At 45.9% G+C, this 217,082-nt stretch overlaps 3 protein-coding genes across 4 annotated transcripts; 1 reads left to right on the top strand and 2 right to left on the bottom strand.

Moving 5' to 3' along the window:
• The first annotated feature begins 27,372 nt into the window (after positions 1 to 27,372).
• Positions 27,373 to 38,033, top strand: LOC120997416 (isoamyl acetate-hydrolyzing esterase 1 homolog). The gene is made up of 7 exons (XM_040427496.1): positions 27,373 to 27,438; positions 29,655 to 29,723; positions 31,625 to 31,677; positions 31,814 to 31,968; positions 34,089 to 34,250; positions 35,731 to 35,852; positions 37,539 to 38,033. The coding sequence occupies exons 2-7, from the start codon at positions 29,676 to 29,678 to the stop codon at positions 37,728 to 37,730; spliced, it is 732 nt and encodes a 243-aa protein (XP_040283430.1). The 5' UTR covers positions 27,373 to 27,438; positions 29,655 to 29,675; the 3' UTR covers positions 37,731 to 38,033.
• Positions 38,034 to 67,403: 29,370 nt separating this feature from the next.
• Positions 67,404 to 154,331, bottom strand: ADAM17 (ADAM metallopeptidase domain 17). 2 transcript variants are annotated; one of them, XM_040427487.1, is made up of 21 exons: positions 154,191 to 154,331; positions 150,083 to 150,393; positions 134,521 to 134,653; positions 133,745 to 133,878; positions 132,230 to 132,318; positions 131,196 to 131,361; positions 101,643 to 101,785; positions 100,302 to 100,388; positions 93,389 to 93,502; positions 90,398 to 90,542; positions 87,869 to 87,957; positions 85,911 to 86,063; positions 78,688 to 78,887; positions 76,431 to 76,534; positions 75,060 to 75,194; positions 73,349 to 73,479; positions 71,853 to 71,931; positions 71,276 to 71,364; positions 69,585 to 69,641; positions 67,722 to 68,078; positions 67,404 to 67,570 (listed from the first exon to the last, which is right to left on the bottom strand). In XM_040427487.1, exons 2-20 carry the CDS (start codon positions 150,213 to 150,215, stop codon positions 67,743 to 67,745), a joined length of 2,517 nt encoding a protein of 838 aa, XP_040283421.1. In that variant the 5' UTR covers positions 150,216 to 150,393; positions 154,191 to 154,331; the 3' UTR covers positions 67,404 to 67,570; positions 67,722 to 67,742. The 2 variants fall into 2 exon arrangements, with proteins under 2 accessions (XP_040283421.1, XP_040283422.1); XM_040427488.1 differs by having other exon boundaries at positions 67,404 to 67,577; positions 67,729 to 68,078.
• A 14,831-nt stretch (positions 154,332 to 169,162) lies between these two features.
• Positions 169,163 to 190,164, bottom strand: YWHAQ (tyrosine 3-monooxygenase/tryptophan 5-monooxygenase activation protein theta). Its single transcript, XM_040427486.1, has 6 exons — positions 190,017 to 190,164; positions 186,568 to 186,975; positions 174,071 to 174,194; positions 172,308 to 172,471; positions 171,209 to 171,304; positions 169,163 to 170,633 (listed from the first exon to the last, which is right to left on the bottom strand). Exons 2-6 carry the CDS (start codon positions 186,862 to 186,864, stop codon positions 170,568 to 170,570), a joined length of 747 nt encoding a protein of 248 aa, XP_040283420.1. The 5' UTR covers positions 186,865 to 186,975; positions 190,017 to 190,164; the 3' UTR covers positions 169,163 to 170,567.
• Between the last annotated feature and the right edge of the window lie 26,918 nt (positions 190,165 to 217,082).

The raw sequence follows: 217,082 nt of genomic DNA, 5'->3' as shown, positions 1-217,082 counted from the left end.
GGTGGCACAGTGCGCGCCCCCCATCGGCCCCCCCCCTCCCTCTATAGCATTAACAACATTGGTGGCCAGTGTGCGGCCTCCCATCTCCTCCCCCCCTTCCCCCCCGATCATTGGTGGCAGCGGTTACTAGCAATAGTACAATAGTAAAAGATTCATACTTACCTGGGAGCTGCGATGTCTGCTTCCGGCCGGGAGCTCCTCCTACTGGTAAGTGACAGTTCATTTAGCAATGCGCCGCACAGACCTGTCACTTACCAGTAGGTGGAGCTCCCGGCCGGACACGAACATCGCAGCAGCCGGTAAGTATGAATCTTCTACTATTGTACTATTGCTAAGTAACCATGGCAACCAGGACTGTAGTAGCGGCCTGGTTGCCATGGTTACCGATCGGAGCCCCAGCGATTAAACTGGGACTCCGATCGGAACTCCGCTGCCACCAATGATGGGGGGGGGGGGATGGGAGGCCGCACACTGGCCACCAATGTTGTTAATGCTATAGAGGGAGGGGGGCGAGGGGGATCCGATGGGGGGCGCACACTGTGCCACCAACGAATTATTACAATAGAGGGGGGGGGGAGGACACTGTGCCACCAACGAATTATTACAATAGAGGGAGGGGGGGGGGGGCCCGCACTGGCCACCAACCTATTATTCAATAGAGGGGGGGGGGGGGCCGCACTGGCCACCAATGATATTCAAACTGGGGAGGGGGGGGAGGGTCTGCCCCCTGCTGCCTGGCAGCCCTGATCTCTTACAGGGAGCCGTGATCAGCACAATTAAACCCCTTCAGGTGCCGCACCTGAAGGGGTTATTTGTGCTGATCACGGCCCCCTGTAAGAGATCGGGTGCTGCCAGGCAGCAGGGGGCAGTCTTGTACACAGTTTGTAGTGTATCTAACTAGCAAGCGTCCCCATCACCATGGGAACGCTTCTGTGTTAGAATATACTGTCGGTTCTGAGTTTTCACGAAGTGAAAACTCAGCTTTGAAAAAGCTTTTTTTTTTTTGAATCAAATCGTTTTTATTAAACAATAAATACATATTATAACATAATACAATATGTTGACTTTTTCTTTCTTTACATTATCCACTATGCAGATTCAGTGAACAACAATACTCATAAGTATATCACCACTAAGTATTATCATGAATCCATACAATACATATACCTTTGCTAAAACATATTATGGGCAAAAAAAAAATTACCAGAAACTTGACCTTTCCAAACTCCCTCCCCCCCTTACCCTACCCTAACCCCCCAACCCTAACATTGGTCTTGACCATCACCTGACTATATAACCACATGGGTATGAGATAACCATTCAGTCCACATTTTTTCAAACTTCTGAGGGCACCCTCTCTTCACAAACACCCCTTTTTCGAGTACCAGCATGTCATGCACCTTCCGTTCAAACTCACTCAGTGTGGGCGGACTCCCCTGGATCCACCTCATAGCGATCAGTTTCCTGGCCACATACAGCAATCTCCCCGCAGCTACCCTAACCGGTTCATTTCCTCCAATTTCAGACACATACCCCAGAATACACACCTTAGGATCTTTTTGAATTCTTAATGTCAATTTACTATTAATCATCTCTACAACTTCCTCCCAATAATTAGCAACTACTGGACAAGACCACAACATATGTAACAAGTCTGCACCATCTTCCATACACTTTGGGCACTTGTCATCACCTCTTACTCCTATCTTTTTCAGGAACACCGGTGTTTTGTACACTCTGTGTATAATAAATAGTTGGGACAGTTTGCCCTGTTCACTTAGAGACACCTTGGGGACTGCTTCTAAAATATCTTCCCACATATCCTTAGACATATCCCCCACGTCAGCCTCCCACTTTTTCATTCTTGAAAGCGGATATCCCTCTAAGAATTTTTCCATTAGAAGAGCGTACACCTGTGATATTAACCCTCTTTTTCCCCCTCCCGACGGAAGAACAAGCTTATGGACCACCTCCATTTGAGCTATCACACATCCCTTCCGCATCGTGACCCCAAGGGCATGCCTTATTTGAAGATATTTATAAAACCACTCCTTGGGGATATTAAATTCCTGCTGCAGGTTTTGAAATGACTTACATGTCTTGTCCTTAATTAATTGTCCAATTCTCGTCACTCCATAAGTTTCCCAGTTCCTAAGTCCTGGTATGGCCAATAGTTCTGGCAACAAGTGGTTCTTTCCAATAGGTGAAAGTTCACTAATACCTCCCACTCCTCTTAGCAGCTTCACTTTTGCCCAAACTTTTTTCATGAGTTCAATCAGAGGAAGTTTTTCCCTCCCTGCATGCATTCCTAAACCTTCCAGAATGCCCATGAGGTCACGACTGCCCAGCCAATGCTGCAATATCTGCCCAGTCATATCCGGTGCTTGTAGATCAATCCATCCCTTAAAATGCTGACATTGGGAGGCCAAAAAATAAATCCATGCGTTAGGGACAGCTAAGCCCCCTTCCGACTTAGAATACTGCAATGTCTCCAGTTTGATCCTAGCCTGTCCATACTTCCAAGTAAGATCTCTAAATATAGAGTAAATTTTCTTAAATCTATCCAGAGGGATCCAAACTGGAGCATTATTCAGTATATATAACAGTTGGGGCATCATAACCATTTTTAAAAGGTTAACTCTACCTACCACCGAAAGAAAGAGCCTACACCATGACCTCACTTTAAGCCTAAAAGTAGCTAGCAAAGGGGATAGATTTAGTTCTTCAAAATCCGCTAGTCTCGGTGTTATATGTAATCCCAGATATTTAAATTTATCCACCCAGGGCACCACACTATCTACTTGTCTGCCTACCAGGGCCTGCCCGTCAATTGGCATCAAAGAGGATTTCTGCCAGTTTATCCGTAGTCCGGAAAAGCTACCAAATCTGTCAATCAATGCCATGGCCGCATCCAGGGACGCACCAGTATCGCCCAAGAAAAGTAGGGTATCATCAGCGTACATAGCCACTTTATTATGCAGTTCACCATATCTAAACCCCTCTATACTTGTAGATAAGCGAATATGCGCCGCCAACGGCTCTATTGCAAGAGCAAACAATAAGGGCGACAGTGGGCATCCCTGTCTGGAACCCCTGGCGAGGGGAAAACAGTCTGATAATCCTCCATTAGCTCTAATTCTCGCCTTAGGGCTAGAATACAGAACCTGTACCCACTGAATGAACCGTTCACCAAAGCCCATAATTCTCAGGACCCCCCACAAATACCTCCATTCCACACTATCAAACGCCTTAGCGGCGTCAAGCGCAAGCAAGGCCCTGTCACCACCATTGTCCGCCGGAATATTTAAACTAGTGTACAGCCTACGAAGGTTAATAGCCGTTGATTTACCTGGCATAAATCCCGTCTGATCCGGATGTACTATGGTCAGAATTACCTTGGACAGCCTGTTCGCCAACACCTTCGCCAGTAGCTTAACATCAGCCGTGAGAAGTGAAATTGGCCTGTAGGAATCCGGTATTTTAGGATCCTTCCCAGGCTTAGGCAAAACCACAATTATAGCTTCCTGCATCGAATGTGGTAACGAACCTGCCTCCAATGAGTGCTCAAACACCTTAAGTAATTCAGGGAGTAATATCCCCTGTAGTTTTTTGTATATCTCTACTGGGAGACCATCAGCTCCAGGGGCCTTACCACTTGCCATGTCCCCAAGTGCAGCTTCCAGTTCCTCGAGTGTAATCGGCTCCTCTAGCCTCTCTCTATCTTCTTCTGACAGCACCGATAACTGCGCCTCCTCTAGGAAATCCTTCAGGGCCTCATCAGAACTAGATCCAGTGGAAGTATATAGAGATACATAGAAGCTTTTTAAAATTCCTAATATTCCTTTTGTGTCCTGACAACTGTTCCCCCTGTCATCTCTCAACTCCTGAATACAAGAGGAGCCTCTCTGAGCCTGCGAGACCACTGACAACAAATGACCCACCTTCTCTCCTTCCTCAAAAGATCTCTGACGGTAAAAGCTTCTCTTTCTATCTGCGGCCTGTACCAGATGACATCTCAGCTGCTCCTGAGCAACCTCCAGCGCCTCACTACTAACCATGGTGGGGGATCTACTAAACTCTCTCTCAGCCTCGGACACTAGTACATGCGCCTTGACATACGCCTCTCTGGTCCTGGATTTATGTTTGTTGATTTCTTTCATCAGAACTCCCCTCAGAAATGCTTTCATGGCGTCCCATACACCTGGTATCGAAGCCGACCCTGTATTGATATCAAAAAATTCCTTAATTTCCATAGAAATCCCAGATAGGTCACCCAACACATTCAACCAATGAGGATTACACTTCCACAGCCTCGGTCCCTGTCTGAGCACCCCCAGGCACAAGTCAATCTGCACCAGAAAATGGTCAGACAACGACCGAGGATGATAAACAACATCCCTAACTAGTGGTAGCATTATGTCGTTAACAAGGGCCAGATCTATACGCGATAGTGAATGGTGCGTGGCGGATCTACATGAATATTCACGCTTATCCGGGTTACGCCGTCTCCATACATCTTGCACTCCTACCTCACCCAAAATATTCCTGAGAGCCGCACTCCCCGGTGAACCACCTGCTCCCTCCACCCGGCATCTATCTAGGGAGTCATTCATCGTGCAATTAAAGTCCCCAACCAACAGCCACGGCAGCCCAGGGAAGTCTGCCACAAAGCCCATGATCTCTCTTATTAATGGGGAAGCAAACGGTGGAGGTATATACACAGACACCAGCACCATCTGTATTCCATCCACCTTACACACCACACACACATACCTGCCCTCAGCGTCCACACACTCCTGCATATGTTCATACCAGATACTCCTATGCACAATCATACTTACACCTCTAGAATGAGAGGAATGAGTTGAATGTAACGCATGGATCACCCAATTTTTATTCATCCAGTGTAAATTTTCTCCTGTCAAATGCGTTTCCTGAAGACAACATATAGCCGGCTGAAACCGCCCCAGATACTGAAAAATACACTGTCTTTTCCGTGCTTCAGCCATCCCTCTCACATTCCAGCTTAAGATTCTAATCGCCTGTGACATGGTAAAATTTTAAACCATATTTGAATCTCACACCCCATTCAGATAACACTCGCTCATAGTTCAAGACCCTAACCTCCCCCCCCAACCTTTTCCCTACCCCCCCACCCCCCTCCCTCCCTCCCTCTCGTACTCAGGTTACTGTAGCTGGGGAAACCTTTCCCTTCCTTATCCACTTCCCACATTAAAACAAGGCAATCCGAGAGCAACATGCCCTTCAACCTACAATAAGCATAACAATTTATAACACTTTTCCTCAGGTAGAGAATCCTCCCCACAACTGAGAAATACATTTTACTATCATTACCGCCTGCTCCCTCCTCAGGAACTACCATTTGGTAGCATTACATAATACACTCCCTAACTGGTGCAACATTTAAAGCAATCCTAGAGTGTAAATGCATATATAACTTGAACATAAGAAACGTATATCTTAGCCTCCTTCAAGTGTCCAGGGCCCCACTTCTCAATTGTCGCTCGTGGACGTCCAGCCACTGCGTCGCCTCCTCCGGATCTTCAAAAAATCTGGTGGATCCCAATGCCACCACACGCAGTTTAGCAGGAAACAGCATAGCGTACTGGACTTGTAAAGCTCTCAGCCTTTTCTTTATATCCATAAATCTGCTTCTCCTCCGCTGCACTTCGTTGGAATAATCCGGAAATATGGATACTTTCACCCCATTCAGGACCATCTCCTCATTGTCCCTAGATTGTCGCAGGATAGTGTCCCGGTCTTTAAAATGGAGTATCTTCGCCAGTATGGGACGGGGAGGTCTGCCAGGCGGAAGCGGCCGCATGGGGACTCTGTGCGCCCGCTCCACCGCATATAATGAGGATAGACCTTTTTCATGAAATAATTGGTGCAGCCATTTTTCCACAAATTCGGTGGCATTATCCCCCTCCGTCTTCTCTGCCACACCCACAATCCGCAGGTTATTCCTTCTGGACCTGTTCTCCAGGTCATCTGTTTTGGCGTATAACGCCGCTATATCTTTAGCAGATGATTTTGCCGCCATTTGCATAGGCTGGATAACGTCCTCAATAGTGGACACCCTCTTCTCCAATTCAGAGGTGCGTTCTGTGATTTTATGTAAGTCATGCCTAATTAAAGACACGTCTGACCTCAGACTGCCAACCTGTACTGTAAGCACCTTCAGTGTGCTGCTACAACTGGCCACAGCGGCCATAATATCTTTTAGAGTAGGCTCTGCTCCATCCACAACTTTAGGGCCTACCGCGTCTTTTGCCGGCCGTGCAGGGGTTAATGGCGGCCAATTTACCGCGTCCAGGGTCTCCCCGTCGGTGGATTCATCCTCTTGTCCAGAGGAAACCTGAGCGTCCATCTCCTTCTCCTCAGCCCAGTCTCCCCCAGCACTCTCCGTGCGAGCAAACCTGCTCAGCTTTGCGGCAGCCGTCTGTCTCGTCTTGGGCTGTAAGGCCGGCCCCTCTTCTTCCTCGGCGCCATGCCGACTCTCCTCTGGCCTGTCACAGCGCGGCCCTTTACCGGACTTTCTAGGCATGTCGGGACTCAAAAGATCAGCACCGCACTCTCCTGTCTCCTCTCAACCACCAGGTAGGCAAGGATCTGCGATATAAGGGGTTGCTACCACTCTAAAATCAGGATGTCTGCAGGAGCTCAGTGCGGTGCGACCTACTCCATGCGCTCTCAGGCCACGCCCCCAGCTTTGAAAAAGCTTTTATGCAGACGGATCTTCGGATCCGTCTGTATAAAAACTAACCTACGGCCACGGATCACGGACACGGATGCCAATCTTGTGTGCATCCGTGTTCTTTCACGGACCCATTGACTTGAATGGGTCCGTGAACTGTTGGCCGTGAAAAAAATAGGACAGGTCATATTTTTTTCACGGCCAGGAAACACGGATCACGGATGCGGCTGCAAAACGGTGCATTTTCCGAAAGTCAATGGGTCCGCGAAAAAAAATGGAAAACGGCACAACGGGTGCACACAACGGTCGTGTGCATGAGGCCTTAAAGTGCTTAATCACATCAAGAAGGGGACCATTAAAAATGTTTTAGAAACTGCAGATAACCCCTTTAAGGGTTTAATATTTCCCATGGCCTCCAGTGCAGCACCTGAAGCTGGTGTTATTAGCCTAAAATGACAGCAAAATACGTACAAAGAAAAAACAACAGCCTAATTTTACTGACAGTTTTATGTCACTGTGATCCTGTAGAAATAAGGTCAAGCAGAGGCACACAGCATTAGAAATCAGTATAGTGCCGTACGCTCCCGCAAGTCCAGAACGGAGGATCACGCTCACACACGGAGCGTGATTCCTGCAATGGACTCGCTGGTGTGAAACAGCCCTAAGGATGAGGATACACCTAAAGGATGGTGTCCATTTTTTTGTCCACCCATTAACTCAAATGGGCGAGTGTTGTAAAACAATCAGACCTAAAAGGCGCATGCTGCAATGGTCTCTGCTGGAAAAATGGAACTGTGAATTGGCCCATTGACTACAATGAATGAGCTGTTAAGGAAGAGTTCACATCGCTTTTTTTTTTTTCTTTTGTTCTTCTGATCCGTCAGATGAACAGAGAAATTAAGAAAAAAGAAACAGATCCTGGAAAAAAAAACAGATCCTGTGCATTAGTTAGGCTACTTTCACACTAGCGTTTTTTGCGGATCCGTCATGGATCTGCAAAAACGCTTCCGTTACAATAATACATCCGCATGCATCCGTCATGAACGGATCCGGTTGTATTATGTCTTATATAGCCATGACGGATCCGTCAGGAACACCATTGAAAGTCAATTGGGGGACGGATCCGTTTTCTATTCTGTCAGAGAAAACTGATCCGTTCCCATTGACTTATATTGTGTGTCAGGACGGATCTGTCTTGCTCCGCACCACATCGCGGACAGAAAAACGCGCAACCAAACGGAATGGAATGCATTTTGGTGCATTCAGTTTCGTACAGTTCAGTTTTGTCCCCATTGACAATGAATGGGGACAAAACTGAAGCGTTTTCATCCTATGACAGATCTCAATAGCGGAATTAAAAAAACACTAGTGTGAAAGTAGCCTTAAGCACATTTGGCATCCATTTGAGCAATTTTTTAGACGGAAAAAAAAATACTGCGTACTACTGTACATCACAGCATAAAAGGGAACCTGTCACTGTAAACCTTCCAAAGAAACCATCTCCCTGTATAGGTGTGCTCCTCCACTGATTCAGTACACTTTGCGCCCTCTTAATCTGTGGCCCCTATTCAGAGAAATAACAATAAATTTATGCTATTAAGCCCCTTGGTGCAACGAGGACATTGCAGTTGCACCCAGAGGCTCCACTCCTTTTCCCTGCAGGCTGTGCCACCAGCTCTATCAGGGCCAGGCAGTGTAGATGTAATCACGCTTGGTCCTGAAATCTCGTGGCAGTGCGTTTAGCGCATGCACAGTACATTGCTGGAGATCACAGGTGAACATTATCCTGCTGAAAAATGCCAGTTGGAAGCCCTACCATTAGAGACACACTGGCCATAGATCTTACATGGAAATCTCCTGGTGGGCTAATGCTCAGGGGGCCGCCTGAGCCCTCCTCACTGCCGGCCACTGGAAGTTTTTGGGGATGTATTTTGTGCTGTTGGCAGTATTTTGTGATGGACTGTGGTATTTGGCTCTGTTGGGGGGGTATAATGTGCCGCAATATGGTATTGCTGGCCCTGCCTTCCATCAGTTTGTACCCAACTACAAAACAGGGCCAATTTTTGTATTTTTTCCAGGGCCACTTTAAGTTCCCAGTCCGCCCCTGGAGACACATGTAGCCGCAGGATGTCCTGTACATATCGCTGAGCTGTTAGTGTCCCTCCTGTCACCCACTGTCGTATGCGATGGCTCCACAGATCATCACACCGGCAGTTGGGGCCGTGTGTCGCTCCACAGCAAAGACAGGATTGAAGCGCTCACCACGAGGCCTCCATACTCCAACCCGACTGTCATCAGATCCCAAACAGAACCTGGATGTGTCACCAAATACAACACGGTTCCAATCCATGGCAGTCCATGTTTTTTGTTCATGATACCACTGCAAATGAAGGTGATGGTGGCTGGCTATCAATGGTAGGACACGTAATGGGCATCATGTGTTAGGGCAAAACCCCTACTTCTATGATCTGCTGGGGTTCAAATCAGATAAAAGTACGAGTATACTCGGGAGAGATGAATGACACAGGCTCAAGGTTGTATCAGAATGATCTCTCTTCTTAATCGGTCGGAGTTGTAGGGAAGAGTCCACTGGTAGAGCCCCACGTTGATGGCGCCAAGAATTGTTAGGGCAAAACCCCTACTTCTATCATCTGCTGGGGTCCAAATCAGATAAAAGTACGAGTATACTCGGGAGAGATGAATGACACAGGCTCAAGGTTGTATCAGAATGATCTCTTTCTCATCTTTATTGGGCGGATACAAAATATTTATACCCTTTTTCTAGAACTCAAGCCAAACACAGATATCGTCATTTTACGTAAGCATCACATGATTAATAATAATAATAACTTCTTTTTTAAGGCTTGCAAGTCAAGCATATTTGATTACAAAAAAAACTTATCTTAGCCTTCAGTTATTCATCCTTGAAAAGTCCCTAGTACCAGTTGTACTCCCAGAACATCAGGCACAAATACTTCTGAGAACTAATAAGCAATTAACATTGTTTGTCTCAAATACACACGGCTCAGCATTTCTCAATTCTGACCTAAAATAAACCAGCAAAGTAAGATGGAACCCAGGATACAAAATGAAGGTGCAATCCCTCACACATGACACCAAATTTCTTTCGCCTAAGCACCTGGAAATGGTCCGGGCAGAGACAGGGGTGTGTAATGAAGGAGCCACCTGGGTCTGGAGGGTGGAGAACAGAACTGTGGGCGCCAGGCTCGGACTGGCCCACAGGGGTACAGGGGAATTCCCCGGTGGGCCCCTAGTCTCCCATTCCCTGCACAAGTCGCAAATAACACATTAGATTTAGTACACTACATACATATATTCAATGTACAGCACCTCAACCAGCCTATGTTCATATAAAAAACTTGTTAGATTATTTATTATATTTGAATGTATCCGTACGGTGGACCCCCAAAATACATTTTACTGGTGGTCCCTAGGTACCCCAGTCCGACACTGGTGGGCGCTGCTTGTGCTTGCTGACAGGTGACACGGTCCCTTCTACTGGTGGACCGTCCGGGGCATCCCGAGCCTGTTCACCATGTGTGTGCCCTCACATGACCATGGCTCTCACAGCTAGGACAGACGCCCCTCCTGCTTCTCTCAGTCCAGTGATGTGCCCCCCTCACAGTCTGTCAGATATGGGATGCATAAGCTCCGGATTTGCCTTCATAGATTTTCATGAGGTAAATGTGCAGTGCTTTACAGTGTCAGCAGTAGTCTGTGACTAATCTCACCACCACACTGTTGGGAAATTCTGTAGGGTGAATGGACCTGCGGATTTAACATCAGCCACACGTCAATTTGTTCTGCGGATCCTCACCTCAAATTGTACCCCAGCAGGGTGTTGTACTCCGCCCGCAGCTGAGGTGAATTCTTAGGACAATTCTTCTTGGGAAGGAGCTGACATGTTTACTGGAGACAAATAGCAAGGCAGATTACAGAGTGGATTGAACAGACTACGGAATGGAACGGTAGAATAGTCTGCAATAGTGACACGGGCATAACATTAAAGAGTAACTAAACATTTAGAATCATTTTTTATAATCTCCTAAAAAAAAATTCTAATATACTTTATTTATAATTTTTCTATTTTTACTATACGTTTACATCCCATTCACTGTGTGCTTAAAACTCAGATCTTCGTACACCGCTGACAGCTCGGCAGTGTACGGAGTACTTATTTTATGAATGGGCAGCAGAAACGCTGTGAGTACGGGCAGAAGCGCACATTGCTGCTCCTGCCTATGCTCCTTGGACTGTTACTAACTCCTGGCATAGTACATAGGTACCCTGTACCCAAGTACTGTGCAAGGACTAGCTGAGCGGAGCGGGCTCCTGCTTCTGCCTGCTCCGCTAAGCTAAGAGAACTGCATGGCCAGTGGCGGATTACAACAGGGACGTTCGGGTCGGCAGCCCCGGGCCCAGCACTGCTGGGGGGCCCAACGCCGACCCGAACGCCCACATACTGCGGCGGGGCACGGCAGTGCATAGTTCCCTGCCCCGCTGCCGATCACCGCCATAGGCTTCAGGCCTAGTAGGCCTGAGGCCTATTCGGTAGTGAAATACAGGCGTAGTCGTGCGTGATGATGTCATTGCACGCGCCTATGCTGGGACGCAGCGCAGTGAAGTGTGTGCGCTTGCCATCGCGCGCCTGGACATAGGGGAGTATTTAGCTTTTAGTTTTTTTTGTGAGGAAATTACTGTGTGGGGGCAAACTACTATATGGGGGCAGTGTGGGTGAACTACTGTGTGGGGGGGGGGGGAATTACTATGTGGGGATTACTATGGGGGGGCAATGTGGGGGAAATTACTATATGGGGGCAGCGTGGGGGAAATTACTATATGGGGGCAGCGTGGGGGAAATTACTATATGGGGGCAGCGTGGGGGGCGTTGTTATTGGGAAGGCACTGTAGGGGCAATTCTATTATTTTTGGGGACACTATACAGGGACTATTGCCTGGAGCACAATATAGGGTGTTATTATTACTGGGGGTCTCTAGGGGACGTTATAGCTGCTGTAGACAGTATAGGGACATTTGGGGTAATTTATCAAACTGGTGTAAAGTAGAACTGGCAACTAATCAGATTCCACCTTTCATATTTGACAGCTCTTTTGGAAATCCAGTTCTACTTTACATCAGTTTGATAAATGACTCCAATTATGTCTATTAGGGTCACTATTGTATCAGCAGTATAGTACCTGGGGCATTGGGGGGCACAACGGGCACAGGTATTGGGGGTGGCAGCAGGATGACACTGTGGGGACACCAGGATGGGGAGGTTGATGGGAAAATTTAGAAATCGAATGTGTCTGTGTTACAAACTCTGTAGAGACGAGATGCGGCTGAAATAATTAGTCATGGCGGTCTAACGGAGGAGAAGAGGAAAGAGAAGGTCTACATGACAGTCCCTGGATGTAAGAGGTGTGTGGTGCTGTATTCTCCTCCAAGTCTTTTTTATTATAATTATATGTATTTTAAATTTGGCAACCAAATTTTTCCATTTAGGAGACAATTTGGGGTATTTTTTTTTTGTCTGGAGATGTCATATGGCGCTCACGAAGCACCGCAGCCTCTTCATACAAAAAATAACTAAAATGGAGGGAGGGGCCTAAGTTGGTTAGACAGCCCTGGGCCTATCATTAGTGATGGCCCGAATAGTTTGCCGGCGAATAGTTCCCGGCGAACATAGCTTGTTCGCGTTCGCCGCGGCGGGCGAACATATGCGATGTTCGGTCCGCCCCCTATACATCATCATTGAGTAAACTTTAACCCTGTACCTCACAGTCAGCAGACACATTCCAGCCAATCAGCAGCAGACCCTCCCACCTACTGGACAGCATCCATTTTAGATTCATTCGGAATCTGCATTCTCAGTGAGAGGAGGGACAGTGCTGCTGCTGCTGATTCAATAGGGAAAGCGTTAGCTAGGGCAGTGCTCTGTGTCCACAGACTCATCTGCTGTCAGGACAGCGTCCTGACAGCACCCCAAAAAGCCCTTTTCAGGGATGGTACATCAGTCTGCTTTTTTTTTATTTTTGATATATATACATATATTGCAGTTGCCTGCCCGTGTGTGAGAGACTGCAGGCTCAGTCACAGACAGTACTGTGTGCACAACATTCATACAGGGTGTGACAGAAAATACCTCGCAGATAAAAAAAATTATATTTAATATTTTTCTGTGATCTAATCACAGTTGCAAGCCTGTGTGTGTCAGGCCCACACAGACTGTATTGTGGCCACTGGCTAGTGGCTAGACTTCCACTTATACCGTTACAGGGTGTCACTCACTCAAATACCTTTCAGATAAAAAAAAATTATATTTAATATTTTTCTGTGATCTAATCACATTTGCAAGCCCGTGTGTGTCAGGCCCACACAGACTGTACTGTGCCCACTGCCCACCACTTATATAGGGTGGCACAGTACCTTGCACGCATAGTAACACTTATCTAATAAAAAATGACAGGCAGAGGCAGGCCACGCCGCAGGGGCCGTCGTGTTCGTGGTGCTGTGATTTCCACTGGCCCTGGAATAATGCTTAGTGTTCAGAGGCCACGTACCCTGAACCCCAAAAATTCGGAGAAAATAGTTGACTGGCTTACACAGGACACCCAATCTTCAACAGCTTCCGCTAAGAACCTTGACGCACCATCCTCCTCCAGCTCAGCTTTGGTCACCTGCTCTCAAGTTACCACTCTCCCGCCCGCCGCCACCACCACCACTACCACCACAGCCACCACAGCCGCTTCACTTGATCCCTCAGAGGAGTTATTTACACATCAGTTGGAAGAAATGAGTGATGCGCAACCATTATTGCCAGAGGATGGAGATAACAGGGATATGTCTCAGTCAGGCAGCATTACACACATGGACGTATGGTGTGATGGTGATGATGTTGTACCCGCTGCTGCTTCCTTTGCTGAGGTGTCAGATACAAGTGAAGTGGTTGAGGATGACGATGTGTCCGTGGATGCCACGTGGGTGCCTGCTCGAAGAGAAAAAGAAGAGGGGGAACGTTCAGAAGGGGAGACAAAGAAGAGTAGGAGACGAGTTGGAAGCAGGGGGAGGTCGTCGCAAGGAGCTAGTGGCACAGTATCAGCACCCGGGGTCAGCCAGACAGCACGCCAATCAACACATGCTGTTGCCACCACCAGAATGCCGTCATTGCAAAGCTCAGCAGTGTGGCATTTTTTGTGTGTGTCTGCCTCTGACAACAGCGATGCCATTTGCAACCTGTGCCAAAAGAAACTGAGTCTTGGGAAATCCAACACCCACCTAGATACAACTGCTTTGCGAAAGCACATGATCGCACATCACAAACGCCTATGGGATCAACACATGATGACGAGTAGAAGCAGCACACAACCTCAAAGCCACCATCCTCCTCCTGGTCCAGAATCTTCAGCCACGTCAACCACTGCTGTCCTCCTTGCCCCCTCTCAACCACCCGCCACTCCGCCTCTCACCTTCAGCAGTTCCATCTCATCTGCCCACAGTCAGGTGTCTGTAAAGGAAATGTTTGAGCGTAGGAAGCCAATGTCACAGAGTCACCCCCTTGCCCGGCGTCTGACAGCTGGCTTGACGGAACTCTTAGCCCGCCAGCTTTTACCATACCAGCTGGTGGAGTCTGAGGCCTTCAAAAAATTTGTCGCTATTGGGACACCACAGTGGAAGGTACCCGGACGAATAAAAAAAAAAAAAAAGGCAATCCCACCCTGATTTGGGACGTAACAGGGATTAAACTGATGAGAATAGTACTACAGAAAATACCACTCATATCGGGTGTGACAGTAAATTGCACGGCGCAGACGCAGTGACCGTGGCGTAAATTCAAACAAAGGGGAGGGAGACAGCTTTTTTTAACCATCTCCCCGTTCGAAAAATCTATTTAATAAATGGACCCCAGATTGGGGACGTAACAGGGATTAAACTGATGAGAAGAGAGAACTACAGAAAATACCACTCATATCGGGTGGGACAGTAAATTGCATGGCACAGATGCAGTGACCGTGGATTCAAACAAAGGGGAGGGAGCCAGCATTTTTTTAACCATCTCCCCATTCGAAAAATCTATTCAATTCACCTTTCGGGGACCCTTGGTGTTGTACGTGGCTGGGTGGAGGAAGAAACCTTCAATGACATCAACGGGACATGGCTAGCTTGGTATCCAACCTTGTACAAATGGGGAGTTTGCGGTTGGGCAAATGGACTGTTTGCGGTTGTTTGCGGTGCATTAAAAGGGGAGTTTGGTCTGTCAATGTCTGTGAAGCGGGCATAACCCTTACACTACCTGATCGTTACAACATCATACCTGATCGTATACACACACTGGATGTTTTAAACCACGTTGTTCAAAAAAAATTGGGATTGTTAGGTGATTTATGCCCTTTATGGATTAAAATCCAACTCTGCGTCAACTATGTAATTTTCCATGGTAGTTTTGCCATGGATCCCCCTCCGGCATGCCACAGTCCAGGTGTTAGTCCCCTTGAAACAACTTTTCCATCACTACTGTGGCTAGAAAGAGTCCCTGTGGGTTTTAAAATTCGCCTGCCTATTGAAGTCTATGGCGGTTCGCCCGTTCGCGAACATTTGCAGAAATTCGCGTTTGCCGTTCGCGAACGGAAAATTTTATGTTCGCGACATCTCTACCTATCATGCACTTAATCCGCCCCTGTGCATGACATTCAGCTCAAAATGCCTACTGCAGTACCTATGTAGAGCAAATTTGTTCACACCGGGTTTTCTCCGCTGTGTATAGGGTTCCCACCCCAAAACGTAGTATAATAGTACTGCAGTACCTAGACATCAATAGTCTACTGACATGACATCATCAATACATTATTATTTATCTACATGACAACAAACAATGAAGGTTTCCATTCAATGTCGGCAAATTTTGGTACACTTTTTAATTCTTGATAAAAGTTTTCTATAACATCTAATACATGAATATCTAATATATTCTCTTAGGAGCCATCCTTTGATATCCTTTGATCTTTCTTCCTTTTTTTCTCATCCTCACTAAAAGAATATATTGTTCATTAAGTATCAAAACTTGACGCTTGCACAAATTAGCCCGAATCATAAATATATCAACACCCTATATCAGAAGGGTCAATTTGCATTAATCTATCACTGGGACGCCATTACCAGTCTGAAGAGCAACTTTTTTTTGGTTTGTTTTTTAAAAGGTCAATCTTAACGCCCATGTACACCTTTGGAGGCAATTTTTTTTATTACTGCATTGTACTCATTTTTCAATTGGTCTTTATGAAAAATATGGAGTCTTTTTTTTCTGTACATAGCTGAGATGCTGTAGTAGCAGTCTCTGGATTTTCTCTCTTTTCCATAAGTTGGGGAGCTGAAGGGCTCCTTATCTCTGCTCTCTGACCTCCTAAACACTCATTATAGCTCAATCCTTATCTCACTGATAAGAATGTGGCTTAAAGGATAACTGTCACATTTAGACCCTAATTTCAATTTTCACATATGTAGTTACTAATAACATGATATTCCAGAATCAGTTACTATTAGACTGACTTACCCCATATTTAATAAGATTCAGCCCTTAACAACCAGTCTGCATAAAACTGCAATTTCAGTTAAGATGGCCGCCACTGCCCTCACCCTGAGGCTAATCCCGCCTGCCCTCACTAGCCAGTAACAATAGCCCCCCAAAAGTGTCAGTAACCAGAGCCCTCCCCCCTAAAGGGTTAATCTCCTGCAGCACAAAGGGGTCCTCTTACCACATGTTGCTTTCAGTTATACACTGAGCAGACGGCAGATCTCCCTTCCCTGGTCTGCGCTGCTTCAACTCTGCATTCTCCAGCTCTGCTGAGTGAGGGAGCGTCTGCCAAGCGCAGGGACAGGGAGAAGTGCACACAGCCCAGGCACTGTTATCAGCTGCTGGGGAGGACCTGGCTTTAATCATTTACTTACAGTCCCTGGCTGTCAGTAATTTGACCTTGCACGCAGCCTGCTTCTCCGTCCTCCGTCCTTCAACAGATAGACGGACCATGCCTAGCAACCCTATTTTAAGCACAGGTATAAGTAGGCAGTACAGGGAACAAAAATGTAGAATTAAGGGGTAATTGAATACACAGTGAAAAGTTGAAATAGGGCCACCAAGGAGATATTAATCACCACAATCCAATACTCCAAAAAATAAACAAATACGACAGTTATACTTTAACCACCTCAGCCCCCAGTGCTTAAACACCCTGAAAGACCAGGCCACTTTTTACACTTCTGACCTACACTACTTTCACCGTTTATTGCTCGGTCATGCAACTTACCACCCAAATGAATTTTGCCTCCTTTTCTTCTCACTAATAGAGCTTTCATTTGGTGGTATTTCATTGCTGCTGACATTTTTACTTTTTTTGTTATTAATCGAAATTGAACGATTTTTTTTTGCAAAAAAATGACATTTTTCACTTTCAGTTGTAAAATTTTGCAAAAAAAACAAGATCCATATATAAATTTTGCTCTAAATTTATTGTCCTACATGTCTTTGATAAAAAAAAATGTTTGGGTAAAAAAAAAATGGTTTGGGTAAAAGTTATAGCGTTTACAAACTATGGTACAAAAATGTGAATTTCCGCTTTTTGAAGCAGCTCTGACTTTCTGAGCACCTGTCATGTTTCCTGAGGTTCTACAATGGCCAGACAGTACAAACACCCCACAAATGACCCCATTTCGGAAAGTACACACCCTAAGGTATTCACTGATGGGCATAGTGAGTTCATAGAACTTTTTATTTTTTGTCACAAGTTAGCGGAAAATGATGATTTTTTTTTTTTGATTTTTTTTATTACAAAGTCTCATATTCCACTAACTTGTGACAAAAAATAAAAAGTTCTATGAACTCACTATGCCCATCAGCGAATACCTTGGGGTCTCTTCTTTCCAAAATAGGGTCACTTGTGGGGTAGTTATACTGCCCTGGCATTCTAGGGGCCCAAATGTGTGGTAAGGAGTTTGAAATCAAATTCTGTAAAAAATGACGAGTGAAATCCGAAAGGTGCTCTTTGGAATATGGGCCCCTTTGCCCACCTAGGCTGCAAAAAAGTGTCACACATCTGGTATCTCCGTATTCAGTAGAAGTTGGGGAATGTGTTTTGGGGTGTCTTTTTACATATACCCATGCTGGGTGAGAGAAATATCTTGGTCAAATGCCAACTTTGTATAAAAAAATGGGAAAAGTTGTCTTTTGCCAAGATATTTCTCTCACCCAGCATGGGTATATGTAAAAAGACACCCCAAAACACATTCCCCAACTTCTACTGAGTACGGAGATACCAGATGTGTGACACTTTTTTGCAGCCTAGGTGGGCAAAGGGGCCCATATTCCAAAGAGCACCTTTCGGATTTCACTTGTCATTTTTTACAGAATTTGATTTCAAACTCCTTACCACACATTTGGGCCCCTAGAATGCCAGGGCAGTATAACTACCCCACAAGTGACCCCATTTTGGAAAGAAGAGACCCCAAGGTATTCACTGATGGGCATGGCGAGTTCATGGAAGTTTTTATTTTTTGTCACAAGTTAGTGGAATATGAGACTTTGTATGAAAAAAATAAAAAATAAAAAAAAATCATCATTTTCCACTAACTTGTGACAAAAAATAAAAAATTCTAGGAACTCGCCATGCCCCTCACGAAATACCTTGGGGTGTCTTCTTTCCAAAATGGGGTCACTTGTGGGGTAGTTATACTGCCCTGGCATTCTAGGGGCCCAAATGTGTGGTAAGGAGTTTGAAATCAAATTCTGTAAAAAATGACGAGTGAAATCCGAAAGGTGCTCTTTGGAATATGGGCCCCTTTGCCCACCTAGGCTGCAAAAAAGTGTCACACATGTGGTATCTCCGTACTCAGGAGAAGTTGAGGAATGTGTTTTGGGGTGTCTTTTTACATATACCCATGCTGGGTGAGATAAATATCTTGGTCAAATGCCAACTTTGTATAAAAAAATGGGAAAAGTTGTCTTTTGCCAAGATATTTCTCTCACCCAGCATGGGTATATGTAAAATGACACCCCAAAACACATTCCCCAACTTCTACTGAGTACGGAGATACCAGATGTGTGACACTTTTTTGCAGCCTAGGTGGGCAAAGGGGCCCATATTCCAAAGAGCACCTTTCGGATTTCACTCGTCATTTTTTACAGAATTTGATTTCAAACTCCTTACCACACATTTGGGCCCCTAGAATGCCAGGGCAGTATAACTACCCCGCAAGTGACCCCATTTTGGAAAGAAGACACCCCAAGGTATTCCGTGAGGGGTATGGCGAGTTCCTAGAATTTTTTATTTTATGTCACAAGTTAGTGGAAAATGATGATTTTTTTTTTTTTTTTTTTTTTCATACAAAGTCTCATATTTCACTAACTTGTGACAAAAAATAAAAACTTCCATGAACTCGCCATGCCCATCAGCGAATACCTTGGGGTCTCTTCTTTCCAAAATGGGGTCACTTGTGGGGTAGTTATACTGCCCTGGCATTCTAGGGGCCCAAATGTGTGGTAAGGAGTTTGAAATCAAATTCTGTAAAAAATGACGAGTGAAATCCGAAAGGTGCTCTTTGGAATATGGGCCCCTTTGCCCACCTAGGCTGCAAAAAAGTGTCACACATCTGGTATCTCCGTATTCAGTAGAAGTTGGGGAATGTGTTTTGGGGTGTCATTTTACATATACCCATGCTGGGTGAGAGAAATATCTTGGCAAAAGACAACTTTTTCCATTTTTTGATACAAAGTTGGCATTTGACCAAGATATTTATCTCACCCAGCATGGGTATATGTAAAAAGACACCCCAAAACACATTCCCCAACTTCTACTGAATACGGAGATACCAGATGTGTGACACTTTTTTGCAGCCTAGGTGGGCAAAGGGGCCCATATTCCAAAGAGCACCTTTCGGATTTCACTCGTCATTTTTTACAGAATTTGATTTCAAACTCCTTACCACACATTTGGGCCCCTAGAATGCCAGGGCAGTATAACTACCCCACAAGTGACCCCATTTTGGAAAGAAGAGACCCCAAGGTATTCGCTGATGGGCATAGTGAGTTCATGGAAGTTTTTATTTTTTGTCACAAGTTAGTGGAATATGAGACTTTGTATGTAAAAAAAAAAAAAAAAAATAATCATAATTTTCCACTAACTTGTGACAAAAAATAAAAAATTCTAGGAACTCGCCATGCCCCTCACGGAATACCTTGGGGTGTCTTCTTTCCAAAATAGGGTCACTTGTGGGGTAGTTATACTGCCCTGGCATTTTCCAGGGGCCCTAATGTGTGGTAAGTAGGTAAATGACCTGTGAAATCCGAAAGGTGCTCTTTGGAATGTGGGCCCCTTTGCCCACCTAGACTGCAAAAAAGTGTCGCACATCTGGTATCGCCGTACTCGGGAGAAGTTGGGGAATGTGTTTTGTGGTGTCATTTTACATATACCCATGCTGGGTGAGAGAAATATCTTGGCAAAAGACAACTTTTCCCATTTTTTTATACAAAGTTGGCATTTGACCAAGATATTTATCTCACCCAGCATGGGTATATGTAAAATGACACCCCAAAACATATTCCCCAACTTCTCCTGAATACGGAGATACCACATGTGTGACACTTTTTTGCAGCCTAGGTGGGCAAAGGGGCCCAAATTCCTTTTAGGAGGGCATTTTTAGACATTTGGATACCAGACTTCTTCTCACGCTTTGGGGCCCCTAAAATGCCAGGGCAGTATAAATACCCCACATGTGACCCCATTTTGGAAAGAAGACACCCCAAGGTATTCAATGAGGGGCATGGCGAGTTCATAGAAAAAAAAAATTTTTGGCACAAGTTAGCGGAAATTGATTTTTTTATTTTTTTTTCTCACAAAGTCTCCCTTTCCGCTAACTTGGGACAAAAATTTCAATCTTTCATGGACTCAATATGCCCCTCAGCGAATACCTTGGGGTGTCTTCTTTCCAAAATGGTGTTATTTGTGGGGTGTTTGTACTGCCCTGGCATTTGAGGGTCTCCGCAATCATTACATGTATGCCCAGCATTAGGAGTTTCTGCTATTCTCCTTATATTGAGCATACAGGTAATGAGATTTTTTTTTTCCGTTCAGCCGCTGGGCTGAAAGAAAAAAATGAACGGCACAGATTTCTTCATTCGCATCAATCAATGTGGATGAAAAAATCTCTGCCAAAAAAAGAAAAAGGAGGGGAAAGGCGTCTGCCAGGACATAGGAGCTCCGCCCAACATCCATACCCACTTAGCTCGTATGCCCTGGCAAACCCGATTTCTCCATTCACATCAATCGATGTGGATGAATAAATCATTGCCGGGATTTTTTTTTTTATATATACAAAGTGTTTGCCAAAGTATATGAACACCGCCACCTCCTCAGCTCATATGCCTCGGCAAACGTATCTTTTACTGCAGAGGAGAAATCTCGTCTTGCAGCGCCGCATACACCGACTTGCGTGTAATCTGACAGCAGCGCAATGCTTCTGTCCGAATGCACATCAGTGCTGCAGCTGGTCGATCGGTTGGTCCACCTGAAAGGTAAAAAAAAAAAAAAAAAAAAGAAAAAACCAGGCCGCAAAGCAATAACTTTATTAACTTTAGAACAGAACATATTAACTTTTTTTAACTTTTGTAACTTTTTTACTTACCGGTAATTTTTTTTTTGTTTAGTTTTTTTTACCTTTATAGAACAAACCTCTCCTTCCCCATGGGACAATGTGCAAAGCGCAAATCGCCCAAAGATGTGGCGAAGTACGTTATGCACTTTATCCCAGGTGAAAGGAGAGGTTTGCAGCAGCTGTGAGTAAAAGGGCCCTAATAGCCCTGTGTGCCTGTCCTGTGAGATGCAATCCCTATGCTAGGTGTACCTGTGTGTGGTACTTCCGGAAACACTCACCTAAGCATAGGGCAGGGTGGTCAGGGCAGTCAGGACAGAAATAGCGGGTGTCACGCCTTATTCCACTCCTGCTACAGACACAACATTTTTTTCGGGGTGGCGGTTGGGTTGAGGTACCAGCAACGACACTGGGGAAATGTCGCTCGTGTAGACGGCTAACTACACTGGTGGATGGGGCCACGGAACCTCCTGGGTAAAGGAGGTTTGCGATGATCTCTTCCTGGAATTTGAGGAAGGATCCTGTTCTCCCAGCCTTACTGTAGAGAACAAAACTATTGTACAGCGCCAATTGAATTAAATATACAGACACCTTCTTATACCAGCGTCTGGTTCTGCGGGAAACTAAATAGGGAGCCAACATCTGGTCATTGAAGTCCACCCCTCCCATGAGCGCATTATAGTCGTGGACTGAGAGGGGCTTTTCAATGACACGGGTTGCCCTTTCAATTTGGATTGTCGTGTCTGCGTGAATGGAGGAGAGCATGTAAACGTCATGCTTGTCTCTCCATTTCACCGCGAGCAGTTCTTCGTTACACAAGGCAGCCCTCTCCCCCCTTGCAAGACGGGTGGTTACAAGCCGTTGGGGGAAGCCCACGCGACTAGTTCGCGCGGTGCCACAGGCGCAAATCCGTTCTAGAAACAAATGCCTAAAGAGGGCCACACTTGTGTAAAAATTGTCCACATAAAGATGGTACCCCTTGCCGAATAAGGGTGACACCAAGTCCCAGACTGTCTTCCCACTGCTCCCCAGGTAGTCAGGGCAACCGACCGGCTCCAGGGTCTCATCTTTTCCCTCATAGATCCGAAATTTGTGGGTATAGCCTGTGGCCCTTTCACAGAGCTTATACAATTTGACCCCATACCGGGCACGCTTGCTTGGGATGTATTGTTTGAAGCCAAGGCGCCCGGTAAAATGTATTAGGGACTCGTCTACGCAGATGTTTTGCTCAGGGGTATACAAATCTGCAAATTTCTGGTTGAAATGGTCTATGAGGGGCCGAATTTTGTGGAGCCGGTCAAAAGCTGGGTGGCCTCTGGGACGGGAGGTGGTGTTGTCGCTAAAATGCAGAAAACGCAGGATGGTCTCAAATCGTGTCCTGGACATAGCAGCAGAGAACATGGGCATGTGATGAATTGGGTTCGTGGACCAATATGACCGCAATTCATGCTTTTTTGTCAGGCCCATGTTGAGGAGAAGGCCCAGAAAAATTTTAAGTTCGGAAACTTGGACTGGTTTCCACCGGAAAGGCTGGGCATAATAGCTTTCCGGGTTTGCGGTTATAAATTGTGTGGCATATTGGTTGGTCTCTGCCACGACTAAGTCCAAGAGCTCCGCAGTCAAGAACAGCTCAAAAAATCCCAGGGCCGAAGCGATTTGAGCCGTCTCAACCCGAACTTCAGACTGGGCGGTGAAAGGGGGAACTACAGGTGCGGCTGAAGTTGGTGACTGCCAATCAGGGTTTGCCAGCACCTCAGGGACTCTAGGGGGTCTACGGGCCTGTCTGCGCGGTGGCTGCGACGGGGTAACTACTGCACGTGCCACCGTACCAGCTTCAACTGCACTTCTGGTGCTCGCTACTTCACCAGGTTGTACGGCAGTGCTGGTACTAGGTCCAGGAAGGGCTGCGCTGCTGGTGTATGCCTCACCACGTGATCCGGCAGCGACAGCCCCACTCTGCTGCTCTTGAAGCGGATCCTGCGTAACCTGTGGTCTAGCGACACGGGGCCGGGTACGCCTGGTGCTGCCAGGGACCTCAACCTCCTCGTCCGAACTTTGGGTCAGAGAGCCACTGCTTTCTACAGGTTCATATTCTGACCCGCTAGATTCGTCAGATGAGGGTTCCCATTCCTCATCCGACTGGGTCAGAATCCTGTAGGCCTCTTCAGAAGAATACCCCCTGTTTGACATTTTGGACTACTAAATTTAGGGGTATTCCCTGAGACTACCCAAGAAAAAAAGCAAACCTGTCTTACAAAGGGGAGGCTAGCGAAGTACCGGAGGCCGCTGCGGTTGATAAAAAATATCAAAACAGATTTTTTTATCGCCGCAGTGCGTGTAAAGTGAATGTGCAGTGATCAAAAAATAATAATTTTTTGTCACTGCGGTGGGGCGGGCGTGGGTGAACGCACGTGTGGGCGACCGATCAGGCCTGATCGGGCAAACACTGCGTTTTGGGTGGAGGGCAAACTAAAGTGACACTAATACTATTATAGATCTGACCGTGATCAGTTTTGATCACTTACAGATACTATAAAAGTACAAATGCTGATTAGCGATACGCTAATCAGCGAATAAAAGTGACTGCGGTGTGGTGGGGTGGGCGCTAACTGACGCTAACTACCTAACCAAGGGGCCTAAACTATCCCTAAAACCTAACAGCCAATACCAGTGGGAAAAAAAAAGTGACAGTTTACACTGATCACTTTTTTTCCTTTCACTAGTGATTGACAGGGGCGATCAAAGGGGTGATCAAAGGGTTAATTGGGGTGCAGGTGGGTGATCTGGGGCTAAGGTGTGCTGTTTGGTGTACTCACAGTGATGTCTGCTCCTCTGCTGGATCCAACCGACGAAAAGGACCAGCAGAGGAGCAGACAAGCCATATAACAGATCATATTTACTAATATGATCTGTTATATGGCTTGTGATTCGATTTTTTAAAAATCAGCAACCTGCCAGCGACGATCATTGGCTGGCAGGTTGCTGATGCAACTCTCCTCGAACTTTTGCCGGCCCGCGATGCGCATGCGCGGGCCGGCTGTGACCGAAATCTCGCGTCTCGCGAGAAGACGCGCCGGCGCGTCCACTCGGAATAAAACAACCACCTCCAGGACGCGTCTGTGCGTACAGCGGTCCGGAGGTGGTTAAATAAGTGTTTATGACCTCTTAGTAGTTTAGAGAAAAGGTTTATTAGATGACCTGCACAAAGTGAAAGTGAAAGTACCAGTCACACAGTTAGGAAAACAGTTAACCCTTTATGACAAATGGGCTCAATATTTTTAATAAAGGCCAATTGAAGATATGATTTTTAGCCAAAAATGAGTAAAATGCAATCATAAACAAAAACTGCCTCCGAAGGTGTACATAGCCTTTAAGGCTTGGCTCTTTCTATTAGAAGATATTTCCTAGAATGAATTACTGAAGGCTTAAGGGGGCAGGCCTCTTCATTACTTTGGTGGATCCTCCGCCAGTTCTAAATGCAAGACAGCTTCATTGCTGTCTTACAATTAGCCCCATTTCACACGAGCGTGACGGATTAGGTCCGGATGCGTTCAGGGTGCGTTCAGTGAAACTCGCACCATTTTGCAAGCAAGTTCAGTCAGTTTTGTCTTTGATTGCGTTCAGTTTTTTGTTTTTTTTCCGCGCGGGTGCAATGTGTTTTGATATGCCTTTTTTAAACTACATCTCCTAGCAACCATCAGTGAAAAACACACTGCATCCGCACTTGCTTCCGGATGCAATGCGTTTTTCACTGAAGCCCCATTCACTTCTGTGGGGCCAGGGCTGCGTGAAAAACGCAGAATATAGAACATGCTGCGTTTTTCACCCAACGCAGAACTGATGCGTGAAAAAACGCTCATGTACACAGCCCCATTGAAATGAATGGGTCAGGATTCAGTGCGGGTGCTATGCGTTCATGTCACGCATTGCACCCGCGTGAAAAAACTCGCTCGTGTGAAAGGGGCCTTAGACCTTTTTCTACGCGTGAAACAGGCGTAGAAAATTAGGAATGAGACGGGCCTGCCGGCCCTTCCCTTCCCATGCCACACCTACTTTTTTTAGACCTGCCGTGAGTAGGGAAAAGTCGCAGATTGCGGCACAACTAACTGTAACTCTATCTGCTGCCATTAAAGAGGTCCTGCGTGGACATTACCCTTATCGTTTACCTCCAGGGGACAGGACTGTGTCCTGGTCATGTAATGGACACAGGGAGCAAGGCTCGTTACACTGCAGTTATGTCATACCTCCCAACCATCCCGGATCTGGCGGCACAGTCCCAGATTTCAGTGACTGTCCCGCAGTCCTGGTACAGGGGAGGTATGCCCCGCTTTCAGGCAGCTGTCCCTGCATCCATAGGAAGCAGAGACAGCTGCCTGTAATGATGAAGCAGATAACGGTCGGCTCCCTGCTTTATCATTCCTCCCCCTGCCGACTCTCCACACTGCAGGTGTGTGCGGGGGGCAGGGCCGGCTGTCAGCCTCGGCTCCTCCACAGACCAGAGCAGCCGATGTATCCTGCTGCTGCTAGGAACAAGGTGAGTATGTGGAGTTTTTTTATTTTTTTTTACCTGCCTGTGAAGAGGTCACAATGCTGGGCATAATTATGTAAGGGGGCACAGCTGGGCATAATTCTGTGAGGGTGCACAACTGGGCATAATTCTGTGAAGGGGCACAATGCTGGGCATAACCTATGAAGGGGGTACAGCTGGGCATAATCCTGTGAAGAGGCACAGCTGGGCATATTACTCTGAGGGGGCACAGCTGGGCATAATTCTGTGAGGGTGCACAGCTGGGCATAATTCTGTGAGGGTGCACAGCTGGGCATAATTCTGTGAAGCGGCACAATGCTGGGCATAACCTATGAAGGGGGCACAGCTGGGCATAATCCTGTGAAGGGGCACAGCTGGGCATAATTCTGTGAGGGGGCACAGCTGGGTATTATTCTGTGAGGGGGCACAGCTAGACATAACTACTGTGAGGGGGCACATATCTGGCCATAACCTGTGAAGGTGGCACAATGTGGGCATAAATACTGTGTGGTGGCATAAAGAGGGAATAATTACTATGTGGGGGCATTTAGGGGACTGGCTGGGATTAGGTGTTTACTTATGTTTTGGGCGGAGTTAAAGGCGTGGCCTAATGCTGAAATAATTTCCCGCACATGGTGACCCTCTTCCTTCTTGTATGGTTATGTCCATTACATGTGCTAGTAGTGTATATTGAGGGTAGCTGCCTCTCGAGCACTCCCCACCCACCTGCCCAGGGCTTCTGAGCAGAGTATAAATGTAGCTGGTTCCAACACCGCCCTGAACATTGTAGACTTAGGTTAGGCCCAGGAGAGGCAGTTTGTTAGTGTTAGGGGCACCTCTGCGGAAGGCACCTTGATGCTGGTAGATGGGCACGGCACACGTTTGATCAAGAATGTGCACAAAGAGCTTCTATTTTTCTCATGTATAGTAGGTATAATGCCACTTAATTCAGAATAACCCCTACTCCCTAGTTTCACTGTTTGTATGTGTAATGTTTTTTTGTTTGCTTATTACATGACCAGGACACAGTTTTATCCACTGCAAGTGAACAATGAAGGTTTCCATTCAATGTCGGCAAGCAGAAATCATGAAAACTACAAACAACTGATCCACAAAGTATATGAGACCACAGCACAGCTTTCTATGACACACATGAGCTTTATTTGCTGATCCTGATCCGCGGCCTTGGAGCCTCTATGTGGCGACCACAGACGCCTGCATTTAAACGCTGCTGCCAATCACCCCCAGACGGCGCCTGGACTCATTTCTGTGTCTTCCCTGTGGAATTTGAGAACCATTTATCATATACTGAATGGACCTGACCATTATAAAGAGCAAAGAAAGTTGGCGCCATTTTACCAAACCTGTTACACCAGGAGTAATTACAGTAACATTTCCCTAGATGTCGCTGTTCTGGTCATTCAAGGAGGAAGAAGCTGCGGCATTGTGTCTGGGAGGAGGCGTGGCTTGTGGGCAGGTCTGGTCATGTGACGCGTCACGCTCCTCCTCTCCCGGAGCCGGCTCCGACACCTGGGTAGGGTTCTGTGAGTGTTCTCATTGCTGTTTATGGATCTAGAGGCCGTGTCACTGAGCAGCGGCTGCCGGGATCGTCCGCAGGATGTGCGGGGGGCACCGGGGTCACTTCTCTGTAGGCAGACTAAGGGGGGGATCACTAAGCTCACTACTGCCCCCTGCTGTGACACAGACTAATCACGTGCACTTATATATCATTTGGTCTCCAGCTGTTGTGAAACTACAACTCCTAGCAGGCCTGGAGAGCCACAGAATGATAGGAGTTGTACTTTCACAACAACTTGTGAGATCGCTCATAGTAGTGTCTTTGCACTTTACGGACTCGTTCAGGCTAGAGATGTAAAACTCGCCCGATTTGGAATCAGGAATATCTCGGACTGCGTTCCGTTTGTCCGTTTTGTTTCCATTTTTTAGAACTGTCAAAAAAAATAAAAATGTCCGTCCAGAGTCTCCTAGCAACCATCAAGCTGTTTTAGTAAGAACCTCGTGTGCGGAAGATCTGGGCAGTCTATTAAGAGGGGCACGCCCCGTTTCCCTTTCCGCTGTCCACGCGTCAGCAGATTTTTGGTGTAATGTGCGCCATGTCGGTAAATGGGTCCGACCACGATGCTCCCGCCGCTTCCTGCACAGGCCTTGCCCACTTTTATTTTTTAACAAAAAGTTGCGAAAGCGAACTTGAGACAAAATTTGTGCCTTATCTACACTAAAAATCTTGTGTAGAACTTGAATACGTGACCCCCGTTGACTTTAATGGGGTTCTCTGAGATTTTAATAATATCCTTAGTAGAGGTCATCAGTGTCTGATCAGTGGGGGTCCGACATCTGCTGCGGCCTCTTCCTGGGCCTGTGATGTCATGCTCATCGGTCATATGGCCTCCGTGCAGCTCAGTCCTATTTAAAGGGGTTGTCTCATCTCTGACAATGGGGCATATCGCTAGGATATGCCCCCATTATAAGTGCGGTTCCTGCCGCTGGGACCTGCACCTATATCGAGAACAGAGCTCCGAAAGTGGCGGAGGACACACTGCGCATGCACAGCCGCCCTTCTTTAATTTTCTATGGGGCCACCGAAAATAGCTGAGCACTGGCTCGGCTATTTCTGTCTGGCCCATAGAAGTGAATGGGAGCGGTGGCCGCTCATGCGCGGTGTGCTCCCTTTCACTTCTATGGGGAGAATTCTTGGTGGTGGCCGGACCGGAGTCCTCCGGCCACCACCTTCCTATAAGACAATGGGGGCATATCCTAGCGATATGCCCCCATTGTCTGAGATGAAAATAGAATACCCCTTTAAATGAATAGGTCTGAGCTGCAATACCACGTACAGCCACTATACAATGAACGGTGCTGTGCTTTGTGAGCTGCAAATCTCCTGGAGCGTTAACCGCTGATCGGCGGGAGGTGTCAGACCCCTGCCGGTCTCCTGAGGAGAGCCCATCAATATGAAAATACCGGAGAACCCCTTCAAGGTTCAGTGTTGTGTCCCTTCTACACTCACACAGATGTGGAATTCTCTCGAGCCGTGCGGACTCTCATGCAGAAAAAACGCACGGCAATACAGTACCAGCGAAGGGAATGAGATTTGATAGGTCGCAGGTCACTTTACACGTATTTTCTGCGTGAAATTTGAAATGCCATGGATTTTAAAATGTCAATTATGTGTGTGATTCTGCACGTTATATGTCGCGGTTTTCCCCATACGTCAGTGGGGTTGTTAAAATAGAAAATCCACGCTAAAAACTGCAATTGAGGGCTCATGCACATGAACGTATTTTTTGTCCGTGTCATTCCTTTTTTTTTTGCCCGTATGCGGAACCATTCATTTCAATCGGAAATGATTCTGCGCGCATTCCGTATCCGTATGTCCGCAAGTGCATTCTGCAAAAAAATAGAACATGTCCTATTCTTGTCCGTTTTGCGGACAAGGACAGGCGTTGTTACAATGGATCCGCAAAAAAAAACAAATGTCCTCCATTTTCTTTGCGGATCCGTGTTTTGTGGGCCGCAGTACAAGAACGGTTGTGTGCGTGAGCCCTAATAGTGTGGATTTCTGTGCGGTTTTGAGGCGTTTTCTCTGCACACAGATACACCACGTGTGCAGTGGTCCTATAGTCCTCACATGGTATATCCTGTGACATGGCCGCCGCGGTACTTCACATAGGAATACGTGGTACCGTGGCTACTGTGCCGTTATTAATCCCCATCTTCTGTGTCTTGTAGATTTCCACGTTGATTCTCAAGATGATTTCTTATCCCCGTGTCCTCCTCTTTGGAGATTCGATCACTCAGGTAAGGAGATTTTCCGCTCGCTTGCATCCGCAGTCTTCCCGCTGAGGTGATGAAAAGTGCTGAGACGTCGCTTCAGCGTATAAATGGCGTCCCTATAGAGACATCACCGCGGATTATCTGAGCTCTGGCATCCCACAATGCACTGCTCTCTGGCAATGGATATCTATTCAATGCCTGCCTCAACAGACAAGACATCCCCTTTCAGTATGGACATAGCCGCAATTCATTTAAATGGGCGCCAACAAGAGGTTCACTGGGGAATTTAGACTCTGGACCTGGAGGGATTGGTTTTATATAAAAGTATTTATCCTTAGAGTTTTCATCTGTGTCATGTTATCAATACTTTGCACAGAAATGGAGTTTCCCTTTAAGCTGCGACCTTCAGGCGATTTTAATACATTTAAAGGGGTTATGCCCCAAAAAATATTCAGCTTTTTTTAAACCAGCACCTGGATCTGAATACTTTTGTAATTGCATTTAATTAAAAATTTAGTATAGCCACTGAGCTAATGAAATCTATATGTAAAGCGCCACCTGCTGTTTGTTCTTTTTCTTATTTCTTGTCCACCTAAGGTAGTCACACATGCTCAGTTTAAATCTTCAACTGCCACCGACCATATCTTTTGTTAGAAGCTGTGGCAGTTAAAGAGAGAGAGCTGCAGCAGAAAGGACATGCCCCTGAGCTGTGATAGGGAGAGAGCTGCAGCAGAAAGGACATGCCCCTGAGCTGTGGTAGGGAGAGAGCTGCAGCAGAAAGGACACACCCTGAGCTGTGATAGGGAGAGAGTTGCAGCAGGAAGGACACACCTCCTGTACTGTGATAGGGAGAGAGCTGCAGCAGGAAGGACACACCTCCTGTGCTGTGATAGGGAGAGAGCTGCAGCAGGAAGGACACACACCCTGAGCTGTGATAGGGAGAGAGCTGCAGCAGGAAGGACACACCTCCTGTGCTGTGATAGGGAGAGAGCTGCAGCAGGAAGGACACACCCTCTCATCTACCAGCCTGAAGATAATCTAGCAGAGCAATGAATGTAGAGATCTCTGGATCCATGTGAGGTACAGGGCTGATTTTCATTTTGTGCATTAATCATGGGATAACCCCTTTAAGTCATCTGTAAGATAGCTGCACACACGCTTCCATCAAATCCCTGGCTAGTCCCAGCTTTATACAACATATTGGGGTTCAGTTACAAAACTTGTACGCCATTTTTGTGGCATACTACAGTTGCAGATTTGTGCCCAGTCCGCATTTTGTGGCTTTTTATGTTTCTTACTGGACCAGCACAGCCGGACACATTTACAATCCCAGCTGAAATCAGAACATGTGACAAATCTATCAAGAGGCCTCCACCTCTTAAAGGGGTTTTCTAGGAATTTGGTATTGACTGCCTGTTCTCAGGACAGGTCATCAATATCAGATTGTGGGGCTCCGACACCCGATCAGCTGGTGGTCTGACTCCTGACACCCCGTTGATCAGCTGTTTAGCGGTTTGAAGAGACCGCGGTGCTCTGATGAGTACAGCGCCGTACATTGTATAGTGGCTGTGCTTGGTATTGAAGCTCAGCCCCATTCACTTCTATGGGACTGAGCTTCACGGAGGCCACGTGACCGATGAACGTGGTGTCTCTGGCCTAGGAGGAGGACGCAGCACTACCTAGAGCACTGTGGTCTCCTTAAATAGCTGATTTGTGGGGGTGTTAGGAGCCAGACCCCCAGCGATAAGATAAAGATAGCCTTCAAACCCTTCTAATAAATGTACTGCATCTTACTTCAGTGGACTTTTTACTAAAAGTGGTATTGGAAACATCAGCCTTTAGTAAATGACCCCCCCCCCCCCCAGAACTGGAATCTGGAATTTTAACAAACCAGGGTTAATAAATATTCATTTTTTGTCTTTTAGTTTGCCTTTGAAACAAATGGTTGGGGGGCTACGCTAGCTAATAAGCTTGTGCGGTGAGTACAGCCCAGTTTCCACAGGACAGAAAGGGGAAGGTTGTTGTTATTACCGGATCACCGCTCCCCCCCAGTGCAGCGTGCACCATATTCACCATGTATAATGTGTGGTTTTTCCTTTTTTTTTTTTTTGCAGAAAATGTGACGTCCTGAACCGTGGCCTGTCAGGTTACAACACCAGATGGGCTAAACAGATCCTACCAAAACTCATCCCTGACGGTGCCCGTGCCAGTGCCGCAGACATTGCTGCCGTTACCATTTTCTTTGGCGCTAATGACAGTTCTATAAGAGGTAAATGTACTTTGTGCTAAATCATATTTATAAGGGCTCTGCTATCACAGCACACTGTGCTTTATTAGGATGTATGGACGTCACAGGGGGGGAGAACTCCGCACCGTGGAGTGGTGGATGTACTAGAGGACTGGGCGCGGGTGCTGCAGGGAGATGTGCGTTTTACCGCTCAAACCGGTGTCTCTTGACCAGTTGCGTAACTAGAACTGACTGGGTCCTACAGCAGATTTTAAAATGCCATCCCCAACCCCACCCCCAGTCCCCTTAATGCAGACCTCAGACCAAACCCCAAAAATGACCTCTCTTCTCCTCCTGTGACACTACTCTGTGACCTGACGTCGCCCAGCAGCAGGTAATACTGTGCTCCTACACATGCTACGTCCTGTCCTGAAGCTGTGTGCTGCAAGGGCGTCCAGAGAAGAAGACCAGGGAGTGGTGAGTAATGCCAAGAGCACTATACTCACCGCTCCCTGCGTCCTGAAAATAAATCCATTTGTCCTCCTCCTGGGCCCGTTCCTGAGTTCTGGCCTTGTAGCAGCCGCTTCCATGGTGGCTACGCCCCTGCTCTTGACCTCCATGGGTCAGCAGTGTACTGTACACAGAGTCCAGATTCCTGTGTAGGGGTTAAAGTGTGAAGACTAGGGGGGCTACTTAGATAACGCTCTTAGGAGTAGTCAGTCCAAAGACAAATCTGTTCAGTAGACACAGTGGACCCCCATCTGCTTTGTTACAATGTGCTGTCACCTGAAGCCTGGAGGGGTTGGTTGTGATCCAAACTGAGGAACCATCCAGATATCTTGCTTGTGACCCTTTAAAATTTACATTGTAAACTGCTGGGTCAGGGCATGGCGGCAGTGGCCGACTGGGAACCTAAAGTGGCCCTGGAAAAAAAACCTAAAAGTGGCCCCATGTTGTAAGTGGGTCCCGATTGACGAGGGGTCCGAGCAGCAGAAGTAAGCAGGGCCAACAATACCAGCACATTACCCAGCAGAACCAAATACCACAGAGCAGCACAAAATACCGCCACCCCGGCCACAGTATTCAACTGCATCACTGTCCTGATTCAGTTGAATTCAGAAGAACACCTCGTACCTGATGCTCCTTGCATTGATTAAGGCTTTCTGCACACGAATGTGTGCGCCCAGTTGCCGTATTGGGGACCGCATTTGCGGATCCGCAATACACGGGTGCCGTTCCGTGGGCATTCCGCATCATGGATGCAGACCCATTCACGGAATGGTGCGTAATGGAAGCACAGAACGGAACCCTACGGGAGCACTACGGTAGTGCTTCCGTGGGGTTTCGTCCCGTACTTCCGTTTCACAAAAAGATAGAACATGTCCTATCTTTTTGCGGAACGGCCGGATCGCGGACCCATTAAAGTGAATGGGTCCGCGATCTGCTGCAGCTGCCCCGCGAACGGTGTTCGTGCATTGCGGCCTGCGTTTTGCGGTCCGCAGCACGACCACGGGGGGCGCACACGTTCGTGTTTGCAGGAGGCCCAGTGCTGAGAGTATCAGATTGTTTTGTACCTGGCCGGTGGCCTGCGGCGGGCATCGGCCCACCTGGAAATTTCCCTGTAGGGTCTATGGCCAATCCGCCGCTGTATCGAGGTATGTAACATACATACGGTTTTTATACATTTTCTGTCACACTTGTCCTTAAAGGAACGGTACATCCAGTGAATGTAAAGACTCTTCTGGTCATGATACAGCTACACATGGTCTGCTCTGCATTATAAGTCATCACCTGAGGGTTCAGAAGGTCAGATATCCTGAAGCCTCTCCCACCAGAAGATATAAAGGTTTATTGGGTGACAGTGGGTGGTCCGGTCGGTTAGCCAGCCATTTGATGCCAGAAGCCTCTCCTGCTTTACCTAGAATGGATTGCCCACCATTCCCCCGACCTTTTTGTGTCGGAGGTTATTGTACAGCGCTGTGTTTTTACGCTGCTGTAGAATTAGCCCTGCACGAGGGCTTCCTCCTGTAAACTCTGTATTATTCACCCTGCCAGACTCTGCCTGCAGGTAATGAGGGCTCCCCCTGCTGGCCACATCCCCACGCCGGGAATTACACACAATTACTTTTCATTTTCTTTTCATTTCACCTCCTTTCACATAGAGCAAAACCCTCAGCAGCACGTCCCGCTGGAAGAATACGCAGAGAATCTGAGAAGCATGGTCCAGTATTTGAAGAGCGTCAATATCAAGGAGGAGAAAATCGTTCTGATCGCGCCGCCGCCGATCCACGAACCGTCTTGGGAAAAACATTGCTTCATGAAAGGTAACAGCATCAGGATCACACTGCTGGGTGCGGCAGAAATTGTCCTGAGATGTGGAGGAACACAAGCTGTGACTGAGAGGAATAGTCACATCTGACTGGGGGAAGAAGGTGCAGACGGCCTTACATGTATTGCCGAGGTTCCAGATTTTTCGTATAGTCGCGAGGTTCCCTGCAGGTTCTTTCCCCAAAGGAAATAATTAAACGTGCATTGCAGACGTGTAGCCCTGGCAGCGTCGGGCTCAGGATACTCGGATCTTCGGTTCAGTCGGTGTAACCTGGTGGTGAAGCTTGTTTCTGCTCTCATAAACTGGCCCTATACTACTAGCAAGTGATTGGAATAATCTGCTGTATTTTACGGACTATAAAATGCACCCAACTATAAGGTGCACACCAGGAGTAGACAACACAAAGTTTATTTTCTACATGCACAAACACAGGACTGCTAAATCACACAACAAACACAGCTCTGCTAAATCACACAACAAACACAACCCTGCTACATGCACACAACAAACACAGCCCTGCTACATGCACACAACAAACACAGCCCTGCTGCATGCACACAACAAACACAGCCCTGCTGCATGCACACAACAAACACAGCCCTGCTGCATGCACACAACAAACACAGGGATGCTACATGCACACAACAAACACAGGGATGCTACATGCACACAACAAACACAGCACTGCTACATGCACACCACAAACACAGCTCTGCTACATGCACACCACAAACACAGCCCTGCTACATGCACACCACAAACACAGCCCTGCTACATGCACACCACAAACAGCCCTGCTACATGCACACCACAAACACAGCCCTGCTACATGCACACAACAAACACAGCCCTGCTACATGCACACAACAAACACAGCCCTGCTACATGCACACTACAAACACAGCCCTGCTACATGCACCCAGCAAACACAGCCCTGCTACATGCACACCACAAACACAGCCCTTCTACATGCACACCACAAACACAGCCCTGCTGCATGCACACAACAAACACAGGGATGCTACATGCACACCACAAACACAGCCCTGCTACATGCACACAACAAACACAGCCCTGCTACATGCACACCACAAACAGCCCTGTTACATGCACACCGCAAACACAGCCCTGCTACATGCACACCGCAAACACAGCCCTGCTACATGCACACCGCAAACACAGCCCTGCTACATGCACACCGCAAACACAGCCCTGCTACATGCACACCGCAAACACAGCCCTGCTACATGCACACCGCAAACACAGCCCTGCTACATGCACACCGCAAACACAGCCCTGCTACATGCACACCGCAAACACAGCCCTGCTACATGCACACCGCAAACACAGTTCTGCAACCCCGTTTACAGCAGCGATGTGGCGTCCTGCTGCTCTTGATTACAGATGTGACGAGAATTACAGAACCTTTATATTTTGCCTGCACTAATATCTCTCTCCGTTCTCCCATTATACAGGATACAAACTAAATCGTCTGAACGCTGTGACCGAGGCGTATGCCAGGGCCTGTGCCCAGGTTGGCAATGAGTATGGAGCGGATGTTGTGGATTTGTGGACGCTGATGCAGGAAGGTGGCTCGGTAAGAGGAATCGTGGTCTCATTAATGACAGTTTAGGAATCAGGACTTTATGTCATCTGTGTACATATAGCAACTGACACCCTGGACCCCTTCGATCAGCAGTTTGAGAAGGCTCCTGTGCTCACAGTAGTGCCACAGCATACCCTAGGCCATGTGACGTTATGTTCATCGGTCACGTGGCTTAGGAGCAGCTCAGTCCCTTAGAAATGAATGGGGCTGAGTGCAATACCAAGCACAGCCACTGTATAATGGACAGCGCTGTGCTTGGTCAGCCGAGAGAAGGCTATGGAGCTACAGCAAGCGCTGGTGCCTTCTCAAACAGCTGACCAGCGGTGGTCCCAGGTGTCGGATCCCCATCAATCAGATACTGATGACCTATCCAGAGGACAGGTCATCAGTATAAAAATCCTAGAAAACCCCTTTAATATGCCAGACCCTTCAGTCCTTGAGGAGATATCCTGTACAAAAAAAGAGCAAGGATTTAACAAGGTAAAAAAATATCATTTTATTTATTATAAATCACATGAACATTACAGGTGAGACTCAAAAGGGACTTGAGGAGATATCCACCAGAGGTGTCTGGCAGTGTCTTTCTTCCCTCTACTATTCACAGCACATGCATGCTCAGCCAAGCATGCATGTGTATGGGGGAATAGGGAGAGAGAGAGCTGTCGGCCATATACTACTTCGGCAAACCGTTATCTCGTTTATAATAATCCCAGTAAAACAGGTTGTCGCCTGCTGGCTGTCGAGGGTACGGCACCTAAATAGGGTACATTTGCATGAGGCAGATTTATTGCAGAAATGTCTGCAACTGAAAATCAGTTCTGTACATCTGGATGGGGTGGCTTCAGCAGCATGTGCACTGAACTCTGCAAACCTGACTCTGAGCAAGTGTAAAATACAGCTGATCTATGACAATAGAGTTCAATCTGACAAGTGCGGGGATTTTCTGCAACAAGTCTCCCACGTGTGAATTAATCTCTGGAAAGTAGGATTTATGTCCATATTAAGCCTCCATGTAATCAGTATATGCTGAACTCACCATGAATATTCACTAAGGGCTGATTCACACGACCATGCTCAGTCCAGAAAACATGGTCCATGTGTCAGCCGCATCTCCTGGACCAACTACAGAGACCCTGTTCTAGTCCAATCTGATCGTGGGTCTATTGTGCTGTACTCACATGATGATGTGTACAATAGACCCGCAATCAGATAGGAACTGACTGTATTGGGTCAGAGGAGCCGCGGTTGGTCCGGGGGATGCAGCTGACACACAGTCATGTATCCTGGACCGGGCAGGGTCGTGTAAGTCAGCCCTGAATGGAAATCCAAAAACAGCTCCACCTCTGTCAATGGGTTGTGTCTGTTCTTGCAGCTCAGCTCCACTGAACTCAATGAGGCAAAGCTGCAGTACCGTGCATAACCTGTGGACGGGGGGGTGCTGTTTTTGGATGAAATCAGCCAGATTTTTTTTTAAATCCTGAACAACCTCTTTAAACATAGAAAACACTTTTTTATTTCCTGGCAGCAGAATATGTGGTTTATTGTCACTTGGTATGGGAGGTGGTTTGTATGGAGGATGTGGTGGCTTTTATTTCAGGAATACTCCACAGTGTGATCCTCATATGATCTGATATAGAACCCATCACGACTTGTAACTGGTTCTTGTGTTCATTCCAGGACTACACAGTGTATTTGTCAGATGGGCTCCATTTATCAGAAGAAGGCAACCAATTCCTGGAGTCCAAGCTGTGGCCTCTCTTGGAGAAGAAGTTGGGGACCCTGCCTTTTATCTTACCTTATTGGAACGATGTGGACAATAATAACCCAGAATCCTCTCTTTTCCAAAACCTCACCGAAAAGAAAGACTAGTGATCCGCTTCACCAAACCAGGTTCTACCTTAGAACTAGGGATATAGGGGTGTCCAATGCTGCATTTGTGGACAGGATCACCCTCCATGGTTACAGAACATACAGTCTACATGGACGACGTTATAGCTTCAGAAGTATTCATGTAGCCTGTTACATACACTAGACTTCTCTAATATGAAGTGGTATGCAAAAGTTTGGGCACCACTGGTCAAAATTACTGTTACTGTGAACAGTTAAGCAAGTTGGAGATGAAGTGATCTCCAAAAGGCATAAAGTTAAAGATGACACATTCCCTTTGTATTTTAAGCAAAAACAATATTTTTTTTATTTTCATCATTTACATTTTCAAAATAACAAAAACTGAAAAGGTCCCGAAGCAAAAGTTTGGGCACCCTGCATGGTTAGTACCTGGTAGCACCCCCTTTGGCAAGTAGCACAACTTACAAATGCTTTTTGTAGCCAGCCTGGAGTCTTTCAATTCTTATTTAAGGGATTTTCATCCACTCTTTCTTGCAAACGTCTTCCAGTTCTGTGAGATTCCTGGGCCGTCTTGCATGCACTGCTCTTTTGAAGTCTATCCCCAGATTTTCCAGTGATGTTCAGATCCGGGGACTGTGAGGGTCATGGTAAAACCTTCAGCTTGCGCCTTGTGACGTAAATCTATTATAGATTTTGAGGTGTGTTTAGGATCATTATCCATTTGTAGAAGCCATCTTTTTTTCATCTACGGCTCTTTTACAGTTGGCGTCATTGTTTGCTTCCAGAATTTGCTGGAATTTCATTGAATCCATTCTTCCCGTGAAATGTTCCTCGTGCCATTGGCTTCAATACAACCCCAAAGCATGATTGATCCACCCCCATGCTTAATGTTGGAGAGGTGTTCTTTTCATGAAATTCTGTGTCCTTTTTATTCCAACCATACCTTTGCTCATTGTGGCCAAAAAATTCAGTTTTAACCTTCTTGGTCCACAGGACTTGTTTCCAAAATGCATTAGACATGTTTAGATGATCTTCTGCAAATGTCTGACACAGAATTTAGTGGTAAACAGGCAGGAAAGGTCTTCTTCTGATGACTTTTCCATGTAGGCCATATTTGTGCAGGTGTCGCTGAACAGTAGAACAATGTACCACAACTCCAGAGTCTGCTAACTCTTCCTGAAGGTCTTTTGCAGTCAAGTGGGTGTTCTGATTTGCCTTTCTAGCAATCCTACAAGCCACTATCTATGACATTTTTTTCTTGGTCTTTCAGATCTTCTCTTGACCTCCACTGTTCCTGATAACTACAATTTCTTAATTACATTTCAAACTGAGTAAATGGCAACCTGAAAATGCTATCTTCTTATAGATTTCTTCCAGGCAGCTGCTTAGAACCCATTACTGCAGTTTTTTGGGACAAGGTTAGAGGAGTCTGGGTATTTATAAAGCTTTGGAATGTGCATCATCTGACCTTTCCTAACGATGATTGTGACCTGAGACCTCAGTCAAAGTTATCTGAGTGCTCAAATTTCCTTGGGTTCCCATACTTTTGCAAGGGACTCCTTTCCTTTTGTTTACTCTAAAATTGTACAAAACTAACATACTGATATTGCTTAAAATGTCAAAAAGTGTGTTTCATCTTTATGCCTATTCAACATCATTTTATCTTCGACTTTCTTAACTGTTCATAGTAACAGTAATTTTGACGAGGGGTGCCCAAACTTTGCATGCCACTGTAAATGACCTAATCTGGTCAGAGGGAGAAGTAAGAGGCTCCTCTTTTTATGGGGGTGCTCCGAACAGCAGATTCACACTTTGGTTGGACCCCTCCGTAGTTTACACTTTTAACTTTTTTCAGGTTATGTTGCCCCCCGTATGTAAGCACATTATAATGTAAAGGGCATCGGGCAGTTCTTACTGTGCTATAGTAAATGAAAGGCTGAGAAAAATAATAACTCTGACATCTTAATGCCTGAAAGATCTGTGTAATTTCTATCTATAAATGAAAGGACATTAAAGGGAATGTGTGATCTATAATTTTTTTCTGCCAGTTATAACCAGATATTGACTCATACCCTATTTTCTAATCTGTTTTTATTTTCTAATTGTAGATTTATTAATTCTGTTTTCTGAACATGATTATGGGGGCGGCCATCTTGCCTGAGCCATTGTTAACAGCCTTTAGAGATATGTTTTACAGCAGCCACATGGGCCAAAGATAGAATAGACAGGAGGGGACCTCACTGAGTTTTGTGAGTTTTCTAGGCATGCATTAATATAGATATTGACATTAAAAAATTTGAAATAACCCCAAAAAATGCATACATAAAAATATGATTTAAACAAGATGTCATTTTCTGAAGGCACATTCCCTTTAAAATGAAGCAGGATGGAATAATAAACCTCCTTATAATAAACTTCTATTTGATAGTGAGCGGTGTGTCCTCCATGCATGTGATTTGCTTGAAAATTCATCTGCGCGGGTAACATCCACTTGCTGCAATCCAGTTTGGTGGACGCGCATGCGCAGTGATGAATAGGTCTCCCATGTAGCCTGCTTACTGGTGTCTCTGTACATGCGCAAGCACTGCTACCACTTATCACGGGGGAATTGCAGGAGTGGCACGAAGCTGGAATCGCACAGCAAATCTTGTGGGGAAAATAGATACGTTAAAGACTAAGTTGATTTTATAAAAAACAGCCTAATCAGATAATTTCCAGTATAGTAAATGGCTTCTTCACCCGTCTCTTTTTTTTGTTTCAATCGTTTTTATTGGCATTTTAAAGTAATACATATTACAATAAAGGTGCATTACAATCTTATCCTTGTCAGTCGAGTCATTTATAACAACTAACAATACAATAACATAACTATTGTCACATATTAATTTCGCTGATTTCTATGGACGTCATCCCTGTCTGGTGCAAATTTACCACAAATCAATATTTTTAATGCTACCAAGAGTAAAGCCTTATCTCTCTGAAAAACATGTCAATTAGATAACCACCCCCTCCCTCTTAACAATGATAAACATTATTTCCGTATAATTATTTATTAGTAATCCAAAGCGCACATATACATGTACCTTTTTAAAGAGCAACTCAAATGTGTTCTTCCCTCTCTCCTTCTCACCCCATTTTACATTGCGGAGATGCTATCCAAGCTTGCCACTGTTTTGTAATTTTTTGGTAAGAACCATTCCCTAATGCTATAATTCTTTCATATGCAAAGGTAGTATTAATAGCTGATACCAGGTCTCTCAATTGCGGTACATCCTGAGATTTCCACCTCTGCAATAACAGCAATTTGGCCATGACACAGAGAACGCATATTAGTTTCCTGTTTTCCACAGGGAAATCCGTCACTCCAATCAAAAGTACGGCAAGTTGCGGTGTCCACCCAAACCTCTGTGGAAGCAATAGGGTCACCAATTCTCCACACGCTTTCCAATACTTTGTGGGCACTGCCAAAGGATGTGGAGAAGTGTACCCCTACCTCCACAGCCCCTCCAACATTCCCCCGACACTCCCTCATACATATGTTGCAACTTTCCGGGAGTATAATACCAGTGTAGAATTGTTTTTAAAGCCGATTCCACGTGAGTAGAACAGTGTAAGTGAGAATGGATCAGTTTGATTGTTTTCTGCCACTCTCTTTCGGTTATATTAATATTCAGTGATCTCTCCCACTTACGCATGGGGTGAGATTTCTTAAATTGGGTTGGCTGGAGTAATGCTTCATAAAGTGATTTAATCCCTTTGAAATCCCCAGAAAGGTATATCATACCTATTTGAGTGCAGCTCAAATTTGAAGGGTTTAGTGTTTATAACAAATGCCGGATTTGTAGGTATTTTAAAAAATCTGACTTGGGTAGCCGCAATTGTTCCTGCAAGGATTGGAAGGATTTCAGCGTCCCATTTTCATACAACCATTCCACGTTCCACTCAGAGAGATCTGCATGCGGGAGTAAGGCTCTAATAAGAGAAAATGGCAATGAGACCAATGTTGGCTTGCACCCCTCATTATTTATGCTATGAAATTGTTTCCATGCCAGAACAGATGCCAGTATTATTGGATTCAAGTTTTTAGGGGTCTGAATGTTCCAGAAAGGTAAATGTATTAAGTCTGGCAAAGTAAAAGGTGCTGCCTGCGCCTGTTCCACTTGTACCCAGGGGATCCCCAATTTTTCTTTCTTCCAATTTCTGAGCATAGATACTAACGTGGCGAGATAGTACAGTTTCATGTCTGGAACCGCCAGACCTCCCATTGCTCGGGACCTTTGAATAATGTTATTGGCCACCCTTGGTTTCTTATTTTGCCAAATATATTTGGATAGTACGGTATATGTTGCACCTTACTAAAGAACCTTTTTGGCAACAAAATTGGGACCGTGCAGTATAGATATAAGAAATGAGGGAGGATAAACATTTTAAAAGCTGCAATCCTGCCTAGCCATGATGTTTCATGTTTGTGGAAGTCTTCCAGATCTTTACCCACTTCTATTATCAGGGATTCGTAATTGAGACTATATAATTTTGACACTGAGGGGGTCACGTTAGTACCCAAGTATTTGATGCTGTCAGTGCACCAGTCAAAATCCCATTGTTCCCTAAAGGCCTTTGTTAGAGTTTCCGGGACGTGGATCGGCAGTGCTTGTGTTTTGGAGGAGTTAAGATGATAATATGAAATGCTGCCATACAATTCTATTTGGTTCATAACCGCTGTTAAAGATATTTCCGGATTTGATAATGACAGTAAGACGTCATCTGCGTAAAGCGAGATTACATGATCCTGTCCTCCAATCTTAACTCCCGAGATTGAGGGATCTAATCTGATAGCTTGAGCTAATGGTTCCATGGCTATAATGAAAATCAAAGGGGACAGCGGACAGCCTTCTCTGGTGCCATTGGTAAACCAAATGTCCTCGACAAGGCCCCGTTGACATAAACATTGGCCGTGGGGTTGCTATATAAGGCCTTTATTGCGGACATGATGGGGCCACAAAATCCCATAACCGAGAGCACCGAGAAGGCAAATAACCATCTTATTCTATCAAATGCCTTCTCGGCATCCAGGGCCAGAACCAACAAGGGGCTTTTCTGTTGTCTGACTTGGTGGAATATGCCCAGCATTCTCCTTGTATTGAAATAGGACTGGCGGGTCGAGACAAAACCTGTCTGGTCGGTGTGAATTATGGAAGGGAGTATTGTAGCTAACCTAAGAGCTAAAAGTTTGGCATAAATTTTTATATCCTGGTTCAATAAAGATATGGGGCACAGTCACAGAGTGTCATATATAGTAGTGGCAAGCTATCATCAAATAATATCACAGAAAGTTATAGCTACCAATTAAAAATTTAACTTTTACTAAATTATATTAAAAGAAGCATCATTCCAAATATTCCATGATAGTATATTTTTGTATGCCAGACAAAAAGAAGCTAAGCCCACCTCTGGAGTTAGGGTAGTGGGAGAATAATTTATAAATAATAGGTAAGACGGATATTGCACTTACGGTTAGAAGATATCCTTAAGAGATAGATGTGTTATCAGTGCGGGCTGCAGGTCGGATATCCTTATAGATACCTAGTGACTAGGCCCTTTACTTACCCCTACATGACCCTAAGGTGCTAGCTCACAGTGGGCTGCTTGTTCTAAAGGACAGGATGAATCGTCCTAAAGATGACGGTAGTGAAATGTCCCGACGCGTTTCCCCAAGTAAAAGAACTTGGTTCGTCAGGGGACTTTATATTCCCATAATCTGTGGTGTCTCTAATATGGGACGGCAGCGAGAGGACAAATGGTCTCAGAATTTTGTCGATATAGGTGCTGGCCCCATATGTAATGGAGTCTATGCCAGAGACAATTGGTCGTCCCTTTAATGGTGGATAGCCCTTGTGGATCTTGGGGAGCGCATAAAAAGTTGGAATTTGGGGATGGATAGATAACATGTGGCCCATTTCTTCCTTTGATATTAGTCTATCATCAAGTGCCTGAATCAGTATGGTTTCTAGCTCCATGTTAAATTTCACCGTTGGATTGGAGGGCAGGATGGCATAACATGTGATTTCATTTAATAGGCTTAAACACATACCCCGATATATATTATGGTCCAAGATAACCACATTCCCACCTTTATCAGATGGTTTCAGTATAATGTTAGGGTCTTTCTCCAGTTTAATAAGGGCCTTCATCTCATCTCTACTCAGATTGCTGATTTTAGTTCTCTCAGATCTCTCTAGTTTCGTCAATTGGTCTGTCACCAGTTTACAGAATAGATCTATAACTAGAGTATCCTGGGGAGGTGGTGTTTTTTTACTTTTTTGTTTTAACTCAGTGAAAGGACCTAGGCCACTGGTTTGTTCATTATCATTTAATAGGGAATTTAGGATCCGTACGCCCTCTAGATCAGATCTGGCGATACCTAGTTTTTGGCATTCTTCCTCATCATGAGTTTTAAAGAACTTGCGCCATTTGAGCTTGCGGACAAAAAGATTGATATCCTTGACCCACTCAAATGAGTTAAAATTTGTAACCGGGACAAAAGAGAGCCCCCTACTCAGGAGGTCCCTCTCCTGTTCCGTAAGTGGTTTGTCCGTAAGGTTAATGACTTGGTTCTGAGAGGGTATTACTTTGTCCTGTTTCCACGTTGTGAGGGGAGTGGTTCCCTGTCTCTTAGTTGGTATGGGAACTGGTTTCCCCCACTTGTCATTCCTAAAAAAGTGTTCTGGGTTGACACTGGGTTTAGGGAGCCAGAGGATATCGAGGAAGAGGAAGAGGAACATGCTATGGGTAAGCATGTTTGATCCCCTGATCGTGTTTGCTGGTTTTGATAGGGGGTTCGTGAGTAGCCCCGGTTTGACTTTGATGGCCATTTTTTGTTTCTACCTCTTCCCCTACTACTATTGCCTCTACCCCGAAAGGGTGGCACCCCTCTCTCCGTATCGGAGGATTCGGGGTCAGTCGATGATAAATCGAAAAAAACTACAAATAAAGACTAGGAATCTAGCTTATATCGGAGCCGGAATAGGCTCTAATGGTCTAATATATCTTATCACTTTCCCTTTATCAAACTTAAACATCGATGAAAATATCATGATTCCATCGTTACTTCCTTTATTAATATCTAATTTGCAGAGTATTTAGCCCATATGAACCATAAAATAACATCTTTATAACATCCAAGTCATCTGAGTGGAAACAGGAAGCAGTATCGGGCGATGCGTTCCACAGACAGGAAGTAGTGGTCATATGATCTCTAAACCTTGCGATCACATGACCGGATGTGACGTATCGGGACATCGGCATACTAGAAAATAGCAAGACCGGACTACAGGTATGTCACACACGTGGCACCCACCACTAACACCAATGAGGATACCGGTATGACAACACACCCACTGAGACATCATCTACCTAATCAGAGGGGGCGTTCCGAAATACTTGGCGCCAAAAGTCGGCTATTTAAACTCTGCCTTAATACACAAGGGGTTGCATATCATCAGCCTCTGTCACCGCCAGAATCTTTAGCCACCATCCTTCGGCTATGGGAATATAAAGTTCCCTGACGAACCAAGTTCTTTTACTTGGGGAAACGCGTCGGGACATTTCACTACCGTCATCTTTAGGACGATTCATCCTGTCCTTTAGAACAAGCAGCCCACTGAGCTAGCACCTTAGGGTCATGTAGGGGTAAGTAAAGGGCCTAGTCACTAGGTATCTATAAGGATATCCGACCTGCAGCCCGCACTGATAACACATCTATCTCTTAAGGATATCTTCTAACCGTAAGTGCAATATCCGTCTTACCTATTATTTATAAATTATTCTCCCACTACCCTAACTCCAGAGGTGGGCTTAGCTTCTTTTTGTCTGGCATACAAAAATATACTATCAAGGAATATTTGGAATGATGCTTCTTTTAATATAATTTAGTAAAAGTTAAATTTTAAATTGGTAGCTATAACTTTCTGTGATATTATTCAATAAAGATATGTGTCTAAAGGGCTGGGGTCTATCAGATGTCTTACCCGGTTTAGGTAAAGTGATAATAATAGCTTGTAAATTTTCTTTAGGGAAACTTCCAGAGGATAGGGCAGACTGACAGAAGTCCCGTAGGAAGGGGCTTAAGATATGTGGGAACCGTTTGTAATAATGGCTTGCAAAACCGTCCGGGCCAGGAGCCTTATCCTGGGGCAAGGAAGTTATTACTTTCTCAACCTCTTCAGTTGTTATTTGGGCATTCAGGGCCTGGAGTTGTGTGTTTGTTATAGTAGGTAGATTTAGGGTACTGAGGTAAGTAATCATCATGTCAGCCAAGTTTGGGGGAGAAAGTATTGAATCCCTTAAATTATATAATTCATGGTAATATGTCTGAAAGCCCTCTGCTATATCCAGTGGGGAGTACAATTTAGTTTGTGTTTTAGGGTGTAGGAGGTAATGTATTTTACTTTTTGTTCGTTTCGCCTTAAGGCTAGCCGCCAGAAGTTTCCCCGCTTTATTCCCTTGAGAGTAGTATCGTGCTTTGGTTTTCCGAAGTCCCTTCTCAAAGGATTCTAACATATGATTCCTTAGATCTTGCCTGATTTGTTTTAAGGCCTCCGCATTTGAGGATGAGGGGTTATTTTTGTTTCTATCTTCCATTTGTTTTAATTTGATGAGCAATTGTGACATGGTCTCCTCTAATTTCCTTTTTCGCACCGCACCCTGTTGTATGAATGACCCTCTGATACATGCTTTATGGGCATTCCATAATATCACGGGGTTAGTAGTATCTAGTTTGTTAAGATGGAAGAATTCTTTCAAGTCTGATTCAATGCACCGACCATGCTGTGGACAAGATAGTAGGATCAGATTGCTCCTCCAGAGATATCTTGGGGAGTAGTTGTTGTCCTCTGACAGTTTCATTGTCATTGCAGCATGGTCGGACCATTTAATCTGTCCTATCTCTGCTTCTACCACTTTAGACAGTGCCGCCCTTTCCACCAAGAACATATCTATGCGAGAGTAAACATTATGTACCCCTGAGTGGAACGTAAAATCTTTGTCTGATGGATGCTTAATGCGCCAGATGTCAAACAATTCTGCCTTCCATAAAGTATCACTTAAGGACTGAACGGTTCTACAGGAAGAGGAGGACGTGTCTATTTCAGGGTCTGTAGTGAGATTGAAGTCTCCAAATATTAATAGTTGCCCCTTCTTTTTCTTATTAATTAATTTTAATATTTTCTTCAAGAATCGGGTTTGGCCCTTGTTAGGTGCATATACCGATACCAGAGTGAAGGGTGCGTTGTTCAAAGTGCATATCAGTATTACAAATCTCCCTGCTGGATCACTTACATGTTCTATTCCTGTGAATGCTAGGGTATTTTTTTATAGCTATCAGAACTCCCCTGGTTTTAGAGTTGGAATGGGCTTTAAAAATGTGGGGGAATTGTGCGTTTTGTAATCTATGAGCATCTTTAACTAGTAAATGGGTTTCCTGTACTCCTAAAATATCACAATTAAGAGATCTTGCCTCCCTCCACAAGTGTGATCTGCGCATTGGACTATTTAACCCATTAGCATTAATACTTGCAAAAGATATTACCATAATAAAGCAGTATAAAACGTAAGGTATGTAAGTCGCATAGTAAACTGTAAAAAAGGTGCAGGACGCCTCCCAGCCAGTGCACCCGCAACCATAACACGAAGGTGGTGGAGCATTGTACAGGCATAAGTATAGCACCATTCATGGATGTGACATCATGTAGCAGTGGTAAAATATAATAACATATAACCAAAATCATAAACCTGTAGGTATACCCGTAAGAGCCAACAGGCTCCCCGTTAACCTAAAGAACTTGGGGTATTAAAGTCCCATCTGAAGCCTAGGTAATAACCTGTCTTGGCATATTCTCAACTCCGGCTTTTAGCACTTAAGCTATTCCACCCTCCGGTGAATCTTTTCCGGTGAATCTTTTCAGCGAGCCGTGTCCCAATCCTTCTGGATTTTTTCAGGAGGCGCCCGACGTTGCTCTGTCTGCGGATCTATAGGAACGTCCCAGCTCTGTAACACTTTCCTTCCTTCCTTCCTCTATGGATTTTATAGCATATATTTCTCCCATATGGTGGATCAGAAGGCGCACGGGGAACCCCCATCTATACTGGATCTTGGCTTTTTGTAAGGCAGATGTGATAGGCAAAGAAGGGCCCTAATACCTGAGTGTAGCAGCCGATAGATCAGCATATAAAGATATTTTATGGTATGGTGCTGGCAAACCACAATTTTTCCTGGCAGAGGACATCAGTTGCTCCTTGATAGTGTACAAAATGAACTCTAGTGAGAACATCTCTTGGAACGTTTTCGTCCAGGTGTCTGGGACGCGGTACTCTGTGCGCCCGATCAATCTCTAAGTCCTTGTCGCTGCAGTGAGGTAAAACGCATTTAATCAACTCTTTGACATGGGAAGGAATGTCCTTAGCTGCCACATTTTCTGGGATACCTCTTAGCTTGATATTATTACGCCTACTGCGATCTTCCAGATCCGACATTTTATTTTTTATAACCTCCACTTCAGCTTCTAAGGCATAATGAGCGTCAATGAGGTCGTTATGGGAGCCTGCAAACTCCCAAATTTACGTTCCAGATGGTCTGTTCTAGCCCCGAGGTCCTCCACCTCTATTCTCAAAGGGGCCACTATCGAACGCATATCATGCAAAAGAGAGCGCCTCAGTATCAGAAGCATGTCCCTCATGGCAGTGTCCGTCAGGGCCATGTTGGTGACTGGCAGCGCCAAGAATTCTGCCTCCCCGTATCTTGCAAGTCCCTGTGGGTTCCCAAAGTACCTGCATGAGCGATACCTTCATCAGGAGACCTGGTACGTGGAGTGGAGTGCGGAGACTCCGCTGATCCTGTTGCCGCTTCTCTCCCATTTGTTCGGGTTGAAGCTGTTGCGCCATATTCTCCTTCCTGCCCGATATATGAATCTCCGTTTTCGGGTGCAGGTCTCGGGGAATTCGGTGCATCCGGCTCTTTCACAGGGTCCGGGCGACTAGCTGAGTGGGTGCCGTCCTCTCGATCTCTTTCGGCAGCATTCCCATCTCCGGCGCCATCTTGGGATCTTCCCGCCTCCCTGGTAAAGTAAAACTTTGTCAACTGCGGATGCTTCAGCACCCTTTTCTTTCGCCCCGTCATAGTCAGAAAGGGTTCGGTGCCTGTTCCTTCCAGTTTTTGGTATTTTCACCGTGGTTTTTGTCGCTTTATAAGTCGCTGAATGCAGTGCTAACTCCGGAGCTGCAGCACACTACATCCGCGCGCCTCGGCAGCCAGACCACGGCCCCCTTCACCCGTCTCTTAAAGAGGACCTGTCACTTCACCTGACGTGTCTGTTAATTCCCTGTGTAATAACAATTCTGGATCATCTTTTTATATAACGCTGTGTTGTGCTGTTCCTCTGTTATCCCAACTAAAAGTGTACAAATGAATTACTGGCAGTCTGCAATAAAGGTCTTTCTGGGTGTTACCAGTTGGGGGGGGTGTCCCTGTACAGTCTGACACTATCTAATCAGTGCTGCCAGTGTTATCACAGTCTAACACCCAGCTGGACCTTCATTGCAGACTGATGGCAATTCATTCATAAACTTGTAGTAGGAATAATAGAGAAATGTGACAACATCATTATGTGAATAGACGTTTGATTAGTTGCTACATGGAGAATGCAAGTAGTTACTAAAACAGACAAGTCAGGAGGGGGGACAGGTCCTCTGTAATGACTGAACCCCTTTACAGGAGTTCTATGAGATTCAGAAACCATGCTACTCCTGTCAGTGTGGTGTGTCTGATATTTCACTTCAGCCCTATTACTTTACAGGGTTTTTCTGGGATTTTTGTATTGATGACCTATCCTCAGGGTAGGTCATCAATATCAGATCGGCGGGTGTCCAACACCTGGCACCCTCGCCGATCAGCTGTATGCGGAGACGGTGCGCACGTGCCATCTCCCTTATCTCTTCCTGCTCTCTGCTGTATGTCTATGGGACAGCAGCTAAATAGATAATCCAGGTTTCTTCTGAAAAGTATACTTTTATTTCATCCAAAAATTATAAGATAGCAGGACGCGTTTCGGCGTTGAGAAAGGCTGGACGAGCCGAAACGCGTCCTTCTATCTTATGATTTTTTTATTTAAAAAAAAGTATACTCTTCAGAAGAAATTGTTGCTGGGATTATCTCTTTACCTGGTGTATGGGGACACCCCCTTCCCGCGCAACACATCCAGGCATCGTGAGCTGTCGTTTTGACTTAATGCTATATGGGACAGCAGCAGCTGTCAGGAAGAGAGAAGAGTGTGCGCGATGTCTCCTCATACAGCTGATTGGCGGGGGTACTGGGTGTCGGACCCCCGCCGATCTCATATTGATGACCTACCCTGAGCGTAGGTCATCAATACAAAAAGCCTAGACAAACCCTTTAATAGGGCTGACCTGTGATACCACACACAACTGTGTTATGAGAGGGCCGTGCGTGGCCCAGAGACCTAAGAAAGAACCTGCTCTAGTGTGTACATTTTTCCTAGAGTGTTCCTTTAATTTTTACTTTTATCCCCACAATTTAGTTTTCAATTATAGTTTAGTAAAAAAAAAAAAAAAAAGGATCTTTAACAATCATTAAATTTGAAATTTACTTCTATAATATGAAGAAATATTGGAAATCTAGATTTTGTAGGAAAAAACTGTTCACGGGTTAGTAAAACCCTGCAGACCATGAGCAGTAAGCATACATGCCATCATTTCCCACTGCTGTACAGATTATCATGCACATCAGCCATTTCACCAACAGGGCTTGAACTCTAAGGCCCCCTTCACACGGGGGCGTCGCGGGTGAGGGCTGGATGCGATGCAGGTGCGTTCAGGGAAAATCGTAGGAGTAGGCACGCAATTTCAGTCAGTTATGACTGCGATTGCGTTCCGTTGTTCAGTTTTTTCCACGCGAGTGAAATGCGTTTTGCTTGCGCATGAGAAAAAACTGAATGTGGTACCCAGACCCGAACCCGAGCTTCTTCACTGAAGTTCGGGTTTGGTGTTCTGTAGATTTTATTATTTTCCATTATAACATGGTTATAATGGAAAATAACTGGATTTTTGTACTCACCGTAAAATCCTTTTCTCGTAGGATGCATTGGGTGACACAGCACCATGGGTATATGCCCAGCTGCCACGAGAAGGCTGACACTTGAAGGAAAAAGTGTTGGCTCCTCCCATCTGGGCTATACCCTCTGCACATGCAGGAGCAAACCAGTAGGTAAAAAAGCAGTAGGAGCACAACTGAAAAAGATGAGAAGCCAACAAGTCCTAAACTTGAGAGGACCAACAATAGAAAAAAACCCCGGAGAATCCGGAAGGCTATAACTCAAAACGATCCAAAGAGGGTGGGATCTTTGCCCCCCAATGCATCCTACGAGAAAAGGATTTTACAAAGAGGGAGTCCGACCGGCGGAAGGACTCCGTCAACTGAAGGTAGAGGCGAAGCACCCCAACAACGTCCAAACGGTGGAGAAAACGCTCTCTAGGATGAGAGCGGTTAGGGCAGAAGGATGGAAGAACAATCTCCTCATTAATGTGGAATGAGGACACCACCTTAGGGAGAAAGGAAGGGACCGGACGCAGAACCACCTTGTCCTGATGGAACACCAGGAAGGGGGACCTGCAAGAGAGCGCAGCCAGTTCAGAGACTCTGCGGATGGAGGCAAGAAAGGCGACCTTAAAAGAAACGAAGGAAAGAGAGATATCCTTCAAGGGCTCAAAGGGAGAGGCCTGAAGAGCGTCAAGGACAAGGTTCAAGTCCCATGGTTCCACAGGAGAACGAAAAGGCGGAACACGGTGAGCAACCCCCTGGAGAAAGGTTCTCACTTGGCGGCGAGAAGCAGGGGTTTCTGGAAGAGAACGGACAGGACCGAAATCTGACCCTTGAGAGAGACCAGCCGAAGACCTTTGTCAAAACCAGCCTGGAAGAAAGACAAGATTCTGGAGGTAGAGAGGGTGAAACTGACCAGCTTCACACCAGGAAAAATAAGCCCTCCAGGTACGGTGATAAAATTCGGATGATTGGGGCTCGCGTGCGTGGAGCATAATCTGGATAACAGACTCCGAGAGACCCTGGAACCTCAGGACCGCGGCTTCAACAGCCACGCCATTAAACACAGCTGAGGTAAACTCGGGTGGAGTAGCAGACCTTGGGAAAGGAGGTCGGGACGTAGAGAAAGCCGCCACGGAGCGTCGGCGAGCAGAAACAGAAGATCTGCATACCACGCTCTGCGAGGCCAGTCCGGGGCCACCAGAATCGCCGGGACCCAAGCCACCTTCAGGCGTTTAAGGACCCTGGGAAGGAGCGGGATGGGAGGGAAGAGGTATAAAAGGCTGAACTGGGACCAAGGAAGGACCAAAGCGTCTGAGGCCATCGCCTGAGGGTCCTGGGACCTTGCGAAGTAACGCGGAAGTTTGTGGTTCAGACGGGAGGCGAAGAGGTCCATGTCCAGAGAGCCCCAACGCTGACAGAGTTGTAGGAACACCTCTGGGTGAAGGGCCCACTCGCCCGGGTCGGGACGTTGGCGACTGAGGGAGTCTGCTGCCCAATTGTCGACCCTGGGATGTGAATTGCGGGAAGGACCGGAACAAAGTCCTCCGCCCACCATATTGGTGCCCCCCCTGGTGGTTCAGTTAAGCCACCGCAGTGGAGCTGTCCGTTTGGATCCTGACCGGGAGACCAGTGAGAAGGTGCGTCCAGTGGGAGAGAGCCAGAAAAAAAATCACCCTGAGCTCCAGGATGTTGATGTGCAGGGAGGATTCCACCACTGACCACAGGCCCTGGGCAGTGAGGGACCCGAAGACAGCTCCCCAACCCACCAGACTGGCATCTGTGGAAATCACCCATCAACATGGGGGAAGAAAGGACTTGCCGTGAGAGAGAGTGTGCGAGGTAGCAGCCACCAGCTCAACTCCCTATGGACAAGAGGGGAAAGTGGAACCAGGCGGTCGAGGCCCGACTGGGACTTGTCCCAGCTGGACAGGATCGCCAGCTGAAGAGGCCGGGAGTGAATTTGCACAAAGGAAATCGCCTCGAAAGAGGAAACCATCCAGCCCAGAACCCACATGCACATCCGGAGAGGTAGTGGGGACGGCTTGCGAAGGCGAGCCACTCCAGCTCGGAGAGACATTACCTTGTTCTGGGGAAGTAACACTTGACCGAGGAGAGTGTCAAAGACCATGCCCAGGAAATCCATTCTCTGGTGGGGAACCAGAGAGGACTTGGGATAGTTTACCAATCACCCGAACTGGGACAGGACAGACAGGGTGATATGGAGGCTGGCCAGGTTGTCCTCCAGGGACGGAGCCTTGACCAGCAGGTCGTCCAGGTAGGGAATCGCAGCCACTCCCCGGGTACGGAGGAGAGCGATAAGGGGAGCCAGGACCTTCGTGAAGGCCCTAGGGGCGGACGCTAAACCGAAAGGTAGAGCCACAAACTGAAAATGCAGAGAACCTACCACGAAGCAAAGGAACCGCTGATGGGCCAAGGCTATGGGGACATGCATCCTGTATGTTGATGGACGACAGAAACTCGCCCTCCTCCAGGGAGGAAAAATCACTGACCTGAGCGACTCCATGCGGAAGTGTCGGGTCCGGACAAGGCGGTTGAGCGCCTTTAGATACAGGATGGATCCGTCCTTCTTGGGAGCCGTGAAGAGATTTGAATAAAATCCCTGGAAGCGTTCCGAATCGGGGACTGGAACGATTACTCCGAGGGATTGAAGGGAATAAATGGCCTTAAAAAAAATCTGCCGCCTTTGTGGGAGACTTGGGGGGAGAAGACATGAAAACCCCAATGGAAGGGTGGAAAACTCTATCTTGCAGCCGGAGGAAACTACTTCCAGAACCCATGCGTGGTCTACGGTTGCGCGCCAAATCTCCTGAAAGGCAAGCAAGCGGCCCCCCACCCGCAGCAAAGCGCAGTCATGCAGAAGAGGTTTTTGCAGACTGGTGTTTGGAAGGCTTGGGGGCGAGAATGCCAGGCGGGCCTGGCTTTGAAGGAAGGCCCCGGCGACTTTTTGTCCAAGCGGGAGCAGGAGTCCCGAAAGGAACGAGAATTTTTGGACCGCGAAGCCACCAAGGAAAGACGACGGCGGCTTTGGGGGAGGAGGGAGCTTTCTCCCTCCCATGGCTTCAGAAATAAGTTCCCCCAAGCGTTTCCCAAAAAATTTTTCGCCCTGAAAAGGAAGAGAGATGAGCGCCTTCTTGGAGGCCGCATCTGCCGCCCATGTACGGAGACAGACCGTACGGCGGATGGCCATAGAATTAGCAGCCGCCCCGATTCCAGGGAGGCATCACATAGGTACCGGGATGCCTAGAGAAGCTGAGGGGCAAGAACGGAAACCTCCCCGTGAGCAGAATCCGACAGGGACCGGATGAGCTGCTTGGCCCAGACCACACAAGCTTTAGTGACCCAGGAGGTGGCAAAAGCAGGCTGAACAGTGGAGCCTGCTGTCACAAAAACAGACTTCGCCAAAGAATCAATCCGCTTATCAGCGGGATCTGACAAGGAAGCCACGTCAGCCAAAAGAAGGGTGGTGGCCTTAGCTACCTGGGGTGGGACTGACCAGAGGTTAACGGACTCCTTACTGAAAGGAAAAAGAGTGTCCGAGCCCTTAGGGCTGTTTCACACGAGCGGATGCCGTGCGTGACATCCGCTCCGTGAATGACAGCCAAGACCCGATGCAGACAGCCAAGACCCGAACTTTATCTCACTGTGATTTCGTAGTAAAGAGATCACAGAGAGGCACGGAGCATTATCAATCATGTTAATGCTCTGTGCTTCTGCAGTCTGCATCGGGTCTTGGCTGTCATTCACGGAGCGGATGTCACGCACGGCATCCGCTCGTGTGAAACAGCCCTTAGAGGTCTGCTGACGCCACTCCTTGGCCATGAGTACGTCCAGATCAAGGTGGTTAGGAAAAACCAACACTGAGCTTTTGGAACAGCAGAAGGACACAGATTCCTGAATAGAGGAGGGGGGACCGTCCTGCACTCGGAGAGTGTCTCTAACCACCTTAACGAGGTCCTGCATGGCCGCAAACAATGTTGAATTCTGCTCTGATGCTCACTGGCGTAGCTATCGGGGTTGCAGCGGTCGTAATTGCGACCGGGCCCCTAAGTCAGGGGGGCCCACGGGGCCCCCTCAAGCCAGGAGAGCCACGGTAAAACCGTACCTGCGGGCGGCGCGGCCCGCAGCTAATTTGCTAACTAAAATCACATAGGGGGCAGAGCGAAGGCTGAGAGGCGAGCGAAGTGAGGAGGGGGAGCGGCTTCAGGTCAGGAAGAGGAGGTGGTGCGATAGGGGCCCCCCCCCTCCGCCCCTTTCATTGGTGGTAGCGGCAGTTCCGATCGGAGTCCCAGCAGTGTAATGCTGGGGCTCCGATCGGTTACCATGGCAGCCAGGACGCTACTGAAGTCCTGTCTGCCATGGCCAGTTACTCTGCAGCATACTAAGGCTACTTTCACACTATAATGCAAACGCTTGCATCCGTTCAGAACGGATCCGTTTGCATAACAGTATATTTCAGATCTGATTTTTCACTTCGGAAAACTCAGATCCGACAGTATATTCTAAACACAGAAGCGTTCCCATGGTGATGGGGACGCTTCAAGTTAGAATATACTGAGAACTGTGTACATGACTGCCCCCTGCTGCCTGGCAGATGCTGCCAGGCAGCAGGGGGCAGACCCCCCCCCCCTCCTGTATTTAACTTATTGGTGGCCAGTGCGGCCCCCCCTCCCTCCCCAGTATTAATTGTAACCAGTGCGGCCCCCCTCCCTCTATATTCATCGGTGGCCAGTGCGGATATTAAATATGACCAGTGCGGTCTCCCCCTCCCTCCCTCCCCAGTATTAAATATGAGCAGTGCGGTCTCCCCCTCCCTCCCTCCCCAGTATTAAATATGAGCAGTGCGGCCTCCCCCTCCCTCTATTCATTGGTGGCCAGTGCGGATTCAAAGTATTGTGATCAGTGCGGCCTCTCCCCCCCTTCCCCCCCATCATTGGTGGCAGCGGAGAGTACCGATCGGAGTCCCAGTTTAAATCGCTGGGGCTCCGATCGGTTACCATGGCAGCCAAGACGCTATTGCAGTCTTGGCTGCCATGGTTACTTAGCAACAAATAGAATCATTATACTTACCTGAAGAGCTGCGATGTCTGTGACCGGCCGGGAGCTCCTCCTACTGGTAAGTGAAAGGTCTGTGCGGCGCATTGCCTATAGACCTGTCACTTACCAGTAGGAGGAGCTCCCGGCCGGTCACATAGATCGCAGCTCTTCAGGTAAGTATAATGCTGCTATTTGTTGCTAAGTAACCATGGCAGCCAAGACTGCAATAGCGTCTTGGCTGCCATGGTAACCGATCGGAGCCCCAGCGATTTAAACTGGGACTCCGATCGGTACTCTCCGCTGCCACCAATGATGGGGGGGGGAGAGAGGAGAGGCCGCACTGATCACAATACTTTGAATCCGCACTGGCCACCAATGAATAGAGGGAGGGGGAGGCCGCACTGCTCATATTTAATACTGGGGAGGGAGGGGGGAGACCGCACTGCTCATATTTAATACTGGGGAGGGAGGGAGGGGGAGACCGCACTGCTCATATTTAATATCCGCACTGGCCACTGATGAATATAGAGGGAGGGGGGCCGCACTGGTTACAATTAATACTGGGGAGGGAGGGGGGGCCCGCACTGGCCACCAATAAGTTAAATACAGGAGGGGGGGGGGGGGTCTGCCCCCTGCTGCCTGGCAGCACCTGCCAGGCAGCAGGGGGCAGTCATGTACACAGTTCTCAGTATATTCTAACTTGAAGCGTCCCCATCACCATGGGAACGCCTCTGTGTTAGAAAATACACGGTCGGATTTGAGTTTCACGATGTAACTCAAATCCGATGGTATATTCTAACATAGAGGCGTTCCCATGGTGATGGGGACGCTTCAAGTTAAAATATACCATCGGATTGGAGAAAACTCCGATCTGATGGTATAATCCTGACTTTACATTGAAAGTCAATGGGGGACGGATCCGTTTGAAATTGCACCATATTGTGTCAATGTCAAACGGATCCGTCCCCATTGACTTGCATTGTAAGTCTGGACGGATCCGTTTGGCTCCGCACGGCCAGGCGGACACGAAAACGCTGCAAGCTGCGTTCGGGTGTCCGCCTGCTGAGCGGAGCGGAGGCCAAACGGTGCCAAACTGATGCATTCTGAGCAGATCCGCATCCACTCAGAATGCATTGGGGCAGTACGGATCCGTTCGGGGCCGCTTGTGAGAGCCTTCAAACGGAACTCACAAGCGGAGCCCCGAACGCTAGTGTGAAAGTAGCCTTACATGCGCTGTGGCCGCCGGGTGCTCCTCCTTCTTGTAACTCGTCACAGGTCTGTGCGGCGCATTGCTATAAGCATAAGCAATGTGCCGCACAGACCTGTGAGTTACAAGAAGAAGGAGCGCCAAGCGGCCACAGCGCATGTAAGTATGCTGCAGAGTAACTGGCCATGGCAGACAGGACTTCAGTAGCGTCCTGGCTGCCATAGTAACCGATCGGAGCCCCAGCATTACACTGCTGGGACTCCGATCGGAACTGCCGCTGCCACCAATGATTTTAATACAGGGGAGGGGGGGAGGGCACACTGCCCACCAATGATTTTAATACAGAGGAGGGGGAGGGCGCACTGCCCACCAATGATTTTAATACAGGGGAGGGGGGGGGGAGGGTGCATTGCCCACCAATGATTTTAATACCGGGGGGGGGGGGGGGGGGGGTGTGCACTGCCCACCAATGATTTTAATACCGGGGAGGGCGCACTGGGGGCTGATGGAGAGGCACTGGGGGCTGCTATGAGGCTACTGGGGGCTCTTATCTGAGGTCTGATTTGGGGTCATTCATATTGGGGACTGAGCTGAGGTGTTATCTGAGGTCTTATTAACATTGGGGATCTTATTGGGGCTGTTAGCTGAAGTCTGATTAACATTGGGGGTCTGACCTGAGGTGTAATGAAAAATATTCTTTTTCCGGAGCAGCTTGGAGAAAAAAGGCCTCACAGTCTCCCACACTCCTTCTGCCCGGCCAAGCGAGCCAGCACCCCTGAGTCTTTAGAACTGTAAGTAAATTATATATAAGGGGAGCTTATAATATGAAGGAGACAAATTATGTCAGAGCGGCTCTTCACCTACACGTGTATCAGCACTAGATATATACCCCTTACTCTCCCTAATATCCAAACTACACAAGATACATATCCCTACCTTCTGTCTAATACACATACACACCCCACGATATGTTCTTTCACCTTCTTGTGTTACAGACCCCTGTACAATTTAACAATCTTCTTTAATACACAGACATTTAGATTCATACATTTCCTACACTGGCACAAATGCGTTGCCAGTGACCAACTGTCTGTACTCAGTCCTTCGCGTAACCGTCGCAAGTGCATGAGGAGCTGCGGATGTGGTGGCAAGGTCCGAGAGGTATGTGGGGGTGGGAGATCCAGGAGGGGGGAGGGGCCCATGAATTTTTTTTGCTATGGGGCCCAGTCATTTCTAGCTACGCCCCTGCTGATGCTGAATCTGAGTCAGAGGTGTCGGCAGAAAACGAGACTTCGCCTGCCTCAGACTTGTCCAGGGAGTGACTCGAGGATGCGCGGGACGCGGCTGAGACTACTCAAGGTCTTTTACGGCAGCGGTCCCCAACCACCGGACCGGGCCCTGGAAGATTGTTTGCCGGGCTGCGGCAATATAGAGTAGCGGAGATGCCAGGTGCATGCGCACCAGATGCGCACATTACACATAGTGCGCGGCCGTACAGCGGGAAGGAAGGAGAGCGTTACTTCCTTCCAACTGTGATGCCGGCCGGCCACTGCCACCAATGAAAATGCTTGAAAAGGGCTAGTGAGGCAGGGATTGGTTAGGTCTCACTACTGCCCCACCAATGGAAATAAACATGACGGCCCAAGGGGGGAGGGGGTTGTCGGCATCCAGTTTCAGCTAGTATCTGAGGGAGTGAGCGGGAGAATGACCTGCAGTTCCTCTTCCATGTCACCTTGAAAATACCAGCAGTGCAGAAGAGACCAGTGACCACTAGAACCTAGTCAGTATTTTGCAGCCATATATATTTTAATATGCACCTTATATATTTTAAACCCCCACCACCACCCCACCCGGTCCCTGGGAAAATTGTCTTGCATGAAACTAGTCCTTGGTGTAAAAAAGGTTGGGGACCACTGTTTTACGGGACCTGGTGTCAGAGCGGAGGCGTGCCCCTTCAGCAACATGGTCCCTGCGTGGGGCTGAAACTGCCGCAATTTGAGCAGGCAAGCGATCCAGCGACTGCACCATGGACCGTAATAGGCTGGCAAGAGTCCCAATGGCTTGGGACAGTGAGGCTGTCCAATCAGGAGGGACCGACACCACATAGGGGGCCAGGGCATCAGAAGAGGGCATAGGGTCAAGGCACTGCACACAGAGAGAGTTAGATTCTGGGCAAGGCAAGGCCTTATTGCATCATGAGCACATATAATGAACAGCTACCCCAATAGACACCTGGGTTTGGGGGTCTTCTCTGGCCGAGGACATACTGGCAGGAGAAGAAAAACTTTGAGGAGAAAAAAGGGTTCGCCAGGAGAGGCTATCCTACCAGGCCTCAGGTGCTGTGTCCCAAGATGCGCTGCAGCAGCTAAGGAAGGTCACTGGCTGGAGCAAGATGGAGTGTCTTCCTCTTCAGAAGCAGCAGAAGATACCGGACTTCTTTAGAAAAGCCCGCGCTTAGCCGGGATAGCAGCTTCGCCTGCCTCAGAAGGCCCCTCCCGATGTGAGGAGTAGGATCCGGGCAAAAGCCCGGGAAGGAAGAGGGGCGGGACAAGGGCGTAGCAAGCAGGTTGAAATGCCGGGGACTAAATTAGAAAAAAAAGGCTGGACCGGAGCTCCGGCCGTCGCGGGAGAACAGAAGGGAGCGTCCGCGCCCCCAATGGGAAAAAAGTTGCTGACCCCAGCAGGGGAGACCCGATGCCCCAGGGAACAGAACCGGGGCCCTGGAAAGCCATGGGTCCGACTGGCAGGCTGGACAAAGGTATTTGTGGCCACCCGTACTGCCGCATGAATGGTCTCTTAAAGTGCCCCCACTGCTGATTGTCCTACAGGGACGGAATAGACGCCCTGGCCTGAAGGGATCCAGCCCGGGGGGGTGGGGGGAAGGGGTTTACAGTACTTACCCTCTGTCGTCTTCAGGCGCCGCAGGGTCACCCCATCAGCAGACTCAACATGGGACCCGTAGGATTGCTGGCAAGTACCGAAGTAGCGCGCCCGCAGGTGGTGCAACTAAATGGGCAGTCCACGATAAAGCTCCCACCTGCAGCAGGTGACAAACCTGCAGAAGGAAGAAAAACATGAATATATAAAATAAAATAGCAGCAAGACCTGCAGAAATAAAAAGCAGGTAATGTCTGCCTCCTATGGACACTAGAAAAAAACTGGTTTGCTCCTGCATGTGCAGAGGGTATCCTCTGGATAGATCATCAGTTTTTTCAGAAATAATGTAATCTACAGGGTGGGCCATTTATATGGATACACCTTAATAAAATGGGAATGGTTGGTGATATTAACTTCCTGTTTGTGGCACATTAGTATATGTGAGGGGGGAAACTTTTCAAGATGGGTGGTGACCATGGCGGCCATTTTGAAGTTGTCCATTTTGAATCCAACTTTTGTTTTTTCAATAGGAAGAGGGTCATTTGACACATCAAACTTATTGGGAATTTCACAAGAAAAACAATGGTGTGCTTGGTTTTAACGTAACTTTATTATTTCATGAGTTATTTACAAGTTTCTGACCACTTACAAAATGTGTTCAATGTGCTGCCCATTGTGTTGGATTGTCAATGCAACCCTCTTCTCCCACTCTTCACACACTGATAGCAACACCGCAGGAGAAATGCTAGCACAGGCTTCCAGTATCCGTAGTTTCAGGTGCTGCACATCTCGTATCATCTGAAGGCAATCGTCTATGCTGTGAAGATACGAGATGTGCAGCACCTGAAACTACGGATACTGGAAGCCTGTGCTAGCATTTCTCCTGCGGTGTTGCTATCAGTGTGTGAAGAGTGGGAGAAGAGGGTTGCATTGACAATCCAACACAATGGGCAGCACATTGAACACATTTTGTAAGTGGTCAGAAACTTGTAAATAACTCATGAAATAATAAAGTTACGTTAAAACGAAGCACACCATTGTTTTTCTTGTGAAATTCCCAATAAGTTTGATGTGTCAAATGACCCTCTTCCTATTGAAAAAACAAAAGTTGGATTCAAAATGGCCGACTTGGTCACCACCCATCTTGAAAAGTTTCCCCCCTCACATATACTAATGTGCCACAAACAGGAAGTTAATATCACCAACCATTCCCATTTTTTTAAGGTGTATCCATATAAATGGCCCACCCTGTACATTGATCATCATTTAAAGGATTTTTGTAAGGGGTACACCATGCCGTTAGAACAGCGTTTTTCAAAACAACCAAAGTATATCAACATAAAACCTTTATTTTTTCAAAAAACCTGATGATCATAATTAGAGAACAGCAATGACTGTAGCACAGAGATTTTTTTTTTGCACTCCTTCACATATGTCCTATCTTTGTCCACAAAACGGAACAGACTTACGGATGTGGACAGCACACGGGGTGTTGTCCTTATCTTTTGTGGCCCCATTAATGTGAATGGGTTCCGATCTGATCCACAAAAAAAGCAGATTGGATGCGAACAAAAACCCCGGTCATGGGGCCTAAGGTTTGTATCTGTCCTTGAAGTGGTTATCCGATATCTATAATATCCCCCCCCCCCATGTATGGATTATACTTACCTAGTCCCCCAAAACACCCGCTTCTCTCCAGATCCCTGCACAGCCGCCACTCGGATCAAAACATCTACTGACGGGACGGGGTGGGGGTGGGGGGCAATTGGTGCAGCAAACAGCAGGCCATGGTGGAGAAGCAGCAGCGGCTGTGCAGGCATCCGGAGTGACGTGGGTGCCTGGCAGCAGGTAAGGATAATCCATTCAAGGACCTGGGCATGGGGGGGGGGGGGTATTTTAGATATCGGATAACCCCTTTAATACTTTCTGTCCTCCTATGACCCACACCTGATTTTGGCTTCCTCTGTCTCAGACACACACGAGGAATAATTTCATAGAAAGCCAATTAACCTCATTATGGTGTTTGTATATTCTGGCAGGCTGGTTTTCTACAAACTCCATGCAGATGTTGCTCCTGGTCAGATGTGAACCCAGGACCCCAGTGCTGTAAATCATCCATGCTCAGTTGTGAAGAAGAGGTTCCAGTGGATGACATAACATTGTTTTAATTTTGTTCTCCTAATTAAATTCTATTTTTAATAATGCCATTTTCTATTAAAGTCATTGGAAGATTACAATATTCTTTTTCTAGGATCATAATAAGCTGTGTTCACACATTGGCTGCACTTCTGGGGGCAGGACTTCTGGCTACAGTGTGGGCTCTGAATCTACCTGCACCTTTCATGGCACAAATACTTTTCTCTGCTCTTGGCTGTCGTCTCCACATGGTTCAGCACCTACTGTGCAACATCGACTTACAGCTGGCCTCTTCTAGCTTCTACAAGAGCTCATTCTCTTCTACATTCCCAGGGGACACCTTTACAGACCGGGTAAGATCCGCAAGGATAGGCCTTAATCTTAGCCACGTCAGACCCCAGAACTGAACCCCTAAACAAGCAATCTCCTTGGTCACTCATTTTGCGTGCTCCTCTTGCCACACTAAATTTTCGATGCAATCGGTCAGAGCCCCTCTGCACGTCCAGTTTCCTACCAGCGGCAGGCATCGACCCATCGGTTTCCATTGACCCGGACTGGGCACACTCTAATACCAAAATAGTGCAGTACATCTTCAAGAATCCAGTGCACAAGACAAAGGAAATTGCGGCACTCACCTTCGGACAGAAACACCACGGAATGCTTCCGTTCCACATCTCCGTGATTGCGGACCCATGCAAGTGAATGGGTCCGCATTCGTGATGCGGAGTGCACATGGGCCAGTTCCCGTGTATTGTGGACCCGCCGTATGCGGGCCACAATACGGCCACACGTTTGTGTGCAAGAGGCCTAAGGAGCAGTCATTCAAGCTCTCCTCTATAATGAACTGTAGCATTTCAGCTGTTTGTCAAATGCAAAGCAAAAAATGCCATGAAAAACCGCTTTAGACAAAGGAGTTGTCTGACCAAGAATTTAAACTAAGCAGAAACTGGAGAGAAGGGGAAAGGGGGGTGCAAAATAAGTTTCCACTAGAGGTTTTTTGTAGAAGTGTTTTTTCACCCTTAGGCCACATGCACACGAACGTTGTTTGTTTCCGTGTCCATTCCGTTTTTTTTTTTTGCGGATAGGATGCGGACACATTTATTTCAACGTGTGCTGTCCGCATCAGTATGTCCATTCCGTAGCCCCGCAAAATAATAGAGTATGTCATATTCTTAGTGAAACAAAGGGTTAAGGACGGCTCACCTCCGATTTAAGATGGCCAGGTGCACCAAACAGGTGTTGTACCCAATCACCAAAGAACAATAGTAATAACAATAGAATGGGCACTCATATATCCAGTTCACAAGATAGGCAAAGCGACTCAAGCAATATATTAATAATATATCAATTTATTAGTTTATTTAAGACAGTATAAAAGCGGATGGGTAGCGATAATATTATAACCATACGCAATGGGCAATAAGACCTAACCAGAGCTGTGTCCCCAATTCAAAATGTTTAAAATTCACAGTGGAGGCAGCTAGCCTTCGAAACGCGTCTGGTGAGGAGCAATTGGACCTGATGAAATACCGGCTTTAATTCTTATTACACATTGGATTGAGAAAGCGCTTCCTAAAGGACAACTCTATTGCGGTTTCCAGGAGCAACTGAATTGCGGGTTTCTCTGGACACATTACAGTGATTGACGGATGAGATTCTCACCACCAGTACTGACTCAGACAGGTGGAACACCCATTCTAATCAGAGAAACCTGACGCAGCTCTGCAGTGTGTTACAACGAAGCACCTCCGTCCACAGTCGGGTGGACATACCATTGCTAGTAGACAAACCTAGCAGATTTTGATTGCGCTACTGAAAGACAAGTTCACCCCGGATCTCTACCACGTGGGACGCCACGTGGAGAGCAGGACTGTACGTGAGTAATCTGGTGCTGTTGCACAAGTATCGGCACATTACTGTGGATACATCTATATTTCTGCTCAATTATCTTGCCACATTCGTTGCGGCTGACTCTGTTGAAATCTATTATACTCCTGGGAAATTGCGCGGACCAAGCCGATTCCCAGGCTCTATGCTCCAATAGTAAAAGACTGTTTTCTAGGAATACAATCATCAGTGGGATGCAACAAGTTACCTATTACTGCTGATTCTCCAGAGACTTATTATATATATTCACTAATCATATATATTCACTAATTAATTGTACACTATATATATTTATTTATTTAATATATTTATCTTATAGGTACTTCACTATATGCACTATATGTTATTGTCTTATACTATGCACTACCACTACTAATTTTGATATTCACATTTTTATTGTTCATTTATTTATTTAATTATATATTCTGGAGATATATCTGCTGCACCACTGTTCTAGATAACAGAATTATATTAGTTCTTTCATACATGCCGGACTGGATTTCCAGTTTCTATTAGCTATAACAGTGGATAAATTGCCATTTTAATATATATTTTATGTGAATTTTAAACATTTTGAATTGGGGACACAGCTCTGGTTAGGTCTTATTGCCCATTGCGTATGGTTATAATATTATCGCTACCCATCCGCTTTTATACTGTCTTAAATAAACTAATAAATTGATATATTATTAATATATTGCTTGAGTCGCTTTGCCTATCTTGTGAACTGGATATATGAGTGCCCATTCTATTGTTATTACTATGTCATATTCTTGTCCGTTTTAGGCATGGTTACAATGGATCCGCAAAAAAAAAAAAAAAAGATGGTATCCGTTTTTTTTTTTTGGGGCCCGCAAAACACATAGGGTCGTGTGCATGTAGCATTACAATGTGGTTTTTTTTTTGTGCCAGAATGTATGTTTGCTTGTTCTTCAAATCACAACATGCTGTAGGCCTGGCGTTTTTTACCCCATAGATGTCAGTTGTTTTTTTTTTCCCCCTTCTAAAACTTAAGTAGAATGTGTGTTGGAATTTTTTTTTGCCGTTTTCTGACCCCATACAGTCCTACAAAAGGAAGGGACATCACACGATGGCACATTCACATTCTCTACTCTAAAAAAATAAAATAAAATAGGCATACCAACAACAGCAATAAAATTGATGCTAAAATGCACTATATGGGCAAAAATGCCTACAAAACACTACAAAAAATGCTGATTAAGTCATGTTTTTTAGGCTTTCTTGGTCCAAAAAGTGCCAGGACCAAAGTCGTGTATGAATTCATCTTAACAGAGTTACTTCATCTCTATAAGAACCAAATCAAACCTTAATAGCCATGATGATGAGGGAAACCACAGATGTGGAGCCATGTTTTGTGCAACCCCCTCCCTCCACAGAAGATCTACCAGCAGCCTGCAAACTCGTTCTGCTTATAATACGACTGACAATGGCACCTGCTGTTAATGTGTAATTAAATTAGCATTTCCTACTTGTTTATGAAGAATGTGGTCTTCCCTTAAACCTCTCATCATCATATACATACAGTGGCGATCAAAATTAGAGAACAATTTATGAACACTTTTTTCAGAAATAATGTAATCTACATTGATCATCATTTAAAGGATTTTTGTAAGGGGTACACCATGCCGTTAGAACAGTGTTTTTCAAAACAACCAAAGTATATCAACATAAAACCTTTATTTTTTAAAAAAACCTGATGATCATAATTAGAGAACAGCAATGACTGTAGCACAGAGAAAGATTTTGGAATCTGTTGCTGTCAACTCTCAAGATGAGATCCAAAGAGCTGTCACTATCAGTGAAGCAAGCCATCATTAGGCTGAAAAAACAAAACAAACCCATCAGAGAGATAGCAAAAACATTAGGCGTGGCCAAAACAACTGTTTAGAACATTCTTAAAAAGAAGGAACGCATCGGTGAGCTCAGCAACACCAAAAGACCCAGAAGACCACGGAAAACAACTAATGACTGAAGAATTCTTTCCCTGGTGAAGAAAACACCCTTCACAACAGTTGGCCAGATCAAGAACACTCTCCAGGAGGTAGGTGTATCTGTGTCAAAGTCAACAATCAAGAGAAGACTTCACCAGAGTGAATACAGAGGGTTCACCACAAGATGTAAACCATTGGGGAGCTTCAAAAACAGGAAGGCCAGATTAGAGTTTGCCAAACGACATCTAAAAAAGCCTTCACAGTTCTGGAACAACATCCTATGGACAGATAAGACCAAGATCAACTTGTACCAGAGTGATGGGAAGAGAAGAGTATGGAGAAGGAAAGGAACTGCTCATGATCCTAAGCATACCACCTCATCAGTGAAGCATGGTGGTGGTAGTGTCATGGCGTGGGCATGTATGGCTGCCAATGTAACTGGTTCTCTTGTTTTTATTGATGATGTGACTGCTGACAAAAGCAGCAGGATGAATTCTGAAGTGTTTCTGGCAATATTATCTGCTCATATTCAGCCAAATGCTTCAGAACTCATTGGACGGCGCTTCACAGTGCAGATTGACAATGACCCAAAGCATACTGCAAAAGCAACCAAAGAGTTTTTTAAGGGAAAGAAGTGGAATGTTATGCAATGGCCAAGTCAATCACCTGACCTGAATCCGATTGAGCATGCATTTCACTTGCTGAAGACAAAACTGAAGGGAAAATGCCCCAAGAACAAGCAGGAACTGAAGACAGTTGCAGTAGAGGCCTGGCAGAGCATCACCAGGGATGAAACCCAGCGTCTGGTGATGTCTATGCGTTCCAGACTTCAGGCTGTAATTGACTGCAAAGGATTTGCAACCAAGTATTAAAAAGTGAAAGTTTGATTTGTGATTATTATTCTGTCCCATTACTTTTGGTCCCTTAACAAGTGGGAGGCACATATGCAAACTGTTGTAACTCCTACACCGTTCACCTGATTTGGATGTAAATACCCTCAAATTAAAGCTGACAGTCTGCAGTTAAAGCACATCTTCGTTTCACTTCAAATTCATTGTGGTGGTGTATAGAGCCAAAAATGTTAGAGTTGTGTCGATGTCCCAATATTTATGGACCTGACTGTATCTGAACGTGTTCTCTAATTTTGATCAGTGTTCTTTTTCAATCTCATTTACATTTTTATTCTGTGCTTTAGAATAAATACAATTTATGAAATAAAATAAAATACTGCTATTTAACTCATGTTAGGATATATTCACAGAACTACACTATGACCTTGACATTTCGGAAATTGTGTGTTCTCTAATTTTGATCGCCACTGTATATACATTTTTGGTTACTAGTGCAACAGTGCCTCCAAATCAGGTGTCCTCTTCAGAAATTGACAAATCTTCACCACAGTGATGTCATAATTCTAGGAATCACATCATAGGAAAACAAGACATTTTGCAATCACCCCAGTACAAAACCAGTGTAAAGCTGTTTTAATCATAAATAGAAAGGTTTCCCTTTAAGAACATGTGTGGGGTGTACAAAACAACACTTCGCAGAAAATATTAAATATATACAACATCTGGCAACTTCAGAGAACAGGGAAATTCAGGGATTCCTTGTAAGCTGTCTTGAGACATCTAAATCAGTGTTTCCCAACCAGTGTGCCTCCAGCTGTTGCAAAACTACAACTCCCAGCAGGCCCGGACAGCCTTTGGCTGTGCGGGCATGCTGGGAGTTGTAGTTTTGCAACAGCTGGAGGCACACTGGTTGGGAAACACTGAAAATGACTGTTCTGGCTGACCATGCGGGAAGTATCAGCACTGGGTCTCCTTGCTGTCCACTCTTCCTTGGCGCTGAAGTTTAAATGAAGAGGCCTTCTCACTCCTGGTGACTGGGTGGTCGGTCAGGTCCTCAAAAGACTTAGCGGGAGAACCACTGTTGGGGAAGGGGTCATCAAACTGGTCTTCAAGGTGCGAGTCTGTGCTAGGGTCTTCCTGGATGGTATCCATCCTCTGGTGGTCAGCCTTGGCCGAGCTTGGAGCTACTGGCACTTGTTGCAAGGGCTGGAATCGGGTGTTGGATTGGGAAGATGGGAAAGGTTTGACAATACGTACAGGGGCCGAGTCCATACTGCTCAGCATTTCCACATTCTGCATAAAAAAAAAAAAAAAGCCAAAACATCATAAAATCGGACTGTCTGCGTATTCCATCAAAAGCCTCAAATCAGACTTGAATATGACTAATGCAACTGGCTGCAGCAGGATCTTTCCTCCAAAAGCCTTCCTGACAATGTGAGCAAGTTTTTTCTGCTTATGTTTAATTTCTTTAAAACTTCTGGACGGGGTCGCATGCACTACTGTGGCCAATCACAGCGGTGGCATGTTCCCAAGCAGCTGTAACTCAGCAGTGATGTGCTGCTTGGGGACATGTCACCGTCGCACGTTACCCCGTCCGGAAATTTACAGGGCAAGGAGAGCAGCTCGGATCCCTCAGTGCTGGAACTGAGTGGCAGGAAGCAGGCACATTGTGTTCTTACAGTACATTAGTTGCCAAATTTAGAGGAGAATATAAAGCAGTTCATCTGCCTCTGATCATACCCCCACCATCAAAAATTGAAGGTGTATGGCTGTATTACACAGCTCTGTTTTTGACAAAGTTCTGAGACTGGAGTTAAATCTGATCCTGGCAGCTTGAAGGGGTTGTCAGAGTTAAATAAAAACTCAGGCAGTTCCTGAAAATGGTCTAATATAACAAAAGAATCGATACTCGACTGCATCTTCCTGCACTACACTCTAGTCCCCCCCCCCCCCCCCCCCTATTTGTTTTACAGGCATCAGTGATAATATGCCATGCACCGCTGAAGCCAGAAAAATGATGTCATCAGCGGGGAGGACCAGAGGGGTGATGCCCTGGAAGAAGCAGTGAATAAAACGGGTGCGTTTACAGGAGCTGCCCAAGTTTTTACACTCAGGCAACCCCTTTAACACTTTAGATTCCACGGTCAATAGAGAGCATGGTATACAAGTGGTTTGAGGGTTCCCTCTGTCAGTTCCTGACTCCCCTGATACTTTTATTACACTGCAATACAGAAGTATTGCAGTACGTTATTTCAGGGATCAGTTTGTCATATGTTTATGTCCCCTAGTGGGGGAAAAAATGTTTAAAAACACAAAACAGCTTTCCCCTTATGTTCTTACGGTGCAAAAGCAGTAAAACAAACTAAAATTGGGAATTGCAGTCACTGTACTGGGCAGCAAAATAAAGATTTCATGTCATTTGTACTGCACGGTGAACCTTGCAAACATGAACTGCCCCCAAAAATAGAGCCCAAAAATTGCAAAATGACTTTTTTTTCTCTATCCTCCCCCAAAATACAAACATTAACATAAGGGTATTCCCCGCATTATGACAGGGGGCCATTACAAATGACAACTTAGCCTGCAAAAACAAACCCTCATATAGGTGAAGTAGAAAGTTATGGCACCTAGAATGCGATAACGAAGAACTTGGTCGCAAAGCCACAAACAGGCCTGGCTGTTAAAGGGTTAATGTGTATGTCCACCTTTAGGGTATGTAACTTGATTTCGGCAACACAGAAGGAACAGAGGCTGTAAACCTCAGCGCGAAGCAGCTGACTATATACGATGAGCACTTACACTTGGCAAGAACAAGGATTTGGCATTTTCTTCATACTGCTTGTCCAGCTTCTTATCCTAGAAAAGTGGGAAGAACACAGGAGTTTACAGTCTGCAAAGCATCGGACGTCACTGACCCATCGAGGCTGAAGTCACTGGACTGCTCAGCATTTCATAGAAAGCCTATGTCCCCTATTGACACTTGGGGACTATTCCAACACTCTTAGGCTACTTTCACACTTGCGGTAGCCCTTTTTGGCAGGCTGTTCCGGCAGGGGAACAGCCTGCCGGAACAAGTTCACCGTGCTGCCGAAAGTCCACTCCGGCCCCATTCACTATAATGGGGGCAGGCCGGAGGTCCAGCCGCAGCATGGCAAACAAGTCGGGAGGCGGGTGGACAAAAATTACAGCATGCAGCGTTTTTTGTCCGGAGCAGACTTCCAGCGGCACGGTGGACTTGCGGTAGCACAGATCTAGCAGGCTGTTCCCCCGCCGGAACAGCCTTCCGGAAAGGGCTACCGCAAGTGTGAAAGAAGCCTTAGGCTACCTGCACATGGGTGCGGGTTTACAGATTGTACTTGGGAATTTCTCTACATTTCTGCACTAAATCCACTCCAAATTCCGCATGTGTTACTTGTGGATTTTGACGCAGATTTGCGATAAAAATCTGCAGAAACAGCTGACATGCTGCGGATTTCAAAATCTGCACGACAGGTCAACTCCGCCTGTAGAATATACGCAAAGGGTACAGAAGATTTGTCAAATCCTACTTTACTTTGCTAGTACTGTATTAGGGCTCATGCACACGGCCTTTCCATGCATTGGGGACCGCAACTTGTGGTCCCCAATGCACGGGCAACATCCGTGCAGATTCCGCAGACAGATCCAGACCCATTCAACTTGAATGGGTGAGTGAACCATCCGCACCGCAAAAAAAAAATAAAAAAAATAGTAGTGCATGCAATACTTTTTTTTTGTGGTGCGGAGAGAAACTCCATGGAAGCACTCCATAGCGCTTCCGTGCCTCGGTTCCACACCGGACCTTCCGAGATGCGGTAGAAAAACAGCCGGGGCGGTATATTGCAGACCCGCTGTTTGCGGGCCACAATATGGGCCCGGCTGGCACACTGCCGTGTGCATGAGCCCTTAGACTGCGTTTTATCCATGCAGAAAATCAGCGCGTAATCTGCAACGTGTATGTGGACTTCTAGTTACCGATACATCCAGCTATGCGGCTTTTTAATCTGCCACATACATACAAATGTAGTGAATTCAGCAGCACAGATTAGAAGCTTGTGATGCAGTCTGTGAAAATCTCTGCTGCTGCCTCCTTGGTGTTTGTATTCATAAAAATAAAGGCAGTGCAAGAAGGAAAACCTAGGGGGTAGCGCAGAGGAGCCCGTAGACTGGTCTTGTTGGTATATATTAGGTCCTGGCGGCCAGAAGGTGTCGCACCATGTGGACAAGCCTGACTGGTTTTGCAGCACCCCTTATGACGACCTGATATCTGGGGGTTCAGCTGCGGTAGTATAACGTGGGAGCTATGCACAATTCTGAAGGAAATAAAGTTTACCATAATGCTGATTAAAACCACTGGGCAGCCATGACCACACTGGGTCCTTCAGATGGCCTCCCATTCTGGCTAATAGAGGGGGCTTCTCAGTGGGGGACCCTCTCTATACCATCCATAGAGGTGGGGTTCATATACTCACCACACAGTGGACAAGAATACTGAGAGGAATCCAGAAGAGCAAAGAAAAGACAATAACCGATCCTACAATGTTGTCTGCCAGGAACTTGCCTGAAAGAAAAATGGCGGATAATGGGTCAAATCACCTCCAGCACCATCATTATGAGGGCTCCGTGAGCGACGCCCCCACCGCTCCACCTGCTATTGTGACCCTTATTAGAAATGTCACACATGACCATCTGTGATCAGTGCATAGATCAGAGCTGTGTCCTGTAAAGAACCATGCACCTGTGTGTCCAGCAACAACAGATTTGCAGGCTCAGGATGGAAACAAGGTTCCAATTCAATGACTGTAAGCAGAGATCTTGAGGAATTAATCCATCATATTCACATTATTGAATATGCTTTACTAAAAGCAAGAGCCTTTTGTGCAAAAATCTATGCCACATTATTTTCATGATTTCTGCTGTCAGTGAATGGAATACTTTTTTTTTTTTTTTTACTCCATAGGTTGAATTAAATCCAATCTTGAAGCTGATAGCCTGGACTATGGTGGGTTGACATATAGGATCAAGCCACAATGCACACAAATCACTCACCCAGCATATTGATGCTTAGTTTATCGATGAAATCCCAGATCCTCTCGATGACATCTTGCACTTGTTTCTCACATTTTCCCTATAGAACAGGCGGGTGACAAACAGACCGGGTTAGTGAGGATCTCCATTGTGCACATGTATACTGCAGGGGAGGACTTCCTTACTAAATGAGTATGTTCATATATTACTCCATAGCTACAAATCCCATGACATTTGTACAATGATGTAGTTGGTCTGTACAATGTTTAGGTAGGTCGTACGGTGTCAAAGTAACATTCACATGAATAGAAAACCAATGTTTCCTAGCAGAACACTGATTGTCTTCTTCCCATAGGGCATCCTGGTGCCATCTCTTCCCCAGGTAAGCGACCCTCATGCACCCAGTGTCTACATGATGTAGAAGAAACCGTGATTCATCAGACCAGGCCACCATTCTACTATTGCTCCATGGTCCAGTTCTGATGCTCAAGTGCACATTGTCAGCGCTTTTGGCAGAGGTCAGGGGTTAGCATGGACACCCGATCTGGTCTGCTGCCCAATACATAGAAACATAGAATGTGTCGGCAGATAAGAACCATTTGGCCCATCTAGTCTGCCCAATATACTGAGTACTATGGATAGCCCCTGGCCCTATCTTATATGAAGGATGGCCTTATGCCTATCCCATGCATGCTTAAACTCCTCCACTGTATTTGCAGCTACCACTTCTGCAGGAAGGCTATTCCATGCATCCACTACTCTCTCAGTAAAGTAATACTTCCTGATATTACTTTTAAACCTTTGCCCCCTCTAATTTAAACGATGTTCCCTTGTAGCAGTTTTTCTTCTTTCTAATATTCTCTCCTCTTTTACCGAGTTGATTCCCTTTATGTATTTAAAAGTTTCTATCATATCCCCTCTGTCTCTTCTTTCTTCCAAGCTATATATGTTAAGGTCCTTTAATCTTTCCTGGTAAGTTTTATCCTGCAATCCATGTACCAGTTTAGTAGCTCTTCTCTGAACTCTCTCCAAAGTATCAATATCCTTCTGGAGATATGGTCTCCAGTACTTCGTACAATACTCCAAATGAGGTCTCACTAGTGCTCTGTAGAGCGGCATGAGCACCTCCCTCTTTCTACTAGTAATGCCTCTCCCTATACACCCAAGAATTCTGCTAGCATTTCCTGCTGCTCTGTGACATTGTCTGCCTACCTTTAAGTCTTCTGAAATAATGACCCCTAAATCCCTTTCCTCAGATACTGTGGCACCTTGACAGGTGCCATTGTATCAAAATAACCAAGGTTTTTCAAAGACACTGGTTTTAATGTTAGAGTTGATTTGTGTATGTCGCACGGTCTATCAGGTTGAATCCATTGTAGATTCAAGTCTAAAGACCATAGTGGCATGGGGAGGATAAGAGGCCCCGGGAGGGAGACCAAGCAGAATTTCACAAACAAGTATTTTACTATTTGGGGGAATTTCAAGAGGTTTTCTGATGTAGGCAGGTGAAACCTTACATTGCCATCACAAAAGCCCACGGTGCATGGCTTTCCTTTACGTAATAAGCGGTAGTTCTTGGAGGCGTCCATGTACGGACTGCAGATCCCACTGGGGTCCCGGCAGCAGACTTTACATGAATGCTCGGTTTCTGAAAACAAAAGATAAAACATAATGGTATGTCAGCCTAAAAAGAGAAGATTTTTTTCTGGACAATCTGGCATTTGAGACCAAAAAGAGCCTGGAATTGTATGCTCGCGCAGCGAATTTCTCATGTATATTCTGTGTCAAAATCTGCATGAAACCTGCCCGTAAGCAGTCTCCCATTGATTTCAAAGGGAATCTGCACAGTACTTCACTTGAAAACCTCGTTGTGGGGGAGGGGGGGGGGGGGGGGGAAAGGGGGCAACATGTCACACCTTCATGCGGAATCTGCAACAAGTAGCCATGTGCAGCGTGACAAACTGCAAATCTGAGGGCCAGCCCCAGACATCGGACACTGAAAATTCCATCATGTCAGCATACACTTAGGTGATAAATTCTTACATTTTAATTATCCATCAGGTATTCGTCCAATCCAACTTGTGGTTTACGTCCTCCAATCCTGTGCACAGTGTAGCTTGCCTGGGTAAGAACTACGCCACGGGGGACACCTGCATGGTCTGAGCGAGAGGCACTCTTGGAGCCACAAGGATTCTGCATGGCAAATCCCTCTAGTAACTCCAAATTCCTTAACAGGGTATTTGAAAACCAAACAACCCATTTAAGTTTAAAAGAGCCTGTCAGCAGTTCTGACCCCTCTAAACTGCTGACAGCACTAGATGATGGGGAGAGCAATGTTGGCATACTCCCGGTGATAGTTATTTAGGTTGCATCACTGAGAAAGCAGTATTATTCTGTAAATGGTAGTGCCCTGGAGGTGGCCCTTTATGTGTACTACCTAGGGGTCTCAGCACTGAAAACTCCCCAGTTCCTCCCCACTAAGTGACTCTAGGGGTCTCCTGATTGGATATTACAGCTGTCACTCAGAGGGGAGGGGCTGGGAAGCATTCTGTGTAGAGGGCCTAGGTCAGTGATGGTGAACCTTTTACAGACCGAGTGCCCAAACTGCAACCCAAAACCCACTTATTTATTGCAAAGTGCCAACACGACAATTTAACCTGAATGCCAATATAGTATATCTTCCATGTACTTTATCATATAGCTATAACAGCCTGCCTACATTCAGTGCGCTGCCTGTGCTGTTCATAGCGTACCGTGCGCTGATGAATGGTAGGAAAAGTCTAAGGCATATTGGTACATAATAGACTTTTCTGCCTCTGGCACCCGTGCTATAGGTTCGCCACCACTGGCCTAGGGCAACGAACATGAAGGGACCACCTTCGCACTAGTAAATGGGGTAAAGGGAGCATTAAAAGTTGGATATCCTGATCATATCATTGGGATGGCCATCACCGAGGCATGTTTACACAGCTCTCCCATTTACCTATATAAGTTTATAAGGGTTAAATTTCCCTTTTTCCAGGGGTTAAACTTGCCTTTAAGTGAGTCTTATTTTGGACCCTCACAAGTTATATGACTGCATCCAACAACCTGATAGCTTTGGATAGGAGTCTGTACAACAGCTGATCATGGCCATCAAGCTACCGGCACAAGGCCGGGAATGATCATTGTTGGTCCAGGATAACAGGGGGGATGCAGTTCAGTCTGAGTAAAGCAGAATACACTTACCATTGCAGGCACAGGACTTGAGGTCCAGTTCTATCTCACAGAATGGACGACATTCCCCATTCACACACTTTCCCAGATCTACACAGACCGTGTCATCGGCTGCGTTTCCGGGGGCAGGACACTCGCTGCTGTTTCCTGTGGATGGGCAGAAAGTGAGGTGCATTAACCACAAGAGGAAAACCACAAATACCAACCTAAACCATCATTAACGGACTGAGTATTTCATGTACACCAGACTGATGACGAAAGCCTTAGGCTTAGGGCTACATGTGTCGTGCGACAAAAAAGGCACAACTACACTGCAACATTCATGCGCATTGTGAAACCATTGACCATCGTTATGAAAAATGTTGCACAACTTTTCAGGGACACATGTCACCGTGTAGCCAAAGCCTTATGGATTCCCTACCACCAGATCTATACATCAATAGGCGGCCTTACTTCTTCTGTACACCCTATATACGTGAATAAATACTTGCTGTTATTTTCCCATAACTTGTGCATGGGCTGTGCCGGGTATTGCAGGGAATGAAGGCGACAAATACAGTGAAAACACTCCAAGAGAACACTTCATTAAAGGGGTTATCTAAGACTTTAAAAAGCTCCCTCATATGCCGGGCCCCTCACAGTGAATATACTTACCTGGCTCCCCGCTCCCTGTGCCACTGCAGCTTCTCCCCGTGAGCAGATGAAAACATCCAGTGTCTGGGGGGGGGGGAGCAGCCAATGGCAGGTGGGGATGGGGACGAGCCTCCCTAGCGTCACCCGCGATGCTATGGAGGCTCGTCCCTGTCCCCACCTGCCATTGGCTGCGACCCCCACCCCCCGACACTGGATGTTTTTATCCGCTCACGGGAAAAACTGCCGCGGCGGTGCGGGGACCTGGAGTGGCACAGGGAGCGGGGAGCCAGGTAAGTATATTTACTGTGAGGGGCCCACCATATAGGGGAGCTTTTTATACTCTTGGATAACCCCTTTAAGAAGACATGAATAAGGACTGAGTATAGTCCTAAACGCGTTGACTGGTGTGGGGAGATGTCCTGCTGTGTGGCATTTTAGGACTTTTAAAATTTTATTCAAGACCTGGGTGCTGGACCCACTACTTCGTTTCTACAGTGGATTTGCTTCTCCTGAGGATCCGTGCACCAACGACGGTGAGCTGATTGCATTTATTTCTTTGTGTGTTCTTTCAGAAGACCACCCATTATCAAGACCAGATTTCCTGTTCCACCATATATTAAATATACTGACCATCTTGATAAGACCACCCCCTTGAACCACTTTTTCTACACAATTTAGGATCGCCATCTCAAATAGGTATCACAGTCTCTATTCTAAAAGAAGACTGCCAGTCTCACATGTGGCACTTACCTGTGCAGTATGACTCCCCTTTGCAGGTGGCATTTATAGCTTCCTGGCATTTCTTTTGTGCAGTTTCAAACTGGCAATACTTGCAGCAGGGACTGTTCCGGTCACTAAAGAGAACATAATCTGTAAGATTTAGTCACTGAACTAACCAAAGACTGTATGACAGCAAAAATGTGAGAGGCTCTCTTCTATTAGACCCCTCCAGGGTCTCCTGGCTAATATTCTACAGAACAAGGATCTTACGGGTTTACTGTGAAGTTCTCATGTAACGTGGACCTCTGACTTATAATAAAACACTACTGGCAAAACATATGCGGTGCCTGTGCTGAAGAGCCTTTAGCTCCACTTTAAACGGCATCTAGTCTAATCACTCATCCACAGTATACATGATATTTGTAGATTGCTGGGGACCATCAGTTGGGACCCCCAGGGATCCTGCGAAAGGGGATCCCCAAGTGTCCAGTCTGAATGGTGTGGTAGTGTGCATGTCTGTCCACTGCTCCAATTACTGCTATGGGACTGACCTACTGTAGACAGTGCTTCAACGTTCTGTGACACAGTGAGGGGTTGTGTCTGGCAAGGCAGGTTCTTTCCTCCCAGCATGTGTGGCTGGGCTAGTTTCCAGCCGGGTGAGGTCAAATACCGGCCCGGAGTTTAAGTGCCGGTCCGGGTTTTGGCAGCACCTGGCTGTCCTTAAATAGGCAGCTGGGCCCAGCAAAGATGTCTCTGTTTTTGGGATCTGAGTCTTTGTGCCGTGCTGGGGGGCTAAGAGCCGCATACTGGAGAAACAGGTCCCCTAAAGCCTGCTGTGGACTACTGGAGGCAGAACGGCCAGCAAGGTGACTTGTGTTATATGAACTTTCCATTGTGTGTGAATTAACACCAAGACTGCAAAGTTACGTGCTGTTTTGTGCAATTGCCTCAAGTGTCAATAAACACTGACGTTTTGAGTTAAGAACTGTTTTTTTGCCTCTGTACTGCGCCCACTTACCCTATCTACCAGAGCGAAACCCCACAGTTCCCACAGAAGTGAATGGAGTGGTGGACCAACATGCTCTTGGGACTGTGGGGGTCACAGTGGTCAGACCCCTAGTGATATGATAAATGCTATTCGTGGTATAACCCCTACAGACTACTTTAAAGGGGATGTCGAGGACTACAAGCAGGGTCTGTTGTTTTTCTACAAACAGCATCACATATGTAGGGTGTATTGTACTGCAACTGATCCCTATTCAAGTGAATGGAGCTTAAAGAGGACCTTTCACTTGTAAAAACTATGTGAACTAAGTATGCTGCCATGTAGAGCGGCGCCCGGGGATCTCACTGCACTTACTATTATCCCCGGGCGCCGCTCCGTTCTCCCGTTATAGGCTCCGGTACCTTTACTCCTGAAGTTATAGTAGGCGGGTCTTCCCTTGTCTTGTGGGCGTCTCCTTCTCCTAGGCTGTAGCGCTGGCCAATCGCAGCGCACAGCTTACAGCCTGGGAGGTTTTTTTCTCCCAGGCTGTGAGCTGTGCGCTGCGATTGGCCAGCGCTGCAGCCTAGGAGAAGGAGCCGCCCACAGGACAAGGGAAGACCCGCCTACTATAACTTAAGGAGAAAAGGTACCGGAGGGGATAACGGGAGAACGGAGCGGCGCCCGGGGATAATAGTAAGTGCAGTGAGATCCCCGGGCGCCGCTCTATATGGCAGCATACTTAGTTCACATAGTTTTTACAAGTGAAAGGTCCTCTTTAACTGTGATACCAAACAGAAACCATGGACAGATGGAAATACAGCAGACCCTTTATTGTAATCCTGGACAACCCCTGGCGCCCCCGTTGATCAGCTACTAGCTCCGATGCTGGAAATCGTGCAGTAACTACTCAGTTGTGTCCAATGTACAGTTGACAGGGCTGGTGATTGTAGTGCTGCTCCCACTGAACATCTTCCAGTGTCAGAGCTACATGTAAACGGCTGATCTGTGTCCGACCACCTGCGATCATTGATGGTCTATCCTGGGGAAAAACCATCAATAATAAAATCCTGGAATAACCCCCTTTAATGTTATTGTCCACTTAGGAAATACTGGATGCTGGTGAGGTCGAACAGACCCAACTAATTTTCGGAGGTCATGAGAGCCCTGTTCTCTTGAAAGGTAGGGGTCCAGGGGTAGAATGCCCAATTATCAAACATTTATGGTATATCCTCATATATGCTCTAAAGGCCAAATGTTGGAATACCTCTTAAGAATGTGCTTACTGGTCTTTTATTTACAGACCTGCATTTTGCCTTATTCTTAAACTTGCAGTCGGAGGTACAGCAGGGGTCAACATGCTGGTGCAGCAGGCCTGGGTCGCAATCTTCCCCCTCGTCCACTCTGGAGTTGCCGCAGACCTTGTTGTTGCGCTCTTTGAAGCAGAGAGAAGCTTTGCTCATCAGTGTGCGCAGGATTGACTCTCTGCTGCAAATGGAGAACATCTGATGGAGGGAAGCAGAAATAAAGTCAATGTCTGCCTACACGGAGCAAACCCAATAAACCCTAGGCATTTTTCTATTTATCTGATGCGGGAAATTAGCAGCTTTGTGCCACTTCTGTCTACCACTTTTAGTATCTGCTGTACTTACCCAAAAATGTGCAACTATTTTACTCTTGAGGATAACAAGTGCAGATTTCCTTTTTTAAATAGGTAGTTTTTATTAAAGGGGTTGTCTCATCATAGACAATGGGGGTATATCGCTAGGATATGCCTCCATTGTCTTATAGGTGCGGGTCCCTCCGCTGGGAACCGCACCTATTTCAAGAACGGAGCCCCGCAAGGTGGTGGCTGGAGGCCACCACTAAGCGGACTCCCCATGGAAGTGAATGGGAGCGTACCGTGCATGCACGGCCCCCACTCCCATTCATTTTTTATGGGGCTGACGACACCGGCCCGATAGAAAATAAATGGAGGGCGGCTGCGCATGCGCAATGTGCCCTCCTTCACTTGCGGGGCTCCGTTCTCGATATAGGAGGTGGGACCCGCACCAATAAGACAATGGGGGCATATCCTAGCGATATGCCCCCATTGTCCATGATGAGACAACCCCTTTAAGTTTTTGAAATTTCAACATACAAAACAAAAAGTAAAACAGAGGAAAGAACTCCCCCTCTACTGCACTGTATTACAGTCTGATTCAATATCACCTCTTCTTGGACTTCATCACAAGGGGCAAGAGTTCCTAATATTTGCAATGCACTGCTAGGGGTGAAAGAAAACAGCAAATACAGCCATATATAAAAGGCATAGGAAGTAGGCAAAAAAACTGAAAATACAGAGCAAAAATAATGGAGAAAGGCCATCCACTATCAACAATCCATATGTCAATAAATGGAAAGCAAGTTCTTAATAATTGGTCTCTTGTCAACATTTAAGAGTACCTGAGGAGGGGCGGGGCCTGACGGCGCATGGATAAGACGCGGGTCTCCAGTGCTCCGGCCATGATCCTGTCATAAACCGTCTTCCAGCTGTATTTATTAAGTGGCACAAACAGAACAGGCCTCCCTAAAGCCTCTGGGACGAAGATACACCTACCTCGGGAACCACCATGCCGGGGAAGAGAGGAAAAACCCTGCTTAGACCGGAGCGAGACGAGCGGATCCAAGATGGCGCTGGTGAGGAAGACCCTGCTGACACGCTGTGGCCGCGGTAAGCCAAGGAGTAGCGGCGCGACTTCCCACAAGCCCTAGAAATCCCTACGGGGCGCCTGGGGAGATACAGAGGGGAACAATTTGGCCACAGAGGAGGAGGTTATAGTGCCGGAGGGCTACTCTGAGGAGGAACAGCAACCTCTGCCCCCACATAATGCTGTGCCTGGCCAAAAGCCCTGTGGAGTGCAGTCAAGAGACTGAAGTAGCAGAGCCAACAGACCGTCACACTGAGAGATCAAATACTGCCTGGTAGTAGGTATATGTTTCAAGTGTCCACATTCTGGTTCCTCAGTCGATGTTCATTTTGGTCCAACCACTTCAGTGCAGCATCTGGGTCTTCAAAGAACACTGCAGAACCATAAGCCACCACTCTCAGCTTGGCTGGGAACATCATAGAATACTGGACTTGCAAGTCCCGGAGTCTCCTCTTTATATCCACAAAGCGGGCCCTCCTTTTCTGTACCTCCGATGAATAAATCAGGAAAGATAGAGATCTGTACCCCATTAATCTTCAGGTCAGGATGGGTCCTAGAGGCTCTAAGTACAGTGTCTCTGTCCCTATAGTGTAAGATCTTAGCAAGTATCGGACGAGGTGGACGACCGGGCGGCAGCAGTCGGGTTGGAACGCGGTGTGCTCGTTAAACGGCATATAATGCAGAGAGGCCTTTGTTCTGGAATTTCTCAGCAATCCACTTTTCTATAAAGTCAGTGGGGTTCGGACCCTCTATTTTCTCCGGCACCCCCACTAGATGAATATTGTTTCGACGTGAGCGATTTTCGAGATCATCAGTTTGGGCGTACAGTGCCGCTATATCTTTTGCTGTTGCTTTACCTGCATCATGTAGCGTTATGGCGCCATCTTCCAAATCCGACACCATCCGTTCCACCTCTGTAGTTCGTTCCGCCACTTTGTGTAAGTCATGGCGAATTATAGATATGTCCTCTTTTAGGCTCCCAATATGAATATTCATGGACTTAAGCGTGGCATTGCAGCTTGCAATCGCTGCCATTATATCTTTTAATGCATATCATATATATACAGCTGTTGATCAAGTTCAGTTGTCTCGGGCCTGTTGCTGGAGACGTACACTGGGTTGAGCGCGAGTTATACCGAAGCTCCTCGGTATTATGTCAGTCCTTAGTGCTGGGTTGTACGGGACTGCACATTGTTGTAGACACTGTTGGGCCAGGTTTCTTCTATTGGCCCCAGGTTACAGAGGATTTTTTGTTTCTTATACAATTTATATGTTTTATTTGCGAGTGGGCAAAAGGTTGGGGGGGGAGGGGGTTACTTGGTGTTGGTGATCTGCAACAGGTAATTGAACAACGCTATACTCAGGCTAAGGGTAATAGTCTTTTTTTCCACGAGAGGGTTTCGGCAGCAGGAGAGGGGGCGGATACTGTTTATAGACGGCTCTTCCTTTACTGGATGATGGTATTAAGGCATCTGCTTAGGCAGTTATATAGTCGAATAAAATGTGATGGGGCCGGCCATAAAGGTACTTAGTTGGAATGTGAGGGGAATGGCGGACGCCACCAAACGACAGGGTATCTTTCAATATCTGTCAAGGTTTCAACCTGCAATCTGCTGCCTACAGGAGACACACATGACCAAGCAAAAAATACATTTAATGCACAAATCATGGGTAGGGTACTCTGTGCATTCTGTCTTCTCATATTCCAGGGGGGTTAGCATTTTGGTTAATAAAAATGTGAAATTTGAGTGTCTGAAAGAATGTGTAGATTCAGAAGGCAGATTTATAGGAGTTCACGGTAATTTGCAGGGAGTGAGAATGGTGCTAGCGACAATCTACATACCTCCTCCTTATTCTTCGGTACCTCTGAGATTGATGTTTTTGGCGGACTATCCAGAACTTTCAGTGTTGATAGTAGGAGATTTCAATAATGTATTAAGCGAAACTTTAGACAGATGCCACATATTAGTAAGGGATGGAAATGACAATGAAACCCCTTTTGGTAGAGTAATAAAGGAAGTAGGGCTGACTGATGTGTGGAGAGGGGCACACCCTGCAGACAGACAGTACTCGTGTTGCTCATCGACCTATAGTTCCCAAGTCAAGAATAGATATGGGTCTAGCGAATGCTCTCATGCATCCACTTGTCCGGAAGTCGGAGTATCTAGCCAGGACCCTGTCAGACCACTCTATATTTAGTGTAGAAATAGATGTTTCTGGGGAAGCCAGACCGGGGACGAAGTACTGGCGTATGAACGCTTTTTGGTTGACCCCGATAGGGGACACTACTGATATAGCACAATCCCTGAGGGAATATTTTGAATATAATAAAGGTTCGGCCTCCATGCATACAATATGGGAGGCTATGAAAGCCTTTCTTAGAGGAACCCTGATTAAGTCCATTAGTAGGATTAAATCCAAATCTAAAGAAAAAGATATACAAATACATGCAGATATGAGGATGGCAGAGGAAGCCTTTGTGAATGCACCTTCCACAGAGACGAGCAATCAGTTAGAAGCCAAGCAGGAGTGATTAAGGCGTCATCTCCTGCAGGTGGCTGAGAGGAAACGTCTTCTATAAACAACAATTTTTTGCGGAAGGAGAGAAAGTGGGGCATATGCTCTCAATGATAGCCAAAGCAGGGTTCTCCGTGTGTTACGGGTCTGGTGGACTCCAGCGGAACCCTGAGAAGGGATACCGGGAGTATTTTTAATATATTGGGAGACTTTTACTCCTCCCTGTATTCATCTAAGACATCATGTACTGACTCAGATATTGACGGGTTCTTGCAGGGTTTAGATCTTCCTCGGCTGTCGCAGGAGGACAGTTCGTTCTTAGATGCCCGGATTGAATTGGAGGTGTTAAGAGTAGCAAGAGTTGTATTATAATATATGCTAAGGTTCTGAGTACAGACCAAGATTGTATGTATTGATGGAAAAGCCTTTCATTGCTATGTTCTGTTGTAAGACTGTATTATTACGGTATTTGGCGATGTCAATAAAAAGGATCTAATTAAAAAAATTAAAAAAATAAAGAGTACCTGAGTTTTCAAAAAAATAAAGTTTGCATAATGGCTGTGCTGTTTTGTACAATCATAACTGTGAAGAAATAGTTATCTTTCGGGCTTCTCTTAAGTCTCTTTTAGTCATACTATTCTGTTTCAGTAGCACAGCTAGATGCATTTCTCTTAGAAGCAAAAGGCGCCTTTGCTTACAGTACTGGCAAAAGAGTGACCTCACTAGCCTTAATGCTTGTTTTCCTCTAAAAAGCTCATAAAGCTGATAAGGAGGGATAAATCACACTTACAGAAAGGCAGGAGGCTCATGTAATGCTCAGAAACAGTTATTTTATTGCCCCCCCCCCCCCCCCATTTTCTGTGAACCTTTTTCTAAGTCTCTGTTACCATGGATAAATCTCTCTGGTTAGTGGCCATGACTTTACAGCTTTTTCAGGTGGATGCAGGCAAAGAAAACATCATAAAGCATATCGATCCAATTGTATCTCAAATATATTATCCCGTAGATCCATACATCATTCCAATATCTCCTTAGCCTTGGGCAGTTCCACAGTACATGGATAAAGTCAGCCTGCGGAGCTCAATACTTCGGGCAGAGATCATCTGCCCATACATCCTAAGCACCACCAGTGGAGTGCAATATACTCTACTGAGACAGGCTATGGGCTAATATGAGGTACATGATACTTGCTACTAATGTGAGGCATGTGGTTTTATCATTTTGGAACTTCATGTGCCTCATTAATAGTAAGTTAACCCACGTTATCCCTCATGATAACTGCATGTTGCCTATTATGTGAGGAGGTACATGATGGAGTTATGATTAATGTGAAGCACATGGAGGTCCAAACTGATAAAACCGTGTGCCTCACATTAATAGTAAGTAATGCCATGATACACGTCACGCATTAACCCAATGTTGTCCATTATGCGAGAAGGTAGTTGATGGGTTTACTATTAAAGTACCTCCTCACATAATCAGCAATCGATACTTTGGCAGAAAAAAAAAAGTCCAGCAACATGGTGTTAATGTTGGGTACGTATTTTTTTTGTTTGTTGTGGTATTGAATTGTTATAGTGTATCGCAATACTAGTTCTTGGTATCAAAATGGAATCGAAATTCAGATATCATGACAACTCTAGTATAAACATAAGGGTCTATAGCAGTGATGGTTAACCTCCGGCACTCCAGCTGTGGGTAAAACTACGACTCCCAGCATGCTGCATTCATTTCTATGAAGTCTGAGAACTGCCGAGCAAGTGTACATCAAGGGAGTTGTAGTTTTACCACAGCTGGAGTGCCTGAGGTTAGCCTTCATAGGTCTATAGGGTGCATGGAGAAGGGGGCCCAGCTCTGGTTGGTCCGATCCATTTAACCCTTTAGTGACCACCCATACGCCTTTTTACGGTGGTCACTAAGGGGCCTAAGGCTGGGCCGCCCAGTCTAAGTGGGGGAGCAGGAGCCCCGCTCTCACATGAGAGTTGCGGCCCTGCTCTAACAGCCCGGACCGGCAGGAGTGCCGATCTGGGCTATTTAACACTTTACATGCTGCGGGCAATGGCACCCGCCTCATGTAAAGTGATGACAGAGGTACACGATGTGCGTGAAGGCTGGCTGGGGTCTCGTGTAGGCCCCAGACCAGCCTTAAGTAATTTCCAGCAGGCTGCGCCTCTCTGGCGCAGCCTGCTGGTCAATGTCAGAATAGCACTGACATTAAAATGCAATGCACTATAGTGATAATGCATTGCATTTTAAAATCAATCAAAAAGCTGTCTATTATAGTCCCCTTGTGGGACTATTAAGTGGTAGAAAACAAAACAAAAAAAACACACATTTATAAAAAAAAAAATCTCATAAGAAAATAAATAATAATTACGCTTTTTTTTTTCCATTGAAAATACGCTTTTCAATAAATAAAATTGCAAAAAATAAATAAAATCTCCCCTATATGTTTGGTATTGCCGTGTCCGTAACGACCCGGACTACATAAATTACCCCCTACGATGAACGCCGTAAAAAAAAAAAAAAAAACTGAATTGCTAATTTATTCTTAGTTGCCACCGAAAAAATGTATTAACAACGATCTAAAAGCACCATTTACTCCAAAATGATACCAATGAAAAATACAAGTCGTCCCGCAAAAATCAAGCCTTCACACAACTCCATAGAAAGAAAAATAAAAAAGTTATGGGTCTTTTGAAGCGGCAATGCAAAAACATTTTTTTCCCATCTCCACCCCCATAAAGATGATTAATAAAAGTTAATCAGAAAGTTATGTGTACCCCAAAATGGCACCATTAAAAACGACAACTTGTCCCGCAAAAAAAACAAGCCCTCATAAAGCTATATAGACGGAAAAATAAAAAAAGTTATAGCTCTTGGAACGCGACGATGAAAAAAGGAAGGAAAACGCTTGGTTAGTAAGGCCCAAGACAGGCTGGTTACTAAGGGGTTAATATTATCATCGGTAGGAAAAGAATTAATCACAGGCAACATAACTGGCGGGCAGTTCATTAATTTCTGAGATTAGCCCCGTTTTCTTTTGGGCTGGGGCACTTAAAACATAGCTACGTACATTAGCTGATGCCAAAGCAAAGTTGGAGGATTGAGCCAAGAGTCTTTCAAGAACTTATAGAAATTCTTGGTATATGGGTAACAGTTGTTCACAAAGTAATTAGACTCAAGAGTGAGGTTATGTGCTGTACAAGATACACTGTATAAGACTGCAGGAGACCAGGTATTCAGAGGTGTGAAATGAGTGCACATGGGCAAGGAGCAGATGATACGTTTACGGAGTCAGGTCAGGAGGTTTATCTTTACCTTATTGTTGTGATGGTCTCCGCTTACAGCTATGGGGTACATCACATATTTGCCCCCACGGTCCTCACTAGGTGCGCAGTCTTCCATGCTGTCAGGGTCATGTTCAGATCCAAAGTTGTGACCCAACTCATGAGTAGTCACCAGGTCAGCTTCCTGAAAAAGGACAGACAGAAAGTGGCTTCTCCTGACTGGATACAACTGCAGCAAACTGAGATCTTAACAATAGCAAGGAATCGAAACACAAGGTTTAGTAGAAAGTTGCAGAACTGTGCATTACACAGTGATTAAAGTCATCATTCTGTGCTGATTCATTTCCTAATATAGCATCATATAGGCAGCTTTTCTGGTATAGAGCCCTAATCTCCTGCATAGACAGAATTACCGGTACTAAGATTCTGACTGTCGACAGTCACCACTAGAGGGAGCTCACTGCATACAAGGTTATAGATTTCAATATTGGGTGCCTTCTTTCTGTAGGGCTACATCAAGATCTATGTGTATCTACCCCTCCACAACCCCCTAGTCACAGGATCTGCACAACCTGAAAAAGTGGAGTCCATATCTGAGGATATGCTGGCACACATGTGGACAGAACTGAATTACTAGACATCTGCCGTGCAGCTAAGGGAGCTCAAATTGACCATTTGTAGTCTATAGATTAAACTTGGATAGATCGTGTGTCTTTTTATGTTAATACATTTGTGTTCTCTCAGTTACGAATACTGAGACTATGATTTTGCACCATTCTTTTTGAATCGCCCGGTATATAAACTGTGTGCTTTAAAGAGTATATATCAATTATATTATTAGTAATTAAAACCCACATACTCATTCTGTCTAATCTGTTTTTATTGCCTTTTCTGTACATAATTATGGGGGCGCCCAGGTTGTTAACAGCATTCAGAGATTTACTTTACAGCAGCCATATGGACCTCAGGAACCTGTAATCTGGAGAGGACTCACTGACTTCTATGGGAGAGTATTGTGGGCATGCTCTGCGACCTATGCAGAGGTCATTGTGCAGGTAGGGAGTGGAAGTGAGCAGTGACCATGGCCGATCCTGTGTTATCTACATATAGGTGGAACCTGTAACACCATGCAGGTTTCCAAAATGCAATCATTTAACTAATTTCATAGAAAGGATATATAGCTCTGACTCCTATGAAGACATAATAGATTATAAAATGAACAGTCATAGAATTTTTACTGCATTCACATAAAAAATGGACGTCCAGGCTGAAACGACCCTGAGAGGGGGGGCTCAATTTTTTTGAGATGAGCTGCGGTTTTCATTGGTATTTTGGGGGACATGCAACTTTTTTTGTCAGTTTTTATTCTGTTTTATGGAGGGGGCGGAGTGACCCAAAAAAATGGGAATACTTGTGTTGGAATTTATTGAATACATGACATGATATTGTGGTAGATTAGACATTTTAGAGAGCCAACTATGCTTATTTTTTATTATAATGAATGGGAAAAGCAGGACTATTAGAATTTTTTTTTTATTTTTTCATTATTTTAAAAACTTTATTCAAATTATTTTTAAGTCTTGCAGTGAACCTCCAACCATTGTACTGTTCACAGCAATACAGGATATGTATCAATAGCAGGCCGCGATGGGAACGAGCCGCCCTAGTGTCACCTGTGATGCTAGGGAGGCTCGTTCCCACATCAGAAGCGACGCGGGTGTCGGGCAGCGGGGCAAGTATAACCAGTATGAGGGGCATTATAGGGGTTGGATAACAACTGGGATTGCATTTCTCTCTGATCCCGGCTGCAGCAGGTTTGTATCACAGGCAGTACCTGCTGTGTGTGGTGTGGGATCATCTCGTGTGTCTGCTCCATAGATGTATAGATATGTTCAGGTGCAAGGGCAACCACCATACATGTCACTTAACACGTTTTAGATATTTTAAATGATCCCATGACCTCATGCGGAGACATAGTTCTGGTTCTACCTTTGTAAGGATGGTTTTTCCATAGTTTTTTGTACTTGTCAAACCCGTGTTCAAGTAAATAGGTTTCTGCGACGATTCACTTCTGTAAGCTGCCCGAGTTGAAAAAGAGATGAAGTCAGACAAGACATTTCTGCCACAACATAACGTAGAAACAAACGTCACAGGCACCAGCTTGGTCTGTGAGGACTACAGGAGAATTCGCCTGCTACACTATGAATACAAAACAAGGCGGCCAGCATCTCTACTGTGGAAATATACTGGAGAGGAACGTCAACAGCTAGGAAGATGGGCAATGGAAACCGCGTGCAGCCGTTTTCTTCCTGCCGATTCTCTGCACATTTGCCAGGATGTGGCTGGATCTCCACCGGCCCCCATTATAGTTAATGGTGCTAGAAGGAGCCTTATAAGCTTCTGGCAATTCGGAATGCAAAGATATCCGGCAGGCTATTGACTAGCGGAACAGCCTGCCAGATCTATAGCGCCAGTATGAAACTAGCCTTAGCTCATTGATCACCAAATCAAACTTTACCTTGATTTGGTCATAAATGAGTTTAGAAGTTCAATGGAAGTGGTTTTAAAAAGTGTGGGTGGGGGCTTTTCTGACAGACTTCTCATAGAATGGGATTCTGCAGCATGCCATGTAATGTGGAACACTCCTAACATCACATCTCCAGATCTCTCATCTGAGAGTCACCGGAAAGAAGCTGCACACAAGCAGCCAGCTCCCCACCAGGATTAGATTTGCATCCTCCACCATGATAAACTATCTGGTTTTCTTAAGCTGCAGTTGGTTTCAAAATAATAGCAGTGTGTTTTAAAAAGTGAATAAAGCATAAAATCCTTCTAACAGCTTTTATTTCCATACACACAAATGCATTGGGAACACTACACATTCTATTCCAAATCAAAACATGAAGAAAAATATATCAAATTTGTGTAGTTCCTAAAAAAAAAAAAAATAATTTAAGAAAAGTAAATATTAGACTGTTCAAAAAAAATAGCAGTGTTTGTATTCTTCTTTACAAACTCAAAAATTCACTATATACACTGAAAAATGTTTAAAGATTTTGCTTTCCTTTGAATCACTTCACTAATATTTAGTTGTATAACCGCTGTTTCTGAGAACTGCTGTACATATGTGTTGCTCGGAGTCAACCAACCTCTGGCCCCTGTGAACAGGTATTTCAGCCCAGGATGATTGGACTACATTCCACAGTTCTTCTCTATTTCTTGGTTTTGCCTCAGAAACTGCATTTTTGAGGTCACCCACAAGTTTTCTATTGGATTAAGATCTGGGGATTGGCCTGGCCCCCTCCATAACGTCAATCTTGTTGGTCTGGAACCAAGATGTTGCACGTTTACTGGTGTGTTTGGGGTCGTTGTCTTGTTGGAACACCCATTTCAAGGGCATTTCCTCTTCAGCATAAGGCAGCATGACCTCCAAGTATTCTGATGTATTCAAACTGATCCATGATCCCTGGTATGCGATAAATAGGCCCAACACCGTAGTATGAGAAACATCCCCATATCATGATGCTTGCACCGCCATGCTTTACTGTCTTCACAGTGTACTGGGGCTGGAATTCAGTGTTTGGAGGTCGTCTGACAAACTGTCTTCGGCCACTAGACCCAAAAAGAACAATCTTACTTTCATCAGTCCACAAAATGTCTCTTTAGGCCAGTCAATGTGCTCTTTGGCAAATTGTAACCTCTTCAGCACAGTGGGACTTTGCGGGGGCTTCTTGCAGATAGCTTGGCTTCACATAGGCTTCTTCTAATTGTAACAGGACTCACAGGTAACTTTAGACCTTCTTTGATCTTCCTGGAGCTGATTGTTGGCTGAGTCTTTGCCATTTTGGCTATTCTTCTATCCATTCGAATGGTAGTTTTTCGCTTTCTTCCACGTCTTTCAGGTTTTGGTTGCCCTTTTAAAGCATTTGCGATCATTTTAGCTGAGCAGCCTATCATTTTCTGCACTTCTTTATATGTTTTCCCCTCTCCAATCAACTTTTTAATCAAGGTACGCTGTTCTTCTGAACAATGTCTGGAACGACCCATTTTTCTCAGAATTTCAGAGAGAAATGTACTGTAACCGGCATGTACAACATTTGCTGCCTTCCTTAAATAAGGGCAATAATTGCCACCTGTTTTTCAAAGAATGAATGACCTCACTCATTGAACTCCACACTGCTATTATTTTGAACATGCCCCTTTCAGTAAGTGATTGAATTACAGAGAATCAACAGCATGCATGTCATTACTGTTGGGTCTGTTGGATTTCTATTACTCTACTACACCTGCTAGTAAATTATTTGCCATGTAGAAATATAATTTCTACCAAAAACAGTGATTGATCAGGTTAGTGATGTCTGACTGCTATTATTTTGAACACAAATGTACATCCTACAGGTAGCTAGCCAGCAATGCAGAAGTGCTTGACCACCTAATACACATAAGTGGATAGGATGATCAAGAACAAGTTTTACAAATATAGAAAAACTGATGATACACACAAGGACTGTCACTCACCTTTAGGACAGATTCCACCGTGGGTGTTTGGCTTGTGGGATCCAACGTAAGCAAGTCCTAGAGTGCCCATGTCAAAGTCCTGATAGGTGAAGAGATGAGCCAGGCAGACAGTGGAAGCCTTTTCGGATATGTCATGGCTGAATTGCTGCAAACAAGAAATTCCCATGACTGACCCTACTAGACCACATTCTGTATTCACAGCAGGAAGAACGGACGTCACAACCCATAAAGAAAGAGGTTAGTGAGATGTCAATCTATCATTACTCGCAATCTTCAAACTTACTTTTGGTCCCTGTACTTTGGGAAAACTTTTGATAAGTCATAAAAACCATATCAAAGGTTTTGACCGATGGATGTCTGAGTGCTGAGACCCCCGCCGATCCCTAGAATGAGGGGAGCAAGCTCTCTCTCTCTGTGCTGCTGAAGACAGAATTGAGATGGGATCATAGACTTTCTATGGAGCCCCCTTGCATCAGTCTTCTGCAGGAGAGTATGCAATGTGAGCGCTTTTCCCTCCTCATTCTAGCGATTAGCAGACGTCTCAAAGCTTGGACCCCCACCCCAATCAAAACTTTTGATATGCCGCTTTGACATATCAAAATTATTCCCAAAGTACAGGGACATTTCAAGGCTGGACGTGTCCATAGGCTAGCAAGCTAACAAGCCTGACATATGCCAAAAGAGTGTCCTCTACCTTTTATGTATAGAACGGCCCTGCAGAACATCTCACTATTATATGCATGCTACATAATTAGTTATTACACCAGGATTTTGTGCATAGAGCTGGGGACATGGGCTGTTAGATGGCCGCTAGCACATCTGCAATACCCAGGTCCCATAGCTCTCTGTGTTTTTATTGTGTTAAAAAACCGTTTTGATCCATATGCAAATGAACCTGATATGAGTCCTGTGTCCGGAGACGAGTCCAATTTTCTGAGCCCAGCACCACCCCGCGTCCTTCGAATCTCCTCCTTGCTGGCTGACGTCACAGAGCTGGAGCGCCGAAATCTCGCGATGCGCGAGCTAGCGCATGCGCAGTGTCGGCGTCATGTTAATTCCCTGTGCTGGCATCAGCACAGGGAACGAACTACGCATGCGCTAGCTCGCGCATCGCGAGATTTCGGCGCTCCAGCTCTGTGACGTCAGCCAGCAAGGAGGAGATTCGGAGGACGCGGGCGGTGCTGGGCTCCTTTCCGCTGGACTTATCTCCGGACACAGGACTCATATCAGGTCATTTGCATATGGATCAAAACGGTTTTTTAACACAATAAAAGCACAGAGAGCTGTGGGGACTGGGTATTGCAGATGTGCTAGTGGCCATCTAACAGCCCATGTCCCCAGCTCTATGCACAAAATCCTGGTGACAGGTTCCCTTTAAGTTTTGCTCTGAAGCACTGCGATTGCTCTTTACACCCTGCCAAACTCTACAATTCAGAAGCCATTTGTTATTGTCTTACATTACCTCAAACCAATTTCCAGTAAAGACGTCTAAGGCTAGTTTCACACTAGCATTCGGGGATCTGGCAGGCTGTTCCGGCTGCGTATCTGTCTGGCCCATTCTCAGCATATTTGCTGGGTTGCAGCCAGATCTCCATTTGTCTCCATTATAGGCATCCGTGTAGCTTCCGGCAATGCCAGATACAGAGAGGGGCAGACTGTTCCCTGTCGGAACGGCCTGCTGGATCTCATGAACACTAGTGTGAAACAGGCCTAATATATTCAGATGTCTAGAAGTACTGAATATGTATGCACAGTGATCCTGATCTCTACCTGTACCACATGTACTGCACAGCTCTTCACGTGTACCACACATACCGTACTGCTCTCTACCACACATACCGTACTGCTCTCTACCTGTACCACACACATAGTAACAATTGTACTGTACACCTCTCTAACTGTGCTACCTGTACTAAACAGCTCTCTACCTACACTACATGTACTGTACCACTCTCTACCTGTACTACATGCCCTGTACCGCTCTCTAACTGCACTACATGTCCTGTACTGCTCTCTAACTGCACTACATGTACCGTACTGCTCTCTACCTGCACTACATGTACCGTACTGCTCTCTACCTGTACTACATGTACTGTACTGCTCTCTACCTGTACTACATATACTATACAGCTCTCTACCTGTACTACATGTACTGTACTGCTCTCTACCTGTACTACATGTACTGTACTGCTCTCTACCTGTACTACATGTACTGTACAGCTCTCTACCTGTACTACATGTACTGTACTGCTCTCTACCTGCACTACATGTACTGTACTGCTCTCTACCTGTACTATACTGCTCTCTACCTGTACTACATGTACTATACTGCTCTCTATCTGCACTACATGTACTGTACTGCTCTCTACCTGTACTATACTGCTCTCTACCTGTACTACATGTACTATACTGCTCTCTATCTGCACTACATGTACTGTACTGCTCTCTACCTGTACTATACTGCTCTCTACCTGTACTACATGTACTATACTACTCTCTACCTGTACTACATGTACTGCACAGCTCTCCATGTGTACCACACATACCGTACTGCTCTCTGCCAGTACCAGTTGTACTATACAGCTCTCTACCTGTACTACACCGCTATTTACCTGTGCTAAATGTACTGTACCACTCTCTACCAGTGTTACATGTACTGTACTGCTCTCTACCTGTACTACATATACCGCTCTCCTCCTGTACAAGTACTGTACAACTCTACATCTACTGTACTGCTCTCTAGCTGTAGTACATGCAATGCACTGCTCTCTTCTATACACTTATGGCCCCCAAATAACTTTTGTTCTAAGCATTCCATGGTCGTCCCAGAAGGAATCAATACTGTAACCGAAGGGAGCACAGCACAGTAAAGTAAAGTAAAGGCTACTCTAAGGAATACTCCCTGAATTCAGTATAACTGCGTATGTCTCCACCATAGAGCACCCCATGCAGAATTGGGCTATGACACATCTGGCCCTCTTGCCCCCTCACCTCCAGCAGGAGCTTCACGTCCCAAGCATCTTTGTTCTCATTTGGATGATTCTTTGCCATGTTATAGTGCAGTGTTGAACCGGTCACATTCTCTGGTTCCTTGTGAACAATGATCTGCATAAAAAGGATAATAAATCAAACACGATATAAGGTGGCATAGCATGTACATGAGTCTTATGATGTCACGTGGCTATTCATGTTACTATAGGACAGGTTACAGCTTCAGCAAAAATCGGACATATTCCCTTGTATGTTCTGCAGGACTCGCTGGAGCAGGTTTTCAGCAGGCTCAGAACTCCCTCCAGATTGCTCAGCTTTCCAACTCGGCTCTCCTCCCCCATCTTAATGTCTGCTCATCTTGCCTCTTCCTAGAAATATTGTCATTCATTCCCCTCATGATCCCAGCCTTCTGCTCACCAGCTCATCCCTTTGTGCCAAAAACTTCACCCATTTCTGCTGCACCATCTGTGCCCAAACCCTGCTACAGTAGGCCCTGAACAAACACCGCATGGCGGAGCAGACAGGAATCATCATGAGCTAGTACGTCTGATAGTCACCCCACCGTCATCAACCAACTGGTGCCGCGAGCTAGTACTAGCGGTGGATCTAAATCATCCCTGCGGAGGGACCTGAAAAAGCTTGTAGATTGCAGGCCCGCGTCCCTCTGTACCAGTCTGTTAATAAGTTCATGCCTTTTGCACTTGTTTTGGTTTATATTATGTACGTGACCCCCTTTTACATGTACAGCGCCATGGAATTAATGAAGGGCCAGCACCTACCATGCGCCATTCATAATAATGGCATCATCTTTAGGGCAGTGGGGTCAGATATTCCTCGCAATGGCTGCCCCTGCAGTCCCTATAGCTACACCCCTGTAGGATACATTTGACACATACACCAAGTCCTTCAAACATACACGGAATCATTTCCTTTAGGATTCGCCTTTCTTCACGAGGCAGATCGGTCTATGGAGGTCTATTGGACTGACCGCTTTGATTTGAACGTGAACTTCCACCAAACGTACAGATCACTCCCAGGAAGTAATATGGAACTGATATTTATAAAATGTCCTGGGATTTCTTTAAATTGAACAATGAGGCAGATTTAAGATTTACTATTAAAAAGGAAGCAGTTTTTTGTCGCAATTCGCTAAAAAAAAAAAAAACAACTGGTGGACATTCTCTGCACCATATTTATTAACCATTTCACGTGCTTTTCTAATCGTTTTACGCCTTGTCCGACACGGGGATGTGACTCCATGAAGAGGGAAAGTAATTCTACGCCAACGTGTGGCGTAAACTTAGAACAGTTTAAACAAGCTCCCGATTTTTCAGCCACTGTGATAAATGTGGCGCAGACTGTCTACATTTACACGGTCATAAAGTTAGCCGCTATTAGCGATCTGTTTTCCCGCCGCCTCGTCAGATAGTGACAAAAATACCCCAGTTCTGAACTTTGGTGCACAGACAATGTTTTGACACTGAGACAATTTTTTATTTTTTTTTGCACATGGACAAACTTTTGGCACTCGGACAGAAATCTGGTGCAGGATTTAACATACTCCAAATTTACAAGAGTCCATGTACCAGAATAGTAAATTAATCTAATATGACAGCTGCGATTTGTATTCTTAAGGTGGATTTAGAGGGGCCGACTGAGCGGCTGACAGTCGGCTGCTCGTTCAGTGAAGGAGACCGCACATTTACATGCAGAGATCTCCTTCACAGTATGAGGACGAGGGATAGCTATCGCGATCCCTCATCCTCATACAGAATCATGGCTTCTGAGCAGCAGATGGCTATTTAGACGGCACGATCTGCTGCTCAGAAGCCATGATCGGTGGTGCCTGCATGAGCGACAGGATCACCTGATGAACGAGCGTTTCACTGTTCATAGTGTGATTGTCGGCACATTTAGATGGCCAGACGTTCGGGAACGACCGTTTCTGATAATCTGGATAATTATTGGTGCAACATCATTTGTTAATCTGCTCCGATGGGACACTAATCAATCACAGAGATCCTGTGTACACCACTTGAATGCTGCCTCTCCATTCATCTATAGGCCTGCCGGGCGCTGTACTGTGCTTCTCTTCGGCAGATGCTTGACTGCCGCTCCACTGACATGGGGAGGCACAGGACGCATGTGTGAGAGAGGAGAAGTTTAAAAACTTGACATTCATAGAAACAAAAGGTTTTTTACATTTATTTATTCTGAACACTGGGGACGACTCTCGTCACACTCAGCTGTTATTGTAGCTTGGCTCCATTGAAAGGAATGAGGCTGAACGGCAATACCACAGAGGACTTACAGACAGATGTGGCATTGTTTCTGGAAGAAAGCAGACATCTTCTTCTAATCCTGGACAATACCTTGAAGGGGTCATCAGACCCCCAATACAATTTTAATTATGGTCCTGAAAGTGATTAACGTAGAGAAGAAAAAAAAGCCACTCACCTATTCAACTGGCAGTCCATTCCAGCACCGAAGGTCTCATCCCAGTTGCTTCTGGACCCCTGTGGACAACAACAAGTGTGACATCCCAGGTGCACCACGGCAGCCATTTACTGGACTTAATGTGTCCCCAAGCCACACATGACTATTGAGGCCAGTGATTGGCTGCAGTGGTGCACATGATGACAGATGAGATGTCACTCTTCCTGTCCACAGAGTCCGGGAGCAACGGCGACGAGACCCTCTGTGCTGGAATGGAGCACCAGTGAATAGGTTGGTGGCTTTTTTTATGCTAATCTCTTACGGGACCATAATTAAAATTGTATCGGGGGGGAAGGTGCAGAACTCCTAAACATTTGGTATTATGTGACTAAGGGCTCTTTCACACCTGCGTTCTTTTCTTCCGGCATAGAGTTCCGTCGTCGGGGCTCTATGCCGGAAGAATCCTGATCAGGATTATCCTAATGCATTCTGAATGGAGAGAAATCAGTTCAGGATGCATCAGGATGTCTTCAGTTCCGGAACGGAACGTTTTTTGGCCGGAGAAAATACCGCAGCATGCTGCGCTTTTTGCTCCGGCCAAAAATACGGAACACTTGCCGCAAGGCCGGACCCGGAATTAATGCTCATTGGAAGGCATTGATCCGGATCCGGCCTTAAGCTAAACGTCGTTTCGGCGCATTGCCGGAGCCGACATTTAGCTTTTTCTGAATGGTTACCATGGCTGCCGGGACGCTAAAGTCCTGGCAGCCATGGTAAAGTGGAGCGGGGAGCGGGGGAGCAGTATACTTACCGTCCGTGCGGCTCCCCGGGCGCTCCAGAGTGACGTCAGGGCGCCCCAAGCGCATGGATCATGTGATCACATGGATCACGTCATCCATGCGCATGGGGCGCTCTGACGTCATTCTGGAGCGCCCCGGGAGCCGCACGGACTGTAAGTATACCGCTCCCCTGCTCCCCACTACTACTATGGCAACCAGGACTTTAATAGCGTCCTGGGTGCCATAGTAACACTGAAAGCATTTGGAAGACGGTTCCGTCTTCAAATGCTTTCAGTACACTTGCGTTTTTCCGGATCCGGCGGGCACCTCCGGCAACGGAAGTGCATGCCGGATCCCAACAACGCAAGTGTGAAAGAGGCCTAACAGCTCTATTTTGCCTGTTTCCCTTAAACACACAAGATGGGTACAGGGAATGGTTCTTATTATTTTAAAGGGACACTAAACCTAGAAACAAATGACAAAAACACACAAAGACAAACCTCCCCACTGGGATTGTCAGTCTGCAGGATTTTATACATGTTCCTGAAATAGTCTTATGGAGGAAATCTGGCCGAAAACACAGGGTTAATTTGTGGTTGACCCCCTTCAAATTCTTAGTACATTTGATGACTGGACTATTAACAATAAATTGTGGATGACCACAGCGAGATCTATGACCGAGTCCTGGCAGCATTTATACCGTTTTTTTATGTAAAAAAAAAAAAAAAAAAAAAAAAAAAAAAAAAAAGGAATCAAATAATTGAAATATACAGTCAAAATGAAAATATCAAGACACTGTGGACAGGTCCATATCTGCTACTATATAAAAGGGGGGAAGAGAACCACATGTCCCAATTTCTCTTAAAATATAGTAATGGCTCACGCACATGACCGGATTTTTCTTCAGTGTGATACCCGTTTTTAAAGAAGACCTTTCATCTGTTTAACTCTAGTCTAAATAGGATCTTACCTTATAGGGCGGCCCCCACTGATGTCATCGCACTTTTTTTTGTTGTTGTCCCCCTTGACTTAGGCCTCTTTCACACTTGCGTTGTCCGGATCCGGCGTGTACACCACTTGCCGGAATTACACTCCGGATCCGGAAAAACGCAAGTGTACTGAAAGCATTTGAAGACGGAACCGTCTTCCAAATGCGTTCAGTGTTACTATGGCACCCAGGACGCTATTAAAGTCCTGGTTGCCATAGTAGGAGCGGGGAGCGGGGGAGCGGTATACTTACAGTCCGTGCGGCTCCCCGGGCGCTCCAGAATGACGTCAGAGCGCCCCATGCGCATGGATGACGTGATCCATGTGATCACATGATCCATGAGCTTGGGGCGCCCTGACGTCACTCTGGAGCGCCCGGGGAGCCGCACGGAAGGTAAGTATACTGCTCCCCCGCTCCCCGCTACACTTTACCATGACTGCCAGGACTTTAGCGTCCCGGCAGCCATGGTAACCACTCTGAAAAAGCTAAATGTCGGATGCGGCAATGCGCCGAAACGACGTTTAGCTTAAGGCCGGATCCGGATCAATGCCTTTCAATGGGCATTAATTCCGGATCCGGCCTTGCGGCAAGTGTTCCGGATTTTTGGCCGGAGCAAAAAGCGCAGCATGCTGCGGTATTTTCTCCGGCCAAAAAACGTTCCGTTCCGGAACTGAAGACATCCTGATGCATCCTGAACGGATTTCTCTCCATTCAGAATGCATTAGGATAATCCTGATCAGGATTCTTCCGGCATAGAGCCCCGACGACGGAACTCTATGCCGGAACACAACAACGCAGGTGTGAAAGAGCCCTTATATTCTAATTAGCCGATTTGGTTATACTAGGCGGAGACTGGAGGGGTTCTCTTCTCCCTGGCTGTGAGCGGTGCGCTCTGATTGGATGCGCTCACAGCCAGGGAGAAGAGAACCGCTTCAGTCTCCGCATAGTATAACCAAATCGGCTAATTAGAATATAAGGCGCCAAAATAAACAGCTCTGAAAAGAAAGAAAGAAAGAAAGAAAGAAAGAAAGAAAGAAAGAAAGAAAGAAAGAAAGAAAGAAAGAAAGAAAGAAAGAAAGAAAGAAAGAAAGAAAGAAAGAAAGAAAGAAAGAAAGAGCAATGACATCAGTGGGGGCCGCCCTATAAGGTAAGACCCTAATTAGACTTGGGCTAAACAGATGAAAGGTCCTCTTAAAGGCCTCATTCACACACGTGTGTATTACTGTACAGCGGCGGCACGAAGCACACAGCGTCATAGCAACCAATGACGCCGTGCGCTCGTGCACTCAGCAGGACGGGTTTTCACGGACCATGGTTCGTGAAAATCCACGTATATGTGAATGAGGCCTAAAACGTATAGCATATGGAGCAATACAAGCCAATGGAACAATGCACTGATCTACAAAAATCACTGCAGGTCTTGTCCATTTCTACGGATGAGAATAACCCATTCTATTGATGGGAGTGAGAAAAGTAAAATGAATGCAAAAAAAGTGTTTTTTTGTGGCCTGAAAATCAGCTATGGCCATGTGCACAGAGCTGTCAATGTAATGTCAATATTCACTATCCTCAACAACAACAAAAAAGATAAAAGAATGAAATCTTTACTTCACCGGGCAGAGGAATCATTAGTTACCCATTAATTATTAAATATGGTTCCAGTAGGCCAAGAGAGGCGTGTAATGGTGAGCCAAGACAGGACCTTATGGCCGGTGTATGATTGAAAGTGACATTGTGTAGCTGGATGCAAGCAACGCAGCCAAGTGTAAAAGGAAAGATCCCCCCAGACATGCAGCAGCTGCCGCAGGCTCCTGTTCAGAAATATACCAAAATACTCAACATGCAATGATCCTACATATGTCCTAAGATACTGTACAGAATATTACACAGGTCCTATAATTACAGACCAATATCGCTAATACACAAACTGACCAATCGAAAAATGGACAAGTCTTAAAGGGATTATAAAACCATGCTTTATTTCAGAAACAGCGCCACACATGTCCATTGGATGTGCCTGGTATTGCAGCTCAGTTCTACTGAAGTGAATGGGGCTGAGCTAAACTACCAAAAACAACCTGTGGACAGTGGTGGCGTTGCATCTATTGTTATGGGAGTGCTATTATTTTCAGTGATTTCTCTTTGGGCGAAAGCAGTACCGTTTTTCTAATCCTGGAGAACCCCTTTAACAAAACAGCTGCAGCTTCTTTCTTCCCAAGCACTATGGACACCTTTTAATCTATTGTATGTCTGCAGCAGCAGTTTAGGGTCCGTAATCAACAATTCTTGGTGGAAGAGGGCCACTTAGTGCCCATTACATTGACCAGTTCTGTATTCATGCCTTCAAGTAAGGTGTGCATAAAATAAATGCACTTTCTGAGCACAGTTAGGCGTTATGCACACAGCAGAGCCGCATATCCTGTGCCTAAAGAGGCACGCAAAGTACTATAGAGCTGCAGACCGTCTTTGTGCTTTACACTTTACCCACAATGCTGCTAGCTGAGAATACCTTCATAAGATTGTATCCCAGAACTAAATCGGAGGAGTACAGCAGGGCCCCATGAGTGCTGTACTACAAATCCATACAATTCGAAAGTTGTACGGAGCCGTAATGCGGTTGTGTGTATGAGGCTTTATATTGTGGATTGTGTTCTAATCCTATAGAGTCCTGGACTGATGGTGCCTATTACCATAGCTGGGGACAACATACCTGTTCTATTTGGACTCCATACCCCTTCCACTGAGAGTCCCAGGACGTGTTCCTGTATATGTCATCCACTCGGTCAATGAGCTCGATCTACAATCAAGAAATCACTGGACTTAGTAAAAACAGGAACATAAAAGGTGCACAGAAGTCTCATAAAGCTGCTCCTATATGCACAGAAAATACAACTTCATTAACAAGCAATTAAAGGTAGGTTCTACTGTGCATCAACCTGCAAAGAAAAGAGGACATTATACCGTGAGATGTGATCATCCCTTATACGTGAGCAAGATTCAAGTCAACTCACAAATTAAGATTAAATCTTTCATTTCCAGCTGAATTTTTTTTGTAATGTTCAGTTTGTAATATTCTTGAAATTTTACATAAGTCTGTGTTGCTTTTTGTCCAGGATTCCCTTCTATTTTCATCCCTGGGTCTTCGGTCACAGCATGTAATGGATGGGGTCACATGTGTCGCCGTAGCCAATGACTGGTCATAGTGGTGACATGTCCCCAAGTATCAGATGACGGCGGGAACTTGCCATCTGAGGGACACGTCAACTCTGTGGCCAGTCATTGGCTGCAGCAGGGCATGTGGCTCTGTCCATTTAAGAAGTTTATATGTGGGAACAAAAGGCAGTGATGGACCCAGGGAGCCGGGACCAAGCGGCAGGGAGCAGGTAAGTGTGCTTCCCTTCACAGGGAATCACGGACAACCCCTTTAACGCACAGCAACAACAAGAGTGACCCCAACGTAGCTGTATTGTCTAATGGAAGTCGGAGGTAATCTGAAATCCAATTCCTGTCTCAAGTCTCAGAGGTCATTGCTTTCTTTGTTCTCCATGCTGTACACTGCAGCTCCGATTGCAACAAATGTTATGCAATAAATTGTCACCAGCAATAATAATTAGAAACAGCAAGCAGCTGGAAGAAAGAAGAGCTATCAGGCAAATAATACACATATACTGCAAGAAAATTTGCTTTGTATATCTATATAGCCGCTATATACAGCAATCTTTTTCGTCATTTTTTACATTATTTTTTTTATTTTATTTTTTTACAGCCTATGCCATCAGAATTTATGAGAAGAAGTGTGCAGTGCTGGGCATGACATGAAGCATAAGAAGGAGCTGGGAGCCAAGGTCGGAAGCGAGTCGGCCTATTTGCACCAAAAAGTGCCACGAAAACTGCATGTGTGATTGTAGCCTTACGGTCAGGTTTCCCCGCAGATTACACCTGATTGAGGGAGGTCTCAACCCTTTGTAATCATCTTATTGTTAAGGGACGCAAGTAGGGATTTTCCAAAGTGGAGAACCTTTTTAACAAGAATTTGTTGCAAATTCCTTACCAAATAATTGATGGTTGTGCTTTCTTCCTTACGACCCATGTACTTGTAGAAGCGATGATCGGCCACCACGAGCATCTTACACGTGTTCTTAGTGGGATCTGGGGGATGTCTTTGTCTTTTCTCTCGGTGAAAATGTTCAGGATCTGAATAAAAAAATTAAAAAAAGGCAAATATCATCAGTGGTGGTTTAGTAATGATTCTCAATCCACATTTCCATGTACAGGTGTGACTTGGATGCCACAATTCAGGTTGCAGTCAGACAGATGAAGTACAGCTGCACATGGCAAACCAATACAATCACATCATGAGAGATCGAGAAAGAATTTCCCGATGGTGAATCTGATATATACAGTCTTCCTATAGGCAGGGGCAGATATTGCATTTCTAGGGCCCCAAGCCATCCTGTTGTGGTGACCCATTTCCTTCTTTGCTGGTCACATCTGAGCACCGTCCTGCATGGACGTTAATCGTAGATCACATGTAGGTGAGAATTCAAGAGCAGTAGAATGGGTGCAGGACTAGAAAGAGTATATCATCAAAAACTGCAAATAAAATCAAAGTCCTGTAACAAAATTGCAGGTTATAAATGTTCTCACCATAAGGCTCCATTCACACGTCCGCAATTTTGCCGAACGGGTGCGGACCCATTAATCTTCTATGGGGACGGAAGGGATGCGGACTGCACACAGTGTGCTGTCAGCATCCGCATTTGCAAAAGATAGAACATGTCCTATTCTTGTCCGCAGCTTGCGGACAAGAATAGGCATTTCTATGGGGGTGCTGGGAGGGTGTGTTGCGGATCCACAATTTGCGGGTCCGCAACACACCACGGACGTGTGAATGGAGCCTTACATTGGTGTGTGTGTGGATGTGTGATGTCCCTACAGTTGCCGGTAGCGTACACATCTAGTGCTTTGGGCAGGTGGTCATCCTCCTTCTGTATCCCCCCCCCCCCCCCCCCCCATTGGAGCACAACGGGAACTGTAACTACACTACTTCTCCCTCCTCTGCTGTTCTAGACTCCCTGGGTTGAACACAGTCTCCGATCTTTGGTGGCATCCGAATTTGCACTGGGGATGAAGACACTATGCACAGCAACTTTTGATAACATTCAACAAGTTTATTAGTCCTATGTACTTTAAAGGAGCTGGGGCCCTTGTCACACCGCTAAGCTCATCCCTTTAACACAGAAAAGCTCCACCCAATAGCACTTTTGAGCTCCCCCAATCACACCATTAATGTTGTGATCTCTTATGTGCCCCCTATACAGTAGGATGTCCACGGCTTTGCTCCTCCACCCATCCAGTCGGGAGGAAACCAGTCGGGAGGAAACAGAGGAGCCATTTTGAAGAGTTATGCATATTTATGCTTGCTCAGCCCAACACATGTCAATTAAAAGGGGTATTCCCATCTCAGACAATGGGGGAATATCGCCAAGATATGCCCTCATTGTCTGATAGGTCTGGGTCCCACATCTCAAACTGAGCCGACAAAGTGATAGAGGGCGCATTGCGCATGCACAGCCACTCTACATTAATTTGCATGGCTCGGCTATTTTCATCAGCCCCATAGAAATGAATGGGAGCGCAGTGCCAGTACTTAGCCATTTTCAGCGTCCCCATGCAAATGAACGGAAGGCGGCCACGTATGCGTGGTGCACCCTCCTTCACTTTAGGACCCACACATATCTCGTAAACTGAGCATGCAGAGGTGGGACACGCACCTATCAGACAATGGGGGCATATACTAGCGATAAAGTACATAGGACCATTAAACTTGTTGAATTTTATCAAAAGGTGCTGCGCATGGTGTCTTTGTCCTTGATCTCCCCAGTGCAAATTTGGGTGCAACCAGAGATCTGAGACCGTGTTCAACCCAGGGAGTCTAGAACAGCAGAGGACGGAGAAGTGGTGTAGTGCTGCTGGGCTTCGATAACCAGTTCCTGCTGTGCTCCAATGATGGGGGGGGGGGGGAATACAGAAGAAGGATGACCACCTGTACGCTACCGGCAACACCAAATAGACTGCAGGGAATATCTGACAACCAGACTACTCCACATCCACACACACACCAAAGTAATGGTGAGAACATTTATAACCTGCAATTCTGTTATACAGAGAGCTCCATTAACGTCAATGCAGGACGGTGCTTAGACGTGACCAGCAAGAAAGAAAACAGGTCACCGCAAGAGAATATTATGGTAATATTACCGTATGGCTATCACAAGAGCATCCTGATGTACAGTACACACGCATTTACAGAGCCTACTGATATTAAAATACTGATAAGGAGGAAGGTCATGTAATTTAACTCTTGCTGGACCTATACAGAATGGAAAAAAATAAAAGTTTATGGACACCTCTTCCAACATATGGGTTTTATATCAGCCACATGGACCATTCATTAGGAATTCAAATGGATTTCATGTGGCTAAGCAGCCAGAACAAGCTACTGGTCAGAGAGGTTCCACACTGGAAGAGTGTTAAAGGGGTTAACCCAAGATCTAAACTTTTCCCCCTATCCACAGCGTTGTACTCGGCTGTCTCTGGCAGCTCGACCGTCGCTCCATTTATTCGGGTAACTCAGGACCCATGTAATGGTGATCAGTGAGATGGGGGCTGAGCTGCAGTAACCTCGTCTGGCCACTACTCAGCGCATGGAGCTGTCTGCTTCCAGCTCGGTACACTGTTTTAGCTCCTCTAGCCGTGGCTCCTCGAAGCAGCCGATCAGTGGGGTGCAGGGTAGCTGATAGAACATGAGGCATACAGAGATGTCCCTAAATCCCGGAAGACCAGAGGATGTCACATGAGATGTTCATGAGGTACACACAGGGGTCATGCTCTCGTATCCACCTACATCATGTATTGTACAGCGAGATCATTTTCCAGCATGAAGCTTGCACAGATAAAAGACGTATAATACTGTTTCTGTAACTTCCTGTTATATTAGTGTAGATTCGTCAAATGAAGCGACCATTAAACCTGAATATAACGAGATTCAGCCACATGGGAACAAACAAGATAGTTTATAAGAAATCTCCCGGGGACTGTGCAGACGCACTTACAATATCCGGCCGGTGTCTACCCAGTAGCAGACCTCGGTTTACACCTCCCCTCGTCAGGCCGGATAGGTTACAAAATCATCCGGACAAACCCGTAAGAACCCATCAGATCTGTGTATAAGCCCTGTCGGAGAGAAGTCTGCTCCTCGCGTGGTCTCATCTTCTCTGCAGAGACTTTTTCATCCTCTCCTCTAAAGACAAAAATAATTAAGGACTTGAATTACTAGCGATTTCCCTATACGAATCGGGTACCAAAATCACTCCCCTAATGTGACTGAAGTAATAGGGCAAGGCAGTGGTTAGGATGTCAAATTCCCCGCAGCTGCCCTGGACAAGCGGTCACACAGTACAGTCCGGGCATGCTGGAAGTTGTGGCTTCACAACAGGTAGAAAACCACAGGTTGTGGATCACTGATTTAAGGAAACCTATATAGCAGAGATGTTCACATTGTGACAGATGATCTGAGCTGACTATGGGCCCTCTGTCATGCGCCCCTCTACTAGTGGAATCTGCGCCTCATAAAAGGGAGTAATTCAGGTAATTCTCTAATATAATCTTTAGAGAAGCTCCATGTGACACCATTTTGTGTAAAATCCTAGAAATCTGGTACATAGGTAATTACCATTAGAGCCAAAAGATTGTATTATACCGTCCCATGTACTGATGCATGGGCAGGGGTTCCAGATGCTTACAGCAGTGGTCTCTGTTCTGTGGCTCGCCTGTGGTTGCAAAACTAAAACTCCAAAAGTGTCCTGATAGTTGTGCTGGTAGTTAAAGGGGTTATCCCGTGATTGATGTAAAAAATGAAAATCAGACATCATATAGTACATGACAATCTCTAACAAAGCTAGAACCAGCCCTGTACCTCACATGGATCCAGAGATCTCCACAGTCATTGCTCCAATTGTTCTGCTAGATTTATTTCAGGCTGGCAGCTCAGGGAGTGTGTCCTTTATCAGGAGGTGTGTCCTTTCTGCTGTAGCTCTCTCCCAATCACAGCTCAGGGGGGTGTGTCCTTTCTGCTGTAGCTCTCTCCCTATCACAGCTCAGGGGGTGTGTCCTTTCTGCTGTAGCTCTCTCCCGGTAACTGCCACAGTTTCTAACAGAAGATACGGCTGGTGACAGTAAAAGATTTAAACTGAGTGTGTGTGCGACCACCTCGGTGACCATCAGAAAAATAAGGAAAAGTACAAACAGCAGGTGGTGCTATACATTTTATTGAATAACTCTGTGGCTGTCCTAAATTTTTTAAGTGGTTGTCTCATCATAGACAATGGGGGCATGTCGCTAGGATATGCCCCCATTGTTTTATAGGTGCAAGTCTCACTAGATGTCACGACTGTGACTGATCCAGACAGGTCTGGGAGGAGAAGGTCGCAGCGACTTGCTACTCGCGATAGCTTGTGAGTTTGCTCCATGGTTCAGGGTATGTCATCCGGGTTTTGCCTTGTGAACCTTTTTGTCCTGACTGGGAGTTTGTAGGCATCCTTCTCAGGTGAGTCCTGTCTGCCACTCCCAGCTACTATACAGTGGCGGAAATAATTATTTGACCCCTCACTGATTTTGTAAGTTTGTCCAATGACAAAGAAATGAAAAGTCTCAGAACAGTATCATTTCAATGGTAGGTTTATTGTAACAGTGGCAGATAGCACATCAAAAGGAAAATCAAAAAAATAACTTTAAATAAAAGATAGCAACTGATTTGCATTTCATTGAGTGAAATAAGTATTTGAACCCCTACCAACCATTAAGAGTTCTGGCTCCCACAGAGTGGTTAGACACTTCTACTCAATTAGTCACCCTCATTAAGGACACCTGTCTTAACTAGTCACCTGTATAAAAGACACCTGTCCACAGAATCAATCAATCAAGCAGACTCCAAACTCTCCAACATGGGAAAGACCAAAGAGCTGTCCAAGGATGTCAGACAAAATTGTAGACCTGCACAAGGCTGGAATGGGCTACAAAACCATTAGCAAGAAGCTGGGAGAGAAGGTGACAACTGTTGGTGCGATTGTTCGAAAATGGAAGGAGCACAAAATGACCATCAATCGACCTCGCTCTGGGGCTCCACGCAAGATCTCACCTCGTGGGGTGTCAATGGTTCTGAGAAAGGTGAAAAAGCATCCTAGAACTACACGGGAGGAGTTAGTTAATGACCTCAAATTAGCAGGGACCACAGTCACCAAGAAAACCATTGGAAACACATTACACCGCAATGGATTAAAATCCTGCAGGGCTCGCAAGGTCCCCCTGCTCAGGAAGGCACATGTGCAGGCCCGTCTGAAGTTTGCCAATGAACACCTGAATGATTCAGAGAGTGACTGGGAGAAGGTGCTGTGGTCTGATGAGACCAAAATAGAGCTCTTTGGCATTAACTCAACTCGCTGTGTTTGGAGGAAGAAAAATGCTGCCTATGACCCCCAAAACACCGTCCCCACCGTCAAGCATGGGGGTGGAAACATTTTGCTTTGGGGGTGTTTTTCTGCTAAGGGCACAGGACAACTTATTCGCATAAACGGGAAAATGGACGGAGCCATGTATCGTGAAATCCTGAGCGACAACCTCCTTCCCTCTGCCAGGAAACTGAAAATGGGTCGTGGATGGGTGTTCCAGCACGACAATGACCCAAAACATACAGCAAAGGCAACAAAGGAGTGGCTCAAGAAGAAGCACATTAAGGTCGTGGAGTGGCCTAGTCAGTCTCCGGACCTTAATCCAATCGAAAACCTATGGAGGGAGCTCAAGCTCAGAGTTGCACAGAGACAGCCTCGAAACCTTAGGGATTTAGAGATGATCTGCAAAGAGGAGTGGACCAACATTCCTCCTAAAATGTGCGCAAACTTGGTCATCAATTACAAGAAACGTTTGACCTCTGTGCTTGCAAACAAGGGTTTTTCCACCAAGTATTAAGTCTTTTTTTGTTAGAGGGTTCAAATACTTATTTCACTCAATGAAATGCAAATCAGTTGCTATCTTTTATTTAAAGTTATTTTTTCGATTTTCCTTTTGATGTGCTATCTGCCACTGTTACAATAAACCTACCATTGAAATGATACTGTTCTGAGACTTTTCATTTCTTTGTCATTGGACAAACTTACAAAATCAGTGAGGGGTCAAATAATTATTTCCGCCACTGTATTAGTTTCAGTTTCACTTGCAGTCATTGCCAGATATAGTCCTTATTTCCAGTTCTATTCTGACCTTTGAAGGAGATCGTTTGATGGTGTTGCTGTGGAGCTCTTGTCCGGCGTGGACTGTCGTGATTGGGATCGCCTTCTCTGCTCGTGACTGGATAAGTATATCTCTGCTATAGTTTGTTTGTTGCTGTCTTCCCCTGCTGTTCTCCTAGACATGAGTGATGGTGACTAGTGCTCCCATCGGCCTTTCCCCACTCTAGGCTTGTTAGGGTGACTGAGGGTTTAGGCATCCTGCTCGCCGCACGGGTTCACACCCCGTCTAGGGTATCAGGGCAGACAGGTGCCAGCTTAGGGTTAGTCAGGGGTGGCCATACTATTCCCATCCGTAGATAAGGGTCCCCCTTCCCCTCCGTCTGGTGCGACACGACTGGTGCTGGGATAGCGGTCGTGACACTAGAGCTCAGCTATTTTTGGCGGCCCCATAGAAATTGAATGGAGGGCGGCTGGGCATGTGCAGTGCGCCTTCCTTCACTTTCGGGGCTCCGTTCCCGATACAGGTGCAGATCCCAGCAGTGGGACCCGCACCTATAAGACAATGGGGGCATATCCTAGCGATATGCCCCCATTGTCTGTTATGAGACAACCCCTTTAATTTCATGCAATTACAAAAGTATTCAGATCAAGACGCTGGTCTGAAAAATGTAGAATATTTTTTTTATGGCACAAGCCACAGGTTGGAGACCACTGACTCAGACCACGCACTGAAATATACCCTGTACTGGTACAACAAGTAGTGTAAATGCTAGCGCTTTTCTGCAGCGGAACTGTAAGTGGAAAATCTGCAGTATTTACAGTAGTAGTAAGTAGATGAGATTCTGACAAATGACATATTTTCAGCACCAGAATCCACTGCGGAGTGGATCTTACATTCGCAGCATGTCAATTGTGGTTGGTGACTCCTGTTGCAGGTTTGCAATCCAGACTGAATCAAATCCTCAGCATTTCCACACCAAGTTCTGCAGCACTAGTTGGTGCACATTTTGGCCACCACTGTGGACCCACTAGAAGCGGCCATACCCCAATGGATCCTTGTGCTAATGATTGCTATTGACTTGAACATGCAGCCTGGTGCAACGGCGGGGACCAGGAAAATACAATGATAAGTGTGGGGGTCAGACATATTGCCTCCATTCAAAATAACTACTCCCAGATTACTTTACATGGCCTATAAATTTGGACAGATTGTCACAGAAGGGGCCCTCCCCTCAGAACACCCCTCTACACAGCAGAAGGGACAAGAGATGCTCTAAATTACTGTCTCTCCACGGTATAAAATATTAATAGACATCACATGACGATGGAGACGTGTCATTGTCACAAACCTTGGGACATGCTAAAAATCGACGCTCATTAGCCTAGTCCCTTCAACTGAAAACCTGACCTTGCACTGTGATATGTGATGGAAAGATTTTTGCAAAATTGCATCAAAACCTTAGCATTTTTCCATGATTGTTGGTACTGATGCTACGTCTGAATATACCCCAGGCCTTTATCTAAGGCAGAGAAGATTCATGCTGCACTTTGTCACGGATTTCCAGTAAAAGCCTAACACTTATGGCTCCGGCTATAAATGAATAACCGGTAAATGATACATCACTCTCTATTACCTGCTAGGTTTTCTGACTTCTATTGCATTAGTACAGTAGTGCATTACTGAACCTACCTGGCCCATTTCCACAACGCATATTCTTCAGATCTCAGCACGCCGACGGACTATCTGCGAGGCTTGCCACCTGGCCTGCTGCCATATTGTAGAAAACTACTGAATACCTCTTCTGTAGGGTTAGTGCCACAAGTGATCGCTGCAATCCTTAGAACAGAGGGGCTGCTCTCCTTCCCACAGTATATGCAGGTTACCGCAGGCAGCCCCATGTGCTGCAGTTCCTTACACCGGTGGGGGCTACCTACCCCGCCCCCCCGTTAGTACATCGCTAATGTCAGACCGTTTAAGAGGGTTAATTCTGGTGACAGAAACCCTTTAAAGACTGAAGCCATGAGGTCAGTGTAAACATGGGTCTCAGCTGCAGGAGTCACTCCAGTCCCAGGGGCTAAATGTGACTAATGTTTTAGAGGAAATCTAGATGTTTCTAAGAATACTTCTTAGAAGAGGGAAGTAGGAGGTAACTTCATTTGGCATACATGATCAGTCCTGGCAGAGAGAATGAGAGCTGCAGCCAGCCGGTGTGTCTACAGGTCATCCGTGTCCTCTGGCTGAGGTCAGGTCTGAATAGACGTCTTCACCACCAGTAAATGGCAGAACACAACCACTGGGGAATCCTGTGACTCAGAGGACGCCAAGATTTCAGCTAAGGGTCTGGTCACACTTGACTTGTCCTCTTCTGTTAAAAGGAGTGTGGCATTAGAAAAATGACCAGAGGGTTTTTCAGGACTTAGTTATTGATGACTTATCCTTAGGACAGGTCATCAGCATTAGATTGTTGACGTCGGACCCCCAGCACCCCCGCCGATTAACTGATTGTACTAGTTGCGGCACCAGAACTATACATCGCCATACACTATGTATCCTAGTGCCTAGCTACTGCGGCGCTGCCCAGGAATTGCAGAAAAGAAAGGTGAGGAGATGATGTTCTTGACAGCCAACAGATAATGTCTTCTTCTCAGTCAGTTTTATTTTTTTACAGAGAGAACAGTTTGTAATGTGTAAGGAGACTCACACGGCAGTGAATCCCACATAGGAGGAGACCATACAGCTCTGCGTCCATGTGTGGAAGCTCCAGGCTCTCTCTCCTACAGCAGAAGGGGCACTCCCACTGAGCTGCCAATGTTACTGGGAGAGAGCACAACAGAAAGGGCATGACCCCTGAGCTATTCCAGGTAGATACCTGATGCAGAAAGGACACAGCCCGTGAGCTGTGAGAATGACAGAGGATATACTGTAGAAGACTTGTGGCACTCCAATGTGTGCTTTAGAGTAGGGTTCCCACACCGTTAATTTACAAATAATAAGAACTCCAGCATAAAAGGTATGTTACAAGAAGGAATCGCTCTTTATTTGATAGGTGGCTGTATAAATCATGGGACGTTTCAGCCAACACGGCATTTTTCAAACTGGTGCCGCTTGTGGTGAAAGAGACAGGAAGAGTGCGCTGTATGGCAGGATGTGCGCACGCTCTTCTTATAGCACATCCTTCCATACAGCGCACGCTCTTCCTATAGCACATCCTTCCATACAGCGCACGCTCTTCTTATAGCACATCCTTCCATACAGCGCACGCTCTTCCTATAGCACATCCTTCCATACAGCGCACGCTCTTCCTATAGCACATCCTTCCATACAGCGCACGCTCTTCCTATAGCACATCCTTCCATACAGCGCACGCTCTTCTTATAGCACATCCTTCCATACAGCGCACGCTCTTCCTATGGCACATCTTTCTATACAGCGCATGCCCTTCTTATGGCACATCCTTCCATACAGCAAATGCTCTTCCTATAGCACATCCTTCCATACAGCGAATGCTCTTCCTATGGCACATCCTTCCATACAGTGCACGTTCTTCCTATAGCACATTCTTTCATACAGCGCACGCTCTTCCTATAGCACATCCTTCCATACAGCGCACGCTCTTCCAATGGCACATCCTTCCATACAGCGCACGCTCTTCCAATGGCACATCCTTCCATACAGCGCACGCTCTTCCAATGGCACATCCTTCCATACAGCGCACGCTCTTGCTATGGCACATCCTTCCATACAGCGCACGCTCTTGCTATGGCACAGCCTTCCATACAGCACACGCTCTTCCTATGGCACATCCTTTAACTGAATTTCAACATACACACAATCCTTTGTTTTAGAAGGGGATAAGCTGCTGCCAGAGGTGTCTGGTCTAGGCCTCCACAGGAGTGTTTGATGCAAATTCTGCTTTGGCGGTGACAGCGCAGGTGACCTGTCCATCCAGAAGTTTACAGTACAGGACAGGGACCAGAAGGTGGCTGAAGGAAGTCAGAAAGGGAGTAGGAGAGTGCAGGGGTCAACCATTTAAATGGGTAGCAATGGCGCTTTCCTTCCATGGGGAGGTGAACAATGAACACAGCATAAGGATTCATGCACACGGCCGTTGCCGTTTTTGCAGTCCGAAAAACATGAATACTGGCCGTGTGCATTCCGCAATGGAAGGGCTGGCCCCTAATAGAACAGTCCTATCGTTGTCCGTAATGCGAATAATAGGACACGCTCTATTCTTTTGCGGAACGGCCATGCGGACACGAAATGCACACAAGAGTCATTTCTGGCTTTTTTGCGGCCCGTATGCGGAAACATTCAGTTCAATGGGGCCGCAATAAAGAAAGGAACATGCATGGAAAAAAAATAAGTTCCTGTGCTTGAGCCCTTAACCAGTGAAACCGAGAATCCAAAACCAGACTCTTTAAAGAAGCAATGTTTGGATCCATAAGCTACTGACAACCGATTGATTCTGCTGAAGATAATAACCCTTATTAATAATGGATACATTTTTTCCAATAAAAAAAAAGAACCTTGACTGTTTGTCTGCCTCACCAACTTTGAATGGTGGAGCCCCTATCAATCATACATCCTCACCAAAATAAAACTGTGCAAGGAGAGGCACCAGGTTTAGGTGATGGATGGAGGATTTATCCCACCTGGTGCAGCTGCTGCTCCCGCCTGCTGGGGGCCCCGATATGGAGGATCTGAAAGAGCTGCTACTCCAAGTTATTAGGATATATTAAAAATGGTTAAGAATTTTACAACGCGTTTCGGAGACATACCTTCACCAGGCACAAAAAAAAAAATGGAACCTTTGCTGAAATTTCTGCAACTAATCTGCCACATAGGAATATACACAAAGCACCAAAACATCATGAGGCCTCAGTTATCAAACCTGTCTAGCTGTAAATCATCTATTGGCCATAGTAACCAATCAGAGTTAGTCTTTCATTTCTCCAGAGCACTTTAAAGGGGGTTGTCCCACAAAACATATTCTAAATTTTTTAAACCAGAACCTGGATCTGAATACTTTTGTAATTGCATGTAATAAAAAATCTAGTATAGCCAGTGAGTTATTAAAAAAAAAGAAAAAAAAAAAAAAAAATGTATCTGTATAGCGCCACCTGCTGCTTGTTCCTTTGCTTATTTCTTGTCCATCTCCCTGAGGTGGTCGCGCATGCTCAGTTTAAATCTTCAACCCACCGTATCTTCTGTTAGAAGCTGTGCCAGTTACAGGAAAAGAGCTACAGTAAAAAGGACACGCTCCCTGAGCTGGCAGCCTGAACTAAATCTAGCAAAACAATTGAAGCAATGAGTGGGGAGATCTCTGGATCCATGTGAGGTACAGGTCTGGTTCAAGCTTTGATAACAAGAGATTGACATGTACTAGATTATGTTTATGTATGATTTTCATTTTTTACATCAATTATGGCATAACCCCTTTAGGAAATGGAAGCTGGGGTCTGATTGGTTTCTATGGGCAACAAGGCCAATTTTACTATTAAGCAAAGTCTTCCTGGCAGCATAAAATCATAATGCCCGTTTCCAAGAGGAAGGTGAGGTTATTCTGAGACTCCGCGCTGGATATATCAGGAAACTGAGAACAGCGCCAAAAGTCTTCCGACAGCAAAACATGGCTATTTATACGGTGTTTTCATTCATACATTTCCTCTTTCCTGGAAAGGTAATGCTACACTTAGAAAGACTTTCTATAAATAAAAATGTCCACTTAGTCCACTAAGGAGCCTCCATCGGGGGGATCTCCTGGGCTCTTCTGGCATTTTTGGCGCCATTAACAGCACAGTCTGCTACAAAAAATACCAGAACCCCTACTGACCCCGTACAAGAGAACTGGATTTGTCAGTGTCAGGAGATGGATAAATCGCAGCCTCATGACTTCCATTCTACACGGAAGCAATTCATAGAAAAACGCAGCCAGGTTTTCGATGACAGATTTAGGGTCCATTCACACGAATGTTTGGCTGTGGTGCCCGTAGTGCGGACCGCTACACGGGCACAGGCCGTGAGCTCTCCATGCTGCGGACACAGACCCACACACACGGGTCCGCAAGATACGGCAAAATATAGGACATGTCTTATCTTTTACAGAGCAGAGGCACAGATCGGAAGCCCACAGAAGTGCTTCCGTGTCCATGCGTCCGCACTGCAAAAGATAAGATATGTCCTATCTTTTGTGGATCACGGACCCATTCAAGTCAATAGGTCCACACTGCAGCACAGAGTTCATGCAGCCGGTCCCCGTGCATTGTGGACCACTATTTTCTGTCCGCAGCAGGGGCACGGCGACCATACGGTCGTGTGAATGAGCCCTTAAAGGAATTTCCACTACAAATATCATGTTCACTGTATAAAATCATAAAAATGAAAATTGTCTGCCATGTAAACTGTCAGATGAAATGCAGAAAGTAAAAGTAAATTCCCCATTAAAAGTTCCCTGTATGACCCAGAAAGAAGTACAGCGGCGTCTTAAAAAGATTAAAATAGACAAATCGTCAGGACCAGATGGCATACATCCCCGTATTCTAAGAAAATTAAGTAATGTCATAGCCAGACCCTTATTTCTGATATTTAAGTACTCTATACTGACAGGGAGTGTTCCACAGGATTGGCACATAGCAAATGTGGTGCCAATATTCAAAAAGCGTCCAAAAACAAAGCCTGGAAACTATAGGCCGGTAAGTTTAACATCTGTCGTTGGTAAACTGTTTGAAGGTTTTCTAAGAGATGCTATCTTAGAGAGTACCTTAATAAAAATAAGCAAATAACACCATATCAGCATGGCTTCATGAGGGATCCATCATGTCAAACTAATTTAATCAGTTTCTATGAGGAGGTAACTTCTAGACTTGACAGCAGCGAATCAATGAATGTCGTATGTCTAGACTTCTCCAAACCATTTGACACTGTACCACATAAAAGGTTAGTATATAAAATGAGAATGCTCGGACTGGGAGAAAACGTCTGTATGTGGGTAAGTAACTGGTTTAGTGATAGAAAACAGAGGGTGGTTATTAGTGGTACATACTCAGATTGGGTCACTGTCACTAGTGGGGTACCTCAGGGGTCAGTATTGGGCCGTATCCTCTTCAATATAATTTATTAATGATTTTGTAGAAGGCTTGCACAGTAAAATATCAATTTTTGAAGATGACACTAAACTGTGTAAAGTAATTAACATCGAAGAGGACAGTATACTACTACAGAGGGATCTGGATAGATTGGAGGCTTGGGCAGAGAAGTGGCAGATGAGGTTTAACACTGACAAATGTAAGGTTATGCACATAGGAAGGAATAATGCAAGTCACCCGTACATACTAAATGGTAAAAACACTGGGTAACACTGACAGGGAAAAGGACCTAGGAATTTTAGTGAACAGCAAACTAAGCTGTAGAAACCAGTGTCAGGCAGCTGCTGCCAAGGCCAATAAGATAATGGGTTGCATCAAAAGAGGCATAGATGCCAGTGATGAGAACATAGTCCTGCCACTTTACAAATCACTAGTCAGACCACACATGGAGTACTGTGTACAGTTCTGGGCTCCTGTGAACAAGGCAGACATAGCAGAGCTGGAGAGGGTTCAGAGGAGGGCAACTAAAGTAATAACTGGAATGGGGCAACTACAGTACCCTGAAAGATTATCAACATTAGGGTTATTCACTTTAGAAAAAAGACGACTAAGGGGCGATCTAATTACTATATATAAATATATCAGGGGTCAGTACAGAGATCTCTCCCATCATCTATTTATCCCCAGGACTGTGACGAGGGGACATCCTCTGCGTCTGGAGGAAAGAAGGTTTCTACACAAACATAGAAGAGGATTCTTTACGGTAAGAGCAGTGAGACTATGGAACTCTCTGCCTGAGGAGGTGGTGATGGGGAAGTCACTAAAAGAGTTTGAGGGGCCTGGATGTATTTCTGGAGTGTAATATTACAGGCTATAGCTACTAGAGAGGGGTCGTTGATCCAGGGAGTTATTCTGATTGACTGATTGGAGTCTGGAAGGAATTTTTTCCCCTAAAGTGGGGAAAATTGGCTTCTACCTCACAGTCTTTTTTGCCTTCCTCTGGATCAACTTACTGGATAACAGGCCGAACTGGATGGACATTTCTTTTTTCGGCCTTAAAAACTGTTACTATGTTACTATATACAGGCTGTTAAAAAACATCAGTGTTCCCTCAACTCCAGTTCTCAGGGTCCACAAACCGGTACAATTTGAGAATATCCCAGAGAATGAATACCTGTGGAAAGTCCTGGCGCACGGACACTAAGTATATCACCTGCTCAATACTAAGGAAATCCTGAAATCATGACCGGTAGATGGGCCCTGAAGACTGGAATTAAGGAACACTGCTGTAAAGAGTAATGTCATTTAGTGTGGTGGTCACAGCGCATGTAACGTTCAAAACCGCGTAAAGAGCAGAGTGCTGGTGGACATGCATTCTCAGCCACCCGCCCCAAAGTGATCCTCAGTTCAATACAGAGCAGCCAACAGGAATATCTTTCTGTCCTGCATGTCTACTTGCCAGCTGCAGTTACATGGCACAATAGCTCATAAGACTCCTTCTGTAGGGGAAGTAAGGGGAGACTATAATGTCAGCTTCCAGAGGGGGGAGGAGTAGGATTTCTTTCCAGAGCTGACCCCAGCAGCAGCACTGAGGCGGACACATGGAAGCAAACCCATGATGAAAAAGGTATTTCTATGCTGGAAACACTGTAAATTAATAGCTCTTAACAGTGCAGGACTTTTTGCAATAAAAATCATTAAAGGAATAACCCTTTTTACCATTACATCAGAAATTGACGGATCCCACAATATATACTGTTCTGGACCTACTAGATATTAAGTCTCCTGTACAACATATACAAACTGAAATTAAGGCAGATTTATTTTTCTATTTAGGGAAGGGGAATGATCTAAAAGATACTTTAATTACTAAAAGTACTAAGGTATCGCATCACTCCAAATTATATGGAAACAGTGGCACGTGATGTCACCAAGCTGTCCCTGAATCACACAATACTGTGTGGACAATGCCAAAAAAAGGAGATTTTTGTATAACTTACCAGTAAAATCTCTTTCTCGCTCTTCATTGGGGGGCACCGGAAACCGTGGGTATAGATAGCGATGTCCTCTAGGAGGCGTTGACACTAGATAAAGCTGTTAGCTCCTCCCCCGGCAGCTATACCCCCTCCAGCCTGGAGAGAGAGCTTCAGTTTGTGTACAAGCAGTAGGAGAAGCAAGCCAACCAAAGAAAAAACATGGAAAATCAACCATGCCAAGGACCCAACGGGGTTCTAACCAGCAACTGCCACAACCGTGGTCGAACAACAATACTGGGTGGGTGCTGTGTCCCCCAATGAAGAGCGAGAAAGAGATTTTACTGGTAAGTTATACAAAAATCTCCTTTTCTCGCCCATATTCATTGGGGGACACAGGAACCGTGGGACGTCCAAAAGCAGTCCACAGGGAAGGAAAAAAACCACAGACCCATGGAAGCAAGCGTCCCTGCTGGCATCTAAGAAACTGCCGCCTGCAAGACCATGCCGCCCAAGCAGCGTCCGCCGATGCATAAGTATGCACCTGGTAAATCTTTGTGAATGTGTGTAAAGAGGACCGGTAGCCGCGTTACACAACTGCGCTGCCGAAGCGCGATGCCTCAGAGCCCAAGAAGCGCCCACCACTCAGTGGAGCTAGCCCTTGGAGGCTGCCAATCTTGATCAGAGCCCTGACCACGTCAATGACGTAACTCCCTTCCTAGGGAGTAAAGGAGAGGGACAGTGAAGGAAGGACAACTTCTTCATTGATGCGGAAGACAGAGACCACCTTCGGGAGAAAGAAAGAATGGACCGGAGAACCGCCTTATCCTTGTGAAGACCCAGGAAGGGTTCTCTGCAAGAGAGCACCCCCAACTCGGACACCCGTCTGATGGATGTGATAGCCACAAGAAAAAAATAAAACATACCTTCTAGGGCAGGAGCCGGAGAGAAATCTCCCTAAGAGCACAAGGGAGAAGACTGGAACGCTGGGAAAACTATATACAGATCCCAAGGCGGTAAAGGATGGTACAGAGGAACCGTATGTGCCACTCCCTGAAGGAAGGTTTCCATGGCCACCAGAAGACGTTGGAGGCTGCCCCAGGATAGAAGCACCAACACCTGACCCATCAAAGAACTAAGGGCTAAACAAAGGTCCAAGCCTGATTGTAGAAAGGATAGGATCATGGGGAGAGAACAAAACGGAGTGAGGGAATGTCCCGGCTTTTACAGAAGCCCAGGAGGACCACCAGGTCCTATAACAGATCCTGGGAGGTGCAAGCTTCCTGGCCTGAATCATAGTGCGGATGACGTCCGCCGAAAACCCTCTCCACATCAGAATTGCGGATTCAATAGCCACGCTGTCAACCAAGACACTAAAGGCTGATGTAAGACCGGACCCTGTGAAAGAAGGTTGTCGCTGAGTGGCAGTGACCAAGGAACGTCACCTAGAAGGAGAACGAGGTCGGCGAACCACACGTGACGGAGCCAATCCCGAGCGACTAGTATTTGTCGGAATGCCCTCCTCTGATCCTCCGTAGAACCCTGGCAGCAGAAAAAAAACACATAAGGAGGAAGAAGTCCCGCCAAGGAGATATCAGTGCGTCCATGCCATATGCTTCCCGAAACTCCTGCTCGGGAGAGAAAAGTGGGGAGCTTCCGTGTAGATACCGTTAGCACACCCAGACCAATGGAAGGAGTCCCTGTAAAGGGAGGGTGCCACTGACCACCAGTCGGGACCGGAGTGTGCCTGGAATGGAAGGCCACCAAACGAATACCCCGTGCAAATGCAGAAAAGGGAAGGTAGTAACGTAGGAACTACCAAGGCATGCGGGGTGTCTATGAACCACGAGCCAGAGGAGGAAAAAGACATGAGAAGAGTAAGCGTGTGGTTCGCCGCTATACAGAAGTAGCCAAGGATTAAGTGGCTGCACAAAAAACTCCGCCTGAGGAGGAAGCCAGGCAAGGGGAGTCACACTGTGTTGCTAGCCCCATACTCCAGCAGAGGAGGGGGCCACCCGCAAGGCCACCGAACTCAGTGCTAGAAGAGTCCATCACCTGACAAAGCGCTGAGCAGTAAGAACCCAAGTATGTAGTGGTAAGGCAATACCGCTCCCACAGGAGCAGCCAGCGTTCGGCCCGTCAGCGCAAAACTGAGGGGGGGGGGGCCTTGAGACTATCCGTAGAAGCCACATACTGGACTGCCCCAGGTTAAGTAGAACAACCTTAAAAACTCTACCTGGAAGGGCGCTGGACAGGAGCAACTGCCAAGCTAGCGCCAGGGTAGGACCCCTACCTGAGGGGACGTCCCACTGCAGCGACCACTAACTCGAGCATTAGCGAAGGGCTGCACCTGTGGAGGAAAACAAGCTGTAGGCGCTAAACCAGAGTGCCAGCATAACCACTCCCCAGAGAAGGAGGAGTGGTGATAGAAAATATAGAGTCAGTGAACACTTGACTCGCTGGAACGTACTCACCGTATATGTGAAATGGTGTACACACGACGTATTGATGCGGACAATATCAAACAGGAAGCACAGTCATGTGCAACACTCTGCCTATGGAAGGATAGCGCGACAGTCGGGACCGTATCCAATGGTGGTGCAATTACCCTACCTATGGAAGGAGGAATGCGTACGGCAAGTACGTAAGCCAGTGGTAGGGAAAACACCCCACCTATGAAGGATGGGGGGTAAATGCCCACGGCGAGAACTAGTGCATATTGCGAGTCCTGTACCCCGTGGGAGTGCAATAGCACCTAAGGGGGTAATGCATACAGCACACCTTGTAACCGGTGAGAATGCCATTGCGTCACCTATGGAAGGGGCTAATGAATGCGGCAGGTACTGAACCAAGTGGAGATGCAATTCCGCCACCTACAGAAGGGGGAATGTATACGTCCGGCACTGAAACCAGTGTTATTGTACTTAGTCCACCTATGGCAGGGGACAATGTATAAGGCCAGTACTGCATCACGAAGTAGTGCAATTACTCTGCCTATGGAAGGGGGTAATGCGAATGACAAGTACTGCTGGCCACCGTAGGCGCAATCTTAGAAGATTGCTTCGGATTCATTGCAGGTTCTGAATCAGTGACTTCCCCCCCCCCTCCCTCGGACGGACCCATCCCTGTGAGAGAGGGTGCGTCCGAGTGTGACCCGGGGAGGAAGGGAGGGGGTGTAGAGATGATATTCGAGGGGAAAGAAGACTTGCTGTGGTCCGCTAGCGCGTAGGTCTACACCTCAGAATCTTGCCCCTGGCAGTTGCGGACAGCGCAGGTGGGGACTTATCAACCAAACTACCAAGGGGGAGGAATGGGAACTTCTAGAGGTCCGTCCACCGGATTCATCAAACGACTCCGAAGAGTGATTGCACAGGTCGAGAATTATCAACCAAACGAGCCCAGAGGGTGGATTGGGAAGTTCCAGTTGTCCCCCACTGGATTGCGCAGGTGGGGACTTGTCAACCAAACGACCCAGGAGGGTGGATTGGCAATGTCAGCGGTCCCTTATTAAATGCACTGGTGGAGAATTCGCAACCAAACGACCCCAGGGGGTGGATTGGGAATCCCAGAGGTTCTCCACTGTATGGCGCAGGTGGAGAATTATCAACCAAACAGCCCCGGAGGACCGATTGGAAATCCTGAGGAGATCCTTCACTGAATTGCACAGGTGGAGGGCGACAAACTGGTATGCGTCCTGGATATCTACAGCCAAAAGGAATTCCCCCTGCTCCAGAGAAGCAATTACGGAACAAAGGGATTCCATCCAAAACCGCTGGAGACGGAGGAACTTGTTCAGTAGTTTGAGGTCCAGGATTGGGCGCGCCGAGCCCTCCTTTTTGGGGACCACAAAAAGGTTCAAATAAAACCCCTTGAACCTCTCTGCTGGGGAAACAGGAGAGATGACTCCCCGGGGTCCAGGAGGGACTGAATGACCTGGGAGAAGGCAGCCGCCCGCTCGGGATCCAGTGGATAACAGAATTGAAAAAAAACCTGTCTGGGGGAAGAGACAGGAACTCTTATTATCCCGAGGATACAACCTTGAGTGCCCAAGCGTCGTAGACGTGGGCCCGCCAGACGTCCTGGAAGAGGAGGAGGCGGCCCGCCACCCTGTTGGGCAGGGGCGCACCTTCAGGCTGAGGAGGTCGAGCGGACTGAGGACTGGGACGCCAGGAGAGCTGTGCCCGAAAGGACGTTTTTTTGCGTCGATCCTGGGAAGTAAACCCTCCCCCCTAGCGGAAAAGCTCGTTGCGGGGCGGGAACTAGTGAACAGACGTAAGGGCCTGCCACGTGAGGAACCTGACCTAACGTGAGAGGCCCGCTTGGCTCTAGGCTGTGGGAGATGGGTGCTCTTGCCTCCTGTGGCCTCAGAAATAATTTAGTCCAGCCGAGAACCAAAGAGACGGGTGCCGGCAAAGGGAAGTCCGACTGAAGAATGCTTGGAAGTCGCATCCGCTGCCCACACCTTCAGCCAATGCTCGCGGCGTAAGGTGACTGCAAGCGCCAAAGAGCGCGCGATGAGGGGGCCAGCGTCCAAGGACGCCTCGCAGAGGAACTTCCCGCCTGGATGATCAGCTGCGCCAAGGATCGGAGATCCTGAGCAGGGACCTCGGATACCAAGCGCTGGTCCAGCTGACTGCCCCACTCAGAGATCGCCTTCGCCACCCACAAGGAGGCGAACACGGGCTTAAGGGCTGACCGTGTAGCTGCAAAGAAGGACTTCGTCAAGGATTCCATCCGACGATCTTCAGCGGACTAAAGGGAGGATCCATCGGCTATAGGAATAGCCGTATTTTTGGTGAGCCGTGCCACTGGTGGGTCCACCTTAGGAGGAGATGCCCACGTGGAAACACAATCCACTGGGAAAGGATATAGGATGTCCAGCTTTTTTGGGACGTAAAAACGCATGTCTGGATGATCCCAAGCCTTGGAAACCACCGCCGAAAAATCATTATGGCGAGGAAACACCCTTGAGGCCCATTTTGGACGGAATAAGGATACCCCCTGTTGGTCAGTGGGGAGGGATCATCCTGCACCCGGAAGTTGTCGCGGATGGCAGCAATGAGGCTATCCACAGTGAAGGCCAACTTAGAAGGCTGCTCCGTATCCATATCCAAATTCTCAACCTCTACTTCGGACAGCACGTCCCCAGGAGAAGAAAACCTGAGTGAGACTGTACATGGGGTGGAGAGGGAGATGAGTCAGAGGAAGAAACGTGGTCTACTCTGGGACGCTTTTGTGAATGCAGTGCGCTGACTGAATCACCGGAGGGAAGTGACCTGGGGGGGTGAAGAAGCTCTGGAGGGTGCATCTGAGGGAGGTGGCGGATTCTCAACCATGCGACCCACTATAAATAGGGTGGATTGGGAGATTTTAGCAAGGTTTTCCACCGCCTGAGAGAGAGTTCTGGCCTAATCGGGTAACTCAGATGCCAAAGGGGGAGGCAGCGGTATGGGCTGAAGGGGGGGCCCCTGCCTGGGCGTCTGACAAGCAGTGCAGACAGAATACGGTTGCCCGCAAGGGAATTTTGCCTGACACATAGAGCAGGCATAATGGACAGTTATTGGAAAGCGAGGAAGAACCCCAGAGGGATCAGACATGATGTATCCAGGAAGATACGCCTGAGGCTGGAGAGGATACAGTGACCTGAGGAGAGGAGCAACAGTTCCTACCAAGGCCAGGAGCAGACGCTGTCCGGAGAGGATGTCCAGAGAAGAGCTCCTTGAGCGCTTTGGCGGGAAGAGAATGCCCCGCCCCCTCAGGTCCTGAATCTCCCGCTCAGTGCCGCGGCGGTGCGCGCGCGGCCCAGTAACCCTCGGAGTGCCAGTAAAAAGTAACCGGCCCAAGGCAGTATGCGGCCCAAGGCAGCGCCTGGAACAGGCTACCACCCGTTCTGAAAGCGGAGGGAAGATAGAAGCCGCCGCTTCTACCTAAGCCTGCCGCTTCCGTCCTGATCTAAGCGCAGATAGTCCCCGCCCCCTCCCAACCCAATGTGCTCATCTGTTCCGAAGCGCAAGAGCGCCAAGTAGTAATAATCACACCGCCGGTCGTGAGCCTCTCTGCTGGGGTCACGCAGGAGACCGGAGAGTGCCTCTTCCAGAGAGGGAGGGGGGAGGAGGAAGGGAGAGGGGAGAGAAAATGTGCCTGGAGCAGGCATCACTTATCTGTCCAGCCGCCATTTTCACCCTTCCTCTTCTCCAGCAGGGTCATCCCTTCAGCTACTGGCACCATAGTGGCAGGACGCTGGAAGAGGGACTTGGATGGGTGACCCTTCAGCTGGCGGGATGCAGGGGAGTGAGGCTGCCCTGGTCTTCTTGTGGGGGAGGAGGCAGCGTGGCGGACCAACGCTGGCGTGCTCCCCCAGGAGAACAGGGAGGCTAGGCGACCACTGTTTCCCACCTGAAAAAGAGGAAAAAAAAAAAAAACCTTCAGAGCAGGGAGGTCTTGCCTCCTATTGACACTAGAAAAAACTGAAGCTCTCTCTCCAGGCTGGAGGGGGTATAGCTGCCAGGGGAGGAGTTAAACAGCTTTTACTAGTGTCAACGCCTCCTAGAGAAAGACATATGACCTTTCCAATGTGACGAGACTGCTCTGCACGCTCCTTTGCACATATCCTCTGCTGACTACAACCAAAAAAGGGGGGGGGGAGGGGTTGGTCATAAAGCGACTTTCCACACAATGCACCACCACGAGTATGGAAGCCCGTTAGACTGGTTTTAGACTGGTAAGTGCTGGGTCTCTACACATAACTGGTTGTTTACCGTCTAACTAGAACATGTCCCTAATGAGCGTCTGCCAACCAACGTTTTGGATGATTTGTTTCTTCAGGAACCCTAGATGCCCCTTGTAGCAGACCACCTTCCTGGAAACTAATTGACACTGCATTTTCAGTTAAGACTACAAGGTATCAGCAACTGAGCGATAAACGTACAAAATGATAAGATTAAAGGGGCTGTCCAGTTTCAAGAGGAAACGTGAGAACTCAGGTGATCAGGCGCGATCTCTCAGGTAAGTAATCATCTATTCTTTAGTACAGGTCGCTCATCTGAGTTGTATTGTTTCCTCCTGAAACTGGACAATCCCTTTAACTCCATCATAACTAGTACTATTAAAGCTGGCAATACACGTTAGATGATTGATGACCAATGTTTACGGGAATGTTCCCCAGATGGAAGATAAATAAAAAGGTTAGGCATGTTGGACTTTAAAATACCTGATCCAGTTCTCCTGGAAGATTAGATGGCGGCAAAGTTTATTCCCCTCTTCCTCCCAACAGCACATGCATGCTCATCCGAGCAGAGTCTGCATGTGTATGTGAGGGTCGGCCGTAGGTTGATAGATCTGTCTAAAGTATATGGTCAGCTTCAAACTGCAGATCCTCCAGTTTTAACATTTCCAAACCAAAAAACTTGTTTTCTCTGGAACTTCTCTGGCCTTCTACTGTATATTGACGGCCTAACCTCAGGAGAGGTCATCAATATCTGATCGGTGGGAGTTAGACACCGGTACCCCTGCTGATCAGCTGTTTGAAGAAGCCAGTGAGCCTCTGAAAAACGAACTAAGCCAGTTTTCCTTTACGCCAAATCTTCCCCATTGTGAGTGGAGCATCTCAGGAATTCTTTGGTGGTGTTTAAGAGTCCCTGCGCCAGATATCAGTCACTCTTTAGGCCCCCAGTTCCGTGGCTAATCCACAATTGCGCTCAGCAGTAAAATGTCAAAGGGATATTCCCACCTTAAACAGTGGGGGCACATCGCTAGCATATGCCCCCAATTTCTGATAGGTGCAGGTCCCACCTCAGGAATGAATGGAGGGTGGATGCACATGCGCCCTCCCGGACTTTGCAGGCTCCGTTCTAGGTATAGGTGCGGGTCCCAAAGGAGGATTTGTGCTAGTTTCACAGGCAAATCCCGGTATCGAATCGATACGGTAAAAAAGTATCGATTGGGTATCGATAATTCGATACCCGGGGCAATCCTAGCTGGGAGCAGTGGTTACATGAGGGCAAACACATGGTGAACATGCTACAGACAGCCCAGACAGACAACCAGTAGAGAGGATCATTTGATCCACCCACAAGCACAAGCAGCTCCCACAGTTTCCACCATCCAGACACAGGCGGCCTCTTCATTACACACCCCTGTCTCTGCCTAGACCATTTCCAGGCCCTTAGCAGAAGAAAATTTGGTGTCACTGTGCCCATTATGTGTCCTGCCATTGATAGCCAGCCACCATTGCCTTAATTTGTAGTGTTGTGAACAAGAAACCTGGACTGTTACAGACTGGAACCATATCGTCTTTAGCATTTATGGGAAATCAGCGACCTACTAGTGTGCAGGATCTACGGGTCCATCTGTGGTCAAATGTGCTGCAGGATGCCGTATCTCTTCTTGTATCCAGGCCGGAGGCCGTATCTCTTCTTGTATCCGGGCCGCAGGCCGTATCTCTTCTTGTATCCGGGCCGCAGGCCGTATCTCTTCTTGTATCCGGGCCAGAGGCGACACAACAGGTCCTAGAGCCTCCTTTCAGCTGTACAGTTTTTCCCAATAAACTTCTCCTTTTCCTCTAATATTGTAATCACATAGAAAAGGTTCATTCACCTTGGTGCAGGATTTTTTGTCAACAGCAGATTCTTCTTCACATGGGATGATGTGCTGCTAACAATGAATTATCATGCCATATAAAGGGTACCAATAACCAACAAACTGGGAAATGCTGGGAGGAGGCAGCGGCAATGATCAGAAGAATGAATGCTTCCATCTGCAGAGACTGCCACTGGCTGCACTGACTGAATAGTATCAGGCTATGCGGAGACAGGCCCCAAACAGGTAACATCCTGATGTATCTTTCTGTGCATAGACTTATAGTAGGAATAAAACATAGAGGCATAAAAACTGAACTGATATTACACAGGGGATGCAAGTAGTTACTAAAACAGACATGTCTGGAGAGGTGGATTAGAGATCCTTGAAGTCATTGAAAAAGGAAACTGGTTGATAAGAAACCACAGAAAAGATTTCTTTAGTGTTTGATTTGGAGGGGAACGAAAGAGTAAAGACAAGCATCCGAAATTGTGGCAATAGGTGGCAATGCTGAAAAAGACGAATGAGGAAATGCAGGACTGCGGCAATGCAGGAAAGGCTTGAGTGATAGGTACCTGTTATGAGGCTGTTGCATTCACCACATTCAGAAGATGAGCGAAGGGTTCTTTTCATCATGAAGTACTGTACTTACATGCTCCAAATATACTGCACTTCTGTCCTGCTATATATATATATATATATATATATATATATATATATATATATATATATTTTCCAGAAAATGAACGGCATTCCAATAGATCACGGACAAATAACTCCTTTATTCACCCGTGCGGTGCAACGTTTTGGCTCAATACTAGAGCCTTTTTCAAGCTTGAAAAAGGCTCTAGTATTGAACCGAAACGTTGCACCGCACGGGTGAATAAAGGAGTTATTTGTCCATGATCTATTGGACTATTTCTGGACTATTATTGGGGTAAGAAGCCTATTCCCTCAAGAACGTGTAGATAATCTATCTATCTATCTATCTCTATATAATCTATCTATCTATATATATATAAAACCCCAGGAGACACACGTCACCACTAAAGCCAGGGGTTGGCTGAAGAGAATCAGGTGACCATGTCCATGTCAGGGAGGAAGAAACAAACCCTGGACCCGAAGATGAAGATGCAGGAGCCAGCATGGAGGAGCAGGTAAGCATCATCCTTTAGTACAGGAGGCAGGCAGACAACCACTTTAAGCCAGCACCTGCTGAGTAGCCCACCACCAGTGTCTGATCACTGACCTTTAACCCCTCAGATGCTGCAGTCAATTCTGCGATGGGATCATAGGAGCAGTTCAGTTGCCATGGCAGTCAGGAGCCTTCTGAAGGGGCTCGAATGGAACATGGTAATTTTCCTATAGACTACAATGGTAAAGCACTGAAAGTCTATGGTAGCAGCGATCTAATAATCACATGTTCCAGTACCCTTTAAAAAGGTAAAAAATCTTTTAAAAAATATTAAAAACAAAATGAATTAAAATTCAAATCACCGTCCTTACTCTATTGTGCATATAAAAATAAAAAAATAAAGACCACTATCACCGCAAATTATAAAAGTATTTATCCCCTATGATAAAACAGCGTGACAGGAAAAGAAATCGAAATGGACGAATTGCTCTTTCTTCCGTCACTTCACCTCCCCAGACTGAACAAAAAGTGAACATAAAGTCATACACACTCCAATAAAAACTACAGATCACCCTGCAAAAATCAACCCTGAGGGCCCTTTCACACGAGCGGATGCCGTGCGTGTCATCCGCAGCGTGAATGACAGCCCAGCCCGCTCTGGACAGCAGAGACACGGAGCATTACTGCTCCGTGCCTCTCTGTGATCTTTTTGCTACAAAATCACGGTGACAACTTTCACAATCATCTCACTGTGATTTTGTAGTAAAAAGATCACAGAGAGGCACGGAGCATTATCAGTCATGTTAATGCTCCGCGTCTCTGCTGTCAGGAGCGCGGCGTGGCTGTCATTCACGGAGCAGATGTCACGCACGGGATACACTCGTGTGAAAGAGCCCTAATGGTAACTGTAGAGGCAGATTACGTGCGTTTTCCCACAGACCTCAATGGAATGGTTAATATACACATAAAGGGTGTCATTTATTATACTGAAATACACCTATAATCAGGCGTATTTCAGAAGAAGATGGTGGCGGAACTGTTAGCTGCGCCGCAATCTGCGATTTTACCCCTCTCACGCCAGGTCTAAAATTGTGGGCATGGCGTGGACGGGGAAGGGGATGGGCCGGCAGGTCCGTCTCATTCATCATTTTCTAAGCTTGTTTTAGTAGTACAAAATGGTCTATATGTAAGACAGTAAGGAAGCGGACTTACATTTAGAACTGGCGCTGGATGCGCCGAAGTTATGGAGAGGCCAGTCTAAAACGCCAGTCTTAATAAATGACCCCCAAAATCTTTACAAAAAACACGTATGGATATATTTGCTTTCTGTGTGTGGTTTTAGTGCAGATTTTCTGCACAAATATCTTCAGTGTATATATATATATATATATATATATATATATATATATATATATATATAGTTATATAGTTATGGGGGGGGCAGAATATGACAATACAAATATATAAAAAAAAATAAAAAAAGGATTAAAACCGCAAAAAATACGTAAATTTGTTATTACTGTAATCCTACTGACTGCAGAGTAAAGGTAATGAGTCATTTTTATCAAACTTTGTTAGATTTTAGATACATTTTGTTCCAGCTTCTCACTACATCATATGGAATATTAAATGGTGTCATTAACAACAAGCAATGTGAACAGGAAAGTAAAAAAATATATATATAGCTTTTGAAAGGCAGGAAGCGAAAAATGAAAAAAATAAATAAAATGAAAACTGCTCATAATGGGAAAGAGTGAAAGGGTTTGCCCCAGGGAATTTATTTTTTACTAAACGTGCCATATAAATCTTAATTTTTACAGTTTTTGTTTTATTTTTGCTTCGTATGTGTCAAGACAGCCACAAGTCACCACCTCCCTTTTATTCCTGGACTTATGTCGTCACTAGCCACACGTGCATCAGGAGGCAGTTGCAAGAGCTTTATCCGTGCCAGCTTTAATGCGCCAATGAAAGAGGAAATAGACGGTAATACTGCTTTGCTTGTCCTTGGATAGGACAGGACATTGCTGGGGCCAACCACAAGACACTTGTAAAAGAAGGTGAGAAGTGCGACGACTGAAAATTAAAACTTAAGTATTAAACTAGGACACAGAATATGTAATGCAGAAGGACAAGATTAGTGGAAAGTCCCTTAAGTAGATTATAAGCCTATGATTTAAAATACGTTCACGCCCCCAATCTGCCTATACAAGTCACAATGATATACCATAGGGTCCGTATCCATTACAGATCCTGTATTACGTGCCCCATTTATTTTACTGCCCATGTCTGTACGGATGAGAATACCCACCTGGCATCGCGCTGCAGTGCATGCAATTACATCTAATCCCACACGAGAAGACTCTCCCCTGCTGCGGCTGAGCCAAGGATCTGCTACAAGATTCTCGATTACAAGTGAGTGGGCAGCGGAGGAGGGGGAGCAGCACTTACTGCTAATCTCAAGCCTTTCCTATTTACCCTCTACAAGGAGGATCACTAATGCCGTACTACCGAGAAGGAAACTATAAGAAATGGGCGCACTTCTGGAGAAGACGTTACAGCGCCAACAAAACGGCTCTACACTAGTTAAAGAGTAGCTGTCAGCAGGATCAATCCTATTAAACCAGGCACACTCAGGGTTGATCCCGCTGACCAAAATGATACCCGTCTTCTGGCATTACCAAGGAAAAAAAGCTTATATGTTATGCAAATTAGGTCTTTAGTACACAAAGGGGCGTGGCCTAGATGCTGCAGTAGTGACGTCCTAATTTGCATAAATAATAAAAGCCTTTTTTCTCAAGAACACTGCCACCGATTTTCACACGATATTGTCTTAATCAGCAGGATCAACCCTTCCAGGCAGCGTGACTGATTAACTTGGGTTGATCCAGCTGACAGTTGAGGAAAAAGTGCTTGTTTTTATTAAAAGGGTTTTCATATTCATGGCATATCCTCAAGATGAGATTGCCGGGCGTCCGAATCAACTGCTTGAGGAAGTCAGGGCGATCACCGGGACTCTGGTGAGCGATGTGCCCTACTCGCAGCTTACCAAGCACAGTGGCGTACATTGTATGGCGACCGTGCTTGGTAATGGAGCTCAACTGAACAGGGCTGAGCTTAGGCCATGGGACCGATGAACGTGAAGTCACTGGCCTAGGAAGAAGCCTAAGCTGATCGGTGGGGTGTCGAGAATACACCTATAAAGATGATAGCCTATCCTGGAGAACCCCTTTAAATTATCATTAGTGGGACGAAAGAACATTTGTCACATGGCGGCCAGTATATAATGGTACAAGAAGAAAGATAGAATCAATTGTATGCCTGAATCAGACATTGTATCCTTCCAGTGTAGGAAGCAGCTGTCCTATGATTCAACAATCTCAGCTTCAGTTACCAGTAGGACACTGATCCAGGGATATAGTACTCTGGTGACAAGGACTTTTAGTCCTAAAATTAAAGGGGATCTGTCACCAGGTTTAAAGGAAATGGGTCACCAAAAATGTTGTTATTTGCCAGTTAAAACCAGATAGCGACACACATCCTTTTTTCTAATCTGTTTTTATTATCGGATTGTAGATTTTTTTTATTCTGGTTATTTTTTTTCCCCCTAAAGTGGGGAAAATTGGCTTCTACCTCAGTTTTTTTTTTTGCCTTCCTCTGGATCAACTTGCAGGATAACAGGCCGAACTGGATGGACAAATGTCTTTTTTCGGCCTTATGTACTATGTTTATGGAGGCGGCAATCTTGCCCGAGCTGTTCTTAATAGCACTTACAGTACACAGCATTAAAAAAATTGCTTTACGGCCACAGACACAGACACAATGTTCTGGAGGGGACCTCAGTGACTTCTATGGGAGGGTTTTCTAGGCATGGTCTGTGACCTGTGCAGAGGTCATTGTACAAGGAAAGAACAGATAAGATGTGACCATCACCTACTGTGAACGGTGGATCCTGTCTTATCTATACACAGAGGTGATATCATTACAGGCAGGATTAGAATGACAGATAAGCAGGTAACTGCAGCAAAGTGATCTGTACAGACCAAGAAGTGGCGCCTATTATTAGGCTTAGTGGTCAGTGTGAAAACTGCAGGATATATGGTTTTTGTTTATAGTCATTGACATGGAAAATTAAAAATAACATAAAAAATAAAAAAATGTGTTAAACATAAAAAAGTGATTTAAACAGCAGGTCATATTCTGATGACACATTCCCTTTAAGCTGCTTTATCCAAAGGCAGCATATAGTAGTGACAGGGCCTCTGATTTCAGCTCTGCATCACTTTTTCCTTGCAGTATTTTTCATAAAAATAAAAAATAAAAAAAACTTTTTCAGCAGCGCATCGAGTCCGCGTAATCCCCCCACACACACTCTCACCACTGATTGAGAGTATAGGGAGAAAGTTGTCAATCAGTGGCAGGTGGTTTGGGGGGCTGCCAGCTTAAGATAACTTCACCCCAGGTCTGAGAACTTACTCGGGGTCTAATATCCACACATATTATACTTAGTGGAAATGGTCACCAATACTTCATAAGTAAGCAGCCGTTACCTCTGGGTGCTTCTCCAGATTCCTCCTGGTTTCTGAAGAGATCCTGCTCTGGCTGGACGTATCCACACACTTTAGAGGACTGGAGACGGGACACTTCTCTGATGCCTTCAGACCGGTAGACCAGCAGATTATCTCTCGAGGTGTTCCCTGTGAATCTCCACAGAGGCTGAAAAAAAGGTTCTGAAATTAGCGGAGTCATGTTTTAGTTTAGCTAGTGGCAGGTGCAATACATCCAAATCTGCAAAGCACTGTGGATGAGCGGACATGATGCTAGGGACTGGGCAGCGTGCCAGGTCTAGGAACCACATGGATTGGAAGGGGTAGTCATTTTAAAGGGGTCGTGTCAAGTATGAAAGCTATTCCTTTTGAACAGGATAGGGGATGACTAACTGATTAGTGTGGGTCCGACAGCTGGGACCCCCACAGATCCAGAGAACGGAGATCCTAGGTCCCCATCCTGATGTAGCGGCAGGCCGAGCCCCAGTGTTCCCCTATCTCCGGCAGTTCCCTAGAGAACGAATGGAGAGGCAGGGTGCATGCTCGGCATGCCGTTCAACAGGATGGGAACATGCGATCCCTGTTCTTGGGATCAATGCTACAAGGAGGGCTGAAGCTTATTGGGAACTTCCATGAAGTGGAATATTCGATGGTATAAATACATAACATCTTGGTTAAAGTTTACTGTTACATTGATCATTCTGCACTTCTTCTTGCAGGAAATACAGAACACTTAAGTATGACTCACTAATCAACTGAAATGTAATATTGCAGAACCACTGGACTAGATTTGGAGGTCTGCATATTACTAGTATTAGGTCTGTAATGCTGCGGCTCCAAGATTTCAATATTTATATATATATATATATATATATATATATATATATATATATATATATATATATATATATACACATATACATACACACACACATCACTTACAGTATACAAGAGTGATCCACATGGCCCAATACAACAGCTGAAATAATAGAATAATAATAATAATATACACTATAATACCTATTGAGAATTCCTACCTCAATGTTATATTCCTCCCCGTCTGTTGTGATCCGTGCTGTAAAATCGCCATCACCAATGTGCGCAATAACCTTTGAATTGTGCTCCCCTAAAACAAAACAAAAAAAAAGTCTAAAGCCATACATAGATTTTGGCATTAGACATTAGGTTTCGGCAGGTTCAACTGCCCATGTAATGTGTATGGAGCCTCCGACTCTCCCCAACAGATGATGTCAGGGGAAATGAGGATCAAGCATACTGGACTTCAACTGCCCGATCCTTTCGTTCCCGGTTATCAGCGTCCCATTCACTGAGCTGAGCATGCATATGTATAGCTGCCAGGCCATCGCTTGTCCCCATAGAAAATCATTGTCCCGGCGCAGCAGGCGGCTGTTTATACACCACGGTTTAGTGCGCAGGAAAGATTATTTTCTGTGCCGGCGGACCGACATGATCACCGATGAACAAGCATTGGGTGACTGCCGACACCTTTTACACTGTCAGATTAGCGTGAAAGAGCATTTATACAAATGCTTTTCCCAGATCATCGGTCCATGTAAAAGGACCCTTAGAACACCATAGTCTTCTGTGGTGCTCTAACTCTCGACCTCACTGACTGCAAAAAAGCACCCATATAACAATCGCTGAAAATGATCTAAAAGTTGGAAATAAACCCCAAATTTGCCCCAAAGAATGACATCTAGTGGTCACAAATACTCTCAATGGCTTCTCTCTATTGAGTAACCTCCTAGATGGATTTAGAGGGGTGTAACACAACGGCAAATTATCTTTAAAAATCACAACTAAATAGAAAATGTTCATGTCTGTAGAAGCTTCTCATCAATAGAGGACAAGGGTAAGAAACTGTAAATTAAAAGGGTTCTCCGAGATTTTTATACTGATGACCTGTCTTCAGAGTAGGTCATCAGTATCTGAATTGATGGGGGTCTGACACCAGGGATCCCCGCTGATCAGCTGTTTGAGAACGCACCTGTGCACGCGGCGGCCTTCTCTCAGCTCACCAAGCACAGCGCCGTACATTGTATAGTGTCTGTGCTTGGTATCGCGCTCAGCCCCTTTCACTTGTATGGGGCTGAGATGCGCCTAGGCCACGTGACCGATGGAAAGCTGAGAGAAGGCCTCAGTGCTCACAGGAGCACCCGTGCCCTCTCAAACAACTGATCGGCGCGGTCCCGGGAGTCAGACCCCCACCGATCACATACTGATGACATATTCTGAAGAGTATTAAAATCTCGGAAAACCCCTTTAATACCGGGCGCCACAGTCTCTTTGGTCAAGCATCAATGGAAAGTTGTGGTTTGGCAGGAAACCTTCTTTAATAATCAATGTGGGCTTCAAGGTGGCCCAGTGGTTAGCTCTGTTGCCTACCTAAATTATTGGGCCCAAATCTGACAAAAATTACAAATGCATGGGTGAGATGGGAAAATTAGATTGTGAACTCCACTGCTGACTGTTGAATATGATGGCGCTGAATAAGCACAATGAAGAACTGATTGGATAGAAGCACCACTGACCAACTACATGTCCAGTGAAGAAGTCGGAGCGCTTGACAGGATAATTTTTTCCTTTGCCGTTCCCATCCAGTATTACAGCTTTTAAATTTTCCGACAGATGATCTGCATCGGAGGTTAGGTACAACTTAAAATGCCTGCGAAAGATAACGTAATTAAAAATGAGCAAAAATCGACTACAAATACAGAAGAGTGGCCATAGAGGGGAAGAGAGTGGTCATAAAGCAACTTGCCCAATTTCAAACCTGCCTTGTGTGAATATTTCCTAACACGGCCAAATAGAGTACAGCGAGATGAGGATAAGAATTATTTCATGGAGCCAGAATAATGCTTGGATGTGGTCTCAAGCCCAGGAGCCCACCCATCAGCAGAAACAAGGGTGGTGGAGCCCTTTCACACCAGTGCAAGGAAAAGATGGAACATATGCCCATAATAACCAATCAAGAACCCCCAAAAACTAATGGGTACCCTACTTTCTGAACTGCCCTGCCGTCAGTAGTAGCCAGAGACACTGACTGCTTGTCAACACACGTGTTTCCAAACCACGACCACCAGGTCATACAGGCGATAACCATGGGTATGCAGGTCATCCATTTTACCAGACTAGAAATCAGATTATGTATACTGTAGAGCGGTTATTCTCCACATCTTAGTCCATTATACACTTCAGTTCGCTGGAAGTTCTCAAGAACCTCGGCCCTACATTAGGCTGTGTATGTGCAGCTCTAGTTCTGGTCATGTCCTGTTGGCTACGGGTAACTGGGTACAATGTGGGTCACCTGTGCAGGGCAGTGAAGTCCACCATTCTCTCCACATGAGACTGCGTCTCTAGATCCCGCTTCCGGAGAGAGTGCTGCTGGACTCCAGACAACAAGATCACTTCGTATTCTGACAACATGGAGTCCAGGTTTGCTGAGGAGAAAAAGCAAGACATGAATAGGAAGGGTTATAAATAAGGAGCAACTAGACAGCATGTGCAGAAGACATCTATCATACCTTATAAAGGGTGACACGTAATAAGAACGGATGTCTTACACCTTCACATTGTCAGTCGTGGTTAATGGTCTTATCCTAAAGTTCTAACAGCCAGTATATTAAAGGGCTATTTCCATCTTATATATCGCTAGACTATGGGGTCAGTTTATGATGGTGGGGTTCCAACCTTTGGGATTCCTACCGATCCAGAGAATGAAGGGGGTGTGGCACTGATTTAGCGCTGCGCCCCTTCACTGTTTTTCCCTGCATAATGGTGCCCTGGTCCCCCGGCTGTGCAAGTGAATGGGGCGGCTGCAGTTCCCTGCACAGGCCAGTGACCGGGAGCGCTACTGTACAGGTTACACAGCGCTAAATCCATGGTGTAGCCCCTTTATCCTCAGGATCTGTGGGAGACCCAGAGGTCGTACCCATCATAAAGATGGCAATAACTCTTTTAATAATCTGGTTTCATTAGGAACTTGAATACCATCAAGTGGTCACAATGACATTGCATGGCACAACATCATGGCCACATGGAAAAAGGCAAATAACCAGTCGGACTGGCAAGCAGAGCGTTGCTGAATTTGAGACTACTATTCCTTAAAGGGCATCTGTCAGCAGATCTGTACCTATGACACTGGCTGACCTGTTACATGTGCGCTTGGCAGCTGAAGACATCTGTGTTGGTCCTATGTTCATATGTGCCCGCACTGCTGAGAAATGTGTTTTAATATATGCAAATTAGCCTCTAGGAGCAACGGGGGCGTTACCATTACACCTAGAGGCTCTGCTCTCTCTGCAACTAAACAAAACGGAAGAAGGCACGCCGAAACGCGCGTTGGGGTAGCGCCATCCTGGTTGGTACAGCATGCCGTCATTATTAGGCGAGTCTCTGTTTTTTTTGGTCATACTGGCATTGGATGTAGGTGACTCTTTATACTTGGTTATTACTGCGAACCTATTCCAGTTTATGTACTTTAGCACATGCATGTGGTTCCTAATCCCTTAGCCATGCAACCAACGTTACTGAGACTTATCTTGTATATCCCCTATATGTACAATTCACTATATAATTAAACATTTGGTAATTCTATTACATTTGGATACGCTTGTTATAAATTTATTTATTTTTTTGACATATGTGCAGCACCAGGATGGCGCTCTGTCACCCTCTTTTACTTTTTAATGGCTTACTATATATATATATATATATATATATATATATATATATATATATATATTTTATATTATATAGGTTTTAATTATGTCACAATAAAAATTATATATTTTTTTTTAACAGTACTGCGAGCTCTGTTTTTTGTTTATTCGCCTGGTATACTCGGGAGCTGGTACTGAGTCATTTATATAGGTGGCCTATGGTTCTGTTGGTAGATACCCTTCTCCACCCCCACCATTAAGTCATCCTCTGGTCTCTCTTTTTTCATTCTCTGCAACTGCCACGCCTTCTCCACTTTGATTGACAGGGCCAGGCATGATCACATTTTTACTGCCTGTCCCTGTCAAAGTGCAAAAGGTGCCGCAGTTGCAGAGAGAGCAGAGCCTCTAGGTGTAACGACAACGCTCTCGTTGATCCTAGAGGCTCATTTGCATAAATTAATTTTTTTTCAGCAATGCCGGCACATATGAACATGGGACCAACACAGATGTCTTCAGCTGCCAAAACAGGTCAGTCAGGGTCATAGGGACAAATCTGCTTACAGATGCACTTTTAAATTAGCCTTTTTTGCGGATCCGTCATGGATCTGCAAAAACGCTTCCGTTACAATAATACAACCACATGCATCCGTCATGAACAGGTTCGGTTGTATTAGGTCTTCTACAGCCAAGATGGATCAGTCTTGAACACCATTGAAAGTCAATAGGGGACGGATCAGTTTTCTATTGACTTGCATTGTGGGTCTTGCTCCACATCCCAGGACGGAAAGCAAACCGCAGCATGCTGCGGTTTGCTCTCCAGTATGAGAACGGAACGGAATGCATTTTGGAGCACTCAGTTACGTTTTGTCCCTATTGACGATGAATGGGGAAAAAACTGAAGCATTTTTTTCTTTATAAGGTCTCAATACCGGGGAAAAAACGCTAATGTGAAAGTAGCTTTAGTCACTCATGTCACACGTCTCTGGAAGTTCCTCATTTTTACACACACTTCCTCAGAAATGAGCAGCAAATTTCCCCGGACAGTACTGTAAACGTCACTGTACTGCAAGGTATTGATATATCATACCACACATGTCCAGTGACGCACTACAAGTAAAAGCAATGGAAAGGCCAAATAGTCTGTCCATACGTTTCAATATTTGAATTAACATATTTAACCTATTTAGGCCTCTTTCACGTAAGCAAGTTTTCCGTCCGGATGCGATGCATGTAGTGAACACTCAGCATCCAGACCCATTCATTTCTATGGGTCTGTGTACATGTACGTTTTTCACGCAACTCTGAATTCAGGGGAAAAATAAAAAATTTAAATTAAAAAAAACACAGCATATTCTATACTGTGTGTTTTTCATGCAGCTCTGGATCCATTTTTCAGTTTTTCTTCACGAGATTGAAAAACACACCAAAAACTGATTACATCGGTGTGAAAAAACGCATACACTGAACGCAATCGCAGACAAAACCATCAGTTTTTCCCTGAACAGATCCTGACTCATTCCGTATGGCTCATGTAAAACAAGCCTTAGGCTACTTTCACACCAGCGTTTTTACTGGATCCGGCAGGGTTCAGCAAAACCGCTTCCGTTACTGATAATACAACCGTCTGCATCCGTTATGAACGAATCCGGTTGTATCATCTTTAACATTGCCAAGACGGATCCGTCATGAACACCATTAAAAGTCAATGGAGGGCGGATCAGTTTTCTATTGTGTCAGAGATCAGTCTTGCTCCACATCCCAGGACGGAAAGCACACTACAACATGCTGCGGTTTGCTTTTCGGTATGAGAACAGATTGCATTTTGGAGCACTCCGTTCTGTTCAGTTACGTTTTGTGCCCATGGACAATGAATGGGGACAAAGCGGAAGCGTTTTTCTCCAGTATAGAGATCCTCTGCTGGGTCTCAATACCGGAAAATAGAAACGCTAGTGTGAAAGTAGCCTTAAATGGTCACTAACATTTCACACAACTTTGCATAAATCAACAGTAAAAACAGCTAACTGTAATCATATTACACAAGTCAATGCAAGTCTAGGGAGAGGGGAGTGAGCAGAAGCTGAGGTGACAGGCACAGACAAACAGAAACTGCACAGCTACCTACATAGGAAGGTTACAGCTCATCTCAAGTGTTTTATTTGCAAAAATACAGGTCAGTACCTCTCTGTAATGTCCCACATTATCTTGGTATCTTGGGGCTGCTTCTGAGTGACTGTGAAACAGTTAATAAGCAGATTCTCCTCTACTTTCTGTGTGCAGTGGACCGCAGCTAGTCTGCTCCCACCATGTCTGAGAGAACTGCAGACTAGATATTCAGCAAGCACTGAGAAAAACTTCTAAAATCTGCCAGATACTAGTGATATAGTGGCCAGAGCGTTTTTTTCCTCATGTACACACTGTACTACTGAATAATGCAAAGTTTGTTGAAAGCTCAGTGACTATTTACACCGACGAGCAAAAGGGTAACAACGTTTTGAACTTTTGATTTTCAGGCTCCATATCTCACCATCCACTACAGCATCAAACGTGAGACTACCATCATTTTATAGACAATCATCTTGGCTGTCTCATACATAAATTGGACTTGCGACCAATGACCATATGATTAGTTATGCAGATTCTTGTCATGTAACTGCAATGTTACCGTTTTGCTCCTGGTGGTGGAACAATCTTTTTCTTCTTGTAAACTACAAATTACACCCTGTTCTCACATTCCCTAATAGCTCAGTGTGTTATTAGGTTGATTCCCAAGCGAAAAAGGTCACCGGTTCGAATCCAGGAGCCATGAAGATTTCCCAAGAAAAGAGAAACCGCATCATCCAGCGAATCGATAGCGATATCTCGGCCAAGGAAATTGCCAAACTGCATCATGTGAGCACCATGACAGTTGGAAGAATATGAAATGAAGTCTGTCCATCCATTCAAAAGCCAAGTAGTGGACGTCCAGGCAAAATATCGGAGTCAACAAGTCGGCTCATCACAAGGTCTATCAGTTGTGGTGTGACAAACACGGCAGTGAGATCACAGAAATGTAAGTACCGTGCGATTACAAAAGTGTGAAATGGTGCCTTGAAAAAAAGTGAAGAAGCCTCAACTTCAATATTGTCATAAGAAGAGTCGGCTTGAGTTTGCAAAAAAGTACAAACAGTGGAGAGTAGAAGATTGGAAACGGATGATTTGGAGCGATGAGATAAAAGTTAATAGACTGGGCTCTGTTGGGTGCAAATGGGTTTGGAAGAAAAGGGAAAAGGGGAGAGATCGAGAAATTGAAGGAACTGTCAAGTGCGGTGGAGGAAGCCTGATGATGGGTTGTTTCACAGCCAAAGGCATTAGATACTTGACCAGGATCAATGGTGGTCTCAAATGGTTCAGTGACAATGAAGTAGAGGTGCTGAATTGATGCCCCTAGACCTCAACCCAACACCTGGGGGTAGAGTTGAAGAAAAAACTGCATTCGTACCCAAATGAGTGGACCAGTATGCACCAACACCAAAGCCTCATCACTGATCTGCTAGAAATGGGCCCGCAGAGTCCTAGCGAAGGCTAAACTGGTGTGTATTGGCACCCTTTAAATTTCTTACCCAGTTCCAGCCCCCTGGTTTTGGTGTGTAGAAAGTGGACACTTGTAGCTACCACGACTATGGCTTCCAAGATGGCAGGAGCTATGTGATCGCCTCCCCAGTTGTACCCTCCTCTGAACCTGCAGTGAAATCATCCAGCGAACGTGCCGATAGGCGTTAAATGTGCATTGTGGGAAAACTCATTTAAACAGATAAATATCTGTAGTCTATTAGATACCTACCTTCTTCCAAGTACAAAGACCACCACTGGCCATACTCTTCCAAGTGCTGTGCGCTCTGCTTTTCTCACACATTGCACACTTTTCAATGGCACACTCCTGCACCAGAGACGGTAACGTAACAAAATACCGGTGACAGTACAATATATAACAGCAGGATATTCCTCCTTTCAGGTTTTGCCAAGGCTTCTCTCGTATATGGCTTCCAGTCAATTGCTCTCCGCAGGACGTCTGCCAAGGTTTCCTCTCAGCCGGCCACTTCAGCTCTCGTGCCTTCTGTCAGTGGGAAGAGGCTTACATTTCCTGCACTAAGAGTTATGGCTCCCGTCAGTGCCACGAGAGCGGCGGCAAGAAAGCGATCCCTCAGCTTGTTAACTGCACAGAGCGCTCGCTCTCCCGACGGGCTCGTTATCCCCGCACTTTATGTTAACCACAAGATGCGGCAAACAATAAATCCATCCCAGTGTAAAAGAATAACACAGACGTCTTCTATGCGAGTATTCTTCCTAGTAATATTTTCGCCAAGGTTATTTTATTTATTACTCTAGGACTCAGAAAACTGCGCTAAAAAGTTTCCAATACATCTATAGCCAAGTGCGTTTTATAGTACGGTGCAGAGATATAACACCAGAAAAAAAATACAGCAAGCCCTGACATTGCTAGAAAAACACGAAGAATGTATATACCGCTCTATAGTGTGTGGCAAAAACACGAAGAATATATATACCGCTCTTTTTGGGGACGTTAGAAGGCTTAGAGGTTTGGAAGCAAATCTTGAAATTTTTTGGAAAATTTCCAAAACCCACTTTTTAAGGACCAGTTCAGGTATGAAGTCACTTTGTGAGGCTTACATAATAGAAACCACCCAAAAATGACCCCATTTTAGAAACTACACCCCTCAAGGTATACAAAACTGATTTTACAAACTTTGTTAACTCTTTAGGTGTTCCACAAGAATTAATGGAAAATGGAGATGAAATTTCAGAATTTCACTTTTTTGGCAGATTTTACATTTTAATTCATATTTTCCAGTAGCAAAGCAAGGGTTAACAGCCAAATAAAACTCAATATTTATTACCCTGATTCTGCGGTTTACAGAAACACCCCACATGTGATCGTAAACTGCTGTAGGGGCACACGCAGGGCATAGAAGGAAAGGAATGCCATATGGTTTTTGGAAGGTAGATTTAGCTGAACTGGTTTTTAGATGCCATGTCCCATTCGAAGCCCCCCTGATGCACCCCTACAGTAGAAACTCAAAAAAGTGACCACATTTTGGAAACTACGGGATAAGGTGCCAGTTTTATTGGTACTATTTTGGGGTACATATGATTTTTAATTGCTCTATATTACGTTTTTTGTAAGGCAAGGTAACAAAAAAAAAAAAAAAAAAAAAAATGGATGTTTTGGCACCTTTTTTTTTTTTTTTTTTTTTTTACGGTGTTCACCTGAGTGGTTAGGTCATGTAATATTTTTATAGAGCTGGTTGTTACGGAAGTTGCGATACCTAATATGTATATATTTTTTTTTATGTATTTCACTTTAGCACAATATAGCAGTTTTGAAACAAAAAAAAAATATGTTTTAGGGTCTCTATGTTCTGAGAGCTATAGTTTTTTTTATTTTTGGGCGATTGTCTTAGGTAGGGGCTAATTTTTTTGCGGGATGAGGTGACAGTTTTATTGATACCATTTTGGGGGGCATACGCCTTTTTTATCGCTTGGTGTTGCACTTTTTGTGATGTAAGGTAACAAAAATCGAATTTTTTTTCACCGTTTTTTTTTTTATGGTGTTTATCGGACAGGGTGGATTATGTGATCTATTTATAAGCCGGTCATTACGGACGCGGCGATATCAAATATGTGTGTTTTTTTTTAAATTTTATTATAAAATAAGGGAAAGGGGCGTTTTTTTACTTTATTAATTTATTAAAAACACTTTTCTTTACTTTATTTATGACATTCACTTTTGGGGATCTGATCCCCTCTGCAATGCATTACAATACATCTGTCATACACTAACAGGTTGCCTAGGAGACCGGGCCTGAGGCACCCGTAGAAGGCAGTTCCCGATGCCGTGCAAGGCATTGGGTATCCTCTGCACGGCAGGCTGGGACTCGATGCGATCGCTCACCCGACACAAACCTCTTCTATGTCGCGGTCAGCGCAGACCGCGGCATAGAAGGGGTTAATCCGCCGGCATCAGCTTTTACAGCGATGCCGGCGGATACAGCAGGGGCCCGGCTACCACAGACTGCCGGGCCCCTGCAGTGATCGCGCGCGCACAGCTCCGGTGCCCACGCGATCACTATGACATACTATTACGTCAAATTGCGGTTACTCAGTAGTAGTACGTCAGTCAAAGGTCGGGAAGGGGTTAAAGGAGGTCAGAGGTTCCCTTTAACGCCATAAAGTGACCCTCCGGTTCAGGAAAAAAACAAATCACTAAGGGCTCATGCACACCAACGTATTTTGTTTCTGTGTCCGTTCCATTTATTTATTTATTTATTTAGCGGATAGGATGCGGACCTATTCATTTCAAAATGAATAGATACGGTCGTGTGCATGAACCCTAACTCCGGATCGAACAGCACACTTACCTGGTGACCTCCTTTTCATCTTTTTAGCTACAGATCCACTAATTCCCGGGCTCCTCTTCTGCCATCCGCTTCTCTGACTGCCGAATGCACACCGTACAATTGGTAGACAACTTCCTGCTGTCCTTGGATTGGCCAGCACTGCTCACGTGAACGGCGCTGGCCAATCCAAGAGCAGGACTATCTTGGGCTACTGCTGCACCAGATAGTCTGAGAAGCGGTGCGGCCATCTTGGATGGCAGAGGAGGAGCTGGAAAATTAGCAGATCTGCAACTAAAAAGATGACCCAGGTAAGTGAACCAGGGGGTCGCTTTAATGACCAGCTGTTGTCTTCGGGCAGCAGGCGGTGCAGTTCCTGAATTTGCAGTGGCATATTTTGGAGCAGTTGCAGGAACGCACCTGCTATAACAGGAGACGTTCAGGTCCCGAGCAGAGACAGCCCAGGACCCTGAGAAGACGACAGAAGAAGTTTATAACCACTCCAAGCACAATCGGGTCATTTATCAAACTGGTGTAAAGTAGAATCGGCTCAGTTGTCCATAGAAACCAATCAGATTCCAGCTTTCATTTTCCGAAGGAGCTGTCCAAAATGAAAGGTGGAATCTGATTGGTTGCTATGAACAACTAAGCCAGTTCTACTGTACACCAGTTTGATAAATAACCCAAAATGAGTGTTATATAGTGAATAGATAAAGTGTAAATGCCTCTAACGGACCTGGCTACCATGTGACTGCTGGGTATTCGCTGCCAGTGAAATGTGCCTCCACAGGGGCCTGTTTTCCCCTTTACCTGGGGATACTATGGATGCTCCAGCTACAGAAGAAAATTGCTAAATAAAATAAAAAATTATAACAAAGTGTAAATGTCCTCCACGGGTGTTTTATGGCCTCTCAGGGCAAATAATACATACCAAAATGACACACACACAAAAATATAAAATAAAAATAATGAAAAAACCCAACCATCACCACAGCTGCTCCATTCACAGAGATACTATATACATTAGGTAATAAAGTGAATGTCACAAATTAAGGGTTCTAGTTATTTTAGGTGTCAATAAACCCCAAATAAAAAAGTTAAAAAAAAATAAATAAATACTCTAAACAACTTGTTAAAGGGGTTATCCAATTTCACAAACAGCCCCCCCATGTGCCGGGCCCCTCAGTGGGAATATACTTACCCCGCTCCTGGTCCCCGCACCGCCGCTGCTGCTTCTCCCTGTACATGGATGAAAACATCCGGTGTAGAGGGGGAGCAGCCAATGGCAGGCGGGGACGAGCCTCCCTAGTGTGACCTGCGATGCTAGAAAGGCTTCCCCCCCCCTACACCGGATGTTTTCATCCATGTACAGGGAGAAGCAGCAGCGGCGGTGCGGGGACCAGGAGCGGGGTAAGTATATTCCCTCTGAGGGGCCCGGAACATGGGGGGGCTGTTTGTGAAATTGGATAACCCCTTTAATAACAGCCCTATGTCGTGAAAAAGATGGGGCCGCTCCCAGCACCCCTGGCAAACAGCCGGCATTGTGTTAAAGTGACAGTCCGCCTGAACTCGTACAGTCGCTCGTGTTTTACTGTTCTTTCCTTTCTAATTGCAAAATAAAGCAACTATCTAAATTGTCTTCATTATAAATGTTCTACCATTTTGTTGCTGCGGAGTCTGTGTAACTCCTTTACCTAGCTGCTGAATCTGTCACAAGTGCACCAGAGCCCTCTGCTCCTCCTCCCTTCTTACAGTGCTAGGCCTAATGTACACGTACGTATCCGCTTTGCGGTCCGCAAAACAAAGATCCCTGCCTTGGGCATGCCACCATTTTGTACAACCTCCTGTAGAAACTACCTATCCTTGTCTGCAAAACGGACAAGGATAGGACATGTTCCATCTTTTTTGTGGGGGAGCATAACAGACATACGGATGCGTACAGCACATGGTGTGCTGTCTTTGGGCAGCCCTATTGAAATGTATGGGTCCAATAATACAGTCGTGTGCATGAGGCCTTAGAGATAGCAAAAAGGATGGAAGGAAAATGTACATGGCAGATCAGAGAGTGCAGAGGCGCTCCTTCTTCTGTCTGTGCGGCTCATTGCTAATGCTTATAGCACAGACCTATGAGAAGAAGGAGCTCCCGGCGATCACGGCGCACGTGAGTATAATGCTGCTCACTAACATACCATCGCAGCCAGGACTTCAGTAGCGTCCTGGCTGCCATGGTAACTGATCACTGCTGGGACTCCGATCGGAACTGCCCACTGCCACCAATGATGGGGGGGGGGACCCTGTGGCCACTGCCACCAATGATTAATACTGGGGAGGGAGGGGGGGGGCTTATCAGAGGCTGTTCAGAGGCTGGGGGGCACATGATAGGCTGGCTGCCATGGTCAGCTCCCTGCTGTTGTGTGCACAAAGCACAGGGCAGCAGGGAGAGTGTAAAGTCCTATTCACCCTAATAGAGCTCTATTAGGGTGAATATGACAAGGGTTCACCCTAATAGTTATTAAATAAAAAGTAAAAAAAAAAAAAAAAAAGTTTAAACAGTTAAGGGATTTAGGCTCAACCATGATGGGGAAGGATTGGGCGGGGTGGGTTGGAATTATTTCTAATACGGTATGTGCGAGTGACTGTGCCTTCACGGACCAAGATATTGGCCATTTCTTCTCTGGCGGGTAAAATGGCGTTAATTAAGTTACTTTCCTAGAACGTTAGGGGTCTTAACAATAAGATTAAAAGGTCTTTAGTTATTAATTATCTGAAGAAGTATAACCCAGATATAGTGTTATTACAAGAAACGCACCTTCAAAGTCAGAAAGTACTTGCTTGCGACGTCCCTGGATAGGGTCCACGTATCACGCAGTATACTCAAATCACGCTAGAGGGGTTTCTGTTTTAATCACTAAGAGTCTCCCGTTCAGATTCATTCAGTACATTTTATATCCTTCTGGTCGATATGCGATATTACATGCCATGCTAGAGGGTTGCAATATTTGATCGTTGGTCTGTCTCCTTATATCAAGTCTAGTGACTATCTCCCGAGAGGCGTTTTCGGATCATGCCCCCCTCCTTCTGATTCTGTCCCAGCCGTTGGTTTCTGCCGATAAGCAATGGCGGTTAAATCCCATGTGGCTTGAGGTCTTACCGTTGGTGAGCAATAGCCTGGATGCTATGGGAAACTACTGGATAGAAAAATGAAGGATCTATGAACCCCTGGTAGAATGGGATCTTCAAGTCAGTAATGAGGGGACATTAATTTCTGCAATAGCAACTCACAGAAAGGAATTGAATATCAAGTGGACCAAACTAGAGATGGAACTAGCTGATAGAGAGAGGTTGTTTCTACTAGATCCGTGTAGTGTGAAGCAGAATATGTGGCTGGAGGCACAACGTAGGTTTAATTTACATTTGACGGAGTATACGCAGAAAAAAAACTCTTAAATCAGAAACAAACCATTTTTTCAGATGGAGATAAGTGTGGTAGTACTTTGGCATATCTGGCTCGATCTGAGACCCCACAAACTGTAGTGGCGGGGGTGCTGAATGATCAGGGTGTGTTGTTGAGGGAACCTAGAGATGTCTGCAGTCAGTTTGCCTCCTACTATACAAACTTGTATGCCTCCAAAACCACATGCACTCCAGGAGAGATTGCCAAGTTCCTGGCAGGAATTGATATTTCCTCACTTGATGGTGACAGCAGAGAGGTTTTGGCAGCAGACATATCAGACTCTGAGATTGAAGTAGCCATCAACTCTTTAGCGACCAAAAAACCCCCGGGCCCCGATGGCTTCCCAGCTGAATGGTATAAGTGTTTTTCTAAGGACCTTGTTACTAGATTGGGGAAGTTGTTGAGATATGCGCTGAAGCAAGGTTCACTGCCTCCCTCTTTTTCGGAGGCAATAATAGTAGTAATTCACAAGCAGGGAAAGCCATCTGATCAGTGTAGCTCATACCGGCCTATCTCGCTTCTGAATCTCGATGTCAAAATCTTTGCGAAAGTACTGGCACTGAGATTGAGGGAGGTAATTCTCTCCTTGGTTGGGGTAGATCAATCAGGTTTCATGCCAGGGAAGACTACCGATATTAATCTGAGACGTTTGTTCACTAATCTTCAGGTCAAACATGATAATCGTGGTATGAGAGTTCTCGCCTCCTTAGATAATGAAAAAGCTTTCGATTCAGTGGAGTGGGACTTTATGTGGGCGGTGTTGGATCGAATGGGATTCCCTGCGAAATTTCTGCGCTGGCTACAGATGCTTTATAGATCCCCGTCGGCGAGAGTCAGGGTAAATGGGTATACATCGGATTCCTTCTCCCTAGGTAGAGGCACTAGACAAGGTTGCCCTCTCTCCCCCCTATTATTTGCATTAATAATGGAACCTTTATTGATTCCTCCAACTCTGGTATAGAAGGCTGGGAGATAGCCGGAATTACAGAAAAGCTTGTTTTGGTAGCTTCTCGGGTCTACGCGTGAATTGGGCCAAGTCAAGTCTTTGCTTAATTGATAGGTTTGATCCAACTCACATCTCACTGAGCACTAAGCTTCAAATTGAAGAACAATTTACATATTTAGGGATAGTTATTCACAGGGAGGTGGCAAGGGTCTATGACCTAAATGTTGTTCCTACAATGCAAAACATTACCAGAAAATTAGAAGCATGGGAAATTTTACCTTTGAATCTCATTGGGCGTATTAATATTATAAAAATGATTCTTCTCCCAAAATGGCTATACCTGTATGGGGCTGCCCCAATAGTACTTCCCAGGAAACACTTTACTACCATAGATAGAGTATTCACTCCCTTTTTATGGAAAAAAAATCTTCTCCTAGAATAGCGAGACGCACCCTTCAGGCATCTTACCTACAAGGAGGCCTTGCTCTGCCCAATCTATACATGTATTATGTAGCTGTGCAGCTAAGTTATGTGGCGTGGTGGGTGCGGGCAGATGCGGGTAATCCAGCGGTAGTGTTGGAGGCAGCGTTGATGGGGTCCTATGAGGCGCTTATGAATTTAGCATATAGGGGGGGGGGGGGGGGCTGGTTCCGCAGAGCAGTATACCTTATCGATGGCTGCAGTAGTGAAGATTTGGGTTACATGGAGTCAGATGCGTAATTCCGGAGAGAATAGCGTTACTTGTAGGGCTGCAGTAAACGATTATTTTAGTAATCGAGTATTCTATCGATTATTTTTTACGATTAATCGAGTAATCTAATAAGAAAAAAATAATACTGTTTTCCTTTATAAAAACTCAGACGCCCTGCCATTAGCCCCCAACACCCTTTGTTCCCCACTGTGTGATCAGCCCAAGTGCATCAGTTCCCCCCAGTGCCATCAGCTCCACTATCCCCCAGTGCCATCAGCAATCCCTCACCCCAGTGCCATCAGCAGCTCTGCCCCCTTGTGCCATCAGCAGCTCTGCCCCCTTGTGCCATCAGCAGCTCTGCCCCCTTGTGCCATCCGCAGCTCTGCCCCCTTGTGCCATCAGCAGCTCTGCCCCCTTGTGCCATCAGCAGCTCTGCCCCCTTGTGCCATCAGATCTGCCCCCATTGTGCCATCAGATCTGCCCCCATTGTGCCATCAGCTCTGCCCCCATTGTGCCATCAGCTCTGCCCCCATTGTGCCATCAGCTCTGCCCCCATTGTGCCATCAGCTCTGCCCCCATTGTGCCATCAGCTCTGCCCCCATTGTGCCATCAGCTCTGCCCCCATTGTGCCATCAGCTCTGCCCCCATTGTGCCATCAGCTCTGCCCCCATTGTGCCATCAGCTCTGCCCCCATTGTGCCATCAGCTCTGCCCCCATTGTGCCATCAGCTCTGCCCCCATTGTGCCATCAGCTCTGCCCCCATTGTGCCATCAGCTCTGTTGCCATGCTCCTCCTGACACTCGTAGTGCACAGCGTCACTGGTTTCTATGACGCTGTGCACTCCAGGCGCCTGGCCTTAGTTGCGCCCCCACCCCCTCGGTTTCATCCACTTACCTTTCCAGCAGGGGCGCTGCCGACACTCCATCGTTCTGCGCTGCTCTGCTCCTGACGTCACACAGTGCGTCGGGTCACAGCGTTTGTACGTCAGGAGGTCAGAGCAGCGCGGGACCATGGACGTGCTGTGGAGTGTCCGGAGGCCGCCTGCTGGAAAGGTAAGTATTCCAAGCGCCGCAGGAGACCACGGAGCGGGAGTAATAGCAAGCGCTTCACTCCCGATCCGTAGTCACATGACACAAACGAATCTTCGATGCAAAAAATTTGCATCGAGGATTTTTTTGTGTCGAATTACTCGATTTAATCGAGTAATCGTTTCAGCCCTAGTTACTTGGTCTCCATATTTGCTGTTGTGGAGAAATAGAGGATTGCTGGAATTGTTCTCATTAATGGAATTTAAATTCTGGCCCCAAAAAGGGGTGCGTTATCTTACCCAATTATACGAGCGTTTTTGTTTTTTAGATCCTTTAACAGTCTGAAGCAGGAATTTAATTTGCCCCAGCATGGTTTATACAGGTACTTTCAGCTTAGACACGCCCGTCATGCTCAGTTTGGTAGAGATCCACTAAAGCTGAAGTGTGGCCCTATAGAGGCAGTGGTCAGGAGGGTTCCTTTGGTCAAACCAGTGTCGGCTCTCTATGCGTCATTAATGGAGATACAGGATTCTCCCCTCGATAACTCATTTGTCAAGTGGAGAAGGGATGTTGAAAATCTAGAAGATACGCATATTAAAGAATTTAGTCATACATGGAGATCCACAGTAGTAAGTGCTAGAGATCAATTGATTCAAGCTAAGTGGCTCCATAGGATATACTATACCCCTGAGAGACTATTCAAAATGGGTAAATTACCAGGTCCTCAGTGTACACGGTGTGGATGTGAGAAGGGCTGCCTAATACATATGATTTGGCAGTGTCCGGTCATCTATGGCTTCTGGGAAGAGGTTCATGCTTACATGAATGAGAAATTGGGTTTCCCCAATGTCTGCACTGCACCGACGAGTCTGCTGGGGATAGCCAACGAGGCTGTTCCCACCAAGGTCGGTAGGAAATTATATAGAATACTCTTGTTCTACGCTAGGAAAACCATCCTCCTGAATTGGAAACCCCCTAAGAGTCCTACTGTGCAACAATGGACACAATTGGTTAATACTGACCTTGAGTTATATAAGTTTATATATGAGCGTCGAGGGACCCCCGATCGGTTTATGAAGATATGGGATCCTTGGATTGGTGCCCAAACGCTGATATTGTATGTGTGTGTATGCAGTACTCTCTACTATTCCATGACATAATGTATTGGGTGCTATTCATACTAATAAGTTACTATTCGCTCCTGATCTGGGCAAGGGCTGAAGGAAGCGACTATGATTAATCCCATGAGAATTAATAAAAAATAAAAAAAAAAGTAGTGCATGCCCCCTAGTTTTCTGCACGGAGGGACTGGGAACCCCTTTAATCACTGAATCATGAAAGAGTAGGAATTTCTCAACCCCTCGTGGTTTTCAAAATCTCCGCTTGCTGTTAGTGATGTGGAAGATTTTTTCTGTTCAGAGACTAAAGAAAAAAGTACAGAACCAATAGGTCTCACAGCTGAGCATTCGCTACAATTTCATCTAGTCTGGACAATCCTCTACGAGCCAACGACACACACTTCTGCCGTCTTTATGGTCTGCTACAATGTATCGGTGTAGCTAAAATATGCTTGTCTGGCATCCAATGCGTTTTGCCCAAAGTGGCAGATAAAAGGAACCTTTCTGCATTATGGGAATTAGTGAGAGGATACTGCAATGTACAAGAGGGCATGCCCCTGCACACCAGGCAGCTCTTACCGTGTTCTCCAGAGTTATCCTGCGGGTGACCTACAGGTATTCGCTCGCCATGCGCCGGTCCTGGCGATAAGAAGAGTAACAGGGAGAGGACCAGCGCTGAATGGATGCAGCTGTAAGGTCCGCAGGAATCCATCTTGTTTCCTAACCAGGGGTCTGTGTTCCAGAGGCCAAGACTCCAAACAGTCAATACACAAGCGGTCCATCCACCGCCAGCATGACAAGGGGCGGCTGCTGCCGGCAGTGAAAGGTCTTCTTCACGTCTTCAAGGAAATGTAAAAGAAAAAGGCGACCACCATACTTCTATCACCTGTCTGGAGAGAGAGAGACAAGGCACAGTGAGTAAAGGACAGCGGGATGCTCATGTCTGTGAGGAGCTGGGGAGTACAGAGGAGTGCATGATGGCGGGGGGCTAGCCAGACCCCCAGAGGATAGGTCATAGGAAAGTGATTATTTAAAGGGGTACTCCCATCCGAGACAATGGGGGCATATCGCTAGGATAAGCCCCCATTTTCTGATAGATGCAGGATCCGCACCTACATCGAGAATGGAACCCTGAAGGTTGTGGAGGGCGCACTGCGCATGCACAGACGCCCCCTATTCATTTCTATGGGGCCGCCGAAAATAGCTGAGCGCTGGCTCGGCTGTTTCCATTGGCCCCATAGAAATGAATGGGAGCTGTGGCCGCGCAAGCGCTGTGACCCTCCGGCCACCACCTTCAGACAATGGGCCCACCCAACCCGCACCAATCCTAACAATATGCCCCCATTATCTAAGATGGGAATAACTCTTTGAACCCACAAAAGTCTTACTATACAATGAATAAATAGGGCATTTCACATGCAATAAAAATACATTCTAGTTTCCTCTCTGGCAGCACCCCCTGCTGTTCATCTGGTCCACCTTTTCATGCACTCAGAGGTGGACGGACATGCTCAGTAGCTTTCCTGCTCCTTTCCTCTCCCCTCAGAGCCAATGTAGTGATCTCATAGATACAGGTGAATCTTTCATTCATTACTACTTCTAAATTCTAAGGCCCCATTCACACAAGCGCAATCCGTGATGTGAACACATAGCTCCCACGCTGAATCCTGACCCATTCATTTCAGAAGTGAATGGGGATCCAGTGAAAAACGCATTGCATTCGGAAGTGCAGATGCAATACGTTTTTCACTGATGGTTGCTAGGAGATGTTGTTTGTAAACCTTCCGTTTTTTATCACGTGCGTGAAAAACGCATCACAACGCATTGCACCCGCGCAGAAAAAAAATGAACGCAATCGCAGACAAAACTGACTGAACTGGCTTGCAAAATGGTGCGAGTTTCACTGAAAGCATCCGGACCTAATCCGTATCGTTCGTGTGAAAGAGCTGAACCCGGACATACCCTTATTTTCACGCAGGCAGCCCCCCTGATGTTAGCATCGGAGCATCTCATGCTCCGATGCGCTCCCTTGCCCTGTGCTAGATCGCGCAGGGCACGGGCTCTTTTGTTTACAATAACAAACTGCCGGGCGGAGGTTTCTGCCCGGCAGTGTGTTCGTTGACGTCGCCGGCTCTGATGGGCGGGCTTTAGTGCTGCCCTAGCCGTTTTACTGGCAGCCCAATGGAGAGCCCCGGTACACGTCACCTGAACTCCTGAAAATGCCTTTGCCCTGCGCTAAAGGAGCATGAACTGCTCTGATAATCAAGTCAGGGGGGCTGCCGGGGTGAAAATGGAGGTATGTCTGGGTTCCATTTAAAGGAAGTCCCCGATTGACAACAGTCACTTTCCCCAAAAATGTGAATGGGGTGACGGCCACGCCTGCACATAGCACTATCCACCTAGAGCTCAGAAATCAGACGTCAGCACCTACAGGGAATGATCGCCGGACGTCTCTTTTTCGCAGATCTTGCGGCTCGTTTGCTTTTTTAGTTCAGCGGTATTAGTGATCTGTGGCTACAATTTTACTACAGCGCCTCCCGAGAACGCCCCTCCTGTCCGGCCGCTCCCTGTTCCTGCAGCTCTGCCCCCAGCACAGGCTCCTGAGCACCTGAAGTGGAACAGAAGACCCCCTTTAAGTTTTTCGGGAGTTAACGAAAGAGCAGAGCACGGCTGTAGTCACGCCATAACTGCTGCAGATAGGAATACCCCCTTTAATTGTAAAGGCTATGCAAACATGGGGCAGATTTACTAACCCTCTAGTTGGGGTAGGCTTAGGGTACTTTCACACTTGCCTTAAACTTTTCCGGTATTGAGTTCCGTCACAGGGGCTCAATAACGGGGAAAAACACTTCAGTTTTATCCTAATGCATTCTGAATGGAGAGCATTCCGTTCAGGGCGCATCAGTTCAGTCCCTCTTACGGCATGTGACCGCAGCATGCTGCAGTATTTTCTCCGGCCCAAATTCCAGAACATTTAAATGTATTAATGCCGAATCCGGTACCAAGTGTTCCGGAAAACCGGATCCGGTAAAAATGTGGAAAAAATACGGATCCGTTTTTTCCGGATGACACTGGAGAGACGGATCCAGTATTTCAATGCAATTGTCAGCCGGATCCGCGTCCAGATCCGGAAACAAATGCGATCGGTCTGCACGCAATCCTCTGATGCAAGTGTGAAAGTACCCTTAGGCCGGCACCAGATTTATCACAGGGGCTCAGGCTGGATGAGAAATGTGCTGCATGGAGCATCGTAGGCCCCGCCCCTTTCCAGTTAAGCCACACCCCCTTGTTAACTAAGCGCTGATCATTTCTCTAAACCTAGGAGGCGCCACGATCCGGCACAGTTTATGCCAGAATCTAGCCACATTGATATTAGTAAATAAAGGCCTATGGGGGGAGATTTACCAAAACTGGTGTAAAGTAGAACTGGCTTAGTTGCCCATAGTAACCAATCAGATTCCTCCTTTCATTTTTTAGCGCTCCTTTGGAAAATGAAAGGAGGAATCTGATTGGTTGCTATGGGTAACTATGCCAGTTCTACTTTACACCAGTTTGGTAAATCTCCCCCCATGTATTTCACTTTATGTCTGCTGGCTGTCAATGAATGGAAACAGTCATTTATACTGAAAACCTGTTGACAGAAGGAGCACTGCAGAGGCACTGACGGCATCACTCCCATCATTTTTCGTCCACACACACAGATATTTTTTGGATCAGTGTCTTACAGATCTAGGGTCTGCCGTACGCAGGCTGCCGACATGAGATCTTAAAGGGGTTCTCTGGAATTAGGAAACCATGGCTGCTTTCTTCAAAAAACCTCTGTCCAGAGGTTGTGCACGGTAATGCAGCTCCATCCAATGGACCCCAACAGAGCTGAGCTGCAGTACCACACACAATCCATGGACAGGGGTGGCGCTGTTTCTGGAAGAAAGCAGCCGTGGTTTTTTTTAATTCTGGAAACTCCCTTGAATCTTATGTCTGTGAGTTCAGGGAAGCAAAGAGATAAGCAAAACCAAAGATACCAGGGGCCCTGGAGTCGGGGAAGGCGGCGGTCAGCAAAATGACAGCTTCTTATGTCAATGGCCCCCTTCACACAGGCATGTGTATTTACAATGATCTTGGCCGTGAGACGCGTATGGCGCCGCTTATCTTCAGCGAAGAAAAGTCTGGGTTTTAACCCATGCAAGCCCATACAGCAGCATTAAGTCATTTTTTTAGTCAAGGAAAAATGACAAGATTATTTGGGATCCTGTCCCTGAAAAATCTCACATAATGCATGTTGGCATCCTGAATAGGCCCTTTTTATGCCAAAACGTAACCCGTTACCATAGCAGTGCCCATCAATTTATCAACTAGACGGCCGTGTCCGAAAAAATAATAATAAATCGCACGGGCTGGTGAAGTGACATTTCTATCGACTTCTACAGGAAACAAAAGGAAGCTTAATCTTACTAACAGGAAAAAAAAAAATCGCACAAAAGCCGCATCTGGTGACACAAATCTACCCTGGACTATTTCACCCTATGGAAACTACAGCAAAAACACTGGGAGGGGATGAGTTACAGAGAAAGGGCAGGAAGAGGCAGCTAAAGGGTTAAGAGGCACACAACACGAGGTACAGAGAAGCGTCATAACGACGGCCCCTCCGCAAAATACTGCCCGGCTATAGTAATAATGCAGCACGTACCTGGTCGGGGTGAACCCGGATGTGGGCGCAGAACGGAGGGAGCAGCGCACGGATACACAATTCTCCGCTAAATGAAGAACAATCGTGCAACAAGTCTCTGCCTACACACAAAGCCGGAACTTTTATTTCCACAGGATATCCTTGCGCTCATGTGAATAAACTCTGGAGCATGTGATCAGTCTTGCGTAAGGTACGTGATAAGCGTACGTAGTTTACGTAAGAAGCCTTCTAGTGTCTGGGAAGCTTCGCCGGGCGGCTCATTGCATTGTTAAATCCGCATGTGCAAGTTCCGGCATGTGTGAACTCGGGCTGAGCACTGTGATCTGTCTGTGGGTAGTGTATAGGCTGGAATTACAGGCTACTTTTAGGCGTCTTTCACACCTCCGTGTCTAAGATGGCTAGAGATGCCTATTCTTGTCCGCAAAACGGACAAGAATAAGACATGCCTCATAATTTTTGCGGGGCCACGGAACGGAGCAACGGATGCAGACAGCACACAGAGTGCTGTCCGCATCTTTTGCGGACCCATTGGGGTACATGCACACGTTCAGGATTCATGTGCGGAGAATCCGCACTGAAATCCGCAGGTGTTCGCAGGCAAATCTGTGCGGTCAATCCGCATTAATTGGTGCGGATTTGCATACGGATTTGCGTGCGGATTCGGTGCGGATTTTCCGCATGCGGATTTCACTAAGGCCTCATGCACACGACCGTTTTTTTTTTGCGGTCTGCAAAACGGATTTCCGTTGTTCTGTGATCTGTGACCGTTTTTTCTTCCGTTGGTCTTCCTTGATTTTTGGAGGATCCACGGACATGAAAAGTGAAAAAAAAAACTAAGTCAAGTTTGCATTGAAAATGATAGGAAAAACGGACACGGATCACGGACGCGGATGACTATCTTGTGTGCATCCGTGATTTTTCACGGACCCATTGACTTGAATGGGTCCGTGAACCGTTGTCCGTGAAAAAAATAGGACAGGTCATATTTTTTTCACGGACTGGAAAAACGGATCATGGACACGGAAGCCAAACGGTGCATTTTCCGATTTTTCCACGGACCCATTGAAAGTCAATGGCTCCATGAAAAAAAAGGAAAACGGAACAACGGCCGCGGATGCACACAACGGTCGTGTGCATGAGGCCTAAGTGAATGAAGAAAATCCGGTCAGGAAAAAAAAAATTAATTGACATGTCGCGGATTTTAAAATCCGCACCGCAGGTCAAAATCCGCGCGGAAAAAATCCGCATCGTGTGCATTGAGAATTTCAAATTCTCATAGAATACAATGGACATGACCTACGGTGCGGATTTTCCGCACGCAAATCCGCGCAGAAAATCCGCACGCAATCCTGATCGTGTGCAGGGGGCCTTAAAATGAATGGGTCCGTATACAGAATCAAAATATCGCCCGTATACGGAACGCAAAAAACGTTTGTGTGCATGAGCCCTGGTGCTTTTACACGCGGCATGGGTCTTGCAGATATTTACGTGCTTGCCGGCCGATTCAAATGAATGGAACTTTCTGCAACAAAATCTGCGGCCTGTGAAGGCGCCCTTAGGCCTCTTTCACATGGGCGTTCCGGATTTGCTCTGGATGCATCGCGTGTGCGTTGCGGGAAAACCGCGCGAGTAGTCACACAATTGCAGTCAGTTTTGTCTGCGATTGCGTTCCAATGTTCAGTTTTTTCCACGCGTGTGCAATGTGTTTTGCACGCGCGTGAAAAAAAAATGAATGTGGTCCCCAGACCCGAACTACTTCACTGAAGTTCGGGTTAGGTGTTCTGTTCATTTTATTATTTTCCCTTCTCACGTGGTTATTAGGGAAAATAATAGCATTCTTAATACAGAATACTTACTAAAATGTGGCTTGAGGGGTTAAAAAAATTACATTAAATTTACTCACCTCCTCCACTTGATCGCGCAGCCGGCATCGTCTTCTTTCTTCCTCTTTCAGGACCTGCAAAAGGATGTTTGATGACGTAATGATTCTATCTTCATTCAGCAGGACCTGCGCTGACGTCACCTGAGCGCGATTACATCATCAAAGGTCCTTTCGCAGGTCCTAAAAGAAGAAGCAAGAAGAGAATGCCGGCTGCGCTTTCAAGCGGATGAGGTGAGTTCATTTTTTTAATTTTTTAACCCCTCAATCCACATTTTACTAAGCATACTGTATTAAGATTGCTATTATTTTCCTTTATAACCATGTTATAAGGGAAAATAATACAGTGAATAGACTTTAATGGGGTCCGGGGTTGCTTTTATCCCTATAATCACTTGCTTGCGGATGCTTGCAATTTTCACCCCATTCATTTCTATGGGGCCTGCGTTGCATGAAAAACACAGAATATGGAACAAGCTGCGATTTTCACGCAACGCACAAGTGATGTATGAAAAACATTGCTCATATGAACAGCCCCATTGAAGTGAATGGGTCCGGATTCAGTGCGGGTGCAATGTGTTCACCTCACGCATCGCACCCACACGGAATACTCGCCCGTGTGAAAGGGGCCTAACTCTTTCAGCCCTGGAGGTTTTTGCATTTATGTTTTTCACTCCCTGTCTTTCTGGGGCCATGACTTTTTTATTTTTCCGTTCACATAGCTGTATGAGGGCTTGGTTTTTGTAGGACAAGTTGCACTTTCTAATTCCACCACTTAATATTGCAATGGGGTGAAATTGGAAAATAAACTAAATTCCGCAACAGTTTTATGGGTTTTGTTTACCTATACAATAAATCTGAACTGTTTCTTTCATTCTACAGGTCAGTACGATTACGGTGATACCAGATATGTAAAGTTTTTCTTGCGTTTTTTTAAAATGAAAGGCTAAAAAAGCACTTATGTCCATCCAGTTCAGCATGTCATCCTGCAAAGCTGATCTGGGTGGTAAAAAAAATGAGGTTGAAGCCGGTTTCCTCAAGTATTCTAAGGCTATGGCTGCATGGCGATCTTGGCCGTGACACTCTGTGGCTGTGTTGCCAACAGTCGTGAATTTGCAGGGTGTCCTTAAGAAGGTTTTCTGAGGGTTTTTTACTGATGACCTATCATCAGCATCTGATCGATGGGGGTCCGACACCTGGAATCCCCACCGATGAGCTGTCTGAGAAGGCAACGGTGCTCGCAGTAGCGCCGCAGCCTTCTCTCAGTTTTGCCTAGGGCAGTGATGTCACTTTCATCGGTCACGTGGCCTAGAGGCAGCTCAGCCCCATTTAAGTAAATAAGGGCTGAGCTGCAATGCCAAGTACAGCTGCTATACAATGTACAGCGCTGTGTTTGGTAAGCTAAGAGATGGCCGCGAGTGCTACTGTGAGCGCCAGTGCATTCTCAGACGAGCTGATCGGCGGGGGTCCCATGTGGTCAGACCTGCATCAATCAGATACTGATAGACTATCCAGAAAATATGTCATCGGAAAACCCCTTCAATAGTCAGAGAGAGTACGTCCAAATTCGGTCTGTCCCAAGCCAAAAAATGGACTGGGACTTGTGCAATACCTTATGGTCATTCCTGCCCAGTTGGGGCATTTCCGGAGCGGGGGTCTATTTGTCCCTAATTTATCAACCGCAATGTTTGGTAAGATCTCACTTTTCACTATGTGACATCGCAGACCTGAGTGAAAGTGAGGGAATTCACCGAGACACCATACAGTCACAAGAAGTCCAGAAAGGTTGATTGCACCTCTATTCACTTTTTAGTATGCGTCAGTGTAAGGAGGTAGACGTGGAGTCTTTGTGGATCGGCAAGTGTCGTGGTCAAGTTTGCCATGTAGCCAGAGCCTGAAAGTCACCCAGTACTGTCTCTGACTGTTTGGTTTGTCTGTTTTTCCATCTGTATGGCATCACTATGTCATTTGTTTTTCACATCACTTTTTTCGGTGTCTCTTAGCAGCTGATTGAGTCTTGCACATGAATCGGACCAGATTTTCAATTGAGAATTGGACATGTGAATTGGTCCATAATGTGGCAATAGGTCAGTCCAGGTGCTGTCTGATCTACACACGGACAGCTAACGGATGTGAACTTCACTCATGTAAATAGGGTTTTAGGGGGAAAAAAATCTTCCCGACTCCAACTCTGGCAATCAGAATAATTTACTGGATTATTGACCCTTCTCTTGAAATCTAGTAACCGTATCCAATAAATATTGTTACAGTACGACAGTTGGATGGATATGCTGTGGGCTCGCCGCAGCAAAAACGCTGCGTTTTATAGCATGTGGATGAAATTTTTAAAGCGTACCCGAGATTTCAAAAAAGGTTTTTATACGGTGGTACTTCTTTGTCAAAATCATAACTGGAATGAACAGTTATGTTTGGTCTTCTCTAAAAGTCTGTTTCAGCCATTTTAATCCTTGTTTCAGCTGCACAGCTAGATGCATTTCACTCAAAAGCAAGGGAGTTTCCCTTCTGCCAGCACTGTGCTGCTGTGATGTCCTTTGCCTTATTTCCCACTATGTTTTTTTTTTACTCCGAAGCTCATAGAACAGATTAGGAGGAAGAGATCGCACGTACAGAAAAGCAGGACGCCCCTTTGATGTTCAGAAGCAGCGTAGAAGTAATGATTTTATCAGACTCAGGATCTCAGCTAGGCTCTGACACGTCCCACTTCCTCTCTGCCATCTGTTACCAGGGACGGATCTTGCCTGACAACAGGCAGTGGACTGCAAATTAGGTTTTTAAATGAAGTGATTTAGAAATGTGCTAGTTACACCATTCTCTATCAAATGAAATGAAATGTGTGAACATACGCTGACTGTTTAAGAAATCACATCCACGATGCTGCAGAAAATCCTACAGCGTGAAACTCCACCAGTGTGGATTTAAATCTGCAGCATGTCCTTTATGCCTCTTGCACACAACCGTATGTATTTTGTGGTCCGCAAAAAAACGGATCTGCAAAAAAATACGGATGACATCGCGTGCATTCTGTATTTTGCGGAACGGAACAGCTGGTCCCTAATAGACAGTACTATCCTTGTCCGTAATGCAAACAATAATAGGACAAGTTCTATCTATTAGCGGAACGGATATATGGAAACGGAATGCACGCAGAGTACCTTTCCGTTTTTTTTTTTGGCGGACCCGGTGAAATGAATGGTTCCGTATACGGTCCGCAAAAAAAACCCGAAACGGAATGAAAATACGTTTGTGTGCAAGAGGCCTTATTCTGCAGATTCCACCACAGATTTCACACATTTCACAAGGCAAATACAGCAGTAAGGTGTCAAAAACCACAGCAAGAATTGTGCAGTGAAAAATCCCCCATGTGGCCCGTACCCAAGAGTAACATTCATAGGATTGTAATAAATAAAAAAACTGTCCGTTAAAAAAGGATAGTTTTAATGGCCATTGTTTTTAACTGATGCTTTCTGAAACACGTTAAAAACGTGATACCCCACGTTAAAAATTATTTTTGGATGGCCATTAAAAAAACGGCCATATGAATATGCTCATAGGCTTCCACAGGTGTTTTTCACGTTCATGTGAAAGAAAGGGCCTATTTGCGTGTGATTGAGTGATTCACGTCTGTGTGCAGTCAATGTTCTCCACCGACAGCAGCCAGATCCACTAAATGCTCTACGTGGTGTATTCAGACCCCCAATGTTAATTAGACCCCAGTTCGGCCCCCCCAAAGACCGCAGCTCAAACCCCCCAATCAGACCTCAGATCAGCTCCCCAACGCTGATTTTTCATCTGAGGTTCCAGACAGAAAAGCTGTGTGGATGTGCCCTAAATATACCTTCCTGATGTTTTAAGACCCTAGTAATGCCCCTTCTACTACCCCTGCTGATTAGTCGTTCTGACTTCGAATACTTTCTAAATGGCCAATAATTTAGTAATAACCGATTTCCTATAGTAAAATAGTGACATCAGGCTTTTTCTCCCCATGATGTAAGTAATCAGGCTACTTATAAAGAACTTAACCATATTTATTGGAATACAATATCTGAAATGTTCTAAATTCCTGTAAGTAAATTATGTAATGCACTGTACATTTAATAACGGAAAAAACACTGTTATACACCTAAGATTTGTAAGAAATCTATGAAGTTGTATTCAGAAAAAGTTAGAAAAGCTCTATATGTCCTGGAAATGCAGAGAATCGTTTAAAGGTCAAAATGGAAATAAACGAAACATGTAATAAGTGTAGCTGCTAATAACTTTCCACAGGGGCCCGCAGCCTGCCTCCGCCATGGAGATTCATACTTACCTTCTATCCACAGCTCTGGTCCTGCTCACTGTTTCCTGCGTGTCTATCTTCCGGTCCGCGGCTTGTTTACTTCCTCTCCAGTAGGATCATCTGTTCCACTGCAGCCAATGACGGGTCCACAAGGGACACATCACCCACTGAAGGACAGTTAATTGGCTGCAGCAGAGCAGATGATCCTGCCTGTGCCGGGGACAAATTAAACACGCACGGACCAAAAGGTGGACACACAGGAGTCTGCATGTAGGACCAGAGCAGTGGGGAGTAGGTAAGTATGATTCTTTCCATAGCGGAGGCAGGCTCATGTGAAAAGTTATTTATTCCTGGACAACCCCTTTAAATGCTGTCTTCCTGTTCTGTCTAGCAGTTCTGAGATGACTACAGGCATGCCAGTAGTCAACTTCTTCCTCTGGCCTTCACTACTGAGCATGTGAAGCACATTTCAGGCATTATAACTAAGGCCTGAAGATACCAAGTATAAAGGACAGAAACACAGGATTGGTGAGATCTGATATCTATCACCAGTAGAACAACCTGCTTATCACTGATTATAGTATAAGGCAGGAGAGGTGAGAATTGATTACCTATCTCCACTAGAACTCCTTGCTTATCACTGGTATAGTATAAGACAAGAGAGGTGAGAACTGATCATCTATCACTATTAGAACACCCTGCTTATCACTGGTTATAGTATAAGGGACAGAGAAAAACACATGAGGTGACAACTGATTACTATCACCACTAGACACACTCCTGCTTATCACAGGTTTATAGTATAATGGCAGGGGAGAACACAAGGTAGGTGAGAACTGATTATCACCACTAGAAACATCCTGCTTTCACTGGTTATAGTATAAGGGACAGAAAACATATGAGAGGTGAGAACTGATTTTCTATCACTACTAAGAACACCCTGATTATCACAGGTTTTAGTATAAAGGCAGGAGAGAACACATTATCTATTACCATGAGAACAACCTGCTTATCACTGATTATAGTATAAGGCCAGGAGAAAACACAGAGAGGTGAGAATTGATTACCTATCACCACTAGAACACCCTGCTTATCACTGGTTATAGTATAAGGACAAGAGAGGTTAGAACTGATTATCTTTCACTATTTGAAACACCCTGATATCACTGGTTATAGTATAAGGGACACGAAAAAACATGAGAGGTGAGAACTGATTATTTATCACCACTAGAACACCCTGATTATCACAGGTTATAGTATAAGCTGGCAGGAGAGAACACAATAGAGGTGAGAAGTGATTATCACCACTAGAAACATCCTGCTTATCACTGGTTTATAGTATAAGGACAGGAGAGGTATGAACTGTTAAATATATAATCATTAGAAACTCCCTGCCTATTACTTATATATATGGACACCCCTGCAATTTTGCAAGTTCTCCTACTTAAAAATCATGGAGGGGTCTGAAATTCACATTGTAGGTGCATTTAAAAAATAATAATCAGGAAATCACATCGTATGATTTTTTAAAAGAATTTATTTGTCTTGCACTGCTGAACATAAGTATTTGAACACCTGAGAAACAGCAAGAATTCTGGCTCTCAAAGACCTGTTACTGTGCCTTTAAAAGTCCACCTCTACTCCACTCATTAATCTAACTTAGTAGCAACTGTCTGAGCTCTTTAAAGATACCTGTCCACCCCACAGTCAGTCAGAAGTCAACTACTACCATGGGCAAGACCAAAGAGCTGTCAAAAGACACCAGAGACAAAATTGTGGACCTCCACAAGGCTGAAAGGATACTGGCAATTGCCAAGCAGCTTGGCGAAAATAGATCAACTGTTGGGAGCAATTGTTAGAAAATGGAAGAGGCTAAAGACGACTGTCAGTCTCCCTCGTACTGGGGCGCCATGCAAGATCTCATCTCGGTGGGGTTCACTGATGATAAGAAAGGTGAGGAATCAGCTCAGAACTACAAGGGAGGAGCTGGTCAATGACATGAAGAGAGCTGGGGACCACAGTTTCAAAGGTCACGGTCCGGTAGAACACTACGCCGTCATGGTTACAAATCATGCATTGCACGAAGGGTTCCCTGCTCAAGTCATCACATGTCCAGGCCCATCTGAAGGTTGCCAAAGACCATCTGATGATCCAGAGGAGACATGGGGGAAAGTCATGTGGTCAGATGAGACCAAAGTAGAACTTTTTGGTCTAAACTTCACTCGTGTTTAGAGGAAAAAAGAAGAATGAGTTGCATCCCAAAACCACCATCCCTACTGTGAAGCATGGGGGTGGGTAACATTATGCTTTGGGGTGCTTTTCTGCGAAGGGGACAGGACGACTGCACTATATTTAGGAGAGGATGAATGGGGCCATTTATTGTGAGATTTTGAGCAACAACCTCCTTCCCTCAGATGAGCATTGAAGATGGGTCGTGGCTGGTCTTCCACCATGACAACGACCTGAAGCACACAGCCAGGATAACCAAGGAGTGGCTCCGTAAGAAGCATATCAAGGTTCTGGAGTGGCCTAGCCAGTCTCCAGACCTAAATCCAATAGAACATCTTTGGAGGAGCTGAAACTCAGCGACAGCCCGAAACTGACAGATCTAGAGATATTAATTCAAGCAAATGGATGACGAATAAAGAAGTTCTGTTCAGCAAAGAAAAAACGGAGTGCTTGGTCTTTCTAATATAGATCTAGAGGAGATCTGTGTGGAGGGAGTGGGCCAAAATCCCTGTAGCAGTGTGTGCAATCCTGGTCAAGAACTACAGGAAATGTTTGACCTCTGTGATGGCAAACAAAGGCTCTGTACCAAATATTAACACTGATTTTCTCAGGTTCAGCAGTGCAAGACAAATTCTTTTTTTTATTCTGTCTCTGAGTGGGATGCATCTATAATGTGAATTTCAGACTCCTCCATGATTTCTAAGTGGGAGAACTTGCAAAATCACAGGGTGTTCAAATACTTCTGTTCCTCACTGTATATCACTATTGAGCGTTGTAAGCCATTGAAACCATAAGTTCAATGGTATACATCTTACTGTATTCTCCTGGATGTCGAATCTCTATTTTATCCTTTTTATTTTTTTATATTGGAACATATTTTTTATTGAAAGTAATAATTAAGGTTTCATTTGTATGGTATAACTATCTGGTGCATTATTTATAGGTGCTGTAGATTATTTGCTAAATGGGATGTTTTTTTTCCTGAACTTTTATATACGCATTTTTATATTGTTGAAAATGTGAACTTTTTTGTTCCTTTTTTTATTTAGTGCTACTAGGGAGCTTGAGCATGAGATTGCTTGTGTAATGTCTGTGCCTGTCATGCCCCTTCCTATATAATAGGCGTATTGACACACCTTCAATAAATGTACGTGTGCTGTCCCAGCTATGGCTATCATTAGAAACCATAATAATTGTATTCCTGTTATCCACCATACCTTAGTGTACTTTGCTGACATCTGGTGGCCATTGTTATATTTGTCTTTACGTAAGTTATCTGTGGTTGTACTTCATTATGTCATTCATCTTGTAACTCCTCCTGTGAGCGCACATTCGGGGCCCTTAGTCTTTTCCTGCTTTGCTCAGACATGCCATACACCAGAGCTGGATGATGAGGCTTTTCTCCTTTGACCCTCTATCAATCATCATTTCTCAAGGTACATTCAATAAATTACTTAAATACACACAATTGCATTACCCTTCACTGGCAATAGATAAAACTAGCCACGGCTCCTGCATAAGATCGTAGACAGACATTTGGACTAGGGATGAGCCAATCGACGTCAGAAGCTTCATCCAAAGTCTATTCGCATAAAACTTTGTTGAATACTGTACTGAGCGGGAGCTCGGTACAGTATTAGAATGTATTGGCTCAGATGAGCCTAAGTTATTACTTTGCGAAGTCTCACAAGACTTTGTGTAATAACTATGTGAATTATTACTGTAAAATCCTTGGTACCAAACTCTGGTTCGGTTTCAAGTACCACTTGGAACCAACCCAAGTTCGACGTAATCAAGGTTTTTCACAGTAATAATTCACAAAGTTATTACACGAAGTCTCGCAAGACTTTGCAAAGTAATAACTAAGGCCTCTTTCACACTTGCGTTGTTGGATCCGGCATGCACTTCCGTTGCCGGAGGTGCCTGCCGGATCCGGAAAAACGCAAGTGTACGGAAAGCATTTGAAGACGGAACCGTCTTCAAATGCTTTCAGTGTTACTATGGCACCCAGGACGCTATTAAAGTCCTGGTTGCCATAGTAGTAGTGGGGAGCGGGGGAACAGTATACTTACAGTCCGTGCGGCTCCCGGGGCGCTCCAGAATGACGTCAGAGCGCCCCATGCGCATGGATGACGTGATCACATGGATCACGTTTATCCATGCGCTTGGGGCGCCCTGACGTCACTCTGGAGCGCCCGGGGAGCCGCACGGACGGTAAGTACACTGCTCCCCCGCCTCCCCACTACACTTACCATGGCTGTCAGGACTTTAGCGTCCCGGCAGCCATGGTAACCACTCTGAAAAAGCTAATGGTCGGCTCCGGCAATGCGCCGAAACGACGTTAGCTTAAGGCCGGATCCGGATCAATGCCTTCCAATGGGCATTAATTCCGGATCCGGCCTTGCGGCAAGTGTTCCGGATTTTTGGCCGGAGCAAAAAGCGCAGCATGCTGCGGTATTTTCTCCGGCCAACAAACGTTCCGTACCGGAACTGAAGACATCCTGATGCATCCTGAACTGATTTCTCTCCATTCAGAATGCATTAGGATAATCCTGATCAGGATTCTTCCGGCATAGAGCCCCGACGACGGAACTCTATGCCGGAAGAAAAGAACGCAAGTGTGAAAGAGCCCTTAGGCTCATCGGAGCCAATACATTCTAATACTGTGCGGAGCTCCCGCTTATGCGAATCAACTTCGGATAAAGCATCCACTTCCAGCATCTCCTGCAACAAGTACATTCCTCCATTATCCTGTACAAACCACATACTTGAAACTTTTTTTTTCTCTTTGGGAGAGCTTCTTCTAGTATAAGTGTTCATACGGACATTACATGGCACTATTCCTGTAGACAGTGCATGCTTTATGAGGAAAGTATTTCTCAGTGTACGAAATACTATTCTATTTATACACTGGACATATACTTTTGTAATGTGGCCTATTAGGAGGTATTATTAGGAACATTTGGAACAGTTATATGACATTTGCGGAACGGCACGTACAGCCATTAATATAACTGCCTATTCTCATCTGGGACAGGGTATATATTTTTTTACGGCGCAACGGATGCGGACAGTACGGAGTGCTGTCCGCATCTTTTGCGGCCCCATTGAAGTGAATGGGTCCGCATCCAAGCCGCAAATACTGCGGCTCGGATGTGGACCAAAACAACGGTCATGTGCATGTAGCCTTATGCACATATGGCATCTGTTTGAGCCATTTCCGTCTGAGATCTGTTTGGTTTTTTTTTAGACGGAAAAAAAAAGTCCTGCATGCAGTACTTTTTTCTGTCAAAAAGCAAAACAAAAAACGTCTCAGACAGAAATGACTCAAAATGACGCACAGGATCCGTTTTTTTCTTTATTTTTATGTCTTCTGACGGATCAGCACAGAAAAATAACGATGAACTTTCCCTTACCTAAAAGGATTTTTACCTTGACGCCAGTTGGTATAAGGTCACATGAAGGCTGTGGCATCCATTCATAACAGAAACCACAACGTCCTCTATTGACTAAGGCCTCATGCACACGGCCGAGAGTGGTCCGTGGTAACACGGCCTGGATTCCTGTTGAGAGCAGGAGCGCACGGTGTCATTGGTTGCTAGGAGTATTACTGTAGTGCAGCGGCGGCATAGCAACCAAAGACGCCGTGCGCTCCTGCTCACAACAGGAATCCAGGCCGTGTTACCACGGACCGCTCTCGGCCGCGGAACAGGGCTGTGTGCATGAGGCCTAAGGCTGTGAAGAAATAGCAGAACGAGGCTATGATAAAATATGTCCAGTTGTCGTCAGCACGTGTCTGTGTAATCAGGGAATGTGCTGCTGATAATAGAACTGAATGAGGAAGAAACGACTGCAGTGGCGATCATTCTTCCTCACTTTGCATGGGCCTGTGTAATGCACCAATCAATATTTTTTGCAGCCCCTTATAATAGAGAACTGTTTACAAACCAATATCCACATTAAATTATTTTTTTTTTATTAATTCTGGAGTATATCAGGGCAGATTTAGGCTTCTTTCACATGAGCAAGTTTTCAGCCAGGGTGCAATGCGTGAAGCAAATGCATAGCACCCAGACTATCCCGATTCATTCATTTCCATGTATCTGCGCACATGTTTTTCACCCATCATTTTTGCGTTCAGGAAAAATTGCAGCATGTGCTGTATTCTGTGTTTTGCACGCAGCTCTGGATCTGTAACAGTGAATGTGAAAACAGAAGGCATCTAAATGCAATATGTTTTTTACTGATGGTTGCTAGGTGATGTAGTCAGTAATTCTTCAGTTTTTTTTCCATGCTCTTGAAGAAGGGAAAAAAAAAAAAAAAAACACACAACACATCAAAAACTGATTGAACCACGCAGGAAAAACACTGAACGCAATTGGAGACAAAACTGACTGAACTTGCGGGCAAAACCATCAGGTTTTTTTCCTGAACAGACCCGGACATAATCCGTATTGTTTGTGTGAAAAAGGCCTTACTAATCCAATTGATGGCATAAGGGTACTTTCACACTAGCGTTTTTCTTTTCCGGCACAGAGTTCCATCCTAGGGGCTCAATATCAGAAAAGAACTGATCAGTTTTATCCCCATGCATTCTGAATGGAGAGCAATCAGTTCAGGATGTCTTCAGTTCAGTCTTTTTGACTGATCAGGATGGAGATAATACTGCAGCATGCTACGGTTATATCTCCGGCCCAAAAAAAACTGAACACTTGCCTGAAACGCCGGATCCAACATTTTTTTCCATAGGAATGTATTAGTGCCGGATCTGTCGGAAAAAAATAAAATAAATACTGGATCCATATTTCCAGGTGACACCGGAAAGACAGATCTGGCATTTCAATGCATTTGTAAGACAGATCAGGATCCTGATCAGTCATACAAATGCCATCAGTTGGCATACGTTTTGACGGACCCGGCAGGCAGTTCCGGCGACGGAACTGCTTGCCGGATCACTCTGCCGCAAGTGTGAAAGTAGCCTGAACTTGACATTTGTTTGCCTTACTCTCCAACAGATTTGTGGTGCAATATGTTACATCCTAGGCCAGTCCCCTTTAGCAAGCTCGGGAGAATTTTTTTTTAACCTAGGGGTGCCAAATTGGAACAGAAACATGCCACTGCCCGGTTACTCACATTAGTAAATGTAGGCCATTTTCTTAGAATGCCGTTTCTTCGGAAATGTATTCATAAACTGATAACTGGGCGTCACTATTTCTTGTCAGAAGGGTGCGTTTCTACCTTCTGACACTGGCAGCTTTGAATGACAGGGTCAGACTGAACACACTCACCCAGTAGTCAAATTGCCATTATTGATAACATAGGAATGGTCCAGAATTGTTATGTCCTCGGGAATACCAGGTGCAAACATCTACATCTCCGAGTAGGCTTCACTCCGGGTTTTGGCTCACAATCACCGATGGGTGAAAGCAGCTGAACTTGTCATTTATATCTCTGCTCATTTAGGGTTTAGGAGTCCAGTGGGCAGTCTTATCAGTGATTGGTAAGTGCAACCACTGGACTCCCACACCCAGAATGAATTTATCAAGTCACTCAGCTTCTCCTGATCTATAATATGCTGTATGCACACTACACTTGTGGGAATAGTTCCTATAGAAAATGTCCTATTTTTATAGACATAAGGCATTCCTGCAGGAAGAAAGAAAAAATAAAAAGTGGCATGCACTCACCCAGTTATCCAGGATTTGCAGACCACAACACACTTACGGCCGTGTGCATGAGCGCCCTAAGGCCTCATGCACGGATCCGCAAAAATTACGGATGATGTCAGTGTGCATTCTGTATTTTGTGGAATGGAACAGCTGGCCCCTAATAGAACAGTACTTTCCTTGTCTGTAATGCGGACAATAGGACCGGTTAAATTTTTTTGTGGAACGGAAATACAGACATAAGGAAACAGAATGCACATGGAGTACCTTCTGTTTTTTTGTGGACCCATTGAAATGAATGGTTCCACATACGGTCCACAAAAAAAACAGAACGGACACTGAAAGAAGATACGTTCGTGTGCATGAGGCCTAAGGCTGTAAGGTTTGGGTCCACATACTCAACGGCAGACACTGGTATGGAAATTTTGTTGAATAAGCGTTTTTATGCTGTACGTGTCACCTGGGAGTGGTGGGCGTTTGGCCTAGAACAGCATGCGTGAAAAAAATAAAAAAGGAGTGAAAACTACATTAACCCCTGAGGCCTCGTCATTAAATTAGGAGATTCCTCCAGCAGCACAGGGGCTTTAAGAACCGTATAAAAAGCCAGTTTTTGATAAGTGACCCCAACATGTCCACAACAGTCATGTTGACCCGGCCTAACAACTGCGGACATCTGCCACAGAACAGCACATACTGCATTTGTACGGTTAGAATACCGCCAAGGGTGATCATTGATAAGCCTAGTTTTTCAACAAAACATTTTATTCAAGATGTAAATTTCTATAACGGGGGAAGAATGAGGCTCAAAACAGATTAGCTACTTTATTTTCTTGTCTTTCAAATTCCAGTGTATGAATATAAAAATTTCCTAAATGCTAAGAGAACACCAGGACAACAACCAGAGTGTAATGAAGGTTTATTGGAGTAGGCAGGTTTGTCAACGGAACAGCAGCAAAAAGAAAAAGGAATAAAAAAATATATAAATCAGTAATTGGACATGAGAATCCCACAATCCTAGTCCACAGCCTCTGAAGCCCACAGTGCAGCTTCCCGTGACTTATTCACAGCCAAAGATTGGTTTTGGCAGAAAACTATTTGCACCACCTTAAGGGTACGTGCAGATGGAGGATTTGGGGCGTGGGTTTCAGCATGGATTTGGTGCAGAAAACCAGACTGAATCTGAGCTGAAGCCACTTTCCACCGTTTCCAATGGGAGGCCACGCCACAGTCTATACAGCTGAGGGTTTTTGCAGACTGTTTTTAAGATGGCGTGGATTGCGTGTGGACATCGCGAAGCCACAGCGAGAGTCTGCTCGTGGTTTACCTCCATTCAATAGTGCTAAACCTACAGCCGGTCTGCATGGAAACCCACTGCACAGCGCTTTTGTGCTGTGGCGTATATGACAGATTGTCATGGACAAAATCCTCCATCTGATCATACCCTGAAACTACACTGTGGACAAGGTCTTAAAAAGGGGTTGTCTCATTTTTGTCTTTTATGGCAAGTAAGCGTCAAAGGGCGACCAGAATCTGGGACAATTCAGAGCATTGCTGTTTCTTTAACTCCCACAGTAATGAATGGAAGCTACGAGAACAGCACAGCGCCCATTCACTGCTATGGGAGTTAGAGACTGGGAAGCGCTGGCCGCTCAGCCATTTCCATAAATCCACTGGCCAGTGTTTACTGTGATTATTCCAACCTTGGCCATGAAAGTCCGAAATGGGACACCCCCTTTAACCAGATGTTTGCTTGGTAGAAAACAGAAGTTATACCCAGGCAGCAGCAACTCAATTGGCTTTTAAGGAAGGAAAGCAGAGAAAGTGTCTAAAAAAAATTATTTATGGACCAATGTCCCCAAAGGAGTGATACCAAAGGGGGGGGTTTGGCTGCAGCAGTTAACTTCATTTCTTACATTATAATACACAACAAGTCAGTTGCAGAAATTAATGGTTCCAATTTTTCTTTTTTTATTTAAATATTAGAAAGGCTTCGAGTCCTTACCATAAGTGTCTGGTAGTTATGTGAATTTCCACATTTTCTTTCAATTTTTTTATTTATTTTTTTACATGAAGTGAAACCGTTAATACTTCTCTACAGCAGTAACCGCACACCAAAAAAAAAAAAAAAAAAAAAAAAACATTTTTAAAAATAAATCGGAATGAGTTCTCCAGAAGCTGCAGTGTGAAGAGACTATAACTTTATTTCCGTTACACATGGATGGACTTTCTTTGCTATAAGGAAATCCACGTGGAGCGATTAGGAATGGAGATGTGTAAAAAGGGCTGATTAGGGACAGATGGCGGCACTAGTTGTTTTCCACTGCTGGTTCTCCAGCATCGTTGTCCTCTCCTGCAGCATCTGATGTCCATAACTAGGAGGAAGCAAACAGTAAGTCTTAGGAATCTATCAAAATCACTTTGTAACTATGCAATCTGCATTAGTAGGTAAAGACACTTGTATTTTCAAAGAGCGATAGTGCATGTGTGACCACTGCTCTACTGGAGTCTACCCGCCTATGTTTGGAAATGTGAACCCAGAGGTCTGATTTAACTAATCAACATGCTTTAGACCCCTTTCAGACGAGTGAGTCCCACATACAGCAGAGGATAGGTAATCAATAGAGATCCATTCTGTTATGCAGGGGAGTTGTATCCGTTTTGGGGCCCATAGACTTCTATTATGACGGAATAAATAACGGAATGCCTCTAAAGGCATTCCGTCATAGAACTGCGTTATGGTCCGTGGTAACAGAATCCATAACGCAGTTCACCTTTTACCAGTGAACAAATCTCACAACCTAAAATTCGCTCATATCTAGTCATCAATATATGAGAGCCCAGAGAACCCCTTTAAACCTGTGTTTTAGTATGGCTACACTGACACAGGTTTGAGTTTTTATTTTTTTACCTAAAGCCCAATTCTAAGACTTCCAATACAAAAACTTACTGTTAGGTTGTCTCTAAGCAACTGCATGATAAGTGTGCTGTCTTTGTAGGAGTCTTCATTAAGGGTGTCGAGTTCTGCAATGGCTTCATCAAACGCCTGCAATACAGAGGACAACAGGTTTATTCTTTGTTAGTCTATATAGAATTAAAAATTGAAAAGCAAAACTTTTGGGAGTAAAAGCCATCATTTCTTTAGACCTGTTCACCTGCTTCATTGTGGAATATGCAGTCAGCTCACCACAGTGACAGCCTCAGATAAGGGAGGTCTGACAACGGCTACTGGAAAGCCCAGTCTGACAACATGCTCTGCTCCCAGGAAAAGAGAAGCACTAATGTACAACAGTAAGCAATTGAAGGGGTATTCCCACCTGGGACATCGATAGCATAGCCTAGCAATATGCCATCAGTGTCAGATACAAGCGGGTCCCAGAAGTGAAGGCAGGCAGCCGCACGTGTGGCTACCCTCCATTCACCACTAGGGGAGCTCTAAAAATAACACTGGCTCATATCTCTGGCAACCCCACAACATTGAATGTAGAGATGGCTGCACCTGCGCAGTGTGCCCTCCTCTTCACTTCAGGGTCCCGTTCTGGACACAGGAGCATGCCCAAGATTTGGGGCTAGCATCTATTTGCAATGCAGTCAAACACTGGTCAGGGGCTACATTTAAAATGGAAACTGTCGTCACATTTGCTATATGCAACTAATGACATGGTGCTGTGGGTTACACCGCAGCAAAAAACATTGCTGTGCCTTTTAAAGCTCCTAGGCTTGCCATTTTGATGTAAGTACGGTTCTTGGGAGTCATCAGGGTGTCTCCTTTACATTGCCAAAGTTATCGCTGCAAGTCCGCCCATCTCACACTGATTGACATACCCCTGTCTAGCTCCAAGTCATCCAGGGCGTTTGAAATATCATGCATGTACAACAAATACTCACAGTAAGGCTTCATTCACACGTCTGCAATTCTGTTCCGCATTTTACAGAACGGAATTGCGGACCCATTCATTTCTATGCTCCTGCAAAATTGACTATAACAATTCCCCCCTCCCTATTGAGAAGTCATGCACATAGGCAAGCATAAAACCAGGAGTACTTACAGTCTTTGCCAGTTGACATGCCTTTTCAGGACTATTAAGAATTTCATAGAAGAATACAGAGAAGTTCAGGGCCAAGCCCAAGCGGATGGGATGTGTTGGCTGCATTTTCTGTTTGCTGATTTCAAATGCTTCTTGATAAGAGTCTTGCGAGTCTTGTATTGTACCTGTAGTGGAAGAGATGGAAGGATTACACAAGCTTGAAGTATTCGCCATAGAGCAGAAACGCTGGCAGGAGCATTCATGCAGGTACAAAACAATGTTAGGCCAGTTTTTATCTATTCTAGGCATCAGTCTTAGGTAGCGTTACATTGTGAAGCCCTACCATATCCTGCAACAGTCACGCTGATGTAAGAGGGAATAAGGGTAAAGGCTGGCCTGGAACCATTGCAGTTTTAGCTTATTCACATGCAACGGATTTGCTGCAGAAATTTCTGCTGTAGGTACATGAACCTCCATAAGCCTCATTCAGATAAACGGGGGAAGTCAGATATTTCTGCCTCACACAAGACTAGAGCTTTTATCTGGCCATACACTAGGGACTACTGTTTTCTGAACAGACTGTGGTTCATGGTTGCTGTGAGATCGACGTGTGGACTGGAGTTCGTTCCACTGATGCCGTTCTCTTGTGTCTCAGTTTATGCATCTGTCATCAACTTAAAGGGGTTCTATACCTACCTTTTCCATACCAATGATCTATCCTTTGGATAGGTCATCAACATCTGTTCAGGGGAGGTCAGACACCTGGGAGCCCGACAATCAGCTGTTTGAGAAGGCAGCGGTGCCGTCAGTAGCAGCATAGCCTTCCCACTGCTTCTTGCAGGGCACCGACGCACCACTGTCTTTTCAAACAGCTGATTGGCGGGCATCCCAGGTGTCGGAATCCCACAGATCAGACGGCGATGACCTATCCGAAGGATAGATCATCAAAAAAAAAAAAAGTATAGAACCCCCTTTAATTCTGAACACAGACAGAAGGCAGCATGAAGGTAGTGACAGATTTACTTGTGTGTAACGTACATATCCACACCAGTCTTTATGTATTACTATGGACAGTGACGCTACAAAGTGTGTGTGAGGGTTTGGTTCCTACGGAGATTATACACAAACTGACAGGCTCAGTCACAAGACCGTGATCAGACCAAGAAACGAGGCCCGCGCGTCAACCCCATCTCCATGACCAACCATGGCTCCCCTGACTCAAACTGACTTCACTACAAGTTTCTATGATGCAGTCAGTTTGGGTCAGGGGAGCCGCAGTCGGTACGGAAGATGCATCCAACACATGGCCATGTTTCCCAGGCTGATCAATTGTATGAATCGGCTATGGAGACCTTAGGGGCAGTTGATGACTGATTTTTACTCATTTTGGGTTAATTATTGTTTTTTTCCCCAATTAATACATACGGTTAAATCTCAGTCTATTTGCAGACTGTCCCTCCTGAGTCCCATCATCTGCAGGCTCATTAAAGCTAAACTCTTATTAAACTGATAGGAATATGGCTTAAATCAGTTTTTTGAGGTCAGGAGATCAGAGGTACAGCTTCACATGAGCCATCAGCTGATAGAACTCAGGAGGGACAGTCTGCAAATAGATAGATTTTTCTTAACTACACCCATCACAAAAACTTTTTAATAAAAGACCAATCAGAAAAATGATTAGCCCAAAATAAGTCAAGTAGTCACACAAAAAAATAAAAATAAATGCCCCAAACGTGTCCCTAGCCTATAATGAAACCCAGATAGCCAGCTATAAAGACACTCACGGGCTCTCTCCTCTCCAGTGGCCACCTCTGCCAGGTATCGGTAGTAGTCGCCCTTCATCTTCAGATAGAAGACCTGGCTCTCCGGCTGGGTGGATTTACTGATTAGGAATTCATTAAGCAGGGTCTGTGAAGAGAGAACAAATATTAGACTCATTTGTATCTTAATTTCTGCAGTAAAATATTGCAGCCAACACAAAATAGAGCATGGGTGCCCATGACCCAAGCCATCATGTAACTGCAGGTATGTATTTAAGCCAATGAATAAAAACATACTGCCCAAGGAACACTGCTCCTTGGTGAAGTTATATAGCTGCACATGGCATAGACACGTGGGTACTGCCATACAGGGTCCGTGCACACAGCTTTGCCATTTCAAGCTAGGTTTAATGGGCAGAAGAAATGGTAATTCTAGTTTATATCAAAACCTTATATTTTATTACAGTAGAGATAATCACCCCCAGCTAGCGCAAACAGTCAGCTCCCCTATTTTTGGGCATTTCAGCCTAGGACGTCTGAAGATGCCCATGAAGCATGTGTTTCGTCCATGGATTTTGCCCTCTATCACCCCCTCCTCCCCTGAAAACCCTGCGTCATGTCTTGTTTAGGCTGTGTTCACATCCCCGGTAGTAGATCCGACAGATAGATTTTGCTGGATTCTATAGTTCACTGCCGGATCCTCACTGACTAATGAGTCAACGCCGATGAGGCTGCTTTCTGGCACAAACACGGCCCAAGCAGCCCATGCATAACTCCAATGTACATGCATGCTCGCCGTGGGTTTGGAGTCAGTCTGGTTCTGGCTGATGTGTGAACCCAGCCATAGTCCAACTTTACATCCTTGTGTTCTGCATTGTGTTCTGGGAGGGGGGGGGGGGGGGGAGAAGAGAGACAAGTTCCAGTACAGGCATCACACTGACTGCTGACTGTAGTTCCCGTATCTCAGAACATGGAATATTCTATAGCGTATCCGATAAGTGCACAGTCATCCAGATGAACGCCAGGAAGCCGAGCAGAATACTACTGCTAATTAATTCAGCTGAATCTCCAATTAAATTGTCTAACCTCTGTCACCCACCGCACGAGGCAGAGCCTGGTACGTGACCCACTTCTAACCAGGCTGACAGATTCCCCACCTGAAGTGTCCTGACCCATTTTCTCTCCGGCGCACGTTCTGTGCTGCATCTCGTTTCTCCTCTGCTATGGGCAGGGCAGAAATTTAAAGGGAGTCTGCCACCGGGAGATTTACTGATAAACCAGGCACAGTAGGACTATCTCAGATGAATGTAATGCCTTTCAAATAGCAATCAGTTGCTTCATTCTGGAGAAAACAAACTTTTAAGGGTACTTTCACACTTGCGTTATTCTTTTCCGGCATAGAGTTCCGTCAAAAGGGCTCTATGCCGCAAAAGAACTAATCAGGCATATTCCAATGCATTCTGAATGGCGAGTAATCCGTTCGGTGTACATCAGTATGCCTTCCGTTCAGTCATTGTCAGGCTTTTCGGGCGGACATAATACCGCAGCATGCTGCAGTATTATGTCCGTCCAAAATGCCTGATCAGTCGCTGGAATGCCAGCATTAGTGCCGGATCCGGCATTGCGAAACAACTGAAGGACGGATGCATCCCTCCAGTCTGCACATGCGCAGACTGGGAAAACTGGTAAATAGACTGCAAGACGGAGCCGTCTATCCGCATGAAAAGCGGAGAGACAGAAACGTTCTTGCAATGCATTTGTAGACGGATCCGCCCCCGGATTCGTCTACAAATGCTGTCAGTTGTCACACTGATCGGCGGATCCGGCAGACAGCTCCGACGACTGAACTGCCTGATCACACTAAGTGTGAAAGTAACCTAATCCAGAGTAAAGTGCAACGAGGTTGGGCCCAAGCCTTTGTGCACCCTTGCTCCTCCTGCTTCCTATACCGGCATCTCCCTCTACTTTTGACTAACAGGACAACCATGCAGGAGGCTGGCAGTGGAAGCAGTAGGTGTAAAGGTGCACAGAGTGGCTTGGTTCTGCCTGCGGTGCACTTAAAAGGGTTGCAAAGCCCAATTTATTTATTTTTTAAAAACACCCCTGCAAGACCAGTCAGATGAAGCATACTTACCTACAGTACTAACCTGCTCCTCAACGCCCAGTTCCAGCTCCCAGGGTCCATTGCTTCTGCAGGGATGTGTCCCCCAAAAGACACATGACCCAGTGACGCTGCAGTGGTGCACCTAACCCCGTCTGCCAGATGTTTACCTGTGGTGCTGGACGTCTGGAGAAGACAGGGTGGACCCCAAGAGCCAAAACAGAGCGTTGTGGAGCAGGCAAGCATGTTTTATCAGACAGGTGGGTGTTTAAAATGTATGAAGCAAAGGATCACCAAGTGAAAGTTATTACATTCAGCTGAGCTAGTCCTACATGACACTGGTCCTCTCAAAGAAGAAGTGACTGAAGCAGAGCTTCAATACCACACACAACCTGTGGGAGCTGGAGGCGCTCTTCACACAGCTGCAAAACGTCAGCCAGTGCTTCAAACTAATTCTCTTTTTTCCAGTAACCGGATCTCTAATGTGGCAGCAGTTCACACAAGTTCTGCACGGCTTTACACACACAAAGCCCGATTTCCATAAGCTAGTCGTCACAGATCACACAATAAGGGCGACCGAGCCAAGCCGCGACTACACCTTCCCCTAATCAACTTATGTGGAAAGAAATATTTAGAGGGGCTGACGGGTTAGGACAATCCCACCGCACAGACTGTGGGAACCCCATACTGGCTAACAGAGGGCGATCCTGACCGGGAAATCCCGCTAACATGGGACACATCTGTCCACATCTGTAATTCATTCTGGAGCACCTTTTCACTAAATACGAGCACCCAGTTGTCAGTTTACTTACAGCACAAGAGATGCTCCAGAAGTGATTTCGAGCTGACAGCTTCTCCTAAAGGGGCTGTCCCACAAAAAATAAGTTACTTCTGTAATTACATGTAATTAAAAATTTGTATAGCGCCACCTGCTGTTTGCATTTTTTCTTATTTCTTTGTCCTGCTCACTGAGGTGGACGCACGTGCTCAGTTCCAACCTTCAACTGCCTCCTGAGCTGTGATAGGGAGAGACCTACAGAAGAAAGATGCCCCCTGAGAAAGGATATGCTCCTTGATATAAATCTAGCAGAGCAAAGAATGTGGAGATCTCTGGATTCATGTGAGGTACAGGGCTGGTTCTAGTGTTGTTAGAAAGTGATTGGCATGTACTCTAGGAGGTGTAATTTTCATTGTTCTACATTAATCATGGGATAACCCCCTGTAAGCAGCGCTAACCTTACTCTGCCGAGATGTCCTTTTAAAGAATCGCTCTCGTTTATTATTTTATCCATTAGTCAACAGTATGAGCAAAGAAACTTTATAATACATCTCATTCCAGAAAAATAAAAATTAATGTTTTTCAGTTGTTCCTTCCTTTCTCTGCCCCGATCACCCTCTCTAAATTTACTGATAAAATCTTTACACTGAGGCATCAGGTTACGTGCCCTTTATATTTTACTGGCTCCCCCCAGCACTGGCTTCATAGCCACACTGCTGTACAATGTGCTCCCATGCTGCTTCTTAGAAGGGGAGAGAAATCTCCCAGCTTTATGTGCTGTGCACACAAGGCAATATAGCAGCTTGTCTCTACCCCACCTGGAGGTGAGCGCAAGGAAAACTAACAGATTGAGCCTGCAGAGGGGAAAACTGGCAATAAATACAGGATACAGGTCACTCGCCAGAGGTCGGGTTATTCCTCATGTATACACACACAAATGACATTTTAAATACTGAGGTACAGCTGCATTCATACATCGAGTTGCATGCCATTTTGTGGACTGCGAATAGTCTCCATGTTGCCATAGGCTCAGCAAGTACAAATAGTATATGTATGCTACATTACAAAATAAAAAGACGTCCCTGGATGTGGTCACAACAACCACAATCGGAAATACGTTCTATGCAAGCTCAGCTATTTTGTGTACTTCCTGGATTACTTCAAGGTGACTGAAAGGGAAAAAAAATCCCTAGGGGGTGCACTTGCTACATGTCTGCTAGCTTTACCCTTATAAGAGATTGGGATCTGTGGGGAAGACAGGTTCCATTGTCCATGGATGGCAAAATAGCATTTAAAGGACTTTTCTGAGACTTGTATACTGGTGAGCTATCCTCAGGATAGGTCATCAATATCTGATTGGTGGAGGGCCTGCACCCGGGACCCCTGCCGATCAGCTGTTAAAGAAAAAGCACCTTCTCCAGCTTTCCCTAAGCCATGTGACATCACAGTCATCGGTCACATGACCTGGACGCAGCTCAGCAACATTGAAGTGAATGGAGCTGCGCGCAATACCAATCGCAGCCACTATACAAATGTACAGCTCTGTGCTTGGTGAGCAGAGAGAAGACCATGGCACCCAAAGGAGCCTTCTCAAATAGCTGATTGGCAGGGGTCCCAGGTGTCCGATCCCCACCGATCAGATACTGGTTACCTATCCAAAGCATCAGTTCATCAGTATACAAGATTCTTGGAAAATCCCTTTAAATAGAATGCAGAACTACATTTTTCAGCTCACCGAGGCGGCCGTTCTACGGTCACACTAAGGCCTCACGCACAGCCATATTTTCAGTCTGCATTCAAGCCACATTTTTGGCAGATCGGATGTGGACCTGTTCATTTCAATGGGGCTACAAAAATGCGCACAGTACAGATAGAACATGTCCCATCCTCGTCTGCAAAACGGAAAAGGATAAGACCTTTCTACATGAGCGTTTTGTGGAACTGCGATTTGCGGACCATGAAACACATACGGTTTTATGCATAAGGCCTAAAAGGCTTAACTACGCAATTATTGGTCATACATTTTATTAGACACCCCATTCAGGAAGGGAAGGATAATTATGAAGGAAAGGCTTTAAGTCCATCCACAGGTCTGTAGTGCATTGCGGATCCACAATACACCCGGCCGGCACCCCCATAGAAATGCCTATTATTGTCCACAATTGCAGACAAGAATAGGACATCTATTTTTTACCGGAGGCACGGACCGGAAGATGGGCGGCGTGCTCCTGAAATGCGCAGAGCACACTGCTGTCCCCATCCATTCCACCCCCATAGAGAATGAATGGGTCCGCACCCGTTCCACACAATTGCGGAACGGATGCAGACCACAATTGTGGACGTGTGAATGGAGCCTTATCCTGCTGGATGCGTGTCTGGCTTTGGCTTAAATAAGTGCCACTAAGAGCTGTGCACCCTTAAAGGGGTTGTCTCACCTCAGACATTGGGGCCTATCACTAGGATATACTCCCGATGTATCATAAGTGTGGGTCCCTTTGCGCCCACAAAGTGAAGGCGGGAGCACTGTGCATGGCCTCCACTCATTCCCCGAAAATAGTCAGTCTCACTGAAAGGACTAGGAAGTGCACCATACAAGCGCGGCCACCGCTCCATTCACTTTTATGGGGCCGACAGGAATAGCAGAGCTGGGCACAGCTATTTTCAGCACTCCCCTAGGAATGGAGTGCGGCCACCATGCGCAGTGCACCCCCCTTCACTTTGTGGGGTCTGTTCTAAAGATAGAGGTGGGAATTGCACCTATGACCCGCACCTATCAGACATTGGGGGCATATTCTAGCGATATGCCCCCAATGTCTGAGATGAGACTACCCCCTTTAATCCAGGCAGCTGTAACAGATGTATGTCAGGACCCAACTTGCCGGCCATCTAATTTCTATGGGGGAAGGGGGTCTCCAGAATCTACCCTTGAGGGGGAAAAAGCTGTTCAATTTCAAAATGCCCGATCCTTCTGTTCTAGGGGAGAAAACTGGCAAATTGGTGTCTAGCAGTGCTTGCTGCCCTCTTGCTATACGCGCAGGCTTGGCCAAACCGAGTGTGCATGTGTATGGGAAGGTTTGAGACAGTCTCCAGCAAATGAGCGTTACATTCTGCTTTGCAAGACCACCTGAAAGATGACTGGATACATTTCAGACATCAGAGGACCCTCAACATTGCACTAACCATGTCCAGCAAAGCTTCCCCCCCCCCCCAACCTGAACCTAGCTGCTAAAAGGTCACCACGACGAGCCGTATAAGACTGCAGAAGTGCAGAAAACGGAAACCAACGCTGCAAATCTCCACGTACGTTGTTACACAGGCATACTAGCATAGCAGAAAACAAGACGTTAAATTCTCTGCCCAAACTTCAGTAAAATACAAGACAAAACACCTGAAAAGTCCTCATCTCCTAGGGGTTCCCAGCAGCCCACTAGTAATGTTTGCATACGAGGCCAAGATCTATTCAAAAACTAAAATCCAGATTCATCTTCAATACTAGACTAGACTGTGGCAATAATATCGTAAAAAAAAAATATATATATATGTAAATCAAGTGCTGCATAAAACCTAAGCCAATGCTGTGCGGCCTCCGTAGTAGTGTCTGCAGCACGCTCGTTACTGCAGTGCTACAGACAGAAGGATTTATACAGCCTCAATGATTATTGATCCAGCAGAGTCGGGTGGCGCCTCGCCCGCCCGCTGACATAAGTGCAGGCGACACAATGCAGCAAAACCTCTGTGCTGAAAGCAGGATGCAGCTCGTTCACACAGCAGTAAATGGAGCCCGGGTCTGTCAGGATGACGCTCAGAGGAGAAGAGGTTTTGCCTTACAATTGTCATGCAGTCAATGTATGATGCCAGGGACTCGTGTGACGATCTATACACCTCTAAGGGACTGGGGATTGTGGGGGCCATGTTGTTGTGATCAGTGGGGGTCCACGCAGTTGGATTCATGACCTCAAATATGTAGATAAATGATGAATATGTTAAAGGGGACATTTATGCTGATTACCTATTCTCGGAATAGGACTTCAGTATCTGATTGGTGGGGGTCCGACACCCAGGACCCCCAATCAGCTGTTTGAAAAGGCACTGCGCCCTCAGTAACACTGCGGCCATCTCACAGTTTAGTCTAGGCCAGTCATGGATAACCTCCGGCACCCCAGCTGTGCTGAAACTACGACTCCCAGCATGCTCCATTCATTTCTATGGAGTTCTGAGAACAGCCAAGCAAGTGTACATCTTGGGGGTTGTAGTTTTACCACAGCTGGAGTGCCAGAGGTTAGCCACAGGCCTAGGCCACGTGATGCTATATTCATCAGCCACGCGGCCTGGGTGCAGCTCATCCTCACTGAAGTGAATGGCGCTGAGCTGCAGTACCAAGCACAACCACTATACAATGTACGGCGCTGTGCTTGGCGAGCCGAGAGAAGGGCATGGTGCTCACAGAAGTGCTGGTACCTTCTGATCGGCGGGGGTCCTGGGTGTTTGACACCCACCAGATAATGATGACTGAAGCCGATCTGTCAGACCATACTGTTCCAATTAGATATTTATGGCACAGCCACAGGATAGTCTACAAGTGTCTGATGCAGGTCTCACTACCCAACTGATCCACAGGCCGAGGCCGCCACATACAGATGGGGAATGAATAGTGTATGTGCATTTCTACTGCCATGTGATCGTGCTCCAATGTAGGCTTCATACACTATGATCTCAGTCACTTAACCCCTCAGAAGCCACAGTCAATTGTGATGGCAGGTTCTGAGAGGTTAGGCAGAGGGCCCCCTCGGTTCTCCCTGCGCAGTGAAGTCACAGGGTTCTGATCAGCTACTCCTGGGCCTCCCACAGGACACTGCCTGTCAAGCCATGCTTAATAGGCAGTCGGCAAGAATACCATGGACTGCAATAGCATACTACTGCAGTCTATGGTTTAAGCAATTGAATGCTAGCAGGCTTAACTCTACTAAGGGAATCAACGCCCTTTGCTAACTTGACATATAAAAGACATAAGCTCCCTGTTGCACTATGAGACTGCCGGAAACATTCAAACGCTGTACTTGGGTATCTCTAGCAGTCACATAGATAATGGAGGGAGCGGCAGGGTGTTTGCTCAACCGGCCAACCGGTCTCAGCAGCGAGACCCCCACCAGTTATAACCTATCCTGTGGGATACTCCTGTGGAAAGAGGAGTTGAAAACTTGGTACAACCACTTCAAATTAGTAAAACATCCTAAAACCTATAATAGATTTGGCATCCATCTCTAATGGTGCTGACCGGAGAATAAGGTCAATGTCTTTAGCACACAGTGAATGCTGTAAAAAAACAAGTCACAGTGGCAGAATTGCTCCCCTCCCCATTTTAACCATAAAATGTGTCCAGCAAAAAAAGCTTCCATATGGTACGTGAAAGGCATTGTAAGTTATGGCTCTTGGAAGACAAAACCATTTGCTGAAAGAGTTAAATACCTTAGATAAGTCGTGTGCAGAAAGCCACAGCCCCATACCAACTCCCCCTGTCCTCAAAGGCTGCAGCGGACTTCTGGGGAATGTGGTTACACTGCAGTGCTAGGTGTGAGGGGCATTTACTCTCCAACCTCCCCCTTCCTGTGTATTAGAAGACCCCGGCAGGGTCACACCTCACCTGCCACTTACACAGGACCATGGATCACACATCTACATTGCAATGCATTCTGGGTCCTAAGTAATGAAGCCCCCTCAGCTGCAACTGAGAGCTACACCTCTCAGGCGAGCGATCCCTTTGCAGAAACCACCTCCGTGTGTGAGCGAGATTATGGACACTACTGGTTCCTCACCGATTTATAATGCTGTGTCTCAGTGTGAACTGTATGTACTTAATTATACTGACAGCATTATGTCAGTATAATTCAATACATACAGGTCATGCAGAGACACAGCATTATAAATCAGCATAGAGCCTCTTGCACACAAACTTTTTTCCCCCCGGTCCTTTTTTTGCAGACTGTATACAAAACCATTCATTTCAATGGATCCGAAAAACAAAACAAAAAAAAAAACACAAACAGAGGGAAGGTACTTCGTATGCCTTCCGTTTCAGTTCAAAGATAGAACATGTCCTATTATTATCCGCATAACGGACAAGTATAGTACTGTTCTATCAGAGTCCGTAACTGGGAATCTCACACACAGCGCGATTTCCGCACAGGACACGCTCGTCTATGCAGTAAAAGGATAAGATGTGCACGGGCAGCAACCTCTCCCCAAATAGCAGTACTTGAGGTCAACAAGCATGGACCCCACTCATTAGCTGTTTAAGTTGTTCCCAATTTAGCGTCGGCTTCAAATTTGGAGCATTTAAAAAAAACAAATTAAAAAAAACACCTTTAAATGTGGTGTTAAAGGGGTTGTCCCACAAACACTTAACCCCTATCCACAGGATACATGTTTCATCTGCAGGGATTCAACCACTGTTCCCATGTATAACAGCAGAGGCGGACATCTCCAGCAGTCCAATACAGTTGAATGGAGCGTCCAGTCAAACAGGGCCCCAAATTCTAATGATTTGTGGCAGCCCCAGTAGTCAGACCACCAGACACTTACCCCTATTTTGTGTATAACGGAGGTCTTTGGCACAAGAAAACTCCTTTAACCGCCTCCGGACCGCCTAACGCAGGATTGCGTTCGAGGTGGTCGATTCATTCCTCCTGGATGCGCCTGCGCATCATCTCGCGAGAGGCGAGATTTCCTGTGAACACGCGCACACAGGAGCGCGCGTTCACAGGAACTGCAGGTAAGCGAGTGGATCTGCAGCCTGCCAGCGGCGATCATTCGCTGGCAGGCTGTAGATGCAATTTTTTTTAACCCCTTAAGGTATATTAGACGCTGTTTTGATAACAGCGTCTAATATACCTGCTACCTGGTCCTCTGGTGGTCCCTTTTGCTTGGATTGACCACCAGAGGACACAGGCAGCTCTGTAAGTAGCACCAATCACCACTACACTCCCCCTCCCCCCTGTCACTTATTAACCCCTGATCACCCCATATAGACTCCCTGATCACCCCCCTATAAGACTCCATTCAGACCAAGTATGTGTTTTGCGGATCCGCAAAACACGGACACCGGCAACGTTCTTTACGCATTTTGCGGATCCGCACATTGCCAGAACTATATAGAAAATGCCTTTTCTTGTCCATAATTGCGGACAAGAATAGGACATGTTCTATAGGCTCTACAAAAAAACGCAGTGTTCGCCCGATCAGGCCTGATCTTGTGCGCACACTTGCGTTTAGTCCGCCCCACCGCAGTGACAGAAATTTTTTTTTTTCTGATCACTGCAAAATCGCTGCGGCGCTATAAAAAGATCACTTTTGAGGGGCATGGCGAGTTCATAGAAGATTTTTTTTTTGGTCACAAGTTAGCGGAAATTGTTTTTTTTTTTCTTACAAAGTCTCATATTCCACTAACTTGTGACAAAAAATAAAATCTCACATGAACTCACCATACCCCTCACGGAATACTTTAGGGGACCTAAAGCGTGAGAAGTAGTTTGGAATCCAAATGTGTAAAAAATGCCCTGTGAAATCATAAAGATTCTCATTGGAATTTGAGCCCCTTTGCCCACCTAGGCTGCAAAAAAGTGTCACACATGTGGTATCGCCGTACTCAGGAGAAGTTGGGCAATGCGTTTTGGGGTGTCTTTTTACATATACCCATGCTGGGTGAGAGAAATATCTCTAAAATGACAACTTTGTATAAAATAAAATAAAAAATAAATGGGAAAAGTAGACTTTTACAGAGATATTTCTCTCACCCAGCATGGGTATATGTAAAAATACACCCCAAAACACATTGCCCTACTTCTCCCGAGTACGGCGATACCACATGTGACACTTTTTTGCAGCCTTGGTGGGCAAAGGGGCCCACATACCAAAGAGCACCTTTAGGATTTCACTGGTCATTTTTTACACATTTGAATTTCAAACTACTTCTCACGCATTACCCAAACCAATAAATATACACTTATTGAATTTATTTTTTTTTTTTTATCAAAGACATGTAGAACAATAAATTTAGAGAAAAATTTATATAGAAATGTAGTTTTTTAAAAAGTAAAGTGAAAAATTTCTTTTTTGCAAAAATTTCAGCAGCAATGAAATACCACCAAATGAAAGCTCTATTAGTGAGAAGAAAAGGAGGTAAAATTCATTTGGGTGGTAAGTTTTATGACCGAGCAATAAACCGTGAAAGTAGTGTAGGTCAGAAGTGTAAAAAGTGGTCTGGTCATTAAGGGGGTTTAAGCTATAGGGGCTGAGGTGGAGGACCTTTCATCTGTTTGGCCCTAGTCCAATTATGGTCTTAGCTTATAGGGCGGCCCCCACTGATGCCATGGCACTTTTTTTTTTTCCCCAAAGACCGCTGTTGGCCCTGTTGATTTCGGTGCCTTATATTATAATGTGCCGGTTCAGTTATACTAGGTGGAGACTCAGTTTCACTGGGGGCGGTTCTCTTCTCCCTGGCTGTGAGCTCATCCAATCAGAGCACACCGCTCCTAGCCAGGGAGGAGCTCATTCTCCCTGGCTAAGAGCGGTGTTCTCTGATTGGATGCACTCACAGCCAGGGAGAAGAGAACCGCCCCCAGCAAAACAGTCTCCGCCTAGTATAACCGAACCGGCTCATTATAGGCCAACAGTGGACGAGGCGGGGCTGGGTTCGGTGTCTTTGAAAAAAAAAAAAAAGGAAGTGCCATGACATCAGCGGGGGCCACCCTATAAGGCAAGACCCTAATTAGACTTGGCTAAACAGATGAAAGGTCCTCTTTAAAGGAGACTGTGGTCATGTACTAAGAGTCAGACTACAAAGGGTACAAGTTTCCAGGGTTTTCTACACAGGAAAATCTAGGAAACGTTATGTTACCACAGTGTTATGTTACAATATCATTCACTGAGCAGCAACTAAGCATATTAACATATTAAAGGGGTCTTCTGAGATTAAATAGTATCTGATCGGTGGTGGTCTGACACCAGCTATTTTAAGAAGGCACTGGCACTTTCAGTAGCGCCACCTTCTCACAGCTTTCCCTAGGATGTCATCGGTCACACGGCCTAGGCACAGCTACTATCAAATGGACGGCGCTGTGCTTGGTGAGCGGAGAGAAGGCCACCGCGCTACTGCAAGCGTTCATGCCTTCTTAAAGAGCTGATCAGCAGGGGGTCCTAGGTGTCAGACTCCCACCAATTAGATATAGATAACCTATCCAGAGGACAGGTCCTCAATTGAAACATCTTGAAGAAAAAAAAAAATTATAAAGATACAAGAATACACTTTAGTGCTGTACAATATTTATATTAGAAAGAAAAGTGACACAATAACCCCTTTAATAAGCAATTTCACCAAGACTGGCCAAATCCCAGAAAGCCAAGTGTAGTGGACTATGCTCTCCGATACGTGGGGGTCTGACCCAGCAGATGTTTATGGTGCCACAAGTTAGGGTTTCAGACAGTTGCCACATTGTGCAAAGTAAGCTTCTGCCTGCATAGCAATATATAACCCCATTATCAGGGCAAAAGTCTGAAATCCTCTCTTCTCTAGGTAAACCACTAAATGACGTAGGGTGCGGTGTATGACATTCCCATAATGGGCATGGCCACAAGTCACCAACTTACCAGCACAGTATCACATATAGATTTCAGTTCGCTCTCCACTTTCTCCCTGTACTCTTTGACCATCTGCTGCTTCTTGTCAGAGCTCTCCGTCTTCTGCTCAATGCTGGAGATGACCCTCCATGCTGACCTCCGTGCGCCAACCACGTTCTTGTAAGCCACAGAAAGAAGGTTCCGCTCTTCGTTGGACAGCTCGTCCCCGCATTCTGTCACAGCCTTCATGTTGGCCGCCATATCATCGTAGCGCTCCGCCTGTTCCGCCAACTTGGCCTTCTGGATGCAATCGTTTCTGTCTGTCATGGCTTGACTGTGATTTGGTACAGAGAAGAGTAAAACGACCGGAATGGAAAGGAAAGCTGAGCAGAGGGTCAAGGGAGGCGTTGGAGCTAGACCTGATGCAGGCAGCCAAACCTGGAGGAGCACAAGAGCAGAGTTAAAAACGCGTGGAAGATGTGCAAGGCATATGTCTATCAATGTGTAATCCATCTACATCCTATCACCGGGTGGTTTGACGTCAGCTGCATGAAATACCGAGAACAGATCTATCAATCCTTCATAAAGGCCGGCCTCTATGCGGGACGGCAGACTCGTGCTCATTCCTACTGAAGGAGAGCACTTTCTGGAGGTGGCAAAGCCCTGAATGGGACATGGACATCAAGCGGTGTCTGACCAGCCATGGCTTCTGTAAGCAAGATCAGATCACTGCAATGGCTCCTGTATTAAAGGGGCGATTTACAAAGGGGTATTAGCATTTCATCAAGTGATGGCATGGCATCAGGATATATCATTTTATGATGGACCCCCAACAATCTTCACTGAAGAACTCAAGCACAGTTTCATTAAGGGTCCATTCACACATCCGTAGAAGGAGTCCGCATCCGTTCCACAAATTGCAGTACGCGTGCAAACTAAATTAATTCTCTATGGGGCAGGAATGGATGTGGAGAGCACATAGTGTGCTGTCCGAATCCGCATTGCACCACCGATCGTCCAGAAAAAAAATATATATATAGAACATGTCCTATATCTGTTCGCAATTGCGGACAAGAATAGGCATTTCTATGGGGGTGCCGGCCGGGTGTACTGCGGATCCGCAATACACTACGGACATGTGAATGGACCCTAAAGCTACTTTCAGATTAGTGCATTCAATGCGAGAAACACTGCGTGTAAGTGCGATCTCCCGTTCAGACCTCTGCTCCACTGATCGCTGTGGCCCTGCCAGACCTTGAATCTACTGAATTTTTCTGACATAATGGCCTCAGTGTAGTTCATTAGATACAGGTCTGGCAGGGACACAGCCTCCTGTCAGAGCAGCGGAGGTGAGAACGGGAAGTCACGCTTACGTTTTTCTTGCATTGAACTCGCTGGTTTCAGTCTGGCCTACAGCAAATGTTGCGCACGAAGCATAGTGTTCTGGACCCTTCACTCCCACAAGCGGTGAGGTCTTATATTGTAACCGTATGGATCAGAAAGGGATGGAATATCCTAGATACACGACATCACTTTATGAAATCAGAAGACTCCATTAAAGGGATGTCGCCACTTACATAATTTATCCCCTATCGATATGGGTCTGACCACAGACAGGTTTCGGAGCCCACGGTGTGCATGTCTGACCACCCCACCATTTCATTGTATGGGACTGCCAAAGACAGGGGGAATGGCGGTACTCGGCTGTCCCATAGAAGTGAACGGAGCGGTGGTCAGGTCTGTGCATCGCCGCTCTATTCTCCTACAGGGCTCCGGGATTTACATTTTTGTGGCTGCTGTGGGCCCCAGAGACCAGTCACTAATCCCCTATCCTGTGGGCAGGACATTCACCTTGTTAGCAGGAAAACACTTTCAGGTTCCCAAAAAAAAAAAAAATATTACAGAGCTCGCTGACAGGCTAAACCCACCTGCCATAGGAAACCATGGCCAAGACCACAAGAAATAAACCCAGAAGGAACGCCACAGGCCCTCCTGGTATGTAGACCCCCAAGCTAGTCAATGGCATTCAAAACCATCACCAAAGACTATATCAAATGGTCTGTGTTCTACCCAAAGCATAGCCGTGCCCTCTCCATTAATAGAGGTAGAAAAGTCCAGATCACATCAAATCCAAGGAGGAAGCCCACACCCAACACTGCAGAAGGCTGCGCTGCAAATAAAATAAAAAAAACGACACCCCCCGAAGATCTGCAAGGGAACGCTGCCTGGCAAAACGAGTTAACACATGAGTCAGTAACAGGAGGCGCAGGGAGGAGAGAGAATGAAGCCGCCTGCCCTGCCTTTTGTCTCCAGGCTCTGTGGAGCATCCCCGCCCTGCCTGCCTCTCCCTCCATTACTCCCACCCCTCAGGGGGAGCCAGGCTTCCCAGCCATGTCCTACAGAACGGGCTGGGGGGGGGGGGGGGGGGGGGGGGGGGAAGCGGATAAGCGTGTTTGACAGCGTGTGCTGGTATCCGGTGTCTTACAATAGGAAGCGGAGACACTGCTCAGAAGGCACAGGGGCATGTACGGACCACGTGCACATGTATTTAGTTATTTTTTTATTCACTTATAGCGCTGACCTTTTCCGCAGCGCTGTACAGACATTAGCGTTACTCGCTGCCCCCTGTGCTTAAAGTGCGGGAGAACATACAAACCCCCAGCAGATGTCCTCAGTCACAGTCTAATGTGTACAGGATGATGGGTCCTACACATTACACATCTAATCGAAAACCACCGTACCCGTACCACGACCTGGGTGGTGGTGGCATGAGATGACAATAGACTGGAATATTCCGAGAAATGAATCTGCAGCGGAGGATGGGAATCACCCTCCTCCCACTACCACCACCATCAGAGCATGCTAATCCAGAGGTGGAGATCCCCACGCGTTTCATACAGCATACCTGCAGAGCACAGGGGGAATAAAGAGGGGCAGCGGGGACGTGCCTTATTGTAATACATAGGAGGCAGGTGAATGTGAGGCATGCAAGTGTCATGGGGGGGGGGGGGGCATAAAACAGATCTGATCACAGTCTGTCTAGTGACTAATATATATATATATATATATATATATATATATATAATACACACATACACACACACACACTCTCTCAATCATACACACACATACTGCTCTATAGTATAATTTATATACACAAACACCACATAGTATACACTGCACACCGTCATTCTGCATTGATATCGCGATAGGAGCAGCAGAGACAGGCGGTGTCACGATGACACCCCCGATACAAGTGCACAGACAGGACCCACAATGGCGGGCCTCAGTAAAGGGAGCCCCTAGACAGAAGTCAGGTGTAAGCCATGACATTGCAGGCTGCGCTCGGATGACAGGATAATGGCGTGTGCATGTAGCGGGAGCGCCCAGCAGGGGTGGCATTCCTGACAAGCCGGCGCTCAGCCCCTTGTCACAGCCGGAAAAGGCGCTAGAAGCGGCGCATTTTTTTCCCCACTCACCTGGCACTCCTCAGCGTGTGAGCCGCTGGCCGGCGGAGAAAGGAGAGGGAGGACAAGAAAAACCCAGAGACTGACTGCAGCCTGCAAGAAACCCCTCTAGGCTCAACCTAACACAATTACCAGGCGTTGGCAAAAAGGGCGTGGCAGGCAGAAGTCAGCCAATCCCAACGCTGGGGGAAACCCGCCAATTCAGCGTTCACCTAGGCGTAGTAGCCAATGGGAAGCTAGCGCGGGAGCTAAAGGCGGGGTTAGGGGGAGGACAGGAGGATGGGTTAGGTTGAACGACAGGCTGCGGCTTGGGCCACGGGGTTTCCTCCAATGAGATGCAGGGTAAAATGACGTCATTGTTGCTGTGGCAACCGAGTTGCTGCTTTCCCCCTTGACTCTCTCTCCTCACGCTGTGCAGCCTAGGCGTGGCGGCGGCGGCGGCTTCCTGCAGTGGAGGTGCAGCACCGCGGGCAGGGCTGGCCGCTCACCAAAGCAGAGGCACATAGAAACCATTGCTGCCTACATGTATCAGCCCACAGTTCACACTATCAGTATATGCTCAGTATTTCGCAGCGGTATTTGAAAGGCAGAGTCAGAGGGAAGTGTAAATTGCTGGAGCTTCTGCCATAATGTGAACGACATGCCCCTGCCAGGGATTGTGCAGTGGTAGACTATGGAAGCCCTCCCTGGCTGATCAGCTCTTTATGTTGCAGCATTAGTGCCAATGCTGTGATCCCTTTAAAGGGGTTGTTGGCCCCCGGGGGCCTTTTAGGCAGAACTCCCCTTAGCGTGTCTGAACTTGCAGAGGGAATCATACATACCTGATCCCTGCCACCACTGCAGATCTGTGGTCTCCCCACGATCCAGTATGATGGGCGTCATGTGCCTGCTGCAGCCAACTACTGGCTGCAGCAGTGATGCGTACCGCATGTGTTATATCACCGCTGTGACCACATGACCCACATCAAACTGGACGTCAACGCGGAGAGACCGGAGATCTGCAGTGGTGGGGAGCAAAGGAGCCAAAACCCAGCGACGGGGATCAGTTAAAGGGAACCTGTCACCATGATTTTGTGCATAGAGCTGGGGACATGGGCTGCTAGATGACCGCTAGCACATCTGCAATACCCAGTCCCCACAGCTCTCTGCGCTTTTATTGTGTTAAAAAACCTTTTTGATCAATATGCAAATGAACCTGATATGAGTCCTGTGTCTGGAGATGAGTCCAGCGGAAAGGAGCCCAGCACCGCCCCGCGTCCTCCGAATCTCCTCCTTGCTGGCGATGCGCGAGCTAGCGCATGCGCAGTGTCGGCATCATGTTCATTCCCTGTGCTGGCATCCCTTTAAGTATGATTCCCTCTGTAGGTCCGTTCATGCTGGGGGGCGTGCCCCCTCCCCACCTTAAACTGGTCCCTAACTGGTAATTCTGGTCTTGGTGCAGCCTTTACCTTCCAGGACAATGGTTTGACCCATGACCTGATGGTCATGCTGCCTCCATGGACACATGCTAAAGCTTCTGATGTTGGATTACAACCAAATGGATAGGTTCAGGTTTATCAAGCACTCCTATGGGAAAGAAATGGGACAAATGGCCCTGCAAGCTCTGTTCATGCCACAGAGCTGGTGTAGAACCCCTGGCCGTGTCCTCCTCTGCTTCCTCCCAGAACTCTGGCTCCTCCTGGGTTTTAGGACACTCGTTAGGTGGCCCACCATTTCGCCCACCTGCAGGTTATGGAATTGCTCAGCCAACCACTCAGTGACCTTCATCAGGACCTGACTGGTATAGTCCTCCTGGATGAACCCTGAGCCCTCTCAGCGTCTGTAGCTATGGACAACTTGCTTCTAGCAGTGCCAGGTGTGTGCAGCTGACAGGCCAAGCACGTGCGGCGCTCCCAATAGACCCACTGCTCCTCCACTTCTTTAATTGGTCTCTGGACATGGTCTTTCCACCTTTAGAACCTCACCCATGGGGGGGGCCTCCACAACCTGCCATGCCAGGAGACATTGTGGATAAACAGACAATGCTAATTTGCATTCAGGATTGGGAAGAGGTTGTTTTGGATCAGAGACTACTTTAAAGAGCCATTCCCAGCTCAACATTTATCCACCTCTGGGACCCGCAGCAATCTCAAGAACGGGGCCCTGTCTCCTCGCAGCAGTGAATGAAGAGGTGACTGCGCATGTGCGGCTCTCTCCGCTTCTAAGACTATTTTCAAAACTTCCATAGAAGTGAATTGAGAGATACACGGGGCTCCATTCTCAAGATATCTGCAGGACCCACACCTATCAGACATTTATGGCATATCTTATGGCTACACATTACTATAAATGTCCAGATGGAAATAACCCTCCTGAGATCCTGGGCCTCAATGCAAAATCAGTATAATGGTCCCCATCTACAGTGTGCCATTTATAATATTTCTCATATAATGCATTATCAGTTTACAGCTGCTGTGAGGGGATGTTATCTGAAGGGTAATCCTCATTATTAATAGTAGGGGTAGACTTTGTATAACAGTATGGCAGCTCTATTGATCTCTTAATAGGCTTGGATAAAGACGCCCACAGAAGAGTCAGTGCAATGTATGATGCTCTAATTGAGTCACCCCCCCCCCCCCCCCCGGACTTCGCTGCGCAAAACAGCTGATCAGTGGGGGTGCCGGGTGTGGTGCCCCTGCCCATCTGATTGATGACCTTTCCTGAGGTCAGGCTGCCAATTTTTACTTACCTGCTAACCCCTCTAAATTGTGAATTGCATTTTTATTATTTGTTTGATGATGAACTCCATTGTATTGCACCCGATAAACAGTTTTATAATCAGAAATTACAGGATGTCATCTATGGATCCGAACAAATAGTTCTTCTGATCTCGGCAATAAAACAGTTCAATGGACTGGGTGTCAGCGGATGGATACCTTCATATGATTCTTGTTTTGCTTGGAAACAATCACCATTCTTTGAAGGCTTGAATATAATAGCATCCAATGAATGTGTGTTTGAATGCGTACAATGACGGCAGATATCTGTTAATGGCTAATTATAAAAAAAATAATCCAACAGAGAAATCTATGGACCTAACAACAGAGGGGCAAAGAAGGCATCATAAATAGTACTTGGTTTGCTAGGAGATTTCTCACCGTGTGATTAGCCACCCCACATAATTGGTCCTAGCAGAATAAGTAGACCCCAGGCCCTGGGATGCCCCACTTCCCCCACTGCTGCTCTGTCTATAGACATCACCACCTTTCTATGCTTGCGTTAAAAACTGTGTGTTGTTGTCAAAGGGCTATTTCCCTACACACAGAGAATATCTAATCATCTCGGACAGTATCAGACTGTGTAGGGACTCATTCTATAAAGGGAGATGATAACACCCAGTTGTCTATTAGTCGTGGGCTTCACAGAGACATTTTGTCTCAGTGATCTACTATTATAGACATGCCAGGAGAGGTGACGGTTCCTCGATAAATCCATTGACTCATGGCTGATGTCTTCTCTAATTGTAGACCTTCGCTTTCTTTTCCATCTGGCCCAGACCACCATGACAACCTCTCTTGACGACTGCCGAGTTTCCTGCTGAGACGTCTTTGGCCCCTCGCTTATGCAGCCATCCCCACACTCTATTGTAAAAGACTACAGAGCAGGCCCCAAAATAAATACATTCAGACCCCAGAGTAGACTCCAAAATTATTTTTGTCCCAGATCCCCTAAGTACAGACCCTACAGCTACTCACACTTAGACTTAAAGGGTTTCTGTCATCAGAATTAACCCTATTAAACTAGCTGACATTAGCGATGTGCTAATGTAAGCTGAACCTAACTAGCCTATTCCTACTTGTATTTATGCCCCCGTTATGCCAGAAATTTAACTTTTATAATATGCTAATTAGTCTCTAGGAGCAGGGGGGGCGTTGCCCCTGCTCCTAGAAGCTCCGTTCTCCCACCTCTGGACGCGCCCCGCTGCAATTGATTGACAGGGCCAGGCAGCCTTGGTCTTCTCCTTCCGGCGGTGTCTGCCATGTATCTCGCGCCTACGCCGTCCCGTCTGGTGTTCGGTGCAGGCACAGTGTGTGAAGAACGAACGTCCTTTACTCACTGCGCCAAATACTAAACGGGACGGCGCAGGCGCGAGATACATGGCAGACCGCCGGAAGGAGAAAACCAAGGCTGCCTGGCCCTGTCAATCAAGTGCAGCGGGGCGCGTCCAGAGGTGGGAGAACGGAGCTTCTAGGAGCAGGGGCAACGCCCCCCCCTGCTCCTAGAGACTAATTAGCATATTACAAAAGTTAAATTTCTGGCGTAACGGGGGCATAAATACAAGTAGGAATAGGCTAGTTAGGTTCAGCTCACATTAGCACATCGCTAATGTCAGCTAGTTTAATGGGGTTAATTCTGATGAGTGTGAAACAACTAAAAATATGTCATATTCTAGGTTCTTCAAAGTAGCCACCTTTTGCTTTAATTACTGCTTTGCACACTCTTGGCATTCTCTTGATGAGCTTCAAGAGATAGTCCCCTGAAATGGTCTTCCAACAGTCTTGAAGGAGTTCCCAGAGAAGCTTAGCACTTGTTGGCCCTTTTGCCTTCACTCTGCGGTCCAGCTCACCCCAAACCCTCTCGATTGGGTTCAGGTCCGGTGACTGTGGAGGCCAGGTCATCTGGCGCAGCACCCCATCACTCTCCTTCATGGTCAAATAGCCCTTACTTTCAAAGTTTTCCCAATTTTTCGGCTGACTGACTGACCTTCATTTCTTAAAGTAATGATGGCCACTCGTTTTTCTTTACTTAGCTGCTTTTTTCTTGCCATAATACAAATTCTAACAGTCTATTCAGTAGGACTATCAGCTGTGTATCCACCTGACTTCTCCTCAACACCACTGATGGTCCCAACCCCATTTATAAGGCAAGAAATCCCACTTATTAAACCTGACAGGGCACACCTGTGAAGTGAAAACCATTTCAGGGGACTACCTCTTGAAGCTCATCAAGAGAATGCCAAGAGTGTGCAAAGCAGTAATCAAAGCAAAAGGTGGCTACTTTGAAGAACCTAGAATATGACATATTTTCAGTTGTTTCACACTTGTTTGTTATGTATATAATTCCACATGTGTTAATTCATAGTTTTGATGCCTTCAGTGTGAATCTACAATTTTCATAGTCATGAAAATAGAGAAAACTCTTTGAATGAGAAGGTGTGTCCAAACTTTTGGTCTGTACTGTACGTTGTGTCAGTGGGTTTGCCTCTCAGCATTTTTGAAAAACGTGTTGATGAGATGTGTAGGAAGTTCGCAAATAGGGGATATCCCAAGAGGTTGATTGGACGTACCAAAAAGAGAATCTCAGATATGGATCACAGGGGCACTTTAAATGTGAGTTCACATAATAGAGTAGAGACGAGAATCCCTTTTGTGTCCGTCTATGGGGAGGATAGTGGCAAAATTGCCACAATTCTTAAAGAAGAATGGCAGATCCTACATAGAGGTCTGCCAGCTATCAAGGAATTTGAATTACCTCCCATGATGGCATACAAAAGGGGCCCGAATATTCGTGATCGAGTTGTGAAGGCAGATGTTGGAGGGAAAGGTCTAGATAGACAACTACTCCTAGCCCCCCAAAAAATGTGGGAATTTTCCTTCTCTCTCATGTTGCAACTGTAGTTGCATTTATCCATATATTCTGACCATTGGATCCAGAGCTACTGGTGAGACTGTTGCATCTACAAGGACCGAGTGGTGCTGCTTCTACATTTTGTTTATTGCTATCCTGGGGATAAGTCATTAATATATACTGGCGACACGACCCCTTTAAGCACAGGATTTAACAAATAGTGATTGGTATTACTGATTATCACACAAACAACCATCGACAGATACACACCTTACTATTTGCAGCTGATACAACTCATGTGATTTGACAAACATATAGAACAAATACATTTATTATATATGATGTAATTTTACAAATAAAATGTTTTATCCCTAAAATGGACAATGTACTTTAGGCTTCCAAAATTGAGCAGTCTTTACAGATTTCCTTTCTTTCTTATTTTTGGCCATAAAAGATCTCTGATCTATAACCGCAGTGAACTGAGGTCCTCCGAGCCGTCTCCAAACCTTGTCCCCAGCAGACAAAATCAATACCATGTACTAATGGAGCCTAATAAGGCTGGAACAGCAGATCACGATGTTCAGCTCGTCTTCAAGAGGTGTAAATGGTATTGTTACTGATATTTTATCTACCCGTACAGCCGTGTGGCCTCTTCAAACAACTGATTGCGATGGTGCTGGCAGTCCGACCCCACCAATCAGATATTGATTACCTATCTTGAGGACGGGTCATCAATATTGTCCTCCTAGAAAACTCTTTTAATAAGAGAGTGGAGAATACGAGACTCTTACATAGAGCAGCATATTCAGGTGACAGATCCACTTTATAGGGAACCTGTCCCATGGCTTTCCTTACCCAATCCACTACAACAGTCTGTAACAGCGGCTGCTGTGCGCCGCTGTTCCCCTGCTTACCGCCGCGGTCCTGAGCGCCGTGTTTAATGGTGATCTGCGGCCAGTGCTTTCCATTCACCGCTGCAGTCCTGGGCTCTGTCTGTGTAGGTGCTGTTGTTCTGGGATCCGCTCCACAGCTTCCTCTCAGCCCTGGCCATAGCATGCTTGCTGCTTGTTTCCTGCAGCACTTCCTTAAAGGCCGGCGTGCGTCACTTCCTGGGGTTTATGGGTAAGGCCATGTGACTTCGCTGAACCTCGCTAGCCCTCCTGAACATATATAAGTGTCTCATCCCCCTTCCCAGATGCCTCAGTGTCAAGGTCCTTGTGTCCTGCTGAGGTTCCTGATATCCGCTTGTGTTCCTGACTCGTACTTGTGTTCCTGGATCCTGCTACCCGTTTGATCCCTGCCTGCCTACCTTGACTCTCCTGATGCCGATCCGGATTGCCTGACCTGTGCCGCCTGCCCTGACCTTTTGCCCGTCTGACTTCGCCTCTGCCTAATCCTTCGGTCCTGCACTGTTGCTCCTGGTTATGACTCAGCCGGCTGACGACGCCTGTACCTCTGGTACCTTGCTCAGGTACCTCCTGGATCGCCTGGACCAGCTGCCTCGTGTGCCTATCTTCCTTAAGAGGTAGTGACCTGGTGTTCCCCTCGGGAAAGTCTATCCCCACTATCAGGGGTACTGTGAAGATTGAGGGGTTCACTTAGACAACACTCTTAGAGGAGGTAGGACACGTGGCACAGTGGGTTCATACCCGCTGGTTTGTGACACAGTCTTGCAGCCTAAAGGGGTTATCCCATGACTAATGTAAAAAATGAAAATCAGACATCACCATAGAACATGACAATCTCTTTCTAACAAAGCTAGAACCAGCCCTGTACCTGACATGGATCCAGAGATCTCTACATTCATTGCTCTATATCAAGCTGACAGATCAAGGGGAGTCTTTCATGCTGCAGCTAAAGGGGCGTGTCTCCCTATGAAACTGAGCATGTGCGGCCTTCTCAGTGAGCAGGTAAAAAAAATAAGAAAAAAACAGACAGCAGGTGGCGCTATACAGATACATTTTATTGAATAACTCAGTGGCTATGCAGAATTTTTAATTACATGCAATTACAAAAGTATTCAGATCCAGGTGCTGGTTTGAAAAATGCAGAATATTTTTCATAGGACAACCCCTTTAAAGTGCCTACAATTGTTTTGTTTTTTTAGTGCTCCACTGCTCTGTAATAATAACCATTGAAAGGATGCATGCAACATATGTAAATTACCATCTCCATCCATTTTTTTTCCCCCAGCCTTAATCCCACCTTTTTTCTATAGATTGACAGCTTGGTTTCTTCTCCCTTCTTGCCTGCAGCTTCTCAAACATCTCACCTGCTTTCTGGCCTGGGCAGTGGTCCAAAAAGCTGTAATATAGCGTCTGCACACTCCAGTGAAAACTCAGCTGGATCATGAGCAGTAGGACCTTGAAGTTGTGCTGGTGTACACCATAGCATGGCGCATGCGTATTCTGGAAGTGGCGATGTCAATCAAATACATGGAGGTAGAGTTGACTTCCCAAATAATGAATATGCCAGACTCTTCCTGTGTCTGGAATGTCCAGCAGACTCCTAAACTTTAATTTGGGCCCACACAACTGTAAGCATTTTTCGGTCTGCAACGTTCAGATCCGCAAGATACGGAAGTGGTCCGTGTGGCGTCCGCATTTTTATATAAACCCATTGACTTCAGTGGATCCAAGGTTCGCATTTTGCAGACAAGTATAGGATATGTTCTATCTTTTGTAGAACAGACATACGGATACTTGTCCGCGAAATGCGGACCTATTGAAGTCAATGGGGTTGGCAATAAAAAGGGGAAGGCGCATGGACAGCATCTGTATCTTGTGAGACACAAAATGCTTGCGATCGTGTTCACGAGGCCTTAAATACAGCATGGGACAAGTTTAATTGCAATTGAATTGTCAAAGATATGTTTCCGTTACTTTATATGGCAGATAGCACATTTTAGGAGTTTATATGACAGGTTAAACTGGCTGTGAACGTGAATTTGATGATTTTAGAATGAATACGCTTACGCAGGCTAAGTGAATAAGTATATTTACTAAATGGGAGTAAAAAGTTATTAATTATCACTGGCCTACACATACAATATGGGAGGGACTCCGAGTCCACCATGTCGTAGCACATGGCCGACACCCCATGGTGATACTACAGATGAGGATATCAATTTATCCCACCTGGATGACTTCTTCAATGGAGTGCCCAATATATGTCTGTGTGTGGCAGGTTTATACCTTTCAGCCTCTCCTCCAGTGTGCAGCTTGCATGTCTCTGAGATAACCACTCAGGAATCTGGCTTTCTCAGCACAATGGGGGATGAATATAAAAGATAATACACTGCCTGTCAAAAAAAAAGTCGCCACCAAAAAAAAAAGGTCACACACTCTAATATTTCGTTGGACCGCCTTTAGCTTTGATTACGGCACGCATTCGCTGTGGCATTGTTTCGATAAGCTTCTGCAATGTCACACGATTTATTTCCATCCAGTGTTGCATTCATTTTTCACCAAGATCTTGCATTGATGATCTTGCACTGCACAAAGCCTTCTCCAGCACATCCCAAAGATTCTCAATGGGGTTAAGGTCTGGACTCTGTGGTGGCCAATCCATGTGTGAAAATGATATCTCATGCTCCCTGAACCACTCTTTCACAATTTGAGCGCTATGAATCCGGGCATTGTCATCTTGGAATATGCCCGTGCCATCAGGGAAGGAAAAATCCATTGATGGAATAACCTGGTCATTCAGTAGGTTCAGGTAGTCAGTTGACCTCATTCTTGGAGCACATACTGTTACTGAACCTAGACCTGACCGACTGCAGCAACCCCAGGTCATAGCACTGCCCCCACAGGCTTGTACAGTAGGCACTAGGCATGATGGATGCATCACTTCATCTGCCTCTCTTCTTACCCTGATGCACCCATCACTCTGGAACAGGGTAAATCTGGACTCATCAGACCACAGGACCTTCTTCCATTGCTCCAGAGTCCAATCTTTATGCTCCCTAGCAAATTGAAGCCTTTTTTTCTGGTTTACCTCACTGATTAGTGGTTTTCTTATGGCTACACAGCTGTTCAGTCCCAATCCCTTGAGTTCCCTTCGCATTGTGTGTGTGGAAATGCTCTTACTTTCACTATTAAACATAGCCCTGAGTTCTACTGTTGTTTTTCTTTGATTTTATCTCACCAAACGTTTAAGTGATCGCCGATCACGATCATTCAGGATTTTTTTCCCGCCACATTTCTTCCTCAAATACGATGGGTCCCCACTATCCTTCCAGTTTTTAATAATGCGTTGGACAGTTCTTAACCCAATTTTAGTAGTTTCTGCAATCTCCTTAGATGTTTTCTCTGCTTGATGCATGCCAATGATTTGACCCTTCTCAAACAGACTAACATCTTTTCCACGACCACAAGATGTGTCTTTCGACATGGTTGTTTAAGAAATGAGAAGCAACTCATTGCACCAGTTGGGGTTAAATAACTTATTGCCAGCTGAAAGATAATTACCAATGCAGTAATCATCCAATAGGAGGCTCGTAACTGTTTGCTTAGTTAAATCCAGGTGGCAACTTTTTTTTTTTGGACAGGCAGTGTATAAAAGGAACAGAATTAAAGGGGACAGAACCAATCAATACTTGAAAATACCCTTATAACAGACTGGACAACCAAAGTTTTTGAAGAATCAGACTCCGTGGACCTTGAGCACAGTGGCAAATGATCAGCCGAATTGCCATCAACATGTGGTTTCGTCCAACGAACAGCTGAAAATTTCCATCATGGCTGATTACATTTTCGGCAGAGAAGAATTTGCCGCAAGCCATTCCAGCCAACTTTTATCTCGTGTATGGCCAGCTCTAGGATGCTGTTGTTTGCAAGACCCTCACACTCTATTTCTCACAAAAAAATAAACCAGCTTTGTGATATTCACTTTTTTCAGGCCTCATGCACACAACCGTATCCGTTTTGCGGTACGCAAATCATCCATGATCCGCTTACTTTCTGCATCCGTATTTCCATTCCGCAAGAGCATAGAACATGCACTATATACGTGGCCGCAAAATGTGGACCACACACCCACTGAAGTCAATGGATCCACAAAAAATGTGAATGCAGCAAAGACAGTGTCCGTATTTTGCAGATCCGCAATTTGCGGACAGCAAAATACATACGGTCATGTGCATGAGGCCTTGAGCTTCCATCGAGAATAATACCTTGCTGTCTCTTGCTGTTTTATGTTTTTCATGTTACCAGGCAGGAAAGCCATTTTATGAGCAACAATTGTACATGACGCACAAGCAATAACACTCTCGGAATTTATGAAACATTGGAGATGACAGGAATCCCCTGAGCATCTGCCTCCTAAACTTGCATTTAGACTACAGCGGCGGAATCCCTCCAGACTATACACAGCACTGACTTGTCACTTTCCTGAGCACATTCTGAAATAAGTCAGTCCAGCAACCCCTCAAAGTCCTGACTTGCACAATCTATCAGATGCATTATCATGAGTCACCCTGTCAAATTCTATTAAGCCGTTTTTGGGAAAGCTGGGTAACTATTAATGTTGCATTACAGCTTTCCTAGACTTCCAGGTCAGGTCAGTGGCATGGAGCCCCACGTCTCTGGTGTGTGGAGCAGTAGACCCTCTGGTTGCTGTCATACGGGACTTCCATATTGCACCATATTATGGAGGTATTCTAACCTAGACCCTCTGGTTGTTTTCATACGGGACTTCCATATTGCACCATATTATGGAGGTATTCTAACCTAGACCCTCGGGTTGTTTTCATACGGGACTTCCATATTGCACCATATTATGGAGGTATTCTAACCTAGAAGTAGTGGCTGAATACAGGGAGGGAGGAAAGAAAGGGTGTTCAAATTTGACAACGTTCTGACAACTAGAAAATATCACTGCAGTAAATGATAAGTGGCAATAAAATGATTATGATGATGCCAACTCAAGTTAACAATCAGTCAGCAATAAGCAGTGGTCGGATAGAAGGGAGTATGACTCAGGATCAGACTACACAGGGTTTGTTTGTAGTCTGTAACCATGGAGACACAGAGGTCTGCATAGGATTTGTAGACACAAAGATTGCAAAGACATATACATAAAAAGCGGTATCATGATCATCACTGATTTCTGTGGAACATTGTACCCTACATCTGAACCGTGGCAGCTGCTACTGCTAGCTTGCCTCATCTGTATACCTTTGAATATGGGTCTTCTTCAAGTGGTTGAAGCTGGCCGGAAGGACAATCCAAATACATATGCACTACAAGAGCCAGGGACGTAGCTAAAGGCTCATGGGCCCTGGTGCAAGAGTTCAGCTTGGGCCCCCCTTCCTTCAGTGCTTTGTGGCCAGGGAAGCACATAACTTTTGTGCTGCCTGAGGCAAAAATTGCCCCCCCCCCCCTTCCCATGCCAAATTCTTGACCTAAACTCTTCTCTCCAGCCAGATGTGTAACCTGACCAGCATGCACTTTCTATAATACCGGTGTCTTCTTATGTGGCCCAAGGGTCTTTGGGCCCCCTCAGGCTCCTGGGCCTGGTAGCGACTGCTACCTCTGCATTCCCTATAGCTACACCCCCTGACTAGAGCACATGAACATTATAGAGGGTGCCCCCCTCAGATTCCTTTCTATTAGCTAAAATTGAGAGCCACTATATATTGTAGCTCTCACTCTCAAGCACTCAATGTGGTCTTGTATTACATGGTCGCCCATTCATTTGAATGAACACCATCTAATACTACATAATGGTGCTCACTGCCCACCAGGTCTTATCTAATGTGGACAACCCCTGTAACCTATGAAGCAACAGCCATTTGGGTTCCCTAGTGCAGAAACGAAGCACCACTTGAAAACTCTCCATGACCACGTTCATTGTTCCGGAGAATCTGCTGAATATTTCATAACATTTTTACATAATTAACATGTCGTTTTTTTGCCTCTGATTCATTAGGAATTTTCCAGTGATGATTAAGCAGAAGCTTATGTCATAATGGATGGTTTCGGCATTTGCTGACATCACAAAGGTGTCTTCAATGTCTTTTGGGCTTCTACTGGCACGGGGACTCAGGAGCAACTGCTACCTATGCACCCACTATAGCTATGCCCCTGTTTAACCCTTCTTAAAGGGCATCTGTCAACAAATGCCTTGATATAAATGCAGCTGCCCTGGGAGATGTCCACTGAGCAGCTGAATAGAACTCCATTTGTCCCATGTCGACATGTTGTGGCAATCCCGAGACGTGGGCTATTTTATACTATGCTAATTTGCCCCTTTGTGCAACATGGGCGTTGCACCCGGCGCTCCAGTCAGTGTAGGCATCAGGCATGCCCTCTTCGTTGCACCCAGAAGCTAATTAGCATATTATCAAATTGCTCATATCCCTGGATTGCCACTACATATCGACATGGGACGAATGGAGTTATATTCAGCAGCTCAGCGCACATTGGATGGATGCATGCGCAGTAGTTGTTGCATCCGCCCGGCGTGCCTTATTAGCGCCGATCAAAGAGGCACGCGCACTGCAGCGAGATTTCAGGGCCTGGTCCTGTCACTCACAGTGGAGAGGGCGTGCCTGACGCATACACTGTCTGGAGGGCAAGGTGCAACAGTAATTCCCTTGTTGCACCAAGGAGCCAATTAGCATAATATAGAATTGCTCATATCTCTGGATTGCCACAACATAGCGACATGGGACAAACAGTGTTGTGTTCTGCGGCTCAGCACACATCTCTCATGGCAGCTGCATTTATATCAAGGTATGTGCTGACAGATGCCCTCTAAGTTAATGACCTGCCGCCAGGACCTCACTCACTCTCATTTAACATATGACCACTTGGATTTTTCCGGTATGAGGTTGTCCCTAATATCTGGAATTCACCTTACAGTATGTTATCTTGGAGACTATTATTATACCAGACGCAGACATACTGTAGGATTAGGAGAAGGGAACCTGGTGGGCTCAGATGGCTATATTTATAGGCTAGTGAAACAAACATGGTCTGACAGATTGGCCAGAGCTGCGTCTGTTGTATTCCCTGTAAAATAACTTTACTCTTATGTCATAGGTATGTGTGAAATCTCAACTTAACCGGAAGAGCTGTTTATCGAGAAATGCATGCAACATATTTGTCGCCCGTGTAATAGGTCATTCTGTGAGGTTGTGACAGGTTTAAGTTGTCTGCTATCTAGCCAGGGCTATTTATACCATTAGTGGCACTGCCAAGACATATATTCCCAAAGTATAAGTAACTTTCTTGGCTTTCAGTTTTAAAAATCTGTTGCAGCCATCTGTCAGATGCATTTTATTTTCGCTGAAAAGCATGGTATGAAAAGTATGATATATACATTAATTGACCAAAAAAATAAATAAATAACGTGCCCAGATAGAAATGAAACTCGGTATGCAGTTATGTCTCAGCCAGATATTTAAATGATTACAGGTGTGGTCTGATCAGACACTGGGTCTTCCCACAAGAGGGCATAAAAGTTCTCCCTCCACTGCATTTAAAAAAAAGCTCTCAGGGGTAACTTTTGGGTAGTGTACCTCTTGTTGAGAGATTGTTGACATGCTTCTAAAGTGCACTCAAAGACATTTTGCTCAGTTGAAAGACTTGAAGAGAGGGCACATCATTGGCTGAGAGAAGCAGGATGGTCATTTCGATGAATTGCCCGCCATCTAGGCTGTTCTGACCTAGCTGCTAGGAGGTGTTGGGAGAAGTGGTTACGTAGAGGCATGCACACACGATAAATGGGTTCCAGACGGCCTAGACAGACCACCAGTAGAGAGAACAGTTTTATCCTTTGAGAAGCACAAGCAGCTCCCACAGTTTCGTTGTCCACCACCCAGACACAGGTGGCTTCTTCATTACTATTTCCAGGCACTTAGAAGAAGGCAATTTAGTGTCACGGAGCCCATTACGTGTCCTGCGATTGATATCCAGTCATTGCCGCCTTTCTTTGCAGTGGTGTCATGAATGAGAAACCCGGACTGCTACAGACTAGAACCGTATCGTTTTTAGCTTCGAATCCAGATTCTGTTTGGGATCCCACAACAGTTGAGTTAAAGTATGGAGGACTTGAGGTGGGCATTTCAGTCCTAGCTTTAATGTGGAGTGAAACACTGCCCCAACTGCTGGTGTTATACAATTTGAGATCATGTTTTTCTATCCTTGGATATGTTCTTCCAGTCCAGAAGCTCATGATGGACAAGTAATCTCATTGATATTTATGTAGATGACCTCCTCATTTACTGTTCTAATCCGGTTATTGGTTTCCCCAATATTCTGAGGGAGTTCTTGACCTTTGGAGACCTTAGCAACTTTAAAGTAAACTTAACATATCTATACCTCCTAGTACTGTATCTATGTTGCAGTCTACTTTCCCCTTTCAATGGACGAAGGGACATATCACTTACCTGGGCACGGCTATCCCCTCACGATTAGCTGATCTGTACCCTACCAACTTTTCCCCCCTTATTGAGGACATTAAGAAAGATCTCCAGTCTTGGAAGAAAATACCTTAATCTTGGTTTGGGAGGATTCATACACTAAAAATGAATATTATGCCAAGGATATTATATTTCTTTAGAACTATCCCCATCCCCTTACCAACTAAATTCTTTAGGGCCTTTCGCTCAATGTTCCTTGACTTTGTATGGGCAGGCACATCCCCTAGACCAGGTATACGTTTCCTGACCCGTTCTAAGCTTAGTGGAGGGGTGGGTCTTCCCGATGTACAACGTTATCACACAGCCGCAATCTTTTCATATGACCTAGATTAGTTCCATTTTGAAAGGCAGGAAGTGGGTCGGCCCGCTCAAGATCTGCTCTGGATTAAAAAGTCAAACAGACCCCCACACCTCCCCTCGCTGACAACGGGAATATTGCAAGTCTGGCATAGATATGCAGTGTCTCTAGGTCTTACCACCTGCTCAGGCCCCATGACTCTGGTGTTTGATAACCCGGACTTTCCCCTCGGAGTGGGGCAACCGGCGATTTTGGGTCTTCTGAAAGGAGACAATCCTCGGGTGCATCACTTTCTCAGGGACTCAGCCGTGCGCCCCCTTGACTCATTTCCTGGAGGGAGCAGTAGTGGGGCATGGTATCAATATGCCAGACTCACAAGCCTTTCGCAATTGGTTGGCTCGGGCTGACGTTCGGATGTAAGTCCTATGCTTTTGTTTTTATCTTTTTCCTTTTTAGAATCAATAAGTTTTTTATTGAAAATTTTCAAACATGCAAAGTTAAACCTCACACGCAGGTGAGAAGCTCACATAAAGGCATACACATATAACTAAACTCCCTTGCAAGGGAGATAACACATAAGACATCACAGACAGTTATAGCCGTCTAGTATGTATTACAGAACAACCAACAGTTCCTCAAACGTACCAGTGGGGGGGGGGGAGAAGGGAACATAGTATAGAGGCTTGTGGTCAGTCAGGTATTGGGGTTAAGGGGGGGGGGGGAGATGAAAAAAGGTGACGCCTTCCAGACTCGCCAGGTCTTCTCATATTTTGCAATATTACCATTACCGTCTGAGGAAGCAAAGGCCATTATTTGTTCATAAAGGCATGTTTTGTTAACCCTTTGAGTTACATCCTGTACTGTTGGGGGAGGTATGGATTTCCATTTTGAGGTGATAGCCAATTTGGCAGAAAGGAGGATATGGCAGATCACTCCTCTGAAGGCAGTGGGCACTTCTGTAATACCAACCAGCAGTAATGCTAAGGAGGGGGAGGGGGTATTTAGGGAATAACTCGAGTCAGTGATTTGGGAGATTAAGGAGAAGACTTCTTTCCAGAATGTCTGAATAACCGGACAGGTCCAGAGTATGTGGTATAGCGAACCCTTATTGCCACAGCTCCTCCAGCACAAGGAAGAGACATTCGGGTAAATCAGATGTAACCTTTCAGGGGTAAAGTACCATCTCAGGGAGGTCTTCACGAATGATTCATATTGAGTCACACAGGTAATATTGCTCAAAACATACTTAAAAGTTGCTTGCCATTGTATAGGCGTGAACTTAGAGTCTAAATCCCGTTCCCAGGATAGGAGAGGTGTTGACTTAATAAAAGTGTCTTTACCACCAAGTTGTGAGTATAAGGGACGAAGGGTTTTTTGTTTTGGGTTAGGTATAGACCATATTTCTAAGATCCTCCTATTTGCCAACAGGAGAGAAGGATTGTCCGCTAAAAAATGTCTAATTCTGAGGAATTTGTAAAACTCAACATTAGGAACCTGAAAGGTGTTGTGTAGGCATTCAAAGGAAGAAAGGCTATCACCCTGAAATATCTGTAGGGTCTCCATCATACCATATTTGTACCAGGAACTCACTCCTAAATCTGGGATAAGGTAATCCAATACCACTAGAGGAAGAGGGCTTGAGGCAGGACAGGACTTTTTGGATGTGAGGGTATGGTAACGGATCCAACTATCTAGAGCATTAGTAGCAAGAAAGCCCAGATTGGGTTTTTATAAATGAGTTATTTAGTGAGGCTATCAACAAGGCTTTTAAGTCTCCTCTTGGGACTTCCGTGGAGTCAATGTGAACCCATTGTTTAGCGAAGTCTAATTTCCACCAGCTCTCTAACTGGGCAACTTGTGTCGCTAAGTAATAATCCTGTATGTTGGGAAGGCTAATACCACCTAGTTGTTTCCTGATCTGTAGAATTTTAGATGCTATTCTAGGTTTCTTACCATGCCATAGAAAGTTATTCAGCAGTTTATTGCATTGGGAAAAATAGGATAGAGGTAATTTTATGGGGAGGACCCGGAAAAGGTAAAGAAATTTAGGTAAGGCAAGCATTTGGAATGTGGCTAGTCTACCTAGCCAGGAGATTTCAAACTTGTCATAATCCTCTAGATCTTTCTTTATGCTAGATAGAAGAGGAGGATAGTTGGCCGAGTACAGGTTCTGAGTTGAGGAGGTGAGGTGGATACCTAAGTATTGAATTTGAGTTGGTTGCCAGTCCAGATCATATTTCTCTTTTAGGGATGCCACCGTTTGGGGATCTAAGTTGAGAGGTAGGGCTTGAGATTTAGAGGAGTTTAATTTATAATAAGAGAGTTGGCCAAAGTATGAGATCATGTCTAGGGCTGAGGGTAGGGAAGAGGAAGGGTCGGTAAGCGTGAGTATCACATCATCTGCGTAAAGGCTCAATATATGATTTCGATCTGCGATCTTGACGCCCGACACCTCCCTTCCCATCCTTAAAGCTTGAGCAAGGGGTTCAATTGATAGTATAAACATGAGAGGGGAGAAGGGGCATCCTTGCCTGGTCCCATTGGAAATAGTGAATGGTCTGGAGAGGGACCCATTAACCCACACCCTAGCTGAGGGATCTTTATAAAGGGCCTGTATTGAGGTGAGTATAGGGCCTGCTATGCCCATTTTAGCCAATACAGCGAAAGAGAATGACCAACATATGCGGTCAAACGCTTTTTCAGCGTCTAGCGTTACAAACAATGCAGGGGTCTTTTTTTTATGTAAATGAGCGAGAATGTTTAAGACGCTCCTAGAGTTTTCATGTATTTGGCGACCCTTAACAAATCCAACCTGGTCGGAATGGACTAGTAAAGGAATAAGAGGGGCAAGTCTAGTTGACAGGATCATAGCGAATATTTTAATATCCGTGTTTAGGAGGGATATGGGGCGGAAATTTTTTGGATCATCAGTTGATTTGTTGGGTTTGGGAATGGTCACTATTAATGCTTCTAACATTTCTTTAGGAAAGGATCCTAAATCCCTGGCTGATTGGAATGACTGAAGCATGTATTTAGAGAGTTGGTTGAAAAACACCTTGTAATAGGCATTGGATAATCCATCTGGGCCTGGGGCCTTATGTGCAGGTAGTTTCTTCACTATAGCTTGGAGTTCTTCCACCGTCACGGGGGCATTTAGAGCGTCTAATTGTACAGGCGTCAATTTCGTGAGGCCAAGTTTGTCTAGAAAGCTCTCAATATGGTCTTTCTGTGGAGGCGTGACTAGTTTTTGGGAAGACAAATTATAGAGGGAAGCGTAAAACTCTCCAAAAGCGTCAGCTATTTCCGTTGGGGATGCTATTTTTTTTCCCTGAGGAAGGGTCTACTAGGAATGGGATCTTGGATTTAGCAGCTCTGTGTTTCAACCGGCTAGCTAACAGACGACCTGCCTTGTTATCTTGGGAGTAGAAGGTGGCCTGGGTCTTTTTCAAGCGTAACTCATGCCTGTAAAGAAGGCAGGCTGATAGCTGAGCTCTAAGTGACTTCAGAGTCTCTGAGTGCGTAGGAGAAATGGAGGATTTGTTGAGTGTTTCCACTGTCTTAATCTCTTTAAGTATTTTATCTATCTTCTCCCTACGTTCTCTCTGCAGTCTGCTACCAATTTTGATGAAGACGCCCCTAATAAACGCCTTATGGGCGCACCATAGGATGGAGGGATTAGAAACAGAGCCATCATTTAAATTGAACAACTCAGTTATTGCGGAATCAAGTTCTTTAGAGAGGACAGGGTGATCAATTACATAGGTGTTATTCCGCCAGGGGGAGTAGGGTTTGGCTACATGGGATTCTTTAAGCGTAATAACAACCGGAGCATGGTCTGACCATGTGATCGAGCGGATGGATGATGATATCACATTAGCAATCACAGATCTACCCGTTAGGAACATATCAATTCTAGAGTATGATTGACTAGCTGCTGAGAAAAAGGAATAATCCCTTTCAGATCCATGCTGGAGTCTCCAGACATCATACAGATCCTCTTGTAGAAACAAGGAATTTAAAGCTTTAGGGGTATCTCTAGAGATAGTCGTGGAATCAACTTCAGGATCTAAAATAGAGTTAAAATCTCCCCCCCAGATCACATGGCCAGACCGCAGCCGACGAACCTTTGAAGCAAGGCGGCGGAGAAATGATACCTGGTGTCTATTTGGTGCATATACAAATACTAACGTGTAGTCCACATTGTTAATAGAGCATACCAGGATGATAAATCTACCGTTAGGGTCTATGACCGAGGATCTCAAAGAGAAGGCCACTGAATTACTTATGGCCACCGTAACTCCTCTCTGCTTTTTAATGTAGTGTGATTGGTAGATATGCGGAAATTTAGGATGATGGCCATCTTATGGCCATCTGACTTAAGCAGGTGCGTTTCAGTAGCACAAAAGACGTCACATTTTTGTTCAATTATTTCCTTCCATAGCATAGATCTCTTGAAAGGGCTGTTCAGCCCTTTAACATTCAAGGCAGCAATTTTGAGAACCATGATAAGGGAGGAAAAGATTGTTTTTTACGTTTTAACTTACATATATGAAGGATCAATAGGACTGACCCCAACGTACAGAATATCAATTCTGGACCTGACAGGACCTTGTTCACTGGCACTTGAGGAGGGTGAGAAGAGGAAACGTTAATATAACAAAAACATGGGATAGGGAATAAAAACAAAAAAAGGGGAAAAACAAACGTCCTGAGAAAACACCTGATATTCATCAGGCACTGTGGTGAGGGCTTGTGAGGCGGTTTTTACCCATTTAACCGCACCGAGCCCAAACAAGGAGAGGCAGACATACAGCAGCTTGGCTGGTCAATATCAGCGATGTGGCTTGCGCCTGGGTAATGCTGTTTGCCAGTCCGTGGCAATTGGTCTTAGGCCTTTTGCTTGAAGGTCGGGAGGTTCTGGCATGGGAATGTTCCAATCTGCTAGAAGTTTCCGTCCTAGGTCTAGAGAATGCACCGAATGCAGTGTACCCTGATTTTGGATCAGAACTTTAGTGGGGAAGCCCCAACGGTACGGTATGTTGTGGTCCCGTAAAACAGCGGTGAAGGGGGCCAAGGCTCTCCTTTGCTGGAGGGTAGAGGCAGATAAGTCGGCAAAGATTTTAACCCCTTCATACGGGGCTGGCAGGGAGCCTTTCTTCCTGGCGGCGTTCATGAGGAGCTCTTTAACCTGGAAAAAGTAGACTCGAGCCAGGACATCTCTAGGGACAGAATCTGGCAGGTGTTTCGGCTGGGCCACTCTGTGAGCTCTGTCTAGTGTCAGATCTTTGTCATCCATGATTGGTAGGAGAGATCTCATTAGATCTAGTATATATGTCTCCAGCTCTTTTGGCGGTATGTCTTCTGGGATGCCTCTAAGTTTAATATTGTTATGGCGGGACCTGTCCTCTAGGTCCACCACCTTGTTTTTGAGTCTCTCAACTTCAGAGGAGAGTTCCTCATGTGCATCTACCAGCTGGTTGTGTGATGCCGCGAAGTCCCCCATTTTTGACTCCACATGTGAGAGGCGCCTGTCTGCCTCAGCTATGGAGGCCTGCAGGGGCGACAACAGGGCCGCAAGTTCGCTATGCATGGAGCGGCTGAAGACAATTAGCATATCCTTAATCATGCTACCAGTGGCTACATCATCAGTTGTAGGGTAGTCAATTAGAGACGGGGTATCCCGTTCACTCACCCCCGCTGTTGGTAATGCGTCTCCATGGAGCCGCTGCTTTTGCTTCGGTGGGCTCTGGCAGGGGGAGCCATCTCTGTCGCGAGGACTGAAGAAGCTGTGCCGGACAGGCGAGCTCATCTCCGGTGGAGCCAAGGAAGACTCGGTTGGAGGAGGTAAGCGTGTCGGGGAGGATTGGGAGGCAAGCGGACTCTCTCGCTGAGGTGGGGAGACAGTTGGTGAAGTCGGATCCGCAGAACCTGAGGAGCGCGTGGAGACCGGCGAGCCCGCGCCATCTTGGTCCCTCAGTCTCTCCACAAAGCAGTCCAGTTTCCCTTGCTTCTTAATCGATTTCTTGCCCCTCGTCATCATGGGGGCCAGGAGGGAAGTTAGTGCAGTGAAGTCAGCGAAGCTATGTAGGTGCCAACTCGCTGTAGCTATGTAGTCGCTAGATAGGGCTCGGGAGCTCACAGCTCAGGCGGCCATCTCACTCGGCAGGCAAACCACGCCCCTATCTTTTTCCTTTTTAGAAGATACAGTATGCCAGGAAGTATATCCCCCTCTTCCCTCCCCTTCCACTTTTTTCCCTCCCTCACACCGAAGTGTATGATCTTATATTTCACAAGCCTCTCATGCATGATAAGTATGATTATCCTCAGGGACGTAGCTATAGGGGGTGCAGAGGTAGCAGTCGCTACCGGGCCCAGGAGCCTGAGGCATTTTAGAAAGTGCATACTGGTCAATTTACACCTCTGGCTGGAGGGAAGGGGTTAGGTTAAGAATTTGACATGAGGGGATGCCCTTTCAATGTTTGCCTCAGGCAGCAGGAAGGCTACATGCTCCCCTGCCCCTTGCCAACAAGCACCGAGGGAAGGGGCGTCCAAGCTGAACTCTTGCACCAGGGCCCATGAGCTTTTAGCTACGCCCCTGATTATCCTTCATGTAAGATATGCATAATCTATTTCACTCTCAACAGATAGTACCTTATAATGATGTACCTTGACAGTAAGACTACTTTTACACTGGCGTTTCTAGGTCAGGGCTCTTACAAGCGGCCCAAAACGCATCAGTTCGGCCCCAATGCATTCTGAATGGATAAGGATCCGTTCAGAATGCATCAATTTGGCTGCGTTTGGTCTCCGTTCCACTTTTGAGGCGGACACCAAAACGCAGCTTGCAGCGTTTTGGTGTCCGCCTGACGATGCAGAGCCAAACGGATCAAGCCTGACTTTCACTGCCACAATATGGTGCAATTGAAAACAGATCCATCCCCCATTGACTTTCAATGTAAGTCAAGACGGATCAGTTTTGACTTAGAATTATTTTTTTATGAATAATGCAAACGGATCCGTTATGAACGGATACAAGCGTTTGCATTGTCGGTGCGGATCCGTCTGCGCAGATACAAGATGGATCGGCACCGAACGCAGGTGTGAAAGTAGCCTTACTTGATACACTTCAAAGCTGTATATATTGTTCTTTTCTTTGTCCTTTTTCAATAAAAGTATTTGAACAACAAGTAATCTCATTGATAACATCTGTGTCATACCACCAGCTGTGAGGTGATCTCTGAACCTGTCTATCACTTCTAGGTGCTTGATTGTGATGTCCAGTTTAGAAAACCCAGTTTCATAACTCCTATTAGTTCGTGTACAGGGCTCACCTGTTCAGGATCCTCATCTCTTAGCCAGAGCATCTCACACTGTGGAGGACCTGTCCTGTCCTGCATTACACAGACAACCCATTGAATTCAATGGGCACTGTCTAATGCTCTGTCCTGCGGTGGCGCTGCAGGAAAATTCATCACCTACTGACAAATTTCCCCACAGATTACTGCTGATTACTGGGGATCTCCGCTAATTGTCAAAGGAACCGATCTAACAAGTAGGAATTGTCTAAGGTGGGAAAGATATATATATCTTCCTGTTAGTAATTACAAAACAAAATAAAAAATATTCTGAGGCTGACAGCCATGTTTTTACAGCCTACAACATTTGTGGGAAGTTGCAGTATTATCTGGGCAGACTAAAAGGTGGTGTATTGCTGTCCCTAAAAGTGACCACAAACTTAGTTCATATGTTCGTATTGTTTTCTGTCCTTGAAAAATCAGTTTGTTTTTCATCCGTGATGATGCATCCATTTTTGTTCAGTATGTTCATTGTGTGCATTATGTATTTCACGTGCAGTCTTCAGTACTGCACCTGCGCAATATTTCTCGGCGAAGCTAAAGGCAAGTGTGGGTGGCGTTACCTCGCGTCAAAGGTGGCGTTACCTCGCGTCAGAGGTGGCGTTACCTCGCGTGTGGGTGGCACTGATGGGGGTGTGGAGTCTAAGCCCAGGAGAGGCATGCTTGGGCTCTCCTGGAGGGCAGGCCTGGGCACTGGATGGGGGCTTTCCTGGGCACCGTTGAAAGAAAATAACGCCCCTCTGGGCACCTTATTGCCTAATTTGCATATCATACAAAGATGATTTTCGCAAGCTATCAATGGTCAACAAAAAACAAACAAAATGGATGTCTGAATATATCCTGTGAATTCAATGGATCCATGTACTGTCTGTGTGAATAAGGCCTAACTGTAAATAACCCAACCAAAGTCAAAAATATCATATTTTTTTTGCCAGACTTTGTATTGTGCTGAAATATTAATGAACTTTTCTGAACATTTTCCCTTTGTATGTTGACATCATTGTTGGCTTCATTGCTCCTAAAGCTCTTAAACTCCTTCTCTAATTGAACCCAGCAAAATAATTTTTGTGATATATAGGCAGGGTCGGTGCAAGAATTTTTGCCACCCTAGGCAAGATAAAAATTGCCGCCCCCCCCTTATCAGATGATCTGCCCATATCATGACATCACATATGTTCCACCCCTTCCTCAGCATTTAAATTAAAAGAGAGTTATATGTTGCAATAAAGCCCCCTATTAAGAATGGTGGAGAATAACTACCATAACTGAAGCCATAGCTAAAGAAACAAGCCTGGGGCAAAAAACAATAAGCCCCCCTCTCCCCCCATGACACTTGATGGCTTTTACAGAAGAAACTGTATATTGTGTGGCACAGTGTAGGCTATATGTGTATAACATAAACATATTTCATATGAAAACTTACAATTACTTGGCTTGGCCCTTGGGGATCTCGGACACCACTTCAACACTTTGGCCGGGGGCTCGGTGGAGCTGATGAGGTGTTTTATCCTAATGAGAAAGATTTCATAATAAGGATTTGGAGAAAGGTCAGAAGGATAGCAGAGCAGGGAGAGGCTGGTACTGCTACTAGGGGGTCATACCATGGGGGAGTAATAAAGCCCACCATAATGCCCCCCCCCCAGTAGAAATAATTTTCCTTGTAATGCCCCCAGTTGAGCTAATGTCCCCATAGTGCCCCCATAATGTCCCAGTATAAAATACCCCTATATAGTGCCCCCAGTAAATGCCCCCAGAGTGCTCCTCTCCCCCCTTCCTCCTAGTGCCCCCCATAATGTACCAGTATAAAATGCCCCATATATCGTGCCCCAGTAGTTGCCCTCAGTGTCCCCCATAATTTGTAAGTATAAAATACCCCATCTCAGTGCCCCCGTAGATGACCCCATAGTACTCCTCTCCCACCTTCCCCATAGTACCCAAGCATAAAGTGTCCCAGTATAAAATGCCCCTATACAGAGCCCCCATATAAAATAGCCGTTCTTTGTGGCCACTGTAGATACCCCTATAGTGCCCACCAATAATGTGCCAGTAAGAAGTGCCCCCAATGTGCCTGTAATAAGTGCCCCCATAGATGTCCCCCAATCATGTGCCAGTAAAATGTGCCCTCATAGATGCCCCCCAATCATGTGCCAGTAATAAGAGCCCCCCCACCATCATGTGTCAGTAACAAGAGCCCCCCCCCTCATATGATGTGTCGGTAGCCAGAGCCCCCCTATATCATGTGCCAGTAGCCAGAGCCCCGCTATATCATGTGCCAGTAGCCAGAGCCCCCCTATATCATGTGCCAGTAGCCAGAGCCCCCCCTATATCATGTGCCAGTAGCCAGAACCCCCCCTATATCATGTGCCAGTAGCCTGAGCCCCCCTATCATGTGCCAGTAGCCTGAGCCCCCCATCAACATGTGCCAGTAGCCATAGGCCCCCCTATCATGTGCCAGTAGCCATAGGGCCCCCTATCATGTGCTAGTAGCCATAGGGCCCCCCTTATCATGTCCCAGTATCCATAGGGCCCCCCCTATCCCTATCATCTCCCAGTAGCCATAGGCCCTCCCGATCATGTGCCAGTAGCCAGAGCCCCCCATCAAGTGCCAGCCCAGTAGCCACCAGTATTGACAACAACAAAAAAAACAAAACACTTATACTTACCTCCATGTCAGCGATGCGATGCAGGCCTCTTTCGGCCTGTGTCCCGCGCTGTACGGCTCAGGGCTCAGGCGGCGCGATGACGTCATCGCGCCGCCTGCGCCGGCCTCTGATAGCTGCAGGCCTAGTGCCTGCAGCCTATCAGAGGAAGGGGAAGGGACACGCCTCTCCCTCCCCTGCCCTGCTGCACGGCCTTCTGTATCGCTGTCCTGAGGATGGCGATACAGATGACTGGAGACGAACGCTTCCACAATGGAAGCGCCCATCTCCGTGTGACACATGTCCACAGTCCTGCCTATAGTTAGAGCGGCGGGGCTGCATGAGGGGCGCCTCCGGCCACTTAACAAACGTTTTTTATTTTTAAACTGGACGGTTCCAGCGCCCCCCTGCCTCATCTCTTACTGAAATCAATCTTTATTCTATCTGCTTTTGGAGGAAGGGGGGGTTGGTATTTTTTTTTCCTAAAAGTGTCATCTGGTGATAAGTTGATCCCAGTGAATCCTGCTTTTGGGGGAACCCCCAGCATTTAGCTATAATCTCTGGGGGAAACCAGCAGCAAGTGTGCAGCACCTCCACAGGAGACATGAAGAATTACACAGTTCCCATTGAAATCAAAGGGCTGTCTATAAAATGCATGAACAGTCTGGGCCATTAAAGAGGACCTTTCACCGATTATTACACTATGAACTATTATCCCCGGGCGCCGCTCCGTTCTCCCGCTATGTCCTCCGGTATCTTCGGTCACTAAGTTATGGTAGGCGGATTCTGCCCTTGTTCTTCTGTAGCGCTGGCCAATCGCATTGCAGAGCTCACAGCCTGGGGGAAAAGAACCTCGCAGGCTGTGAGCTCTGCGCTGCGATTGGCCAGCGCTAGAGCAGAACAAGGGCAGACTCCGCCTACCATAACTTAGTGACTGGAATCTCCGCCTACTATTACTTAGTGAGCGGAGATACCGGAGGGCATAGCAGGAGAACGGAGCGGCACCCAGGGATAATAATAAGTGCAGTGAGATCCCCGGGTGCTGCTCTCCATGTCTGTATAGTTAGTTCATAGTGTAATAATCGGTGAAAGGTCCTCTTTAAGGCTACTTTCACACTCGCGGTTTCAATTCCGCTATTAAGATCAGTCATAGGATCTCAATAGCGGAAGAAAACGCTTCCGTTTTGTGCCCATTAATTGTCAATGGGGACAAAACTGAACTGAGCGAAACAGAATGCACCAAAGTGCATTCCGTTCTATTTGGCTGCGCTCCCATCGCGGACAGAATAATGCTGCAAGCAGCGTTTTTCTGTCCGTGATGTGGTGCGGAGCAAGACGGATCCGTCCTGACACACAATGTAAGTCAATGGGGACGGATCCGTTTTCTCTGACACAATAGAAAACGGATCCATCTCCCATTGACTTTCAATGGTGTTCATGACGGATCTGTCATGGCTATAGAGGACATACAACCGGATCCGTTCATGACGGATGCATGCAGTTGTATTATGGTGACGGATCCGCAAAAACCGCTAATGTGAAAGTAGCCTTGGATTGAGAGGTACTCTTTTTTTTATTCTAGACAATAGATCAGAATTCCTTAAAGGCAATGTGTCGCCAATTTTTTTTCTTTCTGTCAGTTAAAACCAGATAGTGGCATGTATCCTTTTTTTCTAATCTGTTTTTATTTTCTAATATTTTATTCTATTTCCTGAACATGATTATGGGGACAGACATATTGCCTGCGCTGTT

The sequence above is a fragment of the Bufo bufo genome, chromosome 4 (genome assembly GCF_905171765.1).
Source record: "Bufo bufo chromosome 4, aBufBuf1.1, whole genome shotgun sequence".
Classification (NCBI taxonomy): domain Eukaryota; kingdom Metazoa; phylum Chordata; class Amphibia; order Anura; family Bufonidae; genus Bufo; species Bufo bufo.
The sequence above is the reverse complement of the archived record's forward strand: the minus strand, read 5'-3'. Positions and strand labels throughout refer to the sequence as shown.

Bases quoted from the DNA above. Each gene is read 5' to 3' on its own strand.
- LOC120997416 (XM_040427496.1), top strand. From the start codon at position 29,676: ATGATTTCTTATCCCCGTGTCCTCCTCTTTGGAGATTCGATCACTCAG. The intron at 29,724-31,624 runs GTAAGGAGATTT...TTTGTCTTTTAG, and splicing joins TTGGAGATTCGATCACTCAG to TTTGCCTTTGAAACAAATGG. The intron at 31,678-31,813 runs GTGAGTACAGCC...TTTTTTTTGCAG, and splicing joins CTAGCTAATAAGCTTGTGCG to AAAATGTGACGTCCTGAACC.
- ADAM17 (XM_040427487.1), bottom strand. From the start codon at position 150,215: ATGGATTCCTGCGGACCTTACAGCTGCATCCATTCAGCGCTGGTCCTC. The intron at 86,064-87,868 runs GTAGAACCAGAA...GTCCTTTTTCAG, and splicing joins GAAAAACCATCCTTACAAAG to GAAGCTGACCTGGTGACTAC. The intron at 71,932-73,348 runs GTAAGGTTTCAC...CCTGTTCTATAG, and splicing joins TGGGCTTTTGTGATGGCAAT to GGAAAATGTGAGAAACAAGT.
- YWHAQ (XM_040427486.1), bottom strand. From the start codon at position 186,864: ATGACAGACAGAAACGATTGCATCCAGAAGGCCAAGTTGGCGGAACAG. The intron at 174,195-186,567 runs GTAAGTTGGTGA...CTCTCTTCACAG, and splicing joins CTATATGTGATACTGTGCTG to ACCCTGCTTAATGAATTCCT. The intron at 171,305-172,307 runs GTAAGTACTCCT...TCTGTATTGCAG, and splicing joins CATGTCAACTGGCAAAGACT to GCGTTTGATGAAGCCATTGC.